Source organism: Hyla sarda, chromosome 1, assembly GCF_029499605.1.
Source record: "Hyla sarda isolate aHylSar1 chromosome 1, aHylSar1.hap1, whole genome shotgun sequence".
NCBI classification, from domain to species: Eukaryota; Metazoa; Chordata; class Amphibia; order Anura; family Hylidae; genus Hyla; species Hyla sarda.
Genome location: NC_079189.1, coordinates 281,881,215 through 282,147,773, shown reverse-complemented (window position 1 = coordinate 282,147,773; position 266,559 = coordinate 281,881,215). Strand labels below are relative to the sequence as shown.

At 43.7% G+C, this 266,559-nt stretch overlaps 3 protein-coding genes across 19 annotated transcripts; 1 reads left to right on the top strand and 2 right to left on the bottom strand.

The window, feature by feature from the left end:
* Positions 1–36,638: 36,638 nt before the first annotated feature.
* Positions 36,639–50,230, bottom strand: NMRK2 (nicotinamide riboside kinase 2). 6 transcript variants are annotated; one of them, XR_008855056.1, is made up of 8 exons: positions 49,679–50,230; positions 44,082–44,172; positions 43,633–43,681; positions 43,352–43,514; positions 39,272–39,445; positions 38,096–38,192; positions 37,605–37,690; positions 36,639–36,837 (listed from the first exon to the last, which is right to left on the bottom strand). XR_008855056.1 is itself a non-coding variant. In XM_056551994.1 (8 exons), the coding sequence occupies exons 1-7, from the start codon at positions 49,705–49,707 to the stop codon at positions 37,605–37,607; spliced, it is 699 nt and encodes a 232-aa protein (XP_056407969.1). In that variant the 5' UTR covers positions 49,708–50,214; the 3' UTR covers positions 36,639–36,837. The 6 variants fall into 6 exon arrangements, 4 of the variants coding, with proteins under 4 accessions (XP_056407969.1, XP_056407970.1, XP_056407971.1 ...); XR_008855084.1 differs by having other exon boundaries at positions 39,374–39,445; positions 49,679–50,217; XM_056551994.1 differs by having other exon boundaries at positions 38,086–38,192; positions 49,679–50,214.
* Positions 50,231–62,470: 12,240 nt separating this feature from the next.
* Positions 62,471–175,552, bottom strand: ATCAY (ATCAY kinesin light chain interacting caytaxin). 10 transcript variants are annotated; one of them, XM_056573731.1, is made up of 12 exons: positions 175,469–175,552; positions 153,886–154,019; positions 121,211–121,272; positions 120,907–121,128; positions 109,463–109,648; positions 109,244–109,346; positions 106,606–106,737; positions 94,256–94,342; positions 87,025–87,123; positions 78,163–78,198; positions 62,722–62,757; positions 62,471–62,640 (listed from the first exon to the last, which is right to left on the bottom strand). In XM_056573731.1, the coding sequence occupies exons 2-12, from the start codon at positions 153,966–153,968 to the stop codon at positions 62,607–62,609; spliced, it is 1,080 nt and encodes a 359-aa protein (XP_056429706.1). In that variant the 5' UTR covers positions 153,969–154,019; positions 175,469–175,552; the 3' UTR covers positions 62,471–62,606. The 10 variants fall into 10 exon arrangements, with proteins under 10 accessions (XP_056429706.1, XP_056429696.1, XP_056429721.1 ...); XM_056573721.1 differs by having other exon boundaries at positions 175,419–175,519; XM_056573746.1 differs by lacking the exon at positions 175,469–175,552 and adding an exon at positions 175,269–175,388.
* On the top strand, positions 167,622–264,544 carry MATK (megakaryocyte-associated tyrosine kinase). 3 transcript variants are annotated; one of them, XM_056573688.1, is made up of 12 exons: positions 167,622–167,693; positions 172,634–172,721; positions 187,634–187,747; positions 200,032–200,147; positions 209,708–209,927; positions 217,538–217,631; positions 222,191–222,256; positions 244,340–244,439; positions 247,717–247,801; positions 255,085–255,158; positions 259,432–259,627; positions 264,151–264,544. In XM_056573688.1, exons 2-12 carry the CDS (start codon positions 172,713–172,715, stop codon positions 264,322–264,324), a joined length of 1,248 nt encoding a protein of 415 aa, XP_056429663.1. In that variant the 5' UTR covers positions 167,622–167,693; positions 172,634–172,712; the 3' UTR covers positions 264,325–264,544. The 3 variants fall into 3 exon arrangements, with proteins under 3 accessions (XP_056429663.1, XP_056429653.1, XP_056429673.1); XM_056573678.1 differs by lacking the exon at positions 167,622–167,693 and adding an exon at positions 263,716–263,802 and having other exon boundaries at positions 172,698–172,721; positions 264,151–264,536; XM_056573698.1 differs by lacking the exons at positions 167,622–167,693; positions 172,634–172,721 and adding exons at positions 175,713–175,890; positions 263,716–263,802 and having other exon boundaries at positions 264,151–264,532.
* The last annotated feature ends 2,015 nt before the right edge of the window (positions 264,545–266,559 follow it).

Sequence of the window (266,559 nt, the reverse complement as noted above, 5' to 3'; positions counted from 1 at the left end):
GTAAAATGATAGTCTTAAAGGGAACCTATCAGTAGTTTTATGCTGCCGAAACCGTGGGCAGTGGGAAACAATGATAAAAATATTCATAATGTTTAAAAATGCCACCAGGACCCAGGAAATTAATCAGCAGGGTGGGGAAACTGACAACTGCTTCCTGCTCCACCAGTATTGAGTGAAGTGTCTCTCCCTATACACTACTCCCCCCATGACTACTTTCCTAGGTCCTGGCAGCATATTTAAACTATGATTACTCTGAAACACCTGCGCATATCAGAGTAATTCATAACGTTCAGCAAGCTTTTCAAAAGTTCAACTCATCAGGTTCACAGATGTTTTTGAGAAAATTTGGTTCGTGGCAAACAGATTCTACATGAACTGGCAATGCAATAAGCCTCAAAACGCATGTATAACACTGGCTGTACAGCCTAACACTGCTACGGTCAACTGAGATTGTATTCAAGTAGTTTTTAAGTGGTTTAACCCCTTAAGGACCAGGGGAGTACTGGTACGCCTTTGCTCCCCCCGCGCAAATGCCCAGGGGGGTCATCAGACCCCCCCATATCAGCGATCGGCGCAAATCGCAAGTGAATTCACACTTGTGATTTGCGCGATTCCGGGTCATTACGGTTGTCCAAGGCACCCACGATCCCCCTGAAGGGATAGGAGTGAGGTGGCAAGGGTGCCACCCCTCCTATCCCTGCTATTGGTGGTCTAGACGCGACCACCAATAGCAGATCGTGGGCGGGGGGGTTAACTTTCGTTTTCCCCATCCTGCCAACCCACAATAGGCGGGGCAGAGCGGGGAAATGAAGGGGACTGGCGCCGGAGTTCACTTACCCTGCGGGCGAGGCTGCGTGCAGTAGGCTCCCTGGATCTGACGGAAGCCGGTAAGTTGCCTAGCAACATCTGAAGGGCTACAGTCCGAGACCACTATACAGTGGTGTCTATACTGTAGCACTCCAGATGTTGCAAAACTACAACTCCCGGCATGCCCAGACAGCTGTTTGGGCATGCTGGGATTTGTAGTTTTGCAACAGCTGGAGGGCTACAGTTTGAGACCACTATATGGTAGTCTTTGAACTATAGCCCTCCAGATCTTGCAAAACTACAACTCCTAGCATGCCCACACAACTGTTTGCTGTCTGGGCATGCTGGGATTTGTAGTTTTGCAACATCTGGAGGGCCACAGTTTGCAGTGGTCTCTATACTGTAGCTCTCCAGATGTTGCAAAACTGAAAATCCCAGCATGCTGGGAGCTGTAGTTGCGATCCCTCCAGTTGTTGCATAACTACATCTCCCAGCATGCACTTCGGCGATCAGTACATGCTGGGAGTTGTAGTTTTGCAACAGCTGGAGGCACACTGGTTGGAAAATATTGAATTAGATAACAGAACCTAACTGAAGGTTTTCCAACCAGTGTGCCTCCAGCTGTTGCAAAAGTACAACTGCCAGCATGCACGGTCTGTCAGTACATGCTGGGAGTTGCAGTTTTGAAACTGCTGGAGGTTTGCCCCCCCATGTGAATGTACAGGGTACATTCACACAGGCAGGTTTACAGTAAGTTTTCTGCTTCAAGTATGAGCTGCGGCAAATTTTTCACCGCAGCGCAAACTCCTAGCAGGGAACTCACTGTAAACCTCCGCCAGTGCGAATGTACCCTAAAAACACTACACTAACACAAAATAAAGGGTAAAACACTACATATACACCCCTTACACTGTCCCCCCCAATAAAAATTAAAAACGTCTTGTATGGCAGTGTTTCCAAAACGGAGCCTCCAGCTGTTGCAAAATAACAACTTCCAGCATTTCCGGACAGCCACTGACTGTCCAGGCATGCTGGGAGTTTAGCAACAGCTGGAGGCACCCTGTTGGGGAATCACTGGCGTAGAATACCCCTATGCAATCCCTAATTTAGTCCTCAAATGCGCATGGCGCTCTCTCAATTCAGAGCCCTGTCGTATTTCAAGGAAACAGTTTAGGGCCACATATGGGGTATTTCCGTACTCGGGAGTAATTACACTATAAATTTTGGGGGCCTTTTTCTCCTTTTACCCCTTATGAAAAGGAATAGTTAGGGTCTACACCAGCATCTTAGTGTAAAAAAAAAAAATTTTTTACACTAACATGCTGGTGTTGCCCTTTACTTTTTATTTTCACAAGAGGTAAAAGGAAAAAAAGACCCCCAAAATTTGTGATGCAATTTCTCCTGAGTATGGAAATACCCCATATGTGGGCGTAAAATGATCTGCGGACTCATAACAAGGCTCAAGAGTGAGAGCGCACTATGTACATGTGAGGCCTAAATTGGTGATTTGCACAGGGGTGGCTAATTTTACAGCTGTTCAGACATAAATGCAAAAAAATAAATACCGACATGTGACCCCATTTTGGAAACTACACCCCTCACGGAATGTAACAAAGAGTATAGTGAGCCTTAACACCCCCACAGGTGTTTGACAAATTTTCGTTAAAGCTGGATGGGAACATGAAACAAATAATTTGTTTTCACTAAAATTCTGGTGTTACCCTAAATTTTTCATTTTCACAAGGAAAAATAGGAACCCCCCCCCCAAAATTTGTAACCCCATGTGCTCTGCTGGCGCACTACAATGCTCAGAAGAGAAGGAGCGCCATTGGGATTTTGAAGAGAAAATGTGTCCGGAATTGAAGGCCATGTGTGTTTACAAAGCCCCCCCAGTGCCAGAACAATGGACACCCCAACACGTGACCCCATTTTGGAAACTACACCCCTCACGTAATGTAATAAAGGGTACAGTGAGCATTTACGCCCCACAGGTGTCTGACAGATTTTTGGAACAGTGGTCTGTGAAAATGAAAAATTTTATTTTTCATTTGCTCAGCCCACTGTTCCAAAGATCTGTCAAATGCCAGTGGGGTGTAAATGCTCACTGCACCCCTTATTAAATTCAGTGAGGGATGTAGTTTCCAAAATGGGGTCACATGTGGGGAGGTCCACAGTTCTGGCACCACGGGGGGCTTTGTAAACGCACATGGCCCCTGACTTCCATTCCAAACAAATTCACTCTTCAAAAGCTCAATGGCGCTCCTCCTCTTCTGAGCATTGTAGTTCGACCGCAGAGCACTTGACGTCCACACATGGGGTATTTCCATACTTAGAAGAAATGGGGTTACAAATTTTGGGGGTAATTTTCTCCTATTACCCCTTGTAAAAATGTAAAATTTGGGGAAAAACCAGCATTTTAGTGAAAACTTTTTTTTTTCATTTACACATTCAACTTTAACAAAAAGTCGTGAAATACCGGTGAGGTGTTAAGGCTTACTGTACCCCTTGTTACGTTCCTTGAGGGGTGTAGTTTCCAAAATAGTATGCCATGTGGGTATTTTTGCTGTTCTGGCACCATAGGGGCTTCCTAAATGTGACATGCCCCCCCAAAACCATTTCAGCAAAATTTGCTTTCCAAAAGCCAAATATGACTCCTCTTCTGAGCATTGTAGTTCGCCCGCAGAGCATTTTACGTCCTAACATGGGGGATTTCCATACTCAGAAGAGATGGGGTTACAAATTTTGGGGGGCATTTTCTCCCATTACCCTTTATAAAAATGGTAAATTTGGGAAAAAAACTGAACTTTAGTGAAATTTTTTTTTTTCATTTACACATCTGACTTTAACGAAAGGTCGTCAAACACCTGTGGGGTATTAAGGCTCACTGGACCCCTTGTTACATGCCTTGAGGGGTGTAGTTTCCAAAATAGTATGCCATGTGGGGGGTTTTCTGCTGTTCTGGCACCATAGGGGCTTCCTAAATGTGACATGCCCCCCAAAAACCATTTCAGAAAAACTCACTCTCCAAAATCCCACTATCCCTCCTTCCCTTCTGAGCCCTCTACTGCGCCCGCCGAACACATGACATACACATGAGGAATTTCCTTACTCGAGAGAAATTGGGTTACAAATTTTGAGAGGATTTTTCTCCTTTTACCCCTTGTAAAAATTCAAAAACTGGGACTACAAGAACATGCGAGTGTAAAAAAATGAAGATTTTGAATTTTCTCCTTTACTTTGCTGCTATTCCTGTGAAACACCTAAAGGGTTAACAAACTTACTGAATGTCATTTTGAATACTTTGAGGGGTGCAGTTTTTATAATTGGGTCATTTGTGGGGTATTTCTAATAAGAAAGCCCTTCAAATCCACTTCAAACCTGAACTGGTCCATGAAAATTCAGATTTTGAAAATTTTGTGAAAAATTGGAAAATTGCTGCTGAACTTTGAAGCCCTCTGATGTCTTCCAAAAGTAAAAACATGTCAACTTTATGATGCAAACATAAAGAAAACATATTGTATTTGTGAATCAATATATAATTTATTTGGAATGTCTATTTTCCTTACAAACAGAGAGCTTCAAAGTTAGAAAAATGCAAAATTTTAAATTTTTTCATCACATTTTGGAATTTTTCACCAAGAAATGATGCAAATATCGACAAAATTTTACCACTAACATAAAGTAGAATATGTCACGAAAAAACAGTCTCGGAATCAGAATGAAAGGTAAAAGCAGCCCAGAGTTATTAATGCTTAAAGTGAAAGTGGTCAGATGTGCAAAAAACGCTCTGGTCCTACAGTGAAAAATGGCCTGGTCCTTAAGGGGTTACTCTTAAATTAATATCAAAGTTACAGCAACATGCAGTAACCCATGGTAACTAACAACTTGTTTAAAACCCTTTAAAGGGGTACTCTGCCCCTAGACATCTTATCGCCTATCCAAAGGATCGGGGGTAAGATGTCAGATCGCTGGAGTCCCGCTGTTGGGGACCCCCGGCATCTCGGCCTCCGGCACCACCATATCATTACTGCACAGAGCACGCTCGCTCTGTGCGTAATGACCGGCGATATAGGGGCCGGAGCATTGTGATGTCACGGCCCGCCCCTTAATGCAAGTCTATGGGAGGGGGGCGTGATGGCCACCACGCCCCCCTCCCGTAGACTTGTATTGAGGGGGCGGGCCGTGACATCACAAGGGGGCGGAGCAGTGACATAACGATGCTCCAGCCCCTGTATTGCCCGTCATTACACACAGAGCGAGTTTGCTCTGTGCAGTAATGATAGCGGGTTGCCGCAGCGGGGACCCCAGCGATCTGACATCTAATCCGGTCCGAGTGTAGGACAGCTTCTTCTGGGCCAGGTGTGAGTTACTAAATATAGTGATGCCTGGTTACAGATAACTGTCTTTACTGAGGCAGGAGTAGATATTACAATTCTTACAGCACAGATTAAAGAAGATGCAGAGTAATCCTTGGGAGCTCTGTAGACTTGCTGTGACTTGTAGTATTTTACTTGGGACTTTAGACTGAATCCTGAGGCCTCCCACGCTGACTAGGGTTCTGATAGTGTCCAATTAATGCTACACCATCAAAGTATGAACTATCAATAAAAAAATATATATACAATAAAGAATATTTTTATACGGTCATCTGCCACAATTATTGTGAATTTATAGGTTTATATATAATATACAATTGCGTTTGGGCAGGTATTCATTGTATTGATTAGCAATTTACTGGGGACATAGGGGTAGATTTATCAAAACCTGTCCAGAGGAAAAATTGCCCCGTTGCCCATAGCAACCAATCAGCTTGCTTCTTTAATTTTTAACAAGGCCTCTGCAAAATAAAAGAAGCAATCTGATTGGTTGCTGTGGGCACCCTTTCCTTTGCACAGGTTTTGATAAATCTCCCCCACAGTGTGGATGTATTAGGTTATATCCCCTCCTATTTATGCTTCTGCCCCCTGTTTGGCTGCACTGTTTATTTGGTGTTTTTTTTATGAATTATCACTGTTGACTCACCGGGTATTGTTCTCACAGTTAGGAATTTCTGACTCTTCCTCCTGGGCAGGGAACACTTGCAGAATGGTGCGATCGCTTGCTTAAAGAATCACTATAGGCTTCCTGTTACGCCTAGCGCTCCGGGTCCCCGCTCCTCCCCGGAGCGCTCACGGCGTCTTTCTCCCTGCAGCTCCCCGGTCAGTCCCCCTGACCGGGAGCACTGCACTGTCATGGCCGTTGGGGATGCGATTCGCACAGCGGGACGCGCCCGCTCGCGAATCGCATCCCAGGTCACTTACCCGTTCCCGTCCCCTGCTGTCATGTGCTGGCGCGCGCGGCTCCGCTCTCTAGGGCGCGCGCGCGCCAGCTCCCTGAGACTTAAAGGGCCAGTGCACCAATGATTGGTGCCTGGCCCAATCAGCTTAATTGGCTTCCATCTGGTCCCTGACTATATCTAACCTCCTCCCATGCACTCCCTTGCCGGATCTTGTTGCCCTTGTGCCTAGTGAAAGCGTTTTGTGTGTCTAAAGCCTGTGTACCAGAACTTCTGCTATCCACCCTGACTACGAACCTTGCCGCCTGCCCCCGACCTTCTGCTACGTCCGACCTTGCTTCTGTCTACTCCCTTGTACCTCGCCTATCATCAGCAGTCAGAGAGGTGAGCCGTTGCTAGTGGATACGACCTGGTCACTACCGCCGCAGCAAGACCATCCCGCTTTGCGGCGGGCTCTGGTGAAAACCAGTAGTGACTTAGAACCGGTCCACTAGCGCGGTCCTCGCCAATCCCTCTCTGGCACAGAGGATCCACTACCTGCCAGCCGGCATCGTGACAGTAGATCCGGCCATGGATCCCGCTGAGGTCCCTCTGCCTTATATCTCTGATATCACCACGGTGGTCGCCCAGCAATCCCGACAGATCGCCCATCTAACCCACCAGCTGTCGGAAATGTCCACCATTGTGCACCAACTTCAGTCGCAACTGCAGCAGCAATCATCTCCTCCGCCAGCTCCTGCACCCCTTCCGCAGCGAGTGGCCACTCCTAGCCTCCGCCTGTCCTTGCCGGACAAATTTAATGGGGACTCTAAGTTTTGCCGTGGCTTTCTTTCGCAATGTTCCCTGCACATGGAGATGATGTCGGACCAGTTTCCTACTGAAAGGTCTAAGGTGGCTTTCGTAGTCAGCCTTCTGTCTGGAAAAGCCCTGTCATGGGCCACACCGCTCTGGGACCGCAATGACCCCGTCACTGCCTCTGTACACTCCTTCTTCTCGGAAATTCGAAGTGTCTTTGAGGAACCTGCCCGAGCCTCTTCTGCTGAGACTGCCCTGCTGAACCTGGTCCAGGGTAATTCTTCCGTTGGCGAGTACGCCATACAATTCCGTACCCTTGCTTCTGAACTATCCTGGAATAATGAGGCCCTCTGCGCGACCTTTAAAAAAGGCCTATCCAGCAACATTAAAGATGTTCTGGCCGCACGAGAAACTCCTGCTAACCTGCATGAACTCATTCATCTAGCCACTCGCATTGACATGCGTTTTTCTGAGAGACATCAAGAGCTCCGCCAGGAAAAAGACTTAGATCTCTGGACACCTCTCCCACAGTCTCCACTGCAATCTGCGCCTAGGCCTCCCGCCGAGGAGGCCATGCAAGTGGATCGGTCTCGCCTGACCCTGGAAGAGAGGAATCGCCGTAAGGAAGAGAATCTTTGTCTGTACTGTGCCAGTACCGAACATTTTTTGGTGGATTGCCCTATCCGTCCTCCACGTCTGGGAAACGCACGCTCGCACCCAGCTCTCGTGGGTGTGGCGTCTCTTGATGCTAAGTCGGCTTCTCCACGTCTCACGGTGCCTGTACGGATTTCTACTTCAGCCAGCTCTTCCCTCTCAGCCGTGGCCTGCCTGGACTCTGGTGCTTCTGGGAATTTTATTCGGGAGTCCTTGGTGAATAAATTTCGCATTCCGGTGACCCGTCTTGTCAAGCCACTCCACATTTCCGCGGTCAACGGAGCCAGGTTGGATTGCACCGTGCGTTACCGCACGGAGCCCCTCCTAATGTGCATCGGACCTCATCACGAGAAAATTGAATTTTTGGTCCTTCCCAATTGCACTTCCGAAATTCTCCTTGGACTACCCTGGCTTCTACACCATTCCCCAACCCTGGACTGGTCCACTGGGGAGATCAAGAGTTGGGGTCCCTCTTGTTCCAAGGACTGCCTTAAACCAGTTCCCAGTACTCCCTGCCGTGACCCTGTGGTTCCTCCTGTATCCGGTCCCCCTAAGGTCGTTAGGGACTCTGCCTGCCACAGAAAATGCCTCTCCCCCCCCCAGGCAAGCCTCTGTGTCCCCTCATGGCTCCCGTCCTTGTGTCTCCCTGCCCCGTGCCAAGCTTCACCCTCTGCCCTCCCTCCCCATTCCTACTCCTGCTGTACTGCCTGTCATTGAGGAAACCATCCATTCCTTCCCGGTGTCCTCATCCCAGGGGAGGCAGTCACCGGACAAAAAAAAGGGGAGACCTAAGGGGGGGGGTACTGTTACGCCTAGCGCTCCGGGTCCCCGCTCCTCCCCGGAGCGCTCACGGCATCTTTCTCCCTGCAGCTCCCCGGTCAGTCCCCCTGACCGGGAGCACTGCACTGTCATGGCCGTTGGGGATGCGATTCGCACAGCGGGACGCGCCCGCTCGCGAATCGCATCCCAGGTCACTTACCCGTTCCCGTCCCCTGCTGTCATGTGCTGGCGCGCGCGGCTCCGCTCTCTAGGGCGCGCGCGCGCCAGCTCCCTGAGACTTAAAGGGCCAGTGCACCAATGATTGGTGCCTGGCCCAATCAGCTTAATTGGCTTCCATCTGGTCCCTGACTATATCTAACCTCCTCCCATGCACTCCCTTGCCGGATCTTGTTGCCCTTGTGCCTAGTGAAAGCGTTTTGTGTGTCTAAAGCCTGTGTACCAGAACGTCTGCTATCCACCCTGACTACGAACCTTGCCGCCTGCCCCCGACCTTCTGCTACGTCCGACCTTGCTTCTGTCTACTCCCTTGTACCTCGCCTATCATCAGCAGTCAGAGAGGTGAGCCATTGCTAGTGGATACGACCTGGTCACTACCGCCGCAGCAAGACCATCCCGCTTTGCGGCGGGCTCTGGTGAAAACCAGTAGTGACTTAGAACCGGTCCACTAGCGCGGTCCTCGCCAATCCCTCTCTGGCACAGAGGATCCACTACCTGCCAGCCGGCATCGTGACACTTCCCTTGAATCACCTCACACTCCTTCTGTCTCTACTCCACACTGAAGCTCACACTGAGCTCTGCACACAGCAACAACTTAGAGCTAGGCTATCACACCTCTGTACAGATATCCTTTACATTTCTTAAAGGTACAGTGCAAAACAATATAAATTAAAAGACAAAGACTATAACAAATATTAAAGCATCACCCGAGCAGCAGGGCTTAGAGCAGGCACCAGAAGCAATGTTTACCTTACAGGACACACTCCGGTACTGGGACACCGGCTCGCTGTGATGCCCGGCATTATCCCTTTAGACGCTGCAATCAAAGTTGATTGCAGCATCCAAAATGTCAATAAACTATTCCTGGCTGCTCAGTGGAGCTGATCTGTACCACCACAGTAAAATCGCAGTGTCCCGATCAGCTGAGAGGAAGGCGGGAGGGCCCATACCTGCCTCCTCACTGTTCGATCAATTCTCCTATGCTCCAGTCAACCATGGCAGGCTGGAGCAATCGAGCACTGATAACACTGATCAATGCTATGCTATGGCATAGCATTGAAGAGTATATGCAATCAGAAAAGAACATATGTTTATTGGAATTATAGAAATGATATAAAACAGATACAGAAAATCCAGGACATTCCCATCTCTCCCAATCAGGAGGATACAAAAGAAAAGTATCAAATGGAAATGACAGCAGATCTATGAAACCTTGGCAAACAAAAATAAAAATGAAAGCAAGTACAACATATCTAAGTCTCTGTCCCCATTTAAAGGGATTAGTCCCCCAATTCTGAGAACACTTCAGATCAAGAATGGCCTGAGAGTCCATTCAGGGTACCTGCAGTCTGCCCAGAGATCCTACAATTGCCTTAGTAAGGTACTGCATTGTGTTCTTGACCACTTAACAACATAAATTGTAAATGTAACTGTATGTCCTGGTACTTAATGCACCAGGACTTACATTTATGTCCTATGACGCAGAAGAAATGCAATGTCAGGTTCCATGCGCAGTATCCTAGACAGGGGCTCTTTTGCCAGGTTAACTAACAGGGGGGACAGGGGGCCACTCTGTCTCATACATTTTTGGAGAGAAACTAGAAAGAAAGAAAGTCAGTGGTGGGTATTCTGGCTACTGATAAGCTATATAAGGAGAGAAGATTGCATAAAGGAGCCTCTGAAACCCATGGTGCGCAGAATTGCCCATTACCAATCCCACCCCCCATGGTCAAACGCTTTCTCAGAATTGATAGAAATCATTCAGAACTGCTATGACCATGTTTATTGACGTGGTCAATAAACCCTGGAAAAAAACAACCTGCAGGGGGAAATCAGCTGAGGTAAGATGGAGGCCAACCAATCAGCCATACTTTTAAAGACTAATTTGAGGTCAATATTCAATAGAGAAATAGGTCTGGGTAGATCAAGTCCTTCCCTGGTTTGGGTAGCACTTTAATGTATGCTTTTTCATGGATTTAGGGATCTTTTCCCCCTGCAGGTAGGATATCAATAGAGGGGATGAAAAAGAAAAAAAGGGGGCACTCCCTTGTGTAGTATATCAACAGGTGTGTATCCCACCACCACATCAAAGTGATATACTTACCTTATGGAGTTGTACTAGCAAAAGGCACAACTCTATGGAGGGAGTGAAGGATAAATCGTGAACAAGTTGCAACAAGACCTAATCCCACACCTTATAGAAGCAGATTAATAACATATGGATAGACAGTAGGAGGACAAAATAGGTCTTAGAAGCACTACTCAAAACTGGCTTAAACGCGAACACGTGCGATGTACAATGACATTGAATTTACTGTGTATACAGCTGGCAAGCACATTTCGGCACTATCATGTGCCTTCTTCAGGTCAACCAGAGTAACTGATGCAGCGTCTTGATGTGAAGCTGTGCAGTTGTGATCTGTCAGCAAGTGGGGGCAATATCTGGAGGGATCCCCCTATCTGGACCTTGGCGTGCATTCGGTCCATGTCTGTGGGCCCTCTCCACCTTGCAGGGACAAAAGAGACCCAAGAGACCTGGGATAATCACTTTACAGAAATGGAGGAGATCTTTAGCCGGTACCAACTCAGGAACGACGACCACTTGCAAATTGCTCCACCGGGACCTGTTTTCCAGTCTTGTTTTCCTCGATCTTGTCCCAGAGTTGGCGGCATTTCTCCTCCAGGGTAGAGATACTTGCCGTGAAGCCTTCTGCTGCCTCCTCCACCACACATACTCTATGTTCCACCGCCGACAAGTGTGCTTCATGATGCACCACAAATTGTTGTAGTTGATGATACTGAGCTCTGTTTTGTGGTTAACACATTAAAGGACAGTGCACTGTAACTAATGGATCTGGATAGGTTGGAAGTTTGGGCTGAGAAGTGGCAGATGAGGTTCAACACTGATAAATGTAAGGTTATGCACATGGGGAGGAAAAATCCAGGGTGGGATTATGTATTCAATGGGAAGACACTGGGGACGACTGACATGAAAAAGAACTTAGGAGTACCAGAGTAATACGGGGAATACAGTACCCAGAAAGATTATCAGAATTTGGGTTATTAATTCAAGAAAAAAGACAGTGAAGGGACAATCTAATAACTATGTATAAAAATCAGTGTAAAGAGATCGCTCCCATTTTCTATTTATATCCAAGACGGTATCTATTACAATGGGACATCATCTACGCCTAGCGGAAAAAAATTCCTACACTAACGCAGAAGAAGATTCTTTACTGTAAGAGCAGGAATACTATGGAATTATCTACCAGGAGAAGTGAGAGTGCCGGCTGACACAAAGTACAAGTTGGGAGAGAAAGATGCTGATCATGAAAAGTTAGTACATGCTGGTGGAGAGAGACACGAGGATGCCGCACCAGAGGTCCCAACAGGAGAAAGAAAAAAATGTGGGGGTTGTGGTGAGGTTTTATATGCAGTAAGTCAATCATTTAATAATTCAAAATTTCACCTGTCCTTTAAGGGTACAGGGAATTACACCTCCTCCCAAATCTTGTGCTGCTTGTAGGATGTAAGGAAAGGATCTAATCTTACTCAAAATAATACCAGTGCAGGAGGAGTACACTTTCTTGGCTGCTGACAATGCACATGACTCTTAAGTTCACTTAGAAGTTGACTATCACATGTAATTCTAATGTTCCTACCTCCTCCTTACTTTACTGGAGGTGTCAGATTATCTGTCATGCTAAGCACGCAGTCAAAGTAAATATAGCTTGCTCTTCTCTATACTTGATTATACCAGCTCTGTCTGACTGTGTCACTGATAGAAACCAGAAGGACTACATTGGTAGATGTCACCTGTGAGACTATTGATCAGCTAGAAATGACTGTTCCAATTTGAGTAGAAGAAATTGTACCTGTAAGGTCAGTGTCCTTAGCCAACCTTTTGTAAGGTTTTCTTAGGGTACTAACAGAACAAAGTACGCACAGTATAAACAGTTAATCCAGTGGGGAAAAGAAAAATGACTAGGCACGGCTAAATCCTTTAAGGCCAAATCATAAAGGATAAATCACAACCGTGTGCAAATGATAATTGTGGTGCAGAAAACGCTCAGTAGTCCAAAATATATCAGTAGTCCAAAATAAACTCACCGCTTGTGTTTGACTTTAAAAAGTTTTCTACAATAAAATAATATTTTACCTGGATTATCCTTGGTGAGTGCAATGCTGCCTTCTTTGTTATTCTATATTGTAAACATTGAATACAATAAACCGTTAAAAATATGCGCTAGATTTTAGTAAAGGGAGTCTTTAGTGATTACACATGACATCCTGATATTGCCATTAAATGTACAGTTCTTTCACAGAGCTGCTTTATGTCTTTCTGAATGTCAAAACAAATAACATTGAGACTGGTGAAGTTTGAATAACTGGTAACATGCAGTGTCTATTGGTTTGTAACTATTTGCACAGTAGCAATTGTATTTCAGTGGGTATTTACCACAAAAGTTTTTCATGTTTATACATTTTAACAGGAGGGCAACAAAACTGATGTGCTATTCGATTGTTGGGCTGTTATTATTAGTGGTTTGTAGTGTCAAGTATAGAGTATGTTTATAATATGTTTTCCTTTAATGGGGAAGCATTAAAGGATAAGTATCACAAAGAAAAAGTTTTTGATTGCAAGTTTTTGATTGCTCTATGGGAGAGCCGTAAGATTGCTGAACGGCTCTCCCATAGAGCTTTATAGAGGGGGCGTAGCGGCTTCCGCTTTGGGCAGGGGTAGTTATGCGCTCCTGTGCTGGAGAATCAGGGCTCCGTATAAATATTACATTTTATTCACTCATGTCCTAGTAAAATGAGAGCCTGCAGTGAATATTCATAAAATGGGTGCGCTGCATACAGGGCTGGAGGAAAGGAAACTGAGGAACCAGCCTCCCTTCTCCATTGCACAGCAAACCTGCCTTCTTGTGGAGAAGGCACGGTGCCAACAGTTGGAAACATGAAAAATTATTTATAAATTTTATTTAAAAAAATTATATATATACATATATATATATACATATATATATATATATATATATATATATATATATATATATTGAAATGTTAAAAAAAAAAATTCTTAAGAAAAAAAAATAGAAGGGAATCTGTCAGCAGCGATTCACATTTCAAAAACTGACAGTTAGATAGCGGTACGTGGTACTTATCATATATAGTCTATTCTGCACTGAATTCTGCACCCCAGAAGGGCAACATGAAAAAATTAGAAATCTTTCTTTATTTATTAAAAAAGGAAAAACTAAAATATTGTATTGACCTAAGTATTCAGATGCTTTAGTCTGCACCTTTGGCAGCAATCACAGCGTCATCTTTTTGGGACTGATGCCACAGGGTTTGCACACCTGGTTTGGGGATTTTCTGCCATTCTCTTCTGCAGATCATCTCAAGCTCTGCGAGGTTGCATAGGGACCGTCAATGGATATTCATTTTCAGGCCTCTCAAGAGATGTTAAACTGGTCAGATTCGCCCAGCCGTTCTGCCGCAATTCGCTTTTTATGCAAATGAGGGCATTGGGGCATGGGCTCCGAACAGAGCTAGGGGGCACGCTGACGTCCTCTTTGCCGGGTGGGTGCTCCGCCCAGCTCATCAATATTCATAACCCCCCTCCCTGCTCTTGCATCCATTTAGTGTGCGGAGCGCCTACCTGGCGAAGAGGACATCAGCGTGTCCCTACCTCGGCTCGGAATCTGGATGCCGTAAGTATAGTTTTAATCAGCATCACCTGCACTACAAGCCTGGGTGACCGCATTAGTGCGGGTGATACTGGTGACAGATTTCCTTTAAGCATCATGCTAGGGGTGTTTTTTAGCAGCTGGGACAGGACGCTGAATGGAACATAGTACATAGAAGTTCTTAAATGGGCACTCTCTAAAACGAATTTTTGGTATTGCACTCTTTATGGTAAATAAAAAATATTTCTAATAAACTTTGCTTAAAAAAAAAAAGTTTTCTATTTTTGTGTGTTTTAAAAAGCTGCCACTAGGTGTCTCCCTATGTGTCCAGAGCACATTTCCCCCCATCTTTTGCACAGATTTTGGACTCCTGCTTGCCTGGCAGAAGTCCAAACACAGGAAATGCAGCCTGGAGTGCTGAGGGGTGTGTCCAGCTTTATCCAATCATAGATCGTCTCACACTTAACTGCCGTTTGCTGTTGGTTGCAGTGTAAGGGAGGTAGTTCTCCCCTGTATGGCTTCAGATGATGTCAAACCTGCTGGGTAACGCCCCTTCCCAGTCTGTGAACCTGAGCAGAAAATACAGAGCAATATAAAGATGGAAAACTAAAAAATTATTAAAATAAAGGCAGGGAGTGGTTTATCATGATGGGGCAGTGAACTGGGAGGATTATAACATTTATCAAGTTAATGAGAATTTCTCTTTAACCCCTTGCCGCAAATGGAAGTTCATTAACATCCATCTGTGGCTCCCAAGGTATGACGTGTGCCCTGCAGGTGAGCGTGCATCATACCCGGTGGCTATAAGCAACCAGGACCCACGGCTAATGCCGGACATAGATGAGCGGGCAGATGTCAGGCATAAACTCTTTAGACGCGGCGATCAAAGTTGATCACCACATCTAAAGTGATGTCCCAATCAGCTAGAACGCATCAGGAGGGTGCCTTACCTGCCTCCTGCACGTCCGATCGGCAATTGATTGCTCCAAGCCTGAAATCCAGGCTTGAGTAATCGACCGCTGATAACACTGATCAAGCGCTGCGGAATCTGTAGGCGCTATATAAATAAATAAATGCATTGCAATGCAATGGCAGTGATCAGTGTATTGAATCAATGTAATGCATGTTATAGTCCCCTATAGGGGCTATAACATTGCAAAAAAAAAAGAAAAAAAAGTAAAGTTTGAATCACCCCCTTTTTCCCATTTCCCGCTGCATACGGAAATGTCCGAACTATAAAAATATATAGATAGTTAAACCACACGGTCATTGGTGTATGCGCAAAAAAAAATTACAAAGTCCAAAATAGCGTCTTTTTGGTCACTTTATATCATGAAAAAATGAATAAAAAGCGATCAAAAAGTCTGATCAATACAAAAATGGTACCGCTAAAAACTTCAGATCACGGCGCAAAAAATGAGCCCTCATACCGCCCCATACACAGAAAAATAAAAATGTTATAAGGGTCAGAAAATTAAAATTTTAAACATAAATTTTCATGCATAAAGTTATAATTTTTTCCAGAAGACAAAACCAATATAAGTAAGGTATCATTTTAATCGTATGGACCTACAGAATAAAGATAAGGTGTCATCGGGGGCGTGGCAAGGAGCTGAAGAAGATGGCCGCACGGTGTTAGTCCTCCACCACCACGAGGTCCTCTGCCTGCTGAATTAGCTTTGCCTACACCGCGATTTATGGGGAGATCCTCGCGGAGGACCCCTAGGAGACCCCCGCTACCTCTCATCCATCTCTGGCTGCCGGCAGCATCAGGAGATTCCTGGGGCCTGCTCCCGCTCTCGGAACCTACAGGCCTTCACGCCAGTGGGAGTCCTGCCTACTGCCTCCGTTCCAGGCCGGGCCCTCCAGAGCCTCCTGCAAAGCCGGCGGCGCACGATCCTCCGTGCGCCTCTCCGCACCCGGACCCTGGCGCTCTCAGCCTCCATACCTTCCAGTCCTCAAGTCCTGCAGCAGCGGATCCCTGCGCGGAGCCGGAGAAGACAAGCGCAGCTGCCGTGTTGCTGGCCTCCCCACAGGACTCTGCTGGAGCGCCGGTACAAGCAGCCTCTCCGGGTGGACGGCGGTGCACTCCCCTCCAAAGCTCAGGCTCCCCTGCCCAGCCTCCCTGCTCCCTCAGCCTCTCATCTCCCCTGCAGTGCCCTCACCATAAGGGGCCCTAGGACGTCCCCCTGGCCTCTTGGGCTGCTTCTGTAACTGGGAGGCCCTCTACTTCGTCCCCCTGCTGCTTGGTTTGCCCCACTCCCTTGCCACTGAGGTGCCCCTGCCTGCATCCTCGGGCTCCCTGCTGACCACCACGGACTGGGCCACTCCGATCCAGGGGGACTTCGCAGGCATTACTGCCCCCAAACCACCTCGGGCACCCCCTCTGCCTGCTCAGCTGGGGGACTCGGCAACGCCTATGTCCCTGGCACCTGCGGTGCCCCTTGCTCTGATGCCTGGCTCCCGCTCACCCCCTGCTGGGGGGAGATCCCCATCCTGGGACAGTATGCCTGGCCTGGATTTGGAACCCTCAGGTCATCCGGCCCCTACGCCGACACCTTTTGATTTTTCCCAGCTTTTATCACTCATCCCTTCTAAGGGGGACTTCCGCTCTATTGTTGCTGAAGTGAGAGATGCTTGCCGGACGGAAATAGCGTCCATACGCCAGGACTTACAACATGTTTCTGACCGGGTCAATACTCTGGAGGAGACCCATGATTCTACATGGGAATATGTTGCACGTCTCCAGTCCATGGTGGCGGCCCAATCGGACTTCCTCTGCGATATGCACAACCACCTAGAGGACCTGGACAACCGGGGCCGTCGCCATAATATCCGAGTATGTGGACTGCCGGAGGCCACCCGGGATGAGAATCTCCCTGACATGCTGGAAGCCATCTTTAACCTTCTCCTTGGTGAGTCCCCTCCTATCCGGATTAAGCTGGACAGGTGCCCTTCGCCCATGGCCTACCAACGGCCCTCCCAGGGATGTCATCTGCTACGTCAATGACTTTTGCCTTAAGGAGGTTATTATGGCTAAGGCCCGCACCCAGAGGAATTTCGACTTTGATGGAGCCCCTATCCAACTGTATCAGGATCTTTCATGGATCACTCTCAAGAAGAGGCGCATGCTTCAACCACTATTGGCTACCCTGCGGCAACATCAAATTCCCTATCGCTGGAGCTTTCCTTTTGCCCTGCAGGCTCGCAGGGATGGACGCTCTGATATTTTACGTGCCTACTTGGACATCGCGGCCTTTTGTTCTACTCTGGACATTCCTGTGTCACAAGTGCTGGACTGGGGGCTCTCCCCTCCCCCTCCTGTGTGGCAACCGGTCCGTCGCCGGCGGTCTGGTGGGAATAAGGCCACGGCTGTCCATGGCGGGCTTGGCAGCCCTCCTGCACCATCTGTGACCTGAATTTAGGATGCAGACTGTGTCCGCACACTGACTGTGCACTATGCTGTTCTCCTGCTGTGCCTTCTGACCTGCCCTACTTCTTGTTGTATTTCCTGAGTTATTGGGAAGCTGCGGTTCTCCTTTTTCAAGGCATTGGCTAGTTGTAGCGGTCTCCTTTTTCCTAGTCGCTTCTGGCAAGACCTCTTGGGGTGGTCCTTACTGGGCTGGTTTTTCCTTCCTGAATGGTGTTCTCTCATATCCCCGCTGAGGCCTTCCCAAAACGCCATGGTGCCCTTGTGGTGCCTAGATATTTTGGTGATGTTTTTGATCTTTGCCTCCTCTATGATCTACTGGTCATTGGTTTATTCTTTGTTCTCTTGTTTTTTCGAATGTTTGCAATATCTGTTTTGTTCCCCATTTTTTGTCCTGTCTCCCCGTCTCCTCTTGTGTTCCCCCTACCTCCCACCCCTCCCTGCTTTCTTTTTTTTTTTGGCTCCAGGGACTTTTGTGCTGTCTCATGACCTCCATACTGCTCGTTGGAGCCCATGGAATCGGGATTCCTTCTACTCTGGGTGGGTGAGTCTTATTTCTACTTTTGCTTCCTTGCCCTCCTATCTCATTGACCATGTCTAAATGTGTCTCTCTGAATGTTAAGGGCCTCAAACCCCCCCCCCCTTAAAAGACACCTCCTGCAATCGGAGTTGGTTACGCGGAGGGATGATATTATCTTTCTTCAGGAGACACATTTTGACCACTCTGGCTCCTTTCAGTTCTTGCACCATCTCTATCCGCTTGCCTTCTCGGCCTCCTCGAGTAGGAAGACTGCCGGGGTGGCAATCCTTATTTCCGGGTCTTGTCCCTTCCAGGTCTCCTCTTCCTTTCTCGACCCTCATGGGCGCTTTGTAGTGGTGGAGGGCTCCTTGGGTGGGAAACCTCTTCTCCTGTGTAACGTGTATGCCCCTATTATGTCTCAGGTCCCTTTTTCGCGTCGGATCCTCGCGCGGCTCCACAGGTACCCACCGTCAGCCTGGCTCCTCAGTGGTGACTTCAAACTTATTTTTTCACCGTCTATGTACTGCCACTCTGTTTTTGGTAATCCTGCCCCGCCTGCTCAATTGCGCCTTGCTTCCCAGTTTCGGCGGCTCATGCGTTCTTCCTCCCTGTATCTTCTGCTTCCTTAGACCCTATCTCCTGGTCCGACCATGGTCCGCTGCTCCTGTCATTCTCCCCTTTTTCTTCTTTTCCCCGGCACTGTCATTGGCATCTCAACGACACTTTGCTTAAATCTCTGTCTTCCCGGGACTCAATCCAGGCCTCTATGATTGAATATTTCTTCCTCAACCAGGGATCGGTCTCCCCTCAGGCAGTCCTCTTGGAGGCCCACAAGTCGGTCATCCAGGGGCATTGTATTGCTCTGGGCTCTCGTTTAAAACGTAATTCCCTGGTCCGGTCCCGGGAACTGCAGATACAAATTCGCTCTTTGGAGACGGCACTGCTTGCTTCTCCCTCCCTTTCGATTTTGAGGTGCCTGGTGGCGGCCCATGCCCAGCTTGGTGAGCTGGCCCTCCATAAAGTGAAGCGGCAACTTCTCTATGCTAAGCAACGGTTTTATGAGAAGGGTAACAAGGCCCACTCACTTTTGGCTAAGCATTTGAGGGACGGTGCTGCCGCCCAGATGCCCTCGGCTTTGAAAGACCCCTCAGGTACTTTCCACTATCACCCTGATGCTATCTCCAGTCTCTTTACGGACTACTATTCTAAACCTAACCTCTATAGGGTCTTGCGCACTTATGGTACTGTCTCTGGCTACAAAGTTAAAGGGGTACTCCCGTGGAAAACTTTTTTTTTTAAATCAACTGGTTCTAGAAAGTTAAACAGATTTTTAAATTACTTCTATTAAAAAATCTTAATCCTTCCAGTACTTTTAAGGGGCTATATACTACAGAGGAAATGCTTTACTTTTTAGATTTCTCGGATGTCATGACCACAGTGCTCTCTACTGACCTCTGCTGTCCATTTTAGGAACTGTCCAGAGCAGGAGAAAATCCCCATAGAAAACATATGCTGCTCTGGACAGTTCCTAAAATGGACAGCAGAGGTCAGCAGAGAGCATTGTGGTCATGACATCAGAGAAATCTAAAAAGTAAAGCATTTCCTCTGTAGTATATAGCCCCTAAAAAGTACTGGAAGGATTAAGATTTTTTAATAGAAGTAATTTACAAATTTGTTTAACTTACTGGCACCAGTTGATTAAAAAAAAATAAGTTTTCCACGGGAGTACCCCTTTAACCTCTCTAAGACTGAAGTTCTGCCTTTGAATCTTCCCCCTCACCTGTCTGCTCAACTCAGATCTTCCTATTCCTTCCAGTGGTCTCCTTCTGATATTACTTACCTTGGTGTTCGTCTCACCTCTAGCTATGCTTCTCTTTACTCCACTAACTTTACTCCCTTATTCCAGCAGTTGCGCGCGCTCACGGACAAATAGCAACCTCAGTATATTTTTTTTTGGCCGGATTGCGGCAGTAAAGATGACTATCCTCCCCAAGTTGCTCTATTTTTTTGAGACGCTTCCAGTTCGGGTACCGCTGGCTGCCCTAAACACCTTTCAGTCCGCTATTTTTTGCTTTATCTGGGGCGGTAAGAGGCATCGCCTACCAATGTCCTTTATGCTTGCGACTATAGACAAAGGGAGACAGTGCTCCTAGTGTGATACCGTTAATTAATAAGGTAAAGCTAAAGCAATATTGCTCACCGATGTTGGTTGCACTGCGACCAAGTACAACTATGGTATAGGCATAAAACCCTGAACGGGCGAGACTCGGCAGCCGCTCCTGGCAACACAAAGTGAAGCAAAGACAGATCCCTCCAAGAACAGCACAGGATAGAGCTGGCGCACAAGACTTCAAAGGTAAAAACAGATTTATTTCACCCGGCATGCAACGCGTTTCCCTGGATAACCAGCTTCATCAGGCATGTTGCCTGATGAAGCTGGTTATCCAGGGAAACGCGTTGCATGCCGGATGAAATAAATCTGTTTTTACCTTTTGAAGTCTTGTGCGTCAGCTCTATCCTGTGCTGTCCTTGGAGGGATCTGTCTTTATGCTTGCGGGTGGGGATAGAGGGGGTCTATCGGTCCCAGATGTCACTAAGTATTATTGGGCTGCTCACCTACGTCATCTTGCTGCTTGGACCGTGTAATTTTTACCAAAAAATGTACGGCATAGAAACGGAAGACCCCCGTCTTCTCTTTCTTTCCCTCTTCTCCTCCCTCTCTGTCTTGTGTTCCCTCCTTTGGTGGTGTATGTTTGTCCTTGTGCTTCTGTGTTCCTGTCTGTCTGGTCCTGTGGTGTCTTGTTTTATGTGTGAGTCCAGAAAGCGGTTCTCCTGGAACAGTCAGGGAGCTATCCCTTTTCCTCTCTTGTGATGCAGTCAGGTAGGTAAAATATCCCTCTTTAGGCGCTGCTTTTCCCAATGGATACACTCGAGTCAGGTAGTCAATTAAAAGATGAATTTTATTTAAACCAATGACGCGTTTTGGGTAATAACCCTTCCTCAGATTGGTGTAACAAACAACAGACAGGTATATATACATATAATAAAAGCGCCAAAAATTTGGGCTGGTGAGGTCATAGGGGGAGGGGAAAGACAGGTGATGTAGGTCACGTGATGGGCCGAACCAATATATGCAATATTCTAATAATATCAGTAATAAACTGATAAAAGGATGAAGGGACACGTGTATAAAAACTAGTTTGAACAAGAGAAGATATTAAAACAAACAATAAGATTCATTGCGAGGCTTGTAGCACAAAGTATCGATTGGTACGCAATGCACAGTATGAAGAAGAGGCTTGCATCGCAAACAGGAATGATGTCAGACGACTCCATCTAAGGAACGTAACGGATTGGGAGATGAATGAAGGTCAGAATAGATGTCATCTGTGCAGTGAATATTCTCCGGTACTTGTGTCACTCGGCTTTCCCAGAGGCAGAAGTAAGCTTTGTTTTCCAGAGTATAGAAGGCATTTATCTCAAAATAAGAAGATCAGGGGTTAGAATGGCATAAGTTACACCAATCTGAGGAAGGGTTATTACACGAAACGAGTCATTGGTTTAAATAAAATTAATCTTTTAATCGACTACCTGACTCGAGTGTATCCATTGGGAGAAGCAGCGCCTAAAGAGGGATATTTTACCTACCTGACTGCATGCACTGTGGACATTCCTGCACTGGCTTCCACCTCCCTACGGCTTCGCAGCACCCCTCGGATACCTTTACCCGTTTCTACCCCTTGCTTCGGGGTGATATGCGCATTTTCATTGCGCTCAAGGTGAGCACAATATTAACCATCTTTTTAATTTTTACTGCTATCTTGGGATAATGCACTAGGCGCCTGTGTGGTTTTTCTTTTTGTCTCTCATTTCCTCTCTTGTGATAACCTTACTGTTTTATGATGCTTTGACTTGACTCGACATTATGCTATTATCACATTTCTTATTCTATGCATACTTGTTGTACTTAAAATATTTATTAGTTTAAAAATTTTTTTTTGCAGTTTAAAAAAGAAAAAAATAAAGGTGTAATTTTTACCAAAAAATGTACGGCGTAGAAACAGAAGCCCCCAAAAGTTACAAATTTTTTCAAACAATTATTTTTTTTGGCTTCACCGTAGCTTTTTGGATAAAATGCAACAAACAACGTAGAAAGAAGGCAGCGGCAGCTCACCAATTAAAGCAGGGCTTCTTTATTTTCAGCGGGTTGACATACAGGTGTGAGTTTCACAAAAACTGAGCGACGTTCGTTTCACACAGAAATGTGCTTCTTCTGGCTCTCCTGGAGAGCCAGATGAAGCACATTCCTGTGCGAAATGAACGTCGCTCAGTTTTTGTGAAACTCACACCTGTATGTCAACCCGCTGAAAGTAAAGAAGCCCTGCTTTAATTGGTGAGCTGCCGCTGCCTTCTTTCTACGTTGTTTGTTGTATTTGAAGACTTCATTATTGAGCTGAGCACCACCTTGAGGCTTATTATAAGTGACTGTGCTGCACTGAAGAGTTGGGGATTGCCTAACCCCAGGGATATTATAGCAGTGCCAGTTGATCTTTTTACATTTTTGGATAAAATTTACTGATGTCATTACAAAGTAGAATTGGGGGTGCAAAAAATAAGCCATCATATGGATTTTTAGTTGCAAAATTGAAAGGGTTATGATTTTTAAAAGTAAAAATGCTTGGTCCTCAGGGGGTTAATGTAAACCTGATCCAGAGTGCTTTGGACCTCAGACAAAAATTTACCTTCCAACAAGACAAGACCCTAAGCACATAGCCAAGACAAGGGTGGCTTAGCGACACTTCTTCACTGACGGCTGTTCATATCTATTACATGTATAAGTTTTCCCAAAAATGTACTGAAAAACTAGAGACTAATATGAAATATAGGACTACCAGTGTCCAGGATGTGCTCTATAAAACTTAACTTTTAATGTCAAATTAAAGATATTAACAAGTGTCTAGTGTTATGACAAAAGTATGATTATCTCGGTCTAATAAAAGACATTAACAAGGTGTGTTCGGGACTCTGCAGGGCCCAGCCAGTCCCGAGTCACCTCTCACTAGAGGGTGCAGTTTAGTTGCACACCTATAGAGTGTAGTAATCAAATAACCCAACGCGTTTCTGCTCGCTTGTATATAGCGGGCGTCCTCAGGGGGTATAAACAAAAGAATAAATCAATGACCGAGAGGATATGATATATATATTCAGTCATCCATATCCAACAACTGTTAAGAGAAAGGTACATCTCTATATATGCAAAATAGAGGAGTCAATTAAGTATGCAATGACATCCATAGCATAAAGTATAAATGAATACAGTGACCCAGGAGCCTGAAAAAAATTTTCTATCCCTAATAAAACCTGCATACATTATATCTTGCAGGTTTTATTAGGGATAGAAAAATTTTTTCAGGCTCCTGGGTCACTGTATTTATTTATACTTTATGCTATGGATGTCATTGCATACTTAATTGACTCCTCTATTTTGCATATATAGAGATGTACCTTTCTCTTAACAGTTGTTGGATATGGATGACTGAATATACATATCATATCCTCTCGGTCATTGATTTATTCTTTTGTTTATACCCCCTGAGGACGCCCGCTATATACAAGCGAGCAGAAACGCGTTGGATTATTTGATTACTACACTCTATAGGTGTGCAACTAAACTGCACCCTCTAGTGAGAGGTGACTCGGGACTGGCTGGGCCCTGCAGAGTCCCGAACACACCTTGTTAATGTCTTTTATTAGACCGAGATAATCATACTTTTGTCATAACACTAGACACTTGTTAATATCTTTAATTTGACATTAAAAGTTAAGTTTTATAGAGCACATCCTGGACACTGGTAGTCCTATATTTCATATTATTTATGCTGGATGGAACAACCGATACTAGGGGCACCGCGTAGATCCCCCTTTAATGTTCTACGTTTATGTGTATAAAACTAGAGACTAACAAGGGAACCTTTAAAACTTTACTTATACTATTAGGACGCTAACTATGGTAGGTCTCCTTGCTCACCATTATTTACCTGGCAAGAGAGACGTGGAGAGACAAGAGAACTCCAGCAGACCTGCACCCTACACAGGGGGTCTGCAGCTATATCTGGTAGTGGCTGTATTGTTAACCCCTTAACGACAATGGAAGTAAATCTACGTCATGGTGTCGTGGTACTTAACGCACCATGACGTACATTTACGCGCCGCCATGACAGTGAGCACCGGTCCAGTCATGCGCGGCAGGTCCCGGCTGCTATCAGCAGCCAGGGACCCGCCAGTAATGGCGGACATCCACAATCGCGCGGATGTCCACCATTAACCCCTCAGATGCCGTGATCAATACTGATCACGGCATCTGCTTAGTGCGGTACTTGTAATGGATGATCGGATCGCCCGCAGCAATACCGCGGGGATCCGATCATCCAGCATGGCGGCCGGAGGTCCCTTCACCTGGCTCCTGCTGTCTCCCGGGGTCTTCTGCTCTGGTCTGAGATCGAGCAGACCAGAGCAGAAGATTACCAATAACACTGATCAGTATTAGCAATCAAATAATTGCTATAAATATTAACCCCTTAAGGACCCAGCCAATTTTCACTGTAGGACCCGGCCATTTTTTGCACATCTGACCACTGTCACTTTAAGCATTAATAACTCTGGGATGCTTTTACCTTTCATTCTGATTCAGAGATTGTTTTTTCGTGACATATTCTACTTTATGTTAGTGGTAAATTTTTTATCGATACTTTCATAATTTCTTGGTGAAAAATTCAAAAATTTGATGAAAAAAAATGAAAATTTTGCATTTTTTTTTTTTACTTTGAATGCTTGTAAGGAAAATAGACATCCCAAATAAATTATATATTGATTCACATATACAATATATCTACTTTATGTTGGCATCATAATGTTGACATGTTTTAACTTTTGGAAGACATCAGAGGGCTTCAAAATTCTGCAGCAATTTTCCAATTTTTCATAAAATTTTCAAAATCTGAATTTTTCAGGGACCAGTTGTTTTGAAGTGGATTTGAAGGGCCTTTATATAAGAAATACCCCACAAATGACCCCATTATAAATACTGTACCCTCCAAAGTATACAAAATAACATTCAGTAAGTGTGTTAACCCTTTAGGTGTTTCACAGGAATAGCAGCAAAGTGAAGGAGAAAATTCTAAATCTTCATTTTTTACACTCGCATGTTCTTGTCCACACAGCTTTTGAATTTTTGCAAGGGGTAAAAGGAGAAAAAGTCCTCCAAAAAAGGAAATACCTCGTATGTGTATGTCAAGTGTTCAGCGGGAGCAGTAGAGGGCTCAGAAGTGAGGAAGCAACAATGGGATTTTGGAGAGTGAATTTTGTTGAAATGGTTTTTGGGGGGCATGTCGCATTTAGGAAGCCCCTATGGTGCCAGAACAGCAGAACCCCCCCCCCACATGGCATACCATTTTGGAAAATACACCCCTCAAGGCACGTAACAAAGGGTAAAGTGAGCCTTAACACCCCACAGGTGTTTGACGAATTTCCGTTAAAGTCAGATGTGTAAATGAAAAAAAAAAAAAATATTTCACTAAAATGCAGTTTTTTCCCCAAATTTAACATTTTTTACAAGGGGTAATAGGAGAAAATGACCCCCAAAATTTGTAACCCAATTTCTTCTGAGTACGGAAATACCCCATGTATGGACGTCAAGTGCTCTGCTGGCGAACTACAATGCTCAGAAGAGAAGGAGCGCCATTAAGCTTTTGGAGAGTGAATTTGTTTGGAATGGAAGTCAGGGGCCATGTGGGTTTACAAAGCCCCCCGTGGTGCCAGAACAGTGGACCCCCACATGTGACCCCATTTTGGAAACTACACCCCTCACAGAATTTAATAAGGGGTGCAGTGAGTATTTACACCCCGCTGGCGTTTGACAGATCTTTGGAAAGTGGGCTGTGCAAATGAAAAATTAAATTTTTCATTTTCACGGACCACTGTTCCAAAGATGTCAGACACCTGTGGGGCGTAAATGCTCACTGTACCCCTTATTACATTACATGAGGTGTGTAGTTTCCAAAATTGGGTCACATGTGAGGGGGGGGGGGGGCATTTTTCTGGCACTATGGTGGCTTTGTAAGCACACATGGCCTTCAATTCCGGACAATGGCGCTCCTTCTCTTCTGAGCATTGTAGTTCGCCCGCAGAGCACTTTATATTCACATATGGGGTATGTTCTTACTCAGAAGAGATGGGGTTACAAATTTTTTTTTTTTTTTCCTATTTTCCCTTGTGAAAATGAAAAATTTAGGGTAACACCAGCCTTTTAGTGTAAAAAAATAGTTTTCTTCATTTTCCCATCCAACTTTAACGAAAATACGTCAAACACCTGTGGGGTGTTAAGGCTCACTATACCATACTACCCCTTGATACATTCTGTGAGAGGTGTAGTTTCCAAAATGGGGTCACATGTGGCTATTTGTTTGCGTTTAACTCAGAACCGCTGTAAAATCAGCCACCCCTGTGCAAATCATCAATTTAGGCCTCACATGTACATAGTGCGCTTTCACTCCTGAGCCTTGTAGCCTGGAAGGATCCAGGGAGCCAGCCGCACAACATCGCCGCCCGCCGGATGTGTAAGTGGACTTTGGCGCCGGTCCCTGTCCTGCCCCGCCTATTGTGGGTGGGCAGAAGGGGGAAACCGAAAGTTAACCCCCCCCCGCTCTGCTATTGGTTGTCACTTCTTGATGACCAATAGCAGGGATAGGAGGGGCGGCACCCCTGCCACCTTGCTCCTATCCCTTCAGGGGGATCGTAGGTGTCTTGGACAACCCAAATCCCTCTTATTTTCCGGGTCACCATAGACCCGTATGACCCGGAATTGCGCAAATCGCAAGTGTAAATTCACCTGCGATTTGCGGTGACTGTCCCCCCCCCCCCCCCCCCCCCCCGGGCATCCCGGTCCAATTCCCGCCCAGGAGGACCAGAATTGGCCATGACATAACAGTACGTCATGGGTCCTGAAGACCCAGGGTGTCGTGACGTAGTGTTACGTCATGGGTCCTGTAAGGGTTAAAGTGTAAAAAAATAAATAAAATAAAAAAGTCCCCATCAAAAAAGTAAAATGTCAGTTTTCCCATTTTACCCCCAAAAAAGCGTAAATAAATTACACATTTGGTATCGCCGTGTGCATAAAAGTCTGAACTATTAAAATATATTATCCCATACAGCAAACTGCGGAAACTTAAAAAAGCAGTAATTTTGGACTTTTTAAAATATTTTTGTCACATTGTATTCCCCAAAAAATAATTTATAAGATTTAAAAAAATTTAAACCCAAGAAAAAGTGCTACTAATCAAAACTACAGATCATGGCGCAAAAATGAGCCCTTATACCACCCCATATACAGAAAAATGAGAAAGTTATAGGTGGTCAAATTAGGACAATTTCAAAACATACTAAGTTTGTTAAAGCGGTTTGAGATTTTATTTAAGTGTATTGACCCACACAATAAAGAATACATGTCATTTTCACCGGAAATACAATGTCATCTTAGCTATGAGGAGCGATTAAAGGAGTTACAATTGTTTAGTCTTGAGAAGAGACGTTTAAGGGGGGATATGATAAACGTATATAAGTATATAAATGGCCCATACAAAAAATATGGAGAAAAACTGTTCCAGGTTAAACCCCCCCAAAGGACGAGGGGGCACTCCCTCCGTCTGGAGAAGAAAAGGTTTAGTCTAAAGGGGCGGCACGCCTTCTTTACCGTGAGGACTGTGAATTTATGGAACGGTCTACCTCAGGAACTGGTCACAGCAGGAACAATTAACAGCTTTAAAGCAGGGTTAGATACATTCCTGGAACAAAATAACATTAATGCTTATGCAGAATTATAAAACTACATCCCTTTCCCTTATCCCCTTACATCCTTCCCTTCAATCCCCTGGTTGGACTTGATGGACGTATGTCTTTTTTCAACCATACTAACTATGTAACTATGTGAAAACAAAACCTTTCAAAATTTGCTAAATTGCGATTTTCTTTTAAATTTTCCCACATATATAATATTTTTTTGGTTGTGCCATACATTTTATGGTAAAATAAGTGAAGTCATTACAAAGTACAATTGGTGAAGCAAAAAAAAAAAGCCCTCATATGGGTCTGTGGATGGAAATATAAAAGTTATGATTTTTAGAAGGCGAGGAGGAAAACACGAAAATGCACAAATAAAATTGGTCTGGTCCTTAAGGCCATAATGGGCCTGATCCTTAAGGGGTTAATTGGGGCTCTATCCGCACTTCCACCACAGATCACACATCTGAGGGTGAGAGCCACATAGGACCAAGCGGCTGTATAAGGTAGCTATAAGATTAACTAGACAGGGATCCTTTACCAATGATACAGAAATTGATTAAAACAATGATTGAGGGGCATCTTGAGAAATGGGGAATTGATCATAAGATGCATACATTTTTACAACTTGCTGACCCGGTAACACCTGTCCATAAAAGACTGGCATATAATGGCATCAGCGAATTGTTTTACCTTTGTCAATTGTACTGGAAAAGGCACTAACTCCATTAGTGAAAAAAATGGCTTTTCTTCTGAATATGTCAGACTGAATACTATTACTGATGTTTCCGATGTTACCTTGCTGGTTACAATCAATGTACTTAGTTTATATACTAGCATAGAACTCCAAAAGGGTACAGAGGCAGGCGAGGTGGTTACTACAGAAAAGCAACTATGACACCAAGAAGTTTTTTCCTGGATATACTTGCAGTACTGAGGTAAAACTATTTTGTTTTTAAGTATAACTTTTGTGCAACGCAGGGGTTCTGCGATGGGGTGAACATGTGCACACTGGTCTATTCTGGGGAAGGCTTACCTGGATACACAGGAATTTAAGAATCTCCCACTGATCTGCAATAAACGCCTCTAAACTGATACAGGCGGACATGGGGTTGAACAGGAAATCAAAACACACCTTTCTAAGTACTAGGAAATATGCACATTTCTATGCTTAAATTGTGCTCAGAGTAGTAATGTGATCAAGGGTGAGGAGAACACATGTAAAATGTATCCAGTGAAAGGTTATTTAATATCGAAGTCAGAAAATGTGATTTATCTTAAGTGTCTGTGCCGTCTCCTATACATTCGAGAGACATCCATGCATGTAGGAGGCAAGTAGACATATCCAGGCAAGTAGACATATCCATGCAAGTAGACATATGTCCGCTGCAACAATTTAATTAGAGATGAGCAAAGTTACAGTGATTCAATTCGTCACAAACTTCTCGGCAGTTGCTGACTTTATCCTGCATAAATGAGTTCAGCTTTCAGGTGCTCCGGTGGCTGGAGACTCTCCTAGGACTGTATCCACCTTTTCCAGCCCTCCGGAGTACCTGAAAGCTGAACTCATTTATGCAGGCTAAAGTCCGCAACTGCTGAGAATTTCATGACGAATTACTATAACTTCGCTCATCTCTAAAATCAAATATTCCAATACCTGCCCATTTTAACCCCTTAATGTTTCAGTTTTTTCCTCCTTTTAATAAATCATAACCCTTTCAATTTTCCACCTAAAAATCCATATGGTGGCTTATTTTTTGCACCACCAATTCTACTTTGTAATGTCATTTTACCCAAAAATCTACAGCAAAACTGAAATAAAACATTGTGCAACAAAATTTTAGAAAAGACGACATTTTGTAACTTTTTGGGGCTTCAGTTTCTACGCAGTATATTTTTCAGTACAACACCTCATTCTGTAGGTCCATGCGATTAAAATGATACCCTACTTATATAGGTTTGATTTTCTCATACTTCTGGAACAAAATCATAACTACATGCACGAAAATACACATTTAAAGTTGTTGTGTGCGTTTAAAATTGACTTCTGACCCCTATAACTTATTTTTCGGCATGCGGGGCAGTATGAGGGCTCATTTTTTGCACCGTGATCTGAAGGTGAGCGGTACCATTTTTGTATTGATCAAAGTTTTTGATTGATATAAAAAGTGACCAACACAATGGCGGGAGGGGGGGGGGGGGGGTGAATGATCTTTATTCACTTTTTTTAGCAATGTTATAGCTCCCATAGGGGGGCTTATAACACTGCACACACTGATCTTTTAACATTGATCATTGTTATCCCATAGGATAACATTGATCAATGATTCTGCCGCTTGATAGCTCATGCCTGGATCTCAGGCACTGAGCAGTCATTCGGTGATCGGAAACGCAGGAGGCAGGTAGGGCCCTCCTTGTGTGTTCTAACAGGGACTGGTTTACTTTCACTTTTGACACGGCGATCAACTTTGAACGCCACGTCTAAAGGGTTCATAGTGTGCAGCACTGATCACGGTGCTGCATACTATTAGCCATGGGTCCCAGCCGCTAACAGCCACGCTGTGGCCCCGCATTATTGAAAGGGTGCGAACTCAGGGCGCACATGTATGCCCCAAGTCCTTAAAGGAGAACTCCAGAACATAAAAATTGTCCCCCATACTGCCGGCAGTAAAAAAAAAAATAAAGATGTACATACCTTCCTCCGCTCCCCCGGTAACCGGCTCCGGTCTCCGCCACGATACACTTCCTGGTTACGGTGGTCGGATGAAATCATACTGCGCTCAGCCAATCACCAGCCGCAGTGAAGTCCCAACTCGGCCGGCGATAGGCTGAGCGGCAGTGTGACGTTTTCGGGCGCGGCAGCAGGTGCAGTGAAGAATTTTGTGTCCTGAAGCGTTTTCACACTGCCGCTCAGCCTATCGCCGGCCTAGTCAGACTTCACTGCAGCTGGTGATTGGCTGAGTGCAGTATGATTCATCCAACCACCAGGAAGTGGAACGCAGCAGTGGCTGGAGCCAGTTACCGGAGGCCCCGGGGGAGCAGAGGAAGGTATGTACATCTTTATTTTTTTTTATTTTTTTTTTACAGCCAGCAGTATGGGCGACAATTTTTATATTCCGAGTTCTCCTTTAACCCCTTAAGGACCAGAGAGTTTTTTGCAAATCTGACCACTGTCACTTTAAACATTAATAACTCTGGAATGCTTTTACTTATTCTGATATTGTTTTTTTCGTTACATATTCTACTTTAACTTAGTGGTAAAATTTTATGGTAACTTGCATCCTTTCTTGGTGAAAAATCCCAAAATTTGATGAAAAATGAAAATTTTGCATTTTTCTAACTTTGAAGCTCTCTGCTTGTAAGGAAAATGGATATTACAAATATATATTTTTTGGGTTCACATATACAATATGTCCACTTTATGTTTGCATCATAAAATTTATGAGTTTTTACTTTTGGAAGACACCAGAGGGCTTCAAAGTTCAGCAACAATTTTGAAATTTTTCAAAAAATTTTCAAACTCACTATTTTTCAGGGACCAGTTCAGTTTTGAAGTGGATTTGAAGAGTCTTCATTTTAGAAAGACCCCATTATAAAAACTACACCCACCCCCCCCCCCCCCCCCCCCCAAAGTATTCAAAATGACATTCAGTAAGTGTATTAACCCTTTAGGCGTTTCACAGGAATAGCAGCAAAGTGAAGGAGAAAATTCAAAATCTTCATTTTTTACACTCACGTTCTTGTAGACCCAATTTTTTTATTTTTGCAAGGGGTAAAAAGGAGAAAATTTTTACTTGTATTTGAAACCCAATTTCTCTCGAGTAAGGACATACCTCATATGTCTATGTAAAGTGTTTGGCGGGCGCAGTTGAGGGCTCAGAAGGGAAGGAGCGACAAATGGTTTTTGGGGGGCATGTCACCTTTAACCCCTTAAGGACCAAGGGCGTACAGGTACGCCCTTGGTCCTGCTCTCCTGATATAACGCGGGGTTACACAGTAACCCGGCGTCATATCACGGCGGGCCCGGCGTCATGGTGAAGCCGGGACCCGCCTCTAATAGCGCGCAGCGCCGATCGCGGCGCCGCGCGCTCAGAGCTGAGCCGCGCGGCTAAAAGTGAAAGTTGGCAGCTAGCTCAGTCGGGCTGTTCGGGATAGCCGCGGCAAATCGTGGCATCCCGAACAGCTGACAGGACAGCGGGAGGGCCCCTACCTGCCTCCTCGCTGTCCAATCGCCGAATGACTGCTCAGTGCCTGAGATCCAGGCATGAGCAGTCATGCGGCAGAATCGTTGATCACTAGTTTTTTTATGAGAAACCAGTGATCAATGATGAAGATCAGTGTGTGCAGTGTTATAGATCCCTATGGGAGCTATAACACTGCAAAAAAAAAAAAAAAAAAAAAAAAGTGAAAAAAAAAGTGAATAATCATTTAACTCCTCCCCTATTAAAAGTTTGAATCACCCCCTTTTCCAATAAAAAAAAAACAGTGTAAATAAAAATAAACATATATGGTATCACCGCATGCAGAAATGTCCGAATTATAAAAATATATCATTAATTAAACCGCTCGGTCAATGGCGTGCGCGCAAAAAAATTCCAAAGTCCAAATTAGTGCATTTTTGGTCACTTTTTATATTATTTAAAAATGAATAAAAAGCAATCAATAAGTCCTATCAATGCATAAATGGTGCCGTTAAAAACTTCAGATCACGGCGCAAAAAATGAGCCCTCAAACCGCCCCATACACGGAAAAATAAAAAAGTTAAAGGGGTCAGAAGATGACAATTTTAAACGTATTAATTTTCCTGCATGTAGTTATGATTTTTTCCAGAAGTACGACAAAATCAAACCTATATAAGTAGGATATCATTTTAACCGTATGGACCTACAGAATAAATATCAGGTGTCATTTTTACCAAAAAATTTACTACGTAGAAACGGAAGCCCCCAAAAGTTAAAACTGCGTTTTTTTTCTCAATTTTGTCGCACAATGATTTTTTTTTCGTTTCACCGTAGATTTTTGGGCAAAATGACTGACGTCATTACAAAGTAGAATTGGTATCACAAAAAATAAGCCATTATATGGATTTTTAGGTGCAAAATTGAAAGAGTTATGATTTTTTTAAAGGCAAGGAGCAAAAAACGAAAATGCAAAAACGGAAACCCCCCGATCCTTAAGGGGTTAAGAAGCCCCTATGGTGCCAGGACAGCAAAAAAAAAACGCATGGCATACCATTTTGGAAACTAGACCCCTTGGGGAACGTAACAAAGGGGTAAAGTGAACCTTTATACCCCACAGGTGTTTCACGACTTTTGTATATGTAAAAAAAAAAAAAAAATTTTTTTTTTTACCTAAAATGCTTGTTTTCCCAAAAATTTAACAGTTTTAAAGAGGGTAATAGCAGAAAATACCCCCCCAAAATTTGTAACACAATTTCTCCCGAGTACGGCGATACCCCATGTGACCCTAAACTGTTGCCTTGAAATACGACAGGGCTCCAAAGTGAGCACCATGTGCATTTGAGGCCTAAATTAGGGACTTTCATTGGGAATCACTGCCTCCAGCTGTTCTAAAACTCCCAGCATGCCTGGACAGTCAGTGGCTGTCTGGCAATACTGGGAGTAGTTTTGCAACAGCTGGAGGCTCCATTTTGGAAACCGTGGCGTACCAGATGTTTTTCATTTTTATTGGGGAGGGGGGCTGTGTGGGGGTATGTGTATATGTAGTGTTTTTTCACTTTATTTTATTTGTGTAGTGTTTTTAGGGTACAGTCGCACGGGCGGGTGTTCACAGTAGTTTCTCGCTGGCAGTTTGAGCTGCGGCAGAAAATTTGCCGCAGCTCAAACTTGCAGCCGGATACTTACTGTAAACCTCCGCCCATGTGAGTGTACCCTGTACGTTCACATGGGGGGGGGGGGGTAGAAACATCCAGCATGTAAGGTCTATCAGTGCATGCTGGGAGTTGTAGTTTTGCAACAGCTGGAGGCACACTGGTTGTGAAAACCGAGTTTGGTAACAAACTCAATGTTTTGCAACCAGTGTGCCTTCAGCTGTTGCAAAAGCTACAACCCCCAGCATGTACGGACAGCGGAAGGGCATGCTGGATCTTCAGCTGTTGCAAAACTACAACTCCGTCACAGACAGCCAAACTGGCATGCTGGGAATTGTAGTTATGCAACCAGCAGATGCACCACTACAACTCCCAGCTTGCACAAACAGCTAAAGGTATTTTTCCATAGAAAAATGTGCCTCCAGCTGTTGCAAAACTATAAGTCCCAGCATGCCCATAAGGGAATGCTGGGAGTTGTGGTGGTCTGCCTCCTGCTGTTGCATAACTACAGCTCCCAGCATGCCCTTTTTGCATGCTGGAAGCTGTTGCTAAGCAACAGCAGGAGGCTGTCACTCACCTCCTACTGCTCCACGCCGCCGCACAGGTCAGTCCCTCGTCGCCACTCCTGGGGCCCTGATCCCAACATTGATGCCGGGGATCGGGGTCCCCAGCTCCCGTGGTCTTCTTCCCGCACCCGCTCACATCATCCGGAAGAGGGGCGGAGCAGGTTGCGGGAGTGACACCCGCAGCAGGCGCCCTGATTGTCCCGGCCGACGAATCAGGGCGATCATGAAGTGGCACCAGTGCCACCTCACCCCTGCTGGCTATGGCTGTTTGGGGCTCGCTGGACTGAATTGCCCAGCAATCTGCAGCCACTGCCGACATGGTGGGGGGGGGGGGGGGGTCATCATGACCCCCCCTGGGCGATATGCCCCGATGCCTGCTGAACCATTTCAGCAGGCATCGGGCACCGGCTCCGCTCCAGATGGGGCGGTGGTGAAAGCTATGGGAAGGGTAATGGAAGAGGCCACCCTGGAACCTAGAGGAATGAACAGTGATTTGATTAGTTTGTGTAATTCATAGATTTGTATGTTTTGTTTATTATTTTACTATATGTGACTTAACATGATTTTTCATTGCAGAGACATCCCTGAATAGATTGTGATTCTCTACATTCAAGCATGTGAATTTACTTGTTTTGTTTATCCTGTTAGGGTTAATATGCTAATTATGAGCCTCTGACACAAGCCATGTCTAATGTAGATTTAAGGCTACTCAGTCGTAACTTGTGCTACATTTATCTGCTGTTATGTGCATGCCAAAAAACTAAAAAGCAGTGTTATATTCACTAGGGCCAGGATCCTCCTTCTACAGACACTTTCTATCCATGGGCACCAGACATTCTGGCAGTGCCAGCCAACACTGGTATTGGACTTGTGATGAGTGAATGCCACATCAAGTAATTTGTGTGGGCAGGTGATCAGGCTCTGGGGAGACTGGTGTAGAATGGTCTCCATGGTTTTGTGATATGGCTTTGTCTTTGTAATAGGAGGTATTTGTATTGAGAATGGCCATTGGTTGGACATTGTAGTGTGAATAGTATATGTTAGCCGCCCCCCTCAAAAAACCTCACTATCAAAAAAAAAAAAAATTGTAAATCTACTAGTGGGAATACTACATTAGGACTGTTCTAGTGCTACATCTTGTTACTGCAAATGCAAGAATTGGTATTTGTTTAATAAAACTAATGCTAAGTATTCCCCCACCATAATATTTTGTGAACGAGAAACCCGGACTGCTACAATATAGAAATAGAGCTTGCGTGTATTGCTAAGCGATGGACAAGCAAGGAGGCTTTTGTGGTGTGTACTTTGATCTTTAGTTTTTTTGTGAAGCAACACTATGTCCCAACTGCTGGTGGGATGATCTGGGAAGCCATAGTATATCAGTGTCACCAACAGCTTGGGATATGTGCAAGATATTCTGCAACCATTTGTATTGCCTCTTATGTCAGGGCTTCCAACTGGCTTTTTTTTTAGCAGGATAATGCTCACCTGCAGAGCAAGTATTTCCCCAGCAATATCCCTGCCAGATTGCTAAATTTTATCCTAGAATGTGCAGGATTAAAAAGGGGTTCTCCCCTGCCCTCCGGAGCTCCACTCACAGCGTCAGGAAGTTTATTACTCCGAATGCTGTGTGCGGGCTTAAGTGTTCGAGGCCGCCCCCTCGTGACGTCACGCCCGCCCACTCAACGAAAGGCTATGGGAAGGGGGCATGACAGCTGCTACATCTGAGGGCAAGTGTTCCAAAGGATGCTAAACAAGACATGCATCATACCTAGTATCCATGTTAGTAGCAACCATCAGGTTACTAAAGGCTAATGTCAATTATAATCTTCCCAATTAAATTATCCTTTTACTCTATTATTCAGCTACATATTGTATATTATATTCACAGATCCTGGCCCAGATTGCATGAGACAGTTTCTGCTTTGACAATCAAAACCACTCAGCAATTTGAGAAATGGAAGTGGAGCTGTGGTTATTTGCCCCTTGCTATGGTTAGCCTAGACCATAAATATCTTAAGCACCCACTGGCTGACCTTCCTCAATGGAAATAGGTGCATAAGCTGTCATTGTATCAGTAACAAGCGTGGACTTTTTTCACTGGTTCAAACATTAAAGGCAGAAATTAGTTAAGCAAGACTGAGCCGTCTAGACCAGAGTAGTGTGCATTGAGTGTATATGGTACCTAAAAACATTTATATAAAACTAAATGATGACAGACTTCAGTTAATGGTATAATTGTACTGGTTTTATATAATTAGTCGTCAATAAAAACAGGTCATATAGCTTTATTGTATAAAAAAAATTAAAATAGTTTACACCAAAACTGAATAAGTTAAAAAAAATATATACAAAAGTCCTCAGTTCAACACTACAGGCTTCAGGTTTGTAGAGTTGGCAGTAGGAGGCTGCATTAAAAGACCTCGAGTTGCGAGTCCTACAAAAGGGAAAAAAAAAGTTTACCATTTACACTCTAGTATTAGCCGTTCCGAATATAAGCAGAGGCCCCTAATTTCACCCCAAAAACCTAGGAACACTTATTGACTCAAGTATAAGCCTAGGGTGGGAAATACATCATCCCCCTATCATTTCCCCCCCCCCCCCCCCCATCAATATGACATCACCCAGACCCCTCCACCCTTTCGTTTTCTTACCTAACCAGTTGTTGCTCTAGTAGCTGAAGGACCATCCATGGAGGGCGAGTCGGGCCGTCCATCTTCACTGCAATGACCGTCCACATTCCGGTGGGAGGAAGAGCCAGTACAGGCCGTCGAAGAGCCAGTACAGGCCGTCCATCTTCACCGGGAGGCCTTCTCTGCTCCGGGCCATCCTCGGACTAGTGGCGCTGCATTGATGCCACAACGCAGGGATGTCCGTGCGCAGGGACGCCCCTGACATGTCTGCCCATCATGGACATCCTTGCGTGGCAGCGTCAATGCAGCGCCACTAGTCTAGCAGAGAAGAGTGCCTCCTGGTTAAGATTGACAGCCCGGACCAGCTCACCCTCCCCACAGGAATGCGGATGGTCTCAAACCCCCCCCCCCCCGGTATGCCTAAAGCGATTTTTCTTCACTTGAGTATAAGCCGTGGGTGGCATTTTTCAGCAGAAAAATCGTGCTGAAAAACTCTGCTTATACGAGTATACGGTATATAGTTTATCACTACTAAGCCAAATGTCAAAAATTGAATGTACTTCAGACATACCTACGAAGCATTCAAGAACCGGTTGTGGATATCTGTATATACTTTGGTGAATATTTCATCCTTTGAGAGCAGGCCATCTATAGGAACTATTAAAGGGGGCAAATGGAGAGGGAAAAAAAATAAAAATGGATCTTTAAACATATTAAACTTAAATGAACATTTGACAAAGTTACTCCATTTACAAGATGTAACATGGCTCCATGGGTTGGTTGTACATTTGGAGCTAGTTTGATTACTGTCAAGTAAAATGAGGGAAGGTTTTCAACAAGCTTGTCCGCTTCAGACAACTGAAGCTGATCAGGGTTAGCTCCAGATCCATATTATAATTGTGGAAACGCATTCTCTTAATGGATTGCTAAAGCCACAATACATTGTATTCTTAGCACTGTGAGAGGCCTAGGTCCCATGGAGGGGAACCGTGCTAAACCAGAAAAGACTACACAAATGTTCACAGCAATTGGTTTTAATAACAAACACATACCAACACTCACACCACTCTCTTCCATCTCTAGTCTGTGTTTCAGATACATCGGCCAGACATGACCATCAAATAATCCTGGTGGATCCGGGACAGTATAATTTCTGCCACTAAAGGGAAAGAAAAAAAAAATGCATTAAAAAAAAAAAAAAAAAAAGGCAGGATCTAGTGACAAGATGGGTAAGACTTCATACAACTGGGACCTCACCAACCAAAATGGAAATCTTGTCTTAGTTCCATTAGAATCAGACACTAGTCAATCTCCTGCTGCATAATCTATGCAATGTAAAAATGAAGGCTTTCAAGACACCATAGACACATGCAGGATTATTTAACCATTCTATGGGTGGTGGCAGATTTTGCAGTTACAGACTGAAATCTGCAGAGATTTAGGGTACATTCACATTTTGCTGCCCATTAACTTCAATGCGGAAAATCTGCCAGCAAAATATGCACATGTGAACACTCATTTCATTGCAGAACATTTCTACCTGTGCAAATGTTCTGTGTGAAGCTGTGAATCCAATGTAAAGCATGCATTGTGCTAGTTACACTTTGAAAGGGTAAGGCTCGGTCCACACTACGTTTTGTCCCATACGGGAGCGCATACGGCAGGGGGGAGCTAAAACCTCGCGCTCCCGTATGTTACCGTATGCGCTCCCGTATGTCATTCATTTCAATGAGCCGACCGGAGTGAAACGTTCGGTCCGGTCGGCTCATTTTTGCGCCGTATGCGCTATTACAACCGGACCTAAAACAGTGGTTGACCACGGTTTTAGGTCCGGTTGTAAAAGTGCATACGGCGCAAAAATGAGCCGACCGAACGTTTCACTCCGGTCGGCTTATTGAAATGAATGACATACGGGAGCGCATACGGTGACATACGGGAGCGCGAGCTTTTAGCTCCCCCCTGCCGTATGCGCTCCCGTATGGGACAAAACGTAGTGTGGACCCAGCCTAAAGCATTACATGGGAGGCATACTGTAAATCTCAATATTTAGAAATTCAATGGGGAAGATTTATCAAAACCTGCCCAGAGGAAAGGTTGCCCATAGCAACCAGATAAGTTTTGAAAAGGCCTCTGAAAAATGGTTAAGGGATCTGATTGGTTATGGGCAACTCAACTTTTCCTCTAGACAGGTTTGGATAAAACTCCCCCAATAAGTTTTTAGAATGTTTAAAGACTTACTAAAATTTGGCTGCATGCTGTAAAGAACTAGAACAAGTTGGGCTGTACATTAAGTGTTGAAGGACCTCTGTCCCTTTGTTTTCACATACACATAACACCAACCTTCGCCTCCTCTTGCACTCTTCATATGGAATACTTAAATAGTAACGTTCCGAACACAAGTCTGCTAGTGACCTGCAAGACAGTATTTAAAGCGTACCTGTCAGATCCAACAAAATTTTTTATTACATCATTCAGTACCTAATCCTGACCATGTACATCTAATTTGTGTCTAGCACCTTTTTTTAATTACACTTCATTTAGCTCACTAGTCTTAATTCCACTCAAAGGGAGAGGGCGTGGCCTCACTGCAGGTCTCCACCCCCTCCCTCAATATGCCATCTGCTCACATCTCCCCTAGCATTAGCAAAACTACAACTCCCAGCTTGTCCTCACTGACAGTAGAGGGACACAAGCTGACAGTGGGAGGATTTTTCCTCCATGTGAGACTTCTACTGTGGACACAGCAGGACTAGTATGTGTCCATAGCAGGCAGAAAGACAAATTAAAGCAATTGCATGCTTTACAACATAAAGTTTTTGTATCTGACAGTGCCCATTTAAGTTAGTCTCTAAGCCCCTCTAGTGTTCTGTTGAAAAAGTGAACATTGTATTATGCTTTCAAAATAAAGACCCGTTGAATAAATTTAACTGAACAATTAATTCCTTCAAATAAAAAAATTTGAATCCTGCATCTCCGCCATGTGCATATGCAGACTAAAGTCCTTGTTGCCACTTTATATTGTGCATTCATTCAGAAAGCCTTAAGACCTCTTCACTTTTCCACAAATGTTGAGGCCTGGTACTTGCAAATTAAAACCAAAGACCCAACCAAAATGTTACATGGACAAGAGTATTCAGACCCACCACAGACCCTTAAAATGTAACCCTTCCCCCTCCCTGGACACTGCAATTCTGCTTAAGGGTACATTCCCACACGGCGTATTTTCTGCTGCGTATTTTATTTTCTCTGTTGAAGTCAATGGGTAGGAAAATACGCAGCACCAAATACGCAACAAAATACGCTGTGTGGGAACGTACCCTAATACCATACCTATATTAAGGCATGGTGGCAGCATCATGCTGCACAGGTGTTAGGCAGTTGGGACAAGGCGACTACTCCATTTAAGTTTCCCTCCACCCTGACCAAAGTACAGAAGTATTAAACACAAGAGTGCTCTAAATCTCAGAATGGGTGAAAGTTAACCTGTCTTTGTAAAGTCACCTTATTTTTTCTTATTGGAAGGTGGTCAGCCTGTTTGGTTTTGTCTGTCATGCACCAAAGTTATGATTTTTGTTATCACTTTGGCTGTTAGGCTAGGTTCACACTGCGGAATCTCCAGACAGAAAATTTCCGCCTGTAGATTCCAACTGCAATGTGTTCCATAAGTATTTCTGCCTGAAGAATGAGCAATGCCATTTTTCAGGTGGAAATTTTAAAGCGGAATTTCCATCCACCAATTCAGCTTCAAAAATGATGAAGTGTGAATGGAAACCCATTCACTACAGTACATTTTAGTAAGCGGAATTTCTGCCTGCAATTTCAATATGGAATTGCAGGCAGAAATTCCGTAGTGTGGACTTAGCCTTAGAAACCTGCCTGTGCTGAATCCAGAGAATTATTAAGTGTGGTTGGAGGTGCAGAAATTTTATAAAAAAACTACTTGTCCACGGAACTAAAATGGAGCAAAATCTACTTGTCCCTCATGACTATCCACTTGTCCGGACCAATTTTCACTTTTACGCTCTGATTTTTTTTCCTCCTCGTCCTATAATAGCCATAACTACCTACTATAATGACACCTTTTAATTTTTCACTATTCGCTAAAAAAAAAAAATAATAAATAAATATTATATATATAATATATATATATATATATATATATATATATATATATATATATATATATATATATATATATATATATATATATATAAATAATAGTAAAATATAATTTTGCAGATTTTGTGGTTTTCTTTTCTACGCCATTTACCTTGTGGTTGAGATAACATGTTAGTTTTATACTTTAGGCTGCCTGATTACAGCAATACCAGATTTGTATCGTTTACATGTCATGTTTCACCAATTCTGGACTTTCTAAATTTTTTTTTTAATTGCCATTTATTAACCCCTGTAGCTTTATTTTTTTTCCACATACCAGGATGTATGAGGGCTCATTTTTTGCGCCATAATCTGTTTTTGTATTGGTACCATTTTGGTATTGCTCTGACTTTTTAATCGCTTTTTAACGGGATATTACAAAAATTGCAAATCTGTGGTTTGGTATTTTTACATTTACCGTACGGGATACATAATGTTATATTTTAATAGGCCGTACAATTACGCACGAATCGATACTAAATATGTTTACATGTTTTTATATAGGAAAAGGGGGTGATTTGAACTTAACATGGAAGGGGTTAATGCAGCAGCCTTCAAACTGTGGCCCTCCAGATGTTGCAAAACTACAACTCCCAGCATGCCCAGACAGCCAATGGCTGTCCTGGCATGCTGGGAATTGTAGTTTTGTAACATCTGGAGGGCCACAGTTTGAAGACCACTGGGTTAATGTGTGTCTTTCAAACTTTTATTAAAACTTTTTTTTTAACACTATTACACTTATGAGGAATCATTAGATTCCTCAGACAGATGAATAGAGTTCTATTGATCCACCCCACTAGCCCACCAGGGAGCATTCACATGTCCCTTTAGACGCCACTGTCAGCTTTGACAGCAGTGATCTAAAGGGTTAATAGCCAGCCGCGGCGATCGCCGCATGCTGGCTATTAGCTGCGGTCCCCGGCTACTGAGAACAGCCAGGGGCTGCAGAGTATGGAGCGGGCAGGTATCCCGAGCCCGCTCCATACTCCCCTGTGAGCACTGCATGCATCTCCCCGTGCAGACGCGCCTCCTCCCCTCAGCTCTCCGAATCTACAGCTGGGAAGAGTGAAGGCAGAGGACGCAGGTCTGCATGGGGAGCAAGAAGCCACGCTCCTTCATCTCCCCCCCGCACATCTGCAGAGCAGGGGAGAGAAGACAAATGCACAGCTTCTCATGTCCCGGGCGTCGGGCGATAGGAATTCCACATCCCTTAGGTGGCATGGGTTAGTAATGTTCGGAGGCCAGTTGCATTAACAAAATGCTATTTTTTCGAACCCAAACAACCATATAGTAAAGCAGCTTTAGAAGTCTTCTGTATAAAAAGTCACTTTTGCTGCACCCTTTCAAACAATGATAAATGCCCCACAATGACCCCAAGAGCACACAGCCAAAACACAGGAGTGGCTTAAGGAAAACTCTGCATGTCCTTAAAGGAAAACTGTCACGTTCACTCCCGCACTAACCACAGGTACTGACCAATAGTGCGGGGGGACGCCGATTCATATGTACACGCAAGCCCTTGCCCTTCACACTGGGGAATTTCGCAGTGAATGGGTCTCCCACGAGTCCCATTTACACTGCAGAATTTCAGCAGTTCTGCACAGCCATCAATGGTGACGGCGCAGTGCCCTGCAGTCCTACTGCCAAAGTATTTTCAGCGGCGGCCACCTGACGAAATTCCACAAGCGGAGATTCTGCAGTGTGAACATACTCTAAGACTTGAGAGTTAAGCAACTTTTTTTCACCATATATTTCCATGGTACAATGAAAAGGTGTCATTACAAAGTACAATTTGTCACGCCAAAAAAAAAAAAAAAAAAAAAAAAAAAGCCCTCAGATGGAACAATAAAAGTTGTGGCTCTTAGTAGGCCATACGTTCACATGTACAAGATCTGCTGCATATTTTTGCGCAGCTGATTTTGCTACCCATTAACTTTAATGGGTAGTAAAATCAGCTGCACAAAATATGCAGCAGATCCTGTATGTGAACAAACCCTTAGGATATAATGTTAATGAAACTGTACAGAGAATGTAAGAAAAAAAATTACCTAGTCTAGAATATGAAATGTGCTTAGCTTCTGCTCAAACAACAAACAAAAACAGAATAGGGTGGGCTGTGATTTTAAAAATGCATTTTGATAGAATAAATGAGATTATTACTTGTGATTATATAGAAGAAAACCCTCCAAAATCAGTATTTGCACATCATCCAACTCTGAAGAACATGATAGGGCAATTCCATGTGATCGGGCAAACTTGACAGGATTTTCAACCCAAGCAGTCACTGTATTCACCATTGCTTCCATATCAATGGAAGTGATCACTGTAAGTTTAAATATAGCAAAATTAATAAAAAAAAGTGTTGCCTAGAAGCAAATACATTGAAATAAAAATGATACTTTATATACATTACTGCATCCTACAGCGAAAACTGTTCTTACCATCCCATTGTTTAAAGCCATCTTCACCAACTTCTATCTGATCTGGCAGCTGAAACATAGTGAGCAATAAAAATGCTGCAAATAATGCAGCTGACGCACAAACAAAACAGAAGACTGGAACAGAAATACTGCATCTCCAAACAAGATGTCAGAATACTCAAGAATTCCATAAAAACAGCCTGTTCGGGTGCGTTCACACCACGGTTTGTCAACATGGGGACTGGAATCGTCTGTGGGGAGGGGGTGGAGTTCAAGTAAACCAGATACAGGGCAAATATGAGCCAGAGTCACTATCTGACTCTGGTCGCTCATTCCAACAAATGAGATTTGCCTTGCATGCAAACATTTGAAATGGAAAACTGAAGTGCTAAAGAAAAGCCTAGTGTAGTACAGTTAGAAACAATAGTTACTATAGGTTATACCATGGCATGTAGAGAGGTTATACCTACCTTAAAGAAGTCATCCTGATGGACCACACAACAATTCGGAAGGGCACCAATGAGCCTTTTCGTCAGAGTGGTCTTACCACCATTTGTAACACTAAAGAGAAAGTGATGTGCAGTGTCATTGTCAAGGACGGCTTTAGGTGAGGCATTAAAATGTGAGTGACCGCTGCTGCATATTGCTGAGGGCCGCATAAGCAAATTCACACTAGACAATGTTTTTATAAAAACTTTCCTCAGCAGGAAACTCAGTAGTGTTCCCAGAGTTATCAAAGAGTTTGTTTAATACACGGAAGTAAATTGTATTTACATCTGACAAAAAAGGGAGGTTTAGTTATGACGTTGAAGTAATCATGTTACATTGATTGTTTAGTTGAGCTTAATCTCTGTATATATTAGCATATTTAGCATTTCTTTATTTGCCAAAGTTAATTTATGCAGCCCTCTTGCTCTCATACTGGAAAATCACAGATCTTTGCCCTTCTATACCTATATCTTCCTCAAAATGTTTAGTCTTCTGACTAGAGATGAGCGAACTTACAGTAAATTTGATTCGTCACGAACTTCTCGGCTCGGCAGTTGATGACTTTTCCTGCATAAATTAGTTCAGCTTTCAGGTGCTCCTGTGGGCTGGAAAAGGTGGATACAGTCCTAGGAGACTCTTTCCTAGGACTGTATCCACCTTTTCCAGCCCACCGGAGCACAGGAAAGCTGAACTAATTTATGCAGGAAAAGGCATCAACTGCTGAGCCGAGAAGTTCGTGACGAATCAAATTTACTGTAAGTTCGCTCATCTCTACTTCTGACATCTCATCTTGGGCCTCCTGGCATCATTCCAAGGTTTCTTAGTTGAAAGCAAATAGCAAGCTGGTTTATGGGTAGTTTAACAAATATCTTTCTCTAGCATCAATGGCATATTAGTATTAAAGGAGAACTCCAGACTAGGGATCGACCGATTATCGGTTTGGCAGATAATGACGATTATGGGCATTATCGGTATCGGCAATTACCTGGCCGATAATGCCCCGCCCCCGCCCCATTGCCTCCCCCATCCCTGGTTTTATAATTACCTGTTCCCGGGGTCCACGCTACTTCTGGCTCCTGCAGCATCCTGCGTTACGCTGTGGCTCAGGAGGATGCCACCGGAGCCAGATGTAGAGTGGACCCCGGGCCCCCAGAGAACAGGTAATTATAAAACCAGGGATGGGGGAGGCAATGGGGCTGGGGGGGTGCGATGTGGTGTGGCGGTAGGGGGCGTGGCGGTGATAGGACTCGGGACCCCCAGACAAGCAAGGGGAGAGAAGCGGGTGGTGGCGGCGGTCTATGGCACAGCAAAAGCCACTGCAGTACATTGATTTAAAGCGCCCGCTTTAAATCAATGATCTGCAGCGGTGTCGCGGGGGGATAAATAGCCGATAACTTATACCAGCTTATCGGTATAAGTTATCGGCCATCGGCCCTAACCTCCCTTGATTATCGGCCCTAAAAAAATAAATAAATAAAATAAATAGATATCGGTCGATCCCTACTCCAGACCATAAAAGTTGTTCCCCATAGTGCCGGCAGTAAAAAACAAAGATGTACATACCATCCCCCGCTCCCCCAGGGCCTCCGGTAACCGGCTCCGACCACTTCCTGGTTGCCTGTGGTCGGATGAATCAGCCAATCACCAGCCGCAGCGCAGTCCGACTCGGCCAGCGATGAAGCGTTTTCACACTGCCGCTCAGCCTATCGCCGGCCGAGTCGGACTGCGCTGCGGCTGGTGATTGGCTGATTCATCCGACCACTAGGAAGTGGATTGCGACAGAGGCCGAAGCCGGTTACCAGGGGAGCGGAGGAAGGTATGTACATCTTTAAATTTTTTTTACTGCCGGCACTATGGGGGACAATTATGGTCTGGAGTTCTCCTTTAATATATCAGTCAGCAGAGACATAAGGGTCAACCTTATCACCTGGTAACAGCAAAACCAAAGCAGATTTCAGTATGTACTGCCAAGAAAAGACATTCACAAATTGCCCTTTCAAATTTGAAAGCAGATTATATAGAATCACTGGACTAGTTAAAACTAGCCTGCATCACTAATAAAAAGGAGCACTTTGTAAGCATAAACATCGCCGTAAACAGCAGCAATGAAGTGGAATAAGGATAGATGCACATTGCGTTCCTGACCCTGTTAATTGTATTAGTCAACATCCCAACAAACTGGATGCTGACGTATATGGTTAACGGAAGCAGCTGACCCCATTCACTCCTATGGCAGTACAGAGTCACCTACTGACTCCTTTTGGGACATATGCACAATTTCAAAAGCACAACAGAAATTACATTTTTAAATGAAGTATATTAGAAAGTTAACTTTTTATAGAAATCATGGCTTATAAATTCATTGCTTGTCCAGGCTGAAGCACAGGCATAGACAGTCCAGTAAGTTGACCATCAGACAGGAGTGGGGGGGCACAGAGGAACGCCAGACAGGAGGAGGGCCCACAGAGGAATGCCATCAGACAGAGGCCACAGAAGAGTACTAATCCACCCTCACTTACTGGACTTTGTCCATGTCTGCTTCAGCTTGGACAAAGCCATGATTTCTATAAAAAAAAAAAAAAAAAAAAAAGTAATAAAAATTCTTATTCTATATTAGAAAGGTTAAAGGGGTACTCCGGTGCTTAAACATCTTATCCCCTATCCAAAGGATAGGGGATAAGATGCCTGATCGCGGGAGTCCCGCAGCTGGGGACCCCCGTGATCATGCACACGGCACCCCGTTTGTAATCAGACACGGAGCGTGTTCGCTCCGGGTCAGATTAAGGTCGACCGCAGGGCGGGCGGCGTGTGACGTCACGCCTCGGGCGGCGTGTGACGTCACGCCTCCGCCCCCGTGTGACGTCACGCTCCGCCCCTCAATGCAAGCCAACGGGAGGGGGCATGATAGCTATCACGCCCCCTCCCGTCTGCTTGCATTGAGGGGCGGAGCGTGATGTCACATGGGGCGGAGGCGTGACATCACACGCCGCCGGCCCTGCGGTCGCCGGTAATCAGCCCCGAAACGAACACGCTCCGGGTCTGATTACAAACTGGGTGCCGCGTGCATGATCATGGGGGTCCCCAACACTATATTAAACATGCCTTTTTATCTGCCTGGTAGTGTGGTCACTTGCCAGGCAAACTTCCCCAGCAGGCGTGAAGTCACTGATGCCTGCTGGGGCCGACACTTCCGCCCCATAGCTCATCTATACAGGACATGATTGTTTTCCTAAAAAGTATCTCCAGCTGTTTCACAAATACAACTCCCAGCTTGCCCTGACATCTATTAGCTGTCAGGGCATGCTGGGAGTTGTAGTGGTGAAACAACTGGTGGCACCCTGTGTGAAAACACTGTTACGGTGCAACCCCCCCCCCCCCCCCCCCCCAAACAACTCACTATAAGACCATGGCGCATCCTGCTCCCCTATACTATACAACTCCCTATAAGACCTCAGATCAGACATACCCAGGACAGGCAGCACAGCACTGAGATTCAACGGGATTAAAGTGATTAACTGTAGTTCCACGGGATTAAAGTGACTCCAAACTTGTATGTTTTATTTTTCACTTAAAAATTTCATTTTTAACGAAAATTAACATGTTTTAAAAAAATGCCCTCCCGACCCCTGTTTTTCAAATACAGGGCGATATAAGGGCTCATTTTTTGCATCATAGTATGTAGTTTTTATTGGTAAATTTCTCACTTTTATACAATTTTTTCGTCTCCATAGGGTACTATTACATGCAGTCATTAGATTGCATACACTGTTCAATGCTATGCCATAGTATAGCATTGATCAGTGTTATTGGTACTCCATTGCTTCAGCCTGCTGAGGCTGACTGGAGCCATGAAGAACCAAATCGGATGGCAAGGAAGCAGGTAAGGGCCCGCCATCCTCAGCTGATCGGGACATTGTGATTTGCCTGCCATGTTCCCAAGACCAGCTCAGCTGCCAGGAGCGTATTTTTGGCTTTTCAGCCATCACAATCAACTTTGATTGTGGTGTCTAAAGGGATAATACCAGGCATCAACAAGATCGCCAGTGTCTGGCATTAGCTGTGGATCCTGGCTGCTGTTAGCAGCTGGGACCGAAAGGATATGAAGCTTCATAGATCTGTCACACGGCTACAATGTATATAAAGCGTGCAGTTTGTTTAGGGGTTAAGGACTCAGCCCATTTTGACCTTGAGTACACAGGAAATTTAATTTTTTTTTTGCATTTCCACCTCATCTTGTAAGAGCCATAACTTATTCCCCCACCCCCTGAACAAACACGGGCTAATGTTTTACATGTATTTCAGAAAGCAACAATTTTTCAATTCCAGTTTTTACACAAGAAAAAAAGTGGAAAAAGCACCCTCCCCAATAAAAATTTTAATCGCCCCCCATTTTACCCCCAAAAAGTTGTACTGCCACATGTGTAAGTGTTCGAATTATCGAAATATAATGTAATTGATCCCTTTCTGTGAACAGCATAAACGTAAAAAAAAAGTCCAAAATTGATGTTTTGGTCCCATTCTTACAAAAAAATGCGCAAAAGTAATACCAAACACATCACTGTGCAAAAGAGAAAAAAAAAATATCCCTCACATGGAAAAATGAGCATTACATGGTGTCAAAATAGGGAAATTTAAAAACACTTGTGAAATAAGTTTTTTTTAAAGCAGTACAATAGAAAAGCATGTAGTTATGGGTCATTGCAACCATATTGACCCACAGAATAAAGAAAACACTTCATTGTTAAAGTGTACAGCACAAAAACAAATCCCTCCAAAATGTCAGTTCTTTAATTTTCTCACAAATTTTTTGGGTGTGCTGTACATTTTATGGTAAAATGAGTGCTCTCATTACAAAGTACAATCAGTCACAAAAAAAATAAAAAACCTCACATGGGTCTGTGGATGGAAATATGAAAGTTATGATTTTTAAAAGGTGAGGAGGTAATGAAAAAGATTGGTTATGTCCTTAAGGGGTTAATCATATTACAAAAGGTCTAATTTTCAAGTTTTTGCATCTGACAGTGACCATTTAGAAAAACTGCCACCTATCAGTACCGAGTATACCATTACATGGCAATGAATTTCTGTCAGACAGTCGCTGGGTAAGTTATAATATAAATACTTTATAGATACGTTAACAGGCAAGATTAAACATTATGGCTTTTAGAAACGTTTGACTATAGGAAATTAAAAGTCATCACTAAATATTTATAAGAGTAACTATAAAATACAAGTTCAGGCTGAATCCCCATGGCGGGAAGGAGTGGACCACTGACAGGGATTTGGGCGGGATGGGTCTGACCACCCTGTGACAGGGATTTGGGCGCGCGCGCCTGTCACCCGCCGGTTTAAATCTCCCGCCAGGACAGGCGCGCCCAGACCAGCGAACTGCCGCCGCACCAAACTTTACTATAAAGTTACAAGAAAACAAATAGTTTCCATTACTATGACATACCGTAGGCTGGCGCCCCAGTTGTGACCTACTACACTTTCCCTACTCCAGGCACCCCCACAAATACTAAAAACTCCGGGTATCCCACAATCAGAACTATCACTCAGCATACACATAGCGACTTACCCGCCTATACCAATGATAATTCGCCGCATGTTGCCGGTAGATCTGCTTCACAACACTCCAGTTACTAACTCATTGAGAAAATTTCCCGCCCCATCCTAATATATACTCCGTCTCTACCGACGTCACTCAGACCGAAAAGGCGGCAGCCAATTAGCGGAGGGATGGGGGTTGACGCCGTGTACGCAAGCGCCGAGTGCTGAGCACCTGTTAGCCGCTCGTCACGGTCATGCTGTCGGTATTAATAGCGGTGGGCAGCGTGCTCTTTGCCTAAATTAGTAATGGCTGAAGGGAGAAAATGTCATGAATTTTCCACTCCTCGGCGGACAACGAGACATTGGAGGATGTAGTAGAAGGAAGAAATGTCGCGTTTTACACCTTAGTTCAAGGAATGTTCCGGACAAACCACGAGTTAGTCCTAGGGCAATGTCTTGGGTGCTTTGTAGCCATGTGTGGAGCGCCCGTATGTGAGGGCTCCTAGGTGCTAGCTTTACACCAGGTTTCTTTGGCTGTAGGACCCCTGTGACGTTTGAGGAATTGGAGTAATATACACTCTGCTGTGTATGGCAACACAATAAAGCCGTGCTCCTCATGTCCTATCAAAAACAGTGCAAGAATTTATGCAGCTGGCCCTTTAATAAGATTTATGAGATTATTCACACTAGTGCCCTATTTCTTGTGCATCGAAAAACAGGTTACAGTCGGTTTTACTAGGGTATGATCACACTATGTTCTGCTGACTTATGTTACCCTTGGACAACCACCCCCCCCCCCCCCAAAAAAAAAATTTGTTTTCCCAAACACCCTAATATGGTTAAAAGTGCAATATTTATTTTGAAATACGCACATTAAACTAGGTTTAAAATTATCATCCACCACATTGTCAGTATTGTACAGTGGCAGTATTATATTCAGAGGGTACAGTGTGTGGTAGTATTATATTCAGAGGGTACAGTGTGTGGCAGTATTATATTCAGAGGGTACAGTGGGTGGCAGTATTATATTCAGAGGGTACAGTGTGTGGCAGTATTATATTCAGTGGGTACAGTGTGTGGCAGTATTATATTCAGTGGGTACAGTGTGTGGCAGTATTATATTCAGTGGGTACAGTGTGTGGCAGTAATATATTAAGTGGGTACAGTGTGTGATAGTATTATATTCAGAGGGAACAGTGTGTGGCAGTATTATATTCAGAGGGTACAGTGTGTGGCAGTATTATATTCAGAGGGTACAGTGTGTGGCAGTATTATATTCAGAGGGAACAGTATGTGGCAGTATTATATTCAGAGGGTACAGTGTGTGGCAGTATTATATTCAGAGGGAACAGTATGTGGCAGTATTATATTCAGAGGGTACAGTGTGTGGCAGTATTATATTCAGAGGGAACAGTATGTGGCAGTATTATATTCAGAGGGTACAGTGTGTGGCAGTATTGTATTAAGAGGGTACAGTGTGTGACAGTATTATATTCAGAGGGTACAGTGCGTTGTAGTATTATATTCAGAGGGTACAGTGTGTGGCAGTATTATATTCAGAGGGTATAGCGTGTTGTAGTATTATATTAACAGGGGCCAGAACAAAGTGTATGCCCTAATGGAGACTGGTGTAAGGAGGGTGGAAATTTGAACCATTAAAGGGGTACTCCGGTGAAAACCTTTTTTCTTTTAAATCAACTGGTGGCAGAAAGTTAAACATATTTGTAAATTACTTCTATTAAAAAATGTTAATCCTTCCTGTACTTATTAGCTGCTGAATACTACAGAGGAAATTCTTTTCTTTTTGGAATGCTCTCTGATGACATCACGAGCACAGTTCTCTCTGCTGACGTTACTATAATAATAAAAACGCTTTATTTATTGTTGTCCTTAGTGGGATTTGAACCTAAGTCCCCAGCACTGCAAGGCAGCAGTGCTAACCACTGAGTCACCATGCTGCCCTTAGCATGCATCTGCTATGCATGGTTGCTAAAATGGACAGAGATGTCAGCAGAAAGCACTGTGCTCGTGATGTCATCAGTGTTGCAAAAAGAAAGGAATTTCCTCTGTAGCATTCAGCAGCTAATAAGTACTGGAAGGATTAAGTTTTTTTTAATAGAAGTAATTTACAAATATGTTTAACTTTCTGCCACCAGTTGATTTAAAAGAAAAAAGGTTTTCACCGGAGTACCCCTTTAACTTATAGGTTATCCTTGGGCAACCCAAAAAAAAAAACTTGTTTCCCCAAACAGAATTCCACACATTAAACTATGTTTAGAATTATCATCCGCCACATTGTCCTGATTTGGAATAAGTCACTTGACCAGCCGGTCTATAAATATGCTCCAATCAAACAATACAAGGTGCCTACAGAAACACCTGCATTCATATACTTTCAGGACATAGGCGTCTGGACTTGAAACTTAACGGGTTACTCCGGTGGTCAACGTGTTTTTCCGTTTTTGACTTACCCTATTTGTTTTGCTTCATTTCTATTCTTGTTGTTTAGCGACTCTATTTCCGTTCTTTGTTGTCTTTTTATCCACCACTTTGTTTTCCTATCTTTGCTTCTATTTCCTGTTTCTTGCTGTGCTGAAAACTACAAGTCCCAGCATGCCACATGCCTTGCTGGTTTGCGGCGGCTCCTTTTTCTTTCTCGTTTGTTTGTTCCGCCCTTTACCCATCCTACTATTTTCCCGGGTCGGCCCCCTTATACACAGCACACTAATATAATCAGCCTTGGTTGGGATACACTGTCATACACACACAAAAGGGAGTGTTCAGTCTGTGGTATAACACCAGCATGCTGCCTCTGTAGTCTCCTGGGGGTTGTAGTTCACCACACCTCTGTAGGGCATATGCTAGTGTTTCCCAACCAGGGTGCCTCCAGGTGTTGCAAAACTACTACTACCAGCATGCCCGGACAGCCAAAAGCTGTCCAGGCATGCTGGAAGTTAGTAGTTTTGATACAGCTGAAGACACCCTAGTTGGGAAACAATGCACATCCAGCTGTTGCAAAACTACAACTCCCAGCATGCCCAAAGACTGTCAGGGAATGCTGGGAGTTGTAGTTCTACAACAGCTGGAGGCACACTGGTTTGGAAACACTGGTGGAACATGATGTGTATGCTGAATAGGCTAGGACAGTGTTTCCCAACCAGTGTGCCTCCAGCTGTTGCAATACTACAACTCCCAGCATGCCCAAAGTCTGTCCAGGCATGCTGGGAGTTGTAGTTTTGCAACAGCTGGAGGCACACTGGCTTGTAAACACTAGCATACACACACACACAACAGGGCCTCCAGGTGTTGCAAAACTACAACTCCCAGCATGCCCTGACAGCCTTTGGGCATGCTAGGAGTTGTAGTTTTGCAACAGCTGGAAGCACACTGGTTGGGAAACACTGGTGTAACATGATGTGTATGCTGAATAGGCTAGAACAGTGTTTCCCAACCAGTGTGCCTCCAGCTGTTGCAAATCTACAACTCCCAGCATGCCCAAAGTCTGTCAGGGCATGCTGGGAGTTGTAGTTTTGCAACAGCTGGAGGCACACTGGTTTGTAAACACTAGCATACACACACACACAACAGGGACTACAACTCCCAGCATGTGTCATTCAGGATTCCCCCCTCCACCTTCACATATAGAGATCATTCCCAGTATGAGAGTTATTCCCCTGCAGTCCATACATTCCCCAGCCCGTGCACCTTCTCATCCTCCCCTTCAGATAACACTTATCTTCTCTGTGAGGTCCTTCTCCTGTGCAGACCTGCGTCCTTAGAATACAGAGAGGGGGGAGGGGAGGTGAGGAGCTGTGTACTCAGCTGGATGAGATGAGGGGGCGTGGCTTATTTTTCACATGCAGACAGAGAAAAAAAAAGAAAAGCTGTGACATCTTGTCCACAACAGACTCAGAACTGTGGACAACAGTAAAAGAAAACCCTCTGAACTGCAGAACTTCCTGCCCAACAAACAGGTAAGCAAAACACACACATGCTGCCAAAACATATAACACATGTATATTGCAAAAAAACAAAACTTACAAAGATGCCATATAGTAAAAAAAAATTACCACCGGAGTACCCCTTTAAGGACGCCATACGTATCCATACGCCCCCGTTTCAAAGTCCTTAAGGACTGAGGGCGTATGGATACGCACGTGGGAATTCTGGTCCCCGCCGCTCGCCGGGCGGGGACCGGACCGGGGTGATATCTATCAGCAGGCACCCCGTGCAAACCCCTGGGGGGGTCCCGAGACCCCTACATGTCGCCGCAAATCGCAGACCAACGATTTGCGGCTTTTCCGGGTCAATCGGGTCTCTGGTGACCCGGAAAAAGGGTGAATGGGGCTGTCCGAGACAGCCCCATTCACCCTTACCCAGCAGGAGTGAGGTGGCACGGAACGACCGACCAATCACGACCCTGCTGGGTGGCGATCGGGATGGCGGAGATCGGCGCCGGCGGGGGTCCCCTTGGGATCGGTGGTGGCAACAGGAGCAGCAGTATCGGCGGCAGCAGCGGTGGCGGTGCAGGCGGCAGGATACAGCAGGAGGTGACAGGAGGTCACTGTATGTGCTTCCCTCAGCTTGCTTTGGAATTTTATAGGATTTGTGAAGGCTTTCTGGGATCAGTAGTCTTGGCTCTCTCTCAGCTGTCTCTCTCTCCAAATTTACAGCCCTAATGCAGTGCATGAGGCTTTATTAACCTCTTAAACCCACCCCTATGCTTTGTCCTTAGTGGCTTGGGAGCTGTAATGCACATAATGCAAGGTATTGATTGGATAACCTGTGGTCATGTAATATTGCTGATAGCTGCAGGATTTTCTGGGCTAACCTGATGTCATCTCAGAGTTCCCAGTACTTCCACCTTTCATTAAAGGGTTACTCCACTCCAAAGCATAGGGGATAAGATGTTAGATCGTGGGGGTCCCACCACAGTGGACCCCCGCGATCTCTGGGCCTGGCAGTGGGGGCGTCCAGAAGACTAAAGCTTGCAGCCCATAGATGTGAATGGAAGGGGTGGGGCGGCTGGCATCGCCAGTCATCGTGCACAGAGCGGAGTTCGCTCTGTGCACCGAATGATAGTAGTGCTGCAGCGGAGATCGTGTGGGGACCCCCGCGATTTAGCATCTTATTCCCTATCCTTTAGATAGGGGATAAGATGTTTTTTCAGCAGAGTACCCCTTTAACCCCTTAAGGACTCAGCCCATTTTGGCCTTAAGGACTCAGACAATTTAATTTTTACGTTTTCATTTTTTCCTCCTTGCCTTCTAAAAATCATAACTCTTTTATATTTTCATCCACAGACTAGTATGAGGGCTTGTTTTTTGCGCGACCAGTTGTCCTTTGTAATGACATCACTCATTATATCATAAAATGTATGACGCAACCAAAAAACACAATTTTTGTGGGGAAATTAAAACGAAAAACGCAATTTTGCTAATTTTGGAAGGTTTCGTTTTCACGCCGTACAATTTATGGTAAAAATGACGTGTGTTCTTTATTATGAGGGTCAATACAATTAAAATGATACCCATTATTACATACTTTTATATTATTGTTGCGCTTAAAAAAAATCACAAACTTTTTAACCAAATTAGTACGTTTATAATCCCTTTATTTTGATGACCTATAACTTTTTTATTTTTCCGTATAAGCGGCGGTATGGGGGCTCATTTTTTGCGCCATGATCTGTACTTTTTTTTGATATCACATTTGCATATAAAAAACTTTTAATACATTTTTTATAATTTTTTTTTTAATAAAATGTATTAAAAAAGTAGGAATTTTGAACTTTTTATTATTTTTTTTCGTTCACGCCGTTAACCGTACCGGATCATTAACATTTTATTTAATAGTTTGGACATTTACGCACGCGGCAATACCAAATATGTCTATAAAAAATTTTTTTACGCTTTTTGGGGGTAAAATAGGAAAAAACGGACGTTTTACTTTTTTATTGGGGGAGGGGATTTTTTTTACTTTTACTTTTACATATTTTTAAATATTTTTTTACACTTGAATAGTCCCCATAGGGGACTATTCATAGCAATACCATGATTGCTAATACTGATCTGTTCTATGTATAGGACATAGAACAGATCAGTATTATCGGTCATCTCCTGCTCTGGTCTGCTCGATCACAGACCAGAGCAGGAGACGCCGGGAGCCGCACTGAGGAAGGAGAGGGGACCTCCGTGCAGCGTTATGAATGATCGGATCCCCGCAGCAGCGCTGCGGGAGATCCGATCATTCATTCAAATCGCGCACTGCCGCAGATGCCGGGATCTGTATTGATCCCGGCACCTGAGGGGTTAATGGCGGACGCCCGCGAGATCGCGGGCGTCGGCCATTGCCGGCAGGTCCCTGGCTGCGATTAGCAGCCGGGATCAGCCGCGCATGACACGGGCATCGCTCCGATGCCCGCGGTTATGCTTAGGACGTAAATGTACGTCCTGGTGCGTTAAGTACCACCGCACCAGGACGTACATTTACGTCCTGCGTCCTTAAGGGGTTAAGGCACCAACACGTCATGTGTTCTTCATCCCTTCTTCTATTATTACCACCTTTTGAAAATTCAGCGAGCCACTGTCAACCCAAAGTTGCTCAACTCTACTCTATCAATGAGTATATATATATATATATATATATATATATATATATATATACTAGCTGAGTACCCAGCGTTGCCTGGTTTTTCCTACCTAATCCTTGTGGGGGAGGAAAAACAACAAAGGAGGAAGTACTTGAACTCATATCCTGACCTCATATCCTGACCTCATATCCCATCCTCATATCCTGGGTGTGGCATGCGGAAGAGGTGTGGCCAGACTGACGCACTCACCAAAAGATGCAGAGCTTGTGAAGTAAGGTACTGGAAGTCCTATATACTTGCATAGGACTTAAATGGGTACTCTCATAAAAAATAAATGTTTTTTATTAACTACATTATGCAAAAAGAAAAATGTTTGAAATATATTTTACTTAAAAAAAATAATGTTTTACATGTTTTTTTTTACATTTGAAAACCTGACCACTAGGTGTCACCCTATATGGCTCAGGATTACTTCCCCCCCCCCCCCCCTCCCCCTGACGTTGATTAAGTTCGGACCAACGCTGGCCGGGCAGCGTGGTCCAAAATGCGCATTCACATGAATGAGGAGAGGGAGATGCAGGGGGCGGGGATATTTAAATTTGGTGTGCCACGCACACGAGCGCTGTGCTCGCTCTCTGCCTGATTCCTATACAAACTCAAAATCTGTGCTCAAAATTTAAATATCCCCGCCCCCGGCATCTCCCTCTCCTATTCATTGCAGCGCGAGCTGCAGGAGAGAGAGGAGATGGGCGGAAGCGAGCCCCGGCCAGGCTTCAGATGACGTCGCGCCTGCCGGGGCCGCCCACTTCCTTCCCTCACCAGAGAGCTCAACTCTGAGCTCCTGCAGCTGTGCAAAAGAAGGTAATTTTATGGGGATTTGGGGAAAATAAAGACAGGGATAGATGTAGTTAGTGTCAGGGACAGATGGGGAGGGGGAATAGGGAAATTTTATTTAGTGATAGCTACTCTTTAAGACAAAATCCCCATCGTTCATGTAAGGGAGTAGGTTAGGGTTAATTTAACTATTTTATATTTTTATTTGACATAAAAGTAACATGTGTACTAAGGTTAATAAAAAAAATATCTCCAGCCATTTGGAAGTTATGCTGGAACATACATTTCCCATAGACTTGCATGGGACTTTGAACAAAAACCCCAATCCTCGCAAATGGGGGTGGGTAGGGTAAATTGAGCTATCCTATGTTTGTAGTTGACATATAAGTAACATATGTACCAAGTTTTATCAAAATATCTTCAGTTTGGAAGTGATGCTGAACATACACACAAATACATACACACACACACACACAAATACATACACACACACATTGAGTTTTATATATATATATATATATATATATATATATATATATATATATATATAATTATTATTATTTTTCAATTTATAATGAACCCCTTAAGGACCAAGGACGTACCGGTACGTCCGGAATCCTTTCCCTTTCTATAACGTGGGGCCACGACGTGGCCCAGCGTCATAGCGGGTTGGGCCTGGCCTCTAACAATGGCAGGGACCCGTGGCTAATAGCGCGCGGCAGTGATCGCGGTGCCACGCGCTATTAACCCTTTAGACGCGGCGTTCAAAGTTGAACGCCGCGTCTAAAGTGAAAGTGAAACCATGCCGGTTATCTCAGGGAGCGTCCTTAACAGCTGTAGGACACGAGGAGGGTCTCCTATCTTGCCTCCTGGTGTCCAATTGCCGAATGACTGCTCAGTGCCTGAGATCCAGGCATGAGCAGTCAAGCGGCAGAATCATCGATCACTGGTTTCCTATGAGAAACCAGTGATCAATGATAAAGATCAGTGTGTGCAATGTTATAGGTCCCTATGGGAGCTATAACTGCAAAAAAAAAGTGAAAAAAAAAGTAAATAAAGATCATTTAACACCTCCCCTAATAAAAGTTTGAACCACCCTCCTTTTCCCATAAAAAAAAAAACTGTGTAAATAAAAATAAACATATGTTGTATCGCCGTGTGCGGAAATGTCTAAATTATAAAAATATATAGTTAATTAAACCGCACGGTCAATGGCGTACGCGCCCAAAAATTCCAAAGTCCAAAATTGTGTATTTTTGGTCACTTTTTATATAATGAAAAAATGAATAAAAAGTGATCAACAAATCCGATCAATACAAAAATGGTACTGTCAAAAACTTCAGATCACGGCGCAAAAATTAGCCTTCATACCGACCCATACGCGGTAAAATAAAAAAGTTATAGGGGTCAGAATATGACAATTTTAAACGTATACATTTTCCTGCATGTAGTTATGATTTTTTTCAGAAGTACGAAACAATCAAGCCTATATAAGTAGGGTATCATTTTATTCGTATGGACCTACAGAATAAAGATCAGGTGTCATTTATACCGAAAAATGTACTACGTAGAAACGGAAGCCCCCAAAAGTTACAAAATGGCGTTTTTTTTCAATTTTGTCTCACAATGATTTTTTTTCCCATTTCGCCGTAGAGTTTTGGGTAAAATCACTGACGTCATTACAAAGTAGAATTGGTGGCGCAAAAAATAAGCCATAATATGGATTTTTAGGTGCAAAATTGAAAGTGTTATGATTTTTTAAAGGTAAGGAGGATAAAACGAATGTGCAAAAACTGAAAACACCCTGGTCTTTAAGGGGTTAAGATTTATATAGACAATATATATGTTTATAATGTAATTAAAAATGTATATTTTATCCTAAATTTACCTTGAGATGAATGTGAATTAAATTGCTATGCTTTACATAGAATGAGGCATTTTATTCACCATGGTAAACATACAAATCTTAGTTGTCTTTTTTACATCAAGGGTTTCATTATTATATTATACATATGTCCTTCATATAGTATCAAAGCCTTCAACATATGACTAAAATTTCTTGAGCATGGAGCAACTTTCTGGCAGTTATGTTAATTCATAGCCTCTTAATTTAGATTTCAGATAGAAAAATAATCCATTGAAAATCCAGAAATCTAGAATTAGTAGAATTATGTTTATAAAGAATAACTGTACAGACATATGCAGCATAGAGGGGTTGATATTAGTCACTTTTATACATTAGAATCTGCACAAAAACATACAAAACATGATCATATGCAATGATATATAACTTATAAGAGACCGTAAATGCTTGTTTTATGATAAGTAGTTGTAAAGAAATAGAAAATAAGAAATCCAATCTGCTCATGGTGTGTCAGGAAGAAAAAGCCAATCACAGCAGCCAAAAGGGTTTCTTTATCAGAATCAAATAATCTAAATGGAAAAAGATAATGGGGGTATTTTCCAATTTATATAACTATGTAATCGAAAAGCATAAGAATATGGCCACCTTTATACAGCTTCAATATACAGTAAAATCTCTTTGAGGAGACCACACAAAATTACCCAAAAAAGTGTTCTGGTCTTCTAGGGGGTGGTCTTTCCAAAGAATGCATAATTAATGTGAAACTACAAATATGTCTCCGAATAATGAGTAACCTTATAAACACATTGATAAGGTATTATGCTTCAAAGCTGGTATTTTTCAGCTGTTTGTCTTAGGGTCTAAATAATTTGCACCATGTTTGCTTACACACCGCCTGCAATCTATATGCCAATATATTCTGCAGTGCACTCCCAGTGGGCCTGTTCAGTTTAATAGACTGTGATGCGTTTCTTCCGGCCAAGAAGCGCATCATCACTGTGCGCGAAACCGCCGGCAGTCGCCTCTGAGCGCCCCACGCCATGGATGTCTGCTGAGATGACGGAGGATCCGGGAGAAGGAGCAGAATAGTCGGTACCTATGCGGTGAGTGCAGGATTACATTTTTTCACTTGTATTGCACTTTATGAGTCTGGTTATCATTTGTCCTAGCACCGCCGAGGGACCCATTTATGCCTATTGACCCACTGATGGTATCCTTTATTGTTTCATTTGAGTTGATAGCATTACCTATATTACAGTAGTGCAACTTGGGCTTTCCTTCTTCTTGTATATGATGTGGAGTTTTAGTGACTATATTCAGTCCCAAATGTTTCCCAAATGTTTTTTTTTGTCGACATATACTGGCATCTAAGGGCAAAACGTGATGTAAACTTCTTTAACAGTGTAGCTGAGCAGCAGCTTTAAAACTATAATTCAGGTAACTTAAAGGGGTACTCCAGAGAAAAACTATTTAAAAAATCACCTAGTGCCAGAAGGTTAAACAGATTTGTAAATGACTTCTATTTAAAAATCTTAATCCTTCCAGTACTTAGCTGCTGTATGCTCCACAGGAAGTTCTTTTCTTTTTGAATTTCTTTTTAGGCTGACCACAGTGCTCTCTGCTGACACCTCTGTCTGTTTCAGGAACTGTCCAAAGTAGGAGCAAATCCCCATAGCAAACCTATCCTGCTCTGGACAGTTCCTGAGATAGACAGAGGTGTCAGCAGAGAGCACTGTGGTCAGACAAAAAAGACATTTTTAAAGAAAATAACTTCCTGTGGAGCATACCGAGTACCCTTTTAAGATCACAACAATGCAATTTATTTGCTATCTTACCGTAATGTTTTACAGTATGTAGAATTCTAGTTGGGAAATATTAAAGGGGTACTCCGGTGCTTAGACATCTTATCCCCTATCCAAAGGATAGGGGATAAGATGCCTGATCGCGGGAGTCCCGCTGCTGGGGACCCCCTTGATCTTGCACGCGGCACCCCGTTTGTAATCAGTCCCCGGAGTGTGTTCGCTCCGGGTCTGATTACCGGCGACCACAGGGCCGACGGAGTGTGATGTCACGCCTCCGCCCCGTGTGATGTCACGCTCCGCCCCGTGTGACGTCACGCTCCGCCCCTCAATGCAAGCCTATGGGAGGGGGCGTGATAGCTGTCACGCCCCCTACCATAGGCTTGCATTGAGGGGAAGAGCGTGATGTCACATGGGGGCGGAGCCGTGACGTCACTCGCCGTCAGCCCTGTGGTCGCCGGTAATCAGACCCAGAGCGAACACGCTCCGGGGACTGATTACAAACGGGGTGCCGCGTGTAAGATCACGGGGGTCCCCAGCGGCGGGACTCCCGCGATCAGGCATCTTATCCCCTATGGTTTGGATAGGGGATAAGATGTATAAGCGCCGGAGTAACCCTTTAAACAGTGTTCTATAGTAGACATACAAAGTGATCATCCATGTCCAAGTTGTCTTACTCATGTTTTCTACTAATACTAATTTTTACACAATTATAAAATTGAAATGCAAATTAATTTTTAACATTTCATACACTAGATACATCTGTACCATACGTTACAAACTTTGATGACATTATGATATTTAGTCTTCACAAAAATGATTTTAAGGATGAGAATCCTTAAAGGGGTACTCCGCCCTTAGACATCTTAAGGATAGGGGATAAGATGTCTTATGGCAGGGGTCCCACCGCTGGGAACCCCCCGCGATCTATCCTGCAGCACCCCCTGTCATGATCCCGCCCCCTTGGGACATGACGGCATCCCGCCCCCTTAATACAAGTCTATGGGAGTGGGCATGACGGCCATCACGCCCCCTCCCATAGATTTGCATTAAGGGGGCAGGCCGTGACATCACAATTATCCGACCCCTGTATTGCTCGTCATCAGGCACGGAGCGAAGTTTGCTCCATACAGCAGATGACAGTGTGGCAGGAGACATCGCAGGGATTTCCAGCGGCGGCACTCCCGTGATCAGACATCTTATCCACTATCCTTTGGATAGAGGATAAGATGTCTAGGGTGGAGTATCCCATTAACTTTCTGTTTGTTTTTAAACAAATGAAATTTTACTTCAAATATGTGTTTTCATTCGCCCCTTACTTTCAATATACATGTGTATCATCATGAAGTCATCAGGAGGCTTCCAAAGATACCTTTAAGAGATAAGGAAGTACTTAAAATGTCTTCATTTCTTCTTCTTTACTGGTTCCCCAATATTTGAATCAGCTTTATTTGCTGCAAATCTTGACCGTGGTGATCTTGACCGTTGGTCTATTCTCAAAATTCTATCAACAGTTGTTCCCGTGAGACATTTCTCTTTAGTCTTTTGTTATAAATGAAACATATTGTGGTGTGGAATCCCTCAAACATGCATACATGCATGAGGAAAAATGCTCTACATGTTCAAAAGCTTAAAAGCCTTAACATGTTGGTCTGCTATTTAGGAAGGAAAAATCAACACTCTATTGGTAAGAATACATAAATATCACAGAAAAAATGGCAATACACTAAATTTGAGACTTGAAACAATTTTTTTGAGTTCACTGAAAAGTTTTTGAAGGAGAAAATCCAGACAGGAAGCTTCAATTGCAGATTGTGGATGGTTTCTTGGTAAATAGGTGAGCTAAATCCATCTGGTTTCCAAACTTTCATTTACAAGACACATTTTCTGCCTGTGGAATGCTAGAATAAAGGAGAGTAGGAATTACTCAGTTGGGTTAAGTAGTAATCTATATCATTGTACAATATTTACAATTACCCTACCTTGTTGCTACCACATTATCTTCTTTCTCTGCTGCCCTGAAATAGAAAGAATGATCCAAAACAACCAATTACTTTAAAGAGTTATTCAAAGTGATGGATAAAGTGTTTACATAGATTGTGTGTATATATGTTACTGTACAAACTTCCTGGTTAATCAGCAAAACAAAGAAATGAGTTCAGTATTTATGTTTATATCTTTTATATCTAGGTATCAGTTTAGAAAAGAATCAGTGAGCCAGATTTATTTATCGGCCTGAAATAAAAACTGTTTGGTTTTGCCCATAGCAACCAATCACAGCTTAGCTTTCATTTTACCAGATCTCTTTAGGATATGAAAGCTAATCTGTGATTGGTTGCTGTGGGCATATTAGAACATTTTTGATAAATCTGGGCTATTGTGAACATCACTGGGGAAAGGGATATTTTCACATATTTAAGTGTAGTTATTATTATTATTTATTGTTATTATTATGAATATACTATAGGACCTATCCTTTGGACAGTGTATACATTTTGTGACATTTTCTATTCTTAAAAATGAGTGGCTTTTATGGCATGCCTATAAATATAAGACAAAAGAAAGAGAAGGAAGATTTTGCTTCAAGGTTCTCATTGCAGAAACTGCAATTGTTAACAGAATATTGCTACGCAGTCAAGGGGTGTAATCAGGGATCGAGTCCTGCAGGAACGCACAGGAACTGCGTTCCTTTGTTTTTTCCAGAGGAGGAACGCTGTCCCTGTTACACTAGTCCTGCAGGACCGACCTCTGAGTTATTCTTCCCCTCCATCTCCTCCCCTGGCCCGGACTGCTAGATGCTGGGGATGTAGGACCTGTGATGATGTCACTATCACATGTTGGGTTAGAAATCTTGGGTTCCCACACTTTTTTCTAGGACTTGACCCCTGGGTGTAATGCTTGTTAGGGTTTTTAAATAACAAGTCATGATGACATAATTTATAAAAGCAGCCCAAAAGGTAATATAGTGTTACATAGCAACAGAGCACAGAATGGAGAGGGTTAGCCACAAAGGTGTGGTTGAGGGTTCTGCTGGGACAAACTCAGCAACCTGAATGGAATGGCAGAAATCGGATGAAGCCATCAGTGCACACTAGCTGCATAGCAACACAATGCCCATGCACAATGCCCACAAAGTGGGACAGTGCCAGTGCACTGTGGTGAGTATAGTGCTGTTTGGGTCACTTTAAAGTTTGAGCTAATAATAAACACTTGAATTAACACGGACAAATTGAGATGGCAATAAAGACTGTGTTCTTTGTCTTATTATCAGTGGATAAAAACATTTATTTTTTAGAATTAGAAAAGGTATCAAAAAATATTTTCAAAAGGTTAAAAAAGGCCAATCAGTCCTATTTGAAATCACATTAAGAAATTAAAAATCAAGAGTTATGTTAATTTCAAGCCACAGTCAAGTAGACCAACAAAGATTTCAGTCACAACTGCTAGGAAAATTTGTCAGGATGCCAAAGAAGAATCTATACATAACTTCTACTAAAATACAGGCTTCTCTGAAACAAAGCAGGGTGGCTGTTTTATAATGCACAATATAAAGATCTAAAAATGTTTATTCCTGCACAACAGAGATCTCAAAACTTCTGGAAAATAATCATTTAAACTGGGCTCACACACAGTATTTTGGACAGTATTTTGCTCAGTATTTTTAACCTGTTAAGGATGAAGGGCACAGGTACACAGGTACACCCTTGCATCCTGGTAGTTAAGGACCAAGGGTATATCTGTATGCCCAGGTCCCGGTAACACAGTTTGAAGTGTGCTCAGGAGCTGAACGTGCTTCATACCCGGTAGGTCCTGATTGCTATCAGCAGCCAGGACCCCCGGTTAATGCTGGGCATTGCCGATCGGCTGGTGCCTGGCATTAATCCTTTAGATTCCACGATCAAAATTATTGTGGCATCTAAATGCAGGATCTAACATTGCCGGTAAGCTAAGCAGAGCTGATCTGGACATCTGCGGCAAAATTGCGGGTCCCGATCAGTGGACGGCAGGAGGTCCCTTACCTGCCTCTTCGTCATCCAGTTGGTGCTCTGAAGTCCCCAGCCAGCCATGGCCGGCTAGAGCGGCAGAGCACCGATAACCCTGATCAATGCTGAGTCAAAGCTCAGCAATGAACAGTGTATGCAATCACAAGATTGCATGTTATAGCCCCCTAAGGGGACTAAAGAAAAAGTGTAAAAAAAAAAGAGTTAATAATGGTGAATTAACCCCTTCACTAATAAAAGTTTGAATTACCCCTTTTTCCATTTTTTAAAATAAAATAATATAATCAAAAATAAACATAAACATATGTGGTATCGCCCCTGGGCGATCTTCTCCCCTGTAATCAGCAAGCTTCACATTTCTGCTCCCTAAGAAGTCTGAGCAGAGTAATGACTCGGGCCGTGCCTGGGCTGTCAATCACTCCAAGGGAGCGTAATTACAACTGAGAATACGGGGACTAGGTAAGTATAGCTCTCCACCCAGGGGACTATTTAAAGGGGTACTCTGGTGGAAAACTTTTTTTTTTTTTTTTAAATCAACCGGTGCCAGAAAGTTAAACAGATTTGTAAATTACTTCTATTAAAAATCTTAATCCTTCCAGTACTTCTTAGCTGCTGAATACTACAGAGGAAATTATTTTCTTTTTGGAACACAGAGCTCTCTGCTGACATCTCTGTCCATTTTAAGAACTGTCCAGAGTAGGAGAAAATCCCCATAGCAAACATATGCTGCTCTGGACAGTTCCTAAAATGGACAGAGATGTCAGCAGAGAGCACTGTGCTCATGATGTCAGCAGAGACCACTGTCTTCCAAAAAGAAAAGAATTTCCTCTGTAGTATTCAGCAGCTAATAAGTACTGGAAGGAGTAAGATTTTTAATAGAAGTAATTTACAAATCTGTTTAACTTTCTGGCACCAGTTGATTTAAAAAAATTAATAAAAAAAGGTTTCCACTGGAGCACCCCTTTAACCCCTTAAGGACGCAGCCCATTTGGGCCTTAAGGACGCAGACAATTCAATTTTTACGTTTTCGTTTTTTCCTCCTCACCTTCAAAAAATCATAACTCTTTTATATTTTCATCCACAGACTAGTATGAGGGCTTGTTTTTTGCGCGACCAGTTGTCCTTTGTAATGCCATCACTCACTTTACCATAAAATGTATGGCGCAACCAAAAAAATACTATTTGTGTGGTGAAATTATGCTAATATTTTTGCAAATTTTGGAAGGTTTTGTTTTTACGCCGTACAATTTATGGTAAAAATGACGTGTTCTTTATTCTTTGGGTCAATATGATTAAAATGATACCCATGATAACATACTTTTCTATTACTGCTGCGCTTAAAAAAAATCGCAAACTTTTTAACCAAATTAGTAAGTTTGAAGACCTATAACTTTTTCATTTTTCCGTATAAGCGGCTGTATGAGGGCTAATTTTTGGCGCCGTGATCTGTACTTTTTTATGGATACCATATTTGCTTATATAGAACTTTTAATCCATTTTTTATGATTTTTTTGAGGAATAAAATGTTATAAAAAACATCTATTTTGGACTTTTTTATAATTTTTACTTTCACGCCGTTCACCGTACGGTATCATTAACATTTTATTTTAATACTTCAGATATTTACGTACGCGGCGATACCAAATACGTATATAAAATATATTTTTAAAACTTTTTGGGGGTGAAATAGGGAAAATGGGACAATTTACGTTTTTATTGGGAAAGGGGGTTTTTCGAATTTATTTTTTTACTTTTTTTACTTTTATTTTTACACTTTAATAGTCCCCATAGGGGACTATTTATAGCAATCACTCGATTGCTAATACTGTTCAGTGCTATGTATAGGACATAGCACTGATCAGCATTATCGGTCATCTTCTGCTCTGGTCTGCGGGAAGGCAGATCAGAGAAAAAGATGCCGGGAAGGCAGCGGAGCCAGGTGAGGGGACCTTCGTCTGCCATGCTGGATGATCGGATCGCCGCGGGAGCGCTGCGGGTGATCCTATCATCCATTTAAGTGTCCGCAATGCTGCAGATGCTGTGATCTGTATTGATTACGGCATCTGAGGGGTTAATGGCGGACATCCGCGGGATCGTGGATGTCCGCCACCATTACGGTCGAGTCCCTGGATGCGATGAGCAGCCGGGACCTGCCGCCCATGATCCGGGCATCGATCCGATGCTCGCGGTTATGCCTAGGACGTAAATGTACATCCTGGTGCGTTAAGCACCACCTGCGTCCTGCGTCGTTAAGGGGATGGAGGGGAGACTTTTTAACCTTATATCCTCACCATCCCTGCGGGCAGAAATGTCCCCCGTGGATGGTAAGGATAAAGATTTTTCTATATTTAATGCATTGTCAGTGTTATATATAGTAAAATCACATGATTGGTTCCCTTTAATTTAAACAATAGGTCATTTTCTGATGACACATTACCATTATTTGCACTACTCTATTATGCATGATAGTTTAACACAATAACATTGGTGATTGGGAAACAGTGTATGAATCAATTCTGGAGCCGAGCCTGCTCCTTATCCTCTTCCTGTAATTTCAAGTACATGTACGTGGGGATTTGGGATGACTTCCCGCATCACCATCTACATGTACTTGATGGATTTAAACTGTCACAGCACCGCCAGGTGCTGTGACAGTATATGGAGCTTGACTGCTGCACAGGCAAGCCTCCTTGAAGATGACCAGGGATCAATCGCAGTGGTCCCCGGCCGACGACTGCTGCTATTGTTCTGTCAGTACAGACGGACCAATAGCAGAGATCTGGCGGAGGTCTCCTCCTTCCCCCTCTCCTCCGTAGCTTCACACAGTGATGTCTGCACAGTGAAATCAGAGCATTGATGTTGCCATGGCAACCAGAGGCCTGACAGTGGGCATCCGTTGTCATGGCCACAGGAGCAGATCGGTCTTTACCTAAGGTAGAGACTGATCTGCTTGCTGTCCTATGCCTGTCAGTGTCAAACTGACAGACATAGGCATAATTCAATTGGGTACAGATGTGTACTATATTGAATTATGTGTGTAATAGTAAAAAAAAAAAAATTGAAAAAAATGGGAAAGAAATAATAAAATAAATTTATATATATATATATTACACCTCAAAACACACCCAAAAATAGTTCCCTCAAAAAGTCAACATCTCCCGCAAAAAAAAAATGGTACCAGAATGGTACCAATGAAAGAGGCCCCAAAATCCACACAGCATGCCTTCATGTCTGAGGCATGTGTGAGAGACACGTAGTGCACAAAGGCCACATATGGGATAGCTCTAAATACGTCATAATTCTGGTAATATATCTTGAGTTGTATTTCTTTGTCAACACCTATTGTGTTACAGAAAAATATGGATCAAAATGAAAAATCTGCAAAAATAATAAGTTTTAAAATTCTGCCTCCACTTTGCTTTCATTTCTGAAAGCAAAGGGTTAATAAACTTCTTTAATGTCATTGCAACTACTTTAAGGGGTGCAGTTTTTAAAATGGGGTAAAATAGGGGGCACCTAACATACAGGTCCCTCAATTCCACTTCAGAATGGAACTGGACCCCAAAAAATCAGATTTAAAAATTTTCTTGAAAATCTGAAAAATTTCTGCTAAACTTATAAACCTTCTAAATAAGTAAAATAATGTTTATCAGATCATGGAAACATTAAGTAGGCATACTGTATTGCAGATGTGAAATAATCATTAATTTGGTGCAGCATGACTATTTATCGTACAAGCAGAAAATGTAAAATCTATAAAAATGCTCATTTTTTATTTTTTGATAATTGGATTTGACGAAGAGGGGGTCCCAACCCTCGAAATGCGTTATCCTTGATTTCCCCTAATAAAATCCACAGTTATTGACTACTAACTCTATTGAGCCTGGCTATTTCTTCATATGACCACGATCGGAACCTCCAACTATTTTCCTGAGAACTAGTGTCTCGGAGACCTTTACAAATCGCATGAAGCATAAGGAGACCATATTGTGGCTGAATGACACAGTGTGGAGGTGTTGGCAGCATGAGGAGACCATATAGTGGCTGAATGACACAGCGTGGAGGTGTTGGCAGCATGAGGAGATCATATAGTTGCTGAATAGAAATAGAAATTTAAGATTTTTAAATTGAAATGTCAGATTATTAAATTGAAATGTAAGATTATTAAATTGAAATTTAAGATTATTAAATTGAAATGTAAGATTTTTAAATTGAAATGTAAGATTTTTTAATTGAAATTGAGGAATTTTTAAGTGAAATTTAACTCCCAAGTTTTAGTGTCCCGGTACAAAGGACCAAATCTAACAAGCAGTCACATGTCACATGGCAGCACAATGACAGAGCCTGGAGGTGGCATCAGTATGAGGAGACCATATAGTGGCTGAATGGCACAGCCTGGAGTTGGCTGAAGCATGAGAAGAGACCTCATAGTGGCTGAATGAGACAGCCTGGAGGTGGCATTAGTATGAGGAGACCATATAGTGACTGAATAGTGAGTTTGTGGCAGCATGGAGAAACCATATAGTGCCTGAATGGCACAGCCTGAGGTGGCTGAAGCATGAGGAGACCATATAGTGGCTGAATGGCACAGCCTGGAGTTGGAGGCAGATGAGGAGACAATAGGGCCTCACAATCTCTAAGAATAAAATATGGATTTTGAAATTTCCATTGAAGATGTATGGTACCTAGTGCTACCATAAACATATATAGGTAATGTCCTAGGCCCAGCAGCATCACTAAACCATGTAGTTGCTAAATGACACAGACTGGAGCTGGCTGAAGCATCAGTAAACCATATATTGGATGAATGGCACAGCCTTGAGGTGGCTGAAGCATGAGGAGACTATATAGTGGCTGAATGACACAGCCTGGAGTTGGCTGAAGCATGAGAAGAGACCATATAGTGGCGGAATGAGACAGCCTGGAGGTGGCAGCAGCATCAGGAGTCCTGAAAAACACCCGGTGACAGAGTGGTGCAGCGGGTGGCAATACCAGTATCCGGTGACGAAGGTGGGTGAAAAAAGGTCTGATGCAGAGGAATGTTTGTAACTGGGGAGCAGCGCCTTAAATCTGTTTGGCACTATCCATATTTGTGAAGTGTTGGTGTGGCACCATGGTCAATCTACTCTCATGCACCAGGCATTGATGGTTGGAAATCCTGGCTGATCCATACCTGATTCATCTTCACAAAGGTCAGTCTCTCCACATTTTTCGTGGACAGACGAGTTCTCCTTGTGGTGACTATGGCCCCCCGCCGCACTAAACACCCGCTCTGATGGGACACTACTGGCTGGGCAGGACAGCTTTTCCAGGGCAGACTCTGCTAGTTGCGGCCACAAATCAAGTTTGGCTGCCTAGAAGTCCAATGGATCTTCAAGGTGTGTTGGCATGGGCATGTCAAGGTATGCCACCACCTGCTGGTTTAACCCCTTAAGGACGCAGGACGTACTCAAACGGCCCCTTTTCCGAGTCCTTAAGGACTCAGGACGTTTGAGTACGTCCTGTCAAATCCCGGCCCCCCGCCGCTAGCCAGAGGGGAGCCGGTGCCCGATGCCTGCTGAAATCGTTCAGCAGGCATCGCGGCATATCGCCCAGGGGGGTCATTATGCCCCCCCATGTCGGCGATGGCCGCAGATCGCTGGACAATTCAGTCCAGCGATCTGCGGCAGATTCCGGGTCAATCGGGTCTCCAGTGACCCAGTGACCCGGAAATACAGGCTGTTCGGGGCCGTCTCTGACGGCCCCGAACAGCCAGAGCCTGCAGGGGTGAGGTGGCACTGGTGCCACCTCACGATCGCCCTGATTCGTCGGCCGGATTACCGGCCGACCAATCAGGGCGCCTGCTGCGGGTGTCACTCCCGCAACCCGCTCCGCCCCTCTTCCGAAGGACGTGAGCGGGTGCGGGACGTTCACCCCTGGTGCTGGGGACCCCGATCCCCGGCGCCCCTGTTGGGATCGGGGCCCCAGGAGCAGCGGCGGCGGTGGCGACGACGAGGGACTGACCTGTGCGGCGAGGATCGTTGGAGGTGAGTGACAGTCTCCTGCTGTTGCTTAGCAACAGCTCCCAGCATGCAAAAAAGGCATGCTGGGAGCTGTAGTTATGCAACAGCAGGAGGCAGACCACCACAACTCCCAGCATGCCCTTATGGGCATGCTGGGACTTGTAGTTTTGCAACAGCTGGAGGCACATTTTTTCTATTGAAAAGTGTACCTTCAGCTGTTGTGTAACTACAACTCCCAGCTTGCATCAACAGCTAAAGTGCATGCTGGGAGTTGTAGTAGTGCATCTGCTGGTTGAATAACTACAACTCCCAGCATGCCCGTTGGCTGTCGCTGACTGCTGGGAGTTGTAGTTTTGCAACAGCTGAAGGCACACTGAGTTATGTAGCAAACCAGTGTGTCTCCAGCTGTTGCATAACTACAGTCCCCAGCATCCCCAGCCAAAGTAGTATGCCTCCGGCTGTTGCATAACTACAAGACCCAGCATGCCCTTCCGCTGTCCGTACATGCTGAGGGTTGTAGCTTTTGCAACAGCTGAAGGCACACTGGTTGCAAAACACTGAGTTTGTTACCAAACTCTGTGTTTCACAACCAGTGTGCCTCCAGCTGTTGCAAAACTACAACTCCCAGCATGCACTGATAGACCGTACATGCTGGGAGTTGTAGTTTTGCAACAGCTGGATGTCCCCCCCCCCCCCCCCCCCCCCAATGTGAACGTACAGGGTACACTCACATGGGCGGAGGATTACAGCAAGTATCCGGCTGCAAGTTTGAGCTGCGGCAAATTTTCTGTCGCAGCTCAAACTGCCAGCGAGAAACTACTGTGAACCCCCCGCCCATGCGACTGTACCCTAAAAACACTACACTAACACACAATAAAAAGTAAAAAACACTACGTATACACATACCCCTATACAACCCCCCTCCCCAATAAAAATGAAAAACGTCTGGTACGCCACTGTTTCCAAAACGGAGCCTCCAGCGGTTGCAAAACTACAACTCCTAGCATGCACTGATAGACCGTACATGCTGGGAGTTGTAGTTTTGCAACAGCTGGATGTTTCCCCCCCCCCCCCCCCCAATGTGAACGTACAGGCTACACTCACATGGGCGGAGGATTACAGTAAGTATCCGGCTGCAAGTTTGAGCTGCGGCTCAAACTGCCAGCGTGAAACTACTGTGAACCCCCGCCCGTGTGACTGTACCCTAAAAACACTACACTACACTAACACACAATAAAATAAAAAGTAAAAATCACTACATATACACATACCCCTACACAGCCCCCCTCCCCAATAAAAATGAAAAACGTCTGGTACGCCACTGTTTCCAAAACGGAGCCTCCAGCTGTTGCAAAACAACTACTCCCAGTATTGCCAGATAGCCACTGACTGTCCAGGCATGCTGGGAGTTTTACAACAGCTGGAGGCACCCTGTTTGGGAATCACTGGCGTAGAATACCCCTATATCCACCCCTATGCAAGTTCCTAATTTAGGCCTCAAATGCGCATGGCGCTCTCACTTTGGAGCCCTGTCGTATTTCAAGGCAACAGTTTAGGGTCACATATGGGGTATCGCCGTACTCGGGAGAAATTGTGTTACAAATTTTGGGGGGTATTTTTTGCTTTTACCCTTTTTAAAAATGTAAAATTTTTGGGAAAAGAGGCATTTTAGGTAAAAAAAAATTATTTTTTCTACGTATGCAAAAGTCGTGAAACACCTGTGGGGTATTAAGGTTCACTTAACCCCTTGTTACGTTCCCCGAGGGGTCTAGTTTCCAAAATAGTATGCCGTGTTTTTTTTTTGCTGTCCTGGCACCAGAGGGGCTTCCTAAATGCGTCATGCCCCCAGAGCAAAATTTGCTTTCAAAAAGCCAAATGTGACTCCTTCTCTTCTGAGACCTGTAGTGCGCCAGCAGAGCACTTTTCACCCCCATATGGGGTGTTTTCTGAATCGGGAGAAATTGGGCTTCAAATTTTGGGGGGTATTTTCTGCTATTACCCTTTTTAAAAATGTAAAACTTTTGGGAAACCAAGCATTTTAGGGAATTTTTTTTTTTTTTTTTACGTATGCAAAAGTTGTGAATCACCTGTGGGGTATTAAGGTTCACATTACCCCTTGTTATGTTCCCCGAGGGGTCTAGTTTCCAAAATGGTATGCCATGTGTTTTTTTTCCCCCCAAAAACCATTTGTCGCTCCTTCCCTTCTGAGCCCTCTACTGCGCCCGTCGAACAATTAACATAGACATATGAGGTATCTGCTTACTCGAGAGAAATTGGGTTTCAAATACAAGTAAAAATTTTCTCCTTTTTACCCCTTGCAAAAATTCAAAAATTGGGTCTACAAAAACATGCGAGTGTAGAAAATGAAGATTGTGAATTTTCTCCTTCACTTTGCTGCTATTCCTGTGAAACACCTAAAGGGTTAAAACGCTGACTGTCATTTTGAATACTTTGGGGGTGCAGTTTTTATAATGGGGTCTTTTATGGGGTATTTCTAATATGAAGGCCCTTCAAATCCACTTCAAACCTGAACTGGTCCCTGAAAAAAAGCGACTTTCAAAATTTTGTGAAAAATTGGAAAATTGCTGCGGAACTTTGAAGCCCTCTGGTGTCTTCCAAAAGTAAAAACTCATCAATTTTATGATGTAAACATAAAGTAGACATATTGTATATGTGGATAAAAAAAAAATTATTTTGAATATCTATTTTCCTTACAAGCAGAGAGCTTCAAAGTTAGAAAAATGCAACATTTTCAAATTTTTCATCAAATTTTGGGATTTTTCACCAAGAAAGGATGCAAGTTACCACAAAATTTTACCACTAAGTTAAAGTAGAATATGTCACGAAAAAACAATCTCGGAATCAGATTGATAACTAAAAGCATTCCAGAGTTATTAATGTTTAAAGTGACAGTGGTCAGAATTGCTAAAAATGTCCTTAAGGTGAAAAAGGGCTCAGTCCTTAAGGGGTTAAGTCCTGCTCCAGGTGTACCTGCTGCTGATGAGTTGCTTCACTATGCGGGTGAAGAAAGCTACTCATCAGCGACTGTAGACTCAGGCTGCTGCTGATGAAGCTGGTACTGCTCCTGCCACCCACCCCTCCCCAGAAGCCATGGCAGTGGAAGGTGAGCGCAGGGGGCCCCCCGATTCAGACCTGCGAGAGGATGGCCGATGGCCAACTGACTACATAGGATGCCTCTGTAGTAGGTCACTTTGTCCTCCCTCTCAGTGGGTGTAAAAAAAGGCCCCTGTTTTGTGGCAGTAGCGAGGGTCCAATAAGGTGGAGATGCAGAAGTCATCCCGCTGCGGAATGGTGATAATTCGGCTGTCACTATGCAAGCAAGTGAGCATGCATCGTGCCATTTGTGCGAGTGACTCGGAGGGACTCCCTGCCCCCATCTCCACTGCATACTTCCACGGTGTGTCTGGGTCCTCTGTCTCACCTTCCTCATAACCTTCTAGATCCTCTGGCTGCTACTGCTCTCCTGTAAGATTACTAGAAAAACCACCCATTTGGCGAAACCTAAACTGTACTCCACTGTGCCCCTCCCCCTCCTCCTCCAGTTCAGCCCCCACAGGGCTCATGTGGCCGTGAGATGTAGGCTCCACTTCTCCAGTGCCCTGACCAGCCATTGTTTCCAACAAGTGTTGTAAGAAATGAAGCAGTGGAATGACGTCATTCATCCCGTAATCCTGGTGACTTACTAATAATGTAGCTTCCTCAAAGGGCCTGAGCAAACGGCAGGTGTCAAATATAATCTGCCACTGGTTCACATTGAAGTTACATAGGAGAGTACCCCTATCGGCTTGGATCATCAAGAAATTGGTGATGGCTTTTCTCTGTTCGTATAGTCGGTCCAACATATGGAGGGTGGAATTACAACGTCTGGCAACGTCACAAATCAAACTATGTTGGGAAATACCGTTCTGACGCTGCAGCTCAAGGAGGGTGTGCTTTGCGGTGGCTGAATTGCATGCAAAGTTTCCTTCTCATTGTTAGGATGTCTTGCAAATGGGGGGAATACTTCAGGAACTGCTTCACAACCAGATTGAACACGTGTGCCATGCAGGGCGCATGGCTCAGCCTTCCCAATCGCAGCGCATGCAATATGTTCTTCCCCTTGTCAGTCACCATGGTTCCCATTTCCAGTTTTCGTGGAGTAAGCCATGCTCCGATTTCTTTACGAATGACTTTTAGCAGTTCCTCCCCTGTGTGAATCGTTTTGCCAAGGCAAACCATGTGAAGAACAGCGTGACACTGCCGTGCCCTGCACATATTGTATGCTGAGGGCCCACTGAGACTTGTCTGGGCAGTGGAGGCTGAGAGCGTGGAGGACCTGTCCAAGTTGGTGTTGTGGCTGTGCAGGAACCACATTCACCCAGTGAGCCGTGAAGGACATGTGTTATCGCTGACCATAGTTACAGCTCCAGACGTCGGCGCTCCCATGCACTTTGGTACACACCGACAGGCTCAAGGACTGGACTACCTTCTCTTCCACAAAATTGTGCAGGGCTGGTACTGCCTTCTTCGCAAAGAAATGACGGCTTGGCACTCTCCACGTTGGCTCGCACAAGCCATCAGTTCTCTGAAAGGTGCACCACTTGAAAAGGGAGGGACTTCAGCACTAGCAACCTGGACAGGAGCCCACTCAGCTTCTGCGCCGTTGGATGAGTGGGCGCATACTGTTGTCTCTTGGACATAGCTTTTCCGATGGATTGTTGGCGGAATGACTGACTAATAGTAGGAGGAGCAGGAGCATCTGGAGTGACAGAAGGAGGTTATAACACACAGCTCCCTTCGGCTGAAGTGGTGGAGCCTTGGCTGGCTGAAAGAGGGAGTGGCGTGCCACTGGGTGATGCATCAGGCTGGACCAGTACATCGGAGCCACTGTTCTTCCAGACCACTTTATGGTGGCGAAGCATATATTGATGCAGGGCCGTGGTGCCAACATTGGGACCCTGGCCATGCTTCATCTTCTGCTGACAAATCTTGCATGTGGCTATGTGAACCTCCTCCGGATGCTTGATGAAAAACTGCCACACCGCCGAGTAGCTGATTTTCCCACCAACAGTCCACACTACTTAACTGCTACTGCCGCCATCTCCAGGAACCCCTGTTCCACTACCTCCCGGGAAGGTAGGTTGCCCCGAAGCAAGTGGTCTCCCCCATGCACGTTTGGCTCCAGAATTTCTACTTCTGCCACCACGCTGATCTGCAACTCATTTCTCCTGATAATGATGAAGCCCCTTCTGCACCTGGCTCCCAATTGTGATCGGCTTCATCATCATCAACAAGTGTCTGCATGTCAAATGGATGTCTGAAGAGAGAAACATCCTTATAGTGTCTAAAAGTATAATAATGCATTTTACTAATATATATATATATATATATATGTATATATACATATTGTGACAGTTTGGCAAGGAAAGGGTGTATTTCCCTAGCTAACCCTGTGGCCTAATTAATGAGGTAGCAGAAAGGGCAAGTGTGTTTAAAAAGAAGACAGACACAATAGTTGGGGCTCTCCCCAGAAGACAGCAAGGTGGCTGTAGGGGGTAGGCCGAGCTATGAGTGGCCCCAAGAATGATGTGGACGAGACATCACAGCAAGAGACACAGCAAGAGGTTGCAAATGCTGTGTGTGAACAGCGAGTAGAAGGTTGCAGGAGGCATAAGTTCAACCAGGAAAAGCCCAGGAGTTGCCAGGAAAAGCCCACCAGTTGATAGACAGGGCATTCTGGATTGTTTAGTTAGTGACTGTACGGTCTAGGGTTTTGTTTTGTTCCTGTGTTATGTTTTTATTTATCCTGCATCCTGTCTAATAAAGCTGATGAGGGGCAGGACTTGCATAAAGAACTGTGTTTGCCTGCTGATTGACATGAAAACGTGTCCTGTGGCAGTGTCAAGGACGATCCCAGAGCTATCTCCAGGGAGAAATCCTTACTATATATATATATATATATATATATATATATATATATATATATATAAATATATATATATATATTATTATTATTTTTTTTTTATTAGCCATAGTGCAGAGATCTTTGTATCCTTTGTACCTTGTCACCACACAGGCTCTGAATGCAAAGCTCCCATCCCTCCTCCTCCCTTCCTGCCTGTCAGCATGGAACAAGATGTCAAAGGGGGAACTGGTATTACTGCTCATTAGTGCCAGGACTGGGAAGGGAAGGAGTGCACACTATTCTCGCCCTCTTCTCCTATCCCTGCCTACTTGCGTACCTGTCCTAAATAACAGGTCCACAACCACGGAGACAGTCCCTTCCTAAATAAGTGAGGGACAGTCAAAACATTAAAGTACAACAATACAAACTTAAGTCAAGGAACAGTAGGAAACAGACTAACAAAGCAAAACTGACACACTCACACAACAAGTCAAACTCCACTATCCGCGTCAAGCCAGGAGTGACAGAGTACAAAATCGCTAATACCAGAGAGAATAGTCAGAGAGCGGAGCCAAAGGGTCAAAATGCCAGATATAACAGAATCAGTAGAAGACTAGCTAGAGTACAAACTGAGCTCTTTAGCAGGCAGAGACTTGGAGTAGACTGCCAGCTTATATGGAGCCAGAGCAGGTACTCCAGACAGGCGTAACCAAAGCAACAAGACCAAACAAAAGCTCTCAGTGCAAGTTAACCCTTTGGTTCCTTACAATTAGATTTAAGACTCATTAGATAAGCAGGAAGCTATTCTTAAATACAGTAGTTTCTGTCAGAACGGGCTCCCTGCTGCCTTTTCTAAGGAGTCATCAATCTAATGTGCAATAATACCACTTCCCACATTCACATTACTGATCTCATCCCGTACTGACAAGAGGGGGGTGGGTGGTCTGAGCTCTGACGTGCAGTCACAGCTTACAAGAGAAAGGACACAGCTGATTATGAAAGATATCTCTACTATGGCTAATACAAGGATATTAGTAAGTTGTTTAATATACTTTTTGACACCATACATGGGTTGTTTGTTTTGCAGGACCCCTTTAGGACATCTCTAGGATTAGGTAGAATTGGCTGTTCAGAGCCTCTAACTTTACCCAACTGTAAGAAGCTATTCAGTCTTCATGGCCAAGTTTTTGCAGAACTACTTTTTTTTAATTTTTTTATTTATTTTTAAATAATACACTGTCCTTTTATTACCTCCTTTTCAACATCTTCCGCACATGTATGGTGCTGTTTTCAAATATTTTTCCCATGGGCATCGGAGCTAAGTCTGTGTCATTAGCAGCAGTTGTCAGTTGTAACATGCATATCTCACTCTATGATGTTATCTTACTATGTTCTAATACCCATTCCATTGTAATGTTTAGACTCAAAATTACTACTTTACTAATAATCTTTGCATTTGAAATGATCAAATAATCAACTTAAGATTTGTCTAATCACGAAAACACTACTATTTACCTTTCTCTTCTAGCTTTAATTCTTTCTTCATCATACCTACAACAAAAAATAGTAAATCATAACTGTTCATGTAAAAGATTTATACAACATGTACAGTATTTTATACTCTTATGGTCCATTTCCTCATTACTTAATATAAATAAAACTTTAACAGGTTTTCGCTCAAACAATATTTATCACTTATTCACAGGAAAGGTGTCTGATCGCTGGGGGCCTCACCACTGGGACCCCTGCAGTGACAACAATAGGGGTCCGAGTAAGTCCTAGTAAGTGTTGTTTGTGGGAAAAATCCCGGAGGGTATGTTCACACAAAGCAGATATGCTGTAAATTTTTAAGCAGCAGAAAAATCCTCAGCAAAGATTGGAACCAAATTGTGTGGCTTTTAGTGTGCATTTGTTGAGGATTTGCCACTGTGGATTGTGTTAATGGTATTAATGTTGTAGAAGAAAAAAAACCTGTAAATAATGTGCCAGAATTCTGGCACAGTTTTCACAATTCTGGCACAATGTCATGCAGACGTGTCAAAAGTTTTAGGTGCACCAGGAGTCAGTCCCAAGACCTGCTGGGAACACGAGTTATAAGCCAGTGAAGTGACAATGCTTAGAACCCATGGGGAGTGTTTATGGGTGTGGGGGCCTTTCACTATTCTATAAAAAGGTATGTGATCAGCCCTCCATCAGCATAAGGGCTAGAGCAGCGTGAAACATTTAGATCGTGCCTATGGCAACAGTTTTTCAATCATTGTTTTGTATTTACCACTGCCGGATTAATCTATTTTTTATATTGCTGTAAACTTTGGAAGTTCTTTTAATTTTTCCAAGTGCTGGATCCAAGACCCCTTTTTCTTTGCTACTGATTGCTGCATTGGGATCCGTGCGCAGAGCACAGGTGAGCTGGAGAAGACTTTTTCTGTTTCTTTTTGTGGTCTTGCCTTCCAAAACATAGATTAAAGAAATGTCACCTTTACCCCAAAATGGTACAAGTAAGATCTTAAGCTCACCTTGCAAAAAAAATTGCAGAAATGTATTTTCATTACATTATATGGTAAAAAAAAAAAGTGTCATTAAAAAAGTTCAACTTGTCCCAAAAAAAGTAAGTTTTTATATGGTTTTGTCGTCAGAAAAATAAATTGTGGCTCGTAGAAGGCAAGAAGAAGGAGACAAAAAAAGACAGCTGATTTAAAGGGGTATTCCAGGCAAAACCTTTTTTTTATATATATCAATTGGCTCCAGAAAGTTAAACAGATTTGTAAATTACTTCTATTAAAAAATCTTAATCTTTCCAATAGTTATTAGCTTCTGAAGTTTTCTGTCTAACTGCTCAATGATGATGTCACGTCTCAGGAGCTGTGCATGATGGGACAATTATGGACATTTATCAACGGGTTTAGTCAGGTTTTCTTTACTATAATTGTCGCAAAATTGTCGCAACTGCGACTACATGATTTTTCATGCGACATTTTGACTGGAAAGCGAGAAAAGCAAGTTTTCCTAAAATTTACTATGTAGTAATAATTTTAAAATGGACTACGGGTAGTCAGGTATTTATTAACTGCGACAGTCGCAACTGCGCAAAAAAAAGTCGCAACAGCGTTAAAAATTGACTAAATTTACTCCAGCTCAAACATGGAGCAGAAAAAGCTACTACCAAAGTAAAAAAGGAAAAATTGCTTACGTGAAAGAAAATTATCAACATGCTGAAACCAGTTGATAAATACGTCGCACATAAGCAAAAAAAAAGTAAGGAAAAAATTACTAAAAAAAAGAATGCATAAGCAAACATTGATAAATGTCCCTCATTATCCGCATAGGAACTGCACAGCTCCCGGGACGTGAGTCATCAGAGAGCAGTTAGACAGAAAACAACAACTCAACTTCAGAAGCTAATAACTATTGGAAGGATTAAGATTTTTTTAATAGAAGTAACTTACAAATCTGTTTAACTTTCCGAAGCCAGTTGATATATATAAAAAAGTTTTGGCCTGGAATACCCCTTTAACCCCTTGCAGGGCTGAGCGCTATGCCAAAAGCTGTTGATCACAACGGATCTCACTCATTGAGGCTAGGATTCCACTTGGTTTTTTGTGCTGCGTTTTTTGGGATAAAAAAAACGCATGAAAAAACGCCAGCACAATGTCCTGCGTCTGGCGATTTTTCTTGCGTTTTTTCATTTGTGTGGAAATTGCACCTTGGCAGTTTTTTTTGGTACCCAAAATTTGTTGGGTACCAAAAAAAAAAAAAAAGATGCCGCAGTGATGGAAAAAAAATTACTAAACGAAATGTATATATATTTTATAACAACATTTTTATTATTTTTTAATAAAGTGTGTGTGTTTCACTTTTTTTCTCTATGTTTTAAATTTTTTAGGTAGTACTACTACTCCCAGCATTGAACACACTGTTCCATGATGGGAGTAGTAGTGCCTGTACAATAGACATATCGCCCCGGGTGTCAGTCGTGACACCCGATGCGAGCGTCCATAATATAGCGGCTCTATACAGCGCTCGCATCTCTGCTCTGTACTCCGGCCAGTGATGTGAATAGAACATCACTCATTCATATTTTCCCAGCCCAGAGCTGTGATTGGCCTGCTGCGATCTGTCTATTAAAGCAGGTACCACAGCTCCCAGCATGGAGCAGAGTGTACTCCATGTTGGGAGTAGTAGTACCTGCAGTTAAGGAAAGATCACAGCGGATGTCACTACTGACACCCGCTGTGATCCTCCTGTATAATGTATAGATGCGGCCGCTCTTCTATGGTCCCCTGCACGGCCGTATATATACGCATATTCATATATCCCACAGAGAGCTGTGATTGGCTGGAACCATCTGGGGAAATATGAATAGGTGTATATATACGTCAGTGCAGGGGACCATAGAAGAGCGGCCGGCCGCATCTATACATTATACAGGAGGATCGCAATGGGCGATCTCTCAATTAGTACAGGTACTACTACTCCCATCATGGAACAGTGTGTTCCATGCTGGGAGTAGTAATAGTACCTAAAAAATTGTAAAAAAAAAATTAAGAAAAAAAGTTTAAAACACACACACACACTACATCTTTATTATTGTTGGCTACATTTTTAGGTCCCCGCCTGCCCACATAAATTGATCCCTGTTTAAAAAGTAATAAAAATGTTGTTATAAAAAAGATACATTTCGTTAGATACAATTTTTTCCTTCACTACTGTATCTTTTTTTTTTTTTTAATAGTACCCTACAAAATTTAATTAAAAAAAGATATCTCCATCACTTTTTTGGATCGCTAAAGTCCAAAAAAGAATGAAAATCGCCTGCAAAAACACCAAAGTTAAAACCCACAAATCGTTTTTCTTGGTTTTTTTTCACTCCCATAGACTTCTATGGTAGAAAAACGACACGATTTTGACAAAAAAATCGCTAGTGGCTCAACATGCTGCGATGACCAACGATCTGAAAAACACCAAAAAAGAGTGAAAAAACGCCAAAAGGATTAAAAAAACGCCAAAGGGAAAAACGCCAAGTGGAATAAGAATTTAGCGATTTCTCATTGATTTACAGCTAACATCTGGCCGCAGCACTTTTTGGCCGAAAAAACGCCATGCGGCAGAATTAGCGTTTTTCTTAGCGTTTTTCCCCCCCAAAAAACAAGTGTAATTCTGCCTGAGACTTGATGCAATTCTTAAATACAGGCCAGGAAAGCAGGCGGCATTGTGCTGTGCTTCCCAGCTGGCAAATCTCTGTGCCAGCCAGGGAGCTCAGCAATGCCTCCAACTCAGGATTGACATGTTTAATTGACATGTTAAAAGTTGTTTCTTGCTGGGCTGAGCGCTAATTAACTCTTTAGGGGTTTTTGTTTACAATATACAGCATTTGCTATATAATGAATACAACAGAAGATCCACTTACTAAGCTTATTCTTGGTCCGTTTGTTCTGTAGCCCCGTCTCTAATGACATCATCATTTGAGGCAGGGCTACAGAAGAAGATCGACGGACCAAGCACAAGGCTGGTAGGTATGCATATGTTTACATGTGCGTTTTTTTAGCATGCCTTTTTGTTTTAAAAGGCATGTTAAAGGAAAACGATCACCAGTTCCCCCGCACTATAACCCGATACACCGGGTTATAGTGCGGGTGAACGTGAGACCGATGTGGGTTCTCGGACTGCTACACCTACCTGCAGTCCCCCTTCTTCCAGTGCTCACTTGCGCTTTGAGGCAGGCATGCCGGCAAGATTTAAATATTCATAAGTGCAGGTCACGTGAGCGCACAGTAGGCACGTGCACTAAAGGGACCGGCGCTAATGAATATTTAAATCTTGCCGGTGGGCCCGCCTCAAAGTGCAAGTGAGTGCTGGAAGAAGGGGAAGCTTTGGAGGAATGGGGCACTGGAGTGCAGGTAAGTATAGCAGTCCGAGACCCCGCATTGGTCTCCTATTCACCCGCACTATACCCGGTGTATCGGGTTATAGTGCGGGGGAACTGGTGACCGTTTTCCTTTAAAAAAAAGTGTGTTCCTAAACAGGGAGCCTCCTGCTGTTGTTAAGCTACAACCCCCATCATTCCCAGACAGCTAAAAACTCTGAAAATAATGGGAGTAGTAGTTTAGCAACAGTGAGCCTCCAGCTGTTGTTAAACTGGAGGCACGCTGTTGCTTAAATACAACTCCCATCATTGATGAATGGGGGTTGTAGTGTAGCAACATCGGGAGGCTCCCTGTTTGGGAACGCGCTGGTTTATGGGCGCTCTCTCCCAGGGGAGAGCATCCTAAATGTACTAACCCATTTTTATGCTTTTCTTTTTTTCTCATTTCAGGTCCATGTATCCTGTGGATTACATCAGAATCATGGACTACGTTGATGACCAGCATTTTTTTTAAAATTTAAATAAAATAGTTAATGAGGTCTTGTGGGGGAGTGTTTTTTATAATACATTTTTTAAAAACATGTGTCTTTTTTAACTTGATTTTACAGGCTTAGTAGTGGAAGCCATCTCATAGATGGAATCTATTCTAGTTAGGGCTTAGCGTTAGCCCCAAAAACAGCTAGCACTAACCCCCAATTATTAGCCTGGTACGCACCGCCACAGAGGTGCCTACAGGCACGGAGCATCAAATTCGGCACTCCTGGATCTAGGCGGTAACAGGCTGACGTTATTTAGGCTGGGGAGGGCCAGTAAAAATGGTCCTCGCTCCCACCCTGTTAACGTCAGGCTGTTGCTGCTTGGTTGCTATCTGGCTGAAAATAAAAATAGGGGGAACCTCACAAATTTTTTCAATAATTAATTAATTCATTAATTAATAATTAAAAAAAATGTGTGGGGTTCCCCCTATTTTTATTTTCAGCCAGATAGCAACCAAGCAGCAACAGCCTGACGTTAACAGGGTGGGGGCGAGGACCATTGTTACTGTTACTTTAGATGTAGATTGATGGACCAAGAACATGCTTGGTAAGTGGCCTTTTGTTGTATACCCTATACAGCAAAGGCTATATACTATATACAACCCCCCCAAAGGGTTAATTAGCATTCACTTGCGCTAAATAACCCTTTCATTGCTGGACTAATGTATGTCAATCAGACATGTCAAAAGTTGTTTCAATCGCATTGGGTCCCCCTGCGATCATTAATTTCAGGTACTGCTGCCCGCTTCCCTGGCCTATATTTAATGATCGCAGTGGGTCTCAGGGCTGAGACTAGGTGCAATCGGTCGGATTTTTTGTTTAAATTCCCATGGAAATCAATGAGAAATGTGTGTTCCCACATAACTTCCGTACGGCTGGACATATTTCAATACCTGGTACACATATTACGGGTCGGGATAGAAGGACGGGATAGGAGGATCGGGATAGGAGGACGGGATAGGAGGTCGGGATAGGAGGACGGGATAGGAGGTCGAGATATGAGGATGGGATAGGAGGACGGGATAGGAGGTCAGGATAGGAGGTTGAGATAGGAGGACGGGATAGGAGGACGGGATAGGAGGTCAGGATAGGAGGTTGAGATAGGAGGACGGGATATAAGGACAGGATAGGAGGTCAGGATAGGAGGACAGGATAGGAGGTCGGGATAGAAGGTCGAGATAGGAGGTCGGGATAGGAGGACGGGATGTGGGGATGGGATATGAGGTCGAGATATGATGGCGGGATAGGAGGTTGGGATATGACAACAATATATGAGGACGCGATATGAAGTCAAAAGCTTCTTCATTTGTTTATTTTCCTCCCCAACAAGGATTAGGAAGGAAAAACCAGGCAACGCCTTGTACTCAGCTAGTATATCTATATATATATAAAACTCAGTGTGTGTATGTGTGTATGTTCCAGCATCACGTCCAAACGGCTAAAGATATTAACATTAAACTTGGCACACATGTTACTTATATGTCAACAACAAACATAGGATAAGTAATTTAACCCTTATCCACCCCCATTTGCCAGGGTCGGGGTTTTTGTTTAAAGTCCCATACAAGTCTATGGGAAATATGCATAACTTCCAAACGGCTGAAGATATTTCGATAATACTTGGTCACATGTTACTTAAATGTCCACTTAAAATACAGGATAGTTAATTTAACCCTTAACTACCCCCATTTGTGAGGGTCGGAGTTTTTGTTTAAAGAGTACCTGTCATCAACAAAAACTTTTAATATGTTGTTCATAATCATTAATGAAGAGACATTGTAATATATCTTCATTAAAAAATATTAATATTTATACCAGTTTTTTCATTTTATACTTTTGGCCACTAGGGGTCACTCTTCTATGCCTGGTCTGCAAGCAGCTTCCTATGCTTTTCATAGTAAGTGTACAGCTTTTAGGACTAATGCTGAAGGGCTCTGGTCCTTCCACCGGAAGTTCAGTACTCTCAGCTCACTGTGAGCTACAAGCCTGTGAGCTACAAGCCTACACATGCCTCTCCTATAACAGCCAGTCACCTCCCCCTCCCCCCTGCTCTGTGTTCTCCCTGCCCCTCACCACAAGTTATCTTGATAATACATTGCATTATCTCACTGCACTCCCTGCTCTGTGCCCCCCCCCCTGAAAGTCATCTTAATCACTGCCTCTGTAATTGCTCCCTCAGCCCCTGGTTCTCAGCATTGACTTTTTAGTGCAGAGAGACACAGGAGAGAGAGAGATAGAGGCTGCCGTCCCTTCCCTGTACTTAGTCTGTATGTGTAGTGTTTCCCAACCAGGGTGCCTCCAGCTGTTGCAAAACTACAACTCCCAGCATGCCCGGACAACTGTTGGCTGCCTGGGCATGCTGGGAGTTGTAGTTTTGCAACAGCTGGAGGTGCCCTGGTTGGGAAACACTGCTGCAGAGGGAGAGCAGCATACAGGAAGACTGGCAGAAGCAGAGTCCCAGCCAGGCTTCATGTGACATCATGCCTGTCGGGACCCGCCTCCTTCCACCCCTCAGAAAGACAGTGCTCCTGAGCTAATGAAGAGGGATAAAAAAAGGTTTTTCCACAGCATTTTAAACCTCAATAAACACAGGGATAGGCATAGTTAGAGAAAGGGACAGATGGGGAGGGGGATCAGGGAAAGTTTAGATGATGACAGGTACTCTTTAAATTCCCATGGAAATCAAAGGGAAATGTATGTTCCCACATATCTTCCATACGGCTGGAGATATTTCAATACCTGGTACACATATTACGGGTCGGGATATGAGGTTGGGATAGGAGGTCGGGATAGGAGATCGAGAAAGAGGGTCGAGATAGGAGGACAGGATATGAGGACGGGATATGAGGATGGGATATGAGGTCGGGATAGGAGGTCAAGATATGAGGACAGGAAAGGAGGACAGGATAGGAGGTTGAGATAGGAGGACGAGATAGGAGGTCGAGATAGGACGGGATAGGAGGTCGGGATAGGAGGATGGGATATGAGGACGGGATAGGAGGTCGAGATAGGAGGACGGGATAGAAGGACAGTTTAGGAGGACGGTTTAGGAGGTTGGGATAGGAGGTCGGGATAGGAGGTCGGGATAGGAGGTCAAGATAGGAGGTCTGGATAGGAGGACGGGATAGGAGGTCGAGATAGGACGGGATCAGAGGTCGGGATAGGAGGATGGGATAGGAGGTTGAGATAGCAGGCTGGGATAGGAGGTCGGGATAGGAGGTCAAGATAGGAGGTCTGGATAGGAGGACGGGATAGGAGGTCGAGATAGGACGGGATCAGAGGTCGGGATAGGAGGATGGGATAGGAGGTCGAGATAGGAGGTCGAGATAGGAGGACGGAATAGGAGGTCAGGAGAGGAGGTCGAGATAGGAGGCTGGGAAAGGAGGTCGGGATAGGAGGTCAAGATAGGAGGTCTGGATAGGAGGACGGGATATAAGGACAGGATATGAGGACGGGATAGAAGGACGGGATAAGAGGTCGGGATGGGAGGTCAGGATAGGAGGTCGAGATAGGAGGTCGAGATAGGAGGACAGGATTGGAGGTAGGGATAGGAGGTCGGGATAGGAGGACGGGATAGGAGTTCGGGATAGGAGGTCGAATAGAAGGTCGAGATAGGAGGTCGATATAGGAGGACGGGATAGGAGTTCGGCATAGGAGGTCGGGATAGGAGGTCAAGATAGGAGGTCGGGATAGAAGGTCGAGGTAGGAGGTCGAGATAGGAGGTTGGGTTAGGAGGACGGGTTAGGAGGACGGGATAGGAGGTCGTGATAGCAGGTCAAGATAGGTGGTCGAGATAGGAGGACGGGATAGGAAGTCAAGATAGGAGGTTGAGATAGGAGGACGGGATAGGTGGTCGGGATATGAGGGTGGGATATGGGGATGGGATATGACAACAATATATGATATCAAAAGATTCCTCTGTTGATTAGGAAGGGAAAAAACGGGCAATGCCGGGTACTCAACTAGAAAACAACTTACTGTAAGACGCATTCAGGGATATGTACGTTTTCCATAGGAATTATTTGCTCCAGTTCTTCCAGACTGTGCACATACTGTATCTTACTGATAAATTTCATACTGTCAAAGATAATAGTAAACAGAAGATTTAACACATCTGTATTTTTATTATTGAAGATTGTGTTAGGACCTCATTTGTGGAGTTTTGATTACAAGTTTGCTAAGAAAATATCTTAAAAAGGACCTGTGGCCAAAATAAAAACTATTTTGCCTTTTTTTGAAGTTGCCTCATTTGAAAGGTCATGGAGGGCTGATCACATACCTGTTTACAGTATTTTGCTCTGCCCCCTCATTCCGGAGGTACACCCTTTTTTAATTAATCTGATGGATTCCTGTCACGATTCGGCTTACGGGTTGTGGATCCGCTGTGTCAGCGAGGGATTGGCGTGGACCGTGCTAGTGGACCGGTTCTAAGAGGCTACTGGTTTTCACCAGAGCCCGCCGCAAAGCGGGATGGTCTTGCTGCGGCAGTAGCAACCAGGTCGTATCCACTAGCAACGGCTCAACCTCGCTGACTGCTGAGAAGGCGTGGGACAGAAGGACTAGGCAGAGGCAAGGTCAGACGTAGCAGAAGGTCGGGGGCAGGCGGCAAGGTTCGTAGTCAGGATGGATAGCAGAAGTTCAGGTAACACAGGCTTTGGACACACTAAACGCTTTCACTGGCACAAGGCAACAAGATCCGGCAAGGGAGTGCAAGGGAGGAGATCAGATATAGCCAGGGAGCAGGTGGAAGCCAATTAAGCTAATTGGGCCAGGCACCAATCATTGGTGCACTGGCCCTTTAAGTCTCAGAGAGCTGGCGCGCGCGCGCCCTAGAGAGCGGAGCCGCGCGCGCCAGCACATGACAGCAGGGGACCGGGACGGGTAAGTGACCTGGGATGCGATTCGCGAGCGGGCGTGTCCCGCTGTGCGAATCGCATCCCCGACGGCCATGACAGTGCAGCGCTCCCGGTCAGCGGGACTGACCGGGGCGCTGCAGGGAGAAAGACGCCGTGAGCGCTCCGGGGAGGAGCGGGGACCCGGAGCGCTAGGCGTAACAGTACCCCCCCCTTAGGTCTCCCCTTTTTTTTGTCCGGTAACTGCCTCCCCTGGGATGAGGACACCGGAAAAGAATGGAGGGTTTCCTCAACGGCAGGCAGTACAGCAGGAGTTGGAATGGGGAGGGAGGGCAGAGGGTGAAGCTTGGCACGGGGCAGGGAGACACAAGGACGGGAGCCATGAGGAGGCACAGAGGCTTGCCTGACGGGACTGGGAGGGGGGGAGAGGCACTTCCTGTGGCAGGCAGAGTCCCAGTTCTTGATCTCCCCGGTGGTCCAATCAAGGGTGGGAGAATGAAGCCGGAGCCATGGCAGACCGAGGAGGACCTCAGAGGTACAGTTGGGGAGAACGAAGAGCTCAATCCTTTCGTGGTGGGGTCCAATAGACATCAGGAGGGGTTCTGTGCGGTAACGCACGGTGCAATCCAATCTGACTCCGTTGACCGCGGAAATGTAGAGCGGCTTGACGAGACGGGTCACCGGGATGCTGAATTTATTCACAAAGGACTCCAAAATAAAATTCCCAGAGGCACCAGAGTCCAAGCAGGCCACGGCTGAGAGGGAGGAGTTGGCTGAAGGAGAAATCCGCACGGGCACCGTGAGACGTGGAGAAGCAGACTTAGAACCAAGAGACGCCACACCCACGTGAGCTGGGTGCGTGCGTGCGTTTCCCAGACGTGGAGGACGGATAGGGCAATCCACCAAGAAATGCTCGGTACTGGCACAGTAAAGACAGAGATTTTCTTCCCTACGGCGATTCCTCTCTTCCTGGGTCAGGCGAGACCGATCCACTTGCATGGCCTCCTCGGCGGGAGGCCCAGGCGTAGATTGCAACGGATACTGTGGGAGAGGTGCCCAGAGATCTAAGTCTTTTTCCTGGCGGAGCTCTTGGTGTCGCTCAGAAAAACGCATGTCAATGCGGGTAGCCAAATGGATGAGTTCTTGCAGGTTGGCAGGAATCTCTCGTGCGGCCAGCACATCCTTGATGCGACTGGAGAGGCCTTTTTTAAAGGTCGCGCAGAGAGCCTCGTTATTCCATGATAACTCGGAAGCAAGAGTACGAAATTGGATGGCGTACTCGCCCACTGAAGAATTACCCTGGACCAGGTTCAGCAGGGCAGTCTCGGCAGAAGAAGCTCGGGCTGGCTCCTCGAAGACACTCCGGACTTCAGCGAAGAAGGACTGGACTGTGGCTGTGGCAGGATCATTGCGGTCCCAGAGCGGTGTGGCCCAAGACAAGGCCTTTCCTGAAAGAAGGCTTACTACGAACGCCACCTTAGACCGTTCTGTAGGAAACAAGTCCGACAACATCTCCATATGCAGGGAACACTGAGACAAAAATCCACGGCAGAGTTTAGAGTCCCCATCAAATTTGTCCGGCAGGGACAAGCGGAGGCTAGGAGCGGCCACTCGCTGCGGAGGAGGTGCAGGAGCTGGCGGAGGAGATAGTTGCTGCTGTAGCAGAGGCAGAAGTTGCTGTAACGTGGCGGTCAACTGCGACAGCTGCTGTCCTTGTTGGGCAATTTGCTGCGATTGCTGAGCGACCACCGTGGTAAGGTCAGCGAGACTTGGCAGCGGCACCTCAGCGGGATCCATGGCCGGATCTACTGTCACGATTCGGCTTACGGGTTGTGGATCCGCTGTGTCAGCGAGGGATTGGCGTGGACCGTGCTAGTGGACCGGTTCTAAGAGGCTACTGGTTTTCACCAGAGCCCGCCGCAAAGCGGGATGGTCTTGCTGCGGCAGTAGCAACCAGGTCGTATCCACTAGCAACGGCTCAACCTCGCTGACTGCTGAGAAGGCGTGGGACAGAAGGACTAGGCAGAGGCAAGGTCAGACGTAGCAGAAGGTCGGGGGCAGGCGGCAAGGTTCGTAGTCAGGATGGATAGCAGAAGTTCAGGTAACACAGGCTTTGGACACACTAAACGCTTTCACTGGCACAAGGCAACAAGATCCGGCAAGGGAGTGCAAGGGAGGAGATCAGATATAGCCAGGGAGCAGGTGGAAGCCAATTAAGTTAATTGGGCCAGGCACCAATCATTGGTGCACTGGCCCTTTAAGTCTCAGAGAGCTGGCGCGCGCGCGCCCTAGAGAGCGGAGCCGCGCGCGCCAGCACATGACAGCAGGGGACCGGGACGGGTAAGTGACCTGGGATGCGATTCGCGAGCGGGCGTGTCCCGCTGTGCGAATCGCATCCCCGACGGCCATGACAGTGCAGCGCTCCCGGTCAGCGGGACTGACCGGGGCGCTGCAGGGAGAAAGACGCCGTGAGCGCTCCGGGGAGGAGCGGGGACCCGGAGCGCTAGGCGTAACAATTCCTGAATTGGTCAGATAGGCATATACTAATTATTTAGCTCTATGATGCTAAAGAGGTATGGGTGGGCTTATCTGGGCTGGGGGAGTGCATTACTCACATGCCAGGCGCTCCCCTTTCTTTGACCGAATGACACAGTAAGCAGGTTTGCTTCAGTAGACCAATCTCGCTAACTACATCATTTTCGCCCTGTGGACCGCAAGCCAGAAAAAGGAGTCACTGACACAACTGAAGTGATGCCGGTTGCTTCTGCTCAAGAGCATGCACGTTTCCTGCAGCAGGAGGCACTGCTCCCGGATCCGCCGCACCAGACACACTGGAGGATACGCAGAAGACTCTCGGATAGTAAGAGAGGAGCGTTTGGCCTGTAAGTAATGTATGCCCCTTACGTAGATGAGCTTATCCATACATCTTTAGCATCATGGAGCTGAATAATTGCCATACACCTATTCTGTGGATTTAGGAATCATGCAACCAATAACACTGCTAAGTGTCACCCACAGTGACACAGGGCTACCGCAATATATAAACCCTACATGCAATAGCAGATTAGTGCCCAAGAATTCATAACACAAGTGTTAATGAAACAGTTAATTTCATTTATATAGCATATAAAATCATACAATTTTATTAAATACATTTAAAATACTACAAAATACAACAAAATGCGGATGAAGGCACGAAACGTGCATGTCGGGGTGTGCCACAGGATTTCTGTCCTACTGGTAATATGTTTATGTGCTGTCTCACATTTATGCTGTCTTTTACTTCTATTATATGTGATCATTACTAGCAGACAGGTCTTTGACTTAATGCTAAACTCTGCTGTATACATCGCTGCTACTTGCTCATAACTATCTATATGGATTTTATATGGTGACTCCACATCTCTGCCACTGTGCACTTTACTCATGATATGTACTTCCAGAAGTGACGTAATTCCTTTCAGTGTCTTTGTGTGTTCCTCTTAGTATTATCCACATTTTGTAGTATTTTAAATGTATCGAATAAAATAATGATTTTATGTGCTAAATAAATGGGATTTAAGAATTAGTCAGATGAAATGGTGTAACTCGATATACCAAAAACTTTCAAATGATATATAAAAAAAGCAGTCTTAGTTTTGGCCACAGGTCCTCTGTAAGAATTGGTATGTCAGTTGTGTGACTGCTGCCAAACTGGTTTCCATCATATGTGCTGACATCATTTTCTTTCACGAGGGTACCATAGGCAGCATGAAACATTGACAGGCTTCCCTTTCACAACAGTCTATGAATCACTGTGAACAGCGGTAATGGTTTACAGTAATCATAGTTTTATCTCAGGCCAGGAACATGGCTCCAAGCCATCTGGGTGGTCCCGGTACTGGCTGACAGATATTTCCCAAGGAAGAGATCTGTTAAGCAGGTTGGGGAACTCACTGATGACTCAGATCCCTGTTCCTGACCAAAGATAAAACTAGAGTAAAGCATAGACATACTAAGGATGGTATGCTTTTTTTAAGTAAAATCTGTCAGGGTTTAAGGCTGCCTGTAATTCGGGCAGCATAAAGCTAGTTTCAGGTTTCCTTTAAACTTAGAGCATAAAAGGAAAAGGGAGGTGTAGGCTACGTTCACACTTCCGTCTGTCTCCGGCAGTATGAAGCCCATTATTTTAGGATCGAGAAAAGCCGGAGGAAAAAAAGTGCTTGTACCTTCTATTTCTCCGTCTTTTCTCTCCGAAAATAATGGTGGCTATTGAATACAATGGGGTCCATCAGGACCCGTTATATGCGGGTATGCTCCGGCAAAATTACGCCCGGCAAACTGCAAAAAAAAAGGAGTTTGATGGCCGAATTGCTGGAGCATACCGGCAGTGTGAAAGGGGCCTTAGCAGGACATTAGCTATTATTGTAAATGCATGACAGGTTAATAACAAATTGATTTTATTACCTCCAATACTACCTTTCACTCGTCTTTCTCTTTCATCAATGGTTTTACCAAGTAAAGGGTTTGCATTGCATAAAATGTTATTTGGTTTTTAATTACACATGCTCTAAAAATTCCTTGTGGCCTTTAAGATCTCTTGGCATTTAGTATACTTCTAGTGGCTAAAAACTTGTCCTTGTCATGGGATGGACACACAGTTACCTAGTTCTGAGCTGGGCATCTGTGTCAAGATCAAATGGCCAGGACATTGTAGGTCTTTTACTTTCTGTGAAAGAAAACATATTGTTGTCCAGGTGCTTTAGCATCAATGCTTCCTGGCAAGACGACAAAAAAAAAAAATATTTTTTTTACATATTTGCTGCAATTTACCAATAGGCTTGCAGGAATCCCAAAGAGAAAAAGTCTGATTAGACGTTAGCTCCATTTATTTGGAAAGCTCACTGTTACAAAGAGAAGCTTTATTTATATATAAAAAAATGGTGAAAGCAGGGGTGTTGCTAGCACCTCTGGAAACAGATGCAATGAAGTAAAATAGCGAAAAGGAAGCTTTGAGCTCCCTGCTCCACCATTTACTTAAACAGGCTGCTGGCACTTCAGGCCTATGAGCTGTCACTCAATATAAGTGCACTGTAATTTCTTATGTAGATTTCAGAGCCTATGTAGTACTGGTATCTACTGCTATGTTGTGTCTGTTTGGGGCGAATATTGGTTATATTGGTCGTTGCAGTAGATTCAGTATATGTGATGTGAAAGGATTATTTGTCCCTTTTATAGTGCTGTTAGTAAGTACAACACTGTATTATGCAGACATACTGTATGCTGTTGTATATATATATATATTAATATACTTAGTTGGACCCTCTTTTGCCTTTACAACTGCCTTTATTCTTCATGATTTACTGTTTACAAGGTGCTGGAAACATTCCCCAGAGATTTTGTTTCATATGGACATGATGGAATCACAGTTAGCGAAGATTTGTCTGCTGCACATACATGATGCTAATCTTTAGAATACAGTGAACTCATTGTCATTTAAAAAGAAAAAAATAAGTTTGGGATGATGTAAGCTTCGTAACATGCAGGAGTAGCCATCAGAAGATGAGTAAGACTGTGGTCGGAAAAGGGTGGAAGTGGTCCGCAACAATTCTCAGGTAGGCTGAATCGTTTAAGTGATGCTCAATTGGTACTAAGAGGCCAAAGTGTCCCAAGAAAATGTCCCCCACACAAGCAAGATTGTCAATTCTTTCAAGTTGTTTCTGACCTTCCATCTGAATGTTGCAGCCGACAAGGCAGCATTCTTCTAGTCCCCCATTGTCCAATTTTGTGAAGCACCTGTTGAGGTCTTCTGCTGCTGTAGCCCATCTGCTTCAATGTCTGACATGTTGTGCGTTTAGGGATAGTATTTTGCATACCTTGGTTGTAACAAGTGGTTATTTGAGTTTCTGTAGCCTTTTTGTCATCTCAAACCAATCTGCCCATTCTCTTCTAACCTCTGACATCATGAAAGCATTTTCGACCACCAACTGTAAAGGGTTTCCAATTCTGAAGCTTATTGTTGACCATATGTACTTGCCTAAGTTGGCACAGTGTGATTGGCTGACTACCTATTTGTGCTGACAAGATGTACTTATTAAAGTGGCCAGTTAGTGTATTTTTTTTTTTTATATTTTTGGGAGTAAGGATGGGGGGGGGGGGGGGGGTCATAACATATTTTTAGATCCTAGCAATGCCACGGGGTGAAAGTATGACAAAATAAAATAAAAAATGCCACCATTGCCATTGAGATTGCAGACCACTGCCTAAAAAAGGATACCAGCATTTAACCTGCACACCTACACACCTACTATAATTTTAAGCTGCAATATCAGACCCCCTTGTGAAGTCAGATGCTAAAGAGAAAACGAAAAACCTACCTTATGAATGGTCTGGAGATCGCCAATACAGTCCGGATGAACCAGGAAGGGTGGACAATGATTAAAGATTTCAAATTTTTTCTCAGTCTGCAGGAAAATAAGTACCAGAAAATTGCTCATATTACAGGGTCATTTTCATAATGGGCACATGACAGCTACTGTATAATGGAACCTTACTAAACCTCAGTGAGTCCTTGTTTGATTAGGGTTTCAGTATTGAACAAGGTAAAAATGCCTGTACTCAGAAAAAAGTAGATGCGATATATGGACAAACCCGAGGCTGAATTCACAGTAACATCAGTACTTCCAATACTCCCTGCCAAAGTGATCTCTAGAGATGAGCGAATCGAAGTTGACGAACCCGAATTCGTTACGAATTCCATGAAAAATTCGATTCGCAACGAATATGAATATCGCCGCGATTCTATCGCGCGAATTGCTTCATTAAACTCCATTTTTCAGCGTTCCAGGCTATTGGGGACCTAAGATGGCGGATCCACATGTGAGTACATGGGGCAGGGGATTATGGGAGGGCGGGAAACAGTGGCGGGAATGAAGGTAGGCGGGCTGACCCTGAATCACATGTGAGATGCAGCCTATCAGTGTTCACTGACCCCTGTGATGTCACAGCCCCTATATAATCGGCGGCCATCTTGCCTCTCTTCATTTCATCTATGCACTCAGATGGAGAGGACGGGACTGTGTGTGTGTGAATAGCTCATACCACAGCGTTACACTGCAACTGCTAGTCACATCAGCATTAGGGAAAGACAGGAGTGCAGAGTGCTGTGCTGTTATACTGAGAAGGATCATTGATAGCTAAACCTCCTATTCACGTTATTGAGCATTGCAGCAGAGAGGGGCAGATAGCTGTCAGCTGCCTCATACAGATCTCCAAGCTGCCTGAACTTTCTGAAGCATCTTATCTCATTGTTCAGCCCAATTGAGTTTATTTTTATTTGCTCCACAAAACTTCTGCTGCTAAGAATTGTGTGAGTGCAATTTAAGGTTTAATCCCTGGATTTTTTTTTTTGTGGTGCTGCACTGTTGGGTCCTGCTGCTGTTCAGAAATACGTGATTGTTCAGTGGACTGTAGTGCATTTGCACCATTTTGTACCTGTTAATCTGTCAAGGGGCCGGCTACATACTGTGCAAGTCCAAACAATACTATTCACCGGCTGTTTCTTTTTTTTTAATCAGTTTTTTCTGCGTATAGTTTTGCATATATAACTGCCCTCATCAGTGCATACCGCATAGGTACATGCAAGTATTGTACCATTTAGTACCTGTTAAGCTGTCAAGGTGCTCCATACCGTCAAAGTCCAAACAATAGTATCCACCGGCTGGTGTTTTACAAAAATATAGAGTTTTTTTCTGCTAATAGTTAGGCATATTACTGCCCTCATCAGCGCATACCGCATACGTACACCCAAGTATTGTACCATATGGTACCTGTTAAGCTGTCAAGGTGCTCCATACCGTCAAAGTCCAAACAATAGTATCCACCGGCTGGTGTTTTACAAAAATACAGAGTTTTTTCTGCTAATAGGCATATTACTGCCCTCATCAGTGCATACCACATACGTACACCCAAGTATTGTACCATTTAGTACCTGTTAAGCTGTCAAGGTGCTTCATACCGTCAAAGTCCAAACAATAGTATCCACCGGCTGGTGTATTACAAAAATACAGAGTTTTTTCTGCTAATAGTTAGGCATATTACTGCTCTCATCAGTGCATACTGCATAGGTACATCCAAGTATTGTACCATTTAGTACCTGTTAAGCTGTCAAGGTGCTCCAAACCGTCAAAGTCCAAACCATAGTATCCACCGGCTGGTGTTTTACAAAAATACAGAGTTTTTTCTGCTAATAGGCCCTCATCAGTGCATACCGCATACGTACATCCAAGTATTGTACCATTTAGTACCCGTTAAGCTGTCAAGGTGCTCCATACCGTCAAAGTCCAAACAATAGTATCCACCGGCTGGTGTTTTACAAAAATCCAGAGTTTTTTCTGCTAATAGGCATATTACTGCCCTCATCAGTGCATACCGCATATGTACACCCAAGTATTGTACCATATAGTACCTGTTAAGCTGTCAAGGTTGTTATGATTCGGCTAGCTGGATGTGGATCCACTGTGTCAGCGAGGGATTGGCGTGGACTGGTTTTCACCAGAGCCCGCCGCAAAGCGGGATGGTCTTGCTGCGGCGGTAGCAACCAGGTCGTATCCACCGGCAATGGCTCAACCTCGCTGACTGCTGAGAAGGCGTGGGACAGAAGGACTAGACAGAGGCAAGGTCAGACGTAGCCGAAGGTCGGGGCAGGCGGCAAGGTTCGTAGTCAATGAGGATAGCAGAAGATCTGGAACACAGGCTTTGGACAACACTAACGCTTTCTCTGTCACAAGGCAACAAGATCCGGCAAGGAAGGAAAGGGGAAGTGAGGTTATATACACAGGGAGCAGGTGGAAGCTAATTAGACTGATTGGGCCAGGCACCAATCACTGGTGCACTGGCCCTTTAAATCTTAGAGAGCTGGCGCGCGCGCCCTAGAGAGCGGAGCCGCGCGCGCCAGAAGATGACAGCCGGGGACCGGGACGGGTAAGTGGCTTGGGATGCGATTCGAGAGCGGGCGCGTCCCGCTATGCGAATCGCATCCCCATCGTGAATGTTAGTGCAGCGCTCCCGGTCTGCGGGTCTGACCGGGGCGCTGCAGAAAGGAGAATGCCGCGAGCGCTCCAGGGAGGAGCAGGGACCCGGAGCGCTCGGCGTAACAGTACCCCCCCCCCCTTAGGTCTCCCCCTCTCTTTGTCTCCTTGTCCCTTTAACTGAGAAGAGAACATAGGGGGCGTCTCTTGAGTTTCCTTCGGGAACAAAAAACAGTCCTGGGTAGCTACATCAGCGGCCGGTAATCCGGAAGAAGTGGGAATGGGGAGGGTGAAGCTTGTCACGGGGCAGAGTGTCACCAGGACGGGGGCTATGAGGAGGCACTGCAAAGTCCTGATAGGCCCTGGGGAGACCAGGCACAGGAGGAGACACTGAGGCCCGACAGACGGGACTGGGAGCAGACGTGAGGCATTTCTTGCGGCAAGCAGGACCCCAGTTCTTAATCTCCCCGGTGGTCCAGTCAAGGGTGGGAGAATGATGCTGGAGCCATGGCAGACCGAGGAGGACTTCAGAGGTGCAGTTGGGCAGGACGAAAAAATTCAATTTTCTCGTGATGCAGTCCAATGCTCATAAGCAAGGGCTCTGTGCAGTAACGCACAGTGCAGTCCAACTTAACTCCGTTGACCGAAAGAAACGAAGAGCGGCTTGACGAGACGGGTCACCGGGATGCAGAAGCTATTCACCAAAGAGGCCAGAATAAAATTTCCAGAAGAACCAGAGTCCAAGAAGGCCACGGCTGAGAAGGAGGAGTTGGCAGAAGGAGAAATCCTCACGGGCACAGTGAGACATGGAGAAGCAGACTTCGTACCAAGAGACGCCACACCCACGTGAGCTGGGTGCGTGTGTGCGTTTCCCAGATGTGGAGGACGAATAGTGCAATCCACCAAGAAATGTTCGGTACTAGCGCAGTACAGACATAAATTTTTATCTCTGCGGCGAGTCCTCTCTTCATGGGTCAGGCGAGACCGATCCACTTGCATAGCCTCCTCGGCGGGAGGCACAGGGGTAGATTGCAAAGGATACTGTGAGAGAGGTGCCCAAAGATCAAGGTCTTTTTCCTGGCGGAGCTCCTGGTGTCTTTCAGAAAAACGCATGTCAATGCGGGTGGCCAAATGGATAAGTTCTTGCAGGTTGGCAGGAATCTCTCGTGCGGCCAGCACATCCTTGATGTTACTGGATAGGCCTTTTTTAAAGGTCGCGCAGAGAGCCTCGTTATTCCAAGATAATTCGGAGGCGAGAGTACGAAATTGGATGGCGTACTCGCCTACTGAAGAATTACCCTGGACCAGGTTCAGCAGGGCAGTCTCGGCAGAAGAAGCTCGGGCTGGTTCCTCGACGAAACTACGGACTTCAGCGAAGAAGGACTGGACTGTGGCTGTGGCAGTATGATTGCGGTCCCAGAGCGGTGTGGCCCAAGACAAGGCCTCTCCAGACAGAAGGCTCACTACGAACGCCACCTTAGACCGTTCTGTAGGAAACTGGTCCGACAACATCTCCATATGTAGGGAACATTGAGACAAGAAGCCACGGCAGAGTCTAGAGTCCCCATCAAATTTGTCCGGCAGGGACAAGCGGAGGCTAGGAGCGGCCACTCGCGGAGGAGGAGGTGCAGGAGCTGGCGGAGGAGATGGTTGCTGCTGTAGCAGTGGCAGAAGTTGCTGTAACGTGGCAGTCAACTGCGACAGCTGCTGTCCTTGTTGGGCAATTTGCTGCGATTGCTGGGTGACCACCGTGGATAGGTCAGCGAGACTTGGCAGCGGCACCTCAGCGGGATCCATGGCCGGATCTACTGTTATGATTCGGCTAGCTGGATGTGGATCCACTGTGTCAGCGAGGGATTGGCGTGGACCGTGTCGGTGGACCGGTTCTAGGGTTGCTACTGGTTTTCACCAGAGCCCGCCGCAAAGCGGGATGGTCTTGCTGCGGCGATAGCAAACAGGTCGTATCCACCGGCAACGGCTCAACCTCGCTGACTGCTGAGAAGGCGTGGGACAGAAGGACTAGACACAGGCAAGGTCAGACGTTGCAGAAGGTCGGGGCAGGCGGCAAGGTTCGTAGTCAATGAGGATAGCAGAAGATCTGGAACACAGGCTTTGGACAACACTAACGCTTTCTCTGGCACAAGGCAACAAGATCCGGCAAGGAAAGAAAGGGGAAGTGAGGTTATTTACAAAGGGAGCAGGTGGAAGCTAATTAGACTGATTGGGCCAGGCACCAATCACTGGCGCACTGGCCCTTTAAATCTTAGAGAGCTGGCGCGCGCACGCCCTAGAGAGTGGAGCCGCGCGCGCCAGAACATGACAGCCGGAGACCGGGACGGGTAAGTGGCTTGGGATGCGATTCGCGAGCGGGCGCGTCCCGCTATGCGAATCGCATCCCCATCGCGAATGTCAGTGCAGCGCTCCCGGTCAGCGGGTCTGACCGGGGCGCTGCAGAGGGGAGAACGCCACGAGCGCTCCGGGGAGGAGCAGGGACCCGGAGCGCTCGGCGTAGCAAAAGGTGCTCCATACCGAGTTCTTTCTGCTAATAGTTAGGCATATTACTGCCCTCATCAGTGCATACCGCATAGGTACATCCAAGTATTGTACCATCTAGTAGCTGTCAAGGTGCTCCAAACCGTCAAAGTCCAAACAATAGTATCCACCGGCTGGTGTTTTACAAAAATACAGAGTTTTTTTCTGCTAATAGTAAGGCATATTACTTCCCTCATTAGTGCATACCGCATACGTACATCCAAGTATTGTACCATTTAGTAGCAGTCAAGGTGCTCCAAACCGTCAAAGTCCAAACAATAGTATCCACCGGCTGGTGTTTTACAAAAATACAGAGTTTTTTTCTGCTAATAGTAAGGCATATTACTTCCCTCATTAGTGCATACCGCATACGTACATCCAAGTATTGTACCATTTAGTAGCAGTCAAGGTGCTCCATACTGTCAAAGTCCAAACAATAGTATCCACCGGCTGGTGTTTTACAAAAATACTGAGTTTTTTCTGCTAATAGTTAGGCATATTACTGCCCTCATCAGTGCATACCGCATAGGTACATCCAAGTATTGTACCATCTAGTACCTGTTAATCTGTCAAGAGCCTACATATTGTTCAAAGACAGCCGTAAGTAATCACCTGCTGCTGTTATAGACAAATACTATTTAAAGAGAAGTGTAGCGTATTGTAATACCCTCATAAACGCACTAAGTATGTCAGGCAGAGAAGTACCAGGACGTGCACAGAGGAGTGGCAGAGGCCTAAATACTTCAGGCAGAGTTGGCAGCAGACTTGGGGCGAGTGGCAGCAGGAGTCGCAGCGAGAGGCCTGAGCTCCCGTTATCAGCCAGCGGTCGTGTCTCCACCAGCAACCCATCTGCCGTCGTCGATTGGTTAACACACTCATCCACATCATCACAAGTGACATCTGACACCCCAGTCAACAGTCGGTGGGTTCCTCAGACACAACCCTCAGTTGGCATGGCCCGGGAGCAGTCCGTGTCCTCCCATTGCCTTTGTCCTATGCTGTTCCCTCTCCTAAAGAAGTATCTTATGCTGTGGGTTCAGCTCCACTATTTACTGAGGACTATCCAATAGAGGACAGTCAGCAGCTACTGGACAGCCAAGAAGGGGAGGAGACATGCGCCGCTTGCTCCGCTAGGCGGCCAAGTAGTGATGCGGAGAGTGACGTGGGAGGCGGTGTTGCAAGTATTCAGGGTCCTGAAGCAGACACTGTTGGAGAACCTGAGGAGGACATCAGTGACGTGCACACAACTGTTGATGATGATGAAGCCGATCGCAATTGGGAGCAGGGTGCAGAAGGGTCTTCATCATCATCAGGAGAAGAGAGTTTCAGGTTGCCCTTGAAAAAGCAAGGTGGTAGCACGGTTGGCAGTCAGCATGGTGGCAGTAGTGGAAATTCAGGAGCCAAACGTGCCCGGGGGAGACCACCTGCTTTGCGGCAGCCTACCTTTCTGGGAGGTAGTGGAACAGGGGTTCCTGGAGACGACGCCAGTAGCAGTCAATTAGTGCGGACTGCGGGTGAGAAAATCAGCTACTCAGTGGTGTGGAAGTTTTTCATAAGGCATCCGGAGGAGGTTCACGTAGCCACATGCAAGATCTGTCGGCAGAAGGTGAAGCGTGGCCAGGGTCCCAATGTTGGCACCACGGCCCTGCGTCAACACATGCTTCGCCACCATAAAGCGGCCTGGGAGAACCGTGGCTCCGATCTAGTGGTCCAGCCTGCTGCATCACCCAGTGGCCATCCGCTCCCTCCTTCATCCAGCCAAGGCCCCACCACCTCAGCCGAAGGGAGCTGTGTGTCAAACCCTCCTTCTGTCGCTCCTGCTTCTCCCGCTTTTAGTCAGCCATTCCGCCAACCATCCATTGGCGAAGCCATGTCCAAGAGACAACAGTATTCGCCCACTCATCCAACGGCGCAGAAGTTGAATGTGCTCCTGTCCAAGTTGCTGGTGTTGCAGTCCCTCCCTTTTCAAGTGGTGGACTCTGCACCTTTCAGAGAATTGAGGGCTTGTGCCGAGCCGAGGTGGAGAGTCCCAAGCTGTCATTTCTTTGCGAAGAAGGCAGTACCAGCCCTGCATAATTTTGTACAAGAGAAGGTGGGCCAGTCCTTGAGCCTGTCGGTGTGTTCAAAAGTGCACGGCAGCACCGACGTGTGGAGCTGTAACTACGGGCAGGGACAATACTTGTCTTTTACGGCTCACTGGGTAAATGTGGTTCCTGCACTGCCACAACAGCAACTTGGACAGGTCACACCGCTTCCTCCTCCACGCTCTCGCTCCTAGGCAGTTGGTCCTGTTACAGTGTGCGACGCCACCTCCTCATGCTCCACCGTGTCCTCGGCCTCCACTGCACGTCCAAATCTCGGTGGCCATTCATCGTACCATGTGTGTGGGGCACGGCGGTGTCAAGCTGTTCTTCGCATGGTTTGCCTTGGCGAACACAGTCACACAGGGGAGGAACTGCTAAAGTTCATTCGTAAAGAAATCCGAGTATGGCTTACTCCACGAAATCTGGAAATGGCAACCATGGTGACAGACAACGGGAAGAAGCACTTCCTCAAGTCTTCACCCCATTTGCAAAACATCCTGAAAATGGCAAGGAAACTGTGCATGCACTTCAGCCACTCGTACACCGCCAAGCACACCTTCCTTGAGCTGCAGCGTCAGAACGGTATCCCACAACATAGTCTTATTTGTGACGTTGCCACATCCACCCTCCATATGTTGGACAGACTATACGAACAAAGAAAAGCCATCACCGATTTCTTGATGATACAAGCAGATAGGAGTCTTTCAGGAACTACTTGCCTCACTGATGCTTCTGGCCTTGGGCCTTTAATTTTTGGATGTTTAGCAGTAGCTAAATATATGCTTAATGCAAATGTCAACATTGATCTTTAAATGTAAGGGGCTATGAAACCCTCTTGGTTACTGCGAATGCCTGTTCCATACTCATTCTGTGTCTTTCAGGAACTACTTGCCTCCCTGCCCTCAGGCCTTGGGCCTTCAATTTTTGGATGTTTAGCAGTAGCTAAATACATGCTTAATGCAAATTTCAACATTGACTTTTAAATGTAAGGGGTTGGTTATGAAACCCTCTTGGGTACTGCGAATGCCTGCTCCTGACTCATTCTGTGTCTTTCAGGAAATAATTGCCTCCCTGATGCCTCAGGCCTTGGGCCTTACATTTTTGGAAGTTTAGCAGTAGCTAATACATGCTTAATGCTAATTTCAACAATGATCTTTAAATTCTCGGCGCTCTGCTAGGGCCTTCTCCTACCCCGCCGGGGCCTATCAGAGAACCTCACTAAACCATCCAATCGGTAGAAGAGACATGCGGTGTGTACAAAGGACAGGGACTTAATCAACCCGAGTTTTTGACCGGCGCTTAGTTGTGATTCTTCTTTCCTGGCAAATAATTGCAATCCCTGATCCCTATCGCGAAGGGGGTTCAGCGGGTTACCCGCACCTGTCGGTGAAATATAGACACACGCTGGTCCGTTCAGTGTAGCGCGCGTGAAGCCCCGGACATCTGAGGGCATAACACACCTGTTATTGCTCGATCTCGCGATCGAGGCTGCTATGCAGGCTGGAGCAGCAGAGCACCGATAACACTGATCATTGCTATGCTATGGCATTGCATTGAACAGTACAGTGGTCCCTAAACATACGATGTTAATACGTTACAAATGAACCATTGTTTGTTTAAACCATTGTATGTTGAGGGATCCGTGCAATGGAAAGAATAGGAAGTTATACTCACATGATGCAGGGGATCCCAAAGAGGACGCTCCGGAGCCCCGAGGACAGGTAAGAGACCATCACCGGAGCACAAGGGGCACCGTAAACAGCTATACGGCGGCAGCTGAAGCAGTCTGTGCTGCCAGATAGCCGTTTATGCGATGGCCCCAACATACAAAAGCATGGTATGTTGATGTTGCCTCCAAATGCGATGGCCACTGGATAACTCTTATACCAGTATCCCTCTTTTCAGATCCCTTAACACCAGATCCACGTCCGCTTATGGGACAGTGCGGAAGAATCAAAAAGGCCTCTCGACCTATCCCCTCCAAACACCTATCCCCAGGGGTAAGACCAGGGCCCCAAGGGGAGTGGCTGCGATGTCACAACCCCCGCAGCCCGCACCCAGGGATCGGAACAAAATGTTGGAACGTGGAACTGCTGGGGCATTGAAGTACCCCTTTAAGTACGCAGCATAGTTCCCCCACACTAGGTATGCAGCATAGTTCCCCCACACTAGGTAGGCAGCATAGTTCCCCCACATTAGGTAGGCAGCATAGTTCCACCACATTACATTGGTAGCATAGTTCCCCCCATATTAGGTTGGCAGCATAGTTCCCCCACATTAGGTAGGCAGCATAGTTCCCCCACATTAGGTTGGCAACATAGTTCCCCCATATTAGGTTGGCAGCATAGTTCCCCCACATTAGGTTGGCAGTATAGTTCCACCACATTAGGTTGGCAGCATAGTTCCCCCACATTAGGTAGGCAGTATAGTTCCCCCACATTAGGTTGGCAGTATAGTTCCCCCACATTAGGTTGGCAGTATAGTTCCTCCACATTACGTTGGCAGTATAGTTCCCCCACAGTAGGTAGGCAGTGGCCCCCACAGACATACAGTGTATTGCTTGAGGCTGTATGTCTGTGTACTGCCCCACTTCAGTGCTCCAACCACCGCTCCTCCGGTCAGGGGTCATAATCTACTGCTATGGCCTATAGGCCATAGCAGTAGGTTCGGGGACTGGAGGAGCGGTGGTTGGAGCACCGAAGATGACGTGCCACTAGTAACTAACCATGCGTGCGTCCTTGCTTATCCGTTCAGCTCTGCTTCTATGGGCACATGCACAGGACGTCAGTGATGTCTCTGCGTGCACCACATCCCAGCAACCCCTGCGTTTTTAAAGTTAACATGGGGCCGCAGAAAGGGAACAGGGACATCCTTGTGTCCCAAAAAGATCTTTCGGGACACAGGGATGTCCCGAATGTGACAGGGGAAATTAATCCCCCCCATTGGATCCGCCACTGCCACGACACCAGTCATCAAGCTTGATTGTATTGTGGACTACAATCAGTATATGGGGGGAGTTGATCTCTCTGGAAAAAAAAAAGTTGTGGTCTTCATGGTTCAGGTTGCCATGTACAATTCTTTTGTACTGTCCTAGTATGCTGGCAACACATGGATATTCCTTCGGTTAGAAGAGGAAGTCATAAAGGCCCTGACATTGGCGACCCTGAAAGAGCAGGCCGGAGTTCCCTTGGAACTGGAACTGTAGGCACCTGGATTGTCCCAGGACAACACTTTCCAGGTAAGGTCCCCCACACTGGAAAGAAGGGGCGGTCCCAGAAAAAATGCATAGTGTGTTACAGGAAGGGGATGAGAGTACGACACATGCCCCGATCATCTGAGCATTACAGATTGCTTCAGGGTGTATCACACTTCCATGGGAGTACTACATTTCTAATCCTTTTAACCCATTTTAAATTCCCATAATTTGACCCTAATGTACCTGTCCACAGTACATTCTCTTCCAAATTTTAACCCCCCCCCCCCCCCCCCCCCAACACACACACACACCAAAAAAAAAAAACCTTAACATAATACCTCCGATAAGATCTCTTGGGGAATTATTTCCAGAAATGGGTCATGGGTTACCAAGTCCCTTGCATTGGGGATTTTAATATTGCCTCACATGCAAAGTGCTCTCTCACCACCTGAGCGGTGTGCGCATTTTCAGGCAACAGTTTAGGAATGGCCACACACAAAACATTCCCAGAATGATGAATTCGAGCATAGGGTTTGGGGCGGGCATACATTTTTCTTTTGGCTACACTCTGGGTCATCATTCTTGAAACATATACGTAGGTAAATTGCAATATTTTTTTTTTTTTTCGACCTACACTTCATTCAGTCCTGGAAAATAAATTTAGGAAACACCCATGCGTTCAAAATGTCTACTTCACCACTATACACATTCCTCAGTGTACTGTCTGTAATGGGGTCACATATGGGTTTCTTTTCTTTATTTTCCTCTAAATTAATTTAACTGCCAGCTACTAGTATGTCATAGGCCTCAAATACGAAAATAGCTCTTTGCGTCTTAAGCCCTGTTGTGCAGCCGTACAGCACGTTACATCCACATACGGGATATTTCTATACTCAGGAGGAATTGCCCCCCAAAATTCTATTAATTCTACTATAAATTTGGGGTAAGACTTTTTGTGAAAAGATCAAATTTTTCATTTTTACGGCCCACTGCTCCAAACACCTGTGAGGTGTAAATACTCACTGTACCCCTTGTAACGTTACTTGAGGGGTGACATTTCCAAAATGATGGCACATGAGGGGGATTCTACTGTTCTGGCACCATGGGAGCTTTGGAAACGCACATGGCCCCCGATGAAGAAATGGATTTACAAATTCTGGGGGGCATTTTCTCCTATTACCCCTTGTGAAAATGAAAATATTTTGGGAAAACCTGCATTTTAGTGGGAAAAAAAAGTTCCTCAAAGACCTGTGGGGTGTTAAGGTTCACTATAAGCCATGTGTGTGTGTGTGTGTGTGGGGGGGGGGGGGGGGGGGGTTGCTGTTTGCAGATCACTTTAAATCCACATATGAGGTATTTCCTTACTAAAGAAATTAGGTGACAAATTTTAGGGGCCTTTTTCTACTTTTACCCTTGTAAAAATGAAAAAAAAAAATGGAGCTACAAGAACTCAGTGTAAAAAATTGAGATTTCGAGTTTTCTCCTCCACTTTGCTGCTATTCCTGTGAAACACCTAAAGGGTTAACACACGTTCTGAATGTCATTTTGAATACTTTGAGGGGTGCAGTTTTCGTTAAAAAAAAAAAAAAGGGAAATTGCTGCACAAGGCAAATCGGCACATCACAGAGCAATATCAGAAATAATGAAATAATGTTGGTGTTTCTGGGGATGATCAAGATGAATGTTGAGTTTTTATGTAAAGCTGATTTCTTCCCAACTAAAATGTGGACTTTCCTATTGCCCAGAATTAAAATATACTGCATGCTTAATGTACAACATAAACTGGTTGATTTGGTTATTTAAATTAAGTGTTCTGAGCAGGATGATAAAAACACAAATGTAAGTATTTTGTGTGAGAACAGAACTAGGTTGTAGAATCAACTCACCTCCTATCTATCATCTGGTAGCACTTCTTCAACCATCCTAACCCCGGCATTCTACGTCGAGGAGTGGCACCATTCAGGTAAACAATCATGTAATCCTCAGCCACTAGCAGCTCCAAACTACTTATGACATACCTGACAAACCAAACAAAAGCAGTAAAATATATAGATTATTTTGTCAGACAACAAATATTTATATGGTTCTTCATTCTTATGCATACCTATATGTCTCCATAAGGAACACAAGAAAACCAGGTATAGTCTTTTTGAAGTCATTCTTCCTTCTATCTGCCCTATACTACTTGCTAACTTTCATTTCTTAGGTTATCAAGAAGTAGTGAACAGATTGAATTGAATGCAGGGTTTCTTTGCAGTCTGTAACCATGCAGATGTATAGATCTGAATAGAAACGACAGACACAAATCTGTAGGATTATTTTACCCTAAACTATTTGCATTGGACCAATAAATAAAAATGCATCGTAGTGATGCATATAGCCTTTAACCCCTTAAGTAGCCAGGGACCTGCTGGTAATGACGGACATCAGTAATCCTTCTCATGCCCACCATTAACCCCTCAGATGTTGTGATCAGTACAGATCACGGCATCCGTGGCATTACATGAGTTTGATGAGGGATCGATGAGTCATAATGGCCGCTGGCTAGCAGAACAGAGAAGTATATCAAATATATTACTGATCAGTGCTATGCATAATCCTCTTCTCCCTTTTTACAAAAAAAAGAGTAAAATAAATAAATTAAATAAAACATATTTGGTATTGCAGCGTTCATAAATGTCTGAACTATTAACATATAATGTTAATGATGCTATACGGTGAACGGCATAGTAATCATAAAGTCACATGCAAAAGTGGTACCAATAAACACTACAGATCGTGACGCAAAAAATATATACAGCCATAATACAGCCCTGTATTCCGAAAAATTTGAGACTTATAGGGGGTCAGAATAGAGCAGTTTTAGGGTGCGTTCACACGCTAGTAACTAGCAGCGGATTTTCCGCTGCGGGAAATCCGCTGAGAGTTACGCTACCATTGTTAAAAATGAGTCCACAGACAGTCCGCAATAGTGTCAGATTTGCGGACAGTCCGCGGACCCATTCAAATGAATGGTAGCGTAACTCGCAGCGGATTTCCCGCAGCAGAAAATCCGCTGCTAGTTACTAGCGTGTGAACGCACCCTAAAACGTACTCATTGTGTTTAAAAAGTTTGAGCTTTCATTAAAGTAGGACAGTAATAGTAAAGCGTTTAAACATGCTTATTATTTTAATTGTATTGAAAGTGTACAGAGTAAAAACTAAAACCCTCTAAAAGTTGCACAATTGCGGTTTTCTTTAGAATTTCCGTACAAAATAATAATTTTTTTGTTGCGCCATACGTTTTAGGGTAAAATGAAAGGTGTTTTTAAAAAGTCCAATTGGTCGCATAAAAAAGAAGCCCTTATATGGATCTGTGGATGGAAAAGTGCCATTTGTGTGACTTGACATCATTCAGTGTCACTGTTGTACTATGTGAAGACGCACAAATCACCGGGCCCAGATTGAATTAAATACAGTGAAAGACAGACCATTGTTCCTTATATTTAAAGATTGTTCCACAGGACTGGTGTTTAGCAAATAACCAATATATTAAAAGGGGTCAAAAAGGGATCCTGGGAACTATAGGCCCTGTAAGTTTAACACCTGTTGTGGGTAAGATTTTTGAGGGTTTTCTGAGAGATGCTATTCTGGAATATCTTAATGAAAATAACATTCTAACACAGCGCTAACATAGTTAATGGGGGATCGGTCCTGTCAGACTAATCTGATCAGCTTCTATGAGGAGGTCAGTTATAGATTGGACCAGGGTGAAGCTGTGGATGTTGTATATCTGGATTTTTCTAAGGCATTTGATACTGTGCCACACAAAAGGTTAAAGGGGTACTATGCCCCTAGACATCTTAACCCTCGCAATCTCTCCTGCAACACACCCTGTCATCTGGTCAATGACGGACGATACAGGGGCCGTCATTGATGTCACTCTCCTCCCTCTCACTGCAAGCCTATGGGAGGGGACAAGGCGGCATAATGAGAGGGAGGGGCCATGATGTCACAATATTCTGGCCACTGTATTATCCGTCATCAGCCACGGAGCGTTCTTCGCTCCATGCAGCTGGTGAACGGAGGTGCTGCAGGAGAGATTGCAGGGGTCCCCAGCGACAGGACCCTCACGATCAGACATCTTATCCCTATATTTTGGATAGGGGATAAGATGTCAAGCAGCGGAGTACCCCTTTAAGGGGTTAAGATATAAAAGCTGAGCTGTGATTGGTTGCTATGGGCATATAAGACACATTTTTGTACATATTGATAAATCTGGGCTACTGTGAACATCACTGGGGAAAGGGATATTTTAACAAATGTAAGTGTAGTTAGTTTTAAAAGACCCATGATATACTTTGATATAAATGGTTTGCAGCTTTTACAGGTAGGATCAATAATACCAATTTATCTTTACACAACATTTCACTAATTATAAATTGAAGAACAAAGTAAAAGCTGAAATAAGCTACTGCACAATGTTGGTCATGATTGATTCATCTACTCTCTATACATGATCACAACAATGTCAACTGCACCTACAGAAAAAGATTCTCCATGATGTAATGATAGTCTGGACAGCTGCTGTCTGGCAGACAACAGGCAGCAAACACAATGATGGCGTTCAGACCCTCACCGTAGTAGCCTGAAAAAAAAAATGAGAAAAAATAACTTAAGCCATAATACTATACATGCTTTTGTAGGCTAATCACATAAAAATATAACATTATGAGACAAATATTGATAGCTGTAACCTCTTACCTCCATGTGTAACCACCTTCATATATGGTTTTATCATTTGCAGATCAATGCGGTGTTCCTGCTCCCCAATGATGACAGTCCTCCATAGGCGTCCATTTGTTGTTCCCCCTTCTTCCACAGTTCCATCACCAAACAAGTCAGCGCTGTCTCCAGGCATATTCTTGGCACTTGAAACAGGTGTGTCATCTATCGATAAAATAATTTTACCAGTTACCACCATTACCTTTAACTGCCAAACATTTCATATAATTCACAATGAAAATGTGGTAAAAATTATACCAGAAGGCTACACCAGCTCAGAGTTGATTGAAGCATGTGGTGCATGGGCTAGTCCAATTTATTATTACATCTTAATACTCTTGAAGAGTTTTACCCTAGTTACTTATTTATTAGGACAATGGAAGAAGAAACAGGGAGCACTCACGATTTGGGAGAAATTGCAGGTGGAGTCTTTATTCTTGGACGGTGCGGTGCATACACTTCAAGAAGCGGGATGCCAGGAACCCACGGATAAACTTGGTTAACAGCTGCTTTTGCACTGAACAAGCAGTGCTTCGTCGGACCAACCCCTTCTGCTACATGGGTGCAGGTAAATGCTCCTCCCTCACCCACATACACTTTATCCTTACAAACAGTGAATTAAAAGCAAAACACAAATCCTGTCACAAGCCTTAAGATAAAAATTAGATAAATGCATTAATTTGCAAACTGTCATTCAGCCCTGGATTACCCAGGGCATTTGTCCTGAGTATCCAGGTGCCTTTTCCCGTTCTAAGGGAATTTATATGCTCCCGAAATCTAATATTTAAAGGGCGGGTAGTACAGCCAATATAAAATCTATGACAACTGCAGCGAATGGCACAAACAACGTTTTTGGTGTGACAACATATAAAGTCCCTACAAGGCACCTCGACACCTCCTAGGAAGACAAATTTATCGGTGCAACAATACTTGCACCAATTACAACTGCCTCATTTATGTCCCTTTTAAGGTATTTTTTGTTATCCAGCTTTTTCATGGAATGACATTAAAGCTACTTCTAACCAGAGTATTTTTATTTTTTATTTTTGCACTTTTTAAAGGTTACTAGGGGACGATTAGTGGACCATTTTTGTAAATCAGGGTAATTCTGGAGAAGGAACCATTTGTTATTAATGGCTTTTCTTATCTTCTCTGCTAAGGGGCTGTATACAAAGAAAAAGGCAAAATGATCTGTCCTTTTTTTAAGCTGATTATGTTGATTTTTAAGAAACTTTTTACTTTGTAGTAATTCAGTGTGGTCACAGTTGTAAACTTTCACGAAGGCTTTTTCCAATATTCTATTAGGGTAACCTCTTAATCTGGCCTGCCATGCCCTTGCTTGCACCACGAAGTCCTCATATCGACTATTTATTCTCCTGAGTCTAAGGAGCTGACCGTAAGGGACCGCTTTTTAACATGTTCTGGACGATAGCTTTCGTAGTGCAAGAGGGAGTTGCAGGCCATATGTTTACGGTACCCTTGGGTCACAAACTCACCCTGGGAGAGACCCACCTTTACATCAAGGAATTCAAGTTCAGAATCTCCGATCTTCCAAGGGAACTTGAGGTTCATGTCATTTTCATCGTTCCGGGCAGACACGAAGTCCACAAAGGTGGACTCCGTGTTTGTCCAAGCGATGAAAATGTCCTCCACAAATCTGTGGTAGCAGGCTATGGAACCAATCAATTTATTTTTATCTGAGAAAACAAACCTCTTTTCAAGCATGGCCACATATAGGTCAGCGAGGGTGCAGGCCACGGGAGTCCCCATGGTCACACACCCCCCCCCCACCTGAGTATACCACTCATTCCTAAATCGGAATTAATTACAGGACAAAACTAGTTTCAGAGAATTGCAAACGAAATTAATAAAATTAGGGCTCTTATCCGAGCACTCCAGTAACTCCCTGATAACCTCCACACCCTTTTCATGCGGAACACTGGTGTAGAGGCTTTCAAAGTCAATCGACACTAGAATACACTGTTCAGTTACAGAGAGGTTCCGGAGTGCTCGGAGAAAATCATTGGTGTCTTTAACAAGGGCGGGGATTTCAGACAGAAGAGGATGAAGTAACCAGCGTATATACTGGGACAATGGTTCCGTTGGAGTCCCCACCCCGGAGACAAAAGGTCTCCCGGGTGGGGACTCCAACGTTTTATGAACCTTGAGAAGGAAGTACCAAACTGCTTCTCTTATCTTATCTTATCCCCTATCCGCACCCCTAGACATCTTATCCCCTATCCAAAGGTTAGGGGATAAGATGTCAGATCGCCGCAGTCCCGCTGCTGTGGGCCCCCCGGGATCTCGGCTTCTGCACCCACTTGTAGGGCTTCCACCTCACACCGGCAACACTGGAGGCTTCAGAGCCCGTCACGCCCCCTCCCATAGACTTGCATTGAGGGGGCGTGACGTCACACGGGGCGGAGTCGTGACGTCACGCTCGTCCGCCATTGTGGTCGGGCTCCGAAGCCTCCAGCGTTGCCGGTGTGAGGTGGAAGCCATACAGGTGGGTGCAGAAGCCGAGATCCCGGGGGCCCACAGCAGCGGGACCCTGGCGATCTGACATCTTATCTCCTATCCTTTGGATAGGAGATAAGATGTCTAGGGGTACAGAGTACCCCTTTAAGAGCAGCCTTTCTGCTAATTTCTTTGAGATAGTACCCTTTTCAAAGTAGGATCTTAAATGTGTTTGGATTTTATTAGTTGTTCTGGCAAGGGGGCAACCTGTTAATTTCTGATAATATACGGGGTTCTTTAGTTGCCTATTAGATAATCCTCCTTATTCATAAAAACTATATAACTATATATTATTATGTAATATTAATATTAAACAATAATGTATTATGTGTAGCCCCTATGGGGAATGGTATAGACCTGGTCTATTAAGAATAATTTATATATAGGTCTGTATATTTATAATAATATATAAATATATATATATATATATATATATATATATTATTTTGCTATCCTCTCTGGGCAAATAGTAATTGGTAATAATAATATGTCTACTCTCGTTAGGTCTAATTTCTTTGAGATAGTACCCTTTTCAAAGTAGGATCTTAAATGTGTTTGGATTTTATTAGTTGTTCTGGCAACCTGGGGGCAACCTGTTAATTTCTGATAAAATACGGGGTTCTTTAGTTGCCTATTAGATAATCCTCCTTATTCATAAGAACTATATTGCCCCCTTTGTCGGATTTTTTTTACAATAATGTCCTCCCTTTTACGTAACCTCTCGAGGGCGGATTTCTCCTCCCTGGGGAGGTTATCAGGATCCTTAGGGTGACAGAGGGCTTTTACCTCCTCTAGAACCTTTTTTTGAAAGAGATCCAGATTACTGCCCACTGGTAAAGGTGGGCAGAATGTGGATCGTGCACCTCCTGTGAATACGGGAATTTCTCTGAATGTCCCCACTGTGTATCTCCTCCTCTGTATTGTCAGGAAGGAGATCCATCAGTGTGAAAAGGCAGTCTAGTTCTGCCTTTGGGGCCTCATTGAGCACGCTGAACCCCAAGGGTACGATGCTGGCCGGGATCTTCCCTCCGCTCTGAATTTTTGCCTCGCTTCCTTGTTTCTGATGGCCCGAAAAAGATCAATCTCAAAAGCTGTTTGGTCGAATTCTTCCACCAAACAGAAATTGAGTCCTTTTGAAAGAACTGACTTTGTTGCTTTGTCCATTACGAAGTCCAATAAGTTGATGATTTTTAAATCATCCCCAGGGTTCTCAACTGTCCTGCAATTGGGTTCTACTCCTTCCAGGAGACCGTTTTCCGTTTCTGGCCTCCGCTTTTTTCCCCTTGATCTGGACCTTCCCCTCCTCATATGGCCCCTAAAGGGGCAACTGCTGCACCTTCTGGATGTCTCCCGGGATTCTTCGGTTCTCTTTGGTGGAACACTTGTTACCCTTATCCTCTGAACCACCTGACTCTGAGTCAGTGGTCTAGAAGTCGGATTTTCGTCCCTTCTTTTTATTTTTATTATTTCTCCATTGGGGGCGTTGTTTATTTGGACCTTTTGAGAAGGAGAATACTTTATCCAGGTTAAAGTCCAACTCGTCTCTCAGAAACTTATCCCTCTTGATGTCCTTGAGGGTGGCTTGGAGTAAAGTTAGCTTGTGTTCCAGTTTTTCAGTAAAGGTTAGGAATTGGGAATCCATACTCTGAGTTCTGTTTTTGCCTTCATTAAGTCTGATGTAACTTGAGCATACTCTGCTCTTATGCCATTCGCTGCAGTTGTTGTAGATTTTATATTGGCTGTACTACCCGCCCTTTAAATATTAGATTTCGGGAGCATATAAATTCCCTTAGAACGGGAAAAGGCTCCCCTAGACTAATACAGCATGTAATAGAAGCACATGAAAATGACCCGATATCATTGCAATTTCTCGGGGTGGAAAGAATCACTGCAGCGAAGGGCTTAGACATCTGGAACAGTCTTTTGCAGAGAGAAGGCACCTGGATACTGAGGACAAATGCCCTGGGTAATCCAGGGCTGAACGACAGATTGGAAATTAATGCATTTATTCTGTATGTATTATGTAGTATTTCAATATTTGTAAATGACACTAAACTGGGTAAGGTGATCACCACAGAGGAGGATAACATAATATTACAGAGGGGTCTGGGGAATCTGAAGGCTTAGGCACAGACATGCCATGCCATGTGATAAATAATAATACTTTAGGTAAACCTTCTACCATAAAAACAGTGAACTAAGGCACCTGGATACTCAGGACAAATGCCCTGGGTAATCCAGGGCTGAACGACAGATTGGAAATTAATGCATTTATCTAATTTTTATCTTAAGGCTTGTGACAGGATTTATGTATTTTGCTTTTCATTTGCTGTTTGTAAGGACGAAGTGTAACACCCTCTTATGTGATGAAGGGAGGAGTATTTACCTGCACCCAGGTAGCGGAAGGGGTTGGTCTGACAAAGCACTGCTTGATCAGTGTGAAAGCAGCTGTTAACCAAGTTTGTCCGCGGGTTCCTGGCATCCCGCTTCATAAAGTGTATGCACCGCATCATCCAAGAATAAAGACACCACCTGCAATTTATCCCAAATCATGAGTGCTCCCTCTGTTTCTTCTTCCATTGTCATGACATGAGTTGTACTTTCACTCTCAAGGGGTTGTAGCACGGGAAGAGAGCAAATGGTGGTATCGCAAGTTTAGTCCTGCTGCTGTTGCAAGAGCACGTATTGGGGAAACAAGTGTTTTAAACGGCAGTTGCCGGCCTCTGTCTCTTTGTGCATCGTACTTATTTATTAGACTAGCACAGTGTTTGGCAAGCACAGTCCTCAAGTACCCCCCAACAGGTCAGTATTACAGGATATCTGTGGACAGATATATAGAGGACATCTATGGTGATGCCTGATGCAAAGACCATAATTAAATAAGTACATAAATGAGAATTCTGGGGAGGATATCTGTAAATGAGTTGGCAACTGGCTCAGTTATAGGATGCAGAGGGTGGATATCAATAAAACTTACTGAGGTTGGGTGACAGTCACTAGTAGGGTACCACTGGGGTCAGTACTGCGTCCAGTTTTTTCAATATATTCATAAATGACCTTGTAGAGGGATTACAAAGTAATATTTCAATATTTGTAAATGACACTAAACTGGGTAAGGTGATCACCACAGAGGAGGATAACATAATATTACAGAGGGGTCTGAGGAATCTGAAGGCTTGGGCACAGACATGCCATGCCATGTGATAAATAATAATACTTTAGGTAAACCTTCTACCATAAAGGAGTTGGGGATATTGGTGGACAGTAAACTCAACTTTAGTGGCCAGGCAGCGGCTTCCAAGGCTAACAAAATCATGAGATGTATTACAAGAGGCACACAGGCTCATGACAAGGACATAGTTTTGTCTCTGTATAATTCATTAATCAGACCACATATAGAGTATTGTGTGTAATTTTTGGCACCTGTATATAATAAGGACATGACTGAACAGGAGAGGGTGCAGAGGAGGGCGACAGCGATAATTAATAGTATAAAAGGATTACGTTACCAAGACAGGTTATCAATCTTGGGATTATTTAGTTGGTGAACATACATCTTAAGGGCGATTTGATCAGAATGTACAAATATATGAATGGACAGTACAGAGATCATTATAGGCATCCCCTACGTCTACATACTAGATTTATGGGGTGAGTGAGAATGTTGATCCAGGGATTTATTCTGGTTGCCATATTGAAGTTGGGAAGGAATTTTTCCTCTGTCATGTGGCAATTGGCATCAGCCTTATGGGGGGGGGGGGGGGGGTGCCTTCCTTTGGATCAACACAGTGGGGCTTAAGGTTGAACTTGATTTTGATCTTGTCTTTTTTTCAACCTTACAAACTATGTTATCATATCATCTGTCAAGGACTAAGGAATACCTGAAAACATGATCTGTTGGGGGTAGTGGAGGACTGTGCATGGAAAACACTGGACTAGCGTCCAAAAAGTTGGTCCTAATAAAGTCCCCATATATACCATATATAAACCTATGCAGCTACAACCCATAAGTTCAAATCCCCAGTATAGTATAAAGTATTTTATTAATGTAGTGATACAGACCATGTAGTCTATGCTACTGAATGTACAGAAAGCAATCTTCTTTATGTTGGCTGTACCACAGGAAATTTACAAAAAATAGAATTGAACATAGATAGAAATAGAAGTGAACATCTTTTTTAGTATAACTAAACATTAATAGAGTCTCTTAAGTGCAGCAAAAAATTTTATTTGTCATGAAGGATCTTTAAAATCCTTTTTTTGAGGGGGTATCTGAAACAAAAGGCTGCTGACTCCTAAAGCCTTTTAAATTCTCATATTGGGTACAGAGACATCGCAGGGGTCTGAATTCTAATTTATACTGATCTGCTAATATCCTAAAGTTCATATTCCCCCTATGTATTTTTGGTATCTTCTTGTGTTATTTTTTTGTATTTTTGTATCATGTTTTCTTTAGATTGTGTGCTCTAAAATTATTGTTTTCCTGCATTTGCTTACTAAATTGAGCCACAGATCTCTTTGTGAGTTGTGTTTTTGCATAAATGTAATCCATACATACAAAGAAACCCGAACAAATAAGAACAGAAATAAAGTGATGTGTAATAATGTGAAATGACAGAGCGAAAAAATGTATTGAACACATGGAGAAAAAAAGCCAAGACAACAGCTGAAATATATTAGTAATTAAAGCAATCCTCGTCAGTACAACTTATTTTAAATATAGCCAAAAACGTGTATAGGTAGCTGCAACTCGACAATAAGGACAATAGTATTACTGCCAGACGAGTACTAATGTGAAAAAGGTTGTGTATCTCATACAACCTGCAAACAATGTATAAAGTGGGGGTACACTTTCCTCAAGTCTGGGCTTGATTATCACCAATAAATGGGTGATGGGTGTATATAAAATATTAAATATATGTAAAAAATTATGCAGATCCAGTAAATTAATTTAAAACAATTTATTATTACAATGATAGTGCTTCCTTTGTAGGGACCTTACATCGGACTCACCACGATAAGCAAGGTAGTGAATGCATACAATTAAATAAAATAGACATATAATATTCAGGGTAAAAAGTGCTGGTATCCCAATGTGGCAAATAGTCTGTAGCGCTTATAGATGTATGCACGGAGATCGTGCCTTGTATGGTTGAGTAGCAATGTCTCTTTATAGCTCGTATCTGGTCCAGATACTGCATGCGGTAGCGTATTGGTAAGGGGTTAAAATCAATGCACTCTGCGGCGCTTGGGTTTCCTTGTGTGTATCCCACTCTACCCTGGCAGCACAGGGATAGAGATTGTGAGTGGGATATAGTCTCTTAATTGTAATCCTTTGGGTGCATGAGGCTGCGTTATGCAGCGCTGGAGGCCCCTTAAATGTGGACCACTCTACCCCGGCGGCACAAAGAAAGTTTTGAGTGGATTTGGGGATTTGGCACACTGTGCCTCTTACCAGCAATGTCCTGGAGCCTGGTTGCCAGAAAAAGGTTTTCGTCGGGGAGACGTCCGCTGGCAGGTGGGATGCGTACAACCCTGGAAGCGTGCTCCGGTAAATTTCGTGTGATCCGGTGAATGATGGTAAAGACCGTGGGGTTTGCCAATACTGGGGTACAGGTGATAGAGGCTAGACGTGTTTCGAGGTACTCATCTACCTCTTTTTCAATAGCAAACAACAAAGGACACCACAAGCACTATCATTGTAATAATAAATTGTTTTAAATTAATTTACTGGATCTACACAATTTTTTACATATATTTTGTATACACCCATTTATTGGTGATAATGAAGCCCAGACTTGAGGAAAGTGTACCCCCACTTTATACAAATTATTATAAACTGGTTTAGTCCCAACTGATGGCCTACAAAAAGTGCCATTGCCAAGGTGACACATAAGACACATCTCATGATGGATAAAAGCAAAATGCTGTCTCAAGACTTTCACAACCTAATTTTCTGAATATTCCAGTGAGCACTGTTAGGGCCATTATATGGAAGTGAAAAGACAATTATTTCATTATAAATTTGTCTTGATCAGGTGTTCCTCCTAAGATTTTAAACAGAGGAATGAACAAAAATAATCAGTGTTGTCCAAGAGCTTCAAAAAGACCTGGATGTAGCAGGTACTGTGTTGTCTTGAAGACAACTGTAAGTAATACACTCTGCGTTCATGGCCTATTTGCATGTTCACCACACAAGACTCTGCGCTGAATAAAAGGCATGTTGAAGTTCTTTTAAAGTTTGCTGCACAACAGTGAAAAATACTGGGAGATTATAGGATAGTCAGAGGAGAGAAAAATTAAACATGTTGGGAGGAGAAAAAGGCACCGCATTGCACAAGTTTGAGGTGGAAACATCATTGTATGGAACTTCTCCATCAAATGTTACTGGCAAACTTGACATAATTGAAGGAAGGATGAATGGGAAAATTTACATTCTTAACAAAAATCTCCTACCAGGATATTTCAGTAAGACAATGATCCCAAACACCCAGCCAAGGAAACTCTCAAATGGTTTAACCCCTTAAGGACTCAGCCCATTTGGACCTTAAGGACTTTTATTTTTACGTTTTCGTTTTTTCCTCCTCCCCTTCAAAAAATCATAACTCTTTTATATTTTCATCCACAGACTAGTATGAGGGCTTGTTTTTTGCGCGACCAGTTGTCCGTTGTAATGCAATCACTCACTTTATTATAAAATGTATGGCGCAACCAAAAAAATACTATTTGTGTGGGAAAATGAAAAAGAAAATTTTGCAAATTTTAGAAGGTTTTGTTTTCACGTCGTACAGTTTATGGTAAAAATGACATGTGTTTTTTATTCTCTGGGTCAATACGATTAAAATGATACCCATGATTATACACTTTTCTATTACTGTTGCGCTTAAAAAAAATCGCAAACTTTTTAACCAAATTAGTACGTTTAAAATCCCCCTATTTTGAAGACCTATAACTTTTTCATTTTTTCGTATAAGCGGTAGTATGAGGGCTAATTTTTTTACTCATTCTGTACTTTTATTAATACCATATTTGCTTATACAAAACGTTTATTAAATTTTTTATTAATTTTTTTGGAATAAAATGTTATAAAAAAGGAGCTATTTTGGACTTTTTTTTTTTACGTTCATGCCGTTCACCGTACGGGATCATTTACATTTTATTTTAATAGTTCGGATATTTACGCACGCGGCGATACCAAATATGTATATAAAATCATTTTTTTTACACTTTTTGGGGGTAAAATAGGGAAAATGGGACAATTTACATTTTTATTGGGGAGGGGGTTTTTCACATTTTTTTAACTTTATTTTTTTACTTTTATTTTTACACTTTAATAGTCCCCATAGGGGACTATTTAAAGCAATCACTCGATTGCTAATCCTGTTCAGTGCTATGTATAGGACATAGCACTGATCAGGGTTATCGGTGATCTTCTGCTCTGGTCTGCGGGAAGGCAAATCAGAGCAGAAGACTCCCGGAAGGCAGCGGAGCCAGGTGAGGGGACCTCCGTCTGCTATGCAGGATGATCGGATTGCCGCGGCAGCGCTGCGGGCGGTCCGATCATCCTGTTAAGTGTCCGCGATGCTGCAGATGCCGTGATCGGTATTGATCACGGCATCTGAGGGGTTAATGGCGGGATCGCGGTTGTCCGCCATTACTGGCGGCTCCCTGGCTACGATCCACAGCCGGGACCTGCCGCGCATGATGCCGGCATCGATCCGATGCCCGCGGTTATGCTCAGGACGTAAATGTACGTCCTGGTGTGTTAAGTACCACGTCACCAGGACATACATTTACGTCCTGCGTCTTTAAGGGGTTAAAAGACAGAAAATAAAGCTGGTAGAATGGCCCAGCCAAAATCTGACTTACATCCCATTGAAAATCTATGGAAAGAACTGAAGATTATGACTTATAGAAGAGGCCCAATGAACCTTCATGATTTGGAGGCTATTTGTGTAGAAGAATGGGCCAAAATCACACCAGAGCAATGCATGCGACTAGTTCCTCCATACAGGTGTTATGGATAATAGATATAAAATGAAGATCATTCTTCTAAGATGGTGGTTACATCCTGTACTACACCGTGGGACCACCCTGCTTGGCACAGAAAATATGATGCAATGCTTATGTAAAGTAGTCTGCTAACCAATTAGAATGCTTACACAATGTGCTATGCCCTACTGGAGGATGAATCTTGTGTGTTCGCAATACAATAAAGCAGAAAATTGCTTTGACCCAATGAGAGAGTCAGTGTGTGTTTTCCTCTGTGAACGTATTACCTAATTTGGAGCAGGACATCAACCTAGAGCGTTCACTTGGAATACATCCAAAACACATGAGGGGTCTTGAAGTTGTCATTACCAACAAAGGCTTTTGTACACAGTAATAAATAAATATAAGTAATCGTGTTCAATACTTTTTCCTTGTGTCATTTTACATTATTACACGTAACTTAATTTCTGAGCTCATTTGCTTCTGTTTCTTTAAACAAATAGAATACGTGGGTTGTTTCCAACATCTTGTGAAAATTTCATGTCAATATTACCTTTGGAAATATATTAAGTGAGTAAAAATGGTGACTTGTTCAGTACTTAAATTACCTGCTGTATGTATGTATATCTCTATCTATACATATATATCTATATTTATACAGTTTATTATGTGAGCAAGAAAATATGTCTGAAACTGCTGGATCAAAAGTATTATATGGATTTTGTTTTGTAATGTGTTCTTATGGATATTCATATTGTAATGTGTTCTTATGGATATTTATATTGTAATGTGTTCTTCTGGATATTTACAGTATCAATTTTGAATTTTATTTGGAAGTGCTGAATTCCAGTTCCTTTTTTTCAGGATGGTTCAAAATATCAGAAGTCACCAATGTGATCCTCATGCAATCTTACCTTCCCATTCCAATTCATTTCCATTGCCCAAGAACTCTAATGAATCTGTTTCATCTGGAGTCTCGATATCATCCACATTGATGTCTAGATCATCTGGTGTATCTAGGAAGTCATCAGAAAGTACAGAGCCCTCACTTTGGTCTAATGAGATATTAATCTCTGGAGCGACTAGTGTTTTGCGCTTGCTATGAGATCCACTGATGTTTAACGTACTTGGCGGAGCTAAATAAAAAAAACATAAATAAAAATTAAAATTGGTGCAATGTTTTACAATTAAGAAAAGTTTGGTTTCAAAGGTACCTACAAGATGTTCTGTCATCTGTGGGAGATCCAAGAGTATCCATCTCTGTATCTTCGGGAAGAGGCCTGGAAAATAGCAATATACTGTTAAAAAATAAAGAATGTCATGATGCATTTTACTAGTAGACATAGATTTTCATGTATTTTCTCAGAAACACTGGACTACTTAGCTAACACAGAGGTATTCCGAATCCTAGAGGTTCAATTACCACAAAAAGTAAAAATAATACTGAGTGTCCCCCCATGTGTAATAATGCAGTGTCCATGCTAATATTTTAGTGTTTAGATCTTGACACATGTATAACACAACTTTTGTGTGTTCTCCGTGCTGCACAGTTGAGTTGAGTTTGCGGTATAGCTGAGGGGAATGGAACTAAGAACTTATACATTGCACCTATTTGGAGAGTGCTGGCCCTTTGGAAGGAAAGATAGTGAACAGTAGTTACTGCATTTTGACTGGGGTAAAGACTGATTTAAAAACAAAAATCCAGCAAGTGTGTAAACTTGTGTACATTTTAAAATGTGCTGTTAAGTTTAAAATAAGCTGTTTTTGTGTGAATATTTGTTGCACAGTTGGCATAGCGCAGTGTTTCTGGCTCTTTTTTGAGACTTTTAAAGGGGTATTCCGGGCAAAAACATTTTATTACCTATCCAAAGGATCTATGCGGGAACTGCATCTCCAGTTTCGGAAACCTCCGGGTTTCCGGGATTTGGGACATGATGTCACGCCATGGCCCCTCCGTTCATATCAATGGGAGGGGGCGTGATGGCCGTCATGCCCCCTCCCATTGATATGAATGGAGGGGACGTGGCGTGACCTCACGTCCCCAGTCCCAGAAACCCGGAGGTTTCCGAAACTGGAGATGCAGCTCCAGCATAGAATGCGGGTGCTGCAGGGAGATCGCGGGGGATCCCAGCGGCGGGCTCCCCACGATCAGACATCTTATCCCCTATCCTTTGGATAAGGGATAACATGTTTTTGCCTGGAATACCCCTTTAAGCTTACACTTAGTTTTTTTTTTAAAGTGTGAACAGACTAGCTGTTAAAGGACATCTGCAGCGTGATTAACACTTATCCCCTATCCACAGGCTAGGGGAAAAGTGTTTGATCGCGGGGGGTCCGACCACTGGGACCCCCTGTGATCTCCTGTACAGGGCCGCGGCTGTCCCGTGCAGGGGGCGTGCCAGCCGCAGCATGACGTTGTAGCCAGCACGCCTCCTCTATACATCTCTATGGGAGAGGCGGGGAGGCAGCGTTCGTGCCTCCCCGTCTCCCCCATAGAACTGTATGGGGACAGGGAGAAGATGGGGCGTCACCGTCGACCTCTAGGTCGATGCTACGTCACCATGAGCGCTAATGGCGGCGCCCCGTTAGGGAGATCGAGGGGGGTCCGGGCGGTCGGACCTCCCGCAATCAAACACTTATCCCCTATCCTGTGGATAGGGAATAAGTGTCATACCGCTGCAGTTGTCCTTTAAGGTTAGTAATTTGCAATAGTAATGAATTTATCAACTTAAAAGTCGCATTTTTTTGTGTAAAAACCACCAAAAAGTCTCAAATATACACCAGTAAATATGTATCTGCACAAAATGTATCAAATGCCCTGCAACCATTTAAAAGGGTACTCCATGGGGAAAAAAAAATTGGAAATCAACTGGTGCCAGAAAGTTATACAGATTTGTAAATTACTTCTATTTAAAAATCTTAATCCTTCCAGTGCCTATCAGCTGCTGTATACTACAGAGGAGGTTGTGTAGTTCTTTTCTGCCTGACCACAGTGCTCTCTGCTGACACCTCTGTCTGTGTCAGGAACTGTTTAGGGCAGGAGAGGTTTGCTATGGGGATCTGCTCCTGTTCTGGATGGCTCCTGACACAGACAGAGGTGTCAGCAGAGAGCACTGTGGTCAGGCAGAAAATAACTATTCAACTTCCTCTGAAGCATACAGCAGCTGATAAGTACTGAAAGGGTTAAGATTTTTAAATAGAAGTAATTTAAAAATCTGTTTAACTTTTTGGCACCAGTTGATTTAAAAAAAAATAATTGTTTTCCACAGGAGTACCCCTTTAATCACTTAAGGACTCAGGGCGTACCTGTATGTCCTGAGTCCCGTTACCGGGGTTTAAAGCATTTTCGCGAGCGGAGAATGCTTCATACCCCATGGGTCCCAACTGCTATCAGCAGCCAGGGCCCAAGGTTTATGCCGGGCACTGCCGATCGGGCCGATGCCCGGCAATAACCCTTTAGACGCCATGATCAAAGTTGATCGCAGTGTCTAAATTGAAAGTGAAACTAACTAAATCGTGATGTCTCGATCAGTTAAGAGGACAGCGGGAGGGTCCTTACCTCCCTTCTTGCTGTCCGATCTGTCCTCTATTGCTTTAAGCCTGCCATGCAGGCTGGAGCAGCAGAGCACCAATAACACTGATCAATGCTATGCTATGGCATAGCATAGCATTGAACAGCATATGCAATCAAAATATTGCATTGCTATGGGGGCAGGAAAAAAAAAGTTAAAAGTGTAAAAAAAAAAAAAATCATAAATGTGAATAAGCCCTTCCCCTAAGAAAAGTTTGAATCCCCCCTTTTCCTATCTTTTAAATGAAATAATGTAATAAAAAAAAAATCATATGTGGTACTGCCGCGTGCATAAATGTCCAAACTAGTAAAAGATAAGGTTAGCTAAACTGCACGGTCGAGGACATGTCGGATGATTGGACGTATGCATACGTCCTATAGCGGGAAGGGGTTAACTATCCTAATATAGACTGGGAAGCTAAAAACTGCAGGTCCAGCAAAGGAAACAGATTTATGGCAATAATAAATGACAAAATAACCTTCACAACTAGTGCAGGACCCAACAGGAGGAGGGGCCTTCTGATTATTATGGGAGGCTTTTGCTATCCCAACATACACTGGGAAACTGAGACCTGTGAATCTCGTAAAGGAAACAGGTTTCTGACTATAGCTTATGATAGTTATTTGCCCTAAATGGTGCAGGACCTGACCAGGGGGTACTCTACTAGACTTAAAGGGGTATTCCAGGCAAAAACTTTTTTTTATATATCAACTGGCTCCGGAAAGTTAAACAGATTTGTAAATTACTTCAATTAAAAAATCTTAATCCCTCCAATAGTTATTAGCTTCTGAAGTTGAGTTGTTGTTTTCTGTCTAACTGCTTTCTGATGACTCACGTCCCGGGAGCTGTGCAGTTCCTATGGGGATATTCTCCCATCATGCACAGCTCCCGGGACGTGACATCATCATTGAGCAGTTAGACAGAAAACTTCAGAAGCTAATAACTATTGGAAGGATTGAGATTTTTTAATAGAAGTAATTTACAAATCTGTTTTACTTTCCGGAGCCAGTTGATATATATAAAAAAAGTTTTTGTCTGGAATACCCCTTTAATATTAACCAACAGACCTAACAAAGTTATTAATGCAAAGGTCAGGGGGCACCTAGGAAATAGTGATTACAATATAATATATTATACCTTGTCCTTTAATAAGGACCTTTGTACCTTTCAAGAAGCCACAAGAACAATGAACTTAAGAAAAGCAAAGCTTCAACATCTCAGAGAAGCCTTTAACATTACAAACTAGGATAATGTAAGTGAGAGATTTAAAAAAAAATATATATATATATATATGTAATTCTTATTGTGAGAAGTACATATACTTTTTAGGAATAAATGGGACAGGAACTGAAGAAAACCATTGTGGATAAATTAAAATGTAAAGGGGGCAATAAATGACAAAACAAATCTTTTAAGCTACTAAAACACAAAGGCAGCCAATGAGAATGAAAAAAACTGATAAAAGCAGATAAAAGTGGAGACAGATGTCTCAGTGACAAAGAGAGTAAAATGAACCCCAAATGTTTTTTTACCCTCTTCAGGACGCTGGGCATATGCATACACCCTGCATCTCGAGTCCATAAGGACGTGGGGCGTATGCATACGCCCGTGGGAATTCTGGTCCCCGCCACTAACGGTCCCCATACTATCAAGAACATAATCCTGTCTGGCTGCAGCATCATTTTTGTCCAAGCTGAAGCACAGGCTGGAACAAAGTCTAGTAAGTGAGGCGGTGCTAGAGCTCCTCTGTGCTCATTCCTGTCCTGTCTATCAGACTGCAGCATTAAAACAGAAACAGGGGGTTGTAGAGCCCCCTGCAATAATGGGATGAAGTTACCCAGCAGGTTACAGCATACTTAACCCCTTAAGGACCCAGGGTTTTTCCATTTTTTCCTCCTTACCTTTAAAAAATCATAACTCTTTCAATTTTGCACATATGTGGCTTATTTTTTGCGCCACCAATTCTACTTTGTAATTACATCAGTCATTTTACCCAAAAATCTACGGCGAAATGGGAAAAAAAATCCTTGAGAGACAAAATTGAAAAAAAAACCCACCATTTTGTAACTTTTGGGGGCTTCCGTTTCTATGCAGTACATTTTTCGGTAAAAATGACACCTTATCATTATTCTGTAGGTCCATACGGTTAAAATGATACCCTACTTATATAGGTTTGATTTTGTCGCACTTCTGTAAAAATCATAACTACATGCAGGAAAATGTATACGTTTAAAATTGTCATCTTCTGAACCCTATAACTTTTTTATTTTTCCGCGTATGGGGTGGTATGAGGGCTCATATTTTGCGTCATGATCTGAAGTTTTTAGCAATACCATTTTTGCATTGATAGGACTTATTGATCGCTTTTTATTCATTTTTCATGACATAAGAAGTGACCAAAAATGCGCCATTTTAGACTTAGCTCCCTGAGCTAACCGGCATTGTTTTACTTTCACTTTAGACGAGGCATTCAACTTTGAACGCCGCGTCTAAAGGGTTAATAGCGCGCGGCACCGCGATCAGTGCTGCGCGCTATTAGCCACGGGTCCCGGCCATTGTTGGAGGCCGAACCCGACCCGCTATGACGCGGGGCCATGGTGTTATAGAATGGGAGCGGACTCATGGCGTCCTTAAGAGGTTAAAGGGGTACTCCGGTGGAAAACTTTTTTTTTTTAAATCAACTCATGCCAGAAAGTTAAACAGATTTGTAAATTACTTCTCTTAAAAATAATCCTTCCAGTATTTATTAGCTGCTGAATACTACAGAGGAAATTAATTTCTTTTTGGAATTCTTTTCTGTCACAAACACAGAGCTCTCTGCTGACATCAAAAGCACAGTGCTCTCTGCTGACATCTCTGTCCATTTTAAGAACTGTCCAGAGTACGAGAAAATCCCCATAGCAAACATATGCTGCTCTGGACAGTTCCTGAAATGGACAGAGGTGTCAGCAGAGAGCACTGTGTTTGTGACAGAAAAGAATTTAAAAGAAAGAAAAGAATTCCCTCTGTAGTATTCAGTAGCTCTGTTGTAAATTGACACTGGACCTGGGTGAATCTTGATTTTTCCAAAACATGCTTGAGAAACCTTGGGCTAGGGGAAAATGTGTGTAAGTGGGTAAGTAACTGACTCAGAGATACAAAACATTAATGGTACATATTCTGTTTGAGTTACTACTGAGGCACCACAGGACAGGGGTCAGGTCTGGGTCCTATTCTTTTTATTGTAGTTATAAATGACCTTGTAGAGGAATTATATAGTGAAGTAGGAATCTTTACAGATGATACTAAGTTCTGCAGGGCCGCCATCATGAATTTGGGAGCCCCATACAGCTATAGCATGTCCCCCTCCCTTATCAAAAGCAATAGTCCCAAAAAAATGCTTTTTGTAATTTCTGTCATATTTATGGCTGTTTAAAGCAGAAAATGCCAGCAGTATTATGGAAGATGTTGGCATGTAAATGAACAAAAAAAATGGTCTGTACTTTTTTCAAACTTTGACAGTGGGGGTCTGGCTGCTGAGACCCCACTGAATATTAGAACAAAGGAACAAAGAGTTTACAGCCAAAATACTGTGTGTGAACATAGCCTCATAGGGAAAAGTCAAGTCATTGCTATCAAATACTGTGGTATAATATTTGACAGCAACGGTGTCTTGCAATATGGATCTACAATAGCTGCTGAACTTTTCCCTAAGAAATCCTGCAAACACCTTCTCATTCAGAGTTTTCTTTATTTTCATGACTATGAAAATTGTAGATTCACACTGAAGGCATCAAAACTATGAATTAACACATGTGGAATTATATACATAACAAAAAGTGTGAAAATATGTCATATTCTAGGTTCTAGCCACCCTTTGCTTTGATTACTGCTTTGCACACTCTTGAGCTTCAAGAGGTAGTCACCTGAAATGGTCTTCCAACAGTCTTGAAGGAGTTCCCAGAGAGGCTTAGCACTTGTTGGCCCTTTTGCCTTCACTCTGCAGTCCAGCTCACCCCAAACCATCTTCATTGGGTTCAGGTCCGGTGACTGTGGAGGCCAGGTCATCTGGCACAACACCCCATCCCATCACTCTCCTTCTTGGTCAAATAGCCCTTACACAGCCTGGAGGTGTGTTTGGGGTCGTTGTCCTGTTGAAAAATAAATGATGGTCCAACTAAACGCAAACAGGATGGAATAGCATGCCGCTGCAAGATGCTGTGGTAGCCATGCTGGTTCAGTATGCCTTCAATTGTGAATAAATCCCCAACAGTGTCACCAGCAAAGCACCCCCACACCATCACACCTCCTCCTCCACAGCAGCACATCTGTGAAGTGAAAACCATTTCAGGTGACTACCTCTTGAATCTCAACAAGAGAATGCCACGAGTGTGCAAAGCAGCAATTAAAGCAAAAGGTGGCTACTTTGAAGAACCTAGAATATGACATATTTTCACACTTTTTTGTTATGTCTATAATTCCACATGTGTTAATTCATAGTTTTGATGCCTTCAATGTGAATCAACAATTTTCATAGTCATGAAAATAAAGAAAACTCTGAATGAGAAGGTGTGTCCAAACTTTTGATGTATATACTTAACTTTACTGTATATACAGGCACATTTACTGTATATACAGGCACATTTAAATATATAGACCCCCCCCCCAACCCCACATCATACCCTACAAAACAGTATACTGATACTGTACCAACATTAAAAATAATACTACTACACAAAGGAAAAATAAAACCACCACCTCATTATTATACCGTACAACCAGACAGTGACTGAATAACTTCACCATATACTTCCAGCTGTGAATTGTTTCCCCAGAATCAAACATTTTAGGCTCTGCACTTTTCCAGTATCCTTCACATATACCGTACAAACTTTCTATCCATCGTGGACTACTATTGTGTTGTTCGGCTACCTATTGAGTTTATGTGCACCAGCAGCACCAACGCTCTGCTCCCTCTGCTCAGAGAGCAGTGACATGTGACGGGCACGGGTTGTCAATCATGCCTAGTAGAAGTGGTTGCAACCCAGAGCAAAGGTGACTACCTGAGGATGCCGCAAGCTACTGGGTCTACTTATGGGGCATTACTATACAGCGCAGGACAATTTTCAAACTCATTGGGGGAGATTTATCAAAATCTGTGTAGGGGGAGAGTGGTGCAGTTGCCCATAGCAACCAATCAGATTGCTTCTTTCATTTTTCATAGGTCTTTTAACCTCTTAAGGACGCAGGGCGTATGGATACGCCCTGCATCCCAAGTCCTTAAGGATGCAGGGCGTATCCATACGCCCGTGGGAATTCCGGCCCCCACCGCTAGCCGGTTGGGGACCGGAGCCGGATGCCTGCTGAAATCGTTCAGCAGGCATCCCGGCATATCGCCCAGGGGGGTCATTATGCCAGTTCAGTCCAGCGATCTGCGGCGATTCCGGGTCAATCGGTTCTTCAGTGACCCGGTGACCCGGAATTACTGGCTGTTCGGGGCCGTCTCTGACGGCCCCGAACAGCCAGAGCCTGCAGGGGTGAGGTGGCACTGGTGCCACCTCACGATCGCCCTGATTCGTCGGCCGGATTACCGGCCGACCAATCAGGGCGCCTGCTGCGGGTGTCACTCCCGCACCCGCTCCGCCCCTCTTCCGAAGGGCGTGAGCGGGTGCGGGAAGACGACCCCGGGTGCTGGGGACCCCGATCCCCGGCGTCAATGTTGGGATCGGGGCCCCAGGAGCAACGGCGGCGGCGAGGGACAGTCCTGTGATGAAGCAGCAGCAGGAGGTGAGTTACAGCCTCCTGCTGTTGCTTAGCAACAGCTCCCAGCATGCCAAAAGGGCATGCTGGGAGCTGTAGTTATGCAACAGCAGGAGGCAGACCACCACAACTCCCAGCATTCCCTTATGGGCATGCTGGGACTTATGGTTTTGCAACAGCTGGAGGCACATTTTTTCTATGGAAAAGTGTACCTTCAGCTGTTGTATAACTACAACTCCCAGCTTGCACAAACAGCTAAAGTGCATGCTGGGAGTTGTAGTGGTGCATCTGCTGGTTGCATAACTACAACTCCCAGCATGCCCGTTGGCTGTCGGTGACTGCTGAGAGTTGTAGTTTTGCAACAGCTGAAGGCACACTGGTTGTGAAACTTAGAGTTTTTTTTTTTTACCTAACTCAGTGTTTCACGACCGGTGTTCCTCCAGCTGTTGCAAACTACAACTCCCAGCAGTCACCTTACACCATGCACCTTACATGCTGGGAGTTGTAGTTTTGCAACAGCTGGAGGCACACTGGTTTTGAAACACTGAGTAAGGTCACGAATTCCGTGATACATAACCAGTGTGCCTACAGCTGTTGCAAAACTAAAACTCTCAGCATGTACAGTCTGTCAGCGCATGCTGGGAGTTGTAGTTTTGCAACAGCTGGATGTCCCCCCCAATGTGAACGTACAGGGTACACTCACATGGGCGGAGGCTTACAGTAAGTATCGGGCTGCAAGTTTGAGCTGCAGCAAATTTTCTGCAACAGCTCAAACTGCCAGCGAGAAACTACTGTGAACCCGTGCGACTGTACCCTAAAAACACTGCACTACACTACCACAAAAAATAAAATAAAAAGTAAAAAAACACTACATATACACATACCCCTATACAACCCCCCTCCCCTCCCCAATAAAAATGAAAAACGTCTGGTACGCCACGGTTTCCAAAACGGAGCCTCCAGCTGTTGCAAAACAACAACTCCCAGTATTGTCGGACAGCCGTTGACTGTCCAGGCATGCTGGGAGTTTTGCAACAGCTGGAGGCACCCTCTTTGGGAATCACTGGCGTAGAATACCCCTATGTCCACCCCTATGCAATCCCTAATTTAGGCCTCAAATGCGCATGGCGCTCTCACTTTGGAGCCCTGTCGTATTTCAAGGCAACAGTTAAGGGTCACATATGGGGTATCGCCGTACTCGGGAGAAATTGGACTTCAAATTTTGGGGGGTATTTTCTGCTTTTACCCTTTTTAAAAATGTAAAGTTTTTGGGAAAAGAAGCATTTTAGGTAAAAAAATTTTTCTTTTTTTTACATATGCAATAGTCGTGAAACGCCTGTGGGGTATTAAGGTTCACTTAACCCCTTTTACATTCCCCGAGGGCTCTAGTTTCCAAAATGGTATGCCATGTGGGCTTTTTTTGTGGTCCTGGCACCATAGGGGCTTCCTAAATGCGGCATGCCCCCAGAGCAAAATTTGCTTTCAAAAAGCCAAATGTGACTCCTTCTCTTCTGAGACCTGTAGTGCGCCAGCAGAGCACTTTTCACCCCCATATGGGGTGTTTTCTGAATCGGGAGAAATTGGGCTTCAAATTTTGGGGGGTATTTTCTGCTTTAACCCTTTGTATAAATGTAAATTTTTTGGGAAACCAAGCATTTTAGGTAAATTTTTTTATTTTTTTTTACATATGCAAAAGTCGTGAAACACCTGTAGGGTATTAAGGTTCACTTTACCCCTTGTTACGTTCCCTGAGGGGTCTAGTTTCCAAAATGGTATGCCATGTGTTTTTTTTTGCTGTCCTGGCACCATAGGGGCTTCCTAAATGCGGCATGCCCCCAGAGCAAAATTTCCTTCAAAAAAGCCAAATGTGACTCCTTCTCTTCAGAGACCTGTAGTGCGCCAGCAGAGCACTTTTCACCCCCATATGGGGTGTTTTCTGAATTGGGAGAAATTGGGCTTCAAATTTTGGGGGGTATTTTCTGCTATTACCCTTTTTAAAAATGTAAAACTTTAGGGAAACCAAGCATTTTAGATAAAAACATTTTTTTTTTTTTTTTTACATATGCAAAAGTCGTGAATCACCTGTGGGGTATTAAGGTTCACATTACCCCTTGTTACGTTCCCCGAGGGGTCTAGTTTCCAAAATGGTATGCCATGTGGGGTTTTTTGCTGTTCTGGCACCATAGGGGCTTCCTAAAGGTGACATGCCCCCCAAAAACCATTTGACGCTCCTTCCCTTCTGAGCCCTCTACTGCGCCCGCCGAACAATTAACATAGACATATGAGGTATGTCCTTACTCGAGAAAAATTGGGTTTCAAATACAAGTAAAAGTTTTCTCCTTTTTACCCCTTGCAAAAATTAAAAAATTGGGTCTACAAGAACATGCGAGTGTAAAAAATGAAGATTGTGAATTTTCTCCTTCACTTTGCTGCTATTCCTGTGAAACCCGTAAAGGGTTAAAACGCTGACTGAATGTCATTTTGAATACTTTCGGGGGTGCAGTTTTTATAATGGGGTCATTTATGGGGTATTTCTAATATGAATACCCTTCAAATCCACTTCAAACCTGAACTGGTCCCTGAAAAAAAGCGAGTTTCAAAATTTTGTGAAAAATTGGAAAATTGCTGCGGAACTTTGAAGCCCTCTGGTGTCTTCCAAAAGTAAAAACTCATCAATTTTATGATGAAAATATAAAGTAGACATATTGTATATGTGAATAAAAAAAAAATTATTTGGAATATCCATTTTCCTTACAAGCAGAGAGCTTCAAAGTTAGAAAAATGCAAAATTTTCAAATTTTTCATCAAATTTTGGGATTTTTCACCAAGAAAGGATGCAAGTTACCAAAAAATTTTACCACTAAGTTAAAGTAGAATATGTCACGAAAAAACAATCTCGGAATCAGAATGATAACTAAAAGCATTCCAGAGTTATTAATGTTTAAAGTGACAGTGGTCAGATTTGCAAAAAATGGCCGAGTCCTTAAGGTGAAAAAGGGCTCAGTCCTTAAGGGGTTAAAAAATAAAAGAAGCAATCTGATTGGTTGCTATAGGCAACTGTGTCATGCTTCCCCTACACTTCCCCTTATAAATCCCCTCATTATCTTTGCCAGCGAGGACGCCAAGAAGGGCAACAATACATAATAAGAAAGCAGATTTTACCCTATATAACATTGCCACCCGTTATATAGGGTAAAATCTGATGACAGGTTCACTTTAAAGGGGTACTCTGGTGGAAATTTTTTTTTTTTTATCAACTGGTACCAGAAAGTTAAACAGATTTGTAAATTACTTCTATAAAAAAAAACTTTTCTGAGCTGACATCACGAGCACAGTGCTCTCTGCTGACATCTGGATCCATTTTAGGAAATGTTCAGAGTAGGAGAAAATCTCCATAGCATACATATGCTGCTCTGGACAGTTCCTAAAATGGACAGAGATGTCAGCAGAGAGCACTGTGCTCATGATGTCTGCAGAGAGCTCTGCGTTCCAAAAAGAAAATAATTTCCTCTGTAGTATTCAGAAGCTAATAAGTACTGGAAGGATTAAGATTTTTTAATAGAAGTAATGTACAAAACTGTTTAACTTTCTGGCACTAGTTGATTAAAAAAAAAAAAAGTTTTCTACCGGAGTACCCCTTTAACCTCTTAAGGACCCAGGACGTACGGGGACGTCCCCGCACCCTGGGCTTTAAGGACCCAGGACGTCCCCGTACGTCCTGGCGTTTTCCGGTCTCTGCCGCTCGCCGGGCAGAGATCGGAACCGGATGCCTGCTGAAATCCTTCAGCAGGCATCCAGGGCAAACGCCGAGGGGGGCCATGTAGGCCCCCCCATGTCGGCGATCGGCGCAAATCGCAAGGGAAATCGCCCTTGCGATCTGCAGCGATACCGGGCTGATCGGGTCTCTGGGACCCGACCACCCGGTAATTTTGCATGATCCCGGCTGTCACAGAAGGCCAGGACCATGCTAAAGCATAGGAGCGAGGTGGTAAGCCTGTCACCTCCTCCTATTCCCTGCGATCCGTCGGTTAGTTAACCGACCAATCGCAGGGGGGGGGGGGGCGGTTACTTCCTCCCGTCCTGCCCGTCCCCTTGAAGTCCGGAGAGGACAGGAGGAAGACCGGAGGACGCGGCGAGGGACGGGGGAGTGCTGGGGACCGGCCCCGGTACTTACCTCGTCCCTGAAGACCCGGATCCAGACGATGAAGACGGCAGCGGCGGCGACAGGTGAGTTGATCTTCAGCCGCGGTCGGGCCCTTTACAGCAATGCACGTCGCCGTAAAGTGACATGCATTGCTGTATTGGGACCCTGTAAACTACAACTCCAGACAGCCCTTGGCGTCTGGGCATGCTGGGAGTTGCAGTTTTGCAACTTCTGGAGGTCCACAGTTTTTGGACCACTGTGCCCTTCCAGATGTTGCAAAACTACACATCCTCAGCATGCCCTTACTGTCCAGGCATGCTGGGAGTTGTAGTTCTGTAACATCTGGCCCTTCAGATGTTTCAGAACTACAACTCCCAGCATGCCTGGACAGTTTTGGCATACTGGGAGTTGTAGTTTTGCAACATCTGGAAGGGCACAGATTGGGAACCACTGTATTAGTGGTCTGCAAACTGTAGTCCTCCAGATGTTGCAAAACTACAACTCCAAGCATGCTGGGAGTTGTAGTTCGGCAACATCTGGCTCTAAAGATGTTGCCGAACTACTACTCCCAGCATGCCTGAGAATGTTTGGGAGTTGTGGTTTTGCAACAGCTGGAGGCACACTGGTTGGGAAACATTGTTTCCTAACTCAGTGTTTCCCAACCCGTGTGCCTCCAGCTGTGGCAAAACTATAACTACCAGCATGCACTGAGACTGTGCATGCTGGGAGTTGTAGTTTTGCAACAGCTGGAGGTCCCCCCCCCCCTGTGAATGTACAGGGTACATTCACATGGGCAGGGGCTTACAGTGAGTATCGGGCTGCAAGTTTGCAATGCAGCAAATTTTGCGCGGCTACTCAAACTCGCAGCGGGAAACTTGCTGTAATCCCCCGCCCGTGTGACTGTACCCTAAAAACACTACACTACACTAACACAAAAATAAAATAAAAAGTAAAAAACACTACATATACACATACCCCTACACAGCCCCCCTCCCCTCCCCAATAAAAATGAAAAACGTCTGGTACGCCACTGTTTTCAAAATGGAGCCTCCAGCTGTTGCAAAACAACAACTCCCAGTATTGCCGGACAGCCGTTGACTGTCCAGGCATGCTGGGAGTTTTACAACAGCTGGAGGCACCCTGTTTGGGAATCACTGGCGTAGAATACCCCTATGTCCACCCCTATGCAAATCCCTAATTCAGGCCTCAAATGCACATGGCGCTCTCACTTCGGAGCCCTGTCGTATTTCAAGGCAACAGTTTAGGGTCACATATGGGGTATCGCCGTACTCGGGAGAAATTGCCTAACAAATTTTGGGGGGCTTTTTCTCCTTTCACCCCTTATGAAAAGGTGAAGTTGGGGTCTACACCAGCATGTTAGTGTAAAAAAATAAACTTTTTACACTAACATGCTGGTGTTGCCCTATACTTTTCATTTTGACAAGAGGTAAAGGGGAAAAAAGCCCCCCAAAATTTGTAACGCAATTTCTCCCGAGTACGGAGATACCACATATGTGGGTGCAAAGTGCTCTGGGGGCGCACAACAAGGCCCAGAAGGGAGAGTGCGCCATGTACATTTGAGGTGATTTGCACAGGGGTGGCTGATTGTTACAGCGGTTTTGACAAACGCAAAAAAAAAAAAAAAAAAACACATGTGACCCCATTTCGGAAACTACACCCCTCACGGAATGTAATGAGGGGTGTAGTGAGAATTTACACCCCACAGGTGTCTGACAGATCTTTGGAACAGTGGGCTGTGCAAATTAAAAATGTTGTACAGCCCACTGTTCCAAAGATATGACAGACACCAGTGGGAGGTAAATGCTCAATTTACGCCTTGTTACATTCCTCAAGGGGTCTAGTTTCCAAAATGATATGCCATGTGGGGGTTATTTTGCTGTCCTGGCACCATAGGGGCTTCCTAAATGCGACATGCCCCCCGAGCAAAATTTGCTCTCAAAAAGCCAAATATGACTCCTTCTCTTCTGAGCATTGTAGTTCGCCCGTAGTGCACTTCAGGTCAACTTATGGGGTACCTCCATACTCAGAAGAGATGGGGTTACAATGTTTGGGGGGTATTTTCTGCTATTAACCCTTGCAAAAATGTGAAATTTGGGGGGGAAACACACCTTTTAGTGATTTTTTTTTTTTTTTTTACATATGCAAAAGTCGTGAAACCCCTGTGGGGTATTAAGGCTTACTTTACCCCTTGTTAAGTTTCTCAAGGGGTCTAGTTTCCAAAATGGTATGCCATGTGTTTTTTTTTGCTGTCCTGGCACCATAGGGGATTCCTAAATGCGACATGCCCCCGAGCAAAATTTGCTCTCAAAAAGCCAAATATGACTCCTTCTCTTCTGAGCATTGTAGTTCACCCATAGTACACCTCAGGTAAACTTATGGGGTACCTTCATACTCAGAAGAGATGGGGTTACAATGTTTGGGGGGTATTTTCTGCTATTAACCCTTGCAAAAATGTGAAATTTGGGGGGAAACACACATTTTAGTGAAATGTTTTTTTTTTTTTTTTACATACGCAAAAGTCGTGAAACCCCTGTGGGGTATTAAGGCTCACTTTATTCCTTGTTACGTACCTCAAGGGGTCTAGTTTCCAAAATGGTATGCCTTGTGGGGGATTTTTGCTGTTCTGGCACCATAGAGGCTTCCTAAATGCAACATGCCCCCCAAAAACCATTTAAAAAAAACGCACTATCCAAAATCCCCTTGTCGCTCCTTCGCTTCTGAGCCCTCTACTGCGCCCGCCGAACACTTTACATAGACATATGAGGTATGTCCTTACTCGAGAGAAATTGGACTACAAATTGAAGCATACATTTTCTCCTTTTTCCCCTTGTAAAAATGCAAAAATTGGGTCTACAAGAACATGCAAGTGTAAAAAATGGAGATTGTGAATTTTCTCCTTCACTTTGCTGTTATTCCTGTGAAACACCTAAAGGGTTAAAACGCTGCCTGAATGTCATTTTGAATACTTTGGGGGGTGCAGTTTTTATAATGGGGTCATTTGTGGGGTATTTCTAATATGAAGACCCTTCAAATCCACTTCAAACCTGAACTGGTCCCTGAAAAATTGTGAGTTTGGATATTTTGTGAAAAATCGGAAATTTGCTGCTGAACTTTGAAGCCCTCTGGTGTCTTCCAAAAGTAAAAACACGTAAATTTTATGATGCAAACATAAAGTAGACATATTGTATATGTGAATAAAAAAAAATTATTTGGAATATCCATTTTCCTTACAAGCAGAGAGCTTCAAAGTTAGAAAAATGTAAAATTTTCAAATTTTTCATCAAATTTTGGGATTTTTCACCAAGAAAGGATGCAAGATACCACAAAATGTTACCACTATGTTAAAGTAGAATATGTCACGAAAAAACAATCTCGGAATCAGAATGATAACTAAAAGCATTCCAGAGTTATTAATGTTTAAAGTGACAGTGGTCAGATGTGCAAAAAATGGCCGGGTCCTGAGGTGTAAAATGGCTGGGTCCTTAAGGGGTTAATGGAGATGATCAATAGCAGTGAAAAGGGGTAACATATAAATAGCCAACAGTTTGAGGTGATAAAATATCTAATGCAATGAAGATCAAATATTTCTCTATAGTCATTCAAATTATGGTGCTCGGTAGCCCTTCACTCTGGCTCATTGAAAGGGCTAACAAGCGGTCCACACTCCTCTATGACATCCCTGTTAGGGAATATAGAAAGGAGTTGTCCAATTAAAACAACCCCTGTAACATCCCTGGAGAACTGGGGTGGTAAGGAGGTAAAGAGGTATAGGGGCCAATTACATGAGGCAAAACATTTGACTTGGCCCAACGCATTATTTAACCTGCAAAAAAAAATCCTTGTTCATCAGCCACACATCCCCGTGTAATAGATTATGTGTGACCAATGAATGACAAAGGTAAAAGGCAGCATAAAAGAGCCATCAATCATTTGTGCAGCCCTGCCTGCCCGATAACCGAGCCATAAAATCAGTTTGTTAACTGAGCACCTATCTATGAGATCAGTGCCCATATCGGAAGGGACTGGCTGGGTATAAGAGCTGTTGAAGTAGTTTAGAAGTTAATGGAATGCTCAATGGTGTAATGTAGGGATAAGTTAAGGTTAACATCCATATGTTATAGATGGAGATACTGGTACATTATTAGTTTGCCCTAATAATCTCAGCCATAATCTTTAAACATTGGAATTCACACAATGTAGAAAATTCATTGCCAGCATTAGAGACCCACACTGCTGTGTTTTGTGTGGATACCTATATGCCAGCTGTTTATTTTTTAAGGCTTCTAAAAGAAAACAAACAGTAACAATGTAAGCATTTTCCATGAAGATAGTCTTGTAGATAAGCAGCAGATTGCCCCCCCCCCCCCCCCGCCCCCTCCCACACGGCATTCACATTACTGTAGACTAGACATTGCAGCAGATGTATTTATTTTTCAGGGGAGTAGAAACATTGCATTGCAGATGTCTGCCCTATACCACGACAACCAATAACCACATTTATTCTACAATTTGTGATATCTTTATAATTTATGAATTTGCATGTAATCCTCTTTGTGGATTAGACACAAAAATGTGACAGAATTTGTATTATCCCAATAATGGCCTTTTTATGTATGGCAGATTTTTATTTTAACTTGCAGTCACTTTCTGGGATGGATATATGAATACACATTATGAGGGAGATTCATCAAAATTTGTGCAGTGAAAAAGCCGGCAAGTTGCCCATAGTTACCGATCAGATTGCTTCTTTCATTGTTTTATAAGGCCTCTGAAAAATTAAAGAGGCAATCTGGTTGCTATGGGCAACTGGTAGACTTTCCCTCTACACAAGTCTTGATGCATCTCCCCCAATGTCCCTAAGATACAGCTGAACTGAGTTAAAGGGGTATTCTGGGCAAAAATATTTTCATGAATGGAGGGGGCGTGGCGTGACATCACGTCCCCAGTCCCGGGAAACCTGGAGGTTTCCGAAACTGGAGATTCAGTACCCGCATAGAATGCGGGTGCTGCAGAGAGATCGCGGGGGGTTTCAGCAGCAGGCCCCCGACGATCAGACATCTTATCCCCTATCCTATGTTTGCCCGGAATACCCCTTTAAGAAGTATTTTAACACATTTTAATAAATGTTAAAAGGATAAGAAGACAGCCATGTAACATTAAAGGGGTACTCCAGTGGAAAATATTTTTTTTTAAATCAACTGGTGCCAGAAAGTTAAACAGATTTGTAAATTACTTCTATAAAAGAAAAAATCTTAATCATTCTAGTGCTGTAGGTGTAATGTCCATTTTTGTGTTTTTGCATTTTTCCGTTTAAGGCCCTGTTCAGACTTTGTTTTATGCATTTTGTGTTTTCTGAGCTATTCTCCCTGGCTAGTGAATAGTTAATTGTACTAGCCAATGAGAACTCGGGTGGGGCTATTTAAACCCGAGCTCTGCTATACTCTGTTGTGGTTATTAGATCTACTCTGACTCGGTTATTTGTTTTACCTTTGTTATATTTGTTTGTCTGAGGTTTTAACCATGGTTATTTTACCTGTTTATGATAGATTTTAGTCTGCTTGGTTTTAAGTACATCTGTCGGTTTTTAGGATTATGTATGTCTGTTCTGCTTTAACCTTGTTATCTTAGTCTGTGTTCACACTGTGAGTCTTGCTTTTACCCATGCTCTGTATTTAGTATTCCTGTTTAGAGTCCTCACCCGTAGTCCTCCATGTTATGGAGTTTGGCTTTGGCTTTTCCTGTTTTGTATCCTGACCTGTATTCCTCCATGTTTTGGAGTTTGGCTTTTGTGGAGTCTGTTTAGACTCATCCGTTCTTTCAGTCCTGTGTTCCGTGTATTATATTTCTGTTTCCTACTAGGCCGGTATCCTGATCACACTATGTGTGTGCCTGCTGGCTAGTAGTCTATTTGGCTTTAGTATTGATATCCCTCCATGTTTGGAGTGGAGAGTCTAGAGAGTTCATGATTTCTTATCTTTTGTGTTTTTAATACATGCACTGATCATAGTGTACAAGATTACTGTGTAGAGTGTCCTCCATACATTACCATTGTCTATAGCATCCTCTGTACTTTATCACTGATCTGCGTCCTCTGAACTTTTATCTGTTTGTGTAGAGTGTTCTGTGTCCAGTGTGAACAGTGTTCTATGTTTCCTGCCCTGTTTAGTGTTTTATGTTCAGTTCATCTGTTCATTCCCTGCATCTCCTGGTTTCTGCTGTATACTTATTCTATATCTAGTCTTGTTCATTTATTCATATCTGCCGTTTCCGGTTTCTGAACTGTATGCTAGTATGCTATATCCTGCCTTGTTTGTATATTTATATTCTCTCTGGTTGTTTGGCTATGTTTTCCTGTTATGTTACTGACCTGTCCCCAACTATGTATGGTATTATTTGTGTTCCTTTACACCGAATGGACCGGCACCCTAATTGTGCGTCCGCCATTTAGGGTGGGTGGGCAAATAGGCAGGGAGAGTGTTTCTAGAGACAGCTTAGGGCTCACTCTCCCTGTCCACCCCGTCGGTCATGACAGTATGTTCCAGAGGAAGTTGAGTTCTTTGTTGTTGTTCTTTCCTGTCTGACCACAGTGTTCTCTGCTGACACCTCTGTCCATGCCAGGAACTGTCCAGAGCAGGGGAGGTTTACTTTAGGGATTTTCTCCTGCTCTGGACAGTTCCAGACATGGACAGAGGTGTCAGTAGAGAGCACTGTGGTCAGACAGAAAGGAAATTCAAAAAGAAAAGAACTTCCAAATCTGTTTAACTTTCTGGCACCAGTTGATTTAAAAACATTTTTTTCCAATGGAGTACCCCTTTACGGAGTATATAAAATATATATGATACTCTTATTTTTCACTAGACATAGAGAGAAATAGTGGTGATTTATCTTTCTAATTGATTTTATCTACCTCATTTTGCAGCTGTAAAATTGTATCTGCTTAAAAGTGAATGAATGGGCATTAGACAATGTGTCCCCTTGTTGTAGACACTAAGCCATTATATACTTTTTAAGAAAAACGCAATGCCTAAACTGCAGCTGCAGCCCTCAAGGCATGATGACTAGTCTATTAAACGGAACTTTGGGTGCATTTAGAATCTGTAAAGAAACTTCTGATTTTATTGGTTAGCGTGCTACAGGAGAATTATTTATTTTTCCTCACACCTCCTTGATAAATTGTTAATACCCCATGCCCCTTTGGTATTATCAAATCCGCACAGACCCTACTCTTTCCACAGACACCATTAAGTTTGGACATCCCCCCAGCCACAGATGATAAGGGACCCTCAGTTTGTTTGTTGCTCATTGGCTGGGTTGTTTGTTTTATGGATGGATATGTTAAGTTCTCTTATATAATCTTTACTATGGCTTCCATGGTAACTCTTGGCTCTGGCTAATAGAAAGAGTGTTCTTGGAAACCTGTTATTCGGTGCTTATGTTTATAAAAAGGCAAAATAAAATGAACATAGATATGGGGTTTTTAAACAGCATGATTGAGCAGGATCTGTTGACGCTATATAACTAGTGAGAAACGGAAATGGAAAAGTTTGGATTCCAGCCTTATAATATTTCCCCAAGAAAAGCAGTGCCAACTATTGAGTTTTATTTGCAAAATAGAAACATTTCGAAATGATAAACATACCAACATAGTTCATTAGGTGAAAAAAAGACCAAGTTCAACCTACAAGTGAATTTGCGTTTGAATAATTATCCAGCAACACCATCTAGATTTCAGATGAATGTTTTTGCCTACATTTTGTGATATGCAATAAACAATAACTTGCAGGACCAAAAGTCTAATAACAAACACTTTTCACCACCCATCTGCTCTGCAGGCTTAATTTCAAGTCATGATTTGTCCTTAAAGTGTCACTGTCATTTAAAAACTTTTGACATGTCATGGAGACATGTCAAAAGTTTGATTGCATCAGTTGTCAGGTGTTACAAGCCGGTGAAGCACACTTCACTCCCTGGCCAGCCACCAGATCCAATCCACGAATTAATACCGTGAAATGGTCACATTTGATTGACAGCCATGGTGTGACACGCAAACTACTGCACACTTCACCAGCTTATAACATGTGGGATCTAAACTTTTGACATCTGTGGAGGATTTTTTTTTATTTATTTTTTTCAAATTACGGTATAGTGATTTAAGCTAATGGGTGGAGACTAGCTGCTGTGATGTCTCCCATACACTGCATACACAAGAAATAGGAGATTCTGCTCCCCTATAACTCTGTAGTACACCCCAGGAGCAGCATGGAGGTTATTATAAAAGAATACAAGCACTTGGGTGAGAAAGAAAACTTATGAAAGACCTGTGTGTGTCTCTCTTCCTGCCTCTGTCTCACGCTGCAACTAATTAATCCCCCCTTTCCATAGACTTTAATGAACAGTATGTAACTGATACTTCAGTAAGCTGATTGCTTTCTAGATAGATTTCAGCAGTTTTTCAGAGTAAAGGAGTATAGAAGCGGTGGGGGAGGAAGGGCCTCTAATATTCTCTTGTATAGTGTGGCAGTGTGGCAAGGAAAGGGTGTATTTCCCTTGCTAACTCTGGAGAATCCACCTGTGGCCTGATTAATGAGGTATCAGGAAGGGGAAGTGTGTTTAAAAGGAAAGTAAACAGAATAGTTGGGGCTCTCCCTTGGAAACAGAATGCTGGCTGTTAGAGGGGGAGACACACGGGCCCTGTTTAGGTAACACGCAGAAGGCGCTGCGAGTGGTCCAAGAAGTGGTGTGAACTGTGAGTAACAGGTTGCAGTAGTCACATGGTGAGGGTAGCTCACCAGTTCATAGTCAGGGCATGCTGATATGTGTAGTCAGTGACCAGATGGTCTAGGACTTTATTTTGTTCCTGTTTATGTTTTGTTTTTACGTGCAACCTGTGGAAATAAAGCTGGCGAGGAGCCAGACTTGTATGCGGAACTGTGGCCTGTGGTGTTTATTGTGAGGAACGTGTCCCGTGGCAAGTGACCAGGACGATCCCAGAGCTAATCCCCAAGGAGGAATCCTTACAATAGAGATATTCTTTTCTTATATTCTTTTGTATAGAGATGAGCGAGACGACCATAGTGAACCCACGTATGACTTCTACTTTGCATTTTGCTGGAAAAAGTGTGGAAAATACGTAAAAAGCATGGTGCGGATAGTGTAAGGCATCATAGTGGATGGGCAGAGGGGGAACAAGGAGGCCATGATCACACATCAGAAGTTCGTAGCAAGAGGAGTGGTGGGATGATAAAGAGCTGCTGGATCTGAAGGCTTGAGAAAAAAAACATTGTAGAAAAGGGGCACAGTCAGGTGGTGATGTACCTATCTATTTACTGTATCCTGCTGTGTGGAAATTCTTAAATATGTTACCAGATTTTGGAAAGCAGGCACAGTGCTGTATATGCAGAGAGAAAGTAACACACAGAAAGGATCCGAATTTAGGAATTAGGCCTCTACGTCAGAGGTATCACAAGCCTGGCTAGAAGTGAACCTAGTCCACCAGTGCCTACTGTCTGGTGGCTACAACTAACTGTACCCAGGGCTGGATTGGGACCAAAAATAGGACCGGGCACTTTAGAATAAGCAGCCCATTTTTTCGTGGGGGAACGACTACTGGGAACCTGACTGATCACCTCATTTTAAGTGGCTTTACAGCTGTTGCTCAGCTACAATTCCCATCTGGCGCCAAAGAAGCAAGGTGGATTGGCAGCTCCTAATATGTATAACTACTTCCTTGCTTCTTAGTTGGTGTACGCAGCCTGGTGGATTGACATGTATCTTTCTAATGTAGCTACGGCCCTGGATGGGGCTCTCATGGGATCATACAAAAGCCTCACTAGCACGCTTTAAAGGTATTTCCCCTCTTCTTCCTTCCTGGGTCCTATTACACCAGTGGCTGCAGTTCGGTCCGTGGTGTCTAGGCACTTTCCACAACCTGCTGTCTCTCCTTAGAACACCCCTGTGGGCGAATGTACATTGACCTAGCCTACAGGAGCTGGCGGCAGCTGGTTTCTGGGGTACCCATGTAGTCAAAATTGCTATTCACTTGTTTGGAGAGGATCAATCGCTCCTGTCCTTTTCTGAGATGCAGGCCCGTTTTCATGTCCCTCAGAGTGCCTTTTATATGTATCTCCAGCTGATGCTCTCCTTTAATCTGAGGGGCCCAGCCCATTTAGTTCCTGGGGTTAGATTGGTGAGTGAGTGTGGTTGTTTGTCTGGTTGTTGTTGGTCCTGTTCCATTCTGGGGATTGCACAGTATATGTCTCTAACCAATGCCACTTCTACTACATTTGTTTACATGTATGCTGATATTGCTGATATATTTGTTGGTGGCTGCTCATTGGTGGCATGTTGTATTGCATATATCCCTGCCTGGGCTTTCACTGTTTTGGCTGCCCGGAGTCTTGTTATGTTTTGTTTTACTTGAAAAATGGTTTCCTGAAGTAGAACATTTCAAATGTCATATAAAACAGTACAATTGTCTAGTTGGGAAGAGCACTAGGTAGTAATAAAATTGCTCATAAAAGTGTGTTGTACAACAAACAAACCTTTAAGGGTAAGGTCACACATGCCATAGTTTGCTGCATATTTGCTGATGCGTATTTTCCTACCTATTAAAGACAGCGGGTAGCAAAATATGCAGCTGATTTTGCTACCAATTTACTTAAATGGGTAGGAAAATATGAAGCAGCAAATACACAGCCAAATACGGCACAGGTGACCCTACCCTACCTATTACTCCTAGGGCATGTTTGACCAGATATCCTCCTGAAGACGGTGCTAAGGCACCAAAACTAGTAGAGGGGGGCAGATTCGGTGATTTTAATGTGTGTTACAGTTACCAGATATAGGGGAAACTGCAAATCAATTATTAGGGGTTTATCCCCATTTATATACACGACTGGTTCTGTGACACTTAAGTTTTCATCATAGTCACATACATTTTATAAAGGGTTGTCCCTTATGAGATCTTGTGCCACGGGCTTTATGCCCTGGGGTTTTGTTAATTGGTTGATTAAGCGATCCCTGGCCCTTTAGATGAGTTTTGTGAAAAATTTGGACAATACAGCACACAATCCTAGAGGTCTGATTCTTTGTCCGCTAAATTTGAAAATCTAACTGATAACTGCTGACATCACATTGAGGAGATCAAGGGATATCCCCTGGTGCCTCCGGGCCGACCAATATGAACTTTAACCTTATTAGTCGGTCCTCTTGTAGTTATACATTTCAATTAAGTGTGGAATATTAGACCTGACAACATAAAATGTGTTGACTATAAATTATAATAGTTTTTTCACACACATTTTTACTTTATATGTGACTGCTCTTGGTGCTTTGACCCCATGGTGACGGAGCCCATTATGACCCTAAGGACAGGAACATTTTTTGCAAATCTGACCACTGTCACTTTAAGCATTAATAACTCTGGGATGTTTTTACTTATTAATTTGATTCCGAGTTTGTTTTTTCGTGACATATTGTACTTTATGTTAGTGGTAATTTTTCGTCGATACATGCATCATTTCTTGGTGAAAAATGCAAAAATGTTATGAAAAATTAGAAAATTTAGCATTTTTCTAACTTTGAAGCTCTCTGCTTGTAAGGAAAATAGACATTCCAAATAAATTATATATTGATTCACATATACAATATGTCTACTTTATAGTTGCATCATAAAGTTGACATGTTTTTACTTTTGGAAGACATTAAAGGGCTTCAAATTCAGCAGAAATTTTCCAATTTTTCACAAAATTTTCAAAATCTGAATTTTTCAGGGACCAGTTCAGTTTTGAAGTGGATTTCAAGGGCCCTTCATATTAGAAATACCCCACAAATTACCCAATTATAAAAACTGCACCCCTCAAAGTATCCAAAATGACATTCAGTAAGTGTGTTAACCCTTTAGGTGTTTCACAGGAATAGCAGCAAAGTGAAGGAGAAAATTCAAAATCTTCATTTTTTACACTCGCATGTTCTTGTAGTTTTTGAATTTTTACAAGTGGTAATAGGAGAAAAAGCCCCCCAAAATTTGTAACCCAATTTATCTCGAGTAAGGAAATACCTCATATGTGTATGTCAAGTGTTCGGCGGGCGCAGTAGAGGGCTCAGGAGGGAAAGAGCAACAATGGGATTTTGGAGAGTGAATTTTTCTGAAATGGTTTTTGGGGGGCATGTCACATTTAGAAAGCCCCTATGGTGCCAGAACAGCAGAAAACCCCACATGGCATACCATTTTGGAAACTACACCCCTCAAGGCACGTAACAAGGGGTCCAGTTAGCCTTAAAACCCCACAGGTGTTTGACGACTTTTCATTATAATCGGATGTGTAAATGAAAAAAAAATGTTTTCACTAAAGTGCAGTTTTTTCTCCACATTTACCATTTTTACAAAGGGTAATGGGAGAAAATGCCCCTCAAAATTTGTAACCCCATCTCTTCCGAGTATGGACATACCCCATATTAGGACGTAAAATGCTCTGTGGGTAAACTACAATGCTCAGAAGAGAAGGAGCGCCATTGAGCTTTTGGAAAGAGAATTCGTTTGGAATGGAAGTCTGGGTCCATGTGCGTTTACAAAGCCCCCCGTGGTGCCAGAACAGTGGACCCCCCACATGTGACCCCATTTTGGAAACTGCACCCCTCACAGAATTTAATAAGGGGTGCAGTGAGTATTTACACCCCACTGGCATTTGACAGATCTTTGGAACAGTGGGCTGTGCGAATGAAAAATAACATTTTTCATTTTCATGGACCACTGTTCCAAAAATCTGTCAGACACCTGTGGGGTGTAAATGCTCACTGTACCCCTTAATACATTACATGAGGGGTGTAGTTTCTAAAATGGGGTCACGTGGGGGGTCCATTGTTCTGGCACTATGGGGGCTTTGTAAACACACGTGGCCTTCAATTCCGGACAACTTTTCCTTTTCATAAGGGGTAAAAGGAGAAAAAGCCCCCCGGGTCACAATAGATCCCGCATGACCCGGAATCGGCGCAAATCGCAAGTGTGAATTCACTTGCGATTTGCGCCGATCGCCAACATGGGGGGTCTGATGACCCCCCTGGGCATTTGCACGGGGTGCCTGCTGATCGATATCAGCAGTCATCTTGGTCCGGTCCCCGCCCGGTGGGTGGCGAGGACCGAAATACCCACGGGCGTATGCATACGTCCTTAAGTACCAGGACGCAAGGGCGTATGCATATGCCCTTTGTCCCCAACAGGGTAAAGCTTACCTGTCAGATCCCAAAACAAAAACGGTTATATGTTACTCAGTACCTAATCCTGATCATGTACATATAATTTATAATATCACGTGTCTATATAATGTATCGATAATCACCGATATTTCACTAAAAAATAACATATTACAGCTGCCCACTGTCTTTTTCATCTTCCCAGAGGGAGGGGGCATGTCCCTCTCTTGCTTGCACTGTGGTGACTCCTACCCCTCCCTTTCTCTGCTGCCTGGCTGCCCTGCTCTGTAACCCTTTCCTCACTGGTTTTATGCTGTATACACACATACAATGGGGGACATTTATCATTGGCTTTACACCACTTTAGTGTTCTAAATGTCCCTGAAAATTTAGCGCATTGCATTTTTTTTTGCAATTTTCGGTAGAACATATTTCAAAGTTGGCTACTGTTTGGTGCACCATACACCACTTTTTGCAGTGGAGCTGTTTTTATTATTTGCACAAATTAAATTTAGAAGTGATTTTTTGGCGCAAAGCCTACTTTTTTTGGCGCAAACCTACCTCACCTAATAGGACACGTACAAAAGTGTCAGATGCCAGAGCACAAAGCTTAAACAAATCTCTGCAGCCCACTGGTTTCTATAATTGTGCAGAATTTATGAAGTCTGTGCACCATTTTGGTACATTTTGAGAAACTGTACACTGTTGAGAAACTGTTTTGAGAGAAAAATACACCAAGCAAACAGGAGGAAAATCTTTACTACCTCACACCAACATTGATAAATGTCCCCCAATGAGTATTGGAGATTGCCTGTTCTCTACCACCAAAGACAATATGGTGAGTGTATAACTTAATCTTCCTAAATTAGTACAAAGGTTTAGGGCTTAATGTACAGTGTTTTTTATGCATACATTTTCTATCTGTTCTATATGTTCCTATGTCATTCATGTGTATCATCCTTAGGTAGTCCTGTAATGTAATACTGGGACTTGTAGTTTTGGAATAGTTGGAGGTAAAGTGTTTGGATATCTCTTTTTTTTTTTTTTTTGCAAGACCACAACTCCCAGCATGCCCAGACATCATTTTACTATTCAGGCATGCTTAGAGCTGTAGTTTTGCAACAGCTGGGGGCACATGTTTGGTAAAACTCTGTGTTACAGCAGTGTTGCTGCAGGCTGTGTTCCTCCTGTAGCCTTTTCAATCAGCCATCTTGTGTCCATGACCCTTGGACACACTCATGCTCCGCTAGGACTCATCCCAGAAGGTATGGGGAACCCTAGTGGAGGGATTTTCAAACGTATTTTTATTTAATTAAGAAGTATATTAGAAAAATTATTGCTTTGCCAAGATGTACAACATATAAAAGGTTTTTATATCTGACAGTGGCCATTTAAACCCTTCCCGACCCATGACATACATGTTCGTCATGACCGGGAAGATTTTCCCGACCTATGACGTACATGTACGTCATGCAGATACTGTCCGCTACTCACGGCATCCCTCCGCGCCCAGTAAGATGGTGGCTATCATTGATAGCCATCCATCAAGCCTCAGGACCTAGGGGGGTTTCGCCCCCCCCCCCTCACAGCGATCGCTCCTATCAGCTAGTCAAATCTGACTAGCTGATGGCAGCATTTCACACAGAAAAATCCTGAGCAGCACAGTGTGTGTGTCCCGATCACAGGGATTCGGACACACTCACTGCTCTGCTAGGAGACCCCAGTGCCCCTTACCTGTCCCCCCATTCCCCGGTGTCCCTTACCTATCCTGAGCTGACAACTCTGTGCCCGCTGGCATGCTTTAGTTTCACTTTCACTTCTTTTTTATTATTATTATTATTTTTTTGGTAAAGGAGCTGTTTTGTTGTACAATAGCTCCCCCTAGTGTCCTAAACCTGTTACTGCATGTTTTGTGCACTATACACTAGGGAGAAGCTGTTGTACAGAAGTAAAATAAATAAAAAATAAAGAAATATATATATATATATATATATACACACACGTATATATATATATATATATATATATATATATATACACTCGTATATACATATATCTATATATACACACGTGTGTGTGTATATATATATTATATATATATATATGTGTGTGTGTGTATATATATATATATGTATATTTATATATATATATATATATGTTAGGATTCAGCAGGCTGGATGTGGATCCTCAGTGTCAGCGAGGGATTGGCGTGGACCGTGTCGGTGGACCGGTTCTAGCTCGCCACAAAGCGGGATGGTCTTGCTGCAGCGGTAGCAACCAGGTCGTATCCACCGGCAACGGCTCAACCTCGCTGACTGCTGAGAAGGCGTGGGACAGAAGGACTAGGCAGAGGCAAGGTCAGACGTAGCAGAAGGTCGGGGCAGGCGGCAAGGTTCTTAGTCAATAGCAATAGCAAGAGGTCAGGAACACTGGTAAGGCAAACACTATAAACGCTTTCTCTGGCACAAGGCAACAAGATCCGGCAAGGAAGTGAAGGGGAAGTGAGGTTAAATAGACAGGGAGCAGGTAGAGGCTAATTAGACTGATTGGGCCAGGCACCAATCATTGGTGCACTGGCTCTTTAAATCTTAGAGAGCTGGCGCGCGCGCGCCCTAAGGAGCGGAGCCGCGCGCGCCAGGACGAGGCAGCCGGGGACCGGGACAGTTGAGTGACTTGGGATGCGATTCGCGAGCGGGCGCGTCCCGCTATGCGAATCGCATCCCCGCCGGCAGTGTCAGTGCAGCGCTCCCGGTCAGCGGATCTGACCGGGGCGCTGCAGAGAGAGGAACGCCGCGAGCGCTCCGGGGAGGAGCAGGGACCCGGAGCGCTCAGCGTAACAATATATATATATATATATATATATATATATATATATAATCCCAAAATAAAGCAGCACTACTTATCCAGTCCGACCAGAGAATTGGTGCCAGCGTCCCAAAGGACTTGATCAGAGTCCATCCAAGATAAGAACCAGATACAGGTCTCCCCCTCTTTTTGTCCGGATGTCGCTCCACATGGGACGAGGACATTGGGAGCGATTGTAGAGTCTCCTTCTGGGGGACAGTGAAGTCCTGGGTATGCTCATCAATGGCAGACAGTTCAGAAGGAGTGGGAATGGGGAGGGGGGGCAGAGGGTGAGGCTTGGCACAGGGAAGAGTGTTACCAGGACGGGGGCTATGAGGAGGCACGGCATAGTAGTGATAGGCCTTGGGGAGACCAGGTATAGGAGGAGACATAGGGGTTTGACTGGCAGGACTGAGAGCAGATGTGAGGCATTTTTTGTGACAAGAAGCACCCCAGCTCTTGATCTCCCCGGTGGTCCAATCAAGGGTAGGAGAGTGGCGCTGGAGCCATGGCAGACCAAGGAGGACTTCAGAGGTGCAGTTGGGCAAAACAAAAAGTTAAATTTTTTCGTGATGCCATCCAATGCTCATGAGCAGGGGTTCTGTGCGATAACGCACAGTGCAGTCCAATTTCACTCCGTTGACCGAGGAAATGTAGAGCGGCTTGGCGAGACGGGTCACAGGGATGTTGAACTTATTAACAAAAGAGGCCAAAATGAAATTTCCCACAGAACCAGAGTCCAAGAAGGCCACAGCTGAGAAGGAGGAGTTGGCAGAAGGAGAAATCCGTACGGGCACAGTGAGACGTGGAGAAGCAGACTTCAGACCAAGAGACGCCACTCCCACGTGAGCTGGGTGCGTGCGTTTCCCAGACGTGGAGGACGAATAGGGCAATCCACCAAGAAATGTTCGGTACTAGCGCAGTACAGACATAGATTTTTATCTCTGCGGCGAGTCCTCTCTTCATGGGTCAGGCGAGACCGATCCACTTGCATAGCCTCCTCGGCGGGAGGCACAGGGGTAGATTGCATAGGATACTGTGAGAGAGGTGCCCAGAGATCAAGGTCTTTTTCCTGGCGGAGCTCCTGGTGTCTTTCAGAAAAACGCATGTCAATGCGGGTGGCCAAATGGATAAGTTCATGCAGGTTGGCAGGAATTTCTCGTGCGGCCAGCACATCTTTGATGTTACTGGATAGGCCTTTTTTAAAGGTTGCGCAGAGGGCCTCGTTATTCCAAGATAATTCGGAGGCGAGAGTACGAAATTGGATGGCGTACTCGCCTACTGAAGAACTACCCTAGACCAGGTTCAGCAGGGCAGTCTCAGCAGAGGAAGCTCGGGCTGGTTCCTCGAAGACACTTCGAATCTCAGCGAAAAAGGACTGTATGGAGGCAGTGACAGGATCATTGCGGTCCCAGAGCGGTGTGGCACATGACAGGGCCTTCCCAGACAGGAGACTGACCACGAAAGCCACCTTCGACCGTTCTGTAGGAAATTGGTCCGACAACATCTCCAAATGTAGGGAACATTGTGACAGGAAACCACGGCAAAGTCTAGAGTCCCCATCAAATTTGTCCGGCAGGGACAGGCGGAGGCCAGGAGCGGGCACTCGCTGCGGAGGAGGTGCAGGAGCTGGCGGAGGAGATGGTTGCTGCTGTAGCTGAGGCAGAAGTTGCTGTAGCATGGCGGTCAACTGCGACAGCTGCTGTCCTTGTTGGGCGAACTGTTGTCCAAGTTGCTCTATCTGTTGAGACTGCTGGGCGACCACCGTGGTAAGGTCAGCGACAACTGGCAGCGGGACCTCAGCGGCATCCATGGCCGGATCTACTGTTAGGATTCGGCAGGCTGGATGTGGATCCTCTGTGTCAGCGAGGGATTGGCGTGGACCGTGTCGGTGGACCGGTTCTAGGTTGCTACTGGTATTCACCAGAGCCCGCCGCAAAGCGGGATGGTCTTGCTGCGGCGGTAGCAACCAGGTCGTATCCACCGGCAACGGCTCAACCTCGCTGACTGCTGAGAAGGCGTGGGACAGAAGGACTAGGCAGGGGCAAGGTCAGACGTAGCAGAAGGTCGGGGCAGGCGGCAAGGTTCGTAGTCAATAGCAATAGCAAGAGGTCAGGAACACTGGTAAGGCAAACACTATAAACGCTTTCTCTGGCACAAGGCAACAAGATCCGGCAAGGAAGTGAAGGGGAAGTGAGGTTAAATAGACAGGGAGCAGGTGGAGGCTAATTAGACTGATTGGGCCAGGCACCAATCATTGGTGCACTGGCCCTTTAAATCTTAGAGAGCTGGCGCGTGCGCGCCCTAAGGAGCGGAGCCGCGCGCACCAGGACGAGACAGCCGGGGACCTGGACAGGTGAGTGACTTGGGATGCGATTCGCGAGCGGGCGCGTCCCGCTATGCGAATCACATCCCCGCCGGCAGTGTCAGTGCAGCGCTCCCGGTCAGCGGGTCTGACCGGGGCGCTGCAGAGAGAGGAACGCCGCGAGCGCTCCGGGGAGGAGCAGGGACCCGGAGCGCTCGGCGTAACAATATATATATATATATATATATAATCCCAAAATAAAGCAGCACTACTTATCCAGTCCAACCAGAGAATTGGTGCCAGCGTCCCAAAGGACTTGATCAGAGTCCATCCAAGATAAGAACCAGATACAGGTGCAGCACTCCAACAAAAAAGTGATTTAATGTCTCATGTCAGCATTACAACGTTTCAGCTCCTCCTGGAGCCTTTTTCAAGCATAGAATGCTTGAAAAAGTCTCCAGGAGGAGCTGAAACTTTGTAATGCTGACATGAGACATTAAATCCCTTTTTTGTTGGAGTGCTGCGCCTGTATCTAGTTCATATATATATATATATATATATATATATATATATATATATATATATAATATATATATACACACACATATATATTCAACATTTTATTGTTCCCCCCAAAAAATGTTATTTTAAACTTTTGTAGAAAATTTGAAGAAATGCTCATAATAATGTAAGCCTTCTAATGTCGTAAAAAAGTAAAATAATGTTTAACAAATGATGCCAGCATAAAGTAGACATGTTGTGGATGTGAATTAATAACTATATTTATTTGGCATGACTATTTCTCTTACAAGTAGAGTTTCAAACAGAGAAATGAAAAATTTTCCAATTTTTCACAATATTTTAGTTTTTCACAAAAATCGCTTCATGTATCAACAAAAATTTACCGCTTATATAAAGTACAATATGTCTCGAAAAAACTATCTCTGAATCACTTTACCAGGTAAAAGCAGTTGTTACCACTTAAAGAGACACATGTCAGATTTGAAAAAACGGACTGGGTCATTAAGGCCAAAACTAGCTGGGTCATGAAGTGGTTAAATCATGTAGAACCTCTGTGCTGGTAGAAAGGTTCACTTCTCTTCTTGGAAGTCAGTGACCTCTAAAGCTTCTGGACAACAATGTTCCAAAAGAAGTTGCTTGTTGAAAGTAGTTTTCCATTAAATATGCTAAAAGTAAAAGTACTCCCATTCTCCGCCATGCTGAATTTCCTGGTGCTGTGGTCAACACATCACAATGCCACTCACATAGCCAAATACATAGTTATCAAAACTACATTTTTCCAGACTATCCCTTTTAGAAGGTGTTGGTCATACATCACACTAAAATAGTTTTTAGTCATTTATATTATTATGTTTGTGAATGGATTTAGGATATTTTGAGCTTATATTTTGTTGAGGTTATTAACCAACAATCCATTCCCCTTTTGTTATACAATTTTTTTTAGTTGCTTACATAAAAAACAATTGGTACATGCCCTTATCATCTCCCGCTTGGACTACTGCAGTATCCTACTCTGTGGTCTTCCATCAAACAGTATTGCTCTTCTCCAATGCATCCTCAACTCTGCTGTCTGACTTATCCACCTCTCCCCTCGGCCAGTTCTTTGACTGGCTACCCATTGCCCAACAAATTTAGGTTAAACTGTTTCTCATCTCCCGATACTGCCTCTCACATAATCTCCCATCCTCTCAAGACCTCCACTTGTACCGGAACTTGCTACATCAATCCATCCGGCTCTCACCGACCATCAAGATCTTCAAGAACAACCTAAAGACCAATCTCTTCATGAAAGGCTATAACTTATCATAACCCTCCTGCCACCACACTGGGAAAGGCTATTTCCCTAACTTTTCATAGATGATCAGCCCACTCCCTCACCTACTGGCTCCCTCCCCCTGTAGATTGCAAGTCCTTGTAGGCAGGGCCCTTTCACCCTCTATATCAGTCTGCAACTTATTCTAAATCACATTCATTGTACTTGTGTTTGTGTTATGTATTTTAACCCTTATCATAGGAACCAAGGGTGCTATAAAAAATAATAATAACAATAACTTACTTTGGAAAATCCTCATCCTGCCATTCTTCTTTAACTTCCACATCAACATTTTCCATACGCAATGTGGCCTCTGTAGTCCCCATCACTTCTACTGTTCAGTAGGTATTTTAGGAATAAAGGACCAGTTTACAACCCTAAAAAAAAAAGGTTAAAACTGATATTATGTCTGTTTTCACGTGTTTTGTCATATGTGAGTAAGAAAAAAGTCCATTATCCTACAGTATTGATTAAGTAGAACTCATATGGAGCAGTTTATTATCTGATATTATTAGAGAAGACGTCTTCTTGACCTCAAATACACAGCCCAGAATAAATCTCTGGATCAATGATCTATTTCCAGTAATTAAGAAACTATAACTTGTAATATTCGTGTATATATATATATATATATATATATATATACACAGAAAAAAAATCTCCACCTATATTGGTGTAGAAACCTTCTCTTCGCTAGATAGAGGATACCTCCTTACATAAATCATGAAAAAGAACGATGCACTGTCAATTTATCTATATATTTACAGTATTTTTATTAGGTCACCCCTAAACCCTTTTTGACCTACTTTTGGCAATTTTGAGTTTATAGCTAAGTGACTTCGGGACTCAAACTTTATTGCACTTCAAACTATCAAACTTGCCAGGGCCATCTACCACCATCACTATGCACGTACCAGAGCTCTAGTTCACACATGCTTTTCTGTGCATATTTGGTGGATATACTATTTAAATGCACCAACATTGAGAGGACTTAACTTATAGAGGATATACACATTAAAATATTGGATGTATTGAAAATAGGACATGCCCCCCCCCCCCACAGTTTCATGTCCTATTTTCAACTCCAATATTTTAATGTGAAACATTTCTTTATGGTAAGCCAATCAAAAAGTTAGACAAAAGAGTAAAAAATGTCAAAATAAACACACGGCATGTTTCTGAGTCACTGAGTCACTATAATAAAATTAATCTAGTCTAGTTCTAAACCGTCTATTGGAATGTATTAATTTTGGAATGTATTAATGATTCTAATTTCTGCCCCGTTATCTTTAGTGATGCTCAGATGCATTACCAATGTCTATTTTAAAGGAGTTAGTTTATTAATATTGTCCAGGAATATACTTCAATACACATATACTGTATGTAGCCAATTTGGAAAACAAAACACTGAATGATATATGAATTAGCATATATAAAGTAACCATCAGCATTCTGGTAGGATTCTCTCGTTCAAATATCAGTTCCATGTAAAAAATAAATAAATAAACACCAGGGGCCCTGTATTTTACTCAGACAATGGTTAACGTGCCTATGAAATATTGCAGGTACTATCATAATAAGCATCGTCATTATCAATTTGTGACCTACCTGCCTTCCCGAGGGAAGATTTAGTAGAATGTAAAGTAAATAATCATGGAAAATGGCTACGCAGAAATGTCGTCCACCTCAGCCCTCATCTGCCATGAGAACATCTCTGAAATGATTCATTTAGATCCTGCAGAATACAGTACTTTGACTGTGCACTGAAAGGCCCTTGAAGATGCTGCAATCCCTCATCTTTGGGATGCGTTACTTGGATTAGTCCTCAGCAAAGTGGTCATGCCCATGGAATTGATGTGCAGGACTCTGTGTCATCGCCTCACAGCTGGTCCAGATTTAGCCGCTGATGCACCAGCTATTGTGAATGTGCAATGGAGGAGACAGGAAGAAAAGCAGGAGGAGGGGGATTGATTCTCCATTAGCTACCACCCCTCCCTTTTCGAGGGATGGACAGGCCTGATTGGATGGAGGTTTTCAGCATCCTGACAATCTGGAAAGCGTCAGGCAGATAGAGGAAAGGCAAGCTTTTAGTGGAACTGATGGTTTAACTCCTATGTTGCTGAAGATACGGATGGACAGTAAAGGAATTGCTGTGTGGAATGTGACACACCTGACAACTGTGCTTTATCTTAAATGGCTAACGATGATATAGAAGGTTTAGCATTTCGTTAGAATAAAATGATTTTAGATGTCGAATACACTTAAAAAGGCCTGTTTTATCCTGTTTAGGATGCAATATGATTTTATTCTATCTCTGACATTGGATGTATTATATAACAGTAAAGGCTTATCTATACAGTGGGGCAAAAAAGTATTTAGTCAGCCACCAATTGTGCAAGTTCTCCCACTTAAAAAGATGAGAGAGTCCTGTAATTTTCATCATAGGTATACCTCAACTATGAGAGGCATAATGGGAGAAAGAATACAGGAAATCACATTGTAGGATTTCTAATGAATTAATTGGTAAATTCCTCAGTAAAATAAGTATTTAGTCACCTACAAACAAGCAAGATTTCTGGTTCTCACAGACTTGTAACTTCTTCTTTAAGAGTCTCCTCTGTCCTCCACTCATTACCTGTATGAATGGTGTGGTGGACTACCAGGTGAATCGCGGGACCACGGGTGTTGTGGTGTGAGTGGTGTGATCAGATATTATTAACCCTGGGGGTCGGATGGTATTAACCCCTATCTGTTCGTGACACCAGTGTGGTTTTCGAGTTCCGGAACACCACTCGCCTGGATTCTCCGCTATCCCACTGGCTAGTAGTGAATAAAGAGTCCACAAACAGTTTGGGTCAAACAGAGGCTTTACTGAGTAGAAGACAGGTGTAATTATCTTCACAGCTAAGGCCAGATTTCCCAGAGAGGTGGCCAGGACCCAGAGGACCTCGCAGCTTGCTGGACCAAAACTTGGCTTGACTATGTGCAGGACTTGACTATTTGTAGTGACAGCAGACATAGACTTGTAGACTTACTGGATAGACTTGAGCTGTGTGGCCTTCCAGACACTGAACACTTGTCCTGAGATCTCTGGTAGCTGAGCTCAGTAAGGTAGCTGGTGGTAAGAGAGCTTATCTCAAAGAGACTGAATTGTAATGACCACCTCTTTTTATAGTGGGGGGCTGGACTAAAGCCCATTAGTCAAGCTTTGGGTCATAGGTTAAAGCTGGTGCTCTCTGGGAGAACATGTGACAACAGATCATGTGAAATAATATAACATGTGACAGGCTTACTCACAGGTCTTTGAGACCTCCAACAGTTCCTTTATACTATCTAGACATAGGGATCCTGTCTATGCATTAAAGGAACATACACCACATTTATTAAACCAACAGGAGAACAAAGAGAGACCCTGCATGGGAGCCCCCAGGTCACTGAGGGACTCAACCTGACAGGGCCTACAGGTAGTACAGGACCGTGTACCTGTACTGGGACATCACATAACATAAGTCGTCCTCGACGTAAGGTTCTGTCAGGCTTGAGGAACAAAGTGGCCGTGGGGCCAGATGCAGTCCTGAGGCATTTTATGCACAAATGTGTATTTCAGACTGGTGAAATAACGAATAACATTAGAGTCTTTGTATAATAATCCATACATGTTCTGATTTGTAGTTGAACAGGATTGGGAACAGGATTTGTGTTATATAACTTGTACATATACAGGGTGGGCCATTTGTATGGATACACCTTAATAAAATGAGAATGGTTGGTGATATTAACTTCCTGTTTGTGGCACATTAGTATATGTGAGGGGGGAAACTTTTCAAGATGGGTGGTGACCATGACGGCCATTTTGAAGTCGGCCATTTTGAATCCAACTTTTGTTTTTTCAATAGGAAGAGGGTCATGTGACACATCAAACTTATTGGGAATTTCACAAGAAAAAAACAATGATGTGCTTGGTTTAACGTAACTTTATTCTTTCATGAGTTATTTACAAGTTTCTGAGCACTTATAAAATGTGTTCAATGTGCTGCCCATTGTGTTGGATTGTCAATGCAACCCTCTTCTCCCACTCTTCACACACTGATAGCAACACCGCAGGAGAAATGCTAGCACAGGCTTCCAGTATCTGTATACACTGCTATATACTACTATATACACCGCAGGAGAAATGCTAGCACAGGCTTCCAGTATCTGTAGTTTCAGGTGCTGCACATCTCGAATCTTCACAGCATAGACAATTGCCTTCAGATGACCCCAAAGATAAAAGTCTAAGGGGGTCAGATCTGGAGACCTTGGAGGCCATTCAACTGGCCCACGACGACCAATCCACTTTCCAGGAAACTGTTCATCTAGGAATGCTCGGATCTGACACCCATAATGTGGTGGTGCACCATCTTGCTGGAAAAACTCAGGGAACGTGCCAGCTTCAGTGCATAAAGAGGGAAACACATCATCATGTAGCAATTTTGCATATCCAGTGGCCTTGAGGTTTCCATTAATGAAGAATGGCCCCACTATCTTTGTTCCCCATATATCACACCATACCATCAATTTTTGTGTTCCAACAGTCTTGGAGGGATCTATCCAATGTTGGTTAGTGTCAGACCAATAGCGGTGGTTTTGTTTGTTAACTTTATCCTTCACATAAAAGTTTACCTCATCACTGAACAAAATCTTCTGCGTAAACTGAGGGTCCTGTTCCAATTTTAGTTTTGCCCATTCTGCAGCACCTGAAACTACGGATACTGGAAGCCTGTGCTAGCATTTCTCCTGCGGTGTATATAGTAGTATATAGCAGTGTATACGGATACTGGAAGCCTGTGCTAGCATTTCTCCTGCGGTGTTGCTATCAGTGTGTGAAGAGTGGGAGAAGAGGGTTGTATTGACAATCCATCATAATGGGAAGCACATTGAACACATTTTATAAGTGGTCAGAAACTTGTAAATAACTCATGAAAGAATAAAGTTACGTTAAAACCAAGCACATCATTGTTTTTCTTGTGAAATTCCCAATAAGTTTGATGTGTCACATGACCCTCTTCCTATTGAAAAAACAAAAGTTGGATTCAAAATGGCCGACTTTAAAATGCCCGCCATGGTCACCACCCATCTTGAAAAGTTTCCCCCCTCACATATACTAATGTGCCACAAACAGGAAGTTAATATCACCAACCATTCCAGTTTTATTAACCCCTTAAGGTCCCGGGGTTTCTCCGTTTTTGCATTTTCGTTTTTTCCTCCTTACCTTTTAAAAATCATAACTCTTTCAATTTTGCACCTAAAAATCCATATGATGGCTTATTTTTTGTGCCATCAATTCTACTTTGTAATGACGTCAGTCATTTTACCCAAAAATCTACGGCGGAACGGAAAAAAAATCATTGAGACAAAATTGAAAAAAAAAAGCCATTTTGTAACTTTTGGGGGCTTCCGTTTCTACACAGTACATGTTTCGGTAAAAATGACACCTTATCTTTATTCTCTAGGTCCATACGATTAAAATGGTACCCTACTTTTATAGGTTTGATTTTGTCGTACTTCTGGAAAAATCATAACTACATGCAGGAAAATTTATACGTTTAAAATTGTCATCTTCTGACCCCTATAACTTTTTTATTTTTCCGGGGCGGTATGAGGGCTCATTTTTTGCGCCATGATCTGAAGTTTTTAGCAGTACCATTTTTGCATTGATAGGACTTTATTCATTTTTTCATGATATAAAAAGTGACCAAAAATGCACTATTTTGGACTTTTGGAAATTTTTTGCGCATACACCATTGACCGTGCGGTTTAATTAACGATATATTTTGTATAATTCGGATATTTCCGCATGCGGTGATACCACATGTTTATTTTTATTTACACTGTTTTTTTTTTATGGGAACAGTGGGGTGATTCAAACTTTTATTAGGGAAGGTGTTAATTGATCTTTATTCACTTTTCTTCACTTTTATTTGCAATGTTATAGCTCCCATAGGGACCTAAAACACTGCACACACTGATCTTTTACATTGATCAGTGGTAAACCACTGATCGATGATTCTGCTGCTTGACTGCTCATGCCTGGATCTCAGGCACTGAGCAGTCATTCGGCGATCGGACAGCATGGAGGCAGGTAAGGACCCTCTGGCTGTCATGTAAGCTGTTCGGGATGCCGCGATTTCGCTGCGGCGATCCCGAACAGCTCCCTGAGCTAACCGGCATGATTTTACTTTCACTTTAGACCGGGCCCAACCCGCTATGATGTTATAAAACGGGAGTGGACTCATCAGAACACTATTTTTGGTTTACTCTAGACATTTTTATGCTAGACAATCAATATGGATAACACTTTGACATTCATGTTACCTTTTACTGTATACGTGCTTTAGGTTAGTTTCAGGAATACTTACTGGCAAGGAAAGTATACTGTGAATGAACAGGATGACATATGACATTACATACACTTGACATGTTTCTTTGAGTAGTCTGTGAAATGTGAGTGATACAGTACTACTTTATGTGACTGAGGTATACTTGACTTGTGTATACTGAACTATGTGTACCTTTAATTTATGTACTTTAGTCTTTGTATCTAGCGGGTATCTGCCCTTGCGTGGACCGTTGGGACCTACGCAGCACCATTTCTTGAGACTCAGGAACAGTAATCTCTTCAGGAGCTCCTTACTCAGCTGCGCAGGTTACAGGTTCTTCCCTTTTGTCAGCTAGAATGATACTGAACTGACACTTGAAATTGGAGGTTATGACATGGGTGAGGTCTGTGATCTGGAGATTGGAGTATACTCCTGCATCAATGGTGACAGAACTCGGGTTGGTTGCTCAGACATACAGGCCGGTATGAACCCAAAGACTGCAACTTGGTCCGGAGGGAACAGGGGATCATCCATAGACGGTTGAATTTTTCCTCCGGGTACATACTACCTCACAGTTTTGACTGGGAGTGAAGGAGGCCGCAGTGGTACTGGCAAATCTTCATACCCTGACTTGCATAGACATCTGCGTCGGGGTAGGGTACCACAATCACGGTATAGGACTCAGTTTCCCAGATGGAGTCCAGTTTGTGGGTTCTCGGAAATTATTTTCAACCAAACCTTGTCACCTATCTGGAGAGGTTTGGTGGAGGCATGACGGTTGTAATCTTGCTGCTGCCTCTGTTGAGCCTCACCCATCTTTCTGTTGACAATTTCCTTTGCTTCCTTGAGTGTTCCTTTGCTTCCTGGATCCTTTTCTGGTGATCTGAGATCCACTCCATGGAAGCTTGAGAAGAATTATTGAAAGGAGCTTGGAGTCCAAACGTCCTGTCTTTAGGTAGCTGACCATGTCGACCCATCATCAAATAGAATGGATTGTACCCGATGGAACAGTGTACAGTATTGCAGCCATTCTTCATGGCAGCATGTGGATAAAGATTTGGTTGATTCTTTCACAAAGCCCACTCCCTTGAGGGTGATAAGCAGTTGTCCTGAGCTTTTTGCAGGCACGAAATTGACATAACTCTTGGAAGAGTTGAGCCTCAAAGGCCGTTCCTTGGTCGGTGAGGACAGACTGTGGACACAGAATTTCTACTCAATGGGAGTAGAACATCTGGGCTGTGGTTTTGGCCGTAAGATCTTTGACTGGTACGACTACATCCCACTTGGAATAATGATCCACCATGGTGAGAGATTACGAATACCAGTTTTACGCTGAGCGCTCCGGGTCCCTGTTCCTCCCCGGAGCGCTCATGGCGTTCTCCTGCATGCAGCGCCCCGGTCAGACCCGCTGACCGGGAGCGCTGCTCTAGTTTCACTGGCGGGGATGCGATCCGCGTGGCGGGACGCGCCCGCCTGCGGGTCGCATCCCAATCCCCTCACCTGCCCCGTCCTCCTTCTGTCCCGTCCCGGCGCACGCGGCCCCGCTCTCTAGGGCGCGCGCGCCGGCTATCTGAAAGTTAAAGGGCCAGTGCACCACTAATTGGTGCCTGGTCCAATTAAGTGTAATCACTCCCTACGCGTTTTGTGTGTATCCCTAGCCTGTGTATCCAGACCCTTTGCCGTTGCCCCTGACTACAAACCTTTGGCGCCTGCCTTGACCTCTTTATTCGAAAATCTTCATCTCCTGCAGGAGCAGGCTTCTTTTTCGTTGCCAAAAAAGATGGATCCCTACGGCCTTGCATTGATTACCGCGGTCTTAACAAAATCACTGTAAAGAACCGTTATCCTCTGCCTTTCATCTCAGAACTATTTGATCGCCTGCGGGGAGCAACATTTTTTACCAAGCTCGATCTCAGGGGTGCCCAGAATCTCATCCGTATTTGAGAAGGTGATGAATGGAAAACCGCCTTCAATACTAGAGATGGACACTTTGAGTACCTTGTCATGCCCTTTGGGCTTTGCAATGCCCCTGCAGTCTTTCAGGACTTTGTCAATGAGATTTTTCGGGACCTGCTGTATTCCTGTGTAGTGGTCTATCTTGATGACATCCTCATTTTTTCCCCCAACCTAGACGAACACCGCCTCCATGTCCGACAAGTGCTTCAGCGCCTACGCAAAAACCATCTCTATGCCAAAATTGAAAAATGTCTCATTGAGCGCAGCAGCCTACCTTTCCTGGGATACATAGTGTCCAGTCAAGGTCTTCAAATGGACCCTGACAAGCTATTGGCGGTAATAGATTGGCCACGCCCCACTGGTCTGCGAGCTATCCAACGATTTCTCGGATTTGCTAATTACGACAATTCATTCCCCACTTCTCCACCATCGTTGCTCCTATTGTAGCATTGACCAAGAAAAATGCTAATCCGAAATCCTGGCCACCGCAGGCGGAGGAAGCCTTTAACCACCTCAAAGCCGCCTTCGCCTCTGCACCAGTCTTGTCCAGGCCAGATCCTCTCAAGCCTTTCTTCCTGGAGGTTAACTCCTCCTCAGTCGGAGCCGGAGCTGTCCTTCTTCAAAAAACCGCTAAGGGAAAAAACGTCACGACAAGAACGTCAGGGCAGATGCTCTATCACGTTCCACCGATGCCTCACAATCCGAAGCTCTTCCTCAGCACATCATACCTCCAGAGTGTCTGATCTCCTCTGCTCCTGCTTCTCTGGTGCCAATTCCTCCGGGAAAAACTTATGTTCCTCCACATCTTCGCCTCCAAACTCTCAAATGGGGTAATTCCTCCCACCTGGCTGGTCATGCTGGAATCAAAAAGTCCATACAGTTAATTGCCAGATACTATTGGTGGTCCTCCCTGGAGAAAGATGTGACGGATTTCGTACGGGCCTGTACAGTGTGTGCACGTGACAAGACTCCATGCCAGAAGCCTGCTGGTCTTCTCCTTCCTCTGCCTGTACCTGAACAACCATGGTCCCATATAGCTATGGATTTCATCACTGACCTTCCTTCATCTCATGGCAACACCGTCATTTGGGTGGTCGTTGATCGGTTTTCCAAAATGGCTCATTTTGTTCCGCTTCCAGGCCTTTCTTCTGCGCTTCAATTGGCAAAACAATTTTTTCTCAAAATTTTTCGCTTCCCACGCATATTGGCCCTCATTTACGAAGACTGGAGTGTTGGTTAGGTTTTTTTTTTCAGTGTACTCGTCTTTTTTTTCCTTGTGATTTACTAATCTGTCGCCCAATTTCTTTTTCTTTCTGTCGCACAAAATGTATTCTGTGCGACAGAAAAAAGTCTCTGCAAATTCTGACTACATTAGTGCTTGTACTACTACCCCCAGCATGGAACAGGGTCTGTTCCATGTTGGGGGTAGTAGTACAGGGGCTGAGGGATTGATCGCACCGGGTCTCACTTCTGAGACCCGATCCGATCAGATGTTATTAAGCAGGGGAGCGGGCGGCATGTTCCGATCCCCTGCAATGTACTGTAAACTTTCATTTTTTAATTCACCACCAAGAGCCCTGAGTAGCCAGGGCCGAGGAGCCAATCAGGGCTCCTGGCAGGGTTTTAATATAGAAGCGCTGTGGTGGGCAAAGATGTATAGAATCGCTGGGGGGGGGGTATATATCTGGCCCCTTCAGCGTTTCTATATATAATTCCCCCTGCTGCGCTATATCAAACTTAGTGGCCGCTGCGCTTGAATAAATGTACTGCCCCCCCATCGCTATTATATATCTATACTGACCCCCGCTGCGCATATTTATATATATATATATACTGCCTCCCCAAAGCTGTGCATATTAATCTACATCTTCTCCCTCCCCTGGCTGGCAATGAATGAAAACTATTAGCGGGGGAGCGGAGGACTGCTGCCCGCTCTCGCTGCTAAGAGTTTGTCATTCATAGCGGGCAGCAGCTGCATATCATGCTGTGGGGGTCAGACATATGGATATATGTCTGACCCTCACAGCATACATATACAAATGCCGGCTCAGCGCTATGAATGACAAGTAAGCTATTGGCAGCAGCAGCGCGAGCCTCCCTGCACTGCTTTACTTGTCATTCATAGCGGTCAGCCGGCACCTGTATATATAGATGCGCAGTATAGACCCTTACAGCATCTTTATATACAGGTGCCGGCTCACCGCTATGAATGACAAGTAAAGCAGTGCAGGGAGCGGAGGCTCCGCTGCTGCTGCCAATAGCTTACTTGTCATTCATAGCGGTGAGCCGGCATTTGTATATGTATGCTGCGAGGGTCAGACATATATCCATAGGTCTGACCCCCACAGCATGATATGCAGCTTCTGCCCGCTATGAATGACAAACTCTTAGCAGCGAGAGCGGGCAGCAGCCCTCTGCTCCCCCGCTAATAGAGTTTTCATTCATTGGCAGCCAGGGGAGGGAGAAGATGAAGATTAATATGCACAGCTTGGGGGAGGCAGTATATATATAAATATGCGCAGCGGGGGTCAGTATATGCGCAGCGGGGGTCAGTATAGATAATAGCGCTGGGGGGCAGTACATTTATTCAAGCGTAGCGGCCACTAAGTTTGATATAGCGCAGCAGGGGGATATATATATATATATATATATATATATATATATAGAAAAGCTGGAGGGGCCAGATATATACCCCCCCCTCCTGTCACATTCTTGTACTGTAGTATTACACTGGGTTTCTCGGGCGGATTTCAAATCTTCCGCGGGACTCGGGAAACCCAGTGTATTACTGTAGAACAAGACCTCTTCCCATCAGCCAATCACTGGCTTGACACGTGACACCACTGCAGCCAGTGATTGTACTAAGAAGAGAGGAAACTCCGGAGCACACAGAGAGGAATCTGCAGGGACCGGGACAAGGTGAGCAAAATTTTAATGTTTTATTTTTCTCCCTGCGCACTTTTCTCAGTATTTTTGAAGCAGGGTGCCTCCAGCTGTTTTGAAACTACTACTCCCAGCATGCCCAGACAGCCTTTGCCGATTCGGGCATGCTGAGAGGTGTAGTTTTGCAACAACTGGAGGCACCCTGGTTGGGAAATAGTTTGCACAAACTTGAACACGTTTTTTGCAACCGCTTGCAGCTGTCGGTTAAAAAACAACACAACACAACACAACAAAACTTAGAAAGATGCTTTTACTCTCTGGTGCAAAGAGTGAAATGGGTGTTTCCAAACCCTTGAAGTGCTGAGGGCTGGAACGCCTTCTTGCTCCCCTACCATCCTTTTCCCTGGTTCACTAACAGGCAGGGCTCAGCTTTCAGGGTTGGGAGGGGGAGTGAGGAGGTTTTCTAATCCTTAGCACTTCAGGGTCTTAAAAACATCTCTTTGACTCTTTTACACCTGAGAATAAAAGCACTTTCCTTCATTCTGGAAGCACAGACAGATATATCAAAGGTACCATGTGTCTGCTTGCTCGCACAGTTATCTAATTGTGCCAAAAGTTTGGAATGTGATTTGCAGCTTATGAATTCCCTTAAACTTTGTTAGAACCTTTTATTAGTACTTTGAAACCACAGAAATACATTGTCACTTCCTGATTGTTATTTTTACATTACATTTATGGTTACAGCTAACTGTTTAGAATATGCTATAGAAATGTCCCAGTCATTTCAAAACAGGAATCTGCTAAGTTTTAAGCAGAATTAGTCTGAACAAAAACCCAACAGGGTAGGATGGTCAACACATTACAGTCAACATCTTCTTATTCTGGTAAGGTAAGTGACTATAAATACTGCAATAACTCATAATTAATTTCATAATAATCAGAGATAGATGACTGTAATACAGATGATAAAATGTGGTTGTATGAAAAGTATGTGAAACCATCCATAGGCAAGTTTTTTGGCTGGGATGATATCACATTGACACTCGGTAAATTTTCTAATACACAATTGATAAAATGCTGTATATTCCATGTTAAACCTAATATTAAGTTTCAACTTTTCATTTTGTTAATGTTCAAGTCTTGCCACAGTCACAACTTATAGTTGATTGTGCTGTATATGACTGACATGACTTGTATGCAGCCCATGCTAGACTTTAGTTAGGCTGGGTTCCCACTACATTTCCCCCATACAGGAGCGCATACGGCAGGGGAGAGCAAAAAACGTGTGCTCCCGTATGCCTTTCTATGCTCTCCCGTATGCAATTCATTTCAATGAGCCGACCGCAGTGAAACGTTGGGTCCGGTCGGCTCATTTTTGCCCTGTATGTGCTTTTCCCCTCATCTAAAACCGTGGTCGACCACGGTTTTAGGTCCGGTTGTAAAAGCGCATACGGGGAAAAAATGAGCCGACCGGACCCAACGTTTCTTTGCGGTCAGCTCATTGAAATGAATTACATACAGGAGTATGCCGTATGCGCCCCTGTATGGGGGAAAACATAGTGGGAACCCAGACTTACTTGGACTTGACTAACTTGATTGAATTGATCCCTGTAGTGCTTACCGCAAGGCTTTGACTTTCACCTTGGTACTGGGGTTAACTGGTAGTTGATGCTTGTTTGCCGGGACTAGGCCTCAGGCCTCCTTCAGAATCACCTCACTGACAGACTTCACACTTCTCTCAACTGTACCTCAGCGACTCTACTGCACAACTGAACTCTGAACTCACTATTTATGGGAGCAATTTAGAGAGATCCCATTGGCTGGAAAAGTCCCTTGGTTCACCTTTGCATACTCCCCTAACAACAAGGTTCACGACAACAGATTCCTTAAAGTAACAAGTGCATAGAAAATACCAATAGATTAACCATTGCATAGCTTTATATAATACTGTGAAATATAGAGAGTCCTGAGAGAGGGCCCAAGACGGACATTGCAGCAGCATCTGCCACACAGGATGGGCAGGAGTACAGAAGAACATGTGATTCTGTACTGGGTCACCACATATGGGTTTACTGTTAACAGGAATGGGACAATGCTGCCATAAACTGTACCACTGCTACTAATAGTATGGTGATGCACGGATGAGGTCTACAGAAAAGTGCCAGTGCACATATTGTTGGCCATTCTTCCAACTTTTAAATTACGGAAGTAATGTGTGCCCTGATGGCTGCTTTTCCATAGATACTCCTGAGGAAGTCGCTAGAAGGCGATGTAACACGTGGAGTTCCTGTGTGGCCCCATCTGACTCGCATTGGCAGCATAACTCCTCACCCGGTCTGGCCTCACTACCGTCTGCAAGTGTTATTGTCCTATGCATATTTATGCTATTATTGGTAGACTTTCATGAGGTTTAGGTTCGGAGGCTGTTATATTTAATTGACAAACAGTACTATTTATTTAATTGACAGTTTTTTTTTAGCAGATACCATCTATTTCAGGACATGTGCCATTATAGGAGGGGATCCATGGCCCTCTCCTAGATTGGGGTTTAGTTCATTTACCAGCATTATTTTAATTGTTTTTAATGCTTTGCTTTCAGTGTTGTAGTGTAATTTGGTCATAATTAAGATTGTTACAATATTTCATTATAGGTGTGCGCCCTTATTCAGTAATTGCTTTTTTCTGTTTCAATCTTTTTATTGAAAATGTTTAACAATTTAGTAATAAACATCGCTCAAGAGGGCAAATAAAAGAACTGCATTAGAAAACAATATAAGAAAACAATATGAACATTGTGCATGCCGGGACAGCTAAATATGCAGTAGTAAATATATAAACACAGCATAAAGAAAGGTACCGTATATACTCGAGTATAAGCCGACCCGAGTATAAGCCGAGACCCCTAATTTCAACCCAAAATCCCAGGAAAAGTTATTGACTCGAGTATAAGCCTAGGGTGGGAAATACCTCATCCCCCCCTGTCATCATCCAGACCCGTCATTAACATCCTCATCATCATCCCCTTGTCATCATCCCACACATCCCCCCTTCATCATCCCCTTATCATCCCACACATCCCCCCTTCATCATCCCCTTGTCATCATCCCACAAATCCCCCCTTCATCATCCCCTTATCATCCCGCACATCCCCCCTTCATCATCCCCTTATCATCCCACACATCCCCCCTTCATCATCCCCTTATCATCCCACACATCCCCCCTTCATCATCCCCTTGTAATCATCCCACACCCCCCCCTTCATCATCCCACACCCCCCCCTTCATCATCCCCACCCCCCTTCATCATCCCCACACCCCCCCCCCTTCATCATCCTCTTCTCATCATTCGCCCTCAGTGGTCTTCAACCTGCGGACCTCCAGAGGTTTCAAAACTACAACTCCCAGCAAGCCCGGGCAGCCATCGGCTGTCCGGGCTTGCTGGGAGTTGTAGTTTTGAAACCTCCGGAGGTCCGCAGGTTGAAGACCACTGCGGCCTTCAACATCATCCAGCCCCCTCTCACCCCCTTTAGTTCTGAGTACTCACCTCCGCTCGGCGCTGGTCCGGTCCTGCAGGGCTGTCCGGTGAGGAGGTGGTCCGGTGAGGAGGTGGTCCGGGCTGCTATCTTCACCGGGGGCGCCTCTTCTCCGCGCTTCCGGCCCGGAATAGAGGCGTTGCCTTGACAATGACGCAGAAGTACGTTGGCAATGAACGCACCTCTGCGTCGTTGTCACGGCAACGTGACTATTCTGAGGCCGGGCCCGAAGCGCTTAGAAGAGGCGCCCCCGGTGAAGATAGCAGCCCGGAACCACTATCCCACCGGACCACCTCCTCTCCGGACAGCCCTGCAGGACCGGACCAGCGCCGAGCGGAGGTGAGTACTCAGAACTAAAGGGGGTGAGAGGGGGCTGGATGATGTTGAAGGCCGCAGTGGTCTTCAACCTGCGGACCTCCGGAGGTTTCAAAACTACAACTCCCAGCAAGCCCGGACAGCCGATGGCTGCCCGGGCTTGCTGGGAGTTGTAGTTTTGAAACCTCTGGAGGTCCGCAGGTTGAAGACCACTGCGGGTGGGGGAGTTCACTCGAGTATAAGCCGAGGGGGGTGTTTTCAGCACGAAAAATCGTGCTGAAAAACTCGGCTTATACTCGAGTATATACGGTAATTGCTTTTTTCTTTCTTTTTTTGTCTATGCTGGTGATTACTGAGGTAGCACCCTTTTCTGATAAATAATTGTCCTTAAGCTGAGCCCCTCTATCTTTCAGTGATATTGCTGTCTCAGCCAATCAAAACCGATCATAGACTGAAGAGCTCTCAGCTCTTTCAGAGATGTTCTGAGAGATAAAGAGAAGGGAGTAAGATGTGCTCAGCCAATCCTGGCTTAGCATGCTCTCTCCCATGAATGTCCAATTGTTAGGTGAGCCAGAACCAGACAGGTAAGGAGCTGCTAACAAAAAGGCCCAAAATGGCCAACAAACCCAGCAAAGTGGTGCTCGAGAGTTATCATGTGTGTTTAGAACTACGGGACTTTATGCCTGGAGGAAAAGGTGTATGTGCTTAGCAAAGAATACCTTTGTACATTACAAAGTTATATAACTTGTGTTGTGCAGCTTTATAAAGGGAATTTAAATGGGCATTTCAAAAAGTAATGTTTTTGTATACCTGTGCTCAGACAGGTGTAAAAAATTTAAATAATTTATCTTCATTACTCCCCCACTTCTGCCCCGGTCCCCAGCCACAGATCCTGTTGTCCAATAGGTGTGCACAATGAACACACACTCTCGCACAATATCATGAGACATGGACAGCACAGGCTCCTGATGACTAAAGAAATATGTGGCTGTTGGGCTGACATGGTGTGATGCCGAGGTACGTGCTCTCAAATCACCCAAGTGCAAGTAAAAAGTGCAAGTGTTCACACAAAAAAACGTGCACGAGGATGCGGTCTATCGCAAGCCCTTTTCCGAAAGGAGAGAGGCCCCCCAACAAACCAAACCCTTCGCCTCCAGGCCAAAAGGCACCTGCAAGGTTCCAGGTACAATGTCCCCTTTCGCCAATGCTACACAGGGACCGAAAGTGTTCCCGGCAGACAACTAGGCGTTAACCAGGTTGTCACCAAGGAACAAGTAAAACCGGTTTGGCATCCTGCCAAAACAGCGAGACAGCCAGGCTAGTCACCTAGACTAGCCATTCCTTCTCCCTTGCCGGGGGCTGCAGCCATATAGGTGACAGCTTTCAGGTTAAGGAGAGCCCAATCAACATGGTATAAGAAGTTCAACAGTTATATATGGCAGCTAATTGTTCAAAAACAAAATACACACACATTCACATTGGCATAAAACAAAAAAAGACCTCCTTGTCCAGCACTAACTAAACACTTTTAACTATCCCTCACCATACAAGTGGCTTACTACCGGCCACTCGACAAAACAAACTTTAAATGTGTTATTTCACACAACTGGCAATTGATACAAAGTCTGTAATGAAAGGCCCTAATGTCAAATCTGCCTTTCATTCCATAAAAATCCAGGTCAGAAAATGTGGACTTCCCAAATGTGCCTAGCAAGCTGAGTTTTACTAGAGAACTATTTCCTGGCTTTCCGATATATTATCTGTTATCCTACAAAAGGAATCTTCCCATGGCACACAAAAGTGGTGAAAAAAGTCTAGCTGTTTATTCCATGGCAAAAAAATAACAGTGTCTGACAGCAAGCTATGTTTTGACCGGCTCCCCCAGTCTTTTTCAAGCAGTGTAGCTTGCTGTAAGACACTTTTATTTTTTAGCCATGGAATAAATGCCTAAATTTTTTTCACTAATTTTGTGTGCTGTGGAAAGATTGCTTTTGCTGTCTGAAGTAGAGGGCCCCTAACCCAGGCTCCAGAACCAGAGTGAACTAACTTCTCATATTCAAAGGAAAAGGGATGTGCTGTTTTTCAATACTTTTTATCTGTTATTCAGCTTTCACTGGATGAGGTATATACCTTTTTTCACTGTTTCACAATATAGTGTGTGTACATATTTATACACACACACACAAAGTATCTCACATGAGTGAGTACAACCCTCACATATTTGTGAATATTTTATTATATCTTTTCAGGTGATAACTTTGAAGAAATGTCACTTTCCTACAATGTAAAGTAGTGAGTGTACAGTCTTTATAAGAGTGTTTGATGTTGCTGCCCTCTCAAAATAACTCAGCACAAAGCCATTATTGTTACCTTGGCAGCAAAAGTGAGTACAGCCCTAAGTGGAAATGTCCAAATTGGGACCAATTAGCCATTTTTTGTCCCCTGTGTCATGTGATTCATTAGTGTAACAAGGTCTCAGGTGTGAATTGGGAGCAGGTGTTTTACATTTTGTGTTATCGCTCTCACACTCTCTAGTGCTGGTCACTAGAAGTTCAACATGGCACCTCATGGCAAACAACTCTCTTAAGGTGAAGATTACCAAGACCCTGAAACTGAGCTGTAGTATAATGGGCAAGACCATATTGCGGTTTCACAGGACAGGTTCCACTCAGAACAGGCCTTGTTAATGCTACCAGAGCAGTTCACAAGAGTGCACAAGCTCAGCGTCATATTCAGAGGTTGTCTTTGGGATATAGACCAGTGTTTCTCAAGCGCGGTTCTCAAGTACCCCCAACAGGTCATGTTTTCTGGATTTCCTTAGTCTTTCACAGGTGATATAATTATGGTCAGTGAATCGGGCATCACCACAGTCATATCACCTGTGAAAGACAAAGGAAATCCAGAAAACATGACCTGTTGGGGGTACTTGAGGACTGCGCTTGAGAAACACTGATATAGACGTATGAATGCTGCCATCGTTGCTGCAGAGGTTGAAGGGGTGAGTGGTTCACACTGTATAAAATTGGTTTCTATGGCTGTCATCCCAGAAGTTAGCCTCTCATGAAGATGATGCACAAGAAAGCCCACAAACAATTTTCTGAAGGCAAGCAGACTAAGGACATGGGTTACTGAAACCATGTCCTGTGTTCTGATTAGACCAAGATAAACTTATTTGGCTTAGTCAAGTGAGCGTGGCGGCAACCAGGTGAGGAGTATGAATACAAATGTGGCAAGCAGGGGCATTGCTAGCCCAAGCCACGCCCCCTAACCACACCCCAGTCACACCCCTAACCACGCCCTCATTCACACCCAATTGGGCGCAGCCTCCACCTTCAATATACTCCCTACTACCAGCAGACAACTCAAACTACCACCGCCACACTGTTGCTGTCCAAATCCTGTATACTGAGAACAATATCAACAATAATACCAGTATACAAGGAGAAATATTATCACTATACATATTACCATCATACTGTTACTGACCAAATCCTATATACTGAGACCAATATTACCTATAATAACAGTATGCAAGGAGGAAATATTATCACCATACATATTACCATAATACTGTTACTGACCAAATCCTATATACTGAGACCAATATTACCAAGGAATCATTAGACTACTCATACAGATCAATGTAGTTCCATAGAACTACATTGATCTGTCTGCTGTGTGCTCATGAAGAGCCATGGACCTGGACGGAAGCAGAGGTAAGCCCTTCGGCTACCTCCACAGTGAATCGCATGACTCCAGACATCCAAGACGACCACTGCCTTGCTAAAGAATCTGATCGCACAAAATATTGACTTTGGGCCCAATTCAAACATTTCCACTTAAGGGTGTACACACTTTTATTTCCAAGGTTTAGACCATTATTTAATATATATATATATATATATATATATATATTAATTGTCATTCCCTTTTCTTTATCTTTTAGAGCTAAAACTGTTTTGTTCAAGATACAAGACGTGAACCTTACTGACACTGAAGATCCACTTTCATTTTGACTGTTGACAATGTCTGATGTAAGTAGACTACTTCTCTACTTCTTGTGCTCTTGGTGTAGTGCTGCTTATTTTAAGGTATGTCTGCAGGTTTGTCTGGACTTTTAAAACCATTCTTTAACTCCTTCATGACCCAGCTATTTTTTTTTCCGTTTCAATAGTTTTTATAGAATTTGTCATAAAGAGTAAAAACCATATAATTGGTAGGAACCATACATCATGCGCTGAACATAGCACCACGAAAATATAAACACAGAGAAAGACAAAAAAAAAACAACATAGATAGGCTGTACCATGTTTCACAATGAAAAAAATAAAACACTCTACGCAAGGTAAGGCATATCAATATGGAGAAAACATGTCATACATGGCCTATATATAAAGTAAATACGCTCAATAGGTTATGATTGTTGTAAATTATGGTTAATTGATGTACTGATCTTCTCTTTAATTGTAATTAAGTATGTAAAGAGTAAATAAAGGAGTTAAAAAAAAATGTCATACATGGCCTAGTGCACGCATAGGGTTAAAACGCGACTGAAAAAAACAGCAAAAGGATCAGAGCCTAAGAGCAAGAGCCCAGCTTGATATAGAGTATCAGACATCTCTTAATTAATTAATTAATTAATATTAATGCAGTTATTGGAGGAAATCTATTTCTGCCATCTGCCCGAGAAGGCTATATATTTTCCAGAGCCAATGGCTATTATTTTTTCAAAGGAGTAGGTGGTGTTCAATTTACCTATAATCGATTGTACAGTAGGTACTGCTGCTGTCCAGTCATCAGCGCAATTTGTGCCACAATACACAAAACAGAACAGGTCTGTGAACAGAGGGGGGATATGATCCATACCTTTAAACAACAATACCAGTTAATTGTACATGGAAAAAGAGATTAAATTAACCTTTTGCAGGTTACCCAAAAAGGCTATTACGGGACAGTTACATAGAACATGGTATGGGGAGCCTTTTGACCACACTTACGCCAGCACAGATTTGAGGCTCCAGGATAAGCCGTGGCTACCTTTTCTGGAGTAAAGTACCACCTCAGGATAGTTTTGAAGGCACTTTCTACAGAGAGGAACACTGCAATGCTTTATGTATTCGTTTGAAGGCCTGACACCAAACTCTAATAGGAAAAGAACAACCCAAGTCTCTCTCCCAAAGGAAAGGGGGTGTAGCTCTTATTGTAAATCTGATATCACAAGGGAAATGTAAATAGGCCGTAAACCCTTAATGGAGAGAGAGCGCAAAACAGTAGTGTCTTCAGTGGAGATTCCTAAGTGGAGTGGAGATTCCTAAGGATTGTGTGATCTGTCTAATCTGGAGATATTTAAAAAAGCAAAAAAACTCCTTGGAGTAGATAGGACATTTGGCAGATAGATATTCAAATGTCATCATGATATCACCCTCATATAGATTGTGTAGCTGGAGTATGCCTACTTCCATCCAACGTCTCAGATCAAGGCCCGGAATTGAGGCCTTTATCAAGGACATAGGTATAGTACCCCGATCAGCTGTAGTTGATGCAGGCATATGTGAATTTTGATTTTGTTAAGACGGTAGGAGACAGCCCAGGTTTCATGCCCAAATTCATTTAGTGAGGAGACGTTGTGCAGTTGTAAAAAACGAGTGGGGGAGAACTATAGAGAGAGCCCTAAATGCATAAAAGAATTTAGTCAAAAGAAACCTTTTTAAAGTTGACACTCTACCAACTCAGGATATCATAGCTTTGAATATGGACTTTAAAAGGACTTCAGAAACGAACAGGATACCCGGCGCTGTTCAGATTTAAAAATGCATGAATCCGTTGATATATCAGAAAAGTAGCTTTATAGTAACATTCGTGCATCACGTTTCGCTGCACATGGGCAGCTTCATCAGGCATATCACATGGGTCACAGACACCTGTTTAAATACCTGGTGGTGTTAACCCCTTTATTAACAACTAAGCTTAAACTTAACAATGAACACATATAACACTATGCTAGATCAAGAATAAATAAAGCATTTACATAGAAAACATATAGCGATACCCATACTTCAAAATATGTAAAATACTAAGAAAATGAAAACATATACATCACTCAAAAGAAAAACTCTGCATGCAAAAGCAGAGATACATCGTTAAAAAAAGGGGGTAGAAACAAACATAAAAAACGCTGCATGTAAACAGATACATATATCAGCGTATGACAAAAACAGTTAAGATATCTATGAAGAAAAATGCTAATGCCTGATAAGAGGCATAATAACCTCTATGTCACAACATAAAAATATATGCAGAACACAACATGTTTCCAACAATTAGCAAAACAAATTCAAAATAACGCACATTTGTAGTGGAACTCTAGGAGCAATATGAACAGGTACCTATGTGAATATATGCATGCTCTACATAAATGCATGAAAGCAATATCCTTCTGCTCCATGAGAGCAATCTCATTCCGCTCCATATGAATAAGTACCTGAAACAGGCGCCGCTACCAATCTCATGCCACTCCATGTGAACAAGTAACTGAAACAGGCCTCACCACCAATCTCATGCCGCTCCATGTGAACAAGTACCTGAAACAGGCATCGCTGCCAATCTCATGCTGCTCCATGTGAACAAGTACCTGAAACAGGCATCGCTGCCAATCTCATGCTGCTCCATGTGAACAAGTAACTGAAACAGGCCTCACCACCAATCTCATGCCACTCCATGTGAACAAGTACCTGAAACAGGCGTCGCCGCCAATCTCATGCCTCTCCATGTGAACAAGTACCTGAAACAGGCGTCACCACCAATCTCATGCCACTCCATGTGAACAAGTAACTGAAACAGGCCTCACCACCAATCTCATGCCGCTCCATGTGAACAAGTACCTGAAACAGGCATCGCTGCCAATCTCATGCTGCTCCATGTGAACAAGTACCTGAAACAGGCGTCACCACCAAGCTCATGCCACTCCATGTGAACAAGTAACTGAAACAGGCCTCACCACCAATCTCATGCCGCTCCATGTGAACAAGTACCTGAAACAGGCATCGCTGCCAATCTCATGCTGCTCCATGTGAACAAGTACCTGAAACAGGTGTTTGCGCCAATCTCATGCCGCTTCATGTGAACAGGTACCTGAAATCTCATGAAGCTCCACCAGCTTCAGAACTATCAATATATAAACTGAGCAGAATAGAATGATCATGGGTAAGTAATACAACATATTAAATAGATATATATTAAAAGGACATATGGGTTCAACAGAGTTTAGCATATAAGTAACTCCGCCTGGATCAATGCGTATAAAAATGTATAAAAATATGTAAACATTATACAGAACTATATACAGGGGAAAAAAAAAGAAGGGGATATCATTGGCCAAAATTATCAGCGTATGTTTTCGATGGTCTCATTTAATCCTTGGGGAACTAGAGTGCCAAGTTTATGTATCCAAAATGATTCACGACTGATCAAATGCTGGTACCTGTTGTGCACCTCTCCAGGAATAGATTCAAGAATATTAAGTCTCAAAGTATCCACACAGCCCTGATGCTTCACAGCTAAATGTTTTGATATGCTTTGAAGCATAAATTTATGTCTGATATTCAATCTGTGTTTATTCATATGTGCCCGTACTGTTTGGACAGTGCAGCCCACGTATTGCAAATCACAACCGCAACTGAATAGATAAATAGCAAAGGTTGTATCGCACGAATACAAGCCCTTAATCTGGAATGTTTTGTTAGTATGTGCAGATGTAAAATTAATAGTAGGGACAGAGATCAAATCACAACATAAACATCTCGCTTTTTCACAAGGGACACAACCATAATTAATCTCGGCCTACTAGGGGCAATAAGATTTTTCAGAATACGGTCACTCTGGACTATAGACCAATTCTTCAGTATGATTTTCTTTATTTGATTTGCCTCACTGTTGTAGTCTGTAACAAAATGTGCCCCTTTGTGTTCCATATCCTTCTTGCTCTTAACTACTGTTAAGTTGAATTGTTTCATATTTTTTACTCTCCCATATGCATTCGTTAGTAGAAATTTCCACTTCTGCCGCATGGTGTTTTTTTTTGGTGAAAAAACACTGTGGCCAGATGTTAGCTGCAAGTCAATAGGGAACTACAAAATGCCATATCCACTTGCCTTTTTTCAGTTTGGCGGTTTATTAATCCTTTTGGCGTTTTTCTGCTATTTTGGGCTCCTTGGCAGTCTTTCACAAACGACCTCTTGTTGAGACTTTGGGAGTGAGAAAACTCCAAGAAAAATGCCATGTGGGTTTTAACTTTTTTGCAGGTGTTTTTTATTCTTTTTTGGACTTCAAAAAAAGTGATGGAGATACCTTTTATTAAAAGATACAGTAGTGATAGAAAAAATTGTATTTAACAAAATGTATCTTTTTTATAACAACATTTTAATTATATTTTAAACAAGGATCAATTTATGTGGGCAGGCAGGGCAGTAAAATGTAGCCGACAATAATAAAAATGTAGTGTGTGTGTTTTTAACTTTTTATTCTTTATTTTTAATTTTTTTAGGTAGTATTACTACTCCCAGCATGGAACACACTGTCCCATGATGGGAGTAGTAGTACCTGTACTAATTGACAGATCGCCCCGGGTCCGTTGCAATCCTTCTGTATAATGTATAGATGCAGGTGGCCACTCTTCTATGCACTGCCGTATCTATACACCTATTCACATTTCCCGCAGAGAGCTGTGATTGGCTGGATGGTTCCAGCCAATCAATGCTCTCTGTGGGAAATATGAATAGGTGTATAGATACGTCAGTGCAGGGGACCATAGTAGAGCAGCCGCCCACATCTATGCATTATACAGGAGGATCACAGCGGGTGTCAGGACTGACATTCGCTTTGATCTGTCTATTACTGCAGGTACTACAGCTCCCAGCATGGAGCAGAATGTGCTCCATGTTGGTAGCAGTAGTGCCTGCAGTAAGGGACATATTACAGCAGATGTCACTCCTCCTGACACCCGATGTGATCCTTCTGACGTGAATTTCGGGACTCAGCTGTGCTCACTGCTACAGAGCCGGGATAACAGCTGATGCTGAGCAGTAAATATATGTCCTATATCTACTGCCCAGCAAGAATTTACAGTGAGCCTGCAATGTGTATACAGTATACACATTGCTGGCTCATTTAACCCTTTGCTGAGCTGTGCGCCCTGCGCCAGACCAGCAAGGTAAGAGTTAACTTACACTGCTGGACAGTGTAGGTTAACCCTTTGGGCGGTATACACTATATACAGCTAGCTATAGATTGCTGTATATAGTGTATACAGAAGACAAAGTCCGCTTACTCCCCTTCAGTCCTGGCAGGGTGCATGTAGCTACAGACGGGAGCCAGGCTAGTAAGGTTGTGAGGCTCTGTTCACATTGTGCGTTTTATATAATGTGAACAGACCCTTCTGTCAGTGTCTTCCTAGATAGCAAAGAAGTAGGATGTCCAGCGCTGTTGGTACTATTTCTTAGGCTTGATTAAGTTATAAAAGCATATACAAGACAGAGACAGGAACGCTGACGCGTTTCGGATCCGTATGATCCTTAGTCATGGCAATAAATGTGACAAACTTTCTCTTATAAATACACATACAGGTAAGTCACATGGTTGATGACATCACAATTAAGAACGGTTAACATTAAAAACCTGGAAATACCACTGGAGAGATGCAGCAAAACAAAAAACCGGGATATAGAGTCCACCTACTGAGGATACAAAAAATGGGGAATGCATAATTCAATCCCCATATTGGTTTGCACAGAATGCCTATAAAATGTATAGTTGTATTTTTATTAGATCCTGCCCCGTTGTCCCATATGTTTTCTGTGTGCACATATATATCTGTGCACACAGCGAACAAAATGGAACAAAATAAAATAGAACATATTAATATGTGCAAATGAGATCATGCCTCTGATTAATTCCCTTAGGTTCTTTAGTGTCCAGTAGGAAGATCCAGTATGAATCTCTGTTAAATAATCTTCTTTTCAAATCTCCACCTCTAATATTTTTATGTACTCTTTCTATGGCATTAATGCACAGAGATGAAGTATCTCCCCTATGTTTTACCCTAAAATGTCTGGATGAAGCTGACACATTAACTTGTTCATTGTTGACATCCGAAATATGCCTACCAATGCGTGTTTTGAGGGAGTTAGATGTGCAGCCTACGTACTGGACACAACATTCAGTGCATGATGCCAAGTAGACTACATAGGATGTATTACAATTTATATATGTCCTATTGTGGTATACCTTGCCTGTGCTGTATGATTGAAAAGAATTAGATTTATTAATGTACCTACAGGTTACACACTGTCCATGGCCACATTTCCATGTGCCTGGGTAATTCAGCCAAGTTTTGTTGGTACTCTTTTCATTCTCTAAAAACAAACTAGAGGATAAAACTGATCCCAAAGAAGGACCCCATCTGGAGACCACTCTGACATGAGTTTTATCAATGTTCATCAAGGCAGGATAATTTTCCAAAACTGGGAGGAATTTATTAATGATGTTTTTTATAGCTGTAAATTGTCTGCTATAACCTGTGACAAATACTGGTAAGTTTTTGTTTGTGTTTGGGGGAACCTCACTCTTTCTACTCCCCTTGGTTAGTAAGATATTACGATTTAATTTTTTGCTTCTCTCATATGCATTTGTTGTAATAGCATCACTGTACCCTCTTTTTTGTAATCAATTTTTTAGGAAAGCAGATTCTTTTTCAAAAGTCATCTCATCTGTGCAATTACGTCTAAGACGGACCCATTCTCCATAGGGGATGTTGTTTACTACATGGTATGGGTGACATGAGTCCGCCTTCAAGATAGTGTTTCCCACAGTCTCTTTTCTATAGGGCGGAATGATGACTTCCTAGATAGGGAGACTCCAGTTGTTGCTAAACTACAACTCCCAGCATGCTGGGAGTTGTAGTTTTGCACCAATTGGAGGCTCCCTGTTTGGGAAGCCATTACATTATGGACACTCTCCACAGCGGACAGCGCCAAAAATGCACTAACCAATATTTTGTGTTTTTTTTTTCCTTCTCGTTTCAGATCCATGTATGCAGAGGATTACGGCGGATTACGGCGGATTTGGCGTACTGGATTATTTTTCGTTTTAATAAAATGGTTAACAAGGGCTGTGGGGGAGTGTTTTTAAAAAAAAAAAAAAAATGTTCCAATGTGGAGTCTTTTTTTTTTTTTTTTTTTTATTGAATTCTCAGGCTTAGTAGTGGAAGCTGTCTTAGGCTGGAATTCCACTTGTTTTTTTTTGCCAGCATTTTTTCACAAAAAAAATGCCAGAAAAACGTCAGTGCAATTTCCTGTGTCTGATGTTTTTTCTGGCATTTTTTCTGGCGTTTTTGCATTTGAGTTGAAATTGCATTTTTGGCACCTTTGGCAATTTTTTTTTATGTGTTGGGTACCAAAAAAAAAAAAAAAAAAGGATGCAGTAGGGATGGGAAAATAAATTTTTAAGGAAATTTTTATAATGAACTTGTAATTATATTTTTTATAAAGTGTGTGTGTTTCACATTTTTCTCTATTTTTTTTTTTTTTAAATTTTTTTTAGGTAGTACTGTTCCATGATGGGAGTAGTAGTACCTGTACTAATAGACATATCGCCCCGGGTGTCAGTCCTGACACCCGATGCGATCGTCCTGTCCATAATATAGCAGAGATGCGGATGGGCTCCATACTCTGGGACGGCCAGTGATGTGAATAGAACATCACTAATGCATATTTTCCGCCCAGAGTGGGGATTGGCCAGATGATTGCAGCCAATCACAGCTCTCAGCGGGAAATATGAATGAGTAATGTTCTATTCACATCACTGGCCGGAGTATAGTGCAGAGATGCGGAGCGCAGGAGAAAGCCGCTCCGCATCTCTGCAATAGATAGGACGATCACAGCGAGTGTCAGGAGTGATACCCACTGTGATCTGTCCAAAACTGCAGGTACTACTACTCCCAACATGGAGCACCCTCTGCTCCATGTTGGGAGCAGTAGTACCTGCAGTTAAGGAAAGATCACAGCGAATGTCACTCCTGACACCTGCTGTGATCCTCCTGTATAATGTATAGATGCGGCCGGCCGCTCTCCTATGGTCCCCTGCCCAGCTGTATATATACACTTATTCATATTTTCCACAGAGAGTTGTGATTGGCTGAAATCATCTGGCCAATCACAGCTCTTTGCGTGAAATATGAATAGGTGTATATACATACAGCAATGCAGGGGACCATAGAAGAGCGGCTGGTTACATCTATACATTATACAGAAGGATCGCAACGGAACACAGGGCAATCTGTTAACTAGTTCAGGTATTACTACTCCCATCATGGAACAGTGTGTTCCATGTTGGGTGTAGTAGTACCACCTAAAAAATTCACAAAAAAAGAGTGAAAAACACACACACTACATTTTTATTATTGTCGGCTATATTTTTAGTGCCCTGCCCACAGACATAAATTGATCGCTGTTTAAAAATTAATAAAAATTTTGTTATACAAAAGATCCATTTCCTTAAATACAATTTTTTCCATCACTACAGTATATTTTTTATAATTTTTTTTAATACCCCACGGAATTTTATTAAAAAAGATATCTCCATCACTTTTTTTGTTCGTTAAAGTCCAAAAGAAAATAAAAAACGCCTGAAAAAACACCAAAATTAAAACCCACATGGCATTTTTCTTGGTGTTTTTTTTTACTCTCATAGACTTCTATGGGTGAAAAACGCCATGATTTCAGGGTAAAAAATGCCATAGGCTCAACATGATTTTAAAAAATGACCAAGGAGCTGAAAAACGCCAAAAAGTAGTGAAAAAACGCCAAAAGGATTAAAAAAAGCCAAACTGAAAAACCCCAAGTGGAAAAATAATTTTGCGATTTCTCATTCATTTACAGCTAACATCTGGCCCAAAAAAATGCAATGTGGCAGAATTGGCATTTTTCTTGGCGTTTTTCCCCCAAAAAAACAAATGGAATTCCAGCCTTATAGACGGAGTACAATACTAAGCCTTACTAATACTAAGGGCTTAGCGTTTGCCCCAAAAACAGCTAGCGCTAACCACCAATTATAACCCCGGTACCCACCGCCACAGGGAACCCTATGCGTTTTTTTAAAATAAATAAATACATTAAAAAAAATGTGTAGGGTTCCCAGTCTTTTTATTCTCAGCCAGATACAAACCAAGCAGCAACAGCCTGACGTTACCAAGGTGGGCGAGGGCCGTTGTTACTGGCCCTCCCCAACCTAACTAAACGCCAGCCTGTTACCGCCTAGGCCCAGAAGTGTCATTTTTGACGCTCTGGTCCTGTTGCTACTGGCTCTTCCCGGCACCTCTGTGGGGGTGGGTACTGGGATAATAATTGGGGGTTAGCGCTAGCTGTTTTTGGGGCTGACGCTAAGCCCGGCTTAGTAATGTATTCCGTCTATTAGACAGCTTCCACTACTAAGCCTGAAAATTCAATTTAAAAAAAGACACATTGAAAAAAAATATTTATTTTAAAAAACACCCTCCCACAGCCCTTGTTAACCATTTTATTAAAAGGGAAAAAAAACAGTTAATCCGCAGCAGTCCTCTGAATCCGCCATAATCCTCTGCATACACGGATCTGAAACGAGAACCATTTGTGGAAGTGCTGCTCTGGGAGAACATTATCCAAGAACTGCCATCTTTACTACCATTTGAGAATTTTATATCCTGCTTTTGGACATATTTTTGGGACTTTGCTGGTTTTTGGTGATATAATACATTTATTTATCCCTGAAGAAATAGATGGTCCAGCGCAGGATAATGTGCAATAAAAGCCAAAATTTATTGTAGATTCAAGCCATAGGATAGCAGGACACAGGGTTACGCCTGTATCCTGCTATCCTATGGCTTGAATCTACAATAAATTTTGGCTTTTATTGCACGTTATCCTGCGCTGGACCATCTATTTCTTCATTGCTACTCTGGTGTTGGTTCACACGGTGCCGTGCGACAGGCGTCTGGCTGGAAGGGTGAGCTGAGTTATCCAATACTCTCCTGCAAGATTTATTTATCCCTGTTTTGCTGGTTCTTGGTGATTTAATTTATTTATGTTATTTCTGATTTGTTGCTGTGATCATGGAATATCTCAATAACCGTGATTTGGTACATGATTCCTTGATTGCTCAGCTGACAGGGGCTGTGAATCATGTAACTAGCAGCACCAGCAGCAAGGAACTTGTACCTATTTCCGAGGCAGATCTCAAATCTATGTCTGATTTATTTCATGAATATGAAAATTGTTAGAGCTGCAACATGGTATTGATGTTCTTTTTTCGCAGCGATATATGGCCGATAACTTCTCACCAAGAGGTTTGAGACTGCCCTTTAATTCATCCTTTCCGGACAATATCAATTTCACCAAAGAATGGGATAAATGAACTGAATCTTGTTCTAGGGGCTTGATGTCCCGATTAATAAATAAAAAAGAAGTATGATTGCTGCTTCCTGTAAAATCAGAACAGGTGACATCAGGGTTTCGTTGTCCTGATTTGCTACTTTATCTGAATAGCACAAACTAGACAGTGTTATTTTTAACAGACTACATAAAAAGGAAATAGAGACAATAAATAAAAATATCCATAAATATAATCGTGATAAGAATGATTATAGCTGTGGGCAAATTCACAAGTGGCCTAAATATAACTGATCCAAGTGGTTGGACTGCCGAGGAGGCCTTGGGCTTAAATAAGCCCGCCGCTCCCATCGGTAGCGTAAATACTCCACATGTTGGTAAAAATTATTCTAACACAACCACGAATCCTTCACCTTATTCACAAAATCATTTTGATTATGGTCGCACGATTACTAATTCTTCCCACCACAAACGCACAATAACCACTACTTGCAAAAACTCTGAAAACCGCCGTAATATTGATAAGACCATGGACACAAAGTGTGTAAATGATCAGTGTTACACATAATCCTGTGGTCATAACGGACACTAAAAATACCTTTGTGCACGAAAGTGTTCCTTCTAGGTTGATTGATTTTCCCAGTTAGATGGTACATGATACAGGGGACCGCTCTATGCTGCATCACTTAGAATTACATGGAGCTGCTGGTCCTCACATGATTTGTCCACTTTTACCACCTTGGTTTTCTAATATTATTGGCACCATCTCTGTAACTATGCGAAAGATTGATTGTACTAATGTAATACCTTCTGATCCAGCTCACTCAATAGTTACGGATATCTCAATTGATTCTTCTTTCCTGATTATCCATGACGTTTCGTTAGAGAACACTTCTAGTTTCACATCTTTTTAAGACTCCCGTCACATACTTCGCAGAAAATCCTGGCAACTGCTGTAGACACACAACACTTCCCGATCACTCATACCCGCTGAAATCCTCCTCCCTCAGGAAACCAGGAAAAAGAAAGGAAAGTCCAGGGGCTGTAGAGGAGGGAGGTCTATTAAAAAGCCCCCAGATCACCAACTATGCAAATCTCAGGAAATGAAAAAGATTAAATAATTAAAATATTTAATTTATCAGACTACCTGTTATCTGAAGGGGAAAGTAGTCTGTTGACCAAAGGCCTTTTTTTTTTTTTTGCCCGACAGCCTGTCCTAACAATTTCAAATTGTTCCTGGATTTAAACCAATATGTGAGAAAGCTTACGCTTGGTGCCATTTTTCGATCCTAGATAAATAAAATGTAATGGCCAGGTGACTGATTCTGTCCCGGTCTCAATATCACAAGACTCGCTAGAAAATATCAGACTTGTAGAAGTCAGACCTCCATCTTCTTTGTAACCCATCACCGTGGTGGGTACCTAGAAACTTTTTTTGCAGTAGTCATGAAAGAGTTCAATGCACTTAGTGAAAAATCCCTTACTTTTAATATATCTGACAATTTGTCTCCTATGGAGCAAAAAGCCATTAAAACCTTGCAAGATAATGATAAAATTATTGTCCGTCCTGCGGATGAGTACTTTAAAATGTATTGCGCTTTGATTAAAGAGTCCACTGATCTGTCACTACTCGATAGAAGGGAGAATGCATTCTTAAATGTGAAACATTATTCTTTACCTAATTTTTATTATTTACCTAGACTCCACAAAAATGTAAAAACCTCTCCAGGACGTCCTATTATTTCTGACATCAGTTCCTTCACTGCTAAGTTGTCCCATTTTATAGGCAAATCAAATAAAGAAAATCATACAGAAGAATTGGTCTATAGTCCAGAGTGACCCTATTTGAAAAGTTTGGTGCCTGAATCCGCCATGATCACATTCCGACGATCGAAAAATTTACAAAATCTTATCGCCCCTAGTAGGCTTGAAAAAATCAACAGCTCAATCAGTGACACAACTGAGATTAATTATGGTTGTGTTCCGTCTGAAAAAGCGAGATGTTTATGTTGTAGTTTGATCTCCAAGCCTACTATTAATCTACATATAGCAACAAAACATTCCAGATTAAGGGCTTGTATTCGTGCGATACAACCTTTGCTATTTATTTATTAAGCTGTAGTTGTGATTTGCAATACGTGGGCCGCACTGTCCAAACATTTTGCTGTGAAGCATCAGGGCTGTGTGGATACTTTGAGACTCATTGTAGGTTATTTATCAGTAATGGTCTTGGCTAGATCATTTTTGTGGTTTGTCTAGATGCGTTGTTTTTTTGGCGGTGCTGCTCCAAATTTATCATATTGTCGCAGTGGCCATGATACATTTCGCACATATCTGCACCCAGATCATTTACTTCCGCCGTTCTCAGATCAGGTCTACCCTGCTTCTAAAGAGCTTGTTTGTCTGTGTGTTTGGCTTTATTTGTTTTAGTTTTAATTTTAAGGCTAATTAATGTCTAAAAGAAGGTCTGCCAAGAGAGTTTCCATCACATTTGAATAGTGGTTAACCTTGCCGCAGGCCAGAAAAAAAAAAATTAATTTGAGAGATGGAGGTTTCAGTTGAACAGGTATTTTTTTTGACCTTTCACCTTTTTTTAATGTTATCATCACTTTGTCAGATATTTTTTTAAACTTGGACACATGCAATTGTGAGATGTCGGCCATTGTTAACAATCTTAATTGTTTCTTACATGTTTACCATTCCTTTTTTGTACCTTAAAAAATATATCTGCTTTACTTTTTCTTTGCACGTTTTTTTTAATTTCTTACTTTTTATGTCTTTAAACATTCTTATTCTCTTAGAAAATAATAGTAACCATAAACCTCAAGGAAAATACATGGGTTACTGGTACATAATAAATTGATGTATAAGACACCGTGCTTCAATTAACAGATTTTATTAAAACCATATAGTTATATAAAATTATAAGTCATGTCACAGGGCCCTTGTGACAGGATTTGATATAAAACAATTGTAACAAGATAAAACAAGATAATACGAACCACTACAATAAATCCAGAGGTTGAAAAGTCAGTCCTGTATGTGGTCAGCCTGGTATAAATCTACAGTTTCCCCCTCGTCCTCTTGCATTTCCCCTAGGTCCTTTTCCCATCTTTTTCTTACATCTCAGAGATTGCAACCTGTTTCTCCTATTTATTATTAACCTATATAACTTTCTCAGAATATTTTTCTCCCCTTGAAACCCTATTAATGCTTCTATCACCTCCTGTGTTTCAAAAAACTACCTCTTATTCTTCCCTTCTTTCTTAATTGCATTAAATATTTGAATATACAGAAAATTATGTTTCTTATCCAAAGAAAACAACCGTGTCAAATCTTCCCATCCCATAAACCTCCCTTCCTTAATTATCTGATTTTTTTTATCCCCTTTTTTCCCCCTGAAATTTGACTTTTTGTACTTCTGTTAAATACCTATTGTCCCATATTAGGGTAAACGTGTAACTCCCTTTACTACCAATTATTTTTCTTAAATAAGTAAGTTGGGATTAAGTTGGGATTGTTAAGTAAAGTGGGATTAAAGGGCACTAATTAGTTAGTGAAAAATATAGCTATATTTCAAGTATTAAATTACACTTGGGTGAATTTAAAGGGGTACTCCGTTCCCTTGCTTTCGGAGCTCCGCTCCCCAGTGTCCGGAAGTTATTGTTCCGAACGATGTGTGTGTGTGGGCTTCCGTTTTCAGGGCCACCCCTCGTGACGTCACGCCCGCCCCTTCGTGACATCAAGCCCGCCACCTTCCCATAGACTTTCATTCAGGGGGCGGGCTTTATGTCACGAAGGGGCGGGCCTGATGTCACGAGGGGCGGCCCTGAACACGGAAGCCCGCACACGCATCGTTCGGAACAATAACTTCCGGACGCTGGGGAGCGGAGCTCCGAAAGCAAGGGAACGGAGTACCCCTTTAAAAAGTGTAATTTAATACTTGAAATATAGCGATATTTTTCACTAACTAATTAGTGCCCTTTAATCCCACCTTACTTAACAATTTTCCCAGTGTTTCTCTGTACTATATATGTTAATTGTGTAGAAATATAATAAAACAAAAAATTTGGAACATTCAACCCACCTTGTTCAATTGAAGGGTTCATATATGCTATCTTTAATCTAACGTGCTTTCTACCCCAAATCAATTCATTAATCCTTTTTTCAGGTCCCCTTAAAAAACTATTCTTTAATCCACATTGGTGACACCCTTAAATATTGCAATATCATAGGTAAAATTACAATTTTCACTAATGCTAATCTAGTTGATTTATTTAATCCTAATCCACTCCATATCCTACTCTTATTTTCTACTCTTTCTAAAAAGGGTTCCAGGTTCAAATTCTCATATTCCTTGGCTTTTTTAGACACCACTATCCATAAATATTTGAAGTTACCAGTTGTTCTAAGTATTTTTACTCTCCCAATGGGTTCCTCAATATCTTCGTCCAATGACAATAAGCATGACTTTCCCCAGTTTATTTTAAAAAAAAATGTTATCTTTTTTTTTCTTGCTTCCATTCCAGAAATGTCTGACAGCTGGGACTCAGTGCATTGCAAAAGTTGATAATACTAAGCCTAAACCACAAGAGCTAAGGTTTCTCAAAGGAGATGTTTTTACTATAATCAACAAATGCCACGTAAGATCTTTAAAACCCTTACTACTGTCATATCAAATATTCCCTATTTTGGTGTTTGCTTGTGCACCACTTACAAATGTGTAAATGAGTACAAATGTGCTGTTTTTCAGTAATGTTAGGGTGCATTCACACCCCCTTTTGGGGATACGGCAGCCAGATCCGGCAGTAGAATTTAAAAAACGGCTGCCGTATCCCTGCTGCACCCCATTCATTTGAATTAATTGGACAGAGTCAGATAGTGACTCCGGTCAGCTCATTTTTGGACCGTATCCGGTTTTGTTGCCAGACTAAAACCAAGGTTTTAGTCCAGCAATAAAACTCATATGGTTAAAAAATGTGAGTGCAACCTTACTTACATCAATGTACATCTAAATTGTGACTTTGTGGTTGTAATGCAACAGAGCATACACTCCACCACACTCCCTCTTGCTTACATCCACAGTGGAGACTAATTACCATTACTTTGTTGGTGGGTGATAACCAAGGTCAGCAGGTTATGAAAACAATGCAGACACATGGGGTATTAGTAAGTCTATATATATCTGAAACAGTACATTTTCGTAAATGAGTGTACATTTTGAAATATGTTTGAAGGGGTTATCAAGTGATTTCTTTATACATTTTTTTATTCTGTCCAGGTTGTCATAATAAAAATAATAAACTTTAACTCACCTTCCAGGCTCCCCCGTAGCCCCAGAAACCCATTCTCTCGGCCTAATGTCTCAGCTTTTAAAGGGGTACTCGACTGGCCAGCATTCGGAAGTAAATGTTAAAAACGCTGTTTTCGTGCTGCGGGGGTCGGAAACGCCCCCTCATGACATCATGGTCACACCCCATCAATGCAAGTCTATGGGAGGGGGCGTGACAGCCACCACACCCCCTCCCATTGATGTACATTGAGGGGGCGTGACCATGATGTCACGAGAGGCGTAGCCGACCCCTGCAGTGCGAAAACAGCATTCCGAACATTTACTTTCGAACGCTGGCCAGTGGAGTACCCCTTTAAGGCCAAATTCCAAAAGAATAGCCCTAAAAAATTAAGAGATCCTAAGCATAGGTAACAATCAACACCAATAAAAAACGTATATGGATCAATTTACAATAAATGTTATTGATACATAAATGCAAAATGCAAAACTATCAAGGAAAAATGATATTAATGGAATATATCCACAGATACATCTCAAATAGAGAAGAGAAAGCATGGGGGTCCATAAAGCTCCAGAAGTTCAGGCTTTTGAGGCCAGACACATCACACTGAGTTCTGATAATCGCCAGCCGGAGCAATGTCCCACCTTGGCCGGTGATAGGCTAAGCAGCAATGTAATTTAACAAGCCCAGGCATGGCCTTCATCCTGGTGCCCGGGCCCATTATATGACACTGCCCCTCCGCCTATTACCTATCAGGCGGAATATCACTGTGGCTGGCGATTATCTGAGCGCAGTGTGACATGCCAGGCCCCAAAAGCATGAAGACCGGGGCCTAAGGATGGAAGACCAATCTAGCAGCACCAGGGGAGTGGCAGAATTTAAGTTAAAGTTAATTAGTTTTATTGCGGCAGCCCTTGCAGAAAGGATAACTCCTTTAATTCCATATAATACATCAGTTTAGACCAATTTGTAATGGGACTACCTCTTTAACCCCTTAATGACCGGGCCATTTTACATTTTTGCACTTTTGTTTTTTCCTCCTCACCTTTTAAAAATCATAACGCTTTCAATTTTGCACCTACAGACCCATACAAGGGCTTGTGTTATGCGCTACCAATTTTACTTTGTAATGACATTGATCATTTCACCACAAAATATACGGCGAAACGAGAAAACAATTATAAAAAAAACAAAAAAAACAAACACTTTTTGTAACTTTTGGGGGCTTTTGATTCTACGCAGTGCACTTTTCGGTAAAATGACACCATATCTTTATCCTGTAGGTCCATGCAGTTACAAGGATACCTAATTTATATAGGTTTTATTTTATTTTACTACTTTAAAAAATAATAACTTTATGCACCAAAATTTGTATGTTTAAAATTGTCATATTCTGACTCCTATATCTTTATTATTTTTGCACAAACAGGGATGTATGGGGGTTCATTTTTTGCACCGTGATCTGAAGTTTTTATTGGTACCATTTTTGTTTTGATGGGACTTTTTTTAGGGTATACAAAATTACCAAAAATATGCAATACGCATTTTTTTTTAAAGTATATGCCATTGTCCGTGCGGTTTAATTAAAGGGGTATTCCAAGAATTATTTTTTATTTGACTATGTTACAGGGGCTGTAAAGTTCATAATATAGTGTCTGTACCAGTGTGTGATGGTTTTCTCACAATTCTTATGTGATTTTCACCCCAATAGTTATTTTTAACAGCATACAAAATGACTGTAGTCTCAGATTTTTCCCAGGTAGCAATGCGGCCGAGACCTGACACACTAGTCAGCTGATGACAGGGAGCCTGTCTGCTTCAATGGGTGGAGGGATCGCTTGGTGGGAGAGAGATCTATCTGCAACTAATGCAACAGCTGTAGGCACCCTGATTGAAAACCACAGGTCTTTTGAATGGATGCAGCTCATTTATGTTTCAATGGGTGGGGTGGCTGATGTGTGGGAGGGAGAAAAATGGAGTTGTGAGATTTGTAGGCAAAAAAGAAAACTCAAACAGGAAATACCAGTTCACAAAAAGCTAGCCATATACATAGCCATATAGCCCCAAGACAAGTGCCGATCCTTCCTAAGCATGTCCATTACTGTCTGCCAGGTACGTACTAAAATCACCTTATGGTGGATAACCCCTTTAACATTATATTTTTATAGTTAGGACATTTATGCACGTGGCGATACCACATATATGTCACGATTCGGCTAGCTGGTTGTGGATCCACTGTGTCAGGGAGGGATTGGCGTGGACCATGCCGGTGGACCGGTTCTAAGAGGCTACTGGTGTTCACCAGAGCCTGCCGCAAAGCGGGATGGTCTTGCTGCGGCGGTAGCAACCAGGTCGTATCCACTAGCAACGGCTCAACCTCGCTGACTGCTGAGAAGGCGTGGGACAGAAGGACTAGGCAGAGGCAAGGTCAGACGTAGCAGAAGGTCGGGGCAGGCGGCAAGGTTCGTAGTCAAAAATGGATAGCAGGAGATCAGGTAACACAGGCTTGGACAACACTAAACGCTTTCACTGGCACAAGGCAACAAGATCCGGCAAGGAAGTGCAGGGGAAGTGAGGTGATATAGCCAGGGAGCAGGTGGAAGCTAATTAGGCTAATTGGGCCAGGCACCAATCATTGGTGCACTGGCCCTTTAAGTCTCAGAGAGCTGGCGCGCGCGCGCCCTAGAGAGCGGAGCCGCGCGCGCCAGCACATGACAGCCGGGGACCGGGACAGGTAAGTGACTTGAGATGCGATTCGCGAGCGGGCGCGTCCCGCTATGCGAATCGCATCCCCGCCGGCAATGTCAGTGCAGCGCTCCCGGTCAGCGGGTCTGACCGGGGCGCTGCAGGGAGAGAGACGCCGTGAGTGCTCCGGGGAGGAGCAGGGACCCGGAGCGCTCGGCGTAACAGTACCCCCCCCCCCCCCTTAGGTCTCCCTCTTTTTTTGTCCGGCAACTGCTTCACATGGGACGAGGACACCGGGAGTGATAGTAGGGTTTCCTCAAAGGCAATTCTAGTTACGTAAGTAGTAGGGCCTCACGTCTGCCTTAGCGACTTCACCTTGCGGATCAAAACTAAAGAAAAATATTTATAAAGGTGCCGTAAAACTTAGCATTTAATTGTATAGCTAGATAAAATTCACCACAATATTTGTGCAATATAATAATACTATCACCAAATCATAATTAAAGAAAATTAATGTATGTATCCTATTTATGATGATCACCTGGTATGTTTAAGCGAACCATTCACAATACATATCTGATTGCATTAGGTATGCATAAAGATAACCCCAAGTACACCCGACGCGTTTCTGCCTGGTTAGGTTTACTCATTATCACATATATAACCAGGCTTCCTCAGGGGTAACACAACACACAAAGGGTTAATTAAACACTCAAAAGGGTTAATAATCCATATATAGAAAGTAATATGAATGGTCACAGCCTTTAATGACCACAATTATTAAAGCACAACACTGCAGCTCTAGGCCGCTCCAGGTGGAGCAAAAATTAGAATATAGTTAAAAATTTTCATCCAATAAAAGACACTTTCCCTGTGGGTAACGATAAACCCACTCTGGAATGATACCAATGATAGCACGGGAATGTCTCAAAATTGCCTCCTATATGAATAATTCCAGGTCCACTGTACTGTGAATTGATGTACCAGATATCCTGAAAAAAGATCAAATACAGATACTAAATATATATAATAAAGAAGAGAAGAGGGCTTACCCTATCTTCATCAAAAGAGTTAATGATGGTTGTACTCACAATGAACTATAGGAGACCAGACCTGAGCTGCCTAGAAACAGACCAGGATACATCTTAGTTATAAAAAACAGACATACAACGAGTCCTCATACATTTAGACAAGTAAAGCATCACAAGGAGGACTTGTACTTACAGTGTAGAAAGCGAACAATCACGCACGTCCTGCAGTGGCAGGAGACCCGACCGTCTGCCAGGATACACGCGCCCTGTATGCGCGCCGGCGTCCTTTTGTAGACCAGCGCTTCCGGGACCCGTCACATGAGCACCACCCATGTGACGCTGTACATGGGCGTAGCTCTGTTGCCGGAGCCGAGAGGCTCCGGACATTACCGATTATTGACGGGGAGCGCTGGTTACAACCATTAACAGATTACTAAAGGCTGGCTCATATGGAAAGAGTGTGCAGGAACAAAGTATAACTTAGAAAGGATATATTCAATGGCAAATAATAACCCTGGTTATACAAGATTAGAATTGAACAATATTAGAAGCATGTTTTAGTGTATATAATGGTGGTACTAAATTCCAACCTACTATATACTTATATACACATGGGACTCCAAGGGGTCACCCTGATATTATAGAAAATCCAACAGAGATAAGAAAAAGAATATTGGGAAATGGTACTGAGGACAAGACCAGGAGCTTCTAACTGGCACCGCTAGTAGGCATACAAAACGAGGGATATCCTATACTCATGTTAGGTAGAGGTCCGTATTTATATGGTCGGTAGGATCAATATTGGGTTATAACTATATGCAAGTTACCTGCGCTTGGCTAATGTTTTAATATGGCTACGTATATAATTTGTTTAAATTGTTAAATGGAGTATTTTTTCCAGGTCTAATAGAGAGAGGAGAACTACAACAATTTTTCTTCTCCCTTTTTTTCTATTCCCTTCTTCATCCTTACATAAGTTTTGTCCCTCGTTTTGTATGCCTACTAGCGGTGCCAGTTAGAAGCTCCTGGTCTTGTCCTCAGTACCATTTCCCAATATTCTTTTTCTTATCTCTGTTGGATTTTCTATAATATCAGGGTGACCCCTTGGAGTCCCATGTGTATATAAGTATATAGTAGGTTGGAATTTAGTACCACCATTATATACACTAAAACATGCTTCTAATATTGTTCAAGTCTAATCTTGTATAACCAGGGTTATTATTTGCCATTGAATATATCTTTCTAAGTTATACTTTGTTCCTGCACACTCTTTCCATATGAGCCAGCCTTTAGTAATCCGTTAATGGTTGTAACCAGCGCTCCCCGTCAATAATCGGTAATGTCCGGAGCCTCTCGGCTCCGGGAACAGAGCTACGCCCATGTACAGCGTCACATGGGTGGTGCTCATGTGACGGGTCCCGGAAGCGCTGGTCTACAAAAGGACGCCGGCGCGCATACAGGGCGCGTGTATCCCGGCAGACGGTCGGGTCTCCTGCCACTGCAGGACGTGCGTGATTGTTCGCTTTCTACACTGTAAGTACAAGTCCTCCTTGTGATGCTTTACTTGTCTAAATGTATGAGGACTCGTTGTATGTCTGTTTTTTATAACTAAGATGTATCCTGGTCTGTTTCTAGGCAGCTCAGGTCTGGTCTCCTATAGTTCATTGTGAGTACAACCATCATTAACTCTTTTGATGAAGATAGGGTAAGCCCTCTTCTCTTCTTTATTATATATATTTAGTATCTGTATTTGATCTTTTTTCAGGATATCTGGTACATCTATTCACAGTACAGTGGACCTGGAATTATTCATATAGGAGGCAATTTTTAAACATTCCCGTGCTATCATTGGTATCATTCCAGAGTGGGTTTATCGTTACCCACAGGGAAAGTGTCTTTTATTGGATGAAAATTTTTAACTATATTCTAATTTTTGCTCCACCTGGAGCGGCCTAGAGCTGCAGTGTTGTGCTTTAATAATTGTGGTCATTAAAGGCTGTGACCATTCATATTACTTTCTATATATGGATTATTAACCCTTTTGAGTGTTTAATTAACCCTTTGTGTGTTGTGTTACCCCTGAGGAAGCCTGGTTATATATGTGATAATGAGTAAACCTAACCAGGCAGAAACGTGTCGGGTGTACTTGGGGTTATCTTTACGCATACCTAATGCAATCAGATATGTATTGTGAATGGTTCGCTTAAACATACCAGGCGATCATCATAAATAGGATACATACATTAATTTTCTTTAATTATGATTTGGTGATAGTATTATTATATTGCACAAATATTGTGGTGAATTTTATCTAGCTATACAATTAAATGCTAAGTTATACGGCACCTTTATAAATATTTTTCTTTAGTTTCCTCAAAGGCAGGCAGTACAGCAGGAGTGGGAATGGGGAGGGAGGGCAGAGGGTGAAGCTTGGCACGGGGCAGGGTGTCACCAGGACGGGGGCCAAGAGGTGGCAAGGCACAGTCCTGATAAGCCTTTGGGAGACCAGGTGTAGGAGGAGACACTGAGGCTTGCCTGACGGGACTGGGAGGAGAGGAGAGGCATTTGTGGCAAGCAGAGCCCCAATTCTTCATCTCCCCGGTGGTCCAGTCAAGGGTGGGAGAATGAAGCTGGAGCCATGGAGGACTTCGGAGGTGCAGTTGGGAAGGACGAAAAATTCTATTTTTTCGTGATGGGGTCCAATGCACATTAAGAGGGGTTTTGTGCGGTAACGCACGGTGCAATCCAATCTAACTCCGTTGACCGCGGAAATGTAGAGCGGCTTGACGAGACGGGTCACCGGGATGCAGAACTTATTCACCAAAGAATCCAGAATAAAATTCCCAGAGGCACCAGAGTCCAAGCAGGCCACGGCTGAGAGGGAGGAGTTGGCAGAAGGAGAAATCCGCACGGGCACCGTGAGACGTGGAGAAGCAGACTTCGAACCAAGAGACGCCACACCCACATGAGCTGGGTGCGTGCGTGCGTTTCCTAGACGTGGAGGACGAATAGGGCAATCCACCAAGAAATGTTCGGTACTGGCACAGTACAGAAAAAGATTTTCTTCCCTACGGCGATTCCTCTCTTCCTGGGTAAGGCGAGACCGATCCACTTGCATGGCCTCCTCGGCGGGAGGCACAGGCGTAGATTGCAAAGGATACTGTGGGAGAGGTGCCCAGAGATCTAGGTCTTTTTCCTGGCGGAGCTCCTGGTGTCTCTCAGAAAAACGCATGTCAATGCGGGTGGCCAAATGGATAAGTTCTTGCAGGTTGGCAGGAATCTCTTGTGCGGCCAGCACATCCTTGATGTTACTGGATAGGCCTTTTTTAAAGGTCGCGCAGAGAGCCTCGTTATTCCAAGATAATTCGGAAGCGAGAGTACGAAATTGGATGGCGTACTCGCCTACTGAAGAATTACCCTGGACCAGGTTCAGCAGGGCAGTCTCGGCAGAAGAAGCTCAGGCTGGTTCCTCGAAGACACTACGGACTTCAGCGAAGAAGGACTGGACTGTGGCTGTGGCAGGATCATTGCGGTCCCAGAGCGGTGTGGCCCAAGACAAGGCCTTTCCAGAAAGAAGGCTCACTACGAACGCCACCTTAGACCGTTCTGTAGGAAATAGGTCCGACAACATCTCCATATGCAGGGAACATTGAGACAAAAATCCACGGCAGAGTCTAGAGTCCCCATCAAATTTGTCCGGCAGGGACAAGCAGAGACTAGGAGCGGCCACTCGCTGCGGAGGAGGTGCAGGAGCTGGCGGAGGAGATGGTTGCTGCTGTAGCAGAGGCAGAAGTTGCTGTAACGTGGCGGTCAACTGCGACAGCTGCTGTCCTTGTTGGGCAATTTGCTGTGATTGGTGAGCGACCACCGTGGTAAGGTCAGCGAGACTTGGCAGCACCTCAGCGGGATCCATGGCCGGATCTACTGTCACGATTCGGCTAGCTGGTTGTGGATCCATTGTGTCAGCGAGGGATTGGCGTGGACCGTGCCGGTGGACCGGTTCTAAGAGGCTACTGGTGTTCACCAGAGCCCGCCGCAAAGCGGGATGGCAACCAGGTCGTATCCACTAGCAACGGCTCAACCTCGCTGACTGCTGAGAAGGCGTGGGCAGGCGGCAAGGTTCGTAGTCAAAAATGGATAGCAGGAGATCAGGTAACACAGGCTTGGACAACACTAAACGCTTTCACTGGCACAAGGCAACAAGATCCGGCAAGGAAGTGCAGGGGAAGTGAGGTGATATAGCCAGGGAGCAGGTGGAAGCTAATTAGGCTAATTGGGCCAGGCACCAATCATTGGTGCACTGGCCCTTTAAGTCTCAGAGAGCTGGCGCGCGCGCGCCCTAGAGAGCGGAGCCGCACGCGCCAGCACATGACAGCCGGGGACCGGGACGGGTAAGTGACTTGGGATGCGATTCGCGAGCGGGCGCGTCCCGCTATGGGAATCGCATCCCCGCCGGCAATGTCAGTGCAGCGCTCCCGGTCAGCGGGTCTGACCGGGGCGCTGCAGGGAGAGAGACGCCGTGAGCGCTCCGGGGAGGAGCAGGGACCTGGAGCGCTCGGCGTAACAATATATTTATTAAAATTTAGGCTTACATATTTTTTATTTTTTTATGGGAAAAAGGGGGGTGATTTAAACTTTTATTAGGGACGGGGTTAAATCACATCTATTAACTTTTTTTTAACTATTTTTACACCATTTTTTAGTCCCCATAGGGGACTATAACATGTAATCTTTTGATTGCATACACTGTTCAATGCTGTGCCATAGCATAGCATTGATCAGTGTTTTCAGTGCTCTGCTGCTCTAGCCTGGGTCCATTCTGACGCACTGCATCCTTAACTGGTTAAGGATCAAAAGTGTTAACCTACGCCCTGGTCCCGTTACCAGGGTTTATAGCATTCTTACAAGCTGAGTACTCTTCAAACCGGTAGGTCTGGACTGCTATCTGCAGCCAGCACCCAGGATTAATGCCAGCCACCGCTGATCGGGCAGATGCCCGGCATTAACCCTTTGGATGCCGCAATCGCAGCGTCTAAAATGAAAGTAAAAGTAACCCAGCAGCTCAGCAGAGCTGATTGGGACCATCTCAGTGAAAACGCGATGTCCCGGTCAGCTGGAATGCCCGTAGCTGCCTCCTCGCTGTCCAACCGGTTCCCTGATGCTCCAGCCAAGCTCTGCAGGCAGGAGCAGCAGAGCACGGAGAACACTGATCAATGCTATGCTATGGCATATCATTGATCAGTATAGGCAATCAAAACATTGCATGTTATAGTCCCCTATGGAGGCTAAAAAAAATTAATAAAGTGTTAAAAAAAAGTGCATTAACCCCTTCCTTTAAAAAAGTTTGATTCCCCCCTTTTCCCATTTTTTAAATAAAATAAAAAATTAAAATAATCATATGTGGTACCACCGTGTGCGTTAATGTCCGAACTATTAAAATATAAGGGTAGCTAAACCGCATTGTGAATGGTGTACACATAAGCAAATACCAAATTTCAAAATTGTGCATCTTCGGTCACTTCATATACTATTAAAAAATGTATTAAAAAGTGATCAAAAAGCCCCATCAAAACTAAAATGGTACCAATAAAAACTATAGAACACAGCACAAAAACATTAGCCCTCATATAGCCCTGTATGCTGAAAAAAAAAAAAGTTATAGGGGTCAGAAGATGACAATTTTAAACATACTAATTTTGGTGCATGTAGTTATAATTTTTTTAAGTAGTAACTACATAAATTGGGTATTGTTGTAACCATATGGACCTACAGAATAAAGATAAGGTGTAGAAACGGAAGTCCCCAAAATTTACAAAATGGTGTTTTTTTTTATTTCACCCCGCAAATAATTTTTTTTTTGTTTTGCTGCAGATTATGTTTTATGTGATGTCTTTAACCCCTTAACGACCACGGACGAAAATGTACGTCTTGGTATGGCGGATCTTAGCGCACCAGGACATACATTTACGTCCTGTGTATGAAAATGAGCATTGGAGCGGTGCTCGCATCATACACGTCAGGGACCCTCCGGTGATGTCCACCATTAGCCTCTCAGATGCCGTGATCAGTACAGATCACGGCATCTGCGGCAATGCACATGTTAAAATAGATGATCGGATCGCCCACAGTGCCCCTCACCTGCCTCTGTCCGTCTCTTGCTCTGGACTGAGATCGAGCAGACTAGAACAGAGGATATCCGATAATACTGATCAGTGCTATGCCCTATACATAGAACTGAACAGTATTAGCAATCAAATAAAAAGTCCCTTCCCCCAATAAAAATGAAAATTGTTAGTTTTTCCCATTTTACCCCCAAAAAGCGTGATTTTTTTTTATAAACATATTTGGTATCACCGCATGCGTAAATGTCCGAACAATCAAAATATAATAATAATAATGTAAAAAATAAAAAAGTTGAAAAATGCAGCTTTTTTGTCACATTTTATTCCCCAAAAATTTTATAAAAAATTTAATAAGTTTTATATATACAAATGTGGTATCGATAAAAAGTACAGATGGCAGTGCAAAAAATTTGCCCTCATATCGCCCTATATACAGAAAAATGAAAAAGTTATAGGTGGTCAAAATAGGGCAATTTTAGATTACTGATTTAGCACAAAAAGTTTTAGATTTTTTTTAAGCGGTACAAAATATAAAAGTATCTAGCCATGGGTATCATTTTAATTGTTTTGATCCACAGAATAAAGAACACGTCATTTTTACCGTAAAGTGTAAAGTGTGAAAACGAAACCCTCCAAAATGTGCAAAATTTCCTCCCTAAAAAAAATAGTTTTTTGGGTTCGCCGTACATTTTATGGTAAAATGAGAGGTTTCATTACAAAGTACAATTGGTCACACAAAAAACAAGCCCTTGGGACTGTAGGGGACTGTAGATGGAAATATAAAAGAGTTATGGATTTTAGAAGGCGAGGAGGAAAAAACAAAAATGCTAAAATAAAATTGGCCTGGTCCTTAAGGTTAAATGGGCTTGGTCCTTAAGGGGTTAGAAAGTATAATTGATGATGCAATAAACAAGCCCTTATATGGGTTTGTAGGTGCAAAATTTTAAGCATTATGATTTTTAGAAGGGGAGGAGGAAAAAGCTAAAGCGCAAAAGCTAAAATTGGCCTGGTCCTTAAAGGGGTACTCCGCCCCTAGACATCTTATCCCCTATCCAAAGGATAGGGGATAAGATGTCAGATCGCTGCGGTACCGCTGCTGGGGATCCCCAGTATCCCCGCTGCGGCACTGTGCTATCATTACAGCACAGAGCGAGATCGCTCTGCACGTAATGACGCGCAATACAGGGGCCGGAGCATCGTTATGTCATGGCTCCGCCCCTCGTGACATCACGGCCCGCCCCTTTCAATACAAGTCTATGGGAGGGAGCGTGGCGGTCGTCACTCCCCCTGCCATAGACTTGCATTAAGGGGACGGGCCGTGATGTCACGAGGGGCGGAGCCATGACGTCACGCGGCTCCGTCCCCTGTATCGCCCGTCATTACGCACAGAGCGAACTCGCTCTGTGCTGTAATGATAGCGCAGTGCCGCAGCGGGGATCCCGGGGCTCCCCAGTAGCGGCACCTCGATGATCTGACATCTTATCCCCTATCCTTTGGATAGGGGATAAGATGTCTAGGGGCGGACTACCCCTTTAAGGTCAAAATGGGCTTCGTCCTTAAGGGGTTAAAAAAGGTATGCATCTTTCTGTACCATATTAAAAATATAAATAAATCCTATGACTTGGGATCTGGGTTTAAAATTGTGTGGTTACCTAAGCTGCACATAGTTTAAGTTACTTCTTTAGTAGGTTAACAAGGTTTATGTAATACTATATTTTGTTGTGTCATACATTGTTTTTATTTACTTTTATGCTTTAAAACATTTTGGATTTGTACCATACTCTTAATATCTCAGGATAGAGGCTGGTATCATGCCCTACACCATGCAAGTGGGCTAGAAGGTCTGGTTTCTGCAAGTGCAGTGCGTGAACGTCCACCTATTAAAATTGACCAGAGACTCAGTTTGATGCCGTGAGTAACTTGTTATCTTAATGTCAATATGGATACTTACACTAAAGGACATTATAATCCTTACTATACATCTTATTCAATGTTCACAAGCAAAACAGATGGTAATGATGACTTTGCCCATCCAAGATTCATCTCTACAGAACTTGCCAAACAACATGTTAATCTGAAAGTAAGAGCACTCAATGGTGTATTAAAAGAGATATAAAACAATAAAAAGGGAAGGCATGAAAGGCGCTCACCCCAAAAAGATATGTAACAACATACACAACAATGGTAGGCACATGCAAGAAAGCGAGATATCCACTGCCTTCCGGCTGTAGTATTAACGAGGATAGGTAAGGCTTCAAAAGCATCCTGGGAATAAACTACCCTTTGGCTTTTACTTGGTCTCTCCTTGAGTATCTTCTGTGCCTTGCGGAGCCGGCGCATCCTGTTTGAAGCCTCACCGATCCTTGTTAACGCAACATGTTAGGCTCTCAGCATTTCCAACACCCTTCTCACCTATTCCCTAACCATAGATCCCCCAAATGGTAAAAAAGCCCCACATGCCAATCGTAGTCCCTTTATTGCCACCCCCCCCCCCCCCCCAAAAAAAAAAAAAAACAGTAATAGTGTTCCTTATGTGCCCCCACCCATCTCATCTGGCCCCTCTGTGCCCCCATATAAATGTTAGGCCACTCTCTGATTCTCCCCAAAAAGAAGTTATGTCCCCTCACAGTACTTAGCCCCCTTTGCAAAATAAAAAACCTAGCCTAGTACCTAGCCACAATGTGCAAAATAAAAAATAAATATAATTTTCTCCCATTGCTCCCATTCCAGGCCCTGTGTCCCTTATCTGAAAGCACCTTCTTTGCCAGCTGTCAAGATCACTATTAGGCTGTGGGCATCAGGCAGCCTGCAGTCTACAAACATCAATCACGGTACTCTCCTGTATATATTGTGTACTGAGCGAGGCAGCATGAGCACCCTAGATCTTTTTCTCCTGTCTTTCACGCAGGAGAGCACTTAGCCTAATGTGGTAAGGGGGACCCAAATACCAGCTCGCCAATCCCAATTGCTATGCAACTGTCATAAGTACAAGATTTGTAAAACAATCTCAAAGGTTTAACATTTGTTATATGTAAACTTCCTGATTGTCCTATGACAGCACTTAGTGTTGCTCACGAATATTCGCAATTCGAATATTATTCGCGAATATCGCATATTCGCGAATTTCGCGAATATAGCGCTATATATTCGTAATTACGAATATTCTTTTTTTTTTTTTCACAGTACACATCACAGTGATCAACCCTCTCTGCTTCCAGCTTGTGTGGTGTAAAGAAGGCTGTAATACTACTGTGTGAGACTGGCGTGCGAAAATTCGCATATGCGAAAATTCGCATATGCTAATTTTCGCATATGCTAATTTTGTATATGCTAATATTCACATATGTTAATTTTCGCATACGCGAAGTTTCGCATATGCGAAAATAAAACAAGAATATAACGAATATGCGAATATTCGCGAATATATGACGAATATTCGTCCATATATTCGCGAATATTCGCGAATTCGAATATGGCCTATGCCGCTCAACACTAGACAGCACAATAACAAATGGGTTAAAGCCCCCCCCCTCCCCAGGTACAATCAGAGACAGGTTAATTAGCAATAAATCAATTAAGAACTTTTGTTTTCACCGTATAAAACTGATCACCAGACAGAAGAAAACAGTGTATTTTTTCATTCTCTCCTTAAGTGCTCATGACCTAGTTCAGAAGTTGTAAATATAGAAATTAAGTAAAGGATTCTTTGGTGTAACAGTGAACTTCTCGCCCTTATGGTTGAGATGCCACTTCCTTTGGTCTGGCTCTGACTACACATGTTCTTTGGCCCTCCAGCTAGCAGGAATCTGCCCTCTGCTTACTGAGGTATGTTAGATTGTTAGGGTCTCTTCCAATGGTACTTCCCATGCTGACTGCTGTTATATCTACAGTGGTTACCATGCTGGCCTCAAGCTGTAACACCTAGCTGAGGGGTTTATACTACTGTTCCCACTCTGGCTGTGATAACACCCACCTGCTGGTTGCTATTCTGCTCTTTCCATGCCTGATGCAGTTATTCATGTATATATACACACCATTATGTCTTCATAATGTGAATATTAGTGGATGTTATACATATATTTATTACCATACTGGCCTCAGGAATATCTAGCTGTGGATTACTATGCTACTATTCCCACACTGACCACTGTTGTATCTAACTGTACATGCTTACTGCAGTTGTGTGTGTGCATATGTGTATGTATGCACACTCACCATATATTTCTACCTATTGGTTCCTGCCTGTGAGATGGTAGACTAATATTGTCATACTGGTTATTATAGTGCCTTTCTGTGTGTTGCTATTCTCCTATTCCCACATTGTCCACTGTTTTTACCTACCTGTTCATACTTGCTGCAGTTATATACACAGTATATACACCATATATACCTACCTAATGGGTGTAGCTACCTGTAGGGTGTTACCTGTACCTTGTGATGACTCGCTCTTGCAAATAGGTGCGGTTGCAGTATAGAGGCAAGGAAGCAGTATTTTGCAAATCAAAGTTCAGTGTTTTATTCACACTTGGCACACAGCAAACAGTCTTTAAACGCAGAACAAAGGAAAACAAAACAAAAGTCCACCTGTATTCCTTAGGTGTTTGTTCACACCTGAGTTTGTGCCGTGCGGCACCAAACAAGTCTTTTCCAGGCCTCTTGGCAGGCTGTTCACCAGCTTCCAACCTTGAAGCAAACGTAGGGAAGAACTCCACTCTCAGCTCTCTCTGGCAGTTTGAGCTGCAACTAGCAAATCCCCCTCAGCTGGTGAAACAGGTTGCCTTTAAGTCCAACAAAAGGCGGCCTAGATTGTGGGGAATGACCCCCACCCTGCACTTGGTCATTCCCAGTAAGAGCCATCCCGGATTGGCCTTCCAGCCATACTACGGCCATAGTGTCAGTCTGCATCGCTCTTACTTCACTAAAGCCAGGACCCTTGGTGACACATAACGCCCATCCACCACGATACCTTTCACCTTCTCACATACCATCCCCCCGCCCTTTGTTCACGCCTGAGGGGGTGAACACTTGTACAACAGTGGACTCGTGATAGGGCATCTGCATTGCCTAGCAAACAACCCACCTGGTGACCCTGGCATTTTTGTTCTTGGCTTGGCACATCCACTTAAGGGGGGAATGATCTGTGACGAGACGAAATTTTCTGCCCAACAGATAATAGCAGAGAGACTCACTTAATGTGCCCACTTAATGGCCAGGCACTCTCTCTCCCCTATAATATACCTGGTCTCGTCCGAGTTCAGTTTTCGGCTGAGAAAGACAACGGGATGCTCTTCCCCGTTGACTTCCTGGGAGAAAAAAGCACCGAGATCTACTTCAGAGGCATCAGTTTGTACCACAAATTCCCTTTTGAAGTCGGGCGTCACCAACACTGGAGACCCACATAGGGCCGACTTCAAAGCAGAAAACGCCTGCTCTGCCTGTTCGTTCCAACGCACCATGCCGACCCTTCAGGAGGTTTGTTAAAGGTTACGGCCACCATCGCAAAATGGGGGATAAACCTCAGATAGTAACCCACCATTCCTAAGAACGACCTCACCTGTTGGGTAGTGACAGATCGGGGCCAATTCTGGATGGCCTCTATTTTGTTTACCTGGGGTTTGACAACTCCATGCCCAATGACGTACCCCAGGTATTTGGTCTCTTCCAACCCTATGGCACACTTTTTGGGGTTAGCAGTTAACCCGGCCTTCCAAAGGGAGTCTACCACTGCCTGTACTTTTGGAAGGTAACTCTCCTAGTCTGTACTCTGGATGATGATATCGTCAAGATAAGCTGAAGCATACCGACGATGTGGCTAAAGTACAATATCCATTAGCCTTTGAAACGTAGCGGGAGCGCCATGTAAACCAAAGGGTAACACCTTGTACTGGAACAAACCTTCTGGTGTGATAAAGGCTGTTTTCTCTTTGGCAGCCTCCGCCAAGGGCACCTGCCAGTACCCTTTGGTGAGGTCCAAAACAGAAAAATACAGAGCCTGTCCTAACCTTTCAATAAGTTCATCAACTCGGGGCATGGGGTATGCATCAAACTTGGACACCTCATTAAGTTTGCGGAAGTCATTACAGAACCACAAAGTACCATCTGGCTTGGGTATTAAGACTATCGGACTGGCCCACTCACTCTATGATTCCTCGATGACATCCAGTTTTAACATTTGCTGTACTTCTTCCTAGAAGGCTTGTCGCGGTGACTCAGGTACCCGGTAGGGTTTCAACCGTATTTTTACCTGGGGTTCGGTGACAATGTCATGGCAGATGACAGAAGTATGCCCAGGAAGATCTGAGAACACATTGGTGTTCCTACTGACGAACTCCCTGGCCTCCTGAGTCTGTGCAGAGGAAAGGCTGTCAGCAATTTTCACTGTGGCAACTGCTTCCCTTGCACCAGACTGAGGGACAGGAAACTCCACCCCTAACAAACCTGGCTGTCATCCACACCCATCTCCCTATCTTTCCAGGGTTTCAACAGGTTTACATGGTACACTAGCTCTGGCTTTTTTCACCTGGGCTGATGTACCGTGTACGTCACCTTCCCTACCTTTTCGATCACTTCGTAGGGACCCTGCCACCTAGCCAGAAATGTACTGTTGACCGTCGGTACCAGAACCAGAACCCAATCTCCCGTGTTAAAATTCTGAACCCAAGCCTGGCGATTATAAACTCTGCTCTGAGCTCGCTGAGCGGCCTCCATATATTCCCTCGCCAGGGGTAACACTGTTTCCATCCGTTCCTGCAACTGAGTGACATATTCAGTTACACTTTTATGCGGCTTGGGCTGTTGTTCCCACGCCTCTTTAGCGATGTATAACAGACCACATGGATGTCTTGCAAATAGGTGTGGTTGCAGTATAGAGGCAAGGAAGCAGTATTTTCCAAATCGAAGTTCAGTGTTTTATTCACACTTGGCACACAGCAAACAGTCTTCAAACGCAGAGCAAAGGAAAATGAAACAAAAGTCCACCTGTGCAGCACCAAATAAGTCTTTTCCAGGCCTCCCGGAAGGCTGTTCACCAGCCTCCAACCTTGGAGCAAACGTAGGGAAGAACACCACTCTCAGCTCTCTCTGGCAGTGTGAGCTGCAACTAGCAAATCCCCCTCAGCTGGTGAAACAGGTTGCCTTAAAGGCCAACAAAAGGCGGCCTGGATTGTGGGGAATAACCCCCACCCTGTACTTGGTCATTCCCAGTAAGAGCCACCCCGGATTGGCCTTCCGGCCATACTACGGCCATAGCGTCAGTCTGCATCTCAGCACAGACACTAAATGAATACTGGCTCTTACTTCACCAAAGGCAGGAGTCTTGGTGACACATATTGCCCGTCCACCACAATACCTTTCACCTTCTTACAACCTGTAGGGCAATACTAATAACTAATATTGCCATGCTGGTTATTGTAATACCTTTTTGTGGGGTGTTATGCTAATATAACAATGCTGATCATAGTTGTACCTTTGTGGGGTATTATACTAACATTACCATGCTGGTCATTGTATTACCATCTTGTAGGTTGTCTATTTTCACACTTTTAACTCTTTTACCATCCTGTGCTGTTTCCTCACTGACCGCTTTTTGGGTTGTTTGGTTGCTATTATACCTGTGGTGGTTATTCAGCTCTTCCTATAATTTTGTCTTTGAACATCTCCTTGTTTTATCCACTGTATATACAGGTATGAGATACTTACATAGTCTCTTTTCGTGTTTTTCCTAGATTTATGCCTCAATGGAGTAACAGGAAATAGAATAGTAAATCCAAGCATAGTCTTTGTATGAAAGGCAGCCCTCTTCCTGAAAAATTAACATTTCTATAGGACAGGGGCTGTACTGCCTTTTTTTGTGGTGCTGCTTGATTGACTTTGGCTGTTGAGTGGCAGCTGTGGTCCACAGGTTTGCCTACAACTCAATAAAATGTGATCCTGTGTCTCAGTGGTCGGGGTCGGTCGGTTAATGCTGTGGAGAGTTGCAGTGTAGCCTAGCCTAATGCTAGAACGTTTCTTATACATATCCATCATTTAATTCAAATCTGAGAGATTCTCATAGCTATTGTCACGATTCGGCTTCCAGGTAGTGGATCCTCTGTGTCAGCGAGGGATTGGCGTGGACCGTGCTAGTGGACCGGTTCTAAGAGGCTACTGGTTTTCACCAGAGCCCGCCGCAAAGCGGGATGGTCTTGCTGCGGCAGTAGCAACCAGGTCGTATCCACTAGCAACGGCTCAACCTCGCTGACTGCTGAGAAGGCGTGGGACAGAAGGACTAGGCAGAGGCAAGGTCAGACGTAGCAGAAGGTCGGGGGCAGGCGGCAAGGTTCGTAGTCAGGATGGGTAGCAGAAGTTCAGGTACACAGGCTTTGGACACACTAAACGCTTTCACTGGCACAAGGCAACAAGATCCGGCAAGGGAGTGCATGGGAGGAGATCAGATATAGCCAGGGAGCAGGTGGAAACCAATTAAGCTAATTGGGCCAGGCACCAATCATTGGTGCACTGGCCCTTTAAGTCTCAGAGAGCTGGCGCGCGCGCGCCCTAGAGAGCGGAGCCGCGCGCGCCAGCACATGACAGCAGGGGACCGGGACGGGTAAGTGACCTGGGATGCGATTCGCGAGCGGGCGCGTCCCGCTGTGCGAATCGCATCCCCAACGGCCAAGACAGTGCAGCGCTCCCGGTCAGCGGGACTGACCGGGGCGCTGCAGGGAGAAAGACGCCGTGAGCGCTCCGGGGAGGAGCGGGGACCCGGAGCGCTAGGCGTAACAGCTATGTTATCACAAAGCTAATTATCTTCTAAAAAGTCTTATGTCTCCTCCTCTGCTTCTCACAAATGTATTCTTACCTCTGTGACCACGACTCCCTATCTGTGGCTCAGCTATTTGTCTCATGATTTAGAAAATGGTGTTTCATGAGAAGAAATTCTTCAGATTGTACCATTGATGAAATCTGCCTCAGATGTTTGTCATGGGGTTCTCTTCCAGATAACTGGCCCTCACTCATACTATTAAACTGTTCTTGTAGTTTATTGCCAGCTACTTAAAATTTTACTCTCATACAGAGGGGATTTCCTTCTTGAGTATATATAAATCCTACCAGTTAACAGGAATAATTTTATAACCCCTTAAAGTGTTCTACAATTCTCTTGTCTCTCATTTGGGATCTCAATAGTGCCCAAAGTCTTCACATAAATTACAGTATTACTTTACAGCAGTCCTGAGATTGAAAAAAGTTTTATGATACGTACCACCATTATTATTTAGGGCAGAGGTCGGCATGCATTTAGGTGGCACGCCGGTGAGCCGAACGGGGATACAGTGTAAAACTTAAACCGAGATGCTGCCACTTTTCAGATTGCCTCTGTGTCTTCTCTCAGTGCCTCCATGTGGCATGAAAGTTAGGAGCCACTGAGAGAAGACCCGGCCGACGTACCCCTCCCTCTCCCCACCTGGTGGAGCAACCAGCAGCCATGGTATGAGAGGGGGAGGCTCTGCATGTGTGCATTGCAGTAGCGTTCCTATGGGGGGCGGGCTGCCCCGGGTGACACTACCCAATTGGGGTGACACCATCAATGCGATGGTGTCACCCAGCAACGCAAGCAAGTGTACTGCCTCTGGGAACATAGAGGCAGTACACTAGAATGGTGGAGCGGAAGCCGTCAACTCCTGCTCCACCATTCACTCACACGTTGCAGACACTTCTGGCTTGCAGCGTGTGAGCCACAGGGACGCGGTCTCCGGCAGGCCGGCGCGATGATGTGATGTCATCGTGCCCGCTGGAGATCCGTGGCTCTGGCACTGTCAGATACGAAAACTTTTGATATGTTTTGATACAAAACATTAAGCTTTCTAATATACTTCATAAGAAAATGTTATTTCAGTTTAATAGAAATCATGGCTTATAAAATCTCCCGTCTGATAGCACTCCTCTGTGCTCCCTCCTGTCTGATAGCACTCCTCTGTGCTCTCTCCTCTCTGATAGCACTCCTCTGTGCTCTCTCCTCTCTTATAGCACTCCTCTGTGCTCCCTCCTGTCTGATAGCACTCCTCTGTACTCTCTCCTGTCTGATAGCACTCCTCTGTGCTCTCTCTCCTCTCTTATAGCACTCCTCTGTGCTCTCTCCTGTCTGATAGCACTCCTCTGTGCTCTCTCCTGTCTGATAGGACTCCTCTGTGCTCACTCCTGTCTGATAGCACTCCCCTGTGCTCTCCCCTGTCTGATAGCATGCCTCTATGCTCTCTCCTGTTTGATAGGACTCCACTGTGCTCTCTCCTGTCTGATAGTACTCCTATGTGCTCTCTCCTGTCTGATAGGACTCCTCTGTGCTCTCTCCTGTCTGATAGGACTTTTCTATGCTCTCTTCTGTCTGATAGGACTTTTCTATGCTCTCTTCTGTCTAATAGCACTCCTCTGTGCTCTCTCCTGTCTGATAGGACTCCTCTGTGCTCTCTCCTGTCTGATAGGACTTCTCTATGCTCTGTTCTGTCTGATAGCACTCCTCTGTGCTCTCTCCTGTCTGATAGTACTCCTCTGTGCTCTCTCCTGTCTGATAGCACTCCTCTGTGCTCTCTCTCCTGTCTGATGGCCCTCCTCTGTGCTCTCTCTTTTCTGATAGTACTCCTCCATGCTGTCTCCTGTCTGATAGGACTCCTCTGTGCTCTCTACTGTCCTATCAGGCATGACAGAGCATAGAGGAGTGCTAACCGACCCTCACTTACTGGACTTTGTCCATGCCTGTGCTTCAGCTTGGACAAAGCCATGATTTCATAAGCCATGATTTCTATAAAAAGGAAATAACATTTTCTCATGAAGTATATTTTATACTTTTGAGTATATAGTTTTTTAATCTTTTTAAGGTCTACAATAGTGACTGTTATTATTACATACTATTTCCGTCCTAAGGTGCCTTCTTCAACAAAAATCTCAATGAAGGATGTTAAAAAATGTCACTTACTTTATGTTCCACAACATCCTTTGCATTGCGTTCTATTGGATCAAATATGTAAAGTCATCTACTTCCACATGTGTCAAACATTACAGGCTAGACATTCTTCCAACAGAGGGCTAAAATTATAGCAAAGAAAAAAAGGGTTCTAGCTGACGTCATCTGCCCCACCCACTTAGGTTCAAGTTCCATTTGTTATTGTGCTGCCACAGAACGATCAGGAAAACAATAATTTATTTACCAAAATTGTAATTTCCTGGAGTTCATAGACAGCACAAGCTTCCCAACCATGATAACTGCTGCTATATAAAAAAAAAAATACACTGGCTCCTTGTCTGGTGATTGGCTTTATAGGGTGAAAACTTAACCGCTTCATTGATTTATTGCATATTAACCTGTCTATGTTTGATTGTACCTAGGGGGCTTTAACCCATTTGATATTGTGCTGCATAAGGATTCAACAGCACTGTTTCTGTAAGTAAGTTTTATTAATATCTCTAACTTTACCCTTAATTCTTCCAAAATATTACAGTTGGTTCCATGGGTCTATTTCTGGGCATCAGGCTGTCCAACAGCTTCAGTCCAAAGAAGAAGGCGCATTCTTGTTACGAGAATCAGTAAGGCACCCTGGAGACTATGTACTCTGTGTTTCTCACAATGGCGAAGTAATACACTACCGGATTTGTTACCAAGATGGAAAATTAAGCATTGATCTAAAGAAAACATTCAGCAACCTTATAGATCTAATTGAGGTAATACACGTCTGCATTTATGCTGATTTTCTGGTATAAATACAGGGTGGGCCATTTATATGGATACATCTTAATAAAATGGGAATGGTTGGTGATATTAACTTCCTGTTTGTGGCACATTAGTATATGTGAGGGGGGAAACTTTTCAAGATGGGTGGTGACCATGGCGGCCATTTTGAAGTCGGGCATTTTGAATCCAACTTTTGTTTTTTCAATAGGAAGAGGGTCATGTGACACATCAAACTTATTGGGAATTTCACAAGAAAAACAATGATGTGCTTGGTTTTAACGTAAATTTATTCTTTCATGAGTTATTTACAAGTTTCTGACCACTTATAAAATGTGTTCAATGTGCTGCCCATTGTGTTGGATTGTCAATGCAACCCTCTTCTCCCACTCTTCACACACTGATAGCAACACTGCAGAAGAAATGCTAGCACAGGCTTCCAGTATCCGTAGTTTCAGGTGCTGCACATCTCGTATCTTCACAGCATAGACAATTGCCTTCAGATGACCCCAAAGATAAAAGTCTAAGGGGGTCAGATCAGGAGACCTTGGGGGCCATTCAACTGGCCCACGATGACCAATCCACTTTCCAGGAAACTGTTCATTTAGGAATGCTCGGACCTGACACCCATAATGTGGTGGTGCACCATCTTGCTGGAAAAACTCAGGAAACGTGCCAGCTTCTGTGCATAAAGAGGGAAACACATCATCATGTAGCAATTTCGCATATACAGTGGCCTACATGATGATGTGTTTCCCTCTTTATGCACTGAAGCTGGCATGTTCCCTGAGTTTTGCCAGCAAGATGGTGCACCACCACATTATGGGTGTCAGGTCCGAGCATTCCTAAATGAACAGTTTCCTGGAAAGTGGATTGGTCATCGTGGGCCAGTTGAATGGCCCCCAAGGTCTCCCGATCTGACCCCCTTAGACTTTTATCTTTGGGGTCATCTGAAGGCAATTGTCTATGCTGTGAAGATTCGAGATGTGCAGCACCTGAAACTACGGATACTGGAAGCCTGTGCTAGCATTTCTCCTGCGGTGTTGCTATCAGTGTGTGAAGAGTGGGAGAAGAGGGTTGCATTGACAATCCAACACAATGGGCAGCACATTGAACACATTTTATAAGTGGTCAGAAACTTGTAAATAACTCATGAAAGAATACAGTTACATTAAAACCAAGCACATCATTGTTTTTCTTGTGAAATTCTCAATAAGTTTGATGTGTCACATGACCCTCTTCCTATTGAAAAAACAAAAGTTGGATTCAAAATGGTCGACTTCGAAATGGCCGCCATGGTCAACACCCATCTTGAAAAGTTTCCCCCCTCACATATACTAATGTGCCACAAACAGGAAGTTAATATCACCAACCATTCCCATTTTATTGAGGTGTATCCATATAAATGGCCCACCCTGTACATTGCAAAACATGGCATTAGGGCCAAACACCATGGGAGATTTTGATAACTCTCCCCTCATATTTATATAACCTCTGCACAGCAGTGCTTTCGGTCACTCAGCTGTCCATATTGACTGACTTGAATGAAGCTGCTCTGCAGTCCCCTGCATGGTGGATGGCAACAGAGGCAGCCCTAGACTTCGTGAGGCCTTAGGCGAAACCCAAATCCCCCCAAGAATGTAATAGTGTGGCAATGCATACAGTGCATGCATTGCCACACACCATTGGTGCACACAGGATTTTCTCAAATAAAATATATAATAATAATAATATGTTAAAGAAAATCCTACTTACAGTAAAAATTTAAATCATTCCCCTTAATTTTTTAATAAAGTAAAAAAAAAAAGTATAAACATAACTGATATTGCTGCACATATTATGTCAGAACTATTAAAAGATAACATTAATGAAACTGCGTGGTGAATGACTTACATGTAAAAAATGACCAATTGCCAGAAATATGTTTTTTGGTCATATCACATCCCCACAAAATATGCAATAAAAAGCAGTTGTCTGACCAATACTAATTTGATACCAATAAAAATTAAGATCATGGCACAAAAATTTGCCCCCATACACTACTCTATTCTGTATATAGTGATATGTGTCACTTCTTTACATTGAATATTATAGCATGTGACCTCTCTATACACTGTAATTACATTACTGCTAGTGCAAAAGGGTGACAGTATGTAGTGATGTGATCCCCACCTCCATCCCCTGAATTATACAGTATATCACTATATACTGTATATTTTGATATTATCACTCTTGTACTCTACATATAGCAGTGTATATGGACTCAAGCACTACTGTATACAGTGTACAAGAGTGTCACATCACACATTTTGGTATATACAGGCTGCCAGATCTTACAGTTGGCACCAGGTTGTCAGGGAGACCCTCAGCAGTGTTGGTGCAGGAATTGGAGCTGCAGATAGAATGGCTCCTCCCCAGCAGCTCCTCCCAGTCAGCCTTTCATTAGCCCAGCGTAGTGAAGAAAAAGTCCAGAGGAAAGTAAGATGCAGCTCCAGTCTTTTGCTTGCGGCCCCTTGCTCCCTTCCCCTATCTGCCAGAAAAATGCCTGTTTACAAGTCAGGCTGCCCGGCATAAAAAAAAAACATGTGGGCTGCTGTGTAACTCATGACACAGCTGCTGCTACGCCTGTTGTAGCCTGTGCCCATCTCACACAGGGGAGGGCGAGATAGGCAGCAGCGAGGCCTTAGGCGGCTGCCTTAAGCGCCTTATGGTAGAGCCACCTCTGGATGGCAAAGATGCCTCTGTGCAGAACAATGATGTGGACACAGTATCACCAGTGCTGTTTGGGATCGGTGTAGCTCCAATACATCGGACCCCCACAATTCTAACAATACCCTATTTCACACACACATAGGGTAAATTTGAGTATATTATACTACTCTACATGGCTCTGTACAACCTCTAATAATGTCACATTGTGGAGGTATTTACCCATTGAAGAGTTCTATACTTACCATTATTTAAAATGTTACCATAAAAAAAACTTTTGACGTGTCACATGGACATGTCAAAAGTTTAGCTAGGTCAGGGTCTCCGTCATGAGACCTTTTCTGATTTCTAGCCGGGTATAGCATGCAGCACCACACTTCACTCCTCGGCCCAGCATTTAGTCCATCTGAATTTATTTATTTATTTAAATAGCGCCTACAGATTCCGCAGCGCTTACAATTATGGGGTACAAACAAAGACAAGTATCAGACATAAAATTACACAATAACTATTCAAACAAGAGGTGTGGGGATATGTTGGGGATATGTTGAGGATATGTTGGGGATATGTTGGGGATATGTTGAGGATATGTTCAGGATATGTTGGGGATATGTTGGGGATATGTTGGGGATATGTTGGGGATATGTTGAGGCCAATTAGAGACTGTTATAGGCCTGTCTGAAGAGATGTGTTTTTAGGCCACGTTTGAAACTATGGATGTTGTTGTTGAGTCTGAGGGACTGAGGGATAGCATTCCAGAGAACTGGTGCAGCACGAGTGAAGTCTTGGAGACGGGAGTGAGAAGTTCGGATTATGAAGATGTTAGTGTGAGATCATTAGCAGATCGGAGAGAACGTGTAGGATGGTAGACGCAGATGAGAGAGGAGATGTAGGGAGGTGCAGCATTGCGGAGAGCTTTGTGTGTGAGACTGAGGATTTTGTACTGTATTCTGGACTGAATTGGTAACCAGTGTAGTGACTGACACAGGGAGGAGGCGTCGGTGTAGCGGCTGGAGAGGAAGATGAGTCTGGCTGCGGCATTAAGGATGGACTGGAGAGGAGAGAGTTTGGAGAAAGGAAGGCCTATTAGTAAAGAGTTACAGTAGTCGATGGGGGAATGAATCAAAGCAATAATGAGAGTTTTAGCAGTTTCAGTAGTGAGAAACGGGCGGATTCTTGAAATGTTTTTGAGATGCAGGTGACAAGTACGTGAAAGAGACTGAATATGGGGAGTGAAAGACAGATCAGAGTCAAGTATAACTCCAAGACAGCGAGCCTGCTGCCCGGGAGTTATGGTAGTACCACATACCGAGATGGAAATGTCAGGGTTAGGTACAGTATCAGTTGATGGAGAAAAGACAAGAAGTTCTGTTTTAGAAAGATTTATTTTCAGATATAAAGAGGACATGATGTCTGAGACGGCAGAGAGACAGTCACTGGTATTCTGTAGGAGTGCAGGGGTGATGTTGTTGGAGGAGGTATAGAGTTGGGTGTCATCAGCGTAGAGGTGGTACTGGAAACCAAATCTACTGATTGTTTTTCCAATGGGGGATGTGTAGAGTGAAAAGAGTAGAGGACCAAGGACCGATCCCTGGGGAACCCCGACAGCAAGGGGAAGAGGAGAAGAAGTAGAGCCAGAAAACGAGACGCTAAAGAAGCGGCCAGAGAGATAGGAGGAAAACCAGGCGAGAGCAGAGTCCTTGAGACCGATGGAGCGGAGACTACTGAGGAGGAGTTGGTGATCCACAGCTATGGAGCCCAACTACTGAAACAAGCTACGAAAGAGAAAAAAAGCGCGCTCCTAGTGCATTACCCAATTACATGGGAGTTTAGACTTGTTTAAATGGTTGTGCTTACTGGAATCAGCAGAGAGCACTGTCAGGTGTCAGCAGAGAGCACTGTGGGCAAGACAAAAAAGAAATTAAAAAAGAAAAGAATTTCCTCTGTAGCATACAGCTGCTAAAAAGTACTGGAAGGGTAAAGATTTTTTTTTTATAGAAGTCAATTACAAATCTGTTTAACTTTCTGGCACCAGCTGATTTAAAAAAAAAATGTTTTCCACCGGAGTACCCTTTAAAGCCCTGACATTGTAAAATGTGTTGATGACCACACAAACATTGCCTCTTATTCAGTACAAATACAAACGGAAGAAAACTCTACCAATGAGGCTCAGATAATGTAAAATTACTTTTACTCGATTTGTTCATAAAATTTTTTATCATATACATCAAAATATAAGTACAACATATGTGCAATTTAATATATACAATAGATCGCCTCAGCATAGACATACAGGACAATCATGCAGCAGATGTGCAAGGAGTGTCATGTGATGTAAACCTCAATAAACATAGGAGGGGGAGGGGATAGGGTACAGGTGAGTATTCTGACCAATAAATGACCCTGCATATTCTAACCCTTACCCTCACTAATAATAAGAATGGATAGGGGAGAGGATAAGTTCAAGGTACCACTGAGGTTTGATAATTTTGTGGAAGCCACATGTACATAAATTCTCATACTCCATATTCCAATGCGTTTCTCCCATATATTTCAAATGGGTTCATCAGGGTGGGAGGAGAAATTGCCATAAGTGCACAGATAGTTAATCACCAATAGAAATGCTTGAGGCAGAAGTAGAAGTTAAAAGTAAAAAGTCACAGTCTAATGATGCCGTATATAAGTAATGGGGTCAGTCATGAAGATGAGAAATAGTCACTTAGATGACAAGCAGTCTATCCATAAATACATTTACATATAGATAAATAATCTTTCAAAGATTTTCACAGTTCCTTAACATTAAATAGTGTTTACAGTTCCTTGTGAAGGTCACTGTATTCAATGTAAGCATTCTTGTGAAAAAGCTTGTATTGATGAAAAGGGTTTGTAAGCCCTGGGATATTATGATGATCCCAAATGAATCTGTGTAGGGAAATTGGCCCAAACCACTTAATTTTTAAGTAATAATGTGAATCTAAATGATATATAAAAAGTATTATAGATACCTTTCATTCAATGGACAGGACAATATTGGGTATCATGGATAGACGTGACCCCCATTAAATGTTGCTGAAAAATACACAATGTGGAGAAAATACCCATAATTAACATATACTGTTCATAATAAAGGTTTATGAATTGCCCCAAAAAGTGAACTTTCTTACCCAGCCAGAACTGATGATACAGCTAATACATTGTAGCAGCAGATATACATATAGACGTGACCCCCCCCCCCCATTAAATGTTGCTGAAAGATACATAATAAGTAACATAAACTCGTCATAGTAAAAATGTAAATTGCACCAAAAGTGACTTTTCTTACCCAGCCAGAAATTATGATGTGGTTAATACATTATGACGGTGGTACCTCTGATGTCAGGCATACCAGGTACCCCCGATGTAAGGCATACGATAACAGAGGGATAACGAAAAATCAACCGGAGGGCTAAATTATAGAGACCCTGCTAGAAAGAGTTTACAGAGAATCGCAAGAGGCAAGGATAGGTTCCAGCAGAAAAGCAGTGTAACACTTACCAGACTGTGACCACGGAACAACAAGGAAGTGTGGCCGGCGGTGAAGACAGACGCCGTGTGTCTGGTTAAAATATCTGATAACCCAAAAAACAATACCAGATATAAGCAAAAAATAGTATTAATGAAGTATTACACCATAGACTGTGTCTGGGAGTGATAGAGATAAATAATACTAATAAATGAATCCCTATAAAAAAGGGGACGATGTAGTCAGATACATAATCCTAAAAAGATGGTATGTAATGGTTGATAATTAAGTGATGCAAGCAGGCAAGCGTAAAGTCATGGGGGGGGGGGGGGGATTTATCAAAGCTGTCTATGTCCCGCATCAATATAGACCAAACTACACAGCGTTAGGCCGGTCTATTGTGCGCCTAATTTATCAAAATGCACAAGACTCTTGATAAATTCTGCGCACGGACTTCGGAATCTATGCTTTAGACTGTATTTAAAACTGCTCCAGTATGGTCTGACATTTCAGCGTATTTTGGGCAGATGCGACCTGTCGCTGAAAAGTCGCTTTCGATAAATTCAGCACCAATGCATTTTTCCGTCTAAAATAGACTAGAATGCATCATGCTCTAAAAATCCTCTAAAGCAAAAGTCGCAGAAAAGTCGCACATATTTAGACCGCGACTTTCTGTGCGACAAATTTAGACAGGAAAAACCAGTCTAAGGGTGCATTCCCACAGGGCGTATACGCAGCGTATTTGACGCTGCGCAAAATTTATGGCAGCAGTGGGAAATACGCTGCGTATCCCTTGCTCACCATACACACAGGGCTTTCCGGCGGCAGCCCTATGTGTGTAGTGAGTTTTGGAGGCGGAGCCATATGCCATATGCCATATGCCTCCAAAACTCACTGCACACATAGGGCTGCCGCCGGAAAGCCCTGTGTGTATAGTGAGCAAGGGATACGCAGCGTATTTCCCGCTGCTGCCATAAATTTTACGCAGCGTCAAATACGCTGCGTATACGCCCTGTGGGAACGCACCCTTAATCCTTTGATAAATCTCCCCCATGGAGTATTAAGTAATATAATGAAAAGCAAGGGTATCTTATTCAGAACAACCTGCTGGAGTGTCCGACCTAAATTCTACTAATGGCAAGTATTAATATACTGCAATACATATGTACCATACAGTAGTATACGTATTGCCCATGGCTCTACAGTGTGGAGGGACGCCATGTGCATCCATACAAGTTCAGAGCACAAGCCTTCACCATCCAAATAAGGCCTTAGATTGTAATGATAAAATGCCTAGAGCTCCTCATCTCTCTCTAGTTGGTGCTGACCATCTTTTTCACCTGTGTTGTGGAGGTGCAGTTGTGCTGTAATATTTATTTGTTTTATTTTCAGTACTATATGGTTAACCAGGGAGTTCTCGCCACTAAGCTAATGAAACCTAAAACAAAACAAGGAGCAAAGTCAGCAGAAGAGGAACTTGCAAAAGGTGTGTGCCTTCTCATAATGTTGGATTCAGTTTCATGCATGATTTCACACCTGCAGGGCAGGATTGGAATTCCAGGTAGGCCGCCCGCCACGGCAGTGCCAATGTACCTTAGCCCATATAGGAGCCGGAGGCAAAAGCTAAAGTGCCTCACTACGTTCTACGTCATCTAGGGGAGAAGCATCTGGCTGGCTGCGAAAGGTATCTCTGTTCCAATGCAAACGGATCGGGACGCAGAGTGGGAGCAATGAATGAAAGCCGGAGGCGGTAAAACTTTAACTTTTGCATCCTGCTCCTACAGCAGCAGCAGTTGGGTTCCCCCGGAATCTCCTGTTTGGAGTCCCAGTTCTCCAGCACAGGGGCACGTCACAACCCCCCACCCGAAGCAGAGGCCGCCACACCCTATCCATAAAGCTCTAAGGGAGAGCTGAAGATTGCCGAACGGCTTTCTCATAGAGCTAAATGGAGGGGGTGTGGCGGCCTCCGCTTCGGGCGGGGGGTTGTGACGTGCCCCTGTGCTGGAGAACAGGGGTTCCAAACAGGAGATTGCGGGGGCCCCAGCGCTCAGACCCCCTGCGATCTAAAACTTATCCCCTATCCTTTGGATAGGGGATATGTTTTCTTCATGATACTTACAGTAACCTTTAACTCCCTTCTTACATACTAGGCTACCTAACTTACTGGCTGCCTACCTACGTACCTGGCTACCTAACTACCTATATACCTGGCTGCGTAACAATCTACAGTACCTACATAAATACCTAGCTACCTACCTACATACCTGACCACCAACCTATATTACGTTAGCGTTGTTACAATTTGGAGGAGGTTGAAGTTGGAAAATTTTCCCTAGGGCCCATGTGATACTAGTTAAACCCCTGGCTGCAAGACTCTAAAGTTTTTGCTGACTGGCCTGGTTTTCAGGCAGGGCACAGCATCAAGTCAGTAATACACTGAAATGGAAGCTTGACAAATTAAATGCCAGGCTTCCCTCACAGGCTGCAGTGCTTAGAACCTGTGTAGTGAAAGCCTGGTATTTGTGGGGCAGGTATGGAGTTTTTTCCAGGGCTGTATTTTTTTTTATCCCCAGTCCGGCCCTGCACACCTGTAATGTCCCATCACGGGGTTAAGGCTTGAGCATTGGATGATGTCAGCCACTTTAACCCCTTAACGACGCAGGACGTATATTTACGTCCTGCGCCGGCTCCCGCGATATGAAGCGGGATCGCGCCGCGATCCTACATCATATCTCGGCGGTCCCGGCGCTCATCAACGGCTGGGACCCTCGGCTAATACCACACATCGCCGATCGCGGCGATGTGCGGTATTAACCCTTTAGAAGCGGCGGTCAAAGCTGACCGCCGCTTCTAAAGTGAAACTGAAAGTATCCCGACTGCTCAGTCGGGCTGTTCGGTACCGCCGCGATGAAATCGCGGCGTCCCAAACAGCTGATCGGACACCGGGAGGGCCCTTACCTGCCTCCTCGGTGTCCGATCGACGAATGACTGCTCCGTGCCTGAGATCCAGGCAGGAGCAGTCAAGCGCCGATAATGCTGATCACAGGCGTGTTAATACACGCCAGTGATCAGCATAGGAGATCAGTGTGTGCAGTGTTATAGGTCCCTATGGGACCTATAACACTGGAAAAATTTTTTTTTAAAAAAGTGTTAATAAAGGTCATTTAACCCCTTCCCTAATAAAAGTTTGAATCCCCCCCCTTTTCCCATAAAAAAAATAAAACAGTGTAAAAAATAAATAAAATAAACATATGTGGTATCGCCGCATGCATAAATGTCCGAACTATAAAAATATATCATTAATTAAACCGCACGGTCAATGGCGTACGCGCAAAAAAATTCCAAAGTCCAAAAAAGCGTATTTTGGTCACTTTTTATACCATTAAAAAAATGAATAAAAAGTGATCAAAAAGTCCGATCAAAACAAAAATCATACCGATAAAGACTTCAGATCACGGCGCAAAAAATGAGTCCTCATACCGCCCCCTACGTGGAAAAATAAAAAAGTTATAGGGGTCAGAAGATGACATTTTTAAACGTATAAATTTTCCTGCATGTAGTTATGATTTTTTCCAGAAGTGCGACAAAATCAAACCTATATAAGTAGGGTATCATTTTAACCGTATGGACCTACAGAATAATGATAAAGTGTAATTTTTACCGAAATATGCACTGCGTAGAAACGGAAGCCCCCAAAAGTTACAAAATGGTGTTTTTTATTTTTATTTTGTCGCACAATGATTTTTTTTTCCGTTTCGCCGTGCATTTTTGAGTAAAATGACTAATGTCACTGCAAAGTAGAATTGGGGGTAAGGAGGAAAAAACGAAAGTGCAAAAACGGAAAAACCCTGAGTCCTTAAGGGGTTAAGTGAAAAGGTGTATTTTTGTTAGAAAAGTTGATTTGTGCTGTTTACTCCCTGTTGTAGTCAGTTACTGCCAGGCATGAGGGAGTTACACTTTTATATACACCCACACAATTAACAGTGCTGCAGGGGGACACACATAAGGAACACTGCCATCTAGTGGCCATTTTCCAATGCCACACTCTTCATAGAGAGCTATCTTAGGCAATTTGAGACAGCGTTCATAAAACCCTAGACTCCAGCTAAGTATGAGTCCGAGAGAGACTAAAGTCAGCCCACTGACAAAAAAACAAAGAGCTAGCATAAGAGGGAAATTGCATGGACTCTTTGGCACAACAAACTGGACGTCTGGCCTACAAGTCTTGGTTTCGGGCATTCACCTGTGAAAGGAACTTCTCATCTAGATGCCCCAAAGCAGATGTGTCATAGCTGTGCCAAGTAAGTTGGTGTGGGATCCCTTTGCAGAACACACTTGGAGAGATCCTATATAGTAATCCATACAGTAGGCCTTGAGCTAGGAAAGGCCAATATCTACTAGTCAAGTCAGCAATGCCAGAAACAAGTCAAGCTATACCTTAAAGGCACCATGGATAGATTAAGCGTCTATTCACATGGTGGAATTCTGCCTCAAATTAAAGCACTCTGATTCACACTTCTGAATTTCCGTTAGACGAAATTCAGAAGTGTGAAAGGGAGTGTGGATTTCCATAGAAGTTTATGGGCTGAAATTTGAGGCGTAATTCTGCAAGTGGATTTCCGAAAGCGGAAATTCTGCCGTGTGAATAGACCCTAAGACCTCTGAGACCACAGCTATAAGAAGCAAGAAGCAGATTCCCTATAGTGTCACACAGTAGCAGCACCTCTCCTCTGCACACACATGGATACCTCGTTTAAGCGGGAGTGAGTGGGAGTCAGTGGGAGCATAAAAGAACTGTTTTTGTATTTCATGAAAGACATTCCAAATTGTGTTATCCTGCATCTATACCACCAAGGGCCTTCCAACTTCCATCTGCCAGTACACAGTACAGGGGCACACCCTAAAGATATCCCGCTACCACTACCATCCAGTGCAGACCCTTCAATGAAAGTCTTTGTGTGCCTAGGGAGCATTTACATGGAATTGCTGTACCACGTACACCATGAGTGATACCACAGTAACTTCTCACATGTAGCACCACAAGTCCCAGCAGCAGACCCCCTGGGTCTCCAAACACACACACACCCTACCCTACTAGTTTGTAGAAGCAGGAGCTTTAAAACTGTGATGTATATTTACTCTGGCGCACATCCTAAAGCAGTGGATTAGAGCGTGTGAGATTAGAAATATTATCCTATGTTTATATTAGTATAAAATATAAAGCAGAAAAATTGTCACAGCCATAATAAAAAGTACTGTTCTGTGGAGTCAATCTTTGGGAATTGTATTATTCTATTACTACTATTTAAACTGCATTCTGTACAAATTGAAGTCATTCACTGAACAGATGGGAAATTGTATAGAATTACCCTTTCACCATGGTCATCAGAACACAGACGTGTATTTGAATGTATATAGCATATTGTCAGGATAGAGGCACATTGCAACATTAAAAATATGCTGAGAGATCATTATGGCTCATGGGCACATCGCACTGCTGCCCTGTTTTATTATATGATCCAGTCATAATTTAAAGGGGTGCTCCCCTGGAAAAAGGTTTTTTTAAATCAACTGGTGCCAGTTAAACAGATTTGTAAATTACTTCTATCAAAAAATCTTAATTCTTTCAGTACTTATCAGTTGCTGTATGCTTCACAGGAAGTTCTTTTCTTTATGAATTTCTTTTCTGTCTGACCACAGTGCTCTCTGCTGACACCTCTGTCGATTTTAGGAACTGTCCAGTTTGCTGTGGGGATTTGCTCTTACTCTGGACAATTCCTAAAACGGACAGAGATGTCAGCAGAGAGCACTGTGGTCAGACAGAAAGGAAATTCAAAAAGAAAAGAACTTCCTGTGTAGCATACATCAGCTGAAAAGTACTGGAAGGATTAAGATTTTTTAATAGAAGTAAAAAATCTGTTTAACTTTCTGACACCAGTTGAATAAAAAATTTTTTTTCCAGTGGTCCAGTGGAGTACCCATTTAAAGCAGTATCAATGACATAGCTTGCCTCTTTGAAACCATAAACTTTTCTCTTGTTTACAGCTGGATGGTTGCTCAATGTTCAGCACTTGATCTTCAGAGAGAAGATTGGAGAGGGAGAGTTTGGAGGTAAAGTTTGATAATAGAAGACTGTTAGGGCCTACCCACAATATGAAATCTTTGAGTGGAGATTCCACCTTTAGCACTCGCCTGCAAAACAAGCTGGCACTAGGATCACTTGAAAATGCATCTCAATAGATAGCAATCCATTTCAGAGCCGATTCTGCAGAAAGAATCAAAAAGGGGTTCAGAATTTACGTAGTGTGAATGGTGCAGCAAAATCCAATTGAAAACATTGTTGCAAAACTACCACTCTCAACAAATCCTGCTAGGAATTGTAGTTGTGCAACAGCTGAAGGTCCACAGTTTGACGACATAGGGGATATATTACCAGGGCCGGCCTTAGGTGTTCAGGCAGTATAGTTCCCCACATTAGGTGCAGTATAGTTCCCCCACATTAAGTGCAGTATAGTTCCCCCACATTAGGTGCCGTATAGTTCCCCACATTAGGTGCAGTATAGTTCCCCCACATTAGGTGCCGTATAGTTCCCCACATTAGGTGCAGTATAGTTCCCCCACATTAGGTTGGCAGTATAGTTCCCCCACATTAGGTGCAGTATAGTTCCCCTACATTAGGTTGGCAGTATAGTTCCCCCACATTAGGTGCAGTATAGTTCCCCACATTAGGTGCAGTATAGTTCCCCAAATAAGGTAGTAGCAGGTTCCCCACATTAGGTAGAAGCAGGTTCCCCACATTAGGTAGAAGCAGTTTCCCCACATTAGTTAGAAGCAGGTTCCCCACATTAGGTAGTAGCAGGTTCCCCACATTAGGTAGTAGCAGGTTCCCCACATTAGGTAGAAGCAGGCTCCCCACATTAGGTAGAAGCAGGTTCCCCACATTAGTTAGAAGCAGATTCCCCACATTAGGTAGTCGCAGGTTCCCCACATTAGGTAGTCGCAGGTTCCCCACATTAGGTAGTAGCAGGTTCCCCACATTAGGTAGGGGCAGGTTCCCCACATTAGGTAGGGGCAGGTTCCCCACATTAGGTAGTAGTAGCAGGTTCCCCACATTAGGCTGAAGCAGGTTCCCCACATTAGGTAGTAGCAGGTTCCCCACATTAGGTAGTAGCAGGTTCCCCACATTAGGTAGTAGCAGGTTCCCCACATTAGATAGTAGCAGGTTCCCCACATTAGGTAGTAGCAGGTTCCCTATATTAGGTAGTCGCAGGTTCCCCACATTAGGTAGTCGCAGGTTCCCCACATTAGGTAGAAGCAGGTTCCCCACATTAGGTAGAAGCAGGTTCCCCACATTATGTAGAAGCAGGTTCCCCACATTAGGTAGAAGCAGGTTCCCCACATTAGGTAGAACCAGGTTCCCCCCCCCCCCCCCCGGACTCACACACACACACACACAGACAGACACTCCCCCCCACACACAGACAGACAGACACCCACACATGCACACAAACATAGACACACTTACCTGTCCTGCGCTGCATTCCCCTCTCTGGCGTCGGCCTGACGAGTGACGTCACTGACGTCCTCCTGTGCGGGTCTGCGGAGGGACGTCACATGTGCGACGTCCCTCTTCAGACTCGGGCCGGCCAGCCAACCAGAGACGCGGAGGAGGGCGGAGTAAGTGAAACCTCCCTGTGTAATGAAGAAAACTATGCCCTCCGCATAGGGACACTGTTGAGGGAGGGTAGTGGGAATGTAATGAGAGGGAGCGGCCTGCAAAGCAGAAAACTGTGTCCCTGTGCGGAGGGTCACATTCCGCTACAGGGCACAGTTTTCTTAATTACACCGGCATTTAGCGCTGCTTGCCCGAAGCAGCGCTGAAAGTCTGAAGAAGTTACCTGTCCGGGACATCACACCGGAACTGGACGTCGGGCAATACAAATTACATTTTCCTGGTGCGAGCTGTGTCGGCCACCCGGCACCCCTGTTACTTTGGCGCCCTGTGCGGCCGCACAGCTCGCACACCCCTAAGGCCAGCCCTGTATATGACCCATATATCTACTAGGTCAGTGATTCCCAACCAGTGTGCCTCCAATCGGTGCATATACCGTATATAACCATATACTGGGAGTTGAACAGCTAGAGGTAAACACTGTCCTAGGTCTTCAAACTTCAACCTCCAGTTGTTGCATAACTATAACACCCAGTATACCCAGACAGCCAACTTCCAACTTTTGCAACAGCTGGAGGTCCACAGTTTGGACACCACCAATATATTCACACCGCTCCTCTTGCCTCTCCTATGCTGTTAGAATTTATGAGGTGTACTGGTTGTGGGGCTCCCCTCAGTAGGTCCCGCAGTCATACTTGCCTACTAGCAATCATTTTGAGGGAGGATGGGAATCCAGCATGTCTAGAATGATATGGTTTGTGGCACAGCCCAGGTGCCCCTAATAACAATACCATCAGAGTGCCCCCCCATTAACCTTGCCAGTAGAGCTATCACAATAAGTAGTGTATGGCCCCTTTCACACTATAAAATTCAGCCTTTAAAAGATCCGTTATAAACATCCGTTAGAAAAGCCTCAATAACGGATGTTAAACGTCCGTTACAAAATCCCATTCAAGTCTATGGGATTTTTCGATTATCCATTATGACCCGTTATAGCCCGTCATGAATAACGGACGTTATTTGTGACGGAAGAAAAAACGGCACATGCACAAATTTTTCTTCTGTCACAAGAAACGGGTAAATTAACTGCAGTTATTTTTAACATTGAAGTCTATGGCAAACGGATAAGCCTTTATGTCATCCGTTTACCCCTGGATTATAATATCCGTCATTACTTCTGAGCATGCTCAGAAGAGGTGGCATCAGCAGACTCCTGCAGTGCTGAGGGACTACTAATACTCCCATCATGGAACAGACTTGTTTCCATGATGGGAGTAGTAATTCCCTGGCTGCGGGAGTCTGCAGACAGCTGGGGAGACTACATTAGTGTTTGTTCTACTACCCCCATCATGGAACAGAGTCTGTTTACTAAGCAGGGAAGCGGGCGGCATGCTCCGCAACCTTGCGATGTATGGTGTGTTTTAACTTTCATTCTTAAATCCCCCGCGGGGAGCCCTGAATGGCCGGTACTGAGGAGCCAATCAGGGCTCTCAGCGGGAGATTTAAAAATGAAAATTATGAGTAGCAGAGGGCCCTATTTATATTAAAAGCACTTTGGGGGCATGATATATAGCGCTGCAGGGGGGGGGAGACATATAGGCTATATATCTAGCCCCCCAGTGCATTAATAAAGATTTGACCCCCGCCAGTGCATTTATAAATATATATCCCCCGCCGTCACATTAAATATATCCCCGCCGGCGCATTAATGAATGTATAACCCCCGCCGGAACATTAATAAATGTATACCCCCCCCGCCGGCGCAAGTAACCCCCGCAGCGCATGTATAATGTACTGTGGCAGGCTGCCATCTATATACATATGTGGCGCTGCGCTACGAATGAAAGGTATATTAAAATTAGCAGCACATATAGTGCCGGCAGCCTGCTAATAGAGATACCTTTCATTCATAGCGCAGCGCCAGCAAATGTATATAGAAGCTATAGAAGCACTGGGGGAGGGGGGGGGGTGCAGACATACAGCTTTATCTGCCCCCCACAGCGCATATGTATACATATGCTGGCGCTGTGCTATGAATGAAAAGTATTTCTATCAGCAGCATCGAGCCGGCCGATGCTGCTGCTAGAATGCTTTTCATTGATAGCGCAGCCCGGCATATGTATATAGATGGCAGCCTGCGACAGTACATTATACATGCGCTGCGGGGGGTATACACTCATTAATGCGCTCATTAATACACATTTATTAATGCACTGGCGGGGAGTATATATTTAATGTGCCGGCAGGTGACATGTATTAATAAATGTGCTGGCAGGGGTCATATCTTTATTAATGCGCTGGGGGGGGGGCTAGATATATAGGCTATAAGTCTCCCCCCCCCCCCCCCCCCCCCGAAGCGCTATATATCTTGCCCACCACTGCGCTTTTAATATACATATGGACCCCCTGCTACTCTGCTACTCACAATTTTCATTTTTAAATCTTCCGCTTGGAGCCCTGATTGGCTCCTCAGTACCGGCCATTCAGGGCTCCCCACGGGGGATTTAAAAATGAAAGTTAAAACACACGATACATCGCAGGGTTGTGGACCATGCCGCCTGCTCCCCTGCTTAATAACTTCAGATCGCATCGGGTCTCAGAGGTGTGATCAATCCCTCAGCCCCTGTACTACAACCCCCATCATGGAATATACTCTATTCTATGATGGGGGTTGTAGTACAAACACTAATGTAGCCTCCCCATCTGTCTACAGACTCCTGCAGCCAGGGAATTACTACTCCCACCATGGCAAGAAGTCTGTTCCATGATGGGAGTAGTAGTAGTCCCGGCTGTGGGAGTCTGTAGGCAGAGGTGTTATGGCCGTACCTGAGGGATAACAGGTCTTAACGGATGAATATTTATTCAGCTGTTAGCACCCGTTATTTCATCCGTTATACATCCGATTTCACACAGAAAACGGACGTTTAATAACGGATGAATGCTCATAGTGTGAAAGAAGCCTAAGCATACAGAGTAAGAGAAATCATGAAGCACCAAAGTTTTGACATTTGTGTTAAATTACCTGAAAAACAGAGAACCTATATATCAGCTCCAAAAATGTTGATGCTAAAACTCAAGAGATTAACCCAAGATTAAAACCTATCGACAGAATAGGTAACAACCAATCAGATCGCTTCTTTCATTTTTCAGAGGCCCTTTCAAAAATGAAAGAAGCAATCTGATTGGTTTCATTTAATGAACCCCCCCAAATCATCTGGTGAATGCAGTGAGAGGAAACTGCAGCTGGACTGACCTGGTTATGGACATTGTAGGGTAAGCAAAAAGCCCCCTGTTCTGTGTTTCACCACAGGGCACCTGTCTTCTCATCCAAACTAAAGACTCTGAAGTACGGTGGCGGACATTACACAGCTCAGTCTGTTTCAGTTACGCTGCAGAGCAGGACTTGTAAGGGCCTCATCTCTCCTATGTGCACTAATGGCTATTAGGGAGAAGACAAGGGGGTGGGCTGCAGGTGTGCGAGGAGGTGGGTAGGGAAGATCCACATTGCATTGCTTTTCATGCTATACTGTTATCATTTTATTTTCTTATGTCTGATTGTTCATTTGTTATTTTCTATATAAAGTTAGTTCCAGTTAGGCTGTGTCAGTCTTATTGCATCAAGTATGTTCTCAGTGGGACACCACATCCCTACCCAGGATGCCCTGCTGGGTGGAGACACTACCGCAGACATCTACCCCAGCATCTATCTATCCCAGATAGTGGAGGCTCAGGATCCGCCTGCTGGGAGTAGTGAGGTAACTAGGGTAAGGGACCTCAGAGACGTTAAGGGTCACCTCCAACACCCCGCTTGACCAGAAATCATTTGTTTTGTTGTGTTTTTCTTATTGTGTATTCTCAGTTAACTGCACTGAGGAAATCTCATATTAGAGTATGTGGAAGATTAAAAAGAGACAATGACAACTCTAGTGTTCATTTGATAGGCCTACAGTATATAAATAAAGTATAGACAAACAGAGGCAGTCAAAAAAAAATATGAAGGAAAAAAAAGATAGAATGCATGCACTATTTACTATATGTATACCTTTGCTATACCCAGCTTTTCCAATCTAAACAGCAGTGTTTGAGTTCGTGGATCGAAAGACCCATTGGCTGCTGAAGACCCATTGGCCATGGTGCACATTGGCACCAATGACAAAGTTAGAGGTAGATGCAGGCCTCCCAACTGTCCCAGATCTGGCTAGATATTCCAACTTTTAGGGTGATGACCTGCCGTCCCAACTCCCACATGTCCTGCATTTAACTGTAAATGCCTCCTACTGAAGCGTCTACAGTTAAATGTGCCGCTTGGTGGGAAGTTTGACAGGGTGAAGAGCCATTGGCTTCTCACCCTGTCAATCACTCAATCACCCTGTCTGTGGCTGCAGTAAGCCAGCAGACATAAATGGCTGAACCCTTCCTATGCTCTCCGGCACATGAGTGATGTCATCAGAGGCGCAGAGGAAGAAGAGAGAACAGAAGAAGCCTGCTGAGGGAGCGGACAGAGGAAAAGTACAAGAGCAGCAAGGTAAGTATGCGGGGGTGGGGGACTGCTGCTTATCTAATGTGGAGGAACTGCTGTCTATCTAATGTGGAGGAACTGCTGCCTGCCTATTGTGGATAAAACAGCTGCCTATTTAATGTGGAGGAACTGCTGCCTACCTCATTTGGGAAAAACTGTTGCCTACATAAAGTGGGGGACTGCTGCCTACCTATTGTGGGTAAAACCGCTGCCTACCTTATGTGGGGAAAGAAAACTTCTGTATACCTTATGTGGAGGAACTGCTGCCGATCTAATGAGGGGGAACTGCTTCCTATCTTTTGTGGGAAAAACCTCTGCCTACCTAATGTGGGTAAAATGACTGCCTGCCTAATGTCAGGAAACTGCTGCCTATCTAATGTGGGGAAAACTTTTGCCTAGCTTATTTGGGGGAACTGCTGTATAGCTAATTTGGGTGAACTGCTGCCCAACTAATGTGGAGGACATCTGATGCCTTCCTAATTTGGGTGAAAACTGCTGTTTACCTAATTTGGGAACTGCTGCTTACTTAATGTTGGGGCAAAAATGCTGCCTACCTAATGTGGGGCAAAAATGCTGCCAACCTAATGTGGGGAAAGGCTACCTACCTAATGTGAGGGACTTCTGCTGCCTACCTAATGTGGGAGACTTCTGCTGCCTACCTAATGTGGGAGACTTCTGCTGCCTACCTAATGTGGGAGACTTCTGCTGCCTACCTAATGTGGGAGACTTCTGCTGCCTACCTAATGTGGGGGACTATCTACTGTGTTCCTGTCTGGGTAATATAGGGACAAACTACCAAGCTAATAGGGGAGCTACCTACTACCTAAATAGCTTATATTGGGATTTTCATACATGGGAGAGCTATCTGGGGAATTTACCTACAGGGGCAACTCTCTCTGGTTGCACCCTACCTACCTGGGGCACCTATGTGATAGGGGAAACTACCTGAAGGACACTCTGTACCTACAGGAGCAACCTTCCTATTGGATGAGGCTTAGGACTTTTCCCCAACCCACATATCTACCCACATTATTGGCACTTGGAAAATGTATTTTGAAATGTATTTTTCCAGCAGTTTCTGCAGAGATGAGTTGTAGCTGGAAGAAATCATCATGACTGTTTGTGCTGGATGGATCTCAGGGACATTATAGATACAGGTATTAGATTTACCACCAAACAGGCTCCCAATTTACCATCTACATTATCCCTGTCCCATGAACAACAATTAGTATGTATCAAAACCCACCTGGTTCAGTACACAGGGGTGTTTTAGATGCAGAGGAAACCGATGCAGTTGTTGCAAGTTGATTAATCAGACTAACTAAATAAATAGCCCCGTAGATTTTATCAGCTATAAAATAAAATCATTTATAAACTGTAATACTACTTGGGATATCTATTATGTTTTCTGTAAGGAGTGTAAATTAGGTTTTGTCGAAAGCACATACAGACTTCTTAAAGATACAATGAGAGAACATCTCTATGATGCATCCAACCTTGATGCCAAAAATCCATCCAATGTATCTAAACCTCCATGCTGGAAATGCTAAAAGTCTTGTAGTTACTGGCATGGAAGAGTCCTTAACCCCTTAAGGACCCAGCCATTTTACACCTTAGGACCCGGCCATTTTTTGAACTTCTGACCACTGTCACTTTAAACATTAATAACTCTGGAATGCTTTTACTTATCAATCTGATTCCGAGATTGTTTTTTCGTGACATATTCTACTTTAACATAGTGGTAAAATTTTGTGGTAACTTGCATCCTTTCTTGGTGAAAAATCCCAAAATTTGATGAAAAATTTGAAAATTTAGCATTTTTCTAACTTTGAAGCTCTCTGCTTGTAAGGAAAATGGATATTCCAAATATTTATTTTATTTTATTCACAAATACAATATGTCCACTTTATGTTTGCATCATAAAATTGATGAGTTTTTACTTTTGGAAGACACCTGAGGGCTTCAAAGTTCAGCAGCAATTTTCCAATTTTTCACAAAATTTTCAAACTCACTATTTTTCAGGGACCAGTTCAGGTTTGAAGTGGATTTGAAGGGTCTTCATATTAGAAATACCCCACAAATGACCCCATTATAAAAACCGCACCCCCCAAAGTATTCAAAATGACATTCAGTCAGCGTTTTAACCCTTTAGGTGTTTCACAGGAATAGCAGCAAAGTGAAGGAGAAAATTCACAATCTTCATTTTTTACACTTGCGTTTTCTTGTAGACCCAATTTTTGAATTTTTACAAGGGGTAAAAGGAGAAAATTTATACTTGTATTTGTAGCCCAATTTCTCTCGAGTAAGCACATACCTCATATGTCTATGTAAAGTGTTCGGCGGGCGCAGTAGAGGGCTCAGAAGGGAAGGAGCGACAAGGGGATTTTGGAGAGTACGTTTTTCAGAAATGGTTTTTGGGGGGCATGTTGCATTTAGGAAGCCCCTATGGTGCCAGAACAGCAAAAAAAAAAAACACATGCCATACCATTTTGGAAACTAGACCCCATGAGGAACGTAACAAGGAATTAAGTGAGCCTTAATACCCCACAGGTGTTTCACGACTTTTGCATATGTAAAAAAATAAAAATAAATTTTCACTAAAATGTGTGTTTCCCCCCAAATTTCACATTTTTGCAAGGGTTAATAGCAGAAAATACCCCCAAAAATTTGTAACCCCATCTCTTCCGAGTATGGAGGTACCCCATAAGTTGGCATGAAGTGCATTACGGGCGAACTACAATGCTCAGAAGAGAAGGAGTCATATTTGGCTTTTTGAGAGCAAATTTTGCTCGGGGGCATGTCGCATTTAGGAAGCCCCTATGGTGCCAGGACAGCAAAATAACCCCCTCATGGCATACCATTTTGGAAACTAGACCCCTTGAGGAATGTAACAAGGGGTACAGTGAGCATTTACCCCCCACTGGTGTCTGTCAGATCTTTGGAACAGTGGGCTGTACAAAATTTTTTATTTGCACAGCCCATTGTTCCAAAGATCTGTCAGACACCTGTGGGGTGTAAATTCTCACTGCACCCCTCATTACATTCCGTGAGGAGTGTAGTTTCCGAAATGGGGTCACATGTGTTTTTTTTTTCTTTTTTGCGTTTGTCAAAACCGCTGTAACAATCAGCCACCCCTGTGCAAATCACCTCAAATGTACATGGCGCACTCTCCCTTCTGAGCCTTGTTGTGCGCCCCCAGAGCACTTTGCGCCCACATATGGGGTATCTCCGTACTCGGGAGAAATTGCATTACAAATTTTGGGGGGCTTTTTTCCCCTTTACCTCTTGTCAAAATGAAAAGCAACACCAGCATGTTAGTGTAAAAAATATTTTTTTTTTACACCAACATGCTGGTGTAGACCCCAACTTCCCCTTTTCATAAGGGGTGAAAGGAGAAAAAGCCCCCCAAAATTTGTTAGGCAATTTCTCCCGAGTACGGCGATACCCCATATGTGACCCTAAACTGTTTCCTTGAAATACGACAGGGCTCCGAAGTGAGAGCGCCATGCGCATTTGAGGCCTGAATTAGAGATTTGCATAGGGGTGGACATAGGGGTATTCTACGCCAGTGATTCCCAAACAGGGTGCCTCCAGCTGTTGCAAAACTCCCAGCATGCTTGGACAGTCAACGGCTGTCCGGCAATACTGGGAGTTGTTGTTTTGCAACAGCTGGAGGCTCCATTTTGGAAACAGTGGCGTACCAGACGTTTTTCATTTTTATTGGGGAGGGGAGGGGGCTGTGTAGGGGTATGTGTATATGTAGTGTTTTTTACTTTTTATTTTATTTTGTGTTAGTGTAGTGTAGTGTTTTTAGGAGACAGTCACGCGGGCGGGGGGGTTACAGCGAGTTTCTCGCTACAAGTTTGAGCTGCCGCGCAAAATTTGCTGCATCGCAAACTTGCAGCCTGATACTCACTGTAAGCCCCTGCCCATGTGAATGTACCCTGTACATTCACAGGGGGGGGGACCTCCAGCTGGTGCAAAACTACAACTCCCAGCATGCACAGTCTATCAGTGCATGCTGGCAGTTATAGTTTTGCAACAGCTGGAGGCACACGGGTTGGGAAACACTGAGTTAGGAAACAGACAATGTTTCCCAACCAGTGTGCCTCCAGTTGTTGCAAAACCACAACTCCCAGCATGCCCAGGCAGCCGAAGGGCATATTGGGAGTAGTGGTTACGTAACAGCTGGAGGAGAACAGTTTGGGGACCACTGTGTAGTGGTGTCCAAGCTGCAGCCCTCCAGATGTTGCAAAACTACAACTCCCAGTATGCCAAAACTGTCCAGGCATGCTGGGAGTTGTAGTTCTGCAACATCTGAAGGGCCAGATGTTACAGAACTACAACTCCCAGCATGCCTGGACAGTAAGGGCATGCTGAGGATGTGTAGTTTTGCAACATCTGGAAGGGCACAGTGGTCTCCAAACTGTAGACCTCCAGATGTTGCAAAACTGCAACTCCCAGCATGCCCAGACGCCAAGGGCTGTCTGGGCATGCTGGGAGTTGTAGTTTACAGGGTCCCATTACAGCAATGCACGTCGCTTTACGGCGACGTGCATTGCTGTAAAGGGCCCGACCGCGGCTGAAGAGGAACTCACCTGTCGCCGCCGCCGCCTTCTTCCTCGCCGGGATCCGGGTCTTCAGGGACGAGGTAAGTACCGGGGCTGGTCCCCAGCACTCCCCCGTCCCCCGCCGCGTCCTCCGGTCTTCCTCCCGTCCTCTCCGGACTTCAAGGGGCCGGGCAGGACGGGAGGAAGTAACCGCCCCCCCTCCTGCGATTGGTCGGTTAGTTAACCGACAGATCGCAGGGTATAGGAGGAGGTGGCAGGTTTGCCACCTCGCTCCTATACGTTAGCATGGTCCTGGCTGTCTGTGACAGCCGGGATCATGCGAAATTACCGGGCGGTCGGGTCCCAGAGACCCGATCAGCCCGGTATCGCCGCAGATCGCAAGGGCGATTTCCCTTGCGATTTGCGGCGATCGCCGACATGGGGGGCCTACATGGCCCCCCTCGGCATTTGCCCTGGATGCCTGCTGAAGCATTTCAGCAGGCATCCGCTTCCGATCTCTGCCCGGGGCGCGGCAGAGACCGGAGAAACACCAGGACGTACTAGTACGTCCTGGGTCCTTAAAGCCCAGGGTGCCAGGACGTTCTAGTACGTCCTGGGTCCTTAAGGGGTTAAAGGGGTACTCTGGTGGAAAACATTTTTTTTTTTAAATCAACTGGTGCCATAAAGTTAAACAGATTTGTAAATTACTTCTATTAAAAAAATCTTTACTCTTCCAGTGCTTTTTAGCAGCTGTATGCTACAGAGGAAATAATTTTATTTTTGAATTTCTTTTTTGTCTTGTCCACAGTGACAAAAAAGAAATTAAAAAAGAAAAGAATTTCCTCTGTAGCATACAGCTGCTTAAAAGTACTGGAAGGGTAAAGATTTTTTAATAGAAGTAATTTACAAATCTGTTTAACTTTCTGGCACCAGTTGATTTAAAAAAATGTTTTCCCCCGGAGTACCCCTTTAACCCTATCAGAGGAGGGACCGTCGAGCAAAGTTACTAAACAGAGAATCCTTTTGCATTCTGATGTTAAATACCTCATATCCCAAAGGATTAAACCATAGACTGGACTTAGTCATTCCCTACTAGTGTACTATTATTTTAAATACAAGCTCGGTTTTTCACTTTTTAGCCACGCGATGCATGTCTTCACCTAGGAATCAGGTGCATTCATCATTTAGTCTATGTATACCCTAACTGGGCTACCCCTGGTGACTAAGGCCCAGTAGGGCGGAATCGTGTCAGAACACAGGGAGACAGGCTCACCATGGTCATATCTGCTTACATTTCACTTCACTTTTTGTATACCGATTTTAGGCCTTAAGGATAATTTCATTTTTCATTTTCATTTTTTTAATTCTCGCCTTCTAAGAGGGGATCCTGCGTGTTACGTCACGCCTCCGCCCTGTGTGACGTCACGCTCCGCCCCTCAATGCAAGCCTACGGGAGGGGGCGTGACAGCTATTACGCCCCCTCCCGTAGGCTTGCATTGAGGGGCGGAGCGTGACGTCACACGGGGGCGGAGGCGTGACGTCACATGCCGCCGGCCGTGTGGTCGCCGGTAATCAGACCCGGAGCTAACACGCTCCGGGGACTGATTACAAACGGGGTGCTGCGCAAAAGATCCCAGGGGTCCCCAGCGGCGGGACTCCCGCGATCAGGCATCTTATCCCCTATCCTTTGGATAGGGATAAGATGTGTAAGCACTGGAGTACCCCTTTAAGGACTTTATAGTCAGGGCTGGATTAAGAGCATTATGGGCCTGGTGCTGAGGATTTTGATGGACCCACAAATGGCCATTACCCATCAGCTGGTTTGTGGGTCGCAGTGCGACTGTACAGGAGGTGAAGATGGTTATGGTTTTTCTGAGAAAGACCCAGTATGTTGTCTGGCCAGATGGTATGTGGCATGTTCATGGTGAGATGCAGAAAAAGGGCTAAACTCTGGAGGTTATTGAACAAATGGTAATCAGTGTAACTGATTCCCCGTCATTGGGTTCAATATATAATAGACCTGGACTTTTATTACAAAAAAATCTTGGTCAAAAATATAACTTTTAATTACATACTATTAAAAAATCTAACATTTGTGTGATATCCGCAACACATAATTTAAAACAAACAGCCAAAAAAAAAAAAAAAAGACACATATCAAAAGAAAATGAGAATCAGATAGGTTGTAGTTTTTACATCCCTATAATCATCCCTGTATATATAATTAGACTAACCACTCAGGGGGACAGTGAGGAATCAGGGGGAAAAAATTGTACACACTACTATGCATCAGGCCCGTAGCATTAAGGTTATAGGCAAAGTGGTAGTAGTGGCAGTGACCCTGTTGTACTCTACCTGACTGGCTAACCCCTGCCCACCACTGCAAGATAGCCGCCCTATTAAGAGTGATCCCATTTTCAAACCTCCTCAATATCCTTTCACTCAACGTAGACCCTAATCTATGAGAATGGCTAACTAAAATTATTAATATAGCAAGGAACTACATAAACCCCAAATAATGAAAGTAAAGAGCATGTAAATAATGGCTATCCAAATAAAACTGGTGACCACATCCACCAGGGGATAGTTTGTCCCCTGTAACCGTGGAAACCAAATAATCTAAATATAAAGGTGAAACCACGCAACAAAGTAGGACACCAGAGCCCTAGTGTTTGTACTTAAATTGAATACAAGATAAGATAGGGGGGTGTAGAACAATGCCTAATCATGCTGTTAAAACTAAATAGTTTGTATACACATAATACTGATAAATTAGGATACCAAAAGGCAGGTTATCACTTATATTTGCAAACACCACACAATAGAAGTGTAGATAGCAAGAATACAGGGTATGGTATTAGGCCTTTAATGAAGTTCCTAAGAATGAATTCAAAGTGGAAATGCACAACAACACAACGCGTTTCACTATGCTGTATACAGGAAAGCACAGCTCATCAGGGGATGTGCCAATAAGACCAATATAACAAAGATTATACTGGAATCCTATACAGCAATACAGATACCTACTAACAAAACAGTATATCAATTAAGTGTAAAAAATGATAAAACCATTGGATATAGACACCACATCAGCATCTGATGGCAGAACATCAATAGATTAGTACCAATGATCCTGCAACAGAGAGTACAATAGCACAGATATGGAAGTAACAAATTGAGCAGCCAGACAAGCACACTGATCTCCAGGAACACAGGTAAAAAGATCACTGGAGACAGAGGAGATTGCCAGGAAAATACAAACACGGCCTAAAGAAAAAGCAACACCAATTCAGCTGTGTACTTGCATGTTAGAGGTCCCATTGAAAGCCTCATGTTAGGTGAGTGCAATTCACATCAAGCACCTTCTGATGTAGCCCATCAGACACTGGGGACAACACCGATAGTGGTGTCTAAACACATGGATAATAGTGTCTGCCCTGTGGTGCCCCCATAACCTTGATGCTATGTTCTTGAATCATACGGATCTGATACATCGTAGTGTGCACAATTTTTGGGTCACTCTGAGTGGTTAATCTAATTATATATATAGTGGGCTATTCACCCTTGATTATAGGGGTGTAAAAACTACAACCTCATTGATTATCCTTTTCTATTCATAGGCATTCATTTAGGCAATATATTAACATATATATATATATATATATATATATATATATATATAAATGGCTAAATGGCCTAACCTGAATCTCTGTTACACCTGAAGAGGTGTCCTCTCCCTGAGGAAAGTATTGACCCCTTTTAAAGCCTCAGGCCTCTCACCACAGCCAAGCCAGATCACCCTGCTCTGTACTGATGAGGGGCAAAAACCCCAAAACAGCTGTCTGCAGATGGGTCAAAACTTCCCTTTTGGGGAGTAGTCTGACTTGGCATATATCCCGTTCAGCTTTTTATATTCCTTAACAGGAGCTAAGCTGATACCAGGGAACACTACCTGAAAAGGTTGTGTAATGAGCTGCTTTGCATATTCCCCTATATATATATCCCAATACATAATTGAACACATTCGTCCCAAAAAAAAAAAAAAAAAAATATATATATATATATATATATATATATATATATATATATATATATGCGTGAATGTGTCTGTATATCAGGGCTCCACAAATCCCAGGTGCCAAGGCAAAAATATTTGTAAATATTTGCTTTTCCTCTTTGACCATAACAAAGATCGCTGCAAAGGGCGCAATCTGCCATGTTCCCCGCAAGAGATAAAGCAATGTACTTGAGTCACATCATTAGTAGGTAGAGGACGCAGTGTGTAGTCGATTTGTAAATTGTATCATGATTGCAAAAGGCAAATAGCAAGAGAGGCTCCGGCCTGTGTCTGTACAGTGTGGGGTCTTGGGCAGAGATAAGCGAACTTACAGTAAATTGGTTCGTAACGAACCTGGCGGCTTGGCCTTTGATGAATTTAGTCTGCATAAATTAGTTCAGCTTTCCAAGTGTTCAGGTTGCCTGGAAATTTCCAGGATGATAGTCTTAGGTTTCCTAGGACTGTAGCCACATTTTTCAGGCAACTGGAGCACTTGGAAAGCTGAACAAATTCATGCAGATTAAAGGGGTATTCCAGGCAAAACCTTTTTTTATGTATATCAAATGGCTCCGGAAAGTTAAACAGATTTGTAAATTACTTCTATTAAAAAATCTTAATCCTTCCAATAGTTATTAGCTTCTGAAGTTTTCTGTCTAACTGCTCAATGATGATGTCACGTCCCGGGAGCTGTGCATGATGGGAGAATATCCCCATAGGAACTGCACAGCTCCCGGGACGTGAGTCATCAGAGAGCAGTTAGACAGAAAACAACAACTCAACTTCAGAAGCTAATAACTATTGGAAGGATTAAGATTTTTTAATAGAAGTAATTTACAAATCTGTTTAACTTTCCGGAGCCAGTTGATATATAAAAAAAAAGTTTTGGCCTGGAATACCCCTTTAAAGTTATCTACAGCCGAGCTGCAAGGCTTGTTACGACTGAATTTACTGTAAGTTCGCTCAACTTTGGTCTTGGGTGGCCAAGAGCGCTCCTACGGGGTGACCGCACAGCCAGAAAAGACATCAGGCGGGAAAAAACACCGGGGCAGGCAGGGCTTCGGCGGAGGGAATGTATCCCGAAAACAAGACCTCAGGAGTGCACAGGATGGATCAGGTCCAGGAGCTTTAGATTCAGGTGGTGGAATCAGGACTGCACTGAGAGGTAACGGCAGCAAAACTCTGTCAGTACAGTTTGCCAGTCATACTATTACTACTACTATCACCCCCATTATGCTATACCAATGGTATGTGTGTCAGTCAAACTATTACTACTATCACCCCCAACATGCAATACCAGTGCTATATGTCAGTCATACTACGACTACTACTACCATCACCCCCATTATGCTATACCAGTGCAATATATGTCAGTCAAACTACTACTTTCACCCCATTATGCTATACCAGTGCTATGTGTGTGTCATACTACTACCCCATTATGTTCTACCAGTACTATGTGTGTCAGTCATACTACTACTACCATCACCCCCATTATGCTATACCAGTGCAATATATGTCAGTCATACTACTACTTTTACCCCATTATGCTATACCAGTGCTATGTGTGTGTCATACTACTACCCCATTATGTTCTACCAGTACTATGTGTGTCAGTCATACTACTACCATCACCCCCATTATGCTATACCAGTGCTATGTGTGTGTCATACTACTACCCCATTATGTTACATAGTTACATAGTTACATAGTTAGTACGGTCGAAAAAAGACATATGTCCATCAAGTTCAACCAGGGAATTAAGGGGTAGGGGTGTGGCGCGATATTGGGGAAGGGATGGGATTTGATATTTCTTCATAAGCATTAATGTTATTTTGTTAATGTATCTAATCCTGTTTTAAAGCTGTTAATTGTTCCTTCTGTGACCAGTTCCTGAGGTAGACCCTTCCATAAATTCACAGTTCTCATGGTAAAGAAGGCGTGTCGCCCCTTGAGACTAAACTTTTTCTTCTCCAGACGGAGGGAGTGCCCCCTCGTCCTTTGGGGGGGTTTAACCTGGAACAGTTTTTCTCCATATTTTTTGTATGGGCCATTAATATACTTATATACGTTTATCATATCCCCCCTCAAACGTCTCTTCTCAAGATTAAACAATTGTAACTCCTTTAATCGCTCCTCATAGCTAAGATGTTCCATGCCCCATATTAGTTTAGTCGCACGTCTCTGCACCCTTTCCAACTCCGCAGTGTCCCTTTTATGGACAGGTGCCCAAAACTGAACAGCATATTCCAGGTGAGGCCGTACCAATGCTTTATAAAGGGGGAGTATTATGTCCCTGTCCCTTGAGTCCATGCCTCTTTTGATACATGACAATATCCTGCTGGCTTTGGAAGCAGCAGCCTGACATTGCATGCTATTCTGTAGTCTATGATCTACAAGTACACCCAGGTCCTTCTCTACCAGTGACTCTGCCAGTTTAATCCCCCCTAAGACATACGATGCATGCAGGTTATTAGTACCCAGATGCATAACTTTACATTTATCCACATTGAACCTCATTTGCCAAGTGGATGCCCAGACACTTAGTCTATCCAAGTCCTCTTGTAACTTATACACATCCTCTATAGACTGTACCGTGCTACAAAGCATGGTGTCATCTGCAAAGATAGAAACAGAGCTGTTAATACCATCCTCTATATCATTGATAAATAAATTAAACAACAGCGGGCCCAGTACTGAACCTTGGGGTACACCACTAATTACCGGGGACCAATCAGAGTACGAATCATTGACCACCACTCTCTGGGTACGATCCATGAGCCAGTGTTCAATCCAGTTACAAACTAAAATTTCCAAACCCAAAGACCTTAACTTACCTGTCAGACGTCTATGAGGGACAGTATCAAATGCTTTAGCAAAATCCAGAAACACTATATCCACAGCCATTCCTCTGTCAAGGCTTCTACTCACCTCTTCATAAAAGCAAATTAGATTGGTTTGACAACTTCTATCCTTAGTAAACCCATGCTGGCTATCACTTATAATACTATTATCCCCTATGTATTCCTGTATGTAATCCCTTATAAGTCCTTCAAACAATTTACCCACAATGCACGTTAAACTTACCGGTCTATAGTTTCCTGGGGAAGACCTAGAGCCCTTTTTGAAGATTGGCACCACATTCGCCTTGCGCCAGTCCCTTGGCACAATACCAGACACCAGAGAATCTCTAAATATCATGAACAGGGCTACAGATATTACTGAACTTACCTCTCTAAGAACTCTTGGGTGCAATCCATCTGGCCCTGGAGATTTGCTTACATTTATATCACTTAACTTACCTTGTATCATCTCTACATTAAGCCAGTTCAGTACATTACATGATGTGTTACCAGCACTGACCTGGCCAATGTCAGCTCCTTGTTCCATAGTGTATACAGAACTAAAGAACCCATTCAGTAGCTCCGCCTTCTCTTGATCGCCTGTGACAACCTCAACATTATCATTATTAAGGGGTCCTACATGCTCTGTCCTTGGTTTTTTTGCATTTATATATCTAAAAAAATATTTAGGATTAGTTTTGCTTTCTTTGGCCACCTGTCTCTCGTTTTGAATTTTTGCTGTTTTTATTACATTTTTACAGATTTTATTAAGCTCCTTGTACTGTTTAAATGTTATCGCTGACCCATCAGATTTGTATTTTTTGAAGGCTATTTTTTTGTTGTTTATTGCTCTTTTAACATCATTTGTCAGCAATGTAGGATTTAGTTTTAATCGTTTATATTTGTTCCCCTTTGATATATATTTAGATGTATAGTTATTTAGAGTTGATTTAAAGATGTCCCATTTACCTTCTGTATCAGTATTTGACAACACCTCCCCCCAGTCTATGTCCTGTAGTGCAGCCCTCAGCCCAGGGAAGTTTGCCTTTTTAAAGTTATATGTTTTTGCCTTTGTTTTCTACATTTTAAGTCAAAAGTAACTATATTGTGGTCGCTATTACCAAGGTTTTCCCGCACAGTTACATTACCAACCAGCTCTGCGTTGTTGGAAATGATCAGATCCAACAAGGCATCACTTCTTGTTGGGTCCTCCACAAACTGGCCCATAAAATTATCCTGCAATAAATATAGGAATTTTCTCCCCTTTGTAGTTTTAGCCAGCCCCCGGCCCCAATCTATATCTGGATAGTTAAAATCTCCCATTATTACCACTGTACCTGCCCGGGCGGCCCTCTCTATTTGTTTATACAGCCGACCTTCTATCTCTTCAGTGATATTAGGGGGTCTGTAGATTACCCCAAATATTATTTTTTCAGTATTTCCCTCCTTTTGTAATTCTACCCACAGTGATTCCACCTCCTCAGAATCATCACACACTATGGCATCGTTCACACTGACTTTCATACCACTTCTTACATACAGACAGACTACCAGTACTATGTGTGTCAGTCATAATACTACTACCATCACCCCCATTATGCTATACCAGTGCAATATATGTCAGTCATACTACTACTTTCACCCCATTATGCTATATCAGTGCTATGTGTGTGTCATACTACTACCCTCCATTATGTTCTACCAGTACTATGTGTGTCAGTCATACTACTACTACTATCACCCCAATTATGCTATACCAGTGCAATATATGTCAGTCATACTACTACTTTCACCCCATTATGCTATACCAGTGCTATGTGTGTGTCATACTACTACCCTCCATTATGTTCTACCAGTACTATGTGTGTCAGTCATACTACTACCATCACCCCCATTATGCTATACCAGTGCTATGTGTGTGTCATACTACTACCCTCCATTATGTTCTACCAGTAGTATGTGTGTCAGTCATACTACTACTACCATCACCCCCATTATGCTATACCAGTGCAATATATGTCAGTCATACTACTACTTTCACCCCATTATGCTATACCAGTGCTATGTGTGTGTCATACTACTACCCCATTATGTTCTACCAGTACTATGTGTGTCACTCATACTACTACTACTATCACCCCCATTATGCTATACCAGTGCAATATATGTCAGTCATACTACTACTTTCACCCCATTATGCTATACCAGTGCTATGTGTGTGTCATACTACTACCCTCCATTATGTTCTACCAGTACTATGTGTGTCAGTCATACTACTACCATCACCCCCATTATGCTATACCAGTGCAATATATGTCAGTCATACTACTACTACTATCACCCCCATTATGCTATACCAGTGCTATGTGTGTGTCATACTACTACCCTCCATTATGCTCTACCAGTACTATGTGTGTCAGTCATACTACTACTACCATCACCCCCATCATGCTATACCAGTGCTATGTGTGTGTCACCTACTACCCTCCATTATGCTCTACCAGTACTATGAGTGTCAGTCATGCTTGTGGAAAGTTTGCTGAACAACATTTGGAAAAGCCTGTGAAATACTGTGAGAATATAGTGTAGTCAGATGAGAGCAAAATTTACATAAAACACACCATGTTTGGAGGAAAAATAGCACTGCAAATCACCCTTAAAACTCCATACAAACAGTGAAGTTTGGAGGTGTGAACAAATGGTACTGGCAAACTTCACATAATTGAAGGATGAATGGGCACATTTACTGAGAGGTGCCCATGAGGAGGATAAAATAGTAGTGCAGGGCCATGATATCATCTTAGCTTTGTGAGTCTCCTGTGGTCTCAGCAACTTTTCTAATGAGGTCTGCACAGTAAAGGTAGTCCTTGATCCCTGGCAGAGGTGGACTGAGCAGTCAGGCTCTGCAGAGATGGTCCAAAATGTAGGGGTGGGGCATGAGGAGGGGTTGGGGTGGGAATAGGGGTGTGGAAGCAATGGGGCCCTTGTTTTATTTGGTCCTGGTGTTGTCCACCTCGGGTCATGAGCATCTATTCCTCTTATTATGCATTCTATGATTTGGCAGCAGCTGCCTGGCACTAGTCTCTAAAGCTGAGTTTACTGTCCAAGTACATAAGATTACATTTGTCCACGTGAGATTAATTTGCCATTTCTGCCAAAGCCTCCAGCTTCTTTAGATCCCTATCTTCTTAAGATCCCTATTTAGTGTGATATTATCCTCCTATTATTACATTTTTACCTTCATTTATGCATTAACCTTGGAAGAGTCCAGAAATACAACATCCACAGCCTCATGAGGTCCAAGCTATAAATTACTTCCTCAATTAAGCTGATCAGAAAAGTCGACAGGCCCTGTCCTCTTAAATTTATATTAATATTCTGTTATAAAGTCATTTTTATTAAGACATTTTAGGATAGCAGATGTAGCAAATGCCAGCTTTATAGCTGACTACCACATCTGTAACAAAGGGTACTATGCTATCAGAGCAGGGACACCTGTCTTTCACAGGATTATGTTCTCTTTGTGTACTTTTTATGGCAAGACATTTAGCCTAGGACACAGTCCCTGCTCTTTGATCATATTCTGCTAGCCTGAATGACTGGCTGAGCTGGGTGTTAAAGGAGTAGTCCAGTGGTGACTCAGTGGTGAACAACTTATCCCCTATCTTAAGGATAGGGGATAAGTTGCAGATCACGGGGGGTCCAACTGCTGGGGCCCCCTGTGATCTCCTGTACGGAGCCCTGACAGCCCGCGGGAAGGGGGCGTGTCGACCTCCGCACAAAGCGGCGGCCGACACGCCCCCTCAATACAACTCTATGGCAGAGCCGAAGCGCTGCCTTCGGCAATCTCCGGCTCTGCCATTGAGATGTATTGAGGGGGCGTGTCGGCCGCCGATTCGTGCGGGGGTCAACACCCGCTATCTGGCCCCCCGCGATCTCAAACTTATCCCCTATCCTTAGGATAGGGGATACGTTTTTCACCACTGGACTACCCCTTTAAGCTGGGCACTGAACATCTTGCCCTGTGAGTAATTGAAAGTAAGCAACATCAGGTTACTTCTAACAAATTCATCGGACTGGGCCCAGAGCTCAGTAAACAGCATACAGAGCATGGATGGCTTACTCTTCAGTAAGTGGATCAGTGCTCAACACTGCTTATGTAGGGAACCCCAACAACTATTGTGTAAGTGATCAGCGATGTGTATGCATCACGTACCCAGTTCTATTCAAAAGTTGGCTATATCTGTAGTATCTGGGCACCCTATTTCACCCCTTTTTGGAATACTGCCAGCAAAGAAAGACACAATGTAGTAAGACTTCAGTGTGATGCATCAGTTTCCACTCCTCTTTTTTCCCCAACTTTGTCTATATTCTATAATTACTGTCTACTTCTGAAACCATTAGAAAAAATATTGTTATTTTATGGTATGGTGCTGCTTGTTTTTGATACTTTTCAACATTTTCTGTATTCCCAATACTGTACATCATTGTACTATTTTGTTACATAGTTTTTATGCTACTTTTGGTAAGTTATATTTTATGCTTTATGTTTTTAGATGTATTGAAAGGAATGTATATGGGTCAACCAGTAGCCATTAAGAACATTAAGTGTGATGTCACTGCAAAAAACTTTTTGGAAGAAACCACCACAATGACGTGAGTTTACCAAGTGTGAGTTCAAATTATGAAAGAAAATAAGCTGGGAGTATTTCAATATCCTGTGATGACATCTAAAGACAATTTATATGTATTATGTAGTCATCTGCATATTTTGTCTTACATGACTTAGGACCACCCATATGTCTTCTGAATTGACATTGGAATCAATCTTCAGGCATGGAATATGTTAATTAACAGTTTATCTTTGTTTAGTAGGTCGGTGGTTAGGTAAAAAGTTGGTAATTTTAGCTCAATGATGAGTCATTTAATTTTTTTAATGGTTGTTTAAGTCTGAGAATTGACCAATTCCTGTGTGATTTTACATTAAACTGTGAATATTGTCCTCACCTAGCTGCTCTAAAGCTCTATCATATTTATACATGTAACACACTAACTAAAGGCTTTATTGTTGTTATTGACCTTATTTAATACTCTTGTATATATTGGTACCAAAACTTTTATAAACCTAATAGAGTTTTCAAAAAACTAAATATGCAGAAGTTGTCAGATTTCAAATTACCAGTCAATCACCATACACAGGTTCTTTTGCAACGGCCTGAAGTCTATTAACATAATACATAGTACTTCGTAAAGTAATCAGGAGGCACTCACAGGATGTACGGAAAGCACTCTTTTTATTCCATGCTAAGCAAAATATCACAGTATTAGGATAAGAAATATGGATAATAGGATGTGTAGCTCACTTAAAGATAAAGATAAGGAGAGTGTTCGAGGTTAAAGGTGATGCCTTCACCCAATCAGGCCTAGTCAAAAAATGGGAAAATATATGTATATACCAGTCCTCAAGAACACTAGGGATGTGTAGAATAAAGAGAAAAGAAAATAGTGGATCTAATAAGGATTTTTTAATATATGTATATAAGTATGTAAATGCAAATAAATCACCAATCACTCTGCAGGGCCCTTGCAGGAATGAATTGGTAATAATCAATATATAAATAAAAATGCAAATGAAAATGCAGATAAAAATGCAGATAAAAATAATATAGCAGAGATGCACCAATGTCCACTACGGTGGTTAGCAACGTGTCTCTTTTGGTTAGTAGTCAGTCTTGGTCACAGTTAAGTCCAAGGATATCCAATTAAAAGAGTCACAGTTCAGTAATCAACTCCTATGATACTGTAGCCAAATATAGCAATAGTGGCGATAATAGCAACAGTTGTAGCAATTATGGCAGTAGTTTGTGGAGTATCGGTGCACAGCACCACTCAGAAGTGGTATAAGGTGCTTTTGCAAGTCAGACGTGTTTCAAGGCCTGCGGGCCTTTTCTTCAGTGACAGTAAGGTTACCTTACTGTCACTGAAGAAAAGGCCCGCAGGCCTTGAAACGCGTCTGACTTGCAAAAGCACCTTATACCACTTCTAAAGAGACTATATCCACACATTTTGGCTAGCAACTGCTGGATGCTCACAGAACTGGGACCACTGCAACACGCGCGCAGCTAGCGCATCATTCAGACACGCAGCTGCTCACAGATCTCCATTCACAGCCCCGGACGGCAGAGTTCCTGGACACGTTCTCCCTAGGCCGGACGCCTCCCCGTGCCAGCCCAGGATACTTACAGCCTACCGGAGAACCACTCACCTAGGCTACGATCCAGACCGGCAATACAAACAGCTTTTATCACCTACAGGACATCGCGGTCTGCCGAAATCGCTACCTGTGAACATCATTGCTTGCCGGGATCGCTAACATCCGAGAAGAAGGGTGAGTGGTGCTGTGCACTGATACTCTACAAACTACTGCCATAATTGCTACAACTGTTGCTATTATCGCCACTATTGCTATATTTGGCTACAGTATCATAGGAGTTGATTACTGAACGGTGACTCTTTTAATTGGATATCCTTGGACTTAACTGTGACCAAGACTGACTACTAACCAAAAGAGAGACGTTGCTAACCACCATAGTGGACATTGGTGCTTCTCTGCTATATTATTTTTATCTGCATTTTTATCTGCATTTTCATTTGCATTTTCATTTATATATTGATTATTACCAATTCATTCCTGCAAGGGCCCTGCGGAGTGATTGGTGATTTATTTGCATTTACATACTTATATACATATATTAAAAAATCCTTATTAGATCCACTATTTTCTTTTCTCTTTATTCTACACATCCCTAGTGTTCTTGAGGACTGGTATATACATATATTTTCCCAGTATTAGGATAAGACCTGGACCCAACAGACAATGGGGAAATGTATCAGCCATTTCACGCCCACAAATGGCGCCTCTGGGTTTTGTCCCAATACTGTCATGTTTTGCTAACCGTGGAATAAAAAGAGTGTTTTCCGAATGTCCAGTAAGCGCCTCCTGATTATTTCACGAAGGACTTTATGTTGCACCTGCAGTTGGCTACAAGGATAGAGCACCACACAGACTGGGCTTTATTCTTCCACCTAGTTGTCCACTAAGCCCGCTGAACCGACCTGTCGTATTGTTAGTGCTAAAAAAACAAGCGGTTGTGCCGACTACTGTGTCTATTTTCAGTTGCTTACCCCAAATAGTTGTGTTCCCCATATACAACCATGACAAAGTACATATTGGTCATAGATATTGATCTTGCTTCAGGGAGGTGTGGATAATTGTGGCGCTGAACAGACCAGACAGAGGATGAAGTTCAGAAGGTTAATTTCCCAAGATGCAACGCGTTTCACAGCACGGCAGCATCAGTTAGATTTGTATTTTGTCCTTGTAGACATCCATACTGTACATATTATCAGAATACTGATATGGGTTAAAGGAGTATTCCAGCTTTAAACACTTCTACATAATAAGGGATAAGTGTATGAGTGCAGGGAGGTCTGACTGCTGAAAGCCCTGCACTGTCCAGAATGTGGTCCCTAATCTACTGGGGAAAAACAGCAGCAGTTACACATGCACACCTATACTGCTCCATTCATTGGTTATAGGAGCTGTGAGATATAGTCAAGCGCCATATTTGGCAATCTCTATAAGCTCCCATAGACAATGAATGAAACAGCAGTGTGACTGCTGCTCCATTTTGACAGGAGACTCAGGATCTCAGTTTAAATATTAGAGGCTGGAATATCCTATTCATTGTTGCAATAAATATAAGTGTGATTATTGTCCTTTTAAGTCAATATTAATTTCGTAAATTTCTTGACTGCACAGATGCCACATACATTGTCTAATTTAGTCTATGAGTTGTCCTCTTATACAGACAATTTAAGAAATATTTTGATGGACTTCAAGTCTGAACGTAAAATAGCTTCTTTTCTCCAGGCAACTGAAACATAAAAATCTGGTGAATCTCCTGGGAGTTGTCCTCCACAATGGTCTGTATCTTGTGATGGAACTAATGAGCAAGGTAATGCAGCTAAAAGATTTACCATATTTTCCGGCGTATAAGACGACCCCCAACTTTTACAGTTAAAATATAGAGTTTGGGATATACTCGCCGTATAAGACTACCCATCTACTGCGATGTACGGTACCTTACCATTGTTCCCCCACACTAGGTAGGCAGCATAGTTCCCCCTACATTAGGTTGTCAGTATAGTTCCCCCTACATTAGGTTGGCAGTATAGTTCCCCCCACATTAGGTTGCCAGCATAGTTCCCCCTACATTAGGTTGTCAGCATAGTTCCCCCACATTAGGTTGGCAGTATAGTTTCCCCCACATTAGGTTGTAGTTCCCCACATTAGGTTGGCAGTATAGTTCCCCCACATTAGGTTGTAGTTCCCACACATTAGGTTGGCAGTATATGGTAGTTCCCCCATATTAGGTTGTAGTTCCCCCACATTGGCAATATAGTTCCCCCACATTAGGTTGGCAGTATAGTTCCCCCACATTAGGTTGGTAGTATAGTTCCCCCACATTTGATTGGCAGTATAGTTCCCCCACATTAGGTTTGCAGTATAGTTCCCCCACATTAGGTTGGCAGTATAGTTCCTCCAAATTAGGTTGTAGTTCCCCCACATTAGGTTGGCAGTATAGTTCCCCCACATTAGGTTGGTAGTATAGTTCCCCCACATTTGATTGGCAGTATAGTTCCCCCACATTAGGTTTGCAGTATAGTTCCCCCACATTAGGTTGGCAGTATAGTTCCTCCAAATTAGGTTGTAGTTCCCCCACATTAGGTTGTAGTTCCCCCACATAAGGTAGGCAGTGGCCCCCCACAGACATACAGCCTTCAGCCATACACAGTGTATGTCCGGAGGCTGTATGCCTGTGTTCTGCCTCACCTCAGTGCTCCGACCATCGCTCCTCCAGTCTGGGATCACGATCTACTGCTATAGCCTATAGGCCATAGCAGTATGTCCCGGGATTGGAGGAGCGGTCGGTGGTCGGAACACCGAAGATGACGTGCCGCTGGTAACTTACCATGCGCATGCGTCCTTGCTGCTCCGCTCCGCTTTGCTCTGCCGTTTCTATGGGTTTGCGCACGGGATGTTAGTGACGTCCCTGCGTGTTCTACCTCCTGGTGGCCCCTGCATTTTTTAAGTTAACGCGGGGCCGCAGAAAGGTAACCGAGACATCCTTGTGTCCCGAAAAGATCTTGTGACGGGGAAATTAATCTCAGCCGGGACACCCGGGGTATGGAAAATCCATACCCTGGGCGTCCCGGCCGACTGCAGCACCCAGCGTATAAGACGAACATTTTACCCGGTTTAAAAGTCGTCTTATACGCCGGAAAATATGATACTTGTTTATGATGATGATAATGATGATGATTTTTCTAAATAGCAAAGGAACAATTTTTGCTGAATGCCTACCAAAAGGTATTCTGTTAATGGATGCTTTAGAGGATATTTATTTTCATGGATTTAGAACATTCTTTATTCCAGATAATCGTGATGATGACATGTGACTCCTTCTATATCTCACAATGCTTTAAAGGGAAAAAGCTTTTTTTTATATATATATCAACTGGCTCCAGAAAGTTAAACAGATTAGTAAATTACTTCTATTAAAACATCTTAATCCTTCCAATAATTATCAGTTGCTGAAGTTGAATTGTTCTTTTCCGTCTGGCAACTGTGCTCTCTGCTGACATCTCTGCTTGTCTCGGGAACTGCACAGAGTAGAAGAGGTTTGCTATGGGGATTTGCTTCTACTCTGGACAGTTCCCGAGACAGGTGTCATCCGAGAGCACTTAGACAGAAAATAACAACTCAACTTCAGCAACTCATAAGTACTGAAAGGATTAAGATTTTTTAACAGAAGTAATTTACAAATCTAATAAATAAAACAAATGTGCAGCTCACAACCAGATATCCGAGGTTTAATGTGGCTAATAGGTCGATCCCCACCGATCAAAATGATAAATAATCTAAAATAGAAATATAGCCACACCTCAAGAATACCACCCTGCTGGGTACACAATGAGAACAACTGAAAACAGATTTTTTGAAAAAATTTTGAAATTTATTAAAATACAGTTTCAAAAAAACTTAACATGTAAAACATCTTATTCAGAGCAATAATACCTGTGTATTACATTAGACTGCCATTGGGCCCTAATGGCAGAATTATAATAAATGTTGTGAAGCCATTAGTAATTGATAGTATGCCAGCAAAAAAAGTATTATTAGCATATGCTTATAGTTCGGAATAAACTGGTAATCCGATGCAGTGCCGTAGGTTGTGATTTGCCATAGATTGTGATGGAGTGACTCAGCAGTTTTCCCTGCTCGAGCGCTCCGCCTCCATTACATTCTATAGGCTGACACTCACACACCACCCCCCCAACCATTGGTTACTGCGGGGGCTGGGGAGGGGTGTGTGCGAGTGTCACGTGACATATTTAATCATCAGGCATCGCAGCTCACGGCAGTCTCACTCTGGCTATCACAGGGAGAGGATCTCTCCCTGTGATAGCACGAAGCTGCACGGAGTTCTCATGGCCTTTGTGACCCGATTCCGAGAGCGGAATGGAGCCATAGAAGTCAATCCATTTACTGTGTCCTCCTCGCTGCGCCTGTCAGCTTGTGTGCCCCTCGCACAAGCTGACAGTCAGTGTCACCCGCCAGCGCAATCACTATTCACCGCTAACGGCACCCCTGTGCCCGCTAGCAGTGCTATGTGTCCCCGCCTGCGCAAGCCATCCACCCCGCCCGCGGTTCTGTTCCCCGCTTCCTGTTAGCTCAGGGAACGGGAAACAGATTTAAAGGGCTTCGGGCGCAGCGAGTACTGCGCATGCCTAGGTAGGTAGCATAGATTTACTTTTAGTGTAGCATAGTTTAGGATCAGTTTGAAAGAGACTACAACTTCCAGGGGTACCTGGAAGAGCCCATACCAACAGGCCCAGAGCGCCAAATATGGCGCTCTTGGGCCTAGGCGGTAACAGGCTGGCGTTATTTAGGCTGGGAAGGGCCAGTAACGATGGTCCTCGCCCACCCTGGTAACATTAGGCTGTTGCTGTTTGGTTGATATTTGCCTGAAAATCAAAAGACGGGGAACCCCCCCCCCCCTTTTTTTTTAAACGTGTATGGTTCCCCGTATTTTCATTTTCAGCCAAATACCAACCAAACAGCAACAGCCTGACGTTACCAGGGTGGGTGAGGACCATCGTTACTGGCCCTCCCCAGCCTAAATAACGCCAGCCTGTTACCGCCTAGGCCCAAGAGCGCCATATTTGGCGCTCTGGGCCTGTTGGTATTGGCTCTTCCCGGTACCCCTGTGGCGGTGGGTACCGGGGTAATAATTGGGGGTTAGTGCTAGCTCTTTTGGGGGCTAACGCTAAGCCCCGACTTAGTAATGGACTCTGTCTACAAGACGGCTTCCACTTCTAAGCCTGTAAAGTAATAAAAAAAAAGCACACACAAGTTAAAACATTTTTATTAGGAAAAACACTCCCCCACAGCCCTCGTTAACCATTTTATTAAAAGAAAAGAAAAAATGCAGGTCATCGTCGTAGTCCACCGATTCCGATGTAGTCCTCAGCATTCACGTATCTGAAATGAGAAGAAAAACACAAAAAAAATGGATTAGTACCTGGAGAGCCTAACTTACCACCCCCGTTCCAGCTCTGTCATCTTCCTGCGTTGCTACACGTCCAGTGACGGAGCAGGAATGGAGGTGGGTAAGTGGCCTTGTGATCACCGTATACAGCAATCTATACAGATGGCTTTATACTGCATTAACGTAGCAGAGCGCAACTGCCTTTGCTACTTTTGCAAAACTACAACTTCCATCCTGCCCGGACGGCCTTTGGCTGTCTGGGCATGCTGGGAGTTGTAGCCACTTTACTTTATTACTAAGCTAAGCTACACCCCATGCTAAACTCTCTAAACTACACTTCATCTGCCTGTAAAACTAAGTTAGCTACACTACACCCGTGGACAACTACGCCAACTATGCTAGAACTGGACTTACACTATGCTGCGCTAACTACTCTAAGACTACGCTGCGCTCACTACTCTAAGACTACGCTAACAATACGCTATGCTAAATACACTAAAACTGTGCTAACGCTACACTACACTAAATACATTAAAACTGTGCTAACACTACACTAAATACACAAAAACTAAGCTACGCTTAATACACTAAAACTGCGCTAACACTAAGCTACACTAAAACTATGCTAACACTACACTACGCTAAATACACTAAAACTGCGCTTAAACTAAGCTACGCTAAAAATGCTAAAACTGCGCAAACACTACACTACGCTAAATACACTAAAACTGCGGGAAAACTAAGGTACGCTAAATACGCTAAAACTGCGCTAAAACTAAGGTATGCTAAATACGCTAAAACTGCGCTAACACTAAGCTACACTAAAACTACGCTAACACTACACTACGCTAAATACACTAAAACTATGCTAACACTACATTACACTAAAAATGTAAAACTGCGCTAACACTAAAATAAAGCTACGCTAAAATTGAGCTAACACTACGCTACGCTAACTACACTTAAATCGCGCTAACACTACTTTATACCTGTGTAAAACTACAACTCCCAGCATGCCTGGGCAGCCTTTAGCTTTCTAGGCATGCTGGGAGTTGTGGTCCTTTCACTGCACTACAACTCCCAGCATCACCGCGCAGCCTTCAGCCTTCTGGGCATGCTGGGAGTTGTGGTCCCATCAGCTAAACTACAACTCCCAGCATGCGGGACAGCCTTCAGCTGTCTGGGCATGCTGGGAGTTGTTGTGCCTTCACTGCACTACAACTCCCAGCATCACCACGCAGCCTTCAGCTGTCTGGGCATGCTGGGAGTTGGTGGCCCTTCCCTGCACAACAACTTCCAGCATGCCCGGGCAGCCTTCAGCTGTCTGGGCATGCTGGGAGTTGTGGTGCCTTCACTGCACTACAACTCCCAGCATGCCCAGGCAGCCTTCAGCTGTCTGGGCTTGCTGGGAGTTGTGGGCCCTTCCCTGCACTACAACTCCCAGCATGCCCAGGCATGCTGGGAGTTGTAGTCTCTTTCAAACTAATCCTAAACTACGCTACACTAAAAGTAAATCTATGCTACCTACCGAGGCATGCGCAGTACTCGCTGCGCCAGATGCCCTTTAAATCTGTTTCCCGTTCCCTGAGCTAACAGGGAGCGGAGAACAGAGCCGCGGGCGGGGTGGATGGCTCGCGCAGGCGGGGACACATAACACTGCTAGCTGCACAGGGGTCCCGTTAGCAGTGAACATTGCGCAGGCGGGGACACATAACACTGCTAGCGGGCACAGGGGTCCCGTTAGCGGTGAATAGTGATCACGCTGGCGGGTGACACTGACTGTCAGCTTGTGCGAAGGGCACACAAGCTGACAGGCGCAGCGGGGAGGACACAGTAAATGGATTGACTTCTGTGGCTCCATTCCGCTCTCAGAATCGGGCCTCAAAGGCCATGAGAGCTCTGTGCAGCTTCGGGCTATCACAGGGAGAGATCCTCTCCCTGTGATAGCCCAAGTGACACTGCCGTGAGCTGCGATGCCTGATGATTAAATATGTCACGTGACACTCGCACCCCCCCAGCCCCCGCAGTAACCAATGGTTGGGGGGTGGTGTGCGAGTGTCAGCCTATAGAATGTAATGGAGGCGGAGAGCTCGGGCAGGGAAAACTGCTGAGTCACTCCATCAAAATCTATGGCAAATCACAATCTACGGCACTGCACCGGCACCAAAAAAATTAGTTATAAAAATCAGTCTTGATAGTATTTTTAGACTGTGCTGTCCAAAATTAATAGGGATAGATAGTTCTCACCGTGGCAACAGCTGGTCCCGCACTGCGACGGGCCGAAAGTAGTTGGTTCTCTCCGGATAACTAGTCCCGAGCTGCGACGGGCCAAAGATGTTGAGTCCTGCAGTGGCTGTGAAATTACCGGCAGTGGAAAGACAGGATGATCCTTGCGAGCCTGTTGTAAGGAGGACTCCGGCAGGAGACTCCTATGTGAGCGGTCTACGGTGTCGGTATTCACTCGCTTGTTTGCAGCTGGATGTTCGTATGCTAATAAGGATCTTTGCTGTGCGCTCAGTAGGTGGAACTCTTTGATTCGTACGACAGGTGCAGATGGGCAGTTGCATTCCATGAAGATGTGCTGGCTTCAGTAGAGGTAAATAACGCTCTGTTCAGACTTGAATAGTAACCTATACGTCTTTCAGGGTACTAGAACCAACCCCTTCCTCAGTAGGAAAATTGTGATTTTGTCACAATTTTCCTACTGAGGAAGGGGTCGGTTCTAGTACCCTTAAACGCATATAGATTATTATTCAAGCCTGAACAGAGCGTTATTTACCTCTACTCAAGCCAGCACATCTTCATGGAATACAACTGCCCATCTGCACCTGTCGTACGAATCAAAGAGTTCCACCTACTGAGCGCACAGCAAAGATCCTTATTAGCAAACGAACATCCAGCTGCAAACAAGCGAGTGAATACCGACACCGTAGACCGCTCACATAGGAGTCTCCTGCCGGAGTCCTCCTTACAACAGGCTCGCAATGATCATCCTGTCTCTCCACTGCCGGTAACTTAACAGCCACTGCAGGACTCAACATCTTTGGCCCATTGCAGCTCGGGACTAGTTATCCGGAGAGAACCAACTACTTTCGGCCCGTCGCAGTGCGGGACCAGCTGTTGCCACGGTGGGAACTATCTATCCCTATTAATTTTGGACAGCACAGTCTAAAAATACTATCAAGACTGATTTTTATAACACATTTTTTTGGTGCCGGATTACCAGTTTATTCCGAACTAAAAGCATATGCTAATAATACTTTTTTTGCTGGCATACTATCAATTACTAATGGCTTCACAATATTTATTATAATTCTGCCATTAGGGCCCAATGGCAGTCTAATGTAATACACAGGTATTATTGCTCTGAATAAAATGTTTTACATGTAAAGTTTTTTTTAAACTGTATTTAAATAAATTTCTACATTTTTTCAAAAAATCGGTTTTCAGTTATCCTCATTGTGTACCCAGCAGGGTGGTATTCTTGAGGTGTGGCCATATTTCTATTTTAGATAATTTACAAATCTGTTTTACTTCGTGGAGCCAGTTGATGTATAAAAAAAAAGTGTTTTCCTGGATAACCCCTTAAAATGTTCCCTTATATCTAGGGTAGATAGACATTCTATTAAATGTATGTAAATACTAAATTATATCTTTAACATTCTAACTTTATGCCATTGTTTTAGGGAAATCTTGTAAGTTATTTGCGGTCAAGAGGTCGTAATAATGTCCCTCTACAGCAACTTCTCCATTTTTCTGTGTAAGTAATTTGCAACGTAGGGTTCTCAAGTGGTAAAAGCGTGTGCAGCAGACTCTAACAATTTATTTTTTATATATAAAAAAAAAAAATGGCTTGGCAAACAGTAAATTCAACTTCAGTAACCAGTGCCAAGGCTAAAAAAATCCAAAGGATGCATCAAAAGAGGCATAGATATTCATGATAAGAGCATATCTTTTCCTCTAAAAATCACTAGTCAGACATCGACTATTGTGTCCAATTTTGGGCACCTGTAAATAAGAAGGATATGGCTGAACTGGAAAGGGTGCAGAGGAGGGTAAGTGAGTTAACTAAAGGAATAGGTGGATTACAGGACCAAGACAGGTTATCAAGCTTGGGGTTATTTAGTTTAGAATAAAAGACTTATACAGAATGTACAAGTATATAAATGGGCAATATATTTCTAGTAATCTTTTATACATAGTCCTGTAACAATGACAAGGGGCATTTTCTACATTTAAAGGAAAGAAAGTTTTAGCAATATAACATTCAGGAGTTCTTTACTGTAAAAGCAGTGGTACTATGAAACTCTCTGCCTCACAATGTCGTGATGTCTGACTCAATAAACAAGTTTAAGAGGTTTCTGAATACCTTTCTTGAAAAATACAATGTGTTTTTTTCCTTCCTCTGGATCAATACAGTTTACTGTTGAACTTGATGGACTCCTTTTTTTGTAACACGACAGTGGCAAAATGTCAAGCATAACAGTTACAGTTCACTTTACAAGCCATAATAAACAACTTTCACAGGTGACTCCTTGCTTGACAGAGACCACTGGTCAGTGATCCATTCACACTGTCTGCTCATCTTGACACCAAAAACTCTCAAGATCATTCATTTCACATAAATTCTGCAAATAAACAAGAGGAGGGTCATTGCCACTCTTAGCCCTGATCTCAACAGCCTACTCTCTACCGACCTCTTCCTCTCAACCTGTTTTATCCACAACGTAAATGGATTTTTCGATGTTGCTTACCATTACCGAACAGAACTCATGGGCAAAGTCTCACTTTGTCTCAGATCCCACACATCCCCTTCCCTCTTGTGATTAACACCAGCCTCAACTTTGCAGATTCTTACCTAAAGGGTCTCTCTATCTGGTCAGGAGGTTGACATTTGGTATCCTTGGCCCTGACCTCAAAGTCCCCTTTTATATCCACCTCTTCCCCATAAAGGGTACCTTTCAATCAAATGTACTTATGGACCAAACTAACTGGGCCACACTATAGTAGACTAACCATGCCTATGCTGCAGCTATCAACTAGTCCCTCTTAGATCAGTGATCTTCCTCAGCCTCTAACATGACCCAGTTACAGCCACCCCTGGTTTCAATCACATCACTGCTTACCACTCATTGGTACCCCTAGGCTTATATTTTTTCTCCACAGCCTCAGCAGACATCTCAGAAAAAATTTCTCTAATAGAGGCCATACACATATCAATAACTGTTGTTCGTATAGCCAACAGTTATTTCTCCCAATCTCCCCAAGACCAAACATTCATGTTTCCCCTATAGGGAGGGGTAAGCCACAGCCAGACTGCTCTGATGGCAGCTTATCCCTCCCAAATCAAAAGTCGGGTGGTGAAAAACACTGCACGCCCGACCCTTCTCTCCATCATCTGTCCTGGAGAGTTGGGAAGGCCATCATACACTTTACACAGTTGGCCAACTTCAGTATAAGGTATATATATGGACACCTTAAGGCTGAGAACCCTTACATGTTATCCTGCTTCAGCAACAGTCTGTCAAGTTGCCCTTTTCTGCAACTGAGACTAGCAAACTACCCTAATCTAAAATAGAAACCATTTTATAGCCAGCTATTATTATTTTTTTTTTAATTCTTTATTTAGTTTTCAAGCACCTTACAATCAACAATCTAAGCTGTATACCCTTTATCCATAAACAAAAACTATTACCCCGCCTCCTTCTGGACTATGAGACCCTCCTTGCCAGCTATTATTCTTCTCTCAGTGACAGACCTCAATGAATAAAGCAGCCATACCACTTCCTTTTAGAAGTTTACCTCAATGTTCCAGGTAACCCTCATTGACCTCAGCTCACTGTCTCTCCCACAATGAACAATCTTCTAAAGATCACCAATATGCCCCGTATGGACAAGCCTAGGCTTAATAGTCACATAGGCCTTCTCCAGCACCTCCACCATTCTTCTCTCTCTACTTCCTGACATAAATGTTGTTAAGATAATGTGTTTTCCGGCAGTTTCTGAAAACCTGTGATGTAACAACATTATGTGTAAACACAGCCTTTCTACTTTATTTAAAGGGAATTTCTTATAAAAAAAAATGACCTACGGTTTAAATCAAGTTTTTGTGTAATACATATTTTTGGAAAGCTTTGGTTATGTTTTTTATTAAAACTGGCCTGCCAATCTGTCAGCTGTTAAAGGAGTAGTCTCATAGGTAAAAATTCTCCAGGGGAGAGCCAGGGCTCCATACAGGAGATCGCTGGGTGCCCAGTTAAGGAGTGGCTTCTGATTTGGCCTTGAATGTGAGTGACTGCCGCTGTCTATATTAGTATATGCTGAGTGTCGACACCAGGAATGAACACCAGACAAAGTGTTGGTATAAAACAGCAGAAAATCTCAGCAGAGGTTTTGCTCACACTGGCTAGGGAGTTCTCCCAAGCAGTTCTGTTTATTATACGGAAATACATTGTTTTATACATCAAAAGGGTGAGGTTGGTTATCACATCAAAATCATTGTGTTATATTTTGATTGGTTAATTGGATATGAACATTTATTAATCATAGTCTCATGCCGTTATATGGTGCAAGCTTTCCTGTTTATCAGAAGATTCCAGATGTGTTAGTTATTTTTGCAATGATTGCATATTTTCCACTTAGATGTGCATATTTTCAGTTAGATGTTATTTGGTCACCCCTTTTTTGGACACATAGGTCTTCTTTTCTTGCTTCTTGGGTGTTGTCCTAGACAGCAGGCTCCATCTTGGTTACAAGCAAATAGCAAGCTGATATATCTGATAAAGATTATAATGTTTTTCTGCAACACTTGATTAGCATTTTATTTTTATATATTAATCAGCAATCAGAATCATAATAGTCATCCTTAACACCAGCACTTGTATTCCCCGCGATCTAAAGCTTATCTCCTATCTTGCGGATAGGGGTATACGTCAGAGGTCAAGTCCTGGGGGGGGGGGGGAGTGTGGGAACTCACCCAATATATTCACTCAAGGGCTGGTCTTGGTAATGGGAATGGTGTTTCTGCTGTGCACAAAAGTGCAGGAACTCAGTTCCCAGGCGTTGCTGTAGGACTTGAGCCATGGGATACGTTTTTATCCATGAGATATCTCCTTTAATGTTGTAGAAGCTGCAGTTAGGCTATTCAATTCTAAAATATAACTTTCATTAAAGGGGTTATCCCCCCAAAGACATGTTATCCCCTGTGCAAAGGATAGGGGATAAGATGTCTGATCAAGGGGGCCCGCCGCTGGGACCCCTTGCGATCTCCGTGCAGCACCCGCATTCTATGCGGGGCTTCGTCTCCAGTCTCTGAAAGCTCTTTCTTTCTGGGACTGGAGACATAATGCCACACCCTCTCGTGACATCACGTCATGCCCCAGCCCATAAACATAAATGGGGGACATCACAAGGGTACGTGGTATTACATCACCTTTCCAGTCCTGGAAAGAAAGAGCTTTCCGAGACGGGAGACGCAGCCTGCATAGAATGTGGGTGCTGCACAGAGATCCTGGGGGTTCCCTTTGGTATCCATTGGATAAGGGATAAGATGTCTTTGGCCGGATAACCCCTTTAATGTGATCAGTCATGCTACTTGCAGTTAGAGCCATATACTACTCTGTATATTTATTACCATGTAATGCAGTATAATCTAACTGACTCGTACTTGCATGTAAAGTATCCTGTGTATATTTGGTGTTGTAGATTTTATGCTGCAAATTTCAGAGTAAACTAAATGAACTTGATGGACATTTGTCTTTTTTCAATTGTACTCACTATGAATGCAGCAACAAATTTGTGCAGGATACTGTACATGTGAATATACCCTAAGGGTACGTTCACACATATGCAGATTTGATATGCAGGATTTGAAGGACAGGATTTTCGGTAGATTTCAATGTAAACTAAATGACTGAGCACAGCTTCTAATCTGCAGTTACAAATCCTGCGCATCAAATCTGCACAGGATCCTGTACATGTGAACATAACCTAAAAGTGTTTTTATCTACTTCTGCTTCATAACAAATACATAGGGATATTGCTCAAGGTATGGAGTATCTAGAAGAAAAACGACTGGTACATCGGGATTTGGCTGCCCGGAACATTCTATTGTCAGAAAATGTTGAGGCAAAAATCAGTGACTTTGGTTTATCCAAATCTAAGCTTTCACCTGAGGACCTCACCAGGCTTCCTATCAAGTGGACAGCCCCAGAAGCATTACTACATAATGTGAGTGAAAATATCTCTTGTGAATTACAGTATACATATTTCGTTATGTATGGTTATTTTAATATTTTTTTTAATAGACATCCTGTTTTTTTGTTCCCATTAAAGGGGTGTTCCGGTGAAAAACAATTATTTTCAACTGGCTCCAGATAGTTAAACAGAATTGTTACTTCTATAAAAAAAAATCTTAATCCTACAGTACTTATCAGCTACTGAAATTGAGTTGTTCTTTCCTCTTTGACAACAGTGCTCTCTGCTGACACCTCTGTCTGTCTCAGGAACTGTCCAGAGCAGGATAGGTTTGCTATGGGGATTTGCTCCTACTCTGGACGGTTCCTAAAATGGACAGAGGTGTCAGCAGAGAGCACTGTGGTCGGGCAGAAAGGAAATTCAAAAAGAAAAGAACTTCCTCTAGTATACAGCAGCTGATAAGTACTGGAAGGATTAAGATTTTTTAATAGAAGTAATTTACAAATCTATTGTATTCTTTTTATATCTGCTTAGTGACTTCTTTTTCCAAATGTGATTGGTTTTCTACAGGAAAGAAAAAAGAACAGACTTTTTTTTTTTTTTTTTTTTAAACATCATATATATATTTTAGCTACATTTGTCAATAAATGTATTTCCTTTTGGCAGGGTCCAGCAAATAGAAAAACTGATACTTTTCACAATACTGCTATGAAAAGAGTCAAACTTCCTTCTGTATTGTTAGAGATAATAAAAAAAAAATATATATATATAGCAAGTGTCACGATGCCGGCTGGCAGGTAGTGGATCCTCTGTGCCAGAGAGGGATGGCGAGGACCGCGCTAGTGGACCGGTTCTAAGCCACTACAGGTTTTTCACCAGAGCCCGCCGCAAAGCGGGATGGTCTTGCTGCGGCGGTAGTGACCAGGTCGTATCCACTAGCAACGGCTCACCTCTCTGGCTGCTGAAGATACTGAAGAAAGGCGAGGTACAAGGGAGTAGGCAGTAGCAAGGTCGGACGTAGCAGAAGGTCGGGGGCAGGCGGCAAGGTTCGTAGTCAGGGGAGATAGCAAAAGTACTGGTACACAGGCTATTAAACACACAGGAACGCTTTCACTGGCACTAAGGCAACAAGATCCGGCAAGGAAGTGCAAGGGAGGAGACTAGATATAGCCAGGGAACAGGTGGGAACCAATTAAGCTAATTGGGCCAGGCACCAATCATTGGTGCACTGGCCCTTTAAGTCTCAGGGAGCTGGCGCGCGCGCGCCCTAGAGAGCGGAGCCGCGCGCGCCAGCACATGACAGCAGGGGACGGGAACGGGTAAGTGACCTGGGATGCGATTCGCGAGCGGGCGCGTCCCGCTGTGCGAATCGCATCCCCAACGGCCATGACAGAGCAGCGCTCCCGGTCAGCGGGACTGACCGGGGAGCTGCAGGGAAAGAGACGCCGTGAGCGCTCCGGGGAGGAGCGGGGACCCGGAGCGCTAGGCGTAACAGTACCCCCCCCCTTAGGTCTCCCCTTCTCTTTATCGGGTAACTGCCTCCCCTGGGATGAGGACACCGGGAAAGGATGGAGGGATTCCTCAACGGCAGGCAGAACCGCAGGAGTAGGAATGGGGAGAGAGGGCAGAGGGCGGGACCTGGCACGGGGCAGTGTGACACCAGGACGAGGGCCATGAGGGGACACAGAAGCTTGCCTGATGGAACTGGGAGGGGGGGAGGGGCATTTCCTGTGGCAGGCAGAGTCCTTAATGACCTTAGGGGGACCAGATACAGGAGGAACCACAGAGTTACGGCAAGGGTTACTGGGAACCGGTTTTAGACAGTTCTTGGAACAAGAGGACCCCCAACTCTTGATCTCCCCAGTGGACCAATCCAGGGTTGGGGAATGAAGCTGAAGCCAGGGAAGTCCAAGGAGAATTTCCGAGGTGCAATTGGGGAGGACCAAAAGTTCAATCCTCTCGTGGTGAGATCCGATGCTCATAAGAAGGGGCTCCGTGCGGAAACGTATGGTACAGTCCAACCTGGCTCCGTTGACCGCGGAAATGTGGAGTGGCTTGACAAGACGGGTCACCGGAATACGGAATTTATTCACAAAGGAGTCCCGAATAAAATTCCCAGAAGCTCCAGAGTCCAGGCAGGCCACGGCTGAGAGGGGAGAGCTGGCTGAAGAGGAAATCCGAACAGGTACCGTGAGACGTGGAGAAGCCGACTTGGCATCAAGAGACGCCACACCCACGAGAGCTGAGTGCGAGCGTGCGTTTCCCAGACGTGGAGGACGGATTGGGCAATCCACCAGAAAATGTTCAGTACTGGCACAGTACAGACAAAGATTCTCTTCCTTACGGCGATTCCTCTCTTCCAGGGTCAGGCGAGACCGATCCACTTGCATGGCCTCCTCGGCGGGAGGCCTAGGCGCAGATTGCAGTGGAGACTGTGGGAGAGGTGGCCAGAGATCAAAGTCTTTTTCCTGGCGGAGCTCTTGATGCCTCTCAGAAAAACGCATGTCAATGCGAGTGGCTAGATGAATGAGTTCATGCAGGCTAGCAGGAGTCTCTCGTGCGGCCAGAACATCTTTAATGTTGCTGGATAGGCCTTTTTTAAAGGTCGCGCAGAGAGCCTCATTATTCCAGGATAGTTCAGAAGCAAGAGTACGGAATTGTATGGCGTACTCGCCAACGGAGGAATTACCCTGGACCAGGTTCAGCAGGGCAGTCTCAGCAGAAGAGGCTCGGGCAGGTTCCTCAAAGACACTTCGAATTTCCGAGAAGAAGGAGTGAACAGAGGCAGTGACGGGGTCATTGCGGTCCCAGAGCGGTGTGGCCCATGACAGGGCTTTTCCAGACAGAAGGCTGACTACGAAAGCCACCTTAGACCTTTCAGTAGGAAACAGGTCCGACATCATCTCCAAGTGCAGAGAACATTGCGAAAGGAAGCCACGGCAAAACTTAGAGTCCCCATTAAATTTGTCCGGCAAAGACAGGCGGAGGCTAGGAGTGGCCACTCGCTGCGGAAGGGGTGCAGGAGCTGGCGGAGGAGATGATTGCTGAAGAAGTTGCGACTGAAGTTGGTGCACAATGGTGGACATTTCTGACATCTGGTGGGTTAGATGGGCGATCTGTCGGGCTTGCTGGGCGACCACCGTGGTGATATCAGAGGCAACTGGCAGGGGAACCTCAGCGGGATCCATGGCCGGATCTACTGTCACGATGCCGGCTGGCAGGTAGTGGATCCTCTGTGCCAGAGAGGGATGGCGAGGACCGCGCTAGTGGACCGGTTCTAAGCCACTACAGGTTTTTCACCAGAGCCCGCCGCAAAGCGGGATGGTCTTGCTGCGGCGGTAGTGACCAGGTCGTATCCACTAGCAACGGCTCACCTCTCTGGCTGCTGAAGATACTGAAGAAAGGCGAGGTACAAGGGAGTAGGCAGTAGCAAGGTCGGACGTAGCAGAAGGTCGGGGGCAGGCGGCAAGGTTCGTAGTCAGGGGAGATAGCAAAAGTACTGGTACACAGGCTATTAAACACACAGGAACGCTTTCACTGGCACTAAGGCAACAAGATCCGGCAAGGAAGTGCAAGGGAGGAGACTAGATATAGCCAGGGAACAGGTGGGAACCAATTAAGCTAATTGGGCCAGGCACCAATCATTGGTGCACTGGCCCTTTAAGTCTCAGGGAGCTGGCGCGCGCGCGCCCTAGAGAGCGGAGCCGCGCGCGCCAGCACATGACAGCAGGGGACGGGAACGGGTAAGTGACCTGGGATGCGATTCGCGAGCGGGCGCGTCCCGCTGTGCGAATCGCATCCCCAACGGCCATGACAGAGCAGCGCTCCCGGTCAGCGGGACTGACCGGGGAGCTGCAGGGAAAGAGACGCCGTGAGCGCTCCGGGGAGGAGCGGGGACCCGGAGCGCTAGGCGTAACAGCAAGATTCCAATTGGATGCAATACTTTATACTTTTATAACTTACAGATTTGATATTTTATTACATGCTGTATGAAGATATTTTTTATGTACTTACCTGAGTATTTTTAATTGCTGCTGCACACTTTATATTCTAACTGGCATATATGTTGATTATAGTGGACAATTAGTATTTATTTCGGATGGCTATATTTGCTTCCCCAGAAATTCTCATCTCGGTCCGATGTATGGAGTTATGGGGTACTGTTGTGGGAAATATTTTCCTATGGACGGCCCCCTTATCCCAAAATGGTAAGAAATCATATTTTTCATTAGCAAACCATCTACCTATAAAAATCTCTATCTATCTATCTATTTATCTATACAGGAATCAATGAAGTACACCAGGCTGCAAATATGGTGCATGTAGATTAGTTCATTTCTTAGTGGTAGTATATTTCTTTTGTCTCTCACTGTCATTTTCAAGTGCCACCATTGCTACATTAGACCCCTGACAATGGTCATATACCTGCGTGCACCCTCCACAGCTGGCTACCTTAGATTTGATATGCTGCTTTTTTTTTTTTACTTTTTTTTTTTTTTATATATATATATATATATCTACTTATAATCTTTATGTTATGTCTTCTTTTTTTGCAGTCTGTGAGAGAGGTAGTTGAGAAGGTGCCGCATGGTTATCGAATGGATGCTCCTGAAAATTGCCAACCTGTTGTGTACACACTAATGAAGTGTTGCTGGGAAGATGATCCAGCCAAACGCCCTTCATTCAAGAAATTGAGAGAAAAGTTGGAAAAAATAGTGATAGGAATGTAAACAGTTAGAGCAGATTTATCAGCTTACAGTTTTAGCACTATACAAAGGTTGTCATTCATCTTAGCAATGTACATCTTCCAGTTTTATGTTATTAGGACACTTCAATGAATATATTGGCCCTTATTTACTAAGAGTGTTGTGTAGGTTTCTTTGTGGGGTTTAATTCCCTACTATTTATTTTCCACGATATTTACTAAGGTTTCCCTACATTTTCAACTTTTCCTACATTTTGCTTTTTTTACACATGTTCTGATCTGTATGGTTTTCCTCAGCTCAAATCCACCACATTTTATGTGGAAACCTTAGTAAATATGTTAGGTTTTTGTGAAAATGTTGGGGACACACCTCTTTTCACTGCGGCAGCGCCCCCTTTTTCAGGTTTTCTTAGTAAAATGGAAAGTCTTGTTTTTTAAAATTCTGGTGCAAATTCTGGCGCAGACAGAATCTGGCGCACAACCTGACAAGACAAGTCGGGTTTGCGATAGTAAATCATGGTCAATGTGTACAATATCTACCTTTACAATTTTCCTTCTAAGGAACCAGAAGTATAACTGATTATAACTGATGAGGCTATGCTGAGCTGTTTTTTTATTAGAGCTGTATTCCTTTATTCCCACCACACATTTGTGTTTGTATGCAGTTCTTTTTCAGGTGAATAGGAATTACACTATATATAGCACAGGCCCCTCCAGTGGTGGCAACAGGAAGCTGATATTTGTCCATGTGTATGTCGAAGGACGCATCATTGCTGTAAATTAATAAAGTTGCCTATACTTTACTAATTACGTAAGTAGTAGGGCCTCACGTCTGCCTTAGCGACTTCGCCTGGCGGATCAAAACTAAAGAGAAATATTTATAAAGGTGCCGTAAAACTTAGCATTTAATTGTATAGCTAGATAAAATTCACCACAATATTTGTGCAATATAATGATACTATCACCAAATCATAATTAAAGAAAATTAATGTATGTATCCTATTTATGATGATCACCTGGTATGTTTAAGCGAACCATTCATAATACATATCTAATTGCATTAGGTATGCGTAAAGATAACCCCAAATACACCCGACGCGTTTCTGCCTGGTTAGGTTTACTCATTATCACATATATAACCAGGCTTCCTCAGGGGTAACACAACACACAAAGGGTTAATTAAACACTCAAAAGGGTTAATAATCCATATATAGAAAGTAATATGAATGGTCACAGCCTTTAATGACCAAAATTATTAAAGCAACACTGCAGCTCTAGGCCGCTCCAGGTGGAGCAAAAATTAGAATATAGTTAAAAATTTCCATCCATAAAAAGACACTTTCCCTGTGGGTAACGATAAACCCACTCTGGAATGATACCAATGATAGCACGGGAATGTCTCAAAATTGCCTCCTATATGAATAATTCCAGGTCCACTGTACTGTGAATAGATGTACCAGATATCAGTGAACTATAGGAGACCAGACCTGAGCTGCAGGGTAGAGAGCGAACAATCACGCACGTCCTGCAGTGGCAGGAGACCCGACCGTCTGCCGGGATACACGCCTGTTTTAATTCCCTACAATTTATTTTCCACGATATTTACTAAGGTTTCCCTACATTTTCCACTTTCCCTACATTTTGCTTTTTTTCACATGTTCTGATCTGTCGGGTTTTCCTCAGCTCAAATCCACCACATTTTATGTGGAAACCTTAGTAAATATGTTAGGTTTTTGTGAAAATGTTGGGGACACACCTCTTTTCACTGCGTCAGCGCCCCCTTTTTCAGGTTTTCTTAGTAAAATGGAAAGTCTTGTTTTTTAAAATTCTGGTGCAAATTCTGGCGCAGACAGAATCTGGCGCACAACCTGACAAGACAAGTCGGGTTTGCGATAGTAAATCATGGTCAATGTGTACAATATCTACCTTTACAATTTTCCTTCTAAGGAAGCAGAAGTATAACTGATTATAACTGATGAGGCTATGCTGAGCTGTTTTTTATTAGAGCTTTATTCCTCTATTCCCACCACACATTTGTGTTTGTATGCAGTTCTTTTTCAGGTGAATAGGAATTACACTATATATATATATATATATATATATATATATATATATAACCCAGGCCCCTCCAGTGGTGGCAACAGGAAGCTGATATTTGTGCATATGTATGTTGAAGGACGCATCATTGCTGTACATTAATAAAGTTGCCTATACTTTATTCACGTGACTCAAGTGTGATATCTTCCATGGACCTCTGAGC

Coding starts and splice junctions, on each gene's coding strand:
- ATCAY (XM_056573731.1), bottom strand. CDS start 153,968: ATGGGGACTACAGAGGCCACATTGCGTATGGAAAATGTTGATGTGGAA. Junction 109,347..109,462: donor GAAGGTGGTTACACATGGAG/GTAAGAGGTTAC, acceptor TTTTTTTTTCAG/GCTACTACGGTGAGGGTCTG. Junction 62,758..78,162: donor ATTAAAGCTAGAAGAGAAAG/GTAAATAGTAGT, acceptor TTTCTATTTCAG/GGCAGCAGAGAAAGAAGATA.
- MATK (XM_056573678.1), top strand. Junction 209,928..217,537: donor ACCTTATAGATCTAATTGAG/GTAATACACGTC, acceptor TTTTATTTTCAG/TACTATATGGTTAACCAGGG. Junction 247,802..255,084: donor TGATGGAACTAATGAGCAAG/GTAATGCAGCTA, acceptor CCATTGTTTTAG/GGAAATCTTGTAAGTTATTT.
- NMRK2 (XM_056551994.1), bottom strand. CDS start 49,707: ATGCGGCGAATTATCATTGGTATAGGCGG. Junction 43,515..43,632: donor TGGCTTTAAACAATGGGATG/GTAAGAACAGTT, acceptor TTAAACTTACAG/TGATCACTTCCATTGATATG. Junction 37,691..38,085: donor AGAGAGTGGTGTGAGTGTTG/GTATGTGTTTGT, acceptor CCCCTTTAATAG/TTCCTATAGATGGCCTGCTC.